At 40.3% G+C, this 288,358-nt stretch overlaps 2 protein-coding genes across 6 annotated transcripts; both read left to right on the forward strand.

Annotated features, from left to right (window-relative positions):
• The first annotated feature begins 8,906 nt into the window (after positions 1 to 8,906).
• On the forward strand, positions 8,907 to 156,036 carry itga3b (integrin, alpha 3b). Of its 3 annotated transcripts, none has more exons than XM_072248827.1 (26): positions 8,907 to 9,270; positions 74,952 to 75,079; positions 75,658 to 75,737; positions 76,698 to 76,956; positions 79,600 to 79,704; positions 80,092 to 80,299; positions 87,467 to 87,660; positions 96,402 to 96,490; positions 101,740 to 101,879; positions 102,433 to 102,516; positions 111,165 to 111,232; positions 112,283 to 112,422; positions 114,440 to 114,583; positions 115,823 to 115,932; positions 116,571 to 116,742; positions 122,849 to 122,926; positions 132,405 to 132,484; positions 133,612 to 133,689; positions 135,399 to 135,501; positions 141,107 to 141,283; positions 146,466 to 146,576; positions 147,769 to 147,885; positions 148,649 to 148,747; positions 150,770 to 150,895; positions 153,513 to 153,654; positions 155,948 to 156,036. In XM_072248827.1, the coding sequence occupies exons 1-25, from the start codon at positions 9,086 to 9,088 to the stop codon at positions 153,621 to 153,623; spliced, it is 3,186 nt and encodes a 1,061-aa protein (XP_072104928.1). In that variant the 5' UTR covers positions 8,907 to 9,085; the 3' UTR covers positions 153,624 to 153,654; positions 155,948 to 156,036. The 3 variants fall into 3 exon arrangements, with proteins under 3 accessions (XP_072104928.1, XP_072104929.1, XP_072104927.1); XM_072248826.1 differs by having other exon boundaries at positions 8,909 to 9,270; positions 146,463 to 146,576; XM_072248828.1 differs by lacking the exon at positions 122,849 to 122,926 and having other exon boundaries at positions 8,908 to 9,270; positions 146,463 to 146,576.
• A 16,397-nt stretch (positions 156,037 to 172,433) lies between these two features.
• Positions 172,434 to 203,878, forward strand: LOC140191933 (pyruvate dehydrogenase (acetyl-transferring) kinase isozyme 2, mitochondrial-like). Of its 3 annotated transcripts, XM_072249820.1 has the most exons (11): positions 172,447 to 172,689; positions 178,198 to 178,339; positions 184,918 to 184,989; positions 185,595 to 185,779; positions 185,961 to 186,050; positions 190,698 to 190,775; positions 191,046 to 191,122; positions 195,308 to 195,406; positions 195,653 to 195,763; positions 195,898 to 196,011; positions 201,932 to 203,878. In XM_072249820.1, exons 1-11 carry the CDS (start codon positions 172,572 to 172,574, stop codon positions 202,073 to 202,075), a joined length of 1,230 nt encoding a protein of 409 aa, XP_072105921.1. In that variant the 5' UTR covers positions 172,447 to 172,571; the 3' UTR covers positions 202,076 to 203,878. The 3 variants fall into 3 exon arrangements, 2 of the variants coding, with proteins under 2 accessions (XP_072105922.1, XP_072105921.1); XM_072249821.1 differs by lacking the exon at positions 201,932 to 203,878 and having other exon boundaries at positions 172,439 to 172,689; positions 195,653 to 195,803; positions 195,898 to 195,987; XR_011883966.1 differs by lacking the exons at positions 191,046 to 191,122; positions 195,898 to 196,011; positions 201,932 to 203,878 and having other exon boundaries at positions 172,434 to 172,689; positions 195,653 to 195,741.
• Positions 203,879 to 288,358: the final 84,480 nt, after the last annotated feature.

Genomic DNA, 288,358 nt, shown 5'->3' on the forward strand with positions numbered 1-288,358 from the left:
TATTAAGCAGTGATGCGTCTGGATAGGATGCATTCTCTGGTGCATTGATAAAAATTGCTGAGGGTCAAAGGAGACATGCCAAATTTCTTTAGCTTCTGAGGATGCAGAGGTGCTGGTGAGCTTTCTTGGTCATGGACCAAGACAGATTATTGTTGATGTTCACTCCATAGAACTTGAAGCTCTCAACCCTCTTGACCTCAGCTCAGTTGATGTAAACAGGAGTATGTGCACAGCCTCCCTCCCTGAAGTCAATGACCATCTGATTAATATAAAAATGGCTCAAAAGCATCAATGAGCAACACATTTTTAAAAACCCACGCCACACAGCTTTTTGTAAGGTCAAAGGAAGATTTTTGATTGGGCAGAATGTATAGCATAGGGTGCAGCTAGTAAACCCTCAGCGCAGTGCTCGGAGTTTAATCCTGAGCTCCAGTGCTGTCTATGTGGCAGTTCACATCCTTCCGGTGGCCATGTGGGCTTTCTTTTTGGTCTTCTGGTTTTCTCTCTTATCTAAAGGACTGGTCACTTTAAATGGCCCCTCATATATAGCTAAACGATGGAATGTTGGGAGAATTGATGGAAATTTAGTGAGACTAGATTACAAAGAAAATTAATGGTGGAACTGGCTTACCTTGTAAACTGGTATAGACTATATGCAAATTAGCCTCTTTCCCTGTCATAAGAAAGTATTGCAACATGAGAATATTAGTGTAAAACATAAGGGTTAGACCTGAATGCGACTGTAAATCAATCTGGGAAATTTTATCATGATGGAACCATGCTATTGGTAAAGATATTGCACAGGAATATTGTATCAACAGAAAAAAGTTATGAGCAATGCATTAGATGTTTCAATAGAACTTACATTATACATGCAATAATAGGAAAGGAAACATAAGAATGTGCAAGCTTCATGAGCTATGTCTCTCTCACAATTGCGCTTGTGTTTAAAGCAAAGTCCTTATAAATTGTCCTGTGATGAAGCTATGGTTAAATCAGCGAGTTGCTGGGCAGCACAGCTCAGTGGGCCGGAAGGGCCTGTTGCACACTGTATCACTAAATAAAATAAAAAATAAATATTCACACTTCCTTGGAGAGGATCACACGGTGGGATTGTAGGTCATAAAGCAGCAACATCCAAGGAGTCTTCTATTTTCAATTTTTCTAGCACAGAAAATTTAGCCCGAAAGCCAATGTGGGGGGGGGGGTGTCAATAACATTCCTCATCAATTTTGCAAAATTATTTTCATATGGTGATTTATAAAACCTGCTTAAAACCCCATTTATTTCCTCATGATGATTGTGTTACGGTAGCACATCAGACTGGTGTCATTTCCAACATTATTAAGCTCTGAGAACAGCACACAATAAAAGAAAAAAACTGCATTTCTGATTGCTTCACAGCATTGCAGAGCTGCAGTAATAACAATTATGGATATTGGATTGGATTGGAGATGTGACCATAACTTTTCTGGTCTCTGTCACATTGAGAAGACAGTGCCATTGGAAGACAGCAGCATTTAAACTCTAGCTTGAAGAGAGAGAAAAAGATTTGCACTCTGATGGCACTTTTCATGACAGGAGTTCCAAATGAAGCCAATTAAATACTTTTGAAGTCTTTAAACTTATTTACATAATTGGCACTGATTTGACCAAAATTTATTTTCTATCAGTAATTGCCCTTAAGAAAATAATGGTGAGCAATCTTCTTGAAGTATTGGAGCAAGTGTAGTTGAGGGCTGTTGGAAGGAAGGACAGGGCTGTATATAAGTCAGAACATGGCCATCTGACCTTAAGAAGCAGAAAAAGTCTATTTTCACACTCCCAATCCCTGTGGCTTTTCACAATAAAAGTTTATTCGATTTTCCCAAATGACAATGTACCTAAAACAAAACTTATGCTGCAAGTTAGCAAGTATGAGTTGTAAAATAAAACCATGTGCCAACAGAGCAATGCTGGGAATGGGGCCAAAGCTACAGACTGAATGAAGATGGGAGCCGGGAGTAGGATCAGGTATACTGAAGCAGCAGGACCAGGAATGGGAGCTGAAGGGTGGAATGTAGCTAGGAGCAGGTGGAGTCAGAACGGAAGCATGGTCATGAATGGTGCTGGGGGCTGCAACATTGTCTTGAACATGGACTGATATGCCTTAAGACAATAAGACCATAAGGCATAGAACCTGAATTAGGCCATTCAGCCAATTGAGTCTGCTCTGCCATTCAATCATGGTCAATTTATTATCCCTCTCAACCCCATTCTCCTGCCCTCTCCCCATGATCTTTGATACCCTGACTAATCAATCTCCATTTTAAATATCCCCAATGACTTGACCTCCACAGCCATCTGTGGCAATGAATTCCACAGATCCACCACACTATGACTTAAGAAATTCCTCCTCATCTCTGCTCGGAAGGACTTCTTTCTATTCTGAGGCTGTGCCCTCTGGTCCTAGACTCTCCCACTATTGAAAGCATTCTCTCCATGTCCATTCTACTTAGGCATTTCAATATATAGTAGTTTCAATGAGATCCCTCTTCATTATTCTAAACTCCAAAGAGAACAGTCCAGGAGCCATCAAGCACTCCTCATATGTTAACTTTTCATTCCTGAGACTATTCTCACAAACTTCCTCTGGATCCTCTCCAATGCCAGCACATCCTTTCTTAGATCAGGGGCCCAAAACCGCTCACAACACAACAAATGTGGTCTGATCAATGCCTTATAAAGCCTCTGCATTACATCCTTGTTTTTTTTTATGTTCCAGTCATCTCAAAATGAACGCTAACATTGAATTTACTCTCCTTCCTACCAACTCAACCTACAAGTTAACATTTAGGGAATTCTGCACTCGGATCCCTATGTCCCTTCACATCTCTGATTTCTGAATTCACTCTCCATTTAGAAAACAGTCGATGCCTTTATTCTTTCTACTAAAGTGCATGACCATACACTTCCCTCCACTGTATTCCATCTGCCACTTTGCCCATTCGCCTAATCTGTCCAAGTCCTTCTGCAGACTCCTTACTTCCTTAGCACTACTTGTCCCTCCACCTATCTTTGTTATAATCCTCGCAGAGAGGGAGGACTGTAACGTTGAAGGAAGTGGTTTGTAGGAATTCTGTTGGGGGGCAATCTCAAAGTAAGGGGATTAAAGGACAGGGAGGCAAGAGGCTGTAAGTCATCAAGGGAAGGGCAAGGGGCATGTGAGGAGGGAGGCAATGGGCAAGGGCACCAGTCCCTGAGTGTTTGCGTGAATGTGTTAATGAAATGATAGAAATAGAGATGCATGAATAGATATACCCATAAAACATAACCTGGTTTCCAATCATTACCACTGATTAGAACCTCGATCTCTCAAGTCCATGTGATGGCCTCTATGCAATGGCTATCCCACCATAACAGAAATCAGACATAGCCTACCTCAGATCCACTTCCTGATTTCTAAACTGATTTTTATTGACTCTTGAGGGACTGAAAACACAGTTTCCAATGCAAGCTCAGAGATGGTTATAGAAGATGATAAAAGATCCTTGCACTAAATTGTAGCTTGATAATGCTGGTAAGCAAAAAAGACTAAAGAAGCAATTACATAAGAACATAAGAAATAGAAACAGGAGTAGGCCATCTGGCCCATCGAGCCTGTTCCGCCATTCAATAAGGTCATGGCTGATCTGGCCATGGACTCATCTCCACTTACCTGCCTTTTCCCCATAATCCTTAATTTCCTCCTCACCTCTGTCCTAAATCTGTTCCTCTGAATCTAGGGGCTACGTCCCTTAGTTCTAGTCTCATCTACCAGTGGAAACAACCTTCCTGCTTCTATCTTATCTATCCCTTTCATAATTTTATATGTTTCTATATCATCTCCTCTTATTCTTCTGAATTCCAGTGAGTACAGTCCCAGGCAACTCAATCTCTCCTCATAGTCTAACCCCCTCATCTCTGGAATCAACCTGGTGAACCTCCTCTGCACCACCTCCAAAGCCAGTATATCACTCCTCAAGTAAAAAGAACAGAACTGCATGCAGTACTCCAGATGTGGCCTCACCAGTACCCTATACAGCTGCAGCATAACCTTCCTGCTCTTAAATTCAATCCCTCTAGCAATGAAGGCCAACCTTCTATTTCCCTTCTTGATAGCCTGCTGCAACTACAAATCAACCTTTTGTGTTTCATGCACAAGCACTCCCAAGTTCTTCCGCACAGCAGCATGCTGCATTTTTTACCATTTAAACAATAATCTGCTCTTCTATTTTTCCTTCCAAAGTGGGTGACCTCGCATTTACCAACATATATTCCATCTGCCAGTTCCTTGCCCACTCACTTAACCTATCTATATCTCTCTGCAGACTCTCCGTATCTTCTGCACAAATTGCTTTTCCACTCAATTTAGTATCATCAGCAAACTTAGATACACTACACTCATTCCCCTCTTCCAGATCATTTATTTTCATAATCGGTCTTCCCTTTCTTTATTGCTCGCTTAGTGGTTCTTTGTTGCTTTTTAAAGTTTTCCCATTCGTCCAGTTTCCCACTACTCTTGGTGACTTTGAAAGCATGAGCTTTTAGTTTGATGCCTTCTTTTATTTCCTTAGTTATCCAAGATTGGCTCTCCCCACCCCCACTGTCCTTGTTTTTAACTGGAATATGCTTTTGTTGAGCAATGTGAAAAATCTCTTTGAAAGTCTTCCACTGTTCCTCAACCATCCCACCATTTAGCCTGTGTTCCCATTCTACACTGGCCAAATCCTCCCTCATCCCATTGTAGTCTCCATTGTTTAGGCATAATACAATGGTTTGCACCCTCCATTTTTATGAGAAACTCAATCATACTGTGATCACTCTTTCCAAGTGAATCCCTAACTACACAATCAACAATTTTACCTTTCTCATTGTACAGAACCAGATCTAAGATAACATGTTCCCTTGTAAGTTCAGTAACGTGCTATTCCAGAAAGCCTTCATGAATGCATTCTATGAAGTCCTCCTCAAGACTGCCTCAACCAACTTGATTCACCCATTCTATGTGCAAGTCAAAGTTCCCCATGATAATTGCTGTTCCATTCTTACATGCCTCAGATATTTCTCGCTTATTGCCTGTGCCACTGTAATATTATTATTCGGTGGCCGATAGACAACTCCCACCAGTGTTTTTTTTCCCCCTTTACTATTCCTAATCTCTACGCAGATGCATTCAACATTCTGCTCCTTAGATCTTATATCGTCTCTCACTATCTCCCTGATCTCATCTTTAATTAAGAGCACCACCCCACTTCCCTTACCTTCCTGCCCATCATTCTGTATTACCTGATATCCTTGGATATTTAATTCCCAATCCTCTCCACCCTGCAACCACATCTCTGTAATAGCCACTAAATCATACCCCTTTGCCTATTCAAAAGAGTGTCACAACTGAGATCTGGCAAGGACAATTGAGTGAGATGAGTCATTATTTGGTGAAGTTGCAATGCAAGTCTATTGCTATTAAGGAAACTTAAAATGACTTATCATGCCAGACATTGATCTATAGTATACCATCAGGTAGTCTTCCATTCACAAACAAGAGAAAATCTGCAGATGCTGGAAATCCAAGCAACACACACAACGTGCTGTTGCTCCAGCATTTTGTATGTGCTGGTCAGATAGTCTTGCAGTGTTATACTGAGAATGGAGAAATTAGTGAAAGGAAATTGTATAAGGAGATTTCAGATATTTTTTCTCAACAGGCGAATTACCTGGATCACCTGGATCAACAGGTGAATTACCAGCTTGAATGGGTCTTTTTGAGGAAGATGATCATGTGGAAAAATATATAAAGTAGCCTTATCACTTGCCAACAAGAAATGAAAATGAATGACTTAAGGATGAAATTTTCTTTTTGAAGAATGAACAGATGGAAAAGCAATGACTGATGTCTGATTGGGTCATACCGAAAATGCTGTTTTTGAAAGAGTGGCACAATATTTTTAGAGATGAACAGAGACACAATGGAATACTCAGATCTGGCAAGGACAGGGGAGTGTATATTGTATTCAGCTGGCAACTCAGTCCCTGTTGAACAAGTCCTTAAATACACAACTCAGTGTTTTGATAGTGAAGACTATCTTGTTTGTACAGGTAAATTTTGACCTTGACTGTGCAACCTTCCATGATAAACTGTTAAAAGACAGGAGGGCCTTACAGGTTTGTTTCTAAAGGAAAACACAATCCACTGGAGCAGGAGGGCAGTCTATTCGAAAGTGCTATAGATACTTCATTGCAAATATTTCTTTGTTTTGTTTTTCTTATTATTAATATCATTATGATTAGTTGAATATTTTAATGTTTTGATAACAACTGAGATGTTTCAACTTTATTTCTGTTTTCCTTCATACACAGAGCATAGAGCAGTACAGAACAGTCCAGGCCCTTTGCTGACCCTTTAACCTTCTCCAACATCTATCTAATCCTTCACTCCCACATGGATCTTCATTTTTCTTTCATGCATGTGCCTATCTAAGAGTTTCTTAAATATCTCTAATGTATCTACCTCTACCACCATCCTTAGCAGTGCATTCTACATGCCTATCACTCTCTGCACGTAAAAAAAAGGTCTGACTTTCCTCCAAACACCTTAGATTTATGACCCCTTGTATTAGCTATTTTTCTCCTGGGAAAAGTCTCTAGCTGTCCATTCGATTTATGCCTCTTATCGTCTTGCACACCTCTATCAAGTCACCTCTCAACTTCCTTCACTTCAAAGAGAAAAGCGCTAGCTCCCTCAACCTTTCCTCATAAATTTTATTTTCAACAATTTCATTTAATGAAGATGTGAAGATCAGCTGGAGGTGGGAGTTGAGTTGAGGTGCGACTTCCCAGTTTTCAAAAGTCTGCACCTGGGGTGGGGGTGCCATGTATGACTTCCATACAGTCAGCTCCGGAGGTCAGTTTTGAGCCTGGATTGTTGTACTGTGGGGAAGAGAAGTCATCGTTGGTGAGTATTTGACCAAGGCCATCAATCTGAGTGAAGATGGAGAAATGGAGGAGATGGATGGCAAGGTTAATGAGAGAAAGATTACAGAGAGTCCAGAAACAACAGGAGTAGTAGGTCATCTTTGTCACATTCTCATTGACTGTCATTAGTGATTTTAATTAACAACATTTCTAAATGACATGCTTAAGATATGAGCTGGCCTTCATCAGTCAGGACACTGAGTATATAAGTTGGGATGTAATATTGACAAGACGTTCATATGGCCACAACTGGAATATCAGTTTTGATTACCCCCCCCCCCATTATAGGAATGATGCCATTAATATAGAAAGAGTGCAGAAAACTTTTATGAGGATATTGCCAAGACTCAAGTGATAGAGTTACTGAGAGAGGTTGAGCAGCTAGTACTTTATTCTTGGAGCATAGGAGAATGAGGGGTGATCTTACAGGGGTGTATAAAAAGCATGAGGGGACCTACGAGGGGTAATTGATAAGTTTGTGGCCTAATGTAGAAGGAGTCAATTTTAGAAAACCTAGCACATTTATTTTTCCTACACTTAGTCCAGCGGTTGTGGAGTATACAGATCCTTTCTTTGTCTTGGACCTCCAGAAGTGGTCCACACACGGGGTGATTGATAAGTTCATGGCCTAAGGTAGAAGGAGATGAGTTATTAACTTCAAACTTTCTGCATAATCACTCAAAGAGTTGAACTGCACGTGCATGTAACGAGAGCTGTATAACACATCTCCTTCTACCTTAGGCCACGAACGTATCAATCACCCCTGCTGTGGACCCCCTAGAGGTCCAAGACGCACGTGCAGTACAACTCTTTGAGTGAGTATGCAGAAAGTTTGAAGTTAATAACTCATCTCCTTCTACCTTGGGCCACGAACATATTAATTACCCCTGCTGTGGCCCACTTCTACAAAGAAGGGATCCGTATGCTCCACGACCACTGGACTAAGTGTGTACATGTAGGAGGGGCCTATGTTGAAAAATAAATGCGCTAGGTTTTCTAAAATTGACACCATCTACCTTAGGCCACGAACTTATCAATCACCCCTCGTAGATAGGGGTGATGCAGAAGCATTTTCCCCTCAGAATACAGGAATCAGAATTAGAGGACATAAGTCAGGTTACAGTGGAGGTATTTAATACGAACTTGAAGAGTACCATTTTTACATAGAAGATAGTCTATATATGGAATGAGTTGCCAATGGTTGAGGCAGACACCTTAACGACATTTAAAAGAACTATGGACAGGTAAATAGATAGGAAAAGTTTAGAGGGATGTGGGTTAAACGCAGGCGAATGACACTAGATTAAACAGGCATCTTGGCTGGCATGGATTGGTTGAGTCGAAGGGCCCGTTTTCGTGCTGTGTGACTCTATGACTCATTGAGTTTATTGGTAACAGGGGAGAATCAGATCCTGTTCACCACCACCTCACCCTCCCCTTTCACTGTTGCCTTGCTCTGCTATTATCTTTACTAATGCCTCGAAGAAGCTGAAAAACATTGTTCGCTCATCTTCTGCAATACATCGTGAAAACATTGCATCTGCCTTTTACTCAGCTGTGTTATAATTAAATAGCCAAAAAAAACATTTTTTAAAAAAATTGTTGATTTTGTACGTTATGTTCACTTCTACATTTAACTGTATTCTTCAGTTTCTATAGTTCCAGTTTACAGATATCAATGGGTCCATAATCATGTCATTGAAACCATTTTTGTAGAAGACCAATTTTTAACTGAGGTTAGATTTTCAGACGTTTTAACTATCGCATCAAATTATCGTTCAGTCCACGATCGGATAGGCTGCACAAGTACAAACATTTACTGTAAATCATGGCTTCCCGAGCACCCTGACAGCCGGCGCGATCTTTGACAATTTTCTTGATTTCGTGAGGTAATGAGTTAAATGTGAACAGCGGTGATCCGTCTGGGCGGCTTGAGACCTGCGAAGTGCGGAGAGTATGTAATTGTGTCCGGAAGAGCAGTGTGCTCCGTGCGCAGGTTTGAAGGACAGGCGTGTACTGGGTGTGGAGGAGCTGGAGGGAGAGACGGCGAACTCAGAATCACTGAGCAACTAACACTACCTTTGAAATAGACATGGCGCCTTGTGCTCCCCGTCCGTTTCAGCCTGGCGTTTACTTTCTCTTGTCAGCTGCCGTGTCGATCTCCTCTGCTTTTAACATCGATGTGACGAACCCGATCATTAAGAAGGGTCCAGCCGACAGCTACTTCGGATATTCGGTTGCTTTGCATCGACAGCTGAAAAATCAGGATCGCTACCTGTAAGTGCATTGTGGAGATCATAAGTGAGAGTGGAGCTAAGGTTTGCTCGTGTCTTTTACGGGACAGGGTAGTTTTGTTTTAATACAACAGGTGAAATGTGAAAACGAGAACGACCGGCGTAACTAGTCATCTGGTCGTTCAGCTTTAAAAGAAGAATTTTATTGCCTGCGGGCCGAATCACCTCGGCTTTTATTAACTTTCATTATAACATAAAGGCGAGTAACATGTCCAAATCCGCTGGAGCAGAGCAGTCCTGGCTCGCGTTATAAATGAGTGGGGATGAGTTTTATGCAATGAAATGTGCATGCATTGTTTTACTCAAATAAACCATTTGTTGCTCGTGATCGGAGCTGGAGACGTAAACTTGATTCAGCGGCAGCAGCAGATGGGTGGTGGGTCTGTTGCGAATTCCTTCAAGGTTGCTTCTACGTGTTTAAAACAAAACCCTTCAGCCCCACACAGGCGCCGCCAGTTTTAGTTTTAGTTTTGACAGAATGGTTAGATCTGAATTATACATCGACAGTTCTTTGTAAAACTTTTATTTATCCTCCCCCCCCCCACCCCCGGAGTTCCTTTCAATTGTTACACATCGTACGGAGTCCTCTCGGGACGACCCGGATCACGCAGAAACATTTCAGGGCAGTTGGTGTTTCGTGGGAAAACACATCTTATGAATGTTGCTTTCACTTGAATAGCAGTTTACAGAGACGTAATAGGAACGAAAGAACATTTAAGACATGGGATTTCCCAATCAGAATTTGGAAAAACATGGGATTGCTTCTGTTAGTATTGAGGTTTCTGAACAATGTACATCATTTTACCGCAGAGCTCACAACCACTCTGCGGCTGATTCCAGTTTCTTTTGTAAGAGGGTGAAATGTGTTGCATGCTGGTGCAGCCCCGAAACGGTTAACGAGACTGCGCCAACTCTCAGAGAAAGTAGAAGGAATTTTGTCTACCGCCCTGAGGAGCTCAATTTAACGTTCGCCCGGAGTACTTGGGGGGGGGGGGGGTTGCAGGTGAGCGCTGGTCACGGAGATCCATTGGACACCTGTAACTCAAGGTCAAATTTCCTCCGTGGTTGTGCGCACTCGAGCGCCGAACCCATTGTGATTGAACTTCACGCAACAGCTCCATTTTGCTTAAGCTGCGTCCTGCCATAATAAGATAAAGACCTTATCAGCAAGGAATTCCTTTGTAGAATTTTTTTTTGCTGAGGGGGATGGGTGATGTTGCATATTTGACTTAGGCGCTACATGTCATACTCTGGATTGGCCGTGTTTAACTCGAGTTGCGCAGATTTACTTAATATTCAGATGGGGAGACTTGGAGGGGTAGTTCCCATTATTTCTGAATTTTATTAATCTGAATCTGCATTGTCAGATGCGATTAGCGTTGAAACAGACAACGATTTCTTCTGCATTGCAAGTGGCACATCAGAATATTACCCCATGCTTCTTTTCCTGGCATCAATTTAAAGATCTGAAGAAATATAAGATCTAATTTGCTCGATGAACTATTCACTCAACTCACGCCAGATAACAAATTTCATTCTTAACGTGCCACTAATGTATCAAGGCGAAAAGGTTGCATCCTTCTTTGTTGGGACACACTTCCTTTCTTATTCCTTCTCCTTCCCTTTGTGGAGTAGTTCGCTGAGCAGCTGCTGATGGAGGGTAACCGGTAGCTCCACCTTAGAGGCTGTAGTAGATTATTGAATTTGGACAAAAAAGTTAATGGTGGGCTATTTGAACACAGGAGTACTACCAGTGTCAGGGAACATTGGGATCCTGTGGTAGTTGAGGTATTCAACCTTGTGATCATCAAAGCAATCCTGATCCTCCTCTCAGCCAATCTTCACAAATGGACATCAGTGCCTAAAAGATGAAGGACCTCAAGGATGTGAACACCTCTGGGTGTATGTTGGAAATCCCCTGTGTAGTTGGTTTACATACATTACCTCTGTTGTGTTTAGGACCAGTTAATCCATTCTTCCAAAAGCAGTCTAACTCTAGCCCACATGTATACCCCAGTGCTTAAGGTGTTGATAGAAAGTGCCCACACAACCGAGTTTCTACACTCTTCCCATACCTCTTTGAATTACACACCAGAAATTCACCCCTGATCTTGCCTGCCCAGCTCAGATAAGATTTTGCTGAGCAAAAGAGAAAGCTAAAATAAATTTATTTTTGTTTTGGAAACTCCACAACATGCAAAGTGAAAATGTACCACAGAAAATAATTTAGTTGATCTGTGGCTTTTCACACTGCTATGATTTCACCATATTACTTGATTATTTCTGCTGCAACCACCTGTCTTACGTCAGCTATTTAGTTATGTATTCATCATCGACCTGAGTTGTGGAGAAATATTATGTGATAAATGAAAGTAATGTCCAACCCTTATTTGCTTCTCTGCTACAGGTAGTGATTCGTTATTCATTGCTGGCAACCTGCCACTTCAAGGAACTGACCATTCTTTCTGAGTGAATTGAAAAATAGAATAGCAGCAAATCATTTGAATGTCAAAGGCATCATGATCTGATATATTTGTATGCATTCTTATCAATAATAGGATCTGAATAGTGTTTTAAATAACTTACAGCCTTTTCAACATCATTTATATTTAATTTCTTAGGAGATATAGTATGTGTGGACATTCTTTTGCATAGATTTCAGAATAGCTGAAGCCCAAGCACCAATTCTGTGGTAACCCACTAGTCACAACTTGCCAACCTGAAGACCCATTAACTCTCATTCTTTGCTTTCTGTCCAATAATCCATGTTAGTATTTTTGCCTCCCAATACTGTGTGTACTGGTTGACCAATCTTTTTTTGGCCCCTTATCAAAAGTCTTTGAAGATCCAAATGTACCACATCCACTGGTTCCAATTATCTATTCTACCAGTCGCATCCTTAAGGAACTGCAGATGTTTAGTTAAACATGATTTTTCTTTCACAATTGCACGTTGACTCTGTTACTTACTCTTTTCTAGGTTTTTGGCTATTACCTCCTTCTTTAGGATTCCACTATTTTCCCTGATAAAGTCAGTCATCCCTGTTTTCTTTCTCCCTCTCAGATTGTGTGGTCACATTTGTTGTCCTCTAATCTATAGTATTTTGGAAGATAATAACCAAAACATTCACTTCCTTTATGACCACCTTTTTCAGAATGTTAGGATGTAGAACATCAGATCCTTGGGATTATTCATCTTTCAAGCTCACAAAACTATTTTTGACAAAGACTATTTCCTTCAGTTTCTCATCCTTACTAGGTCTATGGTTCCCTAATATCTCTGGCATGTTACCTGTGTCCTCAGTTAAGACAGACACAAAGTAGTCAAATTCTTCCACGATTTCTTTGTTCCCTATTATAAATTCCCTCACTGTAAATGACTCATTTGCACGTAATAGTCTTTTTTTCTTGGATACTTGGAGAGCTTTATTAGTCCATTTTTATGTTTCTCTCCAGTCCACTCTTGTATTTTTTTTATCTTGGCTCTTTTTTGATCAGCTTCCTAGTCCTCCTTAACTGAGTTCTAAAATGTTCCCATTCTCTGGCTTTTTGTTACTTCTGGCAATTTTATAGGCCTTCTCCTTTGATTTACTGCTATCTTTATTTTTTCCTTGTCAGCCACAGATGAATCACTTTTCTTTTTTTTTTGCCTTAAAGAAACCTATGCATTTTTAAGTGCTCATTATTGCCTGCCCACAGCAAAACCTTTCAGTATAGTATCGCAATCAACTTTTCCCTCATATCTTCATTTTTTTTGTTAAGATTTAAGATTCTAGTTTCACGTTGAACTGTTTCAGTTTCAAACGCAATGCAAGATTTTATCCTATTGTGGTCATTATTCCCTCACCCTCTCATTGCACCATATGAGATTGAAAATAGTCTTCACTCTAGTTGGTTCTCCAGCCTCTAGAAAACCATATCATACACCTTCTATGATCCATACACTTTTTCAGTGGTCATTTGTTTTATCCATGTTAAAGTCATCTATGACTATTACTTCTGTTACATGCACATTTAATATCCTGGTTTATGCTTTGCTCAGTATTATAAACTACTATTTGGTGGCTGATAAATAATAACCACCAATGTCTTTTGCCATTTGCTCTTTCTTAAAGCTGTGTGTTGCCATCACTGCCTAAGCTGAGCTATTGCTGAAACGTTCATCCATGCCTCTGTTGCCTTCAAACTTGACTACTGATTTCCTAGCTAGCCCTTCTACCTTGTACCCTCAGCTTTCACAAACTGGTTTGTACCACATCCTAGTCTGCCATCATTTCTACACAATGATGGTAAATAGAATGTGGCTCCCAGTTTTACAATTCCTCAGCTTTAGCACTTCACTTTATTTGCAAATCCTTCCAAGGCCTTGTCCTTACCATATGCTGTCTCTTGACTCTTTCCTTCACTGACAGCCTCTTAGAACTCTATACATTTTATGGTACAGAAGGAGGTCATTCAGCCCATCTTGGCAGTAGTGGCTGAGGAAGTGCTATTTATTCTTATTTAAAAACCAGTCCTTCGTACATAGCATTTGAGAATGCAGTTTATCAAGAACATACATGACTACATAATAAAAGTGAAGGTTTCTCCCTCCACCATGTCTTTGGGATTTCTCCCAACACATCTTCATCCCTCTGTTTCTCCTCTTCCTACAAATCTACATTGTAGTCGAATTCTTAGATCAATCTGAATTCATTTTTATGCAACTTTGTGTTACGTTTTGTCTGGTAATGTGGTATGCATTCCTATCACCTACCATTTTGATGTACGCTAACCTTTTTAAAGGTGACAAACCATCTATAAGGTTAACATCACTTATCATCTTGAATTTCGGGTCATTTCCAAAGTCACAAACATTCATTTATAAAAATAGAGCAAGTCGCAGAATACAGGTTGGGAGGATGTACTGCATTAAAGGTGCTCAATAAAATGAAATAAATACATGTTCAAACCATTAATTCACAACCCAGCAGTTTGAGGATTAATCTTAGCTGCTGCTGAATTTTAAAAATCTGCACTTTTTTTTCATTGGGATTTGAAGCTGACAATTCTGAGCCAGTCACTGCACAAGCTGACCCATAATCCTTCAGTTTTCATGCAGGTCAGTGAACAGCCTCTAGTAACTAGCTAGCTTAAGGCAGAGTTAGCTCTTTATCAATCCGAAAGTGGGGAGAGTCTGTCATATTTCCTTTTGGTCACCTTATGTTGGATTGAATCTAATGATTTCTAATAATTGAAATAATAAGTGGACTGTTACTTTTGTACTGTCAAAAATGACTACTTAGAGTGTCTTGAACAATTGTTAAGGAAATCAGTTAGCTTGAAGAAAGTGTGGAAGCAGCCTTCATGGTCAGTGGAAAGCTGAACACTGTAGGATTTTAAGAAATGTAAACTAAATCAGGCCAACTTGTAGATGTTTCTTCCATTAGCTATACGGGTCACTTTTAGGTTGCCCAAGATCATGGAAGATGCTATATTACTGCAAAACTGTCTTTTATGGAGTATAAAGTCAGAACAACACAGCATAGAAACAGGTCTTTTAGCCCAGCTGGCTTATGCCAATCACAGCACCTTCCCTGCCAGTCCCACTTACCTGCATTTGGCCCATAACCCTCCAAGCTCCTCCACTCCAGGTATCTGTCCATATGCCTTTTAAATGTTGCAATTGTTCCCGTCTTCACTACTTCCTCCGGCAGCTCATGCTGGGTACTCACTACACTCAGTGTAAGGAAGTTACTTCTCAGGTTTATTTTAAATCTTCCTTTTTATCTTGTATCTCTGTCTTCTAGTTTTGGTCTTCCCATGAGTTTATAAACTTCTGTGAGGCCACCCTTCATTCTCCTGTGCTCTTGGGAATAAAGATCCAACATGGCCAAACTTCCCCTATAATTTGGGCACTCTAGTCCAGATCTCTTCTGCATCCTCTCTAGCTTGAGTCTTTCCTATAAAAGTGTGACCAAAACTATACATAATTCTCCAACAGTGGTTTCACTGATGGCTTGTATAATTACAACATAATATCACTACCCCTAAACCCAGTCCTCCGATTGATGACAGCCAACACGCTAAATGCCTTCTTCACTACCCTGTCTACTTGTGTGACTACTTTCAACAAACTGTGCACTTGTACTCACAGGTCCCCTGTTTCAAAACCAGTCCTGCCATTCACTCTATAAGTCCTACTCTGATCTGAATGTCCAAAATGTCTCATCTCACACTTATCTAATTTGAAAACTATTTACCATTCCTCAGCTCATCTCTCTAACTGAGCAGGATCTCTTAGTAATTCATTGTAACCTGCTTCACCCCCTAATTGTGTATCGTCAGCAAATTTGCTAATCATGCCATGTACATTCATATCCAAATTAGGTGCATAAATGATAAATGACAGAGGTCCTAACACTGACCCCCGGGCACCTATTTAATCACAGGCCTCCAATCACAGAAACCAACCTTCAACCATCACTCTCTGTTTCCTATCATCAGGTCAATTCTGATTCTGCCTTGCTAGTACTAAATTGTGGATGTTGATGTTGTTTCAGAAAAATAAACCCTCTGAACACCTAGGCAAATAAACAGTTCATATAATGTAACACGTATTGTCTTTTTTCATTAAGGAGATTGCAATGTGGTGATTTGCAACACAATGTCAAATTCTACTTAAAGCATGGAATTGCTCAATTAGTGTTAGAAGCTTGAACTTGCATGTTACAGGTCCAACCATTTATAAACCTGCATATAGTTTTATCATTATATTACTAACTTTTCTGAACCGGATTGTGCAATCTGTTCTACTTTTATAAATCAACGTTTGTGACATTGGAAAAGATAGATAGATATACTTTATTGATCCCGAGGGAAATTGGGTTTCGTTACAGCCGCACCAACCGAGAATAGGGCATAAATATAGCAATACAAAAACCACAAACAATCAAACAACAAAATGCAAACTATGCCAGATGGAAAATAAGTCCAGGACCAGCCTATTGGAGCTAGAGAGGATGCAGAAGAGATCTGGACTAGAGTGCCCAAGTTATAGGGAAAGTTTGGCCATGTTGGATCTTTATTCCCAAGAGCACAGGAGAATGAAGGGTGGCCTCACAGAAGTTTATAAACTCATGGGAAATCCAAAACTAGAAGACAGAGATACAAGATAAAGAGGAAGATTTAAAATTCCTTACACTGAGTGTAATGAGTACCCAGAATGAGCTGCCAGAGGAAGTAGTGAAGACGGGAACAATTGCAACATTTAAAAGGAACTCAAATTCAAGATGTTAATTGATGTTAATCTTATAGAAGATGGTGCCACCTTGAAAAAATTAGCTTATGTCAAAATGACAGAGTTGTCATATGAAGGTTCCAAAATAGTGTTGGGATAACTTTTGAATGCCCTGTTTTTGTTTTAAGATTTGTTCTCAATGGCTCTGAATGTTCTTTCAGTGATCATGTGGTCACGTAATATTGCTCGCCATTGAACTTGGGAGGGTGTGTTGTGGGGGAGGGGGGGAGCTTTCCACAAATATCTAGTGATACCTGTGGGAGAACTTCCCATTTCTTAATGCCTGTTGAGTGAAGTACCAGTTGGAGGCATTTATGATTATATATTTTCAAGCATATTAAAGCATAATCAAGGACACGACCCAGCCAGCCAACACATTTTCGTCCATCTTCCCTCCGGGAGAAGGCTCAGGAGCTTGAAGACTCGTACGGCCAGATTTGGGAACAGCTTCTTTCCAACTGTGATAGACTGCTGAACGGATCCTGACCTGGATCTGGGCCGTACTCTCCAAATATCCGGACCTGCCTCTCGGTTTTTTTGCACTACCTTACTTTCCATTTTTCTATTTTCTATTTATGATTTATAATTTAAATTTTTAATATTTACTATCGATTTGTAATCCAGGGAGCGGGAAGCGCAGAATCAAATATCGCTATGATGATTGTACATTCTAGTATCAATTGTTTGGGGACAATAAATTATAAAGTATAAAGCACTCTCAGTGGCAGTAGACCAAGAAGCAATTTGTATTTAATTTATTATGTTGAATCCTTAACAAAGATAAGTATTAAAATATCATAAACTTCTGAACATACTATAATGCTCTTTTTAACTTTCATGTGAGGATATTGTCATGCACTCATCATTTTAAGGTCAAATAGTTTGCTAAGTAGTTTTTTTTTACATTATTCGAAGCTATCTTAGAGCTCGTGTGAGAACTGCAGGTGAGTGGGGTGGCACGATAGTGCAGATATTGCCTCACAGCACCAGAAACCCTGATGCAACCTTGTTGCTATCTGTGTGGAGCGTGTACGCTCTCCCTGTAGTTGCATGGATTTCATTTGTGTACTCTGGTTTCCTCCCGCATTCCAAAGGTATGCCAGTTGGAAAGTTAATTGGATGCTATAAACTGCTGTAAGTGAGAAATAAAATCTGAGGGACTTAATAGAAATGTGGGGAGAATTTAAAAAAAAGTGGGATTAAGCTGAATGAAAATGGGTTGTTAATGCTTGGTGCAGACTTGGTAGCTAAATAGTCTGTTTTCATACTGTAGTTCTCTACGTCTCTGATCTCAAGGTAATCACTGAGGCCAAGTTTATACAGTAGATACCTTAAGTATCCAACTCAGTGACGTTAATAGCAGTGCAGAACATTTTAAACGCTACAGGCACTGAATTATCAATGGCAACTTTTATGAATTAAACTGTGCATATGCAAAAATATCAAAGATGGTGTTGGTTCTATGGGCAAATGGGTGAGTACTAATGGTAACTCCATTATTATCACCACGAAGTCCATGCCAATACAACCAAAACTTGCAGCAAGCTCTTGCCTTCTTCCATATTGAGATCTTGAAGTAATCTTCTGCCTTTTCAAACTGCAGGGATTTTCCATCAATATATATATTTCTTCAACATTAAACTAATTGCATATTACAATATAAATAATACTTCCAGCAGCATGTGTATAATAGTATTCGCATCCTATTTCAGGCTTTAGGATCTTTTGTCGTGAAACTATTTGAGGTATTTCTGCCCTTAGGGCAATTTCAAGTTAAATGCAACCCCTCCCATTATATAGCTGAGATGTATGAGGATGCATACACATGGAATGAATTGATAATTATAATTGTCCTTTGTCGAGTCATCTTGGATCCCCTTAACACCAACAAATCACAAATAGTTCAGAAAAGTTATTGCTACATGTTTCATTCCTACTCCTCCTTTACTTAGATGGTAACCAACAGCAGTTAAAATTGATCAGATCTGACTAGCCAATGCATATTTAGCAACTTTGCAACCTTTTAAAGGCAGCAAAGTCAAACAGAAACAGAGTAAATCCAAGAGGAACTTCTTTAACCAGAAGTTAACGTCTATTTGAGGCAAATAGACTTCAGGCAGGGTGATATCAATGTGTTGGTTAAATGGCTGAAAATGACAAATGGAGTTTAATCCTGATAAATCTGAACATAGAACATTGAACAGTGCAGCACAATACAGACCCTTTGGCCTATGATGAGCAGCTGGAGTATACTGGCCGAAGTTGAGGTGGAAGCAGGTCACTGACAGCATTTAAGGGCCCAGATGAGCACTTGATTCACCTGGACACAGAAGACAATGGACCAAGTGCAGGAGAATACGATTAGTACAGATGGAGACCCACTTATCAATGGTGCACCAAATGGCCCATTTCCCATGCAGCATGACTCCATACAAAAGAAAACAGGAAGAGAAAAGGTAAATAGATGAGAGACAAAGTGGAAGAAAGTGTTTCATTAAACTTCATTAAACCTCAGTCAAAACTTACTTTACATTTTCCAGTTTTAAGAATTCTATCAGATACAATCCTTTTGCCTTTTAAATCTATTTGCCTTTTCCTTGAAAGTAGGAGCTGCTTCCATCTCAAGGCACCTTGAAAGTAATAACTGGAATCTTAAAGGGGTTAGTTAAATTCAGTTTAATCAAGTTGTAGGCCTTATTTAGGCTGAGTTGGTTAATTTCCAACAATGGAATAATGGCAGTCCCAACAATCTAATCGTCTCACTTATGTGAAAGGCAAAAACAAATCTAAGGCTTCCAGTCCTGCTTACTGGTATTACTGCTATGGAGGCAAACTCCAGTGTTATTCTTGCCATGAATAACATCATTCACTGAACTCATCCACAAAGAATAGACATCCCAGTACACAGCAGAATCAAAGGAGCTACACTCAGGGACAAAGGAAGAAAATTATAAAGAAAATAAACCTTTCAGCAATTTGGAATTGACTACTTATGGTCAGCGACCACATGTTAAAAGAAGCAAAGTAACACTTCTATATCCTCCCCTAAAACAAAGCCTTAAAACAGATACACATTTCAAGGATCCAGATGAACTAAATTAGCTGCGTGAAATTTACATCATAATCTGATTGCTCCATGTTGTGCTGATATTTTTAACTTGCAATTTGTGTAATTGCATTGTATAGTTAAACAGGAAAAGGTTTGGCAAAGGTTTGTTTTAGGGTCTGTTAGCTGGGGCTAGCTGTTTGTGGTGTGTATTTAGCTTTATAATTATATCATGTGCCTCTTGACATCACAATATATTTATTGTGGCATTAAGTTGTTTTCATGGTAAGTTAAGAAACAGTATTTGGAAGGAGAGACAGTAAAAAGAATGAAATGACATATTTTTCAACACACAGGTGAATGTTTAGTCTGATGGAGGCTTACTGTGAGCAACAAATCGAAGACTCTATTGAAAATAACAATTTTATTCCTATTACATTACAAAAGGAATTGCAGTTCAAAATTATTTTATTGGCTGTTCAAGATTTTACATCATTCTGAAAGGATGTAAAATGTGTTACGTAAATACATGTCTTGCTTTTGACCTTTGCATGTTTCAATTGCTGTGCTCTGGCTACATTAAAAGTTTGTTGTTTCAAAAAGATGATAAATTCAAGGCCATAAAAACAGTGATAGACCTCCCTAAAGGGGGGTGAAATAAAGAGAAAATATGATGTTTGTATTGCAAACAAGGCTATAAACTTGCAAAGTAGCAGCTGTGTTCCAATAAGTATCTTCCATTTTTTTGATGAAACCATAAATCATGTTTGTATTTTATTACATTACCTGTTGATTTTTTTTCAAGTGATATAATCCTCTCAGACCACAGTTATTACAGATTTTGCACCTTTTGGAAAAATTAGTTTGCATGAAAAATCATACTTCAGAATTATTTTGTTTGTCGATCATTTGCATAATGGTTCAGTAACTATTTTCCAACATAATTATCCATTATGTTTCTTTTCCATTTTGTTTCATCGTTTGTATACTTTACTCAAGCCCATTTTGTTTCTGTCATTGTTGTCTTGGACAAAACACACCTAGATGTGATTACTTCAGCTTTGCAGAGTTAAAAATCTCCTGTATCTGCAGCTAGACTTTTAAGGTGTATGTTTCTAGTGTAAGCTGTCTGATTCCATTCCCCACTTGACTCCTGTCTCACTGTACTTGTCAGCACATGTGTCAAGATGCCATTTGATATTCTGCATTGTAGCTAAGGTGTAGTTTAAACAGTAGGTAGGAGGCAGCATTCAGATCAATGGTTTTCATGTAAAACTTGATCCCTGGCTTCTGTTCCCTTGCTTTGGAACTTAAAAATTATCCTGATCTCAGCTGGAGATTGGAAAAGAATGCATGTTAAGAACAAGTTCTTCGTGCCTTGGAGAGGTAATTTTTTTCTGCACTTCTATTTTCATATCCCAACAAAGATTTTTTTGTGGCCAAGAACAAACTACTGAAATTCTTAAGGGTGTAGGATTAAAACGTAAGAAGTGGAATGAATAAACTGATCTGACCTTGGAATTAATTCCACTTTCTTGCCAGATTCCCATTAGGCTTGACTTTGCTCAAGTTCAAAGATCTTTCTCAATGATTCAGTTGAGGAAGAGAGCTCCAATAAAAAACATCATGATCCTGTGAGAACAAATTCCTCCTCATCTTTGTTTTGAATTGAATACCCGTTATTCTGAAACTGTGCCCAAAGCTTTGGGACCCCCACAAGGATAAATATTCTCTCAACAAATACCATCAAAACTGATAGCACACATGTACAGCAAAAAAATTTTGGAAAAATGTTGTGTTCTTAAAAAAGGAAAACGAGCTCCTTTATACTTCAGTCATACATTATAATCAAACACAATGACTTTTGAACCAGATAAGTGGCTATAAGCAGAGAGTGACCAGATATTGGCTTAAATATTTCAAGGAAAGGCAAAGAAGAGAGGTGGAGAAGCAAAAAGATGAGGGGAAGAATTCCGATCTGTGGTGAAGTGAAGGCATGTCCACCAGTGAGAGGCTGGATATTCCAAGGATGGTATCGAGGAAATTTAAGTATTCTGGAGGGATATTCTTGATAAATTTTGAGAATAAGATATTAATTATTTGCTAGAAAGCAGATGCTGGTTCCAGACCTCTTAACCATTTTTTGTTCTAACACTGCAACTGTCCTTAATAACTGTGAAGATCTTTCAAAAAATATGAGGGAAGTGAAATAATGGTTTGTCTTCAAACTGATCGACTAATGGCTAAAAATAATAGTTGATATTATTTTTGTATTTCTCAAATATACTGTTGTGACATTTTATTATATTTTGTATATCCCTAAGATTATTTATTGCCTTTTTCCTGATAGTGCAAATATTAAAAATATTTAAGTGGAACATATAAGTTAAAAAGGTGCAAACACAGGTTTAGATGCTGACATCAGGAGTGACTCCATAGGTATGCTCTGGTTACTACTGTGTGGCATTTACATTTCTGAAAGCCTCAAACGTTTTGAAGACTTTAGAGCAGGCAGTGAGCCAATGTGGCAGTGTTTGTGGCTTTGAATCCCACATGAACTTTCTTTATTGCACGTATATACCTGCACACAGATAAAAATGTGTTTGATAGTTACTGCCAGAAGACAGATAGAGAGGCATGGGTATGAATGATTTGACTCCAGGGTGGATTTTTGTTGTCCATACCAAAAGTTTATCTTGGGGCGCAACACTTTTTCAATACCTCAATGCAGTCCTGACCAAAGTTCTTGTTGGAATGAAGCTAATTTCACATAACTGTTTAACCAATGTTTTCTCCATTCTAGAACTAAGATCATTCCTTCTCAGAGCCTTATCCAACTGAATCTTGTGTGTGTGCATATATTTTGAGGCTGAACCTTCAATGAAGAATATGAGAAAATGCAGTTGATACCTAACATCAGAAGAACAAAGGATATATTGGGAGTCACCCTTCAGCAAAGGCAGACATTAGCAATTGAATTCACTATTGATTTTCTTTTACCAGCACAGCCCAAGGCCCTATAAGAAAAAGAATGTTTGAAGATTGAGAGTTCAAACCCAGAACAATACTCATGGTCTAACATGGTGAACCCAGCCCTCCTATATGTTTTTGAGAAATGGCTTGCACCTGAAAGGAGGCACCAACAATGTGGTCTATAAAATCCTTCAAATTCCACTGGCAGAAGAAGGGAACCCTAGATAAGCATTCACTCCCAGGTCAATATCCCAGCATTTCGGAACAAGAAGTACTTATTTGGCCTTTCAAGCCCAGCTTGCTCTTTTGATCATGCTCTTTTGATTGTAAACTCTTACTTCCTCAGTCCTGTTACCTGTAGTAACATTTTATTCCTTTTAAAATCAAGAGTCTATCTCCCTCTGCCTTTAAAACATTTAAAGAATTGTCTACTTTAAGGAAGAGAGTTTAAAAAACCCATAATCAGCTGAAAGAAGATTTTTTTTTCTAAATCTTGTCCAAATGGGTGACCTCTAGTTTTTAAACAGAGATCCTAATTCTAGATTCTCTCATGAAAGGAAACATTAGGAACTTGTATGCTCCTATAAAATCCCTTCCTAATCATACAATCGATCCTTCCCTCAAAAGATGATTAGTCATTCCCATGACTAATCTTGTAAATTCTAAAACGTGGCACTTGCTAAGATGATAGAAGTTTTTATAATTTAAAAAAAAAATTACTTTAAGGTCAATTAATATCTGAGATGCTGTGGGAGAATGACAATGAAAAGCCAAGTAAATACAATACTTACAGGGGACCTTGTGATAAACACAAAGGATCCTGCAGATGCTGGAAATCCAGAGCAACACACACAAAATGCTGTCGGATCTCAGTAGATCAGGCAGATTCTATGGAACTGAATAAACAGTCAATATCTTGGGCTGAGACCCTTCATTAGGACTGGAAAGGAAGGAAGAGGAAGCCAGGGTAAGAAGGTGAGCAGGAGGGGAGGAGAACAAGCTAAAAAGTGATAGATAAAGCCAAGTGGATGGGAGAGGGTGCTCTTGATCTCCTCGACAACTTTCAATTCCCTGGCCCTCGTCCCCTCATTTTCACCATCGATGATCAGTCCCTATACATTTCTATTTCCCATCAACTTCGCTTCCAACTTCCACCCTGTCCATAGATTCACTTGGTCCATTTCTTACACTTCACCCCTTTCCTCAATAATTCTGTCTCCATCACTGGAGACAAACTGTCTGCCAATATCTTTTATAAACCCACTGGTTCCTATGGCCGATATTCCCTCTGATTTGTAATGACCAGTGTGCGCAAAAATCTTGCACTATGCAATGTTTTGCCCAGTGACAACAACACGTGCGCCTGAATTTTTAGGTGGAAGTAAACCATAGAAACCATAGAAACTACAGCACAGAAACAGGCCTTTTGGCCCTTCTTGGCTGTGCCGAACCATTTTCTGCCTAGTCCCACTGACCTGCACACGGACCATATCCCTCCATACACCTCCCATCCATGTATCTGTCCAATTTAATCTTAAATGTTAAAAAAGAACCCGCATTTACCACCTCGTCTGGCAGCTCATTCCATACTCCCACCACTCGCTGTGTGAAGAAGCCCCTCCTAATGTTCCCTTTAAACTTTTCCCCCCTCACCCTTAACCCATGTCCTCTGGTTTTTTTCTCCCCTTGCCTCAGTGGAAAAAGCCTGCTTGCATTCACTCTATCTATACCCATCATAATTTTATATACCTCTATCAAATCTCCCCTCATTCTTCTACGCTCCAGGGAATAAAGTCCTAACCTATTCAACCTTTCTCTGTAACTGAGTTTCTCAAGTCCCGGCAACATCCCTTGTAAACCTTCTCTGCACTCTTTCAACCTTATTTATATCCTTCCTGTAACTTGGTGACCAAAACTGAACACAATACTCCAGATTGGGCCTCACCAATGCCTTATACAACCTCATCATAACATTCCAGCTCTTATACTCAATACTTCGATTAATAAAGGCCAATGTACCAAAAGCTGAAGCTATTCTAAGAATAATAAACTCCCAAGTCCAGTTTGTTGTTTATTGTTTAAAAGAAATAAAATAACTGTCAATAAGAACTTTGATGTCCTCTGGGTTTAATCATTTTTGCTCTCGTTCATCTGCACTCTCACAAAACATACCAAGCAGGATTGTAGCAGGTAGTGAAGGATTTTCTCGCCAGAGCTTTTACACACTGTCCATATGTGATTTGCTTGCTAAATGATGCTTTAAGAAGTCAAGTTTCTACTATTCATTAAGCCATTCCACTTTAAATGAACTAGCAGTTCTTTTGCACTTCACAGCCTTTCCTTCTTTGGAATTCGAAATAGCGAAACAATAATTTCTTCAATAAAAACAGTATAAATAAGCCAATTCTAAAATGTGCAGACAAATCATCGCGAACTCCATGTTGTCAACACCGTCCGCATCAGAAACTGGAAAAGGAAATGTGATTGTGTATGATTGTGAAATATACTTAACATGCCAACAAGGTAGAGGGTGGCAACCTTTTGTACGCAGTTTAAATTTCTTTGTGTGCTAGTAGCAAAAGATGTGTGTGCACACACACACACACACACACACACACACACACACACACACACACACACACACACACACTCACACTCCTTAGATAGAACATTGCCCATGGCTAACTGGATTATAACTCTTCCCACCCTGTCTCCTATAAAAATGTTATTCCCTTTTCTCATTTCCTTCCTCCACCATTGATGTTGCCCTCACCCACATCTCCGTTTCTCTACCATCCGCGTTCACCCAATCTTCTCACCGCCATAACAGGGATAGAGTTCCTCTTGTCCTCACATACCACTCTATGAGGCTCCACATCCAACACATCATTCCGCCATCTTTAATAGAATCCTACCACTAAGCACATCTTTACCTCCCTCCCGACCCCACTCTCTGCCTTCTGCAGGGATCGCTCCCTCTATGATTCCCTGGCCCCTTCGTTTCCCACCCCCTCTATTAATCTTCCTCTTGGTACTGATCTCCGCAAGGGACAGAAGTGCTGCACCTGCCCATTCACCACCTCCTTCTCCTCCATTGAGGGTCCCAAACAGTCCTTCCAGGTGAGGCAACACTTCACATATGAATCCGTTGGGGTCACCTACTGTATCCGGTGCTCCTGGTGTGGCCTTCTCTACATTGGACCTGCAGATTTGCCAGCTTTTCTCTTTCAATATTTAAAACCTACAATTGACCCTAATCCTCCAGTCTGTGATATTACCAACTGACTTCAGACAACACGATTCTCTTGATTTGTCAAACAGCTGTGTTGTCTGCATCTTCAAGGCAATGACTCTTTTAAAGTCATGTTTTCATGTCATCAGATACTACTTCTTTATATAATAATTTGTTTTGGTGCTAACCCTGGCTGTTTTTACAAGGACTTCATACCACTTTTGCACTATGTACTGTTTGAGAAGCAGGACCTGCAGATTTGCCAGCTTTCCTCTTTCAGTATTTAAAACCTACTGGGATTCATTAGGATTTCCATCTGTAATTAACTGCCTATACCATATTTAGCATTATCATTCCAATATAACAAACCAAATATTTGATTTAATCCTGCATCTCAATGAGTTATAGCAAATTTTAGGTATAATGAACAAATCAATCACATTGAAATTAGAACATATTGGTGCAATTATAAAGAAGGCACAACAGCGGCTATATTTCATTAGGTGTTTGAGGAGATTTGGTATGTCACTAAAGACAAATTTCCACAGATCTACTGTGGAGAGTATTCTAACTGGTTGCATCACAGTCTCGTATGGGGGTGAGGGGTGGGAGGTGGTGCACTGCACAAGATCAGACAAAGCTTCAGTAATTTGCAAACTGAGCTAGCTCCATCAAGTACAATCGCCTCCCCAGCATCAAGGACACCTTCAAAAGGCAATGCCTCAAAATGGCGGCATCCATCTTTAAGGATTCCATCACCCAGGACATGCCCTCTTCACAATGCTACCATTAAGGAGGAGTTACAGAAGTTTGAAGACACACACTCAGTATTTTAGGAACAGTTTCTTCTCCTCCACCATTGACTTTCTGAATGGACACTAAACCCATATATAATACACTACCTCACGGTTTCTTTTTGGTTTCTTTTGGCACTACTTATTTAACTCAATTTTTATACATATATTTCGTATTGTAATTTATTGCTTTTTATGATGTACTGCACTGTACTGCTGTCATAAAACAACGAATTTTACAATATTTGCTGGTGATATTAAAGCCTGATCATTAATTTGTAAACACCACTAACTTGAATGTGGACAGAAAGTGTTGCACTATTTGCCACATTCTTGTGCCATGTGCAAAAAATAAATTCTCACTGTTCTTTATTTTTGGTTGGGAGCTCAACCGGAAAAGACTGAGAGGAATAACACATAAAAGCAAAAAATCGGACAATATTTGGAGTAATTTTGACCCCATATATAAGAAAGGATGTGCTAGCATTGGAGAGAGCCCAGAGAATATTTACCAGAAAATCCCAGGGATGAAATGGTTTAACACATTGGGAGTGTTTGATAGCACTGGACTTCAACTCGCTGCAGTTTAGAAAGGTGATGGGGATCTCACTGAAACCTACTTAATATTGAAAGGCCTGGATAGCGTGGACATGGAGAGGATGTTTCCAGTAGTGGGAGTGTCTTGGACCAGAAGGCACAGCCTCAGAATAAAAGGATGTCTCTTCTTAACAGACGTGAAGTGGAAATTCTTTAGCCAGAGTGCAGTGAATCTGTGGAATTCATTGCCACAGACAGCTATGGAGGCTAGGTTATTAGGTATATTTAAAGTGAAGGTTAAATGGTTCTTGATTAATAAGGACATTAAACGTCATGGGAAGAAGTCAGGAGAAAAAGTTGAGAGGGAAAAATAAATCAGTATGGCCATCTGAAATGTATTCATTTATAAAGTTAAAATTCTTCTACTTGGTTGCAAGTAAGAACTCCACAGGCAGCATGCGTGTGATAACTGTAGTGGCTGGAGCCAAGTATTTTTAGTACTTGCAGCTCAATGATAATCAAGTCTGGTTAGTTGTTCAGATGGACAGTGAACTGTCTGTCTGAACAAGTATGACATTAAAATCAACCACAGCTTCAGGCTGCTGTATCAGTTGTTTCACCACATGTCCGCTGTTTGTGTTGCCACATTCTTTCCTCAGAAGGTCTCTTACTTTGTGAAAGAAAGTTGTAGCAAGAAAGTGCTCTTGTTTATTTTATTTCATTCAGTTTGAATTATTGATAACTCTTTCAATACCATAGACATAGATACTTAAGCGGTTAGCATTTTAAGGGTATTATTTATAACTACGTCTGCTATACTGAGCAATCCAGTACTTGACCACTAATTAGCTTATTAACTAGAGTAATGTCCTGGGCACTGCAAGATGAATCTGCTCTGCAGTTGTGAGAGTGATGCACACATTGCAAGGGCACAAACTGCTGCTTCATGGCTTAAGCAACACATGCAAAATGCTGGAGCAATACAACAGATCAGGCAGCATTTATGGAGGAGAATAGACAATTGACATTTCAGGCCAAGGCTCTTCATCTCGGCTTGAAATGTCAACTGTTTATCTCTCTCCATAGATGCTGGATGACCTGCTGAGTTTCGCCAGTATTTTGTATGTGTTGCTCAAGGTTTTCAAAGCTGCAGAATCTCTTGTGTTCCTCATGGTTTAACTTAATTTTGAGATTAAAAGCAAATCACTACAGGTGCTGACAATCTGAAATTAAGAGGGAAAAAAATCTGGTAATGCACAGTTAGACAACATCCATAAAAGAAAATAAGTGATTTACATTTACATAGTGTTTTTCATGCCCTTGGGACATTGCACACTGCTTTACACCAAAGAAACATTTTTGAAGCTCAGTTGATTATTAGAGGGCCACTGTATCCGGAACAGATCTTTGGAACACTGACAGGACTGAAAAATCCTATTAGCCAGATCAAAGTGACTTTTTCAAATTAAATGAGTTAATAATGAAACCAGCCCTGTATGTATCTTGTTTCTCCTGCTCTAATAGTGTATCCTAATGATATATAGACGGTGGCAACCCATCTCTCCTGACCGACTCATCTAAAATAAAAACATGCAAATAATAGACGGCGCCAGCAAAAAACGATTTTTTGGGCAACATCTTTCAGATAGTCAATTGTTTCAGTTTGTCTACATGTTCTACTTATTCTTTTTATCTTAATTTTGTTTTTGAAACTGTTGGAGCCTGTAACTTACAGTCTGTAGTTCGATCGAGTGGGCTGGCACTTTGCTGTTCCTGAGAAAACTCCAGGAGGGAAATATGAGCACAGGCTACCACAAGGAGAACCTCAGAGACAAGATGAGGAGCCATGATCGACTGCATTTCTCGCTGATTAAAGTGTCGAGGACAATTGAAACATCGAGGCAAATTTGAAGGAGAGCAAGTGTTTCTCAGAGAAGCTGCTTGTTCGAGTCACTGCCCTCGGAGGGTCTGATGAGTCCAGATGCTCTCGAATATGTTGTCAAAATTCTTGAGATTTCTGGATTGGACTGTAGTTGACACTAACTGTAGTTCATATTGGCCTCTATCAGTTCTATTTTTTTGGGTTCTTGCTCATTCTTTCTTGTTGCCAATCGGCGGGCTGGGTTTGTGGATTGATGTTCTTGCTGTTGTTTTTTCATGTGGGTGATCTGTTAGTTTTTGTGTGAGGGAGAGGTTGCGGGGAGGATTTGGGGTTTGCAAGTTTTTGTTTATTTTTCTTTTCGTGTGGGGGGAGGATTGATGACTTTCTTTCAACTACTCCTATGGTTTTCTGTATTTTATGGCTATCTGGAGAAAACAGATCTCAGAGTTGTATTCTGCATACATACTTTGATAATAAAATGAACCTTTGATCCTTTGAAATTAATCTTTCTGATTCATTTCCTGTGACTAAGGTACCAGTAACTGGCACTAATAGATTAACAGAGGTGAGAACAGTTTACTTTGAAAGGCTTGCACAATTAATGGTGAGTCATTTAAGAGTTAGCACTAAGGAGACAACTCAGCTGACCTTCTGCTGCTTCAGAAATGCTTTTGATGAATCATTGAGCAAGGTTATATGTGCAGTTTATACATTCATGGACCCTAAATGATTTAATGTTTGCAAGTTTAAAGTTAGTGTACATGATCCGATTGTTTTACACTGTGGAAGGGTAAGTGTCAAATTTTGTTGTTTAAACCAGAGAAGGTGGTTTGAAAAGTGTTTCCTGCCAAACATTAACCCAACTGCTGATAAATGGAGCTTCTTCTCCATTGCCCAGATATAGAACATCAAACATAGAGCATTACAACACAGTACCGGCCCATCAACACATAATGTTGTGCCAACATTTTAACCTTCTCCAAGATCAATCTAATATTTCCCTCCCAAATAAGCTTCCATTTTACTTTCATCCACGTGCTTACCTAAGAGTCTTTTAAATGTACCTGATGTATCTGCCTCTACCAACGACCCCGGCAACACATTGCACGTGCTTACCACCCTGTGTAAACAAAAACCTACCTCTGACATCCCAGGCCCTCTATTTCCCTACAATCGCCGTAAAATTATGCCCCCTCATATTCCCCATTTCTGTCTTGGGGAAAAAAGTCTCTGGCTGTCCACTCTATCTGTGTCTTTTATCATCTTATACACCTCTGTCAAGTCACCTCTCATCCTCTTTCACTCCAAAGAGAAAAGCCCTAACTCGCTCAATCTATCCTCATAAAACATGCTCTCTAATCCAAGCAGCATCCCGGGAAATCTCCTCTGCACCTTCTGTAAAGTTTCCACATCCTTCCTATATTGAGGTGAATCAGAATGCAAGAATCCAACTGTGGTCTAATGACTAGCCATAAAAAGCAGCCCACTCGATTTAAGCAATACATTCAGTATTAAGTGTGGTGTTCACTACAATGCAAAAAAAACTAACATGCAGAGCACTTGCATTCAGAGTGGTCCTTTTACCCACCACTTTAATTCTCCATCCCACTTCTACTCTGACCCATCTGCTTGTGGCCTCCAGCACTGTTACAATGCACAGTATAAACTTGATGGTTTTGATGGTCCTTCCAGGTGAGGCGACACTTCACCTGTGAGTCGGCTGGGGTGATATATTGCGTCCGGTGCTCCCGATGTGGCCTTCTATATATTGGCGAGACCCGACGCAGACTGGGAGATCGTTTCGCTGAACACCTACGCTCTGTCCGCCAGAGAAAGCAGGATCTCCCAGTGGCCACACATTTTAATTCCACATTCCATTCCCATTCTGATATGTCTATCCACGGCCTCCTCTACTGTAAAGATGAAGCCACACTCAGGATGGAGGAACAACACCTTATATTCCGTCTGGGTAGCCTCCAACCTGATGGCATGAACATTGACTTCTGTAACTTCCGCTAATGTCCCACCTCCCCCTCGTACCCCATCCGTTATTTATTTATATACACAGATTCTTTCTCTCTCTCTCCTTTTTCTCCCTCTGTCCCTTTGACTATACCCCTTGCCCATCCTCTGGGTTTTTCCCCCCTCCCCCTTTTCTTTCTCCCTGGGCCTCCTGTCTCATGATCCTCTCATATCCCCTTTGCCAATCACCTGTCCAGCTCTTAGCTCCATCCCTCCCCCTCCTGTCTTCTCCTATCATTTTGGATCTCCCCCCTCCCCCTCCCACTTTCAAATCTCTTACTAGCTCTTCCTTCAGTTAGTCCTGATGAAGGGTCTCGGCCCAAAACGTCGACTGTACCTCTTCCTAGAGATGCTGCCTGGCCTGCTGCGTTCTCCAGCAACTTTGATGTGTGTTGCTTGATGGTTTTGACCTGTTTTTCTTTCTATAGTTGCTGTCTAACCTGAGTATCTCCAGTATTTCCTGTTTATATTTCAAATATCCAGCCAGTGAAGTTATAAAATTCTGATTTCCAGTTGATTAGCACCCCAACCATTGCCCTCAACATTTATTTCCTTTATCATGGCTGCAGTTGATGCAGTGTATATGATTTACAAAATACACTGCAGTTACTGGTGCAGACTGCTCTGACAGCAAACTCTGAATCTGCAACTTCAACCATCCAGAAGGACAAGGGCATCAGGTACATAGAAACACCATCACCTGCAGGTTTCTCTCCAGGCTGTGCACCACCCTGCCTTGGAAATGTATCACTGGTCTTTCATTGTTGCTAGGTCTAATACTGGAGCTGCCTGCTAACAGCATCACAACAGTACTTTCACCAGAATCCCTCCAACGTAGAATGTGTCTCACTGCCAGTTGTCGTTGTTGTTATTTCAGTTTCAGTTGTTATTTGCAATATTTTTTTCTACCTCCAGAAGACCATTGCTCTTTAAAACACACAGGCCTGAGTAGGACCTGTGTGGGAAAGATGTGGTAGCCATGGTGATATCGATAGATTAAGGAGGCAATCATTTAGAGTTTGCAGTTTGGAAAGTTTTAATTCATTCACTTCTCTGAAATGATAAAACATAGCTGTAGGCTATACATCTGTGCATATCTGCTGGAAATATAACTTGGGGGTTGCATCGGAAGTGAGGTCTGTTGATTACTGTTTATCATGAAAAGAACATATACTGACCTGAAACAAGACCACTACAAATTGGTAAATTGCTTTATTATTACATTTACTGTACCTCGGTACAGTAAATGGCATTCATTTAGATCACTTCAATACAGCAGTGTTTTGAGGTAACACACAGAACTCAATAACAGAGTGCAGAATTGTGTTACAGTTACAGAGGAAGAGCAGTTCAGACAGACAATAAGATACAAGGCCCTGACAAAGTTGATCGTGAGGTCAAGTGTCCATCTTAAGTAGCACTGGCTCTGCTGAAAATGGTATAGGATAATTTCAGCAGATTCTAGATTTATTCTGGCCTGATAGGAAGAGGATTCAATGTACTTCTTTGGGTTTATCAGTGACTTCTAAAAGGTACTGGTCGGAATATTTACAAAAGGTTACCAGTACTTAAAATGCCTAGAAAATAACAGTTGCACCACTACTGAATTAGACTGTCAGGCTTAGATATTCTATTGACATTTCATATGTATTCAAATACCTTTCTCTCCTGATTAATACGTTCTTTGCAACTTTAGTTTATAATGTTATTTTATTATTTATCTGCTAATCATCTATCAAAACGGCTTTGCCAATAGTCCTGTTGCAGAAGGATTTTTTCATTTATAATTAAGATGATGGCATCGACTTTCATAAAACGTCATTGAATGTGGTTCTGTCATTTATCAAATGACCAATATAGGTTCGAATAAATGGGAAGAATTTCATTGAGTAAATGGCACCAGAAATCTATCAGTGCACCAGATCCCTTGAGCTTCGTATTGAGTGAATTTTAAATAAAGGTCATTTTCTGTATTTTTATGTTATGCATGCCTGACCCATACAATTATAGGGTGAAATATTTACATTTTTCAGTTTCATCACATTTTAAGCATTACTTCAGGCACAGTTTTGTCTTACTTATAACCTAACTTCTTGATATCGTAATTGCAATAACTGACGCAGCTGGCCTACAACTCTCAAACTATTAATGGAAACCATGTGGATCACAACTGATTGAAAACCTGGATTGTGCACATCACTGCAGGTTTTAATAGAAATTCTCTATTATCTTCATCTCTATCTCCTCAGCATTTAGTTCTGTGTGCTGTGCAGCAGTAAGCTCTAGACAATATGTACCTTTCACAGTGTTCCAATACAATTTACAGCTTACACAATTAATATCTTATGATATCCTTAATGCTGTAAATAAATAATAACTAATCAGTATAGAGTACAATTAGACCCTATTTATTAAAACTATTCTTCACTTTCCTTATGGACATGACCTTTTAATAAATACTAATTTATCCAACAATATGGAAGGTTCAATGGGTCTGTATTGAGTACAATTGAAGACATATCACCAGATCAATTATTAATTTACAAGTCTTTTTCAATCAATAAAATGATAGAGGAAGGCATCAATAGTGGCCTCAACAGCACCTACCATCTGTTGTACCTTTGGCAATCAATTTCCTTCCAAAATCAAAATATTATTAATGGCTCCATTGAATTCCATTCCATTTACTTTTTAATCATAATTACATGGGTAAACACAAGGCAATAGCAGATTTTTTTTAAATTGTGAAACTTAAACTTATTAAAACCAGGTAAGAATTGCATAGGCAAAGCAAAATACAGCCATCAGTCTCTGAATTTTAATGAAATCAGTTCTGTCAGGGGCACCACTATCAATATATTGAAAGTTAGTGCCGACAAAATGCTTTGAAAATTATTCCAACCAGAATCTAAACTACAAACGTTTGTAGATAAACTACATCAAAGTCAGTAAAGGCAGATACTACATGTTGAGTTGTCATTTTACTTTTCCATATATCTGTGTCATTTATAAAATTCAGGTCAGAAGTATAAGGGGAATTCTGAGCAATCTTTTAATCTTAAACGGTCCCTCAGAATTGAAAATGACTTGCTTCCACTCCATTTCTGTGGATTCTGGGGTGGTTGATGAGGTCATTGTGGAACCCATTGACTCTGACACAGTTGGGGCAGAAAATGCCCAATGGGACAGGCAAATAGGTTGTTTGGAGCTGCTGCTCTCCTTCAGCCTTTATATTGAATTTTTGTGTGATCCGGACAAATGATCTTGAGGTTCTCAATGCCATCTTGAACAATTCTTTGTTCTGAGTGGTCAAGGGTAAGAGTAGATGGATAAACTTTGAGAACATTCTTGAAACAATTCCTCTTGTTAATCCCTTGCTGTGATGAAGTTCTGAGTGGAATATCTGTCTTGTGTGCCTGATATCCGATATGCAAAAGATGTGGCCCACCCATCAGACCTAGCTGATCATAATTAAGGTCTTGGTGCTGGAAGTAGACAATGATATTGGCTTGCTTACTCCACCAGTGGATTCGGAGGGTTTTGCTGAGGCATCTTGGAGTAATACTTCTCCTGTGTTTGAGGTTTCTGTTGTAATCTACATCTGTAAAGTCAGTGGGAGGCCAGAGAGAACTACTTTGTGCCATGTTTGAGATATGGATCTCTGCACTATTCCCCCACTCCTGTCATTAACCTCCCTTTGCTGCCTATTCCTTTATCAGACTGCAAACTCCCACTTTTCTAGATTGAATTTGTTGTTTGTGACCAACTGACTAGACCAATTAAGGTTCGTGCAGTCTGAAGCTTTTGTCCTCACTGTCAGCCACACAACATTTTTTGCATGATCTGCAAAGAACTGTAGTGGAGGTTGGTTGTAGGGGATTCGTAGCCTGTTCCTTAGTTAGAGCCTTCAGTATTTTGGGCATCGAGGGAGAGAGGAAGAGGAGAGCCATCCGCAGTACCACCGATGCGGCAGAGAGGGCCTCAAGATGGCTGTGGCTCAAAAGAGGGGAGCCATGGAGTCATAAGTAGCTAGCCATCTGGACACAAGCTGGGGTCTGATCAGCCCCGGCTGGGTCACCTGGAGGAGGTTGTATGATGTTGAAAGACCCAAAACACCCGATGATTCCAGGAACATCACTGAAGATGTGTCCAGAAGCATCAGTAGATGTATGTACACAGCCTACCCTGTATCTCCTGCTCAGTAATGGCTTCCTAATCACAAAGCCGTCCATTAACCATTCCCGTTTGTTATCCCCCACTGAGCTAATTTTGTATCCAACTATCACTCTCCCTTGTGTCCCACTGAGCAGCCTGTATGTTGTAGCAGCAATTGGAGCTGTAATTGGCTTAATATCTAGCATTAATGTTGCATTTCCTCTGCAATATTTGTGAGGTACTGTACATGGCAAAAATTTATCACACTTACCTCTTGGATCTTGAACAATGCAAAAGCAGAATGGAATTGTACCACTACATCAACGTGGAAATCTATTGCCTTTCTCTTGTGATTGAGTTGACTCACCAAAATATTGTAAGTGGCATCAGTTCTGGAATTTCAGGTATTATCTTGGGCCAAACAGTGACGACAATAAATGCAGTCATCATTGATGGCTTGAAGACAAATAGAAGCACGAACTAATTAAGAGCTACAAATCCCAACAACCATAAACTCTTCTCAGGCTTCCAGCTGGGTCCAGGTGTCAATTTTAACCTATGCTGTGATTCAAAGTAACGAATATAGCGAGGAACTTCCTCCTCATAGAGGTAAGTGAAAAAGGGTCTTATCTCTATGGGAAGGAAGTCCACTGCAATATTCCTTTCTTCGAATCATTATGTAGGTTAAAATTGACACCTGGACCCGACTGGAAGCCCAAAAAGTGTTTATGCATCTTATACACCGGGAAAGCACTAGAACCTTTTTCTCAACAACCATGTTTTTAGAACCCAACCTGTCTGTGGATTTTGTTTGTTGTCAAGCTCCTTTGCTCTGTGTGATGAAGATTCCCCTCATGTTCCCCTGAAGAGATGACCTCTGGTTATACTCCCAACCAACCTCAGTGGAAGAAACACATACAAAATGCTGGTGGAACACAGCAGGCCAGACAGCATCCATAGGAAGAAGCACAGTCGATGTTTCAGGCCGAGACCTTCATCAGGACTAATGAAGGGTCTCAGCCTAAAACGTCGACTGTGCTTCTTCCTATGGATGCTGTCTGGCCTGCTGCATTCCACCAGCATTTTGTGTGCGTTGCTTGAATTTCCAGCATCTGCAGATTTCCTCGTGTCTCAGTGGAAGAAGCCTGCTTGCATTTACCCTATCTATACCCCTCATAATTTTGTATATTTCCATCAAAGCTTCTCTCAATCATCTACATTCTAAAGAATGCAGTCCTAACCCATTCAATCTTTCCTTCTAGCTCAGGTCCTCCAGATCCAGCAACTCTTTCAAACTTATTTACATCTTTTCTGTAGGTAGGTGACCAAAACTGCACATAATACTCCAATTTAGGCCTCACCATCAACTTATACAACTTCAATGTATCATCCCATCTTCTGTACTCAATATTTGATTTATGAAGGCTAATGTGCCAAAAGCTTTCTTTATGACTCTATCTACCTATGATGCGACTTTCAATGAATTATGGATCTGTATTCCCAGATCCTTTTGTTCTACCGCTCTCCTCAGTGCCCTACCACTCACTGTGTTAGATCTATCCTGGTTGGTCCGACCGAAGCGCAACACCTTGCACTTGTCGGCATTAAATTTCATTTTTCATTTTTCAGCCCATTTTCCAGCTGATGCAGATCCCTCTGCAAGCCATGATAGACTTCCTCACTCTCCACTACACTCCCAGTGTTGGTGTCATCCGCAAATTTGCTGATCCAGTTAACCACATTATCATCCAGATCATTGATATAGATGATAAACAACAAAGAACCCAGCACCTGGAGGCAAGGGATTATTTTTTGCTTCCAGAACCTTCTTTACCCTTTCTAATGGTAAGTATTGAATAATAAAAAACGTTCTTTTTATCTTAACCATTTCATCCCGACATGTAAATTTCCCACTACTCTATTTCCCCATGCTCCACTTAAAAATGTTAACTCCACTACAATGCAATGAAACACCATTCTAAGTTCCTGCCTGAGACTGTTATTAACTGTCCCAAGGTTAGGTACCTCTGTAGTGCATTTATTGCCTTATAACATTTGTAGACATAGAACAGCACAGAAATAAGCCCTTTGGCACGTCTAGTCTGTGCTGAACTATTATTTTGCCTAGTCCCATCAACCTGTACCTGGAAGATAACCCTTCATACACTTCCCATGCCCATTCTTATCCAAACTTCGCTTTAATGTTGAAATCAAACCTGCAGCCACCATATCTGCTGGCAGCTCATTTCATACTTTCATCATCATCTGAGTAGAAATTCACTCAGAGTGTGGTAAGTGTTCTTACTTAAAAGTTGTTGCTTAATATTACCTTAAGTTTGTTGCTGTTCCAGATGTGTTTAGTTCCTATTAAACTTCAGTTGTACTAAGCACTAATGTGCCACAGATTCAATTTTGGCCATTAATTTTTCTACATCAGTGAAGTGGCCAGAATGTCTTTCCAGCCATATACAGGAATCCTGATTTATTTCTTCTCAGGGTATATACAGACATTGTATTTGAGCTTTGAAGTGTTCCCTGCAATTAAGGAGTGCTGATCTTTTTGGAATTCCTGAGCGAATTACTCTTTTAATGTCTTTGTGGCAGCTATAAAGTGAAGAATCCACAATCATAAATAGGTCTGTTCAAATATCTTCTTCCTGTTTTTTTTGAAAACCCAGCAAACTTCGGACCAGTTGTGTGTTATGGGATACTCCTGGTCAGAAAGTAGAATTACAAAATTATTGATAATGTTTGGTTTAAAATTTTAAGCCAAGTGCAAAGCTTGATATTTTTCTTTGTTAATTACCAATTTAAAATCAGAGGTAAATCTTAGCAGAACGTTGTTATTTGCTGTTGCCTTGCTTTATGTACAACCAACATGGATGAGCCAGATCCCACCCTCGCCTTTAATAATATCTATGGAAACAAGTAAAGAACACAGTCTTCATCCTCTCAGCACCCAATAATTTCCCACTGCCTGTCTTATGTTCCAAAGGCATTCTTATGAGGGACTAAAATTAAGAGTGGAGGTCCAGGGAGGGACAGCAAGTTCATCATTTGTACATATAAGAGGCTTAACACCTGTTTAGGCAGCTGTCTGGATCTCTTGGGGCAACTTGTTGATCATAAACCTATACTTTAAAAACAACTAATCTTTATTTTCAGTTCTCCCTATAGTGAATTGGCATAGGTTAAAGAATATTGTCAATTCAAGGAGTTGAGTATGGGTTTAGACTGTTCTCCTCAGCCATTTTAAACAAAGTATTGAGTGAGCAACTATATTATGGCAATGCATAACAAGCGAATATAGCTCTACTAATGCTGAACCATGACCTGTTGGGACAAGGCACATGCTCAACATAATCAATTCAGTCTGCATCAGCCCATAGCTGCTGATTAACATGGCCATTAATAAACATTTCCTTTGTCTCATCACCATCAAGCTATGTAGCAACAGTTGTCAGTGAAAATCCCTCAATCCCTCATTTATATTCACCAGCAGAAAAAGTGAATTCTGAGGAATTTGCAGTGGCAAGTTTATTTAACACCATTTGAGACTTCGATTAAGAATTAAATGGTCTCATTTTCAAAAATAATTCTGAGCCTGCTCGGAAAATGTATATTGACCTAAAAAGGCAAATGAACCTTATATATACGGTGCATCCAAGTTTATTTCTTCTGTGGAGATCAGAGATGGTGACTGGATAAACTGGTATTCTCCTTTAGGCCAAACATGGCACCATGATCAGCTAATAAGGCATTAAACAAGGGTGTGAATTTGAGATTGACATTGTTTAGATAATGGAGTAGAAGATTATGCAGTCCATTTCTCAAGAGGCAGATTGATGGAGTACATATCATCAACTATGGCTGCATTATCCTTTCTCTGCACAATGAACTGACATGGAACACAAATTTTATTGGATTAATTTTTGGTCATGTAAGCTAATGCTGAACTAAAATATTTCCACCAAGTATTCTGCAGTGGTTTGAAATAGATTTTACCTTTTCTCCAAACTGTGCTGTGCCTGATGGTTCCTAGAAAGATGATTTTCAGACATGAGGCTTATCCCTGCAGCCTTTGGTAGAGTAGTGGCAACTTCAGAGCAAAAGTTGACAATATTTACATTTCCTCAGTGGTGTGAAGCTAAATATATAGCAGTGTGTTTCTCTAGAGCTGTACGTGGAGTTCTTACTATAATTAGCTCCAAATTTAGGGATTGGAAGCACTGGATTAAGTGGAAGCATTCCTTTCCACTGGAGTTTCTCTGGAAGTTTCCTCATTATCCTTTGGTGGATTCCCATTTTACACAGGAGTCCTGAAGAGATTCTCTGTATATTCATGCAATGACTTCTGACTTAGGGCAATGTATAGAAATTACACATGAATTTCATTAATCAAAGCCAAGTATACTGGTATTATGTTATTTTGTTATAGTTTTTAGTGTTCATGATCATCTTTCATTGTTACTTCCAGCCAGAGCATAGCTTTCTCCCTGCATGCTCCTAGACAACCCTATCCTGCAGCAACAATAAAGTCAGTGCAGGCCCAAGACTGTGATGGTTGAGGCTAGCCTCAAGTGTGTTTGAAAGATGCAATGTTCAGAAATATATCATGTGCTTTTTTACATTTAGTAGACTATTTTGTCTCAAGAGTTCAAGTTTTTTTGCTTGACTTGTTAAAGCAAGAAATGAATCAGCATAAATCCAATTTCCTGTGTCAATTGAATGAATAATAGATGTCCAATACCACAATTTGACTCAAGTGATAACAGAAATCACAAGCCAAGGATCAGCAATTATCAAACCTAGATGAGATCACCACAAAACCGATTTATAAAGCCAGTTTGTTTCCTCCTTTCATTGCTTATCTTGGTTAATGTTTATCATTCTTCCTTTGATTTTTTTTTAAAGTTTGAATGTGCATCTATGTGACTTATAAGTTATCAGTATGAACTTTAGACATGAAACGCACAGAAAGTGGGTAGTCCTGGAACGAATTCCCTGTCAATGATTGGGTCAAATGAATCCAATTCCTAAAATAAGCTCAATATTACCATTTGTAATGGTGTACTGTAGAATAAACTGTCAGCTTAAGCATCAACTGTTTAAAATAAACTTGCTTGGGTAATGCCGCACATTCTATGTACTTGATCTTACACATTAAGTCAAACAAGATGAAATTACATTGTGAATGGAAACTTCTTTCTTGAAACCCTGTACTGCTTTTTGCTTAACCAGATTCAAAATGCTGGAACTGATTTCCCTGGAGCCCAGGAGGCTGAAGGGGTAATCTTATTAAGGTTTATAAAATTATAAGGGGCAGAAATAGGGTAGATAGTCACAGACATTTTCCCAGGATAAGGGACTCTCAAACTAACAGGCATGCACAATTTCTTGGCAAGTGACTTTTAAAAGTTACTTTTGGATTCAAAGGAAACAAACATTTTGGCATTGGTACAATGCTGGGCAACATCTGTAACCAAGGGTGACAATAGGTTTTGTTTATATGTCTTTTAAAATTATGCAACATATGTCGGAAGCACCTCTCCGTGGTTCAGCTACCTTGAATATTTGTAAGGCTTAATTGTTAACAAAATGTTATAGTAATTTGTATTCCTCGAGGAAGAAGAAGATGAATGACCACTTTAATTCATTTTTGATTTACAGGAAAGATATTGGTCAGGGCCCAAAGTAAATTGACTTTATTGTGTTAGGAATTTCTAACTTACATTCAAATGAGAAAGCCAGATGGGCCTTAATATACAGTAACATAATCCAAAAGAGAGACATTTTTTGGGAAGGCAACTTTCACTATTGCATTGGAGGAGTTTGTATTTCTAATATTGTTAGCCTCAAGTTAACTAGCACTAAGTGATAGTTTTAGAGCTAAATGCACTGATAAGTTGTAGCCATTATGCTTTTCATTTGCTTAAGGAAATCCTAAACAATTTCTTATTTAGTTTGCTGGATATCTGAGCATTTTAAGTCAAAACTTCTCTGCAAGATTCACTTCTGCCATTTCTGTTTGTGATCCTAAAATAAGAACTGGCTTTGGACAGTAAAGTACTATGTCAGAGGTCAGTAAATATCCTTTAGCTTTATACCTTGTGTCCTAATATGCCATCAGATTATGTGGATATGCTAAAAACAATCACTAACTATGTGATGCATGTTTATTTTTTGCTCTTGCTTCCTTGTTAGTGCATTTTGATAAGTATAACCTTTATGTTCCCTTGAACAAGGGTAGAGGGGTTGCTTATTAGCAACCTGTCAGGGAAGTACACTTAAGACAACACCAGCACAATCTCAAGTATTTTCACTATTTCCTCTATCCTACCATTGACTGAAGTTTGGGAAAATTTTTTTTCATCTGGATCTCAACTTCAGAATTTTTGATGAAAATAAAACTCTGGCCTCACGGGGACAAGAGTAGACAACTCATGTTCATTAACTCAGTTGCAGTGCTTTTCTTGGAAAGGAGTTTATCTAAGGTCCACTTTGCATTGACTATTACAAACTGATTTTGGCATCAATGTTACTCCAAGGAGGAACTTATGATTGCACATTCTTGCTGCTTTTTCCAATGAGAGAACACTTCCAGCACAAGATATGTGGAGAAGTCAACAGTTTAAATTCTTCATTCTGTTGTTGATTAGTGATTAGCTAAAAGTAATGAAGGAAATGCTTTGGTTGTTTGCAGCCACCCTAGACTTGAAATAATCTAGCTGCAATTTGTAATCATATAATTGCTAAGAAGAAGGCCTTGCACTCATTGAGTCCTTATCAGCTCTTTGAAGGGCCATCCATTTAGTTCTATTTCCATGCACTTTTCTATGACTAAATTACTTTCCATCAAGTGTCTATCTAATTCCCTTTCAAAAGGTCCTCCACCATCCCAACAGACAGTGAGTTCCAGATCAAATGGTTTCAAATAGTTCTGATTATTATCAGAGAATGTATACAATATACAACCTGAAATACTTGTCTCACAGACATCCAGGAAAAACAGAAGAACCCCAAAAGAATGAATGACAGAAAAACGGTAGAACCCCAAACCCCCCCCCCCGCCTCCTGTGCAAGCAGCAGCAAAGCATCGACCCCAGGCCCATTTCAGCAAAAAGCGTCAGTGCCCACCACCCACCAAGCAACAGGACAGCACCCAAAGAGAGACCATGAACTGCAGTTCACTAATGAGACAGAGAGATGCCAGCCATTTCACCATGAAAAGTGAGACTGACAGTCACCATTACACTGTTATAGTCTGCCATGTTGCTTTTTATTCCAAGATCCTTTGACTTGAGAATTGGCAGCAAACTCTCCCACCATCGAGAGAAAGAGAGACAGAGTGCAATCACTCGACTATAGAGACCTCTGTTCAGACATCATAAGCACTCACTGCATTCAAAAAAAATCTTTCTTCAGATTCCTCCCTATATACTAATTTATTTTTGTTTACAACTCAGTGCTTTAATAATGGAAACGTTAAGCTTTGAGTACCTGTAAAGCTTTTCTAAAATCTTTTCGGACATTCACACACACACATATATAGCACATCTGCAGCCCACACATCATCATTGTACTCTGTAACTACAACTTCTCTTTAAACCACAACGCCACAGTAGCCTGCTGCTTCTGTTAACAATGTCCTTATAGCAGTGGAAACAAGGGAAATATCAACATTGAGAAGGTTCTTTCTTCAATTAAACAAATGGCTCCAAGATTTCAGAGGTGATTTATTGTATATTGAGGGCATTTCCATAAAGAAGCACTTTCTGGTAAAATAATACTCTTCACACAAATGCTGGAGGAACTCAGCGGGTCAAGCAACATCTATGGACCCTTCATCAGGTCTCGGCCTGAAACATCAAACATGTACAGTATAGTATTCCTCGCCCCAGATACTATCTGACCTGCTGAGTTCTTCCAACATTTTGTGTGTGTTATTCTGGATTGTCATCATTGCAGAATCTCTTGTGTTTAAACGATTCCCTTCACCATTTTATGTGTGGGGTGCCGCATTAGAAGGGTACTGTCCTTTGTTCTGGAGGTGGGAACTGTTAGCCAAAGCTGCAGTCATCTTGCTTGACTAGGTTCAGGGGATTTGTTAAAACTTTTTCACTGTGTCTCCTGAAGAAAACTGTCTGTTTGATGAGAAACAGGGCTTGTAGATTGCAGAGTAAAAGAGGGTGCAGACAATAGTGTTGATCTGTGTTTCTACATTGACACAGTCGAACAGGGTGTGTGATTTGACATCTGTTGTTTGCGCCAGCTACTGTTATGTCTGACTGAGCAGGAACAATGCTGAGATTTATAAACGGTAGGCTTCAAACTGATTACTGTGCTATATCCTGGGCCTTCCAGCTCCATTTGGCTTTCCTCCCAGGAAAAGTGCCATTCAAAGTAATAACTTTAATGAAGTCACAATAGCTGGATCCAAAGGAGATTCACCAGGCCAATTTTTGGGATGCGAGGGCTGTCCTATCAAGAAAGGCTGGGTGTGTATTCCTTGGACCTAAGAATAATTAGGGGTAATCTTACTCCAGCATTATAAGATCCTAAGGGGGCTTCACAGGACAGATGCTGAGATATTTTCACAAACAAGGACTGGGACAGATGAGGAGTTGAGGCCAGAGTAGATCAGTCATTATCATATTGAGTGGAAAGGCAGGTTTGAAGGGCCTGGCGGCCTATTCCTGTTCCTATTTATTCATGTTTTGATGTTTCACGACATTGACTGTGAGTAGATGCAAAGGATTGTGGGAAATTTACATCATGCTACTGAAATGAGCTTCTCCCATAATTAGATGTCTATATTCTAATCTTTAACTAGAACTCTGTTCAATTATTAATTAGTAATTTAACCATGGTGTTCGTTCCTTCCTGTTATAAAATCTGTGAGAAATCTTGAAGGTGATTGGATATTTAGTCAGCATAATGATATCACAAATATTGGATGCTAGAGATCTTGCAGGAAAAGAGGAAGTTCCCACCTTTGAAACAGCAGATTCATTGTGTTAAACTTTCTTTGATATTAGAGATGAGTTTCTTTGTGAACTGTAAAATCTTAGTTCCTGTTAGTCAAACTTACGAGCTGCCAAGAAAATTTGGAAAAATTAGCTACCATACAACGGATTTAAAACTTTCTTCGGTTAACTACTTTTAGATTTGATTCTGTTGTCTTTTAACAGAAAAAAAAATGTGCAGCCCTGCCCTTTCAGGGTTAGGACTGATACTTTGTGTTAAATGCAAAATATGAACACTTATTGACTGAATATGACAGTTGAGATTTACTGACTTTTGTGAAAGGGAACATCAACAATCCGTCATTCACATCTGGAAAGCCTCAAACTTCCGATGTGCACAGGCAAACATGGAAATCCGTGACGCGCTGAATGTCAAATACTGGCATGTCTGGTTGTCCATTCTTCCACTGAACCCTGCAGTGTAGCCGTGACTTTCTGAAAAGACAGTCCAGATGCACTTTGCACCTGGCCCTTGACATTTTATCAGGGAATACCATTGAACAGGTGGTCACTCCATTTACGTGTATTTACTCATCTACCCTGCGGACACAGATAAATGCTAAAATTATTTCATTTTGATATTTCAATTATTTATTGGCATTTTCATGAGTTTTTAAATGAAGTTATTGTTCCTGTGATTTAAAATTATTTAAATCTGTCTTAAATGTCTGACTGTTGGGTACATTTAAAAGCTGTTAAGAAGCAAGTTATAGCCATTGACCATCAATGAGTCACCAATGGCTGTCAGGGGCAGGCCCTCTCACTACATTACCTGGTGCTATTTCCTAACCAAAGCCTACTCTACTTCCCTGGGTGCCTATTTGCCCCTGTGTGGTTGGAGGAAGTAGGTTGGGCAGGTAAGGACTGCAACTGGTGAGTTTGTGAAGTAGGCCAGGCCCAGGACAATCCAGCCTGATCCTGGTTTTGTTTTACTTTTGTTCTCTGACTCTATCTATTTCTTCATCCCTTCTTCACTCTACTGCGTCAATTATGGTTTTGGGGTTAGGGAATGAAGAGATAATAAACTGCTTTCAATTCTCTTAAGCTTGTGGCTGCAAAATTCTAAAAGAAAAGTCAAAGAGTAAGATCCTAATAGTGTGGCTCTATTGAAACAAAATTATGTTTCACAACCAAAGGCATTGAGTCATGTTCCAGAACATTGTATTCAGCACATGAATGCTAAGGCATCGTAGCAAATGATTTTCTTTGAAGGATGTATTAAAGTTAGAAAGGCAACTTGGGCGCAAAAGTCTTCTTGCTCCAAGGGATCAGAACTTCCTTGTAGAAGGAGTGGAAACCCATTTTTCTAGCACAATCCATTCTTACTCACATAAAACTTGCAGTATGTGATGATAAATACAGCAATGAGAGCAAAAACAATGGGATATTGCAAAGTATGGTGGCGCAAAATGAAATGCTAAATGTTAAATAACAGAAGAGGTAGAATTAGGGTTCCAGATTTTCGATTGTTTAATGTCACTTCCTGTACACAAGTGTAAGAACAAAATAATTGTTACTCCAGACCTGATGATCACAAAAGATGAAGAACAAATAATAATAAAAATAAAGCACACTAAATATAAATACATAAGTTAGTTTATAAACATACTGTAGATTGATTGTATGCCCATAGTGACACTAGGCTGCGCATAACGTGACTGATGGGAAATATAAAGTAGTGGTGGAGTTAGTGGGTGGGGAGGTTGATCAGTCTTACTGCCTGGGGAAAATAACTGCTTTTGAGTCTGGTGGTTCTGGCATGGATGCTAAGTAGCCTCCTCCCTGATGGAGGTGGGGCAAATAGTCCATGAACAGGGTGTGTGGAATTCTTCATGGTATTACTGGCCCTTTTCCAGAAACTTTCTGTATATATGTCCTTGATGGCAGGTAGGCTGATGCCAGTGATGCGTTGAGCATTTCTGACGACCCGTTTATTGTCGAGCCTTTCTGTCCGCTGTAGTGCAGTTTCCATATGAAGCAGTGAAGCAGGTTGTTAGGATGCTCTTTACTGTGCATCTGTAGAATGACATGTGTGTATGGATGTGCCAAGATGCAAGAACGTGGCAGCAAGGGGATGGGAGAGGTTCAGAAGTCTGACAGCAGTGGAGAAGAAGCTGTTCTTCGGTCTGGTCATCTGGGCTTTCAAGCTCCTGTGCCATCTTCTAGAAGGTGGAAGTGAGAAAAGGGAATGGCCAGGGAGGCAGGCATTCTTGATTTATACATTTATTGACATGAGCTGTGTTCTGAGTCCTCCAGCTTAATCACTGAATGGTTAACCTTTAGCACAATAAGGTCAGAATTTAAGACAGTTATCAATCGTGGCTTCTCATTTCAGGCAGTTTTGTTATTTTAACAAGCTATCTCTTCTGCACAGCTGAAGTTTAGGAATGCTAGACCTGGAAAGAATTTGTGATAGATGCAATCTTGATCTGATAAGGTCAGTGAAATAATTAAAGTGACATCCCTCACCTAAAGCAATCTGCATTAATACAATTGTAATTACTTGAATTGTAATTACATCGAAGAATAGATGTGGGCCTAACGCTCAAAAATGGATTGCTAACAAATGAGCTGCGAAATGAATGTTTTATCTTCTATTAAAGAACCAATAGAAAATAGTGAAGAATATGATTGTTTTCTCAAGAGATAGGGCTGTGAAATCTCTCTCTTTCATGTGTAACTGCAAAAGCAAATCTCTGCCTTTACCTTGCATTAAATATTGCAGGCTACTTTCAAAAGGTGATGTTAATGAGAAGAGATCCAGTTGCCTCCCACTGAAACAATCATCATTCCCGTGTTAATGGTGGAGTTCTCTCTGTTGATTTACATGAATTATCAGAAAGGTTTAAAGAGGAAAAGCTAAGTGGATTAACGATCTTTCAGTTTTATTGACATTTTTTATTTCCCACTTCCTCTTTCCCATGGACAGCAGTGACTATACAAATAAATGAGCTGCAGCACAATATCTCTGTTGGTTCAGTGTTGCCCTGTTCATTTGAAGATTGTATTATAATACATGGGAAAAATCTTTAGATTTCTCTTCTATTTGTAGTACTTCAGCAATACAAGCTTAACTGAAAGGTTAATCCATGCATCAATCTTGTTCTTCACCATTAACTTGCTTCAATCTTTACAAGTTAGTATAATTTCTGATGTCTGGAGAAGCTAATTTAAACCAAGTTGGGTTTGCATACTACATGGCTCATCATGTTTGTATGTGATTTCTACCATATGTGTGGGAAATTGAATTGGCAGGGTAACAAATTGCTGGTTCCCTGCCACAGTGGAATCCTGCTACTGAGATAACATACAAACTGGATCAAAAAACAATACAAGGAGAGCTGCCCAAATTCCAGAAAATGTACAGGAATAAAGATTCCCATGTGAAAATATAATTTCTATGGGACATATAATGAAAGGCTTATGACAGAGATAAAGTTTGAAACTTGCAGTGGTGAGTGATTCTTTTAGTTTCTAAGCTAGTGATTCCTTCTCCCTCACCCACCAGTGTATAATTTCTTTGTAGATCCCAACAAAAGGAAGTTTAAACTTTGCCGAAACTCTGCAACGTTGGATACTTTGAGTCTTGCATATCACCAAGGATAGTTCTTACTCCTCGCTGCTGTCGTCAGGGCTACCTGTGAAAAACCTTCAAGGGGCTAATTCCAGATGTTCCTGGTGGAGCTTCACTGAAATATAAATTTGCTTGTGATGACCTTGGTAATGCAATCTTTGAATATGCATTGGATGTCTGTTCCTGTCCAGCCGTTGTAGAAATCAACAACAGTAAATGTACAGCCATACGTACTGGAAATTTTCAGCAGTGACTTGATGGCTTTGCAAACATTGACTGGCAGATCTTCAAACCTAAGAATTTTCTCTGAGTGGATTTCCTCTTGCCTTCTGAGATATCATAACTACATACTGTCATCACACCACCACAGGCCATAAATTCTGCATTTTATTTTTGGAATTCTCTTCACCTTTTTACCTCAGACTTAGACCTTTCAGTCTTTAGTAACCACTTCTCTAACCAAGGTCATAAGTTGTCTCTTCGTGGTGGGGCTAAAACTTTGTTTCTTAACTCCAATCAAAATTTTGCTATGCTAAAGATGGAAGATTGTCAGTAGTTGCCACTGGTATCTGGATTGTGGAGTTTGCTGATTTCCACTCTTTTAAATGTTGGTGAAGATCAGGTTCCGTCTGAGTGTAGTCTGTGTACAATTTATACTTTATACTTCATTGTTGCCAAACAGTTGATACTAGAACGTACAATCATCATAGCGACATTTGATTCTGCGCTTCCTGCTCCCTGGATTACAAATCGATAGTAAATATAAAAAGTTTAAATTATAAATCATAAATAGAAAAATTAGAAAAATGGAAAGTAAGGTAGTACAAAAGAACCAAGATGCAGGTCCGGATATTTGGAGGGTACGGCCCAGATCTGGGTCAGGATCCGTTCAGCAGTCTTATCACAGTTGGAAAGAAGCTGTTCCCAAATCTGGCCGTACGAGTCTTCAAGATCCTGAGCCTTCTCCCGGAGGGAAGAGGGACGAAAAGTGTGTTGGCTGGGTGGGTCGTGTCCTTAATTATCCTGGCAGCACTGCTCCAACAGCGTGCGGTGTAAAGTGAGTCCAAGGATGGAAGATTGGTTTGTGTGATGTGCTGCGCTGTGTTCACGATCTTCTGCAGCTTCTTCTGGTCTTGGACAGGACAACTTCCATACCAGGTTGTGATGCACCCTAGAAGAATGCTTTCTACGGTGCATCCATAAAAATTAGTGAGGGTTTTAGGGGACAGGCCAAATTTCTTTAGTTTTCTCAGGAAGTAAAGGTGCTGCTGGGCCTTCTTGGCAGTGAACTCTGCTTGGCTGGACCAAGTCAGGTCATTTGTGATATTGACCCTGAGGAACTTAAAGCTTTTGACCTGTTCCACTTGCGCACCACCGACGTAAATTGGGTTGTGCGGTCCGCTACTCCTTCTGAAGTCAACAACCAATTCCTTCGTCTTGCTGACGTTGAGGGATAGGTTATTGTCTTCGCACCATGCCACCAGGTTCTTAATTTCCTCTCTGTACTCAAACTCATCATTACCCGAGATACGGCCTACAATTGTTGTGTCATCAGCAAACTTATAATTGAGATAATGGGCTTATTGTATTAATGCATTGAAAAGAAAGGGGGTGAGTACAGGAGTGAAGGTGCTATTTTTGAATACACGCAGTATACAAAGTAAGTCGAACGATCTTGTAACGCAGTTAGAAATTTGCAGGTTTGACCAGGTAATTCTGTAATGGTATGGAAATTGCATTGTCATTACAAGTACGAATCAAAATCAGAAATGCTACTCTAAATCCAGACTCTGTGATTTGACCTGGGAATTATACATCAGAATAACAGAGTAAACCTATCTCTTCTTGGTATATGAATCTCTAGCCCAAGGTGTTTAAAACCATGTTTGTTTTCTATTGAGTAGGAATCTTCACGTTGGTAGAAGGGTTAATGATCAGTGGATACAGATTTAATTATTAGCCATAGCACAAATATAATACGTTTTTTTCCTATGCCTGAATACACCTCCTGACACAGCAAATAGCTAATTTCAGAAATGTCATGGATGTGCATTTGAAAGACAAAAGAAAAAGGAAGTGACAAATGAGAAGAGAGTTATACCCAATAAATGATTCATTCAAAGGACCACCAGGGCCCTGATTGGCCGATGATCTTCTAGTGGTTGTCACATTAAGACCAAGAAATTCTACCAAATGGCACAATGTTAGTGAGCTCTATAAAGAACAAAAACAAAAGATTGTGTCTGAAATGTGAATCATAGCTTATCATTTGCTCCACAAAGGATTCAATGTTCTTTTAAGGTTCTTTATGTATCTGATAAATTAATGGACAGAGACACTCATGCATGTACAGTGGCTTCCAATGCACAAAGAGTCTGGTGCAGAGCATCAGTTTCAAGTAGGCCCACATTAAGATAAGAAATGTAGGCCTGTTTCTATTGTGCACAATATCTTGAGCTTTGCATTCAATTGAATTTTATGCTGCAAATCCATAGGTGGACTAAGCACTTCCTGTTTCAAATACCTTTCTGTGTACAAAAGATAATTTAGCCCCATAAGGCTCAATTATCAGTGTGGTTGCCTTGTAGCTCCAGGGTCTGGAATTGACCCTGACATCCAGTGCTGTATGTGTGGAGTTTTCACATTCCCCTTGTGAAAGCTGAGCTTCTGCTGAGCTACTTCTGTTTCCTTGACCTCCAAAAACTTATGCTGGTTGGTTAACTAGCGACTGTGAACTACCCTTAGTGTAAATAAGTAGCAAGGGAATTAAAGAGGAATTGGTGAGCAAGTGAGAAAGTAAGTTACAGGCTACAGAGAAATAAGGAGAAGTATAATGGGACCTTATATTCCATCTGGGTAGCCTCCAACCTGATGGCATGAACATTGATATCTCTAACTTCCATTAATGCCCCTCCTCCCCTTCTTACCCCATCCGTTATTTATTTATTTATTTATTTATTTATTTATTTATTTTCTCTCTCACAATAACTCCTTGTCTGTTCTCCATCTTCCTCTGGTGCTCCCCTCCCCCTTTCTTTCTTCCAAGGCCTTCCATCCCATGATATTCCACCTTCTCCAGCCTTGTATCCCTTTTGCCAATCAACTTCCCAGCTCTTGGCTTCAATCCTCCCCCTCCTGTCTTCTCCTATCATTTCGGGTCTCCCCCTCCTCCTCCCACTTTCAAATCTCTTACTATCTCCTTTTTCCGTTAGTCCTGATGAAGGGTCTCGACCTGAAATGTTGACTGTACTTCTTCCTATAGATGCTGCCTGGCCTGCTGCGTTCCACCAACATTTTGTGTGTGTTAGTTGTATAATGGAACTGACGGGTTTATTCTGTTAAGAGCCAGCATGGACTTGATGGGCTGTATCGCCTCCTTCATAGTAAATGAGTGACTCCTCTTCCCATTGGTGCAGTCATTGAAGGTTCCTGAGTCCTTTACTAAATGCTACACAAGTTGAACATATCCATAAATATGCAACTGTATTCATCTTTAATTCACCTCCACTGTCAACTGTTGAGTTATTAGTAGCACAATAAGGAGCATTAAAAATGCTACAGGAGTATTTTGATTCTATTTTACCGAGACTTCTACAAATTTGTGGCAATAAATCTGTATTAGAATGAAGGAAGTGTCCTCTCGTCTCCTGAATTACTTATAATTGGATGTTATTCATGAATAACCTTGGGTGTAAATAACACAAGCTGGAAAATGAAACTCTTAACAAAATTAAATTGGATATGCTCATTCCAGAAAAAGAAGATAGTGTATCTTAAGTATTGAAAATAAGCACAGACACAATGAATTGTCCAGCCTATAGGTTTGCCATCTGCAAGATGTTCAGAGGCCAGAGCAATTTCTTGTGCGTACATCTCCAAGTCATCATTTTTAATGACTTATCGATATATCACCTGGTAACTGGATCTCCAGCACATCTCTGCAGTTAGTAATCTTTATAATATAGCCTTGTCTTTAAACAGCGTCACTGTTTCACTGCAAGAAGTCGTTTAGTGTTTTCTTGACCAGCAGGAAGATTTATGCTTCATTTATCTTGCCAAATCATTTTCCAAAGCAGACCTGCAATCTGTAGCAGCTGTTGCTGTAGAAACTGGTTCATGCATTATGAGGTCTGCTTTCCAGAGCAGCTAGAATGGAGTTCAAACATCTGCAGAACTATATCACAGTAACAATGACCTCCCATGGGCCAGATCACAGCCAGTGAGAGCAGTAGGTTGGTGTAGGCACATAGAACTGGATGTGTTGATCTACTCTACAGTAGACAACCCTGAGCAGTTCAGTTGCTTAATCCACATCTACTATCCATTGATAACTAATTCTGAATTGTGTCTCCATCAGTAAGTCAGATTTAGCATTGGTGATCATGGAATCAACTACTTGATTAGATACAAACCATCTAATTGATTTCTAAGCTTTAAGTACATGCTACCTCTATGCTACCCATATCGCCTGCATGTCGTAGTATTATCTTGACAATACCTCTTCTCTCACAATGGGATGCGTCACTTTTCTCTCTCTCTGGGATATTCCCCACTAGTATGACTATATGACAGTATACATTGCTAGGATGTCAGCAACTAGAGATGTTCTTAGCTGCAGCTTCTAACTTCCAAAACAAAATTAGGTATTACATAGTATTGAATGATACTTGAACTATTTTCTCTTCCAAGGGTAGGGCAAATCTGTGGTCCAATAGCCTGGTGATTACATTACTGGGTTCAGGCTGGAGCTCTGATCTGCTGACAGAGAAATAGGATTTTGAGTCCAATATGGTGGCTATGAAATCTAAGTGCAAGAAATTAATTAACCTTGAAAATACTGACAATTAAAAATCTGAAGATGTGAGAAGTCTGAAACAGGAACAGAAAGTCCTGGAAGCATTCTGCAGAACAAGAATTTGCGAAACAAGAAACAAAATTAATTTGGATCGAAAACCTTAATCAGAAATGGGAAAGATAGAAAATATTGAAAATATTGGATTGCTATGAAAATGGACGTGATTCACTGAAATGCTTCAGGGGGGAAAAATTATCTTTCTTAAATAGTTTGGCCTATGTGTGGCCCAGTTTTCTCAGTTCTGGGACAGGCAGGGGTAGGTGATAAATGTCAGTGATATCCAAATCCTGTGAATAAAAACCAGAAATTCAACAATCTTCTTCCAACACTGATTTTCATTATAGAAATGTATGCAGATCATTTGGTACTTTTGCAATGTGGACTAGATAGTAAAGTACAGAAAAATATTATAGTATGTGGTGGGCAGATGAGTAATTTGTAAGACGGTGTATTTCATTCTCAATAATATGAATATTGCTTCTCTACTCTGAGCAGCCATGGGCCGGAGATTGCCAGAGTTGCGGGGTGTGGCAATTCTTTAAGAAGACTTTGACAACATTTTTGAGTCCTTTCCTGTATCCAATTTGTTAATCTGTTCCCAAGATAGGACTTGGAATAGAGTGTTTTGGAGTGTCATACATGCAGATGATGTGGGATTCTCCTGACATAGCCAACTGGGAGTGATTAGAAACATGACAAAGTCTGCAGATGCTGGAAATCCAGAGCAACGCACACAAAACAGTGGAAGAACTCAGCAGGTCAGGCAGCATCTATGGAAAAGAATAAACAGCCAATGTTTTGGGCCAAGACCCTTTATCAGGACTGGAAAGGAAGGGGGAAGATGACAGAATAAGAATATGGGTGGAGTGGAAAGAGGCTACCTGGTATCTTCCCCCTTCCTTCACAGTCCTGAAGAAGGGTCTCAGCCTGAAATGTTGACTGTTTATTCTTTTCTATAGATGCTGCTTGACCTGCTGAGTTCCTCCAACATTTTGTTTGGGTTGGTTGAGAGTGATTAGAGTTGCCAGAGACACAGGTCTGGGAAAGGAGGCTGATGTTAGTTCACTCATCCTTTCAAGAAATCTAGGGAGATTTTGCAGAGGCAGCATTGGTAATATTTTAAAGTCGCTACTGGTCAAGTAACCGAGGCGCCGCACAGTCTTTGATTCACGGTGAAGAATATCGTTAATTTGCACTTCGCGGATTATTTACTTGCAAGATTCCTGATGCACAAAGCAAGGAAGATTTGCATTTTATGTGATGTCTTTCACATTATCAAATTATCCTGAACTCTTTGAAGTCAGTGAGGTACTTTTCACTGTTGTAATCAGGGAAGTATGCTGTCACTCATTTCTGCACAACATCCAATAAATACAAACAACAGGAATTCTGCAGATGCTGGAAATTCAAGCAACACACATCAAAGTTGCTGGTGAACGCAGCAGGCCAGGCAGCATCTATAGGAAGAGGTGCAGTCGACATTTCAGGCCAAGACCCTTCGTCAGGACTAACTGAAGGAAGAGCTAGTAAGGGATTTGAAAGTTGGAGGGGGAGGGGGAGATCCAAAATGATAGGAGAAGACAGGAGGGGGAGGGATGGAGCCAAGAGCTGGACAGGTGATTGGCAAAGGGGATATGAGAGGATCATGGGACAGGAGGTCCGGGAAGAAAGACAAGGAGGAGGGGGGAACCAGAGGATGGGCAAGAGGTATATTCAGAGGGACAGAGGGAGAAAAAGGAGAGTGAGAGAAAGAATGTGTGTATAAAAATAAGTAACAGATGGGGTACGAGGGGGAGGTGGGGCCTTAGCGGAAGTTAGAGAAGTCGATGTTCATGCCATCAGGTTGGAGGCTACCCAGACGGAATATAAGGTGTTGTTCCTCCAACCTGAGTGTGGCTTCATCTTTACAGTAGAGGAGGCCATGGATAGACATGTCAGAATGGGAATGGGATGTGGAATTAAAATGTGTGGCCACTGGGAGATCCTGCTTTCTCTGGTGGACAGAGCGTATATGTTCAGCAAAGCGGTCTCCCAGTCTGCGTCGGGTCTCGCCAATATATAAAAGGCCACATCGGGAGCACCGGACGCAGTATATCACCCCAGTCGACTCACAGGTGAAGTGTTGCCTCACGTGGAAGGACTGTTTGGGGCCCTGAATGGTGGTAAGGGAGGAAGTGTAAGGGCATGTGTAGCACTTGTTCCGCTTACACGGGTAAGTGCCAGGAGGGAGATCAGTGGGGAGGGATGAGGGGGACGAATGGACAAGGGAGTTGTGTAGGGAGCAATCCCTGCAGAATGCAGGGGGGGGGGGAGGGAAAGATGTGCTTAGTGGTGGGATCCCGTTGGAGGTGGCGGAAGTTACGGAGAATAATATGTTGGACCCGGAGGCTGGTGGGGTGGTAGGTGAGGACCAGGGGAACCCTATTCCTAGTGGGGTGGCGGGAGGATGGAGTGAGAGCAGATGTACGTGAAATGGGGGACTGGGAGACCGCTTTGCTGAACATCTACGCTCTGTCCGCCAGAGAAAGCAGGATCTCCCAGTGGCCACACATTTTAATTCCACATCCCGTTCCCATTCTGACATGTCTATCCACGGCCTCCTCTACTGTAAAGATGAAGCCACACTCAGGTTGGAGGAACAACGCCTTATATTCCGTCTGGGTAGCCTCCAACCTGATGGCATGAACATGGACTTCTCTAACTTCTGCTAATGCCCCACCTCCCCCTCGTACCCCATCTGTTACTTATTTTTATACACACATTCTTTCTCTCACTCTCCTATTTCTCCCTCTGTCCCTCTGAATATACCCCTTGCCCATCCTCTGGGTCTCACCCCCCCCCGCTTGTCTTTCTTCCCGGACCTCCTGTCCCATGATCCTCTCGTATCCCTTTTGCCTATCACCTGTCCAGCTCCTGGCTCCATCCCTCCCCCTCCTGTCTTCTCCTATCATTTTGGATCTCCCCCTCCCCCTCCAACTTTCAAATCCCTTACTCACTCTTCCTTCAGTTAGTCTTGACGAAGGGTCTCGGCCTGAAACGTCAACTGCACCTCTTCTTAGGGATGCTGCCTGGCCTGCTGCGTTCACCAGCAACTTTGATGTGTGTTGATCCAATAAATACCATTGAGTTAAATGGCAAAATAATGTATTTTTAGTGAGCTAGCTGAGAGATAAATAATGACTGAATATACCTTGGGACTCGCAATGTCCCTCTGTGGAGACAAACTGGACCTCAGTCTCATCAGACAACACTGACTGCTTAGATCTTGTAGTGTGTCTAGAAACTAAAATTGTAACCTTGTGAGTGAATGTGCTATCGCTGAGACATAGCTGATATGCTTACGGAATTTAAAACAATTTTGTAGTTAGATTTCTGGAAGTGCAGCTAACAGTTGAAGAATACACCTAGACAAAACTATTTTAGTTTTTTATAAAAAGTAAGCCAACATATGACTGGGAATACTCAGCATGTGATACTGCATCTGTGGCGAATAAAGCAGAGGTAATGGTTCAAGTCAAAGACCTTGATGCATCTGTAAATTAGGAAAATTAACTTCAGGGCTCGGGCAATTATGTTATGAAATAGGAAATTATACTGTGTTTTGGAGTATTTAGTATATGAAGCATAGCACTGCTAATGTTTAAATAGAGGAAGGTTCTGGAATCCGTTATGTAATTTCTTCTCCAGAAATTAAAGGAAGTGCTAAGCATATTTGGAGACCAGCTTCCTCCCCACCCACCCTTATCACACCCCATTCTTGATAAAACTGCCTTTAACTATCCACTGTTATAATATAACTTCTTCAGCTGCAGTACATTTCAATATTCAGCCTGTATTATATTCATAATCACATTATAGTTTATCTCTGATCTTGGACAAACTACTAACAGAATATCTGTTTGGGATAAGGCACATTGTTCCCACAGCTCTCTCCCAGTGAACCTGGTGAATCCCTCACTGGATGAAAATGGAAAAAAATAAATTAATCCTTCTTGAAAAACACCAGGTATATCCTAGGTCTGTGTGGAGTCTTAAAATCTGAGAATCCATGATCACATTAATGTATCATCTATCAGTTGGTTCCTGCAACATAGGTTTCAGATTATAGGAAGAGTGAGTCTTGAATAAATCTTTTCCCTCTTAAATGCTTTAACCTTCCACGTTTCCAGCCAATTTTTGAATTTTTAAATTACTTTATATGAATACTCAGGCTTTTGCCCGAATTTAACTCTAGTTAATTCCACTATTGAATCCAATGCAAGAGATAGAAGATCCTTCATAAATCTGAATTTTGCGGAAAAGGTCAGTTCTGCTCTGTTTTACAAATGCTTTATAAAGGAAATCTCCAGCATCCTGTTTTTATTACTTCAAGCATATATCGGTGAACAAATTAAAGTTTGGCGGAGAGCACTGTTGCAGCCGCAATTCATTATGCTCGCAGATAGAAGAGCAGGCATGATCCATTTGTATGGATTAAATCTGTGACTGATGGATTACCTCATGCATTGGTGAATTCCATTCGGAAAATGATAGAAGTACACTTTGATCATTTAAGGCAGTCTCAAATTGAGTGCACTGTCTGCTATAATCTCGTGGTGCAGTACCTGCAGTGCCAATGACCTTGGCCAGTGTTTGAAAATGTAAATCCACATCTTAATCACACTTTTTCTGTGGGAATTGTGATTTCTGTGTGAAAGAGGGATAAAAGACCTTGTTTTCACACCGTTACGTTTATAACTCCCCAGTGTCCCAAAGAAAAAGATGTACTTTGAAATGTAATCACTGTGGTAATGCAGGAAAATGGGTAGCCAATGAACTCCAGTATAGACAATTATAATATTTCAGCAATCCTTTGTGTTGCTTATTAAGGAAATATTAAATGAATCAGGATAACTCAGATTACTTCAGAAAAGTGGAGCTGAGGTAAAATGTCAGCCATAATCTTACTGAATGGTGGAGCCAGGCACGAGAGCCGGAATGGTGCACTCTTGCTCCCACTTACGTTACTATGCATGTTCTGATTTGGACAGCACAGCGGCACAACTAATAGTGCTGCTGCTTCACATGTTCAATACCAACCGTGGTGCTGTGTGGAGTTTGCACATTTTCTCTGATTAAATGGGTTTCCCTGCACTCTCAAGTTTCCACACAGCCTCCAGAGATGTGTGATTTAGCAGGTTGGCCCTAATATTTATGTAAATGGTAGAATCTGGTGGGGGTAATTGATGAAACCATGAGGAATGTAAGTTGTAGGGAAAATCCATGGGGAGTGGGATTGTTCACTGAACTAGCACTGAATTGATGGGCTAAAATATCCTCCTTCTGTGAACATATGAAGATATTGGAGATTGACATAATGTTTATGACATATAATATGTGAAATGAATAAGGCAGGCTTAAAATCCATGAATGAGTCAGTTAAAGGGTCGGGGGGTGGGGGGTAGCTACTGTAAGCTTAAGAACCCTTTACATTATCTTGAAGGCCAGTTGAACTGTCCAGTAATTTTGCTCCTTTTATCATTCATATCAGGGGTCAGTACTGCATTGTCTGCTTTATTGTCGGTGTTTAGGATACTCAATATTGTATCAGGCCCAGAGTCAATAACATGCAGCAAATCATCCATTTGGCAGCAAGAGGAGCCTGGCAACACAGCCAGATTGTCACCTGAGGGTAAAATTTACCCTTTGTGTATTTTGATGTTCCCAGGATTTGTAGTTCGGTGAGGATGACAGAAAGAGAGCCATGTTGTTCCTTTTAGTTTCTCTGACCTTGGGAGAAATCTGGGATTTACAACAAGCAGCCCATCTTCTGAAACGCAATTACCCTCTAAGTGACCTCAGGATGTGCCGAGCTTGTAAATGAGCTTAGTATGTGCCTTTTCACAGCTATTGCATTTTTATGATCTTAAAGGAACAGGTTGTATTACAGTCACATCAAAATAATGCTTTCTTGTAATGATAATGTTCCTTTTCCAATAAAGCAATGTGTCTTCTGACCTATACTAAATACACATTTTTGAGCATCTTTTCTTCTCGCCATCTCTGCCTTATTGTTTTTTACTCTCCCTTTCCTTTCTTTATCTTGTTCTTTGGCATTTTGTTAGACACCATCGGGGTGCAGCTTTTCCTTTTTATCTGAGGACATTTGTGGCCATGCTGACCAATAGCCAATACTCCCACAACCAACTTTGATTGTTGAGTGCTTTCTCCAGTTAACCCCCTTCATCTTACCCTGGAGCAAAGAACAAACTGCTGAAGGAACTCAAAAGGTCAGGCAGGAAATGGGAAATGGACAGCCAATGAAGACATCTGCTCTCAGGATGAGGCTTTTCATTCCAGGACGAAGGAGATGTCCTTTTTTAAAGAAAGGGGCTTCCCTTCCTCCACCATCAACTCTGCTCTCAAACACATCTCCCCCATTTCACACACATCTGCTCTCTCTCCATCCTCCTGCCACCACACGAGGAATAGGGTTCCCCTTGCCCTCACCTACCACCCCACCGGCCTCCGGGTCCAACATATAATTCTCCATAACATCCACCACCTCTAACGGGATCCCACCACCAAGCACATCTTTCCCACACCCCCCCTTCTGCTTTCCACAGGGATCGCTCCCTACGTGACTCCCTTGTCCATTCGTCCATCCCATCCCACCAATCTTCCTCCCAGCACTTATCCTTGTAAGCAGAACAAGTGCTACACATGCCCTTACACTTCCTCCCTCACCACCATTCAGGGCCCCAGACAGTCCTTCCAGGTGAGGTGACACTTCACCTGTGAGTCGGCTGGGGTGATATACTGCATCCAGTGCTCCCGATGTGGCCTTCTATATATTGGCAAGACCCGACGTAGACTGGGAGACCGTTTTGCTGAACACCTATGCTCTGTCTGCCGGCGAAAGCAGGATCTCCCAGTGGCCACACATTTTAATTCCACGTCCCATTCCCATTCTGATATGTCTATCCACAGCCTCCTCTACTGTAAAGATGAAGCCACACTCAGGTTGGAGGAACAGCACCTTATATTACGTCTGGGTAGCCTCCAACCTGATGGCATGAACATTGACTTCTCTGACTTCCGTTAATGATACTCCACCTCCCCTTCCTACCCCATCCCTTATTTATTTATATACACACATTCTTTTTCTCTCTCTCCTTTTTCTCCCTCTGTCCCTCTGACTATACTCCTTGCCCATCCTCTGGGCTTTCCCCCCTCCCCCTTTTCTTTCTCCCTGGGCCTCCTGTCCCATGATCCTCTCATATCCCTTTTGCCAATCACCTGTCCAGCTCTTGGCTCCATCCCTCCCCCTCCTGTCTTCTCCTATCATTTTGGATCTCCCCCCTCCCCCTCCCACTTTCAAATCTCTTACTAGCTCTTCTTTCAGTTAGTCCTGAGGAAGGGTCTCGGCCTGAAACGTCGACTGTACCTCTTCCTAGAGATGCTGCCTGGCCTGCTGCGTTCACCAGCAACTTTGATGTGTGTTGCTTGAATTTTCAGCATCTGCAGAATTCCTCATGTTTGCGTCAATGAAGACCCCTCATCTGGACTGAAAGTTAAGAGGGGAGGTAACCAGTATAAAGAGGCGAAGGAAAGAGCTGGCAAGTGATAGGTGGATCCAAGTTAGGAGGGGTGATAGGCAGATAGGGAGGAAGAGTGGAAATATTGACAGAGACTGGGAGGTATCAAACGTCTGCAGATGATAGAATCAGATAGGAAAGGAAGATGAAGCATGGATCCAAATAAGAGAGGTGGAGAGGGCAGATGGGAACTGTAGGGGAGCAAACTCATTAGGAGAAGTGTATGGGTGATGGTAAAGTGGAGAGGGGTAAAGAAACTGGGTGGGGTGGATTGAGGAATTGGGTAGATCAGGGAGAGAGAGAAAAGCAACAGAGGAGGAGCAAGTTACCATAGAACCATAGAAACTACAGCACAGAAACAGGCCTTTTGGCCCTTCTTGGCTGTGCCAAACCATTTTCTGCCTAGTCCCACTGACCTGCGCACGGACCATATCCCTCCATACACCTCCCATCCATGTATCTGTCCAATTTATTTTTAAATGTTAAAAAAGAACCCGCATTTACCACCTCGCCTGGCAGGTCATTCCATACTCTCACCACTCTCTGTGTGAAGAAGCCCCCGCTAATGTTCCCTTTAAACTTTTCCCCCCTCACCCTTAACCCATGTCCTCTGGTTTTTTTCTCCCCTTGCCTCAGTGGAAAAAGCCTGCTTGCATTCACTCTATCTATACCCATCATAATTTTATATACCTCTATCAAATCTCCCCTCATTCTTCTACGCTCCAGGGAATAAAGTCCTAACCTATTCAACCTTTCTCTGTAACTGAGTTTCTCAAGTCCCGGCAACATCCTTGTAAACCTTCTCTGCACTCTTTCAACCTTATTTATATCCTTCCTGTAATTTGGTGACCAAAACTGAACACAATACTCCAGATTCGGCCTCACCAATGCCTTATACAACCTCATCATAACATTCCAGCTCTTATACTCAATACTTTGATTAATAAAGGCCAATGTACCAAAAGCTCTCTTTACAACCCTATCTACCTGTGACACCATTCTTAGGGAATTTTGTATCTGTATTCCCAGATCCCTCTGTTCCACTGCACTCCTCAGTGCCTTACCATTAACCCTGTATGTTCTACCTTGGTTTGTCCTTCCAACGTGCAATACCTCACACTTGTCAGTATTAAACTCCATCTGCCATTTTTCAGTCCTTTTTTTTAGTTACCTGAAATTGGAAAATTCAGTGTTCATGCTGTTGGGTTGTGAACTAGCTTGGTGAAATATGAGAAGTTGTCCCTTTTTAATTTTCATTTAACCCCTCTCTGGCAGTGCAGGTGGTTGAGGACACACAAGTCAATGTTGGATTGCAGAGGGTAATTAAAATGGCTGGCAACCAGGATCTCCAAATGGTGACTGGCAGACAGAGTGCAGGTGCTCGGCAAAGTGGGAGCCTACTCTGCACTTGGTCTCTGGGTGAAGCAAAAATTCTCCTCAAATAATTGTACTGTGGCTGAGACATGTCCTGGAAATTTAGTCCCAATGGATCTCAATTTTGAAAGCAGAGTTAGGTATCAAACCTCTACTACATTGCAAACACAAGGAAATCTGCAGATGCTGGAATTTCAAGCAACACACGCAAAAAATGCTGGTGAACGCAGCAGGCCAAGCAGCATCTATAGGAAGAGGTACAGTCGATGGTTCGGGCTGAGACCCTTCGTCAAGACTAACTAAAAGAAGAGCTAGTAGGAGATTTGAAAGTGGGAGGGGCAGGGGGAGGGGGAGATCCGAAATGATAAGAGAAGACAGGAGGGGGAGGGATGGAGCTAAGAGCTGGACAGTTGATTGGCAAAACGGATACGAGGCTGGAGAAGGGAGAGGATCATGGGATGGGAGGCCGAGGGAGAAAGAAAGGGGGAGGGGCGAAACCCAGAGGATGGGCAAGGGGTATAGTGAGAGGGACAGAGGGAGAAAAAGGAAAGTGAGAGAAAGAATGTGTGTATATAAATAAATAACGGATGGGGTACGAGGGGGAGGTGGGGCATTAGTGGAAGTTTGAGAAGTCAGTGTTCATGCCATCAGGTTGGAGGCTGTCCAGACGGAATATAAGGTGTTGTTCCTCCAACCTGAGTGTGGCTTCATCTTTACAGTAGAGGAGGCTGCGGATAGACATATCAGAATGGGAATGGGACGTGGAATTAAAATGTGTGGCCACTGGGAGATCCTGCTTTTGCTGGTGGACAGAGCGTAGGTGTTCAGCGAAATGGTCTCCCAGTCTGCGTCGGGTCTTGCCAATATATAGAAGGCCACATCGGGAGCACCGGACGCAGTATATCACCCCAGCCGACTCACAGGTGAAGTGTCACCTCACGTGGAAGGACTGTCTGGGGCCCTGAATGGTAGTGAGGGAGGAAATGTAAGGGCATGTGTAGCACTTGTTCCGCTTACAAGGATAAGTGCCGGGAGGGGGATCAGTGGGGAGGGATGTGGGGGACGAATGGACAAGGGAGTTGCGTAGGGAGCGATCCCTGCGGAAAGCAGAGGGGGGGAGGGAAAGATGTGCTTAGTGGTGGGATCCCGTTGGAGGTGGCGGAAGTTACAGAGAATTATACGTTGGACCCGGAGGCTGGTGGGGTGGTAGGTGAGGACAACAGGAACCCTATTCCTAGTGGGGTGGTGGGAACATGGCGTGAGAGCAGATGTGCGTGAAATGGGGGAGATGCATTTGAGAGCAGAGTTGATGGTGTAGGAAGGGAAACACCTTTCTTTAAAAAAGGAGGACACCTCCTTCGTCCCTCCCCCTCCCCCTCCCACTTCCCACTTTCAAAGCTCTTACTAGCTCTTCTTTCACTTAGTCCTGACGAAGAGTCTCGGCCTGAAATGTCAACTGTACCTCTTCCTAGAGATGCTGCCTGGCCTGCTGTGTTCACTAGCTTTTTTTGTGTGTGTTGCTCTACTACATTGTATGTTTAGCACAAGGACCTAAGGTAAAGTTCTCTCTCTAAATTGTATTTACATAGCAGAGTAGAATGCAGGCCAAAGGAAAGAATCCAACACGTGGTTTTAGTGTGAATATGTTAACAGTCTCTCAGAATGAATTTTATTTAATTTGTGGGAAAAACTAATTGTGTTGGATGAATTCCAGCATAATTTCCTTTAGAGTTGCCACTAACTTATCGCAATTCTGGGGATTGTGCACATGTGTCTGTTGGGATATATCCAAAAAAAGATTTAGAATGTATATTAATTTGACACTAGTCAACAAGAACCACTTTTAATTTGTTTACATGTAGAGGAGACAGTATAATTAATTGACGTCTCTCTGAAGTACTGAAACATCAACATCCTTCAGTTTTTAACCATAACCATTTGTATCATTGGCCCGAAAGTTAATTGGAGTATCTTGGAGTGCACTCTGTTTTGAATTGTGACAACTTTCACATTATTTTTGAACCATGGATTTTACTCACTTCTGGCTTTTCAAAACTCACTGCAATTTTTGAAATTTGTTCCATGAAATATTTTGAGATTAAGTACACTTCCCTTAATTAAATTTCACCCCTTTGTTCCTTGTATAAGCAAATGGTAGGAAATGATCATGTTGAACATAATGTTAAAATTTAAATGTTTAATATCAAAATGTAAATATTTCATTTCATTTAGACATTATTATGTGATCAACACTGAAATAAACAGTATTGCTTATCACTATATACTGCACTCAAATGATTTGGAGACTAACACATCAATATAAATTGAGTAATTGAGGTTTTATGCCCATCCTGCAACTCTCATTGCCCACTTTTAGTCTGCAGGTTACCACTGGAGGCAGATGCTCATACAGCATGTCACATTTACATTTTATGTCAAAATCTTGGAAATATACAGCATTGTTAAGGGGTCTTTAACTTTCACTGCAGATGCATGAAGGGAAACGGGTTGCCGTACATAGGAGTGGAGGTAGTTGAGGAGGGGGGACTGTAAGAATGTCTGTTTGAGTTGGGAAAGTTGCCGGGGGAACAAATTAAATCAGGATTTAGAAGGGCAGGTTAGGTATCGGGCTGGGTTGGGCACTGGAGTCATGAATGGATTTTGGGGTAGTCTCAGGTCATGGGTGAATGAGCATTGAGCTAGGGGTGTGGTGTTGCAACCAATGGGAGAATGGAGGGAAGTGAGCTTGGTGGTCTTTTTGAGGGTACGTTGTCAACAAGGGAGAGAAATTCCCAGTGGAGGACTTGATGGACTGAAACAGTATGAAAGAAACCTGCCATACGGGAGATTGAAGAGACAATTGGGAAGCAGCTTTGGATGTCGTTGAAATGTGTAACCGATTGCAAAGTTACCTGAAAATATAATTTAGTTTTTGGCTGCTGAGAGGAAAGTCTGGTCCCATAATTTGGTGCTAAATTATATTTTAAGTAACTTTATAACTGGTTACACATTTCAACACATTCAGAGCTGTCTCCTAATTGTCTCTTCAATCCTCCCATGCAGCAGATTTTTCCCCTGGTTTCTTTCATACTGTTGGTTTTCAATCACTTCATTGAAGCAGAAAATATTTAACGGAGTTCCTTGTGAACAATTACATTATTGAAACAGGTCATTCAGCTGTTTAGATTTGTGCAGGGCCTCTTAACTTCATTACATCTCAGACTATCACCATCTCCTTCAATTCCTTTCATACCCTAATCCTCACCAGGAATCAGAAACAGATTTATTAGTGGCCATTTTTCAATAATAACTGATAACTTTGATGGCAAACGAACTTACATTGAAACATCCAAGCCTGACATTTAGACAGTTTATCTTGTATAACAAGCTGAAGTTCCTGCTTTAACGAAAAATCAATTGTTTTTGTAATTACTCTGTTTAAGTTGACCATATTCTTATCTAGCCTTGAGAAGAGGTAATGAAGTGCTTGGTCATCCCTGTAAATGAAAGCTGGGGATCATGCATTACTTTAATTATGATAGAGAGAGCTTTCACAGCCGATCTTGCAGGGAGAGCAGAGACAACAGATGTAATTCATGGTTATATTAAACATTGGGTTAAAGAGGAAATGTCCATGGCACCAACAATGCTCAAGAATTAATTGAATTTTCTTTAAAGTGCCTTATCTGATTCTAAAATGTAAAGTGCTATAATCCGTGCCAGTTCATCTAATAACTTTTCCAATCCTAGCATGGTTACTTGCCATAACACAGGACACAGTGCAGCCCTTCAGATCCACATCTGCTCCTGGCAGAGCAATCCTGCCTACCTCTCCTCTATTTTCTACAATGTATTCTCTCTCTGTAGGCCAACCTGATAGATGTATATAAATTTATGAGAGGCATAAAAAGGGTAGACAGAGTTATTTCCTGAGGTGGAAATGTCAAATTCTCGAGGTTATAGATGTAAGGTAAGGGGGATAAAGTCTAAAAGGGATGTGCAAGGCAAGAATTTTGCTTGAATACTGCTAAGGGAGGTAGCAGAAGCAGATATGATAGCAACATTCAAGAGGCGTTTGGAAAGACACATGAACAGGCAGCAAATAGAGATAGGTATCAAATATAGAAAAGGCAAATAGGATTAATTCAATTGGTATCATGATCAGTGCAGACATGATGGGTCAAAGGGCTTGTCCTTGTGCTGCATGGTTCTGAGTTCTGTTTTAATTGAATTCCTTGCCCAAGCCATCTGCTTCCTGCATCCCAGGGCTAGAAAACCTCAAAGGGCCTCTTTCACTCCAACCTTCTTTGTCAAGAGGGTGGAACATCAGAGGAATGGAATTTGATTAATGCATTTCTGTTCTATCTTTACTTATACTTTTCCATGATATGTGGTTCTATAAATAGACTGAAACTAAATAAAAATAATAGGATGGCCGAACAGCATAAAAACTGGAATGGCTGGTTCCCTGTACTATATAGAATTATGGTGTACTTCAAAGATGCTGTGGACAGGAAAGGAATGGAGGGTTATGGGCTGAGGGCAGGTCAGTAGGACTAGGTGAGAGTAAGAGTTGGGCACGGACTAGAAGGGCTGAGATGGCCTGTTTCCGTGCTGTAATTGTTATATGGTTATATAAAATTGGAAGATTTTGGAATAGACACATTAACAGCATTTTGAGCACAGCCTCAGTGAGTACTGGCTGAATATTTATCAGCCGGCAATGTGTCCCCAATGATGCAGACACGAGGAAATCTGCAGATGCTGGAATTTCAAGCAACACACACAAAAAATGCTGGTGAACGCAGCAGGCCAGGTAGCATCTATAGGAAGAGGTCTCGGCCCAAAACGTCAACTGTACCTCTTCCTATAGATGTGCCTGGTCTGCTGCATTCACCAGCATTTTTTGTGTCTGTTGCCTGTCCCCAGTGATGTTGGTTTTATTCAGCAGTCATGAAGTGAATCAATCTAAGTCCATGCATACCAGTTTGGCAATATAAATTTTGTACTCTGGACAAATTAAATTGAATAGGATGCCTGAATTTGAAGGATTATTTTGAATGGAGAACCTAAATCCATCTTGTGTCATGCATCGCAAATAGGTCAGTGATAGATCATTAGTCAATAGTGAGAGCATTGTATCTGCCTCCTCCACCACAGTGGCTTTAAAAATAGTTCTAGATTTGAATGTTCTTTATTCATATATTTTATCGCCCAAGATTTCTCACTGAGTCATATTTGTCCATTAAGATACAGTGGCCTAGAAATTGAATCATATTGCTCTGTTATATTTTATTATTAGGCAATTGTAGGTTAACTTTACCCAGATGGAAATGTGACAACTACTGTTTCGAGTTGTTTCACATTACTCCAGATGCTTGGCTGGCAACTTCCCACATGGAAATTAGTGGGTAATGCACTTGGATCCCACCAAGATAAGTCCTCTTATTGATTATTTGATGCCCCACAGAGCATTTGCCCTAAACCCAACTCCCAGCCTTTCCCACCCTACCCAAAGGCCCATGTCCTAAACTTCCAGTCTGCCGACGCTCTGATATACCAGTGCGAGATACTTACTGGTTACTCTTCCTGGACTCGGTCTACTTCAGTTGTCCCTTCTGACCGCTATCTTTCAACTATGCCTGCCCCCATACCACCACCACCCCCAAAACTCATCTCCCCCGAGTTAGATATCATCAATTACGGCCACCTCCCTGCGGAGGAACTTCCCATATCTGCTGACCTAGTTCAATTTCACTCTTGTTGACTTCAATCCTGTGTTTCGCATTTTTTGAAAATTAACATGTGCAACATTTTGCAATAGCTCCCAAACCTTGAGTGCCTCTGAAATGTGCAGAGGGAAGCCCACGATTAACCTTCACTGAAGATGTGCTTTCTAAGCTATAGTAGTGGTGATTCCTGCAGTTTCTGATTTCTGATTAATATGTCTTATTGGAGGGTATTGCTTGCAATCTATTAGAGTTTATCATTAAAACACACATAGGTATTAAAACATTGAAGTCATCTAGGTGCTTCTGGCTGATGCCCAGCTAATTTGGAAAGTGACTCTGACACATACACTTATTGGCTAAAATGACTACGTTATAGCCTTGTAACTAAAAAGTTTTGCATCCTTGACCAGAATTTAGGCATCAATTATCTTTGTTAGAACACTCGTGATCTAGATATATGTTTATTACTGTTCCACCGAACAGTCGATGTATTATGCATGAAGTATGAATGTTAAACTTGCAGCAATGATTTCATAAATCATGTTTTTTGAGAGCCTTGCAAGTATTGAATTAAGATTTATTGTGGGCATCCCTTGCGTGTGGCTTCAGAAAATGAAATGTCTGTACTCCAGAACTTAATATTTAATAAGGTTGTGATGGTTTTACGTCAATTTCTAATACATTTTAGTACTTTACAGGGAAGCTTTGGAAAGATGGACATTTTAGTTCTGACCATAGTGCTAGCAGAAATTCTCTGCCTCTTAATCTTTCAATGTTGTATGCTGGATGTGAATAAAAGGGTTTCCAAAAGCCTGCTCCATAGACAAAATTACCGTCCTGAGCTTTAACTAATTTTGATGCTTTGGCTATTTCAGCAGAGGTGTCTTCAGTTTTCTACCGGGCTATCCAATGTATTTTTCATATGGAACAGATGTTATGCATTGGTCATGTGGTCACAAATTAAGAGGGCAATTTTAACACTTCCTGGCTGAAATCTAGTTGGTGTGTGAGAGCTTAATCACTCCTTACCTGCCTTTTGATTTTCTAGAAAGTAAATTTTAATTTTTTTCCATGTATTGAATAATGTTCTATCCTTTTGGAAGTCAGGGCTTCCATTTGGGAGAGACACGTCATGTGCCTTTGAAATGATATCAGTTTTTTTATTATAAAAATAGATGCTGAAAAAACTAAACATTTTGATTGTTGCATAAGCCCTTCAGTAGGTTTCCAGTGAGGATCTGGGCTCTTCAACTCATCGGTTAAGTATCAGTCGTTCATGCAATCACTGTTGGAAAAGATAAAGGCTTAGATCTTTACGTCTAGGCATTAGTGTTAAGTGAGCCTCATCATAGTAACAACGCTTTGTACTCTGCTCTGGAGTTCAATCTATTAACTTCATATGCATGCATTTCAGAGATAGAACACAACAGACTCATGCTACCATATAACATATTTAGCACTACATCTGAGTTTTAGGCAAAAAGTTGTGATTTATGGTCCTGTGCTTAATATGCTTAAAACACTATGATTGGGTCATGCCTTCCCATTTTAGTTGTGTTACACAATCAATGCAGTATCGTTCACCAGCATCCCAGAACACTATTGAACAGTTCTATGAGCAGCAAAAGAAAGTATAGTTTTGTTTTGGCTGGGAATTAACATCTACAGTCATGTCTATGGAAAGGAATCCAATGTGGAAAATGCTCAACACAGTAAAACGCTGATCCCAGTGACACCCAAGGTCCTGCCTTCCTTATCATCCATGATGACCATGGTTTTGTACTTGCTTTTCATCCACTGGGGTCTAGATCCCATGCCACCTTTCAGCTCAGCAGGACCCCAGTTCCCATGCTCTCTTTGAACTGACCAGCTCTCAATTTCCTGTGCTCCATTTAAATTTAGTAGGTTCACTGGAAAATTTCTGACACCCTGTAACATCTTATCAAAGGAAATTTAAAGTATTGGGTATTAATCTATAATAGCACCCAAGAAAGGTGAAAGGGTGAAATGTCTAAGGGGAATTTCTTCACTTAGAGAGTGCAGAGAGTGTGGAATGTGTTGCCAGTGGCAGTGGTGGATGCAGCTTCGATTTCAATATTTAAGAGAAATTTGGATGTATGGGTGCAGATTAATGGGATTAGGCAGAATAATAATTCATCACAGACTAGATGGGCCGAAGGGCCTGTTTCTGTGATGTGGTGTTCTCTGACGCTACAACTAATTGTCCAAAAAGCCTACCAAGTTGGCACGACTAAAACCCTAAGTGTGCCAGATTGTTGGCACTTTATTATATATTTGATCACCAGCTTAAATTCACCCTACAAAAATCTGTTAATGTGTATTTTTAGCCGTCTACTTTTGATAAAAGATAACAGATCAGAATAATAGTGTTTAAGTATTACTAGCAACATTTAATAACTACAGTACTGTATATCCTGCCTGCACTACTCCCTTTTGTTGGTTTCTCATCAAGAAACGAGCTTTTTGATTAATTGTATTAAAAGCAAACTACTTTAGGGATGCTGCAAATTTAATCTTACTCCCAGCTCTGACCTCTGAACCTAATTGCAATATCTTAGCAAGCTATGTTACTGACAGAGAATCAATTGGATGCTTTAGGGGCATTATTTTAAATTGAAGCTGAGGTTGTTTAAAAGAGAAAGTGTGTGGAAGCTTTCCCTCTATTCTAGTGGCATTGTTCCCTGGAATGAAGCAGGTCTGGCAAGGTTGAATTAGAAATTACAAATATACTGTATATATCTCAAACCATTAATTCTAATGACAGGAAGTATTTTGAAATGAATTGATGCAAAGAATAAAAATAATTTTCTTCTAAGAAACGACTGTGGATCAGCCAGGATGGGATGGAGCCAAACATATCGGGAAGGTATAGTATAAGGGTTAGTCACTCTTCGGCCAACACCGAATTGGCCAACCTCAACAGCAGTGGCAATGAAGGACCTGTAGTTGCCATAACTGTGCCAGAAGCTTGAGTGTTGGGAATCAGCTACTCATTGAAATATTTCAAGTAGTTCAGCTTAGTGGAAATAAGCCAGATCTTGCTATGCTACCTTCTATGACTGAATTGCCTGTTAAAGGTTCCATCTAACACAGCAATTATTCCTATGGAACTACACCCTAGCAAGATTCAGCTCAATGCTGGATAGGTTACACATAATATTCCATGCTCCTATCGTGATGATACCAGCTGTTGTGCAGCTGAGACCGGTTTGATTAACTGGAGGAAGTCACTTATTCCATTCTTTATCTGCACTCTTATAAATATAAAAGGGTTATAAAACTTGCCCTGGCATATCAATTAAACAATGAAAAATAAATGCTGAAATACAACCCTTGTCTCTACGTTTATGGCTGCAAAAGTAATCTTCAATTCAAAACCCAGTCATGATTGTAAAGGGAATATGCTTGTATTTAGGCATAATGAATATTTTATGGTCTGTGTTTAATAAAGGGTAAATTAAAGGGTAAACCAGCTGTTAATTTCCCCTATGTATTAATGTAACATCAGACCACGGTTCAGAGACCATTCAGGTATCATAAACCTACAACTACTCTGTAGTTTAAGACTCTTGTAAATTGTGATGTATACAAAGTGAGTTAATAAGTGCTGCACTGGTTACAAAATCACTTGCATGTGTGTGAGTATTTATCTTAAATGATACAGATAGAGGCCTTCAGGTGAATGCTGACTCCCAAGAGAGCAATCCTATCAGTTCCATTGCCTCCTGGTTATTGTCATGCAACACTGCTACATACTCTCTCCCACATGCCCATCAAGTCCCCTTGGACTCTTTTGCCACTTACCCTCATCAAGCAGTAATTCATAGTAACCAGGTAACCCACCAGCACTTCTAATGGGTATAGGAAGAAACCAGAGCACCCATCAAAAGCTTGTGTGACCACAGGGAGAACCTGTAAACACACACAGGCAGCACCCAAGATCCAGTTTACTCTTGGATCCCTGCAACTGTGAGGCAGTTACACCATCTGAGTGTGTCACTGCTCCACCCGTGATTTCAACTAAATTTAATTTAAAACACTAGTGAAGAGTTTCATACTGTAAGATTTAAAAAAAAATTTCTGGAATGCTCTATATGTTCTAAAATAGTGCAGTGCTTAAAGAACATCTTACAGATTCAAGAGCAAGTATTGTAGGGACCTGACAAAGCCACTTAATGGGAATATTTGTATACAAGTGCACGATTCTGAACACATTGACATGAAGTGCAGTCATGGTACATGGCAGGTCCTTCTTTAATATTCTTTAGTCTGGCCTCTTCCAGTCTTACCTAGGATTTATATTTGTGTAATAGCTTAAGAAATTCACTGAGGAGCATCCCAACATGTTTCAAAATCAGTGCATGACTTTGGAATAAATGAGTTTAAAGTAAGAAATTAATCAAAAATGTCAGGGAGAAAGGAAAAGCACAGGAGTAGTTTCTGCACTAGTGAGAAAGCAATAATAAAACAAATAATAAGGATACTGTTGGAAAATTGTATATTTTAAAACAATTATTTTAATACAGATGTTGAGAAAGAGTTGGGGATGTCTGAAGTGTTTAAAAACCATCCACAAGTTTGGTGAAAATGTTAAGACTGAATCCTTGTGTCTATTGTTGGGACTTTGAGGTTGTTCAGCTGTTCTCTTCACAACACGCTCATTATTTTTGAAATGTTGTTTTCTCTTTAAGAATCTAATATACTGATTGGTAATTGGAATGAGTAAATCTAATTGCAATTTTCAACCTAAAGATCAAATGTAAAAAATTGCTCTTTTATTTCTTGCTTCGAAAATATGCTACAGATGTAAAACCAATGATCCTTTTTAGCTAAGGTGATAGCTCCATTGTAATAAAAAAATCAACATTTTAATGTTTTGGTAGTTATCACAATGGTGTCAATGGTGAATTGGATAGGGTCGTTGTTCTTGTTCTTTGGAGCTTATTTGTTAAATCACTCAATGCAAATTTCCAAAATTACTTTTATTTTAAAAATCCCTTTAAAGACAATGTACAGAAAAATAGAATGTATAATGCAACAACAATCTAATTTAGATTTGTCTGCATTATAAGTAATAAAAAAAAGAGGCAAAAGTGAATGCAGGGAAATGTCTGCATGTCAGTTTTGTACCTTACTTCCATTTTTAACCTGAAGAAATACCTTAATGTCTTGTTTATTGTATTGTACACACTGTTTCTCTCAACTGCTCGAAGCAGTTGCTAAGACATCCTTGGTGCAATTCACAATCTTTGAGAGACACACATTTTCCATCCCATGTCCATTTTCCTCTACCAGCCCACCTATCCCCGCTCCATTGCACTGTCCTGTCATCAAACCCCAGGTGTGTACACAAGTTAAATGGAGCCATAAAATTTACAGCACAGAATAAAATGGTTCAAACCATCAGGCTAAAGGAATTTGAAGTTTTTTCTTTGGAAAATCACTGATGCATTTATAAATATGATCACCATTTTTTTTCGTTTTATATTTTATCTTCAAATGGATAGATATGGTATTGTAATTGATCCATGCAACTTTATAAGAGGTCATTTCCACTGGTGTATTCTAAGTTGCCTCCCTCACCAATGCTGCCCATATTCATAAAGTTCAAAGTTAAATTTATTAACATAGGACATACATGTCACCACATACAACCTTGAGATTCTTTTTCTGCAGGCATACTTAGCAAATCTAGAGAACAGTAACTGTAAACAGGACCAATGGACAACAAACTGCAAATGGAGATTTAAATTAATAGTAATAAATAACAAGAGCATGAAATAACAAGATAAAGAGTCCTTAAGGTGAGACATTGGCTGTGCGAACACCAGAAGTAGAATGAGTGTTGTTATCCTCTTTTGTTCAAGAGCCTGATGACTGAGGGGTAGTAACTGTTCTTGAAACTGGTGGTGTGAGTCCCGAGGCACTTGTACCCACCTCCTAAATGCCTTTGGCGTAAATCAATACTCCAAGATTTGTACCTCAGCAAACTGTCCGCACTGTACTTTCTGTTAATGGTTAACTGTGACAGTTCCTCATAATTTCCAGTGTTAATGTTAACCAAATATAGTTATAGTGTGATTACATTCATTCAAAGTCAGATGTCAGAATGTGTGTTTATACTGAATTGGTATTTGTTGGGCACGGCTTCCCAAACATGTCTGTGAAAAGAAACACATTATGTTTTAATTAATTTAAGGGGTATTATTATTGGAACTTCTGGGTAATAAATTCCAACCAATGACCTAGAAACCTCAAAATTGTAATAACATCTCAGAGTTAATTAGTGTAGCTTTTGGAATCCATGCATCATTTTTGCAGTATGGAATAGACTCATTAAAAGGCTAGGTAAAATCTGACCAAGCAGTCTTAAATATTACAGAGGTATTTACTGTCAGGTCAAACATTGTTCTGTAGTTCATATTCTTAAGTTTTGTTTGAAATCTGATTACAAAGGTTGGTATCTTGACATATACAGTTAAATGCAATTAGCAATTGTGGGCAATTGGTACTCCTGTGCCATTGCTGAATGAGGATTTAATCACATAGGGAATTGTGCACAATATTTGGTTCCCAACTGCCTTTGACCACTCATTTCTTTTGAAGCAAGTTAATATTGCCAGGGCTACCTGGTAAGTCTGACTCTTTTAGCAAGACGTGGTGTCCCTTGGAGTACTGGACAGGAATTAATAGCATAGTAATTCCATTCATAACTGATCTTACGCTACAGGTTGAGGACTCGAATCATGGCTGAATTTGGAGATTGTGCATCCACTTAACCCAACTGCTAAAATGTTATATGTTTCAATCTGTGTAGGAAAGTACTTTTTGCTGAAGAGAAATTATTAGCCTTGGCTTCCGTATAGCACTCACTGAATTTTGAATCTGAGGAAAATGTGAGAGAAAATTGCACTCCAAAACCATGTCTCGCACTAACAACTTCAAATAACAGTGACATTGGTGTTTGTAAAAATAGAACATTTGTCAGAATTGAGTTTTACTTACTAGGACCAGAACTATCAGTATGGAGGGGGTTTGATCCTTCGTAACAAGGACTTGTGTCTTGCTGGGTCTCTTTCTTTTAAGTTGAATATGCCTGGTTTTATCATTTCAGAAGAGTGGCCTATCTGTCTCCCTCTCTCTTTTGCACTTATCTCTTTCTTTCTCTTTCCTCTTTTTCTCCCTCTCCCTCTTGCCTCTCTCTCTCTCTCTCTCTGTTTCTCTCTCTGCCTCTCTCTCTCGCTCACTCTATTTCTCTGTCGCTCTGTCTTTCTGTCTATCTGTTTCTCACTCTGTCTCTTATTCTCACTGCCTGTCCCTCTCTCAGTCTCTCTCTTGCTTTTCTCTCCCTCTTGCCTCTCTCTCTCTCTTTCACTCACTGTCTTTCTCTTGCCATCACCTTTCCTTCTCACTATCCTCTCTTCCCCACATCTGTGATCCAGCTGCAGTTACAAGAACATTACTGACAAATAGCTTTGAATGTCTCTTGCCTCCCTAAAATTGCACAAGTAGCAATAACTTTTTGTGCCACCCTCTCGGTCCCATGCTCACCTTGGTCTGTTTTTGTGACCTTTTCCTTTGGTCAGGTTGCTGGTTGGTGCACCCCGGGCAGAAGGTCTCCCTGATCAATTGGCAAACCGCACAGGAGCTTTATTCTACTGCCCAGTTACGCCATCGCAGAATGACTGTGAACGAGCTGAGTTTGAAAAACCAAGTAAGACTCCATGCATGTTAAGGTTGTCGTATGTCTGTAAGGAAATCAAGGCAATTAAAGTTATTAACCATTTTTGGGGAACGATGCGGCCACAGAGATGAATTCACAGATTTCTGTGGGAGAGCATAAGCCAAATACAAAGGGATATAAGCATTGGCCAGTTCTTTGTTTGTCATGCTTCACTACAAAGAAAGCAGAAGAAAATTGTTTAACAGGAGTAATGGAGCAACGATCAAGAATAAAAGTAGTGTTGGAGCAAAGGCTATTTTCAATGTAAAGAATGGCGAAAATAGGTGGAGGGGCTGATCTGATAGGATCATCTGTGCGACATGATTTCCAATTTTGGATTGAGTTTTTGATTCTGACCCTCAATTTTGTCTCAATAAAATAAGATTTACACGAGTCTATTTGAAATTCAACATATTGTCACTAAGCAGAATATTTGGGTGCTAAGGTTGATTATTTGAAGATGCTTGTAACTGGGCCTCAGAGGATACCTTGCTGTGGTATCTTTTTTTTCTCTCTGTTTGATCAGATGAACTAATGCTACATTTCCAACGTGTTATTTCTTTTCACAGCCATTCCAGAAACAGAAAGTAAGGAGGACCAATGGCTTGGGGTCACAGTGGAAAGTCAAGGACCTGGTGGGAAAGTGTTGGTAAGGCTAGTCTGAACATTGTACAGATGAGTCTGAGGAGAAGACTAGTGCACTTCCTCCTGAGTGAAGAGCTGCCTGTGACTCTGATTTAAATCCAGGTTCTATATGCTGAGAGACAGAAGCATTTGCGGCATTGCAAAAATTCTTAAGACAATTCTGTGATGTAGCCTTAGAGAACAGAAGTAGGCCCTTTGGCCCACCATATCCATGCTGTCCATTGTAACTTGTCTAGACCAATTCTATTTTCCCACATTAGCTCCTTAGCCTATTATGCCTTGCCTGTCTAAATGCAAAATGTCCTGAATGTATCTTCCACCATCTTCCTTAGTATCAAATTCCAGATATCAACCATACATAAAGTACTGGAAGAATTTGGTGGGTAGGCAGCATCTATGGAGGGAAACAATCAGTCAACATTTCAGGCTGAGACTCTTCATCAGGATTGGAATGGAAAGTGTTAGAAGCCACATATCAACCATTCTCTGAAAGTCTTTCCCTTTGATCCCTCAGTTTCCTCCATCTCACCTTAAAACCATGCCCTCTTGTTTTAGACACCACACCATGGCAAAAAGTTTTAACTACTCACTGTATCTATTCCCCTCATAACTTTATATAGTTCTATCAGATTACACCCCCCTCCCAATCCTCCTTTCATCCAGGACAAACAAGCCTTTCCTATTCAATCTTTCCTTATAACTAAGGCTCTCCATTCCAGGCAATACCCTAGTGAATATCCTCTGCATGAACAATAAGGAAAGTATACTTGCATAAGTTAGGAGCATTAGAAGGATGGACTAGGATGGTCAGAGAGTTGTACATCATGGAAATAGGCATTCAGGCCGACTCATACCGACTAAGGTGGTTTCCTAAGACCTCCACCTTATTCAGAGCTGGTTTTAAACTCATTCAAGCACATTGAAATGTTTGCTTAAATCTGGACTACCATTTAATTCCTGACAGGTATGCGCACACCGGTATGAGAAGAGACAACTGAGCTCACAAGATGAGAAGAGAATTTTGGTGGGTCGCTGCTTTGTCATCAGCGACGACATTGCCATCAATCCAGATGATGACTGGGATACATCACCAGTGCAGTTCTGTGAAAATGTAGGGAGTGACCACCATCAACTGCTAATGTGTCAGCAGGGCATGTCGGCAGGATTTACACGGCCCAATCACTATGCATTTTATGGGGCACCAGGCGGCTGGAACTGGCAAGGTGTGTCTTAGCAAACTTTATTTTTTTACTCCACAATTTTCATTCATGTTGTACTAGAGCAGCTGTGTTCTCACATTATCTTCAGAGCTTGTTCCATTTCATGTAGTGAGGTGGACAACGAGCCATTTCAAACTAAGCAGCAGGAAGCCCAGAAAGGATTCAATCCTAGATGATGGGATGCTGTTGTAGAGGAGGCAAAGGGAACAGCTTAACATCAAGCAGTTTAGAGGGTATGCAGCTGAGGGAAAGGAAGAGCAAGGAGAGAGAACACTTAAAGATTTTTGAGGGCTTTCTGGAGCACAGCTGCTCAATCCTGAAAGAGAAGTTTCCTATCCAGTAAAAGAATATTGGAAAGTTCCTTTTTTCCTCTTGGTCTGGGTGTCTCTCCCAACTCTGCAGGTTTGGGGGGATTTACATTGGCATTCTTGTGCAGCCATTCAGTTAGAATTGAAATGTGGTTTCAATATGTAAAAGACACCACAGATTATGAAACTTGCATATGTCTCCTACACAGAAAAAGACAACAAAAGCAGAAAGATAGTGAGTTTTTGGTAAGTGGGTGGTCTGAGCAATTCCTTGTGGTGACTGCTCTGATTTCTGCACAGGAGGTTAGGAGAAAGATTGTCCCTTTTGTCATGGTCTTCAAACTAGATAATGGAAAGACAAGTATATTCTTACCATCTATTTTAAAAGAGGAATGTAATGGAGTTACTTTAACTCTCCCTTTCACTTACTGTTCCAGCCTTGTTAATAGCTACTTCACTCTTGAGTAACTCGGTCTCTACCAGTATACAGCCCAGTGGATGAAATCTAAAATCAGTGCCATTTGAAAGCTGTGACATAATTTGAGTTCCTCTAGCATTCTGTGTGTGTTGCACTTGACAGCTGTGTGGGGTTTGCAGAGTTTTAAGTAACATGATGGATTTATTATCTTTAACTGGATGTTTGTATCTATTTATTTTGCACCTTTATTACAGTAATTTACCCCACAGCACTTCAGGGAAGCAGTGTCAGGCAAAATTTGTCACCAAAGCACAAGGGCGGCACGGTAGTGTAGCGGTTAGTGTAACACTATTACAGTCCCAGCGATCACGATTAGGGATGAATTCCTGCTTTTGTCTATAAGGAGTTTGAACTTTCTCTCCGTGGCCACGTGGGTTCTCTTTGGGTGCTCTGGTTTCCTTCCACATTCCAAAAACATGCAGGTTAAGGTTGGTAAGCTGTGGGAATGCTATGTTGGCACCAGAAGCGTGGCAGCTCTTACAGACTACAGGGATGTCAGGGGTAAGTTTTTCACACAGAGAGTGGTGAGTGCGTGGAATGGGCTGCCAGTGACGGTGGTGGAGGCAGATGTGGAGGCAGATATGATAGGGTCTTTTAAGAGACCCCTGGATAGGTACACGGAGCTTAGAAAAATAGAGGCCATGCAGTAGGGAAATTCTAGGCAGTTTCTAGGGTAGGTTACATGGTTGGCACAACATTGTGGGCCGAAGGGCCTGTAATGTGCTGTAGATTTCTATGTTCTAACCCATAAAGCTCTGAATGGATGGGATGGACTACAGGGGTATAAACACCACCAGACTAGACATGCCCAGGCATCATCCTTGATGAAGGTGGCAGAGTTTGTCATCAAAACGTCAGTTAAAATCAATACCTGTACCTGGCTGGAATCCCGAGAAGAGATTATTAAGCATATATGCCAGGAAAGCACTAGATCATTTTTAAACCATTTTATGCTCAGCCAGACTGATTTAAGATTTACCAGTTTAAGTTTGAAAGCATTCAGTTGTACCCTTTTCGATGTACAGGTGTGAAATTGGTTTCACTGTTATTCAAACCGGAAACAATTCAAGGCAATTACAGTCCTGAGCTACTATATTTGAGATCAAAGCATGTTACCTCACAGAGGTTGTGTACAAGAAGGGCCAGGGTCGCCTCTACCTCCTGAGGAGACTGAGGTCCTTTGGAGTACGCAGGCCACTCCTTCACATGTTTTACCAGTCTGTTGTCGCCAGGGCAACCTTCTATGTGGTGGTGTGCTGGGGCAATGGCATCAACACGGGTGATGCTAACAGGCTCAATAAACTGATTAGAAAGACTGGCTCCATTATAGGAGTCAAACTGGACACACTGGAAACTGTGGCAGAACAAAGGACCCGACAGAAAATCCTGGCAATTCTGGACAATGTTTCTCACCCTCTGCATGCCACCTTAGCTGAACAGAGGAACACTTTCAGTAGTAGACTAAGACAACTGTGCTGCTCCAAAGAGCGCTATTTGAGTCATCCTTACCCTCGGCCATTAGGCTCTATAATGAGTCAACCTATAGCCAGGGAAAGTGATGTCCCCCCTCCTGTTAGACTGTTTGAGGTAACTTATTTTTTATTCTTTCTCACTCTCTTCTAATATTTGTATATTTGTATATCTGTGCACCTCTAATGCTACTGCGACACTGTAATTTCCTTTGGGATCAATAAAGTATCTGTCTTTCTAAATGTACAATGTTACTCATATCTAAAGTGATATAGTCATGATGATGAGTTTACATTGATTTTTTTCTTTGTATTGTCTTGTCATGATAAAATGTTATATGAATGAGGCATTACATGTAGATTAATGTTTAATTTGTTTTTTTTTAAATAGGAACCGTCCAAGTTTCACAAAAGAACATCACATTTTTAGAGCTGAATATACTGGAAGATGGCCCTTACCTGCTGCAGGATGAATCACTGAGTCACAGCTACATTGGTATTGTATACTTCCCACAATATTTTCTCCATGTTGTCCCTCCGCTGGGGGCACTGTCTTAATGTGGGTGCCACGCATTAGGCAGCAGAAGCTCTCTCCATCAAATATACTAGCCAACCCTTTTGTTTTGGGGTATGCAGCATTCACATTCAAGTTGAGGCAAAGTGAACAAGTCAATCTTGTCATCATCTAGCAATCACTAACATGTTCCTACCAGCAAGATCCAATGGAGATAGTGCCATTGATTACAGTGTCTAACCAGTCAGCTGAGATCAGTTTCTGCAGCTTGGTCCTTGAAGTTGCAGTCTTTTGGTCTTGAAGCATTTAAAGAGGTGAATGTATTCAATGCCCTCAAGATTAAGCTTGCACTTGTTCTTTCTTGCACAGGCTACTCTGTCACCTCTGGAAAGCAGATCACACATACAGATAACTTCAGCTATGTTGCAGGAGGCCCCCGTTATAATCACACAGGGGCGGTATTTGTGCTGGAGCAAGGGAAGACAGATAATCTGTACATAAAACACACTATAACAGGACATCAAACAGGGTCATACTTTGGGAGTTCTGTAGCTGTTGCTGATCTTGACAATAACAGGTATGTAATCTGGATCATTCAAAGCACTGTCACAATGAAAGATTTTTACCATTCAGTTTTTAAAGCAAAAATGTTTTTCTTTGTTGAAGGACTCAGCAAGAATTTCTATGTTTGTGAGGTGGACAAAACAAAGCCCAGACCAGATAGTCAATATCAGCTAAAACAGATGTTATAACTAAATATAAGCTTTTACTGAACTGTTTCCTCAAAGGTCCTCTAATTTTTTTATGGGTGAGTTTGATTTTTATGAGTCAATGAGATTGAGGATACAGTGTTGACTCATCGTACTCTGCCATAGTCCCTCATTTTCTTTTTACTTCCCCTCTGTGCTCCCTGAGCAGCCTCATTCTCACTTGTGTTGAGAACTTGCTATTTGTCATCTGCTCTTCTTTTCTGTTCTGTTTTACTTTATTTGTGGCCATTCAGTGAGCTCTCACTTTCCCCTACTTCCTCCCTCAAAGGATTGTACCTGTACTGTGGTTGAAACAATTTTACTTTAAAGACCTCTGATTGTTCAATTACATGAGTAGGGAAGGTTTAGAGAGACATGGGCCAAACACAGGCAAATGGGACTTGCTTGGTTGGGCACTTTGGTCAGCATGGATGAGTTGGGCTGAAGGACAATTTCCAATGGTGTATTACTCTATGACTCTAAATGCCTCTTCTTCCTGTCCCTTAATTCTATTGCTATCCCAATCTAAGATTAGATAGTTGATGTTCCTCAATAACACTGCTCTGTCTTTTACACAATTCTGCAATTTCCCTGCAAATGAGTTCCACAATACTCTTCTCTATGACATCCAGATTCTCCTAACAATTCCTCCATAATATATTGTCACAACCAGATTTAAAAAAAAAAATTGTTTGAATTGTGTAGAAATCCAACAGTACAGTTACTGAATAGGAGAAGCTTATATTTAGTGAGACTATAATGCAATGTCGTTGCATTACACTAGAATCTTTCCTCACCCAGTAACAGATGGTACAGGACATCTTATGGTTCTATCAGTCAGAGAAATATGTCAGTCATGTGACTTAAACATATAATAATAGTTGTACATTGTACACTGTATCTGAAATTCAGTTTCATTTCTTTAACTGAACTGAATTTCGGAAGCAGAGAGTAACCAAAATGTATAACTCTTTTTGCTGGATTAATAGAAGATGATGTTCTACCCCTTCACGATCCTTTAGTGGACTCTAGTATTTTTCCCTTTCCAGTTCTCTCCTTTCCCTTTTTCAAGAGGTGACACTTCAAAGAGGCGGTATCCATTATTAAGGACTTCCATCATCCAGCACATTCTCTCGTTCTCCCTTCCTACTACTACTCTCAGGGTGGGGGGGGGGGAGGTACAGAAGACTGAAGGCACACATTCAATATTTTAGGAACAGCTTCTACCCCTCCACTTTAGATTTCTGGACGAAAAATGAACTAACCCAAAAGAGAGCAAAGAGTGCTCTTTTCTTGCACTGCATATATATACATATGTGTGTGTATCTATCTGTAGATATATATACTGTATATATGTAAATGTGGTGACACATGGAAACTGAACTACAGAGGATGGGGAGGAGGTCTGGCCACGTAGCATGCAGGTCCACCGGAGTGTGGACACGCGCTGGTGCTCGTGAACCAGATCCCCAGCTATGGGTAAATAACCCCACTACCTTGTGGGCAGCCTTGGGAGAGATGAAGGCTATGGGAGTAAACCCAGACAGCAAATCCGGACTGGAACCCCTAGGGCGATTGGACACCATTGAACATCCTTCCAGCAGCTCCTGCAGCCAAGCTAGTGCCAAACGTATTGCTACATAAGCTCTCCTTTGGACTACTCTGGTGAGGCCAAGAGGGGGATCTTGACAACTGGGCATCTCGGATCTCCATACCTTTTGCCCGTTGTCCTTCGAGACAGATGGATGCCAACCACCACCACCATATGTATATATGTGTGTGTGTATGTACAGTGTGTGTGTCGCTTATAATTCATAGTATTTTTATGTATTGCACTAATACTGCTGCAAAAGAACAAATTTCATGACATATGTAAGTGATAATAAACCTGATTGTAATTCTGAGGAGCCTGACTTCAGAATCAGAATCAGAATCAGGTTTAATATCACCGGCATATATCGTGAAATTTGTTAACTTTGCGGCAGCAGTTCAATGCAACACATGGTAATATAGAAAGAAAAAAATTATATAAGTAAATCAATTACAGTAAGCATATATATGTATATCAAATAGTTAAATTAAAAATAGTGCAAAAACAAATAATAAAAGTGAGGTAGTGTTCATGGGTTCAATGTTCATTTAGAAATCAGATGGCAGAGGGGAAAAAGGTGTCCCTGAATCATTGAGTGTGTGTCTTCAGGATTCTGTACCTCTTTCCTGATGGTAACAATGAGGAGAGGACACGTCCTAGGTGATGGGGGTCCTTAATAATGGATGTCACCTTTGTGAGGCACCACTCCTTGAAGAAGTCTAGGATACTAAAGAACCTAGTATGCAAGATGGAGCTGACTAATTTTACAACTTTCTGCAGCTTCTTTCAATCCTGTGTAGTAGCCCCTCCCTCCCCAAACCAGACGGCCATGCAGCCTGTTAGGATGCGCTCTACGATACATTTGTAGAAGTTTTCGAGTGTCTTAGGTGACAAACCAAATCTCCTCGAACTCCGAATGAAATGTAGCTGCTGTCTTGCCTTCTTTATAGCTGTATGGATATGTTGGGACCCGGTTAGATCCTCAGAGATCTTCTTCTTCTTCTTCTATTTCCGGCTGTTTAGACGCATCTAGGCGTATTACAGCCCTCTGCAGGATGTATAATTAATTATAGAACTTCAAGGGACTCAAATTCTCGAATACAACCTAGTCTCTTGTATAAACTGAATAATAGACTCTTCAATCAGATGTTGATTCTCTTGATGGTCAAACAAAGATTGAATAGAAAACCAAAATAAATTTGAGCCAGACAGCGTCTTGAACAACATGCTTCTTTCAATTTTGTATCGATTACAGCTCAGCAAAACATGCTGGACTGTCTCTGGACTACCACAGTCACATAATCCAGTAGGATGTTTTCCTATTCTCCTTAAATAATAATTTAACCCACAATGCTCCAACCTAAGTCTTGTAAATTTCACTGTATCTCTACGACTTAAACGGTAACAGTCTGAGACTTTTTTAACTAGTGGGTGACTAGAAAAATAATGCCTGCCCCTTAATTCATTTTTCCAATCCTCCTGCCACTTCTTGACAGATCTTGACACCCAGGAACTTGAAATTGCTCACTCTCTCCACTTCTGATCCCTCTATGAGGATTGGTTCATGTTCCCTCATCCCACCATTTCTGAAATCCACAATCAGTTCTTTGGTCTTACTGACATTGAGTGCAAGGTTGTTTGCTGTGACACCACTCCACTAGTTGGCATATCTTGCTCCTGTACGCCCTCTCGTCTCCATCTGAGATTCTACCAACAATGGTTGTATCATCGGCAAATTGATAGATGGTATTTGAGCTATGCCTAGCCACACAGTCATGGGTATAGAGGGAATAGAGCAGCAGGCTAAGCACACACCCGTGAGGTGTGTCAGTGTTGATCAACATTGAGAAGGAGATATTATTACCAATCCGCACCAGTTGTGGTCTTCCGGTTAGGAAGTTGAGGATCCAATTGCAGAGGAAAATACAGAGGCCCAGGTTTTGTAGCTTATCAATCAGGAATGATCATGTTAAACACTGAGCTATATTCAATAAACAGCATCTTGACTTAGGTGTTTCTATTGTCCTGGTGATCTAAGATCATGTGAAGAGCCATTGAGATTGCGTCTGCCATAGACCTAATTTGGCGATAGGCAAATTGCAATGGGTCCAGGTCCTTGCTGACCCATTGATGCAGGAGTTGATTCTAGCCAGGACCAACCTCTCAAAGCATTTCATCGCCATGGATGTGAGTGCCAAATAGTCGACAGTCGTTAAGGCAGCTCACCCTATTCTTCTTGGACACTGTTATAACTGTTGCCCTTTTGAAGTAGGTGGGGACTACCAACTGTTGTAATGTGAGGTTAAAAATGTCCTTGAATACTCCTGCCAGTTGGTTGGCATAAGTTTTCAGAGCCTTACAAGGTAATCCATCAGTATCTGCTGCCTTGCAAAGGTTTACCCTCCTGAAAGACAGCCTGACATCAGCGTCTGAGGCAGAGATCACAGGGTCACTGGGTGCTGCAGGGATCTTCACAGCTGTAGTTATATTCTCCCTTACAAAGCAACTATAAAAGGGGTTGAACTGACTTCACTCAGTGCCAGTCCTTTGTCAAACAGTTTAGGACTCCAGTAGTGATCCAGGTGGCTCTTTGGTGTAGTTGCAAGAGCTCAACATTTTTCAGACTGAGAGAATAAATTGAGTCTGATTGTTTGCCTTCAAGTGGATCTAAAGACGCTATTGCATTTGTTGAGGAGCCCAAGTGTTCTTTCAGTGTCCTTGCTGACATTCATTTACAAGGTTAGATTGTACAGTTATTTATCTCTTTGCCAGATGTTTGGTCTCTCTGTTGATGCTTGGCTGCTCTGTTTCCCTGTATTACAACAATAGCTATCCTTCAGGAATGATGAACTAACCATTAAACTCTGATTTATTCTGAGGCCACAAAAGATATTGTTTTAATCCAAACTTTTCTTCTTTCCAAAGGCTGATGATGCTCGCTTATTGTCGGTTGTTTTCTAATGCTTTACTATTTGGCCATGTTTTATATTTAACATAAGAACAGAAGAAACAGGAGCAGGAGTCGGTCATCTGGCCTGTCATTCACCAAGATTATGGCTGATTTGGCCATGGACTCAGCTCCATCTACCTGCTGTTTTAACATAGCTCTTAATTCAATAAGTTTCAATAGGTATATTTAATGTCAGAGAAATGTATGCAATATACCTCCTGAAATTCTTTTTCTTCACAAACATCCACAAAAACAGAGGAGTGCCCCAAAGAATGAATGACAGTTAAACATTAGAACCCTAAAGCTCCTCCCAGCTCCCCCTCCCACACATAAGCAGAACAAGGCAACGACCACCCCCCACCCCCACCAGCAAAAAGGCATCGACACCCCCCAACAAGCACTCAAATGTGCAGCAAAGCTTCAGTTAAGACACAGACGCAGTACCCCAAAGACTACTCATTCATCCTGTAATTTACATACCACGGCTCTCTCTGTCTCTGTCTCTCTCTCTCTCCCCCTAATAAGGGAAAAAGAGATGTCCCTGTTTCACAGCGAGAGAGGAGACATAACAACTCGCTGATTTACGGTGTTAAAAGTCTGTTGCGTAGCTTTTTCCGAGCTCTGTGCCCAGAGAGTCGGCACCAGAAGGGCGCAGCTCTTCAGCCACATATCAGGCAGCTAACTCACTGCTCCCGTTGTTCCATGTTTTCCCGTGACGCTTCAGTCAGGGGCATTGGCCTAGAATCAGCATGTTGCCAAAGCCACGAAAATTCGCCACTCTGAAGACACACTTGCCTTCCAGGCAGCATCCTTGGCATATCGAAAAGCGGCTGGTCGCGAGGCCCTGAGAGCGGATCCCATTCCCGCAAAGAACCGAAGTCAGAGTGTAACTCCAGGTCAGGGTCTTCAAAAGAAGCTTGAAAGGGGAAAAAGAGATATCAGAGATAGCAATAGAGCTGTTTCTGAAGATGCAAGCAGAGGAGTCACTGTTTAACATCATCTTGACTTTGCTGCACCTCCAAGTCCCTGCTATCCAAAATATGTATTTAATTGTTGCCTTAAATATATTTAATGAGGTAGCTTCTGCTGCTTCCTGGGGCAGAGAATTCCACAGATTCACTACTCATTGGGAAAAGCAGTTTCTCCTCATTTCCATCCTAAGTCTATTTTCCCCAAATCTTGAGGCTACGTCCCTAGTTTTAGTCTCACTTTAACAGTGGAAACAACCTTCCTGTCCCTGTTTTATCTATCTGTTCTATAATTTTATATGTGTTCATAAGATTCCCTTTCGTCCTTCTGAATTCCAGCGAGTACTGTCCAAGGCAACTCAATCTCTCCTCATAGGCTAACCCCCTCATCTCCAGAATCAACCTTGTAAACCTCCTCTGCACGACCTCCAAAACCAGTATATCTTTCCTCAAGTAAGGAGACCAGAACTATGACCTCACCAGTACCCTGTATAGCGGCAACATAACCTTCCTGGTCTTAAAATCAATCCCTCCAGCAATGAAAGCCAACATTTGAACCTAATGATTTGTTCTTCAGCTACTCTACAGTGGCAGTCGCCTACATCTAACCACTACACTATTCTCATCTGATGTCCATGCACAAATAAACACAAATAGAGGCTGCAACATAGTGATTAGCAATGAGAACTCTAGTTAATTAATATTTCTTCCTTAGCCTGCAGATTTGAGATTAACCACTAAAGATAAATATTAGCCTTATTTGTCACGTGTACATCAAAATGTCAATACAGTGAAATACATCATTTGCATCAATGGCCAGCAGAGTCTGAGGATGTGCTAGGGGCAGCCCACAAGGGTTACTGTACTTCCAGCACCAACATACCATGTCCACAACATACTTACCTCAACCTGTATGTGGAATGTGGGAGGAAATCGGAGCACCCAGTGGAAACGCACACGGGCATGGGGAGAGCATGCAGACTCCTCACAGACAGTGACAGGAGTTGAACCCCGATCGATTTTACAGCTGACGCTGTAAAGATTTGCACTAACCACTACGCACATTCATCCTTTATTAGAAAATAACTGGAAATACTCAGCAAGATAGGTTGCTTTCTTTAAAAAAAGGCAGAACAAAGAACATTATTCTGAAATAGGAAAAAGGGAAAGAGATTTAGACAATGTCAATAGGCTAAGGGCAGAGAGAAGGCCATTTCTGATTAGTGTAGTCCACAACAGATATTGAACTATCAATTATGATGTTGCTTGCATCGTGAAAATAAACATTTAACATTCCCTTTTAATGAAATCTAGTGGATTCTAATGCCAGAGTACTTCATTTATTGCTCATTTCAGAGCAGATAAACAGCATGCTACATACACTCTGTTCATACTGGGCTAGACAATAAGTAAATTATGTCAGTGATGATCTCAAATCCTGTTACTTTGTAGAAATTAAAGTGAATTATTTTACTTTTCAATACAGTTGGCAGGACATTATTATTGGAGCTCCACACTACTTTGACCACAGAAAGGAGATCAGTGGTGCTGTGTATATTTATATGAATCAGGCGGGGAATTTCTCTGATAAACCAACTCTGGTGTTGAATGGTTCATTGGGCTCCATGTTTGGTCACACAGTCAGCAGCATTGGAGACATTAATCAAGATGGATTTCAAGGTTAGTTTTTTTTCATTATTTTAAGAATGAAATTCTTTGGATTGCAATCTATATTCCTTATTTGTGTTATCAATGTAATTACTGTCCTTTGAACTCCACTGAAGGTCAATCAGAAATTTACAGCAACCAAAACTGTATATGGTAGGTGAGTGTGTGTGTAGCCCCCCGCCCCCAAGCCAAAATTCTCCGAATTCAAGTGGCCAGGAAAGCCCCACTTTTATTTTCTGTAGGGGTGATGCTTGTGTGAGCTGAACTAATTAAATCAAAATGTCATTTCATTGTGACACTTTGCAATCAGTGGAGGAGGGTGAATAGGTATATCATCCATCTACCCCTATATCACTCCATCTGTCTGATCTTCCTTCCCTCATGGGACAACAACCCCTTCATATCTTGGTTGTGAACTTTCTCTGAACTTGCTGCAATTGAAGAGGAAGTTCTTATTGAGAACTGTATTGTAGTCACAATAGCCCTATATAACCTGGGGCCTTTGAACTGTTTCCTTGTCATTGATTTTTTTAAAAGTTAGTTTGGGAGGGAATTGTCTACTTGTAAATTTGACCATTGATCCCCAGATTTTATTTCTGCAGCAGAGCCTAATGTACCAACTCCTAAAACGTAATTATTTTTAGTCATTCATTTGTTCAGTGTAGGCTTGGTACACAAAGCCAACATTTGTTGCCGTTGGTGGTAATGACTTCACAGAGGCAGTCTGTGTGGTGAGGGCTGTCAAGTTGATTGGAGCAGAACTCTGCCTTTCTGTCCTGGCTGTGTAGTTGCCTGGCAAAGTGGGTTTGTTGCCATCTACTGGTCAGTTGATGCTATTTCAGTAAAGCAAGTTAAAGTACATTCAGTACCAAAATTAGGCCAGCAAACATTAACCTAAAAAGTGTTTCAAGAAAATGTTGCAATCTCTAATCTCTTTTGCAACAGTTACCCATTGAAACTGGAAAGCTATTTATAAATGCTTGCAATTGTCCTTTAGCTTTCATTCTGCTCTTTGTCATGAGAAGACTACTCTCTTAATTTTGCAATGCAGTTGACTGCTGTGTTAATGCCTTGCAGGTAAGAGAAATTTGCCCTTATAGAGTTGACAATTCACTGCACAAAGATTTAGGATACAGAATAGATTTCGCTCTCATAGAATTTATGTGGGAAAAGAGTAATAAACACAAAATTTATGTTTCTTGATGCACGCACTGATAATGCAACTTTGCATTATGGAAAATCATGATAACCACTACTCTGTCAGAACTCAAGCCTCCATTACATGCCGTTCAACTGTGTTGATACAATCTTTTCAGAGAATTTGTCCTGGAATGGATTTAATTTACAGGGATGAGTTCTGACTGTAATTTCCCATCCTAATCAAAGTGGATAATGCACTAAACACACCTGTTTTCAATTTTATCTGTCAGAACCTTTGACACATTTCATTCAGACATTTCACACTTAGACAACAATGAATGAATACTTGTTTCTTTTGGATAAGTAAAAGGAGCATGAGAACTTCTGCCCATTGCCCATCCGGCAGGTACTTTTCAAAATTATGAACACTCTAAAGACAACCATTGTGAATAGAAAAAAGTCTGAATTAATATCACTGTTCGTCTGTAGACCCTTAACATGGAAGTTTTCCCATTCGTTATTGTTGGCAGGATTTTGTGTGTTTACCTACACTCAAGGCCCGGCTTTAAACTGGGACCCACTCACCCACTTAATTACAGCTCAGACTGAGACAGCACACAAATAAATTTGTGTAGCTGTAGTGAGGTTCTCAGACAAGTCAGTTTAGTCTACTCTAATTTCCATCATACACCAGGAAACACTTCAAACAAGAGTTCAAATGTTTCACTCAATCAAAACTTCCAGTATTTTATAATACTTGCGTCACAATAGTTGCAGATTTTACAGTTTCACAATAATTCATCTAAACCTATTTTTTCTGTGGATTGTGATCATGATTACAGATTTCTATTGGCCTTGCCTGACAGCTGTTTCCCAATCCTCATTCTGGATACCCAGAGCATCTGTATGTAAAGAAGGACCAGTTTTTCTGGTCTCCACTTATCCAGTTACATTCTAACTCCACTGCATGACTATCTTTTTTCTAATTATCAATGCCTTGTAGTTTGTTTCTCCACTATATTGCAATTGGCTCTTCTAACATGGCCTTCAACCTACGCACACTAGACTGGCTTAATTTTCCATAATCCTCTTGCAGTACATACGGCACTTAATTTGACAATATTACAAACTTTACCTATTTTCTTATGATTCCTTATTGTATCGATTATTGTATGTTGGTATGCTCAGAGATTTCTGTGATGGCGTCAAAGCCCCTTTCCTGAGGCACCATCCTCCAACCTTGCCCTGTTCCTACCTCAAACACTGCTGTATTAAGAAACAGTGAAAAGGCCCCTGACAGCGTGCACTTCAGGAAGCCATGGGAAGTCTGTGGATGGGGCTTTAGCTCCTGCGACCTGTGACTGATTTGTCCACCTTGGGGAATGACCGGGAGTGCAACAACACAAGACACTGGGGTTGCAGAGGGTTAGTGGGCTGAAGAACCAACGTGACAATAGAGAATAATCTACCATGTGTCATACATATAATTCATCATGACTTTTTCCAGCAAAACATCACTCTACGTTATTTTTAAAAGACTCCCATATTTGTATATCATTAGGAGTGATGTACTGCTGAGTAACTTCATGTTTCAGGTGGATACAATACAAAACATTACAGATCTTTGGAGCACTTTGTAGGGTTGCTAATGACAACAATGTCATTATTAAGTGATTAAGCCTCTTGCCATGAAGCAACAAAAGTACTTTGTACTTAGGTAGGATCACTTGTATCCAATAATAATGGCTGCAGACATTCTCTATTCATAAGATACTTCTAAATGTAAGGTCCATTATCTTGGATTGAATCCATTCCTCTTAGATTGACCTGGAGTTCCTTAGAAATGAGGCACACTCCCATAACGTTTCTTCGAGCAAAATGGCAATCAAGAAACTCCCCTTTCAACTTCTAATGATGTGGAGTTTTCTCTCAGTTCAACAGAGTTGCCTTGCCCATTCCTGGACTGCCTCTGTATTGTTTCATGACATTCACTTTCAAAATCTTACTTGAGTGCATGTGGGTGTGCTCTTCAGCCCTGGCTAAAGAGGGGCCTCTTTGTTATTTTCCTATCTGCATTCACTAATGCCTTACTGAACAAAAAGACAGCAAGGGAAGTCATCCTTTGCTTCCCCAACATCAGGTATTGCACATGGGCCTTGAAAGCAATAAGATGTGGAGGCGCTGGGAAAATGTGTGGAAATGTGCTGCTCCTGAGGAGTTTAATTAACTTTTTATGGTTGGTTTAATTTCTATTGAATTAATTTCTCCAAATGCTGGAGTTTGAGCCAAACATACATAAACAAGCTAGTACCAGGAATGCAGAGCTTCATATGTGTGGCTTGAACCCATGCACTTTCCCAGCCTCTCCATGGCTGACCTTGCTGTTCTCAGAACTTTTCCTCCCACAAATAATGTCCCAAGATCACAAGTAACTTGAAGTGAATAAACTATTCAGTGCAACCACATCTGTAAACTGTAGGTGCCATTTGTTAGGAATTCTTGCAAGTAGATATCACATCATCAGCCTTTGCAGAGTATATCCAATGCCAGCATCATTGGATCATTGAAGAGCGAGCATTAAGCTTGGCTTCCATGAAACTGCCATGTTGTCATCGAATCCCATTTGGTTTATGATTGTCCATCATGAAAGGCAATCTGCCAAACTTATTCAGTGTGGGCTATATGTGGCTTCAGTCCAACAGCAATGGGTTGAGTTTAACTGCTTTCTGAAATGGCTTAGCGTGCACGCCACTTATCGCCAAGTGCCAAGGCTCATCCCAATCATCTCCATAGCGCAGAACTCTCTGCTCCCTGTGCTGTTTCAAAGGACGTATACTGAGACAAACATCAACTGTTGCTGGGTGCTCATCCAGCTGGTGAAAGGCTTGCTGTTCTCTGCTTGAAACATTGCTCTTTCAGCATAAGGAGGTGCCCGCAAATGAATGCTGCCAACTGGCACATTCCAAGATACAGGAGTATGGGGTAAAGGGTGCATTGAAGCTTAGTTTACCCACTGGCAAGGTTCTGTGGGGAAAGATCAGAACCCATGAACCCAGTTAAATTGATTTTTTTAGAGATACATTGCGGAACAGGCTCTTCGAAACCAATGAGCCGCACTGCCCACCTATTTAACCCTAACCTAATCACAGGACACTTTACAATGACCAATTAACCTTCTAACTGATACGTCTTTGGGAGGAAATCAGAACACGTGGAGGAAACCCATGTGTTCACAGGGAGGATGTACAAGCTGCTTACAGATGGCATTGGAATTGAACTCTGAACTCCGATGTCCCAAGCTGTAATAGTGCTAACCACTACGGTACCATAACATCCTAATGTTAATGTTTGGTAATGATCAAAAAAAGACAGTGCATTCAGAGCCTTCTCTTGTGTGCTCTATACACAGACTCTGTTACTGCAGCTGAAAAGCCTGACAGCCACAGCTATAATCTCACACTCTGTTACAACAATTTCGATGTCTGAATTTTCCTTTGAATGTTGATCGCAGTGCTGTAGGAACTGCTGATCTTTCAACTAGAGAACACACAGCTGAATGCACCCATTGTCCTTTGAAGGATTAAAGGGGCTGTTCAAAACGTTGCAACTTTAAGCGTTCCAAGGTGCCAACATGCATTTAATTTTTCAACCAGTTTTGAAGCATTCAGGCGCTATATTGTTTGCTGTGGTTTCTCCTGCAGCTTCTCTGAAGTGACACGTTCTCAAATGATGCCTTTCAGTACCTTGCAGGGTTTCTGTTTGTCTTCACATCCCGTGAAATGACCTTCCTCTTTTACTGTATTAAACAGCAAGAAGAAATTTGAGTTTTTCCACAATTAACAATCCAACTTTCAGAACCAGGTATTCCAGCATCTTTGGGATCAAATTGACATGCAAACCCAGTCTTTTTGGAAAGAGGTCTCTATAATATCAAGCTGGTGAGATAGTGTAAATTTCTCCTGTGATTGGTTGAATCACCAGAGATACACATCCCACTCCCCTACTCCAGAAGCACTTGTAACCAACTATTCTCAAAATGGACACTGCTCAGTTTAGGAGCTCAGCTCAAACCATTCTTTCACAGGTCCTCACATCACTGCTTCCTGCAGTGATGCAATATTCCTCCTGGCTGCCCTCATGATAGTGGTGCGCTCATGAATCCTGTTCTCAGGCCAGAATCTGCATCATTTACCCACCCTCTGTTGCATTTGGTAGATATCTGCAGGTAGCCTGAATATGTGTTTTCCCTTCAGCTATGTTCAGCTCACATTACGTGTCAAATTTCCATGGAACAGCAGTAGGAAGGAAGTCTTTGACTGGAATGCTGGAGGTCAAAGCAATTCCTCTCTGGGAGAGTTTTGCTGCAGCAAAGCATTGGTGAACTTGGGATTTGTTTCAAAGCCAAAAATAGCACATTTCATTGTCTGCTAACATGTACATATGATAAATAAATCGGAATCTGATAAATTAGTTCTCACAGCAATTGAAATATGCCAGAGATTTCCATCAGGCTCACTTGGCTTCTCTGCGATACTCATTTTGAAACCTGGAAGATCTTTCTCGAGATTGTTGGCATGTATTATCATTGTATTTCACAATCATATTTTAATTCCTGTTTGCTTCAAATCATGTTCTGAATCAAGATTAGATTCACTTTATTTGTCACATGTACTTCAAAATGTCAAAACATACAGCAAATTACATCATTTGAATCAACGGCCAATACAGTCCAAGGATTGTGCTGGGGGCAGACCGCAAATGTCACCGCACTTCTAGCACCAATATAGTATGCCCAAAATTTACTAACTCTAACCTATATGTCTTTGGAATGTGGGTGGAAACTGGGGCACCTGGAGGAAACCTACGTGGTCATGGGGAGAATGTACAAATTTCTTGCAGGCAGCACAGGAATTGAACCCCAATTGCTGAATCGCTGGGGCTGTAAAACAATATACCAACTGCAACACCGTGATGCTGACCTCTACGTAAATTAATTATGCTAATTGTAGTTTACATTAGTTTTAATTCCTGATTACTTCCAATCATGTTCTGAATCATTAAGAAATGTTTTAAATTAATGAGTCACTCCTCATAAGGCAAAGGCTCTGAAGACCAGCTAGGACCAGTTAGGTGGGTCTGCCATTGTTGGCAGAATCTCAGATGGTGACGGGAGGGCATACAGGAGCGAGATGTACCAGCTAGGTGAGTGGTGTCACAAAGCCAACCTTGCACTCAACATCAGTAAGACCAAAGAACTGATTGTGAACTTCAGAAAAAGTAAAATGAGGGAACATGAACCAGTCCTCAGAGAGGGATCAGAAGTGGAAAGAGTGAGCAATTTCAAATTTCTGGGTGTCAACATCTCTGATGACCTTACCTGGACCCAACATATTGATGAGGTATAAAGGAGGTAAGACAGCAGCTGTATTTCATTACGAGTTTGAGGAGATTTGGTATATCACCAAAAACACTTGCAAATTTGTATAGATGTACCGTGGAGAGCATTCTAACTGGCTGCATCATCGTCTGCTATAGGGGTGGGTGGGAGGGGCTACTGCACATAATTGAAATAAGCTGCAGAGGGTTGTAAAATAGTTAGCTCCATCATGGGCACTAGCCTCCATAGTATCCAGGACATCTTCAAAAAGCTGGCATCCATCATTAAGGACCCCTATCATCCAGGACATGCCCTCTTCTCATTGCTTCCATCAGGAAGGAAGTACAGAAGCATGAAGGCACACCTCAATGATTCAGGAACAGCTTCTTCCCCCCTGCCATCCAACTTATGAATTAACATTGAACCCATGAACACTACCTCACTACTCTTTTATTTCTATATTTTGCATTACAACTATTTAATATATATATTCATACTGTAATTCCATTTTTTCTCTATTATTATGTATTGCATTGTACTGCTGCCACAAAGTTAACAAATTTCATGATATATGCCAGTGATATTAAACATGATTCTGATTCTGAATAACTATCTTCTACAATGTTTTAAAAATTATGGCTTGGGTCTAATCAACAGAACAGTCCAATGGAATAATACAACAATTTATATCTATTTTTAGTAGCCTGGTGGCCTAGAACCTGCCAGATTACTGTCAATCAATTACCAGGTCTGTGCAATGGATCATTAAATTCCAGTTGCTGGTCTACTGTGGTTTTAACTCCAATCTAAAGGACGTGACTTGAGAATGTGTTATATTAACTCTAAATGATAATGGTAGATGTACGTAGCTCCTGAAAGATGAGTTGGCTTGATAGGGACATTGTACTATTTCACACGAATTTCTAATTCAAAAATTAATTTTAAACACACCCTTCACCAACTGAAAATCTTAATAAATTAGTTGATTTTAAAAGTATTTTGTAGAGATTTTCCCTGCATGAAAAGATGAGGGAATCAGGCAGCAAGATGTATAAGACTCTGGTCTGCTTGACCTTATTGAATAGCCAAGCTAAGTCTATGTGGCCATTTAACAAACTTCTATTTATTGAGTGTCCACTGTACCATCTTTCCCCTTCCCTTCTGAATGAAAACAGTGACTCATTTTTTGATGGCTGTCTATAGAACTATATTCTGTCTTCTGCATGGTCATTCTCAATATATAAACCTTAATTATGAGTATTATATCAGTATTCATCTATTGGGAACTGACAGTATCACAGTGAAGCCCAATTCTGTTCTCATCCTTCACTGAATTTCTATACATTTTCAGTTTTATTATATCAATTCACTCAATACAGGACAGGGACTCAACTCAAAACATATGGTTTATGTGTTCTGTCATCATTTACAACAAAGCACTTCACACTGCTGTCTGTCAGGAATTTGTACGTTCTCTCCGTGAACCGCGTCTGTTCCTCCGGGTGCTCCGGTTTCCTCCCATAGCCCAAAGACGCACTGGTTGGTAGGTTAATTGGTCATTGTAAAATGTCTCATAGTTAGGCTAGGGTTAAATCGGTGTATTGCTGGGTAGCAGGGCTGGAAGGGCCTACTCTGTGCTGTACCTCAATAAATAAATAAATTATTTACCTCTCAAACACGAGAAAATCTGCAGATGCTGGAAATCCAAAGCAACACACCCAAAATGCTGGAGGAATCCGGCAGGCCAAGCAGCATCTCTGGGAAAAGTGCAGTTGACGTTTTGGGCCGAGACCCTTCAGGGTCATTTATTTTAGAGCTGCACCATTGTCTGTTTATATCATCAGGAAATAATTCACATTGAGAACTCTCATTCTCTTTTCAAAATATTTTAATCACCATCTGAAAATGTGTGATAATCTAACAAAGATCATGGAAGTATTGAATATAATCCCCAATATAATGATAAAAATGTTGCAATCCAATGTAATAAAAATTTAATTTGACTTGATCAGTCACTGTTAAATATTTGATCTGATCCGTCCTTCTAGGAGAGATGTTTGAAAAATGTAATTGCCTGATAATATCTAGGCTAATGGCAGAGAAGGAACATCTGCAAGTTCCTGCAGTCTTTAATGCATTGGTCACACATTTGTATGGATTTTTCCACTTCACAGCATGATTCTCTGCATATATCCTGGTAAAAGATTAATCAAACATGCTTGTTTGCTTTCCACAGATATTGGTATTGGAGCTCCTTATGATGATTATGGTAAACTTTTTATCTACAATGGCGGAAAAAATGGACTGGCTCCTAAACCTAGTCAGGTATGCTCTGAAGTGTACTGCACACAGCAATGAGGAGAGCTATTTGTCAAACTAGCCTTTTGCTAATGTTTATGCTCCATTTGAAACTCCTCCATTTTTGCTCATCTATTTCTCTCTACAGTTTATCTATGCCCTTCTGCCTCATGGATATCCAGCTTTCCCTTAAATAGATCTGAGCTATTCATCTCTATGGTGGTAAATTCCACAATCTTTGAGTGGAGAATTTCCTTTTGATAATGCAACTATATTTAAGCTTGGAATATCTGAATTGCAATAAAGTGGGGCAGATAGCTGAAAGTTGCAAAAACAGCAAAATAAAATTTCTTTATTTCTTAGTGAGAAATTCCATGTGGTTTAGCTTTCAGATGTTTTTCAGGTTTAATCCTAAATCAGTAATGTAGCTAAGTCAGCTGGAGCAGTGTCTATCCTGGGCAGAGAGAGTGGGGATTGACTGGGATTCTGCCCTTGATTTCTGTGTCCTTCTAGTGAGTGCAACTGTCATATGTAAATAACCTAAAATTTAGCTATTGTTTGTGAAGTACTGAGGTACTGTTTGAAATGCTGCAAAGAATTTTATGATTTCCGAACTCCAGTTCTTTTTTTGATTGACTTGTTAGAACAACTTACCTGATAAATGAATACCTTCGGTGTCAGACTTTGGGTTCAAGCTGTCTATGATGGCTTCAGAGCATGATCTAGGCTGGCATTTACAAGACATACAGCATTCTCCAAGTTTTCTTTGCGACGTTACATCAGAACCTTGGTGACCTGATCTGACTTTTCTGATGAGCGTTAAAGACCTCAGGAAGTTTCCTAAGAAGAATAGGAAGATTCCAGTAAGATGGCGATGTGCTTGGATGCAGTGGCTTCTACGGGGTCAGCCAAATGTGTTATTGTCTTATTTTAAACTTTTGTTTTAATTGCAAGACCCTGCTGGACATTAAGAACTTAAAGTACTGCAGGTCTACACCATCAGCAGTAGAGAAACTGAAGGAGTTGGACTTGGTGTGGATCATGATGTGGCCTACATCAGAGATGTATTGGTGCGTGAAGGAAGTATGCAGTCGAACAGCAAGCGATTGCCTTAGTCGCTTTTTTGTGATCACAAGACCCTGTTGGACATTGGCGGTGTGGAATGCTGCAAGTCCGATTCATTGGTTTATTGGCGAATGGGGGAGGTGGACAACGGGGGAGCTGTGTGACCTCAGTCATAGTGAGGACAAGGCTTCAAGCTGAGGTGTCACCTGTCTGCCTCATCCAGGGGGAGGCGTTGGAGATGGGTGTTCCACCGGAGTGCTGGAGGTGGTGTGGCGAGGTGTCCAAGCTGAAGCAAGTGCTGTTCCTCAGTGTTCACTCGGCAGAAGCCAAACTATATTGAATTCAACTGCAGACTGCTGCAACATTCATGGAGTTAGGGACCTGGACTATATATTTTTTGTGTGACTGTATTTTATTGCTATCATATTTACTTGCTAGATAATACTGTATGTGCTATATGTGCTTTGTGCTGTTGGTACCGTGTTTTGCATCTTGGCTGCTGCTTTGATTGGCTGTATTCATGGATGGTTGGATGATAAATAAACTTGAACTTAGAACTTGAATAGAATCTTGGTGTCTTAAGTAATATTTTTCCATGTGAATAGATAACCTAATTCGTTGATTACCTGGTTAATAACTTTCATCATTGCTTGTCAAATGTTACTGCTTATAAAATAGTTTCTGCCCAGAATTATTACATTGACAGTGGTGTCCTCAACAGAAGCAAAACACTGTAATTGAAACACTTCAGGATGTTTGAAATGTAGGAAAATAGAATATAAATGCGAATCATTCTTCTCACAGTGAGCAAATTTTTAAAGGCTAAAAATTGAAAGCAAGACGAGGTAATCCAGAAAGTGTGACAGTCAATTTCCGTACAGGTACAGAAATGATATCAACTCTCTCCTTAACTTGTTCCTGGGCATATAAACAACTCATGGTGATATTAACCACTTTCACTATTTCTGCGGCTCATTAATTGATGAGTAGGCTATTGTTGTTGCCCTAACTTCAGGAGTTCACAACAAATTGTTTTGGAAGGGTGGGAGATTGGAAAAGAAGGTTTAAATTGTTGTGAATGCTCAAGAAACTGGTATTGTCTGTTTTCAGTATCTTTCTGATTTGTTTGGAGTGCAGTGTAATTTAAGGAGTGCATAATATTTGAGATGCCTACTAGCTGCTCTAATCCATTCAGTCAGCTGTACCCCCTGTCCTGCATTAACCCACCCCACAACCACCACATCGACATCAGCCACTCCTCTCCACAGCTCGCAGCACACTTCATTCCCCCATTCACTTACACTCTACACCTCGTAGCTACATTGTCACTGTCTTACTGGATTTTCATATGCCCTCCTACCACCTAGAAGAGTTCTGCTTGCCAAGAGTCACTTTGTCACATTATAAGTTCCTGTCAGAGTCACCTATGTACAAATTCTCCTGCAGCTAACATCAAATTATGTACCCTATTACTAAACCTATATTTACCTCCAACCCTCCCCGCTTTCTGCTGGGATTGCTCCCTCCACAATTCCCTGATCCATTAGTCTCTCCCTACTAATCTCCGTCCTGGTACTTATCCCTGCAAGTGACTGAAGTGCTGTACCTGCCCATTCCCCTGCATTCAGGGCCCCAAACAGTCCTTCCGGGTGAGGCAACACTTCACCTGTGAATCTGCTGGGGCCATCTATTGTGTCCGGTGCTCCTGATGCAACCTCCTCTATATTGGTGAGACCAGCTGTAAGTTGGCAGACTGCTTCGTTGAGTACCTCTACTCCATCTGCCACAAGTGAGACTTCCCGGTGGCCAAACATTTTAATTCTGATTTGACTTCCATTCCCGTTCCGACATGTCGGTACATGGCCTCCTCTTGTACCAAGATGAGGTGGTTTTCAGGCTGGAGGAGCTACACTTTATATTCCATCCAGGTAGCTTCGAACCTGATGGCATGAATATTGAGTTCTCCTTCCTGTAAAAAAAACTCTCCCCCTCCTCTATTCCCCACTCTGACCTTCTACCTCTTCTCACCTGCCTATTACTTTCCCCCTGGGTCCCCTCCTCCTTCTCTTTCTCCTATGGGCCACTCTCCTCTCCGATCAGATTCCTTCTTCTCCACTCCTTGACCTTTGCCACCCACCTGCCCTGATTAATCGAGGACCGAATTAACCAGAATCCACTGTAATTAAATTGTAACTCCTCAGGAATTTGAACAGGACAATACCACCATCTACTGGCTGCAGGAAAAAAATCCAAAGTGTAGATGGTTGCATCTGGGAAAGCCATACCTTATGATAATATATTTTGAAGTGTTGGCTAAATCAACAGGCAGGGAATTATCTACAGATGTTATTTATATAGACTTTGAGATAAAATTCCTGCTGCAGTCGGTGAGTTAAAGCAAATGCTAAAACCCAAGGATTTGAGAAATCTGAAATAAGAACAGAAAATGCTGGTAATGCGAAACAAGACAGGCAGTATCATTAAATTACACAGTCATATTAATAGATTAAGCCAATGTTTCAGGTTCAACCCCCTTCATTCGACAGGTATTTCACCTGAAACATTTACTCTGCATTTCTTTCCATATATCACCTCTGGCCTCCTGAAACTGAATAAAAAATAATGCCTTGGTCAGGAAATTGGCTAAGTGGCAAAGGGACAGAGATTGAAGATAATGGACTGGTTCTGAAAGAAGCCACATATAAGAATTGTTAGCTTGGAAGGAAGCAGCATAGATGATGCAATGCGATACCATAAGTTTTGACAATATCACAAAGACATATAGTGTCGTGAGCTGTGCAGAAAGAGACACTAAATTTCTAAGACATATTAGCAGAGTAAGCCAACAGGCAAAACTGCTAAATACATTCCAATATAAACAAATGTGAGGTAAAATAGGCAACAGTACAGTGGATGCCCAAAGAGACTCAGAACCATGTTAATGTCACTTAAATGTCATGGATGGGTTCAGAAAATAAGCAGGAAGGCCAATGGAACATTAGTTTTTTTATCTAAAATACTTGAATGCAGGAGGATAGAACAACAGTAAAGCCCTAATTACATCTCAGTTGGAGTGCCGTGAGTACTTCTTGGCATCATACCTTAGGATATTGCCTGGATTGGGGAGCATGCCTTATGAGAATAGGTTAAGTGAACTTGGCCTTTTCTCCTTGGAGCGACGGAGGACGAGAGGTGACCTGATAGAGGTGTATAAGATGATGAGGGGCATTGATCGTGTGGATAGTCAGAGGCTTTTTCTCAGGGCTGAAATGGGTAGCATGAGAGGGCATAGTTTTAAGGTGCTTGGAAGCAGGTACAGAGGAGATGTCAGGGGTAAGTTTTTTTAGGCAGAGAGTGGTGAGCGTGTAGAATGGGCTGCCAGCAACGGTGGTGGAAGCGGATACGATAGGGTCTTTTAAGAGACTGCTGGACAGGTAAATGGAGTTTAGAAAAATAGAGGGCTATGGGTAACCCTAGGTAATTTCTAAGGTAAGGACATGTTCGGCACAGCTTTGTGGGCCGAAGGGCCTGTATTGTGCTGTCAGTTTTCTATGTTTCTATATTTCCAAGACTCACTGGTTATAGAAAATGTAGCATAAATTTACTCGAGTGATGACCTGGCCCCTAAAGCTAAATTAAGAAGAACAATTTTACAAGAAAAAACTTAGAAAATGGGTAATTTTGCCAGAAATCTGTCCAGATTCTGCTATTCATCTACACATGCAGGGCAATTTAAATTTGCATCTCTGCCTGTTCTTTTATCCTATTGATTGTTGAAGTCCATTGCAAACACTAAGATGGATGGGTGGCACAGGAGTGGAGCTGCTACCTCAGAGTGCCTGTCCTCTACTCATTCTCCCTATGACTGAGTGGGTTCCCCTTTACTTCCCACTTTTCCTCCCATTTTCGAATTATTCCTGTTTGGTAGCTTACTTGGCTCCTGTAAATGATTACTACCAATTAAGTGAGTGGGAGAATTCTGGGAAACAGTGTTAATGTAGGTTTAGTGTAAAAGAATGATTGGTGCTTTGCACAGACTCAATGGGACAAAGGACTTGTTTGTGTGCTATGTCTCCCAATGTGCCATGACTTTCTATTTGATTTGCCAAAGCAGTTTTTGATTGTGAGATAGATCTGTAACATAACCAATCCTTAAAATAAACACTGATGCATTGTAACGGTAAATTCTGTGTTTATGTTTAATTTTCCAGATCATTAGTGGAGAAAACCTGAGTGGAACTAAGAGCATCAGGACATTTGGATACTCAATCAGTGGAGGGCTTGATGTCGATAGGAATGGATATCCTGACCTTCTAATTGGAACGTTATCTGACAGGGCTGTTTTACTGAGGTACATCTTCAAGAAGTGACAATGAAAATGGTGCTTCAAATAAATAAGTGAGGGAAAATTGGACCAGCACGTTGCTGAGTTCCTATTTTAACTCGTGCAAGTTATTTTACAAAGTACTTTGACTTTGAGTAGTTTTACTCATGATCAGGCTGCAAAACTTGGAGATGTTTGAGCAGAATCAAAAGATTTGATCAAAACATAAAAGATCAATGGTACAAAGAGTTGTGGCTCTAAAGTGGTGCTGACAGCTAAACCCTGTTGTTACAATGCGCCAGTTTACATAGGCAATTTCCATTCTATATGGGGAGAGGAGAAAAACACTATCAAGTATGATAAAGAACAAAGCAATTTTTGAAAGAAATCCTGATGGATGTAAGACATTTGCAACACAATTAAGCCTGTTCCTTTTTGATGTTACATTTTTATCGTGGCTTCAAAATATTGGAAATTAGCCAACATCTCACAAATCATCAGTCCTCAAAAAGAAGATAAAATAGTATTTGAGCGACAGTGGTGTAATTGCTGAAGTTAATAACATACATCTTATTTTCAGATCTCGGCCAGTTATTAATATAAGTGAAACTTTCATCGTGCGGCCAAAAATCATTGATCCTAACAATTGTAAAAACGATGCCTGGTAAGTATTTAACTTTTTTGATTCTTTTTTGTAAGATTCTTAGCAATTTCCAACACATGATAAAGCATCATGCTAGAGCAACAATGTAGCTCCAGAGGAAGGATTGCTGATTTTTTGTTTCAGAATAAAATCTATTCAATGTTGTGGGAGGAGCAGAAGAGAAGCTGGACAATATTGTTAAACCAAGGCCTTAAGATTTATGTAATGCAAAGAATGCAAAGAGTCTGCTGTTGTAGTAACCTGCAGCAATGAAGTGTGTGCATTCTGAGTAGTGCATCATTAAATGCCTCACAGTGAAACAGCTTGGTTTTGATTCTGTCTTCTGGTGTCGCTATGTGGAGTTTACTCATTCTCCCTGTGACCAATGAGTTTCTGCAAGCACTCCAGTTTCATTCCACATCCCAAAAACTTGCTGGAGAAGTTTTCCATTGAACAACAGGCATCAACAGTCATGAAACAGCACATCCTTATGCCTTCCCCATCACCTTGGGGAATTTTAACCAGGTCCGCTTGAAAAATCTTTAAATAACTATTACCGACAAGTCACTTGTAGTACCACAGGAAACAGCACACTGTAACACTACCATCAAGAGTGCTTCCCATGCTATTCCATGCCCACACTTCAGGAAGTCTGATCACCTGGCTGTACTTCTACACCCTGAGTATAGGCAGAGACTGAAGACTGCAGCACCAGTAGTGAGGACCAAGAAGGTATGGACAAGGGAGGTGCAGCAGTGCTTAGAGGACTGGACTGTATTCAGGGATTCATCTTTGAGTCTGAATGAATATGCCACAGTAGTCGCTGACTTCATTAAAACCTGTATGAACGAGTGCGTGCCTACAAGAACTTGCTGTACATGCCCAAATCAAAAAGTTCATAGTCTGATGAGGGCTAGAGCTATGGCATTCAAGTCTGGTGACCCAGGTCTGTACAAGAAAACCTGGTATGACTTGCGGAGGGCTAATTCAAGAGCTAGGGAACAATTCCAAGCAAGATTAGAGGCAACATCAGATGCAAGTCAACTCTGGCAGGGTTTACAGGCCATTACTTCCTACAGAGCAAAACCCAACATCATGAATGGCAGTGATGCTTCACTCCCAGACAAGCTCAGTGCCTTGTATGCTCACTTTGAAAGGGAGAATAAAACTACTGGAGGACCTGGTGACCTGTTATCTCTGTCACGAAGGCCAATGTCAGGCTGTCTTTCAAGAGAGTTAACCCTTGCAAGGCAACAGGCTTCGATGGAGTACCTGGTAAGGCTCTGAAAACCTGTGCCAACCAACTGGTGTGGGTGTCAGAGGCTTTTTCAATCCCTCATTGCTACACTCAGAAGTTCCCACCTGCTGCAAAAGGACAACAATTATACCAGTGTCCAAGAAGAGCAGCATGATCTGCCTTATGACTATCGTCCAGTAGCACTCACATCTACGGTGATGAAATGCTTTGAGCGGTTGGTTATGGCTAGAATCAAATCCTGCCTCAGCAAGGACCTGGACCCACTCCAATTTGCCTATCGCCACAATAGATCTACGGCAGATGCAATCTCACTGGCTCTCCACATGGCTTTGGATAACCTGGACAATACCTATGTCAGCATGCTATTTACTGACTACAGCTCAGCATTTAACACAATCATTCCTACAGATCTGATTGAAAAACTCCAGAACCTGGGCCTTGGTACCTCTCTCTGTGACTGGATCCTCGACATCCTGACTGGAAGACCACAATCTATGCGGATTGGGGATGACATCTCCACCTCCCTGACAATCAACATTGGTGCACTTCAGGGATATGTGCTTAGCCCACTGTTCTGCTCTCTCTACATCCATGACATTGTGGCTAAGTATAGCTCAAATGTCATCTATAAATTTGCTGATGATACAACCAAAGTTGGTAGATGGTGATGAGAGGGCGTACAGGAAGGAGATGTATCAGCTAGTTGAGTGGTGTTGCAGCAACAACCTGGCACTCAACATCAGTAAAACCAAAGAGCTGACTGTGGACTTCAGAAAGGGTAAGATGAGGGAACACACACCAGTCCTGAGAAGGGGATCAGAAGTAGAAAGAGTATTTCTAAGGACCTAACCTGGACCCAATGTATCGATGCAGTTATAAAGAAGGGAAGAAAACAGTTATATTTCATAAGGAGGTTGAGGAGATATGGTTTGTCAGCAAAAACACTTGCAAATTTGTACAGATGTACTGTGGAGAGTATTCTAACTGGCTGCATCAATGTCTGGTATGGGGGAGGGGGCTACTGCACAGGATCAAAATAACCTACAGAGAGTTGCAGAATTAGTCAGCCCAATCATGGACATACGCCAGTAAGGTAAAGGAAACAAGAAGGGTAGTTATGGAAAGTATGATGATTAAAGAAGAGTAAGTACTGGTGCTTTTAAAGAATATAAAAGTGGATAAGTCTCTGGGTCCGGACAGGATATTCCCTAGGACCCTGAGGGAAGTTAGTGTGGAAATAGCAGGGGCTCTGACATAAATATTTCAAATGTCATTAGAAACGGGGATGGTGCCGGAGGATTGGCGTATTGCTCATGTTGTTCCATTGTTTAAAAAGGGTTCTAAGAGTAAACCTAGCAATTATCGGCCTGTGAGTTTGACATCAGTGGTGGGTAAATTGATGGAAAGTATTCTTAGTGATGGTATATATAATTACCTGGATAGACAGGGTTTGATTAAGAACAGTCAACATGGATTTGTGCGTGGAAGGTCATGTTTGACAAAACTTATTGAATTTTTTGATGAGGTTACCAGGAAAGTTGATGAGGGTAAAGCAGTGGATGTTGCCTATATGGACTTCAGTAAGGCCTTTGACAAGGTTCCACACGGAAGGTTCAATTGTTAGGCATTAGTATCGAAGTAGTAAAATGGATTCAGCAGTGACTGGATGGGAGACGCCAGAGAGTAGTGGTGGATAACTGTGTGTCAGATTGGAGGACGGTGTCTAGTGGTGTGTCTCAGGGATCTGTACTGGGTCCAGTGTTGTTTGTCATATATGTTAATGATCTGGATGATGGGGTGGTAAATTGGATTAGTAAGTATGCAGATGATACTAAGATAGGTGGAGTTGTGGATAATGAAGTAGGTTTTCAAAGCTTACAGGGAGATTTAGACCACTTAGAAGAGTGGGCTGAAAGATGGCAGATGGAGTTTAATGCTGATAAATGTGAGGTGCTACATTTTGGTAGGACTAATCAAAATAGGCCATACATGGTAAATGGTAGGGCATTGAAGAGTGCAGTAGAACAGAGAGATCTAGGAATAATGGTGCATAGTTTCCTGAAGGTGGAATCTCACGTGGATAGGGTGGTGAAGAAAGCTTTTGGTATGCTGGCCTTTATAAATCAGAGCATTGAGTATATGAGTTGGGATGTAATGTTGAAATTGTATAAGGCATTGGTAAGGCCAAATTTGGAGTACTGTGTACTGTTCTGGTCACCGAATTATAGGAAAGATGTCAATAAATTGAGAGAGTACAGAGGAGATTTACTAAAATGTTGCCTGGGTTTCATCTCCTAAGTTACAGAGAAAGGTTGAACAAGTTAGGTCTTTATTCTTTGGAGCGTAGAAGGTTGAGAGGGGACTTGATAGAGGTATTTAAAATTATGGGGGGGGGGATAGATAGAGTTGACATGGGTAGGCTTTTTCCATTGAGAATGGGGGAGATTCAAACAAGAGGACATGAGTTGAGAGTTAAAGGGCAAAAGTTTAGGGGTAACATGAGGGGGAACGTCTTTACTCAGAGAGTGGTAGCTGTGTGGAACGAGCTTCCAGCAGAAGTAGTTGAGGCAGATTCGATGTTGTCATTTAAAGTTAAATTGGAAAGATATATGGACAGATAAGGATTGGAGGGTTATGGGCTGAGTGCAGGTCAGTGGGACTAGGTGAGAGTAAGAGTTCGGCATGGACTAGAAGGGCCGAGATGGCCTGTTTCCATGCTGTAATTGTTATATGGTTATATGATATTAAAGCTGATTCTGATTCTGATGTAATTGGGTGGTAGGCAAATCAAGCTGGTGTTAAAGGGGATGTGGGTGAGACTAGGTTGCAAGGAATGGGATTTGTGGGAGAGCTGGCAAAGACTGGCATCTTCAAAAAGGCGACATCTCCCCAAGGAACTATGAGAGTTGAGAAGATAAGTAATGTTTTAGATTGGAGTAACTTTGTTAAGAATAATGGCTAATTTATTGAATTTTTTGAGTTTTAATGTTAATGGGCTTAATGGACCAGTGAAAAGAAAAAGAATCTTAACACATATTAAGAAAATGAAGATAGATTTAGCCTTTTTACAGGAAACGCATTTAACAGAAACAGAACATCAGAAACTAAAGAGAGATTGGGTGGGTAGTGTTGTTGCGGCTTCATTTAATTCAAAAGCGAGGGAGTAGCAATTTTGATTAATAAAATGTTACCAATTAGAATACAAAATGTAATAACCGATTCTGCGGGGAGATATGTGATTATACATTGTCAACTTTTCTCTGAATTATGGACATTTATGAATATTTATGCACCAAATGAAAATGATGCAAAATTCATGCAAGAAGCTTTTTTGAATTTGGCGGATGCACATGAAAAAATATTAATTGGAGGAGACTTTAATTTTTGCTTAGACCCAATCTTAGATAGATCAACTAAGACTGTTCTAAAATCGAAGGTAGTAAATCTAACTTTATCATTGATGAAAGATTTAAATTTGATTGATATATGGAGAAGAATCAATCCTAAAGAAAGAGACTATTCGTTCTATTCTCATAGACATAAAACTTACTCAAGGATAGATTTTTTCCTATTATCAATGCATATTCAACACAGAGTGAAAAATATGGAATATAAAGCAAGAATATTGTCAGATCATTCTCCTTTATTAATGACAATAATAATGACTGATAAGGAAGAAGTGGCTTATAGATGGAGATTTAATTCAACATTATTAAAACGTCAAGATTTTTGTGATTTTGTGAAAAAGCAGATCCAATTTTTTTTGGATACAAATTTTCATTCAGTGGATGATAAATTTATATTATGGGATGCGATGAAAGCATATTTGAGGGGCCAGATAATAAGTTATACGTCTAAAATTAAGAAAGAATATATGGCAGAATTAGATCAATTGGAAAAAGAGATTACAAAATTAAAAAAAGAATCTCAAAGATATATGTCAGAAGAAAAACGAAGACAACTTGTTAATAAGAAGTTACAATATAATACGCTTCAGACATATAGAATGGAAAAAGCAATTATAAGAACTAAACAAAGGTATTATGAGTTAGGTGAGAGAGCACATAAAATTCTTGCCTGGCAGTTGAAAACAGAACAAGCTTCCAAAACAATAAATGCAATTAGAACAAGCGCAGATAAAATATCTTATAAACCTCTTGAAATAAATGAAACCTTCAAAAGATTTTATTCTGAATTATATCAATCAGAATCACAAAATGATGTTAATGAGATAGAAAGGTTTTTATCACAAGTACCTCTTCCAAAATTGAATTCGGAAGAACAGAAGGGATTAGATATGCCTTTTACATTTAAAGAAGTTGAAGAAGCTTTAGGATCACTTCAAAGTAATAAATCTCCAGGAGAAGATGGTTTTCCACCTGAATTTTATAAAAAGTTTAAAGATTTATTATTTCCTCTCTTTATAGAGTTAATACGTCAAGCAGAAAAAACACATAAGCTCCCAGAATCTTTTTCAACAGCGATTGTAATAGTATTGCCAAAAAAAGACAAAGACAGAAACCAACATCATACAGGCCTATTTCTTTATTGAATACGGATTATAAAATAATAGCAAAAATTTTATTGAATAAATTATCTAAATACTTACCAAAATTATCACATATGGAACAAACTGGATTTATTAAAAATAGACAATTGGCAGATAATGTAACTCGGCTACTCGGTATAATTCATTTGGCACAAAAAAGGGACGAGAAGAATATAGTAGTAGCCTTGGATGCAGAAAAAGCATTTGATAGATTAGAATGGGAATTTTTATCTAAGGTATTAGAAAAATATGGGTTAGGAACATCTTTTATAAATTGGATTAAAATTTTAAATTCTAACCCTAAGGCTAAAGTAGTGACAAACTCTCAAATTTCATCAGCATTCCAGTTAAAAAGGTCAACTAGACAAGGTTGCCCATTATCACCTGCTTTATTTGTACTGGCGATAGAGCCATTAGCAGAATTAATCAGAATTGATCCAGATATTACGGGTTTTAGAGTCAATCAGGAGGAATATAAAATTAATCTTTTTGCCGATGATGTTTTGATTTATTTAACAAACCCACAACATTCGTTACATAAATTATCTTCTAGATTGGATGAATATGGGAAGGTATCAGGTTATAAAGTAAATTGGGATAAAAGTGGAATTTTACCTCTTACTAAAGGAGACTGTAGTCAATGTCGGTTAGCAACCCAATTTAGATGGCCGGTAAATGGTATAAAGTATTTAGGTATAAGACTTGATAATGATGTAAAGAATTCATATAAATTTAATTATTTACCACTATTGAAAAAAATTCAAGAAGTTCTTGACAAATGGATGATACTACCAATAACATTAGTAGGTAGAGTCAATGTTGTAAAAATGAACGTATTTCCTAGATTACAGTATTTGTTTCAAACATTACCAATACAATTGCCACAGAAATTTTTTCAAGAGTTAAATAAATGTGTGAGAAAATTTCTTTGGAAAGGTAAAATGTCAAGAATATCATTGGAAAAATTGACATGTAAATTTGAGTTAGGAGGGTTACAACTTCCAAACTTTAAGAATTATTATAAAGCAAATCAACTTAGATTTATTGCATCTTTTTTCAATGATCGAAAACCAGCATGGATTAAAATAGAATTAGACAAGGTAGGAGAAAATAGACCTGAAGATTTTATATATAAATGGGAATCTAAATGGATACGTGAAAAGAAAGAATCTCCTATATTAATACATTTGATTGATCTATGGAATAAGATAAATGTTGATAATGAAATACAAAAATCTTTATTAGCAAGGAGACCTTTGTTCCAAAACAGACTTATTCCTTTTACAATGGACAATCAACTTTTATATAATTGGTACCAAAAAGGGATTAAATTTATAGGAGTTTGTTATGAACGAGGTATATTGATGTCATTTGAACAATTAAAGGATAAATATAAAATATCAAATAATACTTTCTTTTGTTACCTTCAATTAAGGGCTTACTTGAAAGGTAAGCTGGGTCAAACAATGTTTTTGCCAAAACCTAATGAAATTGAAACTTTAATTCAAAAAGGGAAAATTAAAAAATTTATTTCTTGTATGTATAATTTGATTCAAGAACAGACAATTAAACAAGGAGCCCATAAGTCAAAACAAAAATGGGAAACAGATCTGAATATTAATATTGATGAAACAAATTGGTCAAGACTGTCTTGACAGTATGACAAATACAATAAATGTTCAACTTAGATTAGTACAATATAATTTTTTACACCAATTATATATTACACCACAAAAAAATAAATAGATTAAATTCAAATCTATCCGATAAATGCTTTCGGTGTAATCAAGAAATTGGTACTTTTTTACATTCTACTTGGTCTTGTTTTAAAATTCAACCCTTTTGGATAAATTTAAGAGTTTTATTGGAACAAATTACTGGAACTCAACTTCCACATAACCCTGTATTATTTCTATTAGGTGATATTGAAGGGATAAAGCCAAGACTTAAATTGAATAAATATCAGAAAGAATTTATAAAAATTGCATTAGCAGTAGCTAAGAAGACTATAGCAGTTACTTGGAAATCTGATTCGCTTTTAAGTATGAATCGTTGGAACAATGAAATGGCTAGTTCTGTTCCACTCGAAAAAATTACTTATAATTTAAGAGATAAATATGTAACATTTCTGAATATTTGGCGCCCTTATTTACAAAAGATAGGATGGCATATTTAAGTGCTCCGATAAAGATCTTGGTCCCTTGGGGAAAGTAACGAATAAGTATACCAAATTTATTTTGAACTCCATGGAGCATGTGGAAACCTTCCAATACCCAGGCGGTTCTTCTTTTTTAGGTAGGACTATATATGGGGGGGGGGGGGGGGGAGGGTAGACACTATCTTTTCATGTATTCATTTTGAAAATTCAATAAAAATTATATTAAAAAAAAGGCGACATCCATCATTAAGGACCCCCATCATCTAGAACATGCTCTCTTCTTAATACTACCATCAGGGAGGAGATACAAGAGCCTGAAGACACACACTAAATATTTTAGGAACAACTTCTATCCCTCCACCATCAGATCTCTGAAAGGACAATGAACTAAGCCATGAACACTACCTCACTATTTTTACTCTCTTTTGCACTACTTATTTAATTTATTTTTTTTCTTTATATTCAAGTATATTTCTTAGGGTAATTTAAAGTATTTTTATGTATGGCACTGTAATGCTGCTGCAAAACAACTTTCACTAAATATGTCAGTGATGTTAAACCTGATTCTGATTTCTGACTTAGATTGATTGGTACCCTTCTATAATATAAGGAACATGAAAAAATGAGAAATTAGAATATCAGAAAAGTCTGTTTTCTATTACATAGTGTGAGTGAAATATTTTGTTTTTCTCTTTTTCATTTAGCATCACAGTGGAAGTTTGTTTCTCGTACACTGTGAGTACCGGAGATAAAAACTACAATCATAAGATTAGTAAGTATCTCCTGCTTCCTTTTCATAATGAAGTTAATATAAGCTTGTAAGATGATGGGTTCCCTTGCAGAATTGGGTTAACCTGAAATGATCAATTAATAAATTTCCAGTTTTGGAAGGTCAATGTAGATCCCAATAACAATTTTTTTAAAGAATAAATAAAAATCTTTGTAGGAAGAATTCTTGGCTGTTTAGACATTGTACGTATATAATATGCATACAATTTGTTTATCCACCAAGTTATACAGTCTAATATGAAGAATATGAGCAAGCAGTCATCTGCTTTGAGTAGCAATCTTCACAAGAGACTGCGTGATATTTTCCAAGATTTTCATTCATTATCTTTGTGAGTATCCTGATTAGCCCTAGATATGAAGATAGTGTTTCTTACTGTTAGATAATCTAGAACTAGGAATTTCTGCTTAAAAATGAGAGGTCATTCATTTAAGAAGAGATGAGATAACTTATTTTCTCTTCAGGTGGTCTTTGAAACTCTATTATTCAAAGTGTGGTGAAACCAGGATATTTGAATATATTTAATGAGAGGTAGATAAATTCCTGATGAGCAAATGAGCAAAATATAACTGGACACGATTTCCTCTCACATCCCGAAAATGTGCAGGTTGCTTGGTTAATTGGTAACTATAAATTGCTCCTAGCGTGTAGATGAGTACATACAGTCAGGATAGAGGAAGATGATGGGAATGTGGGGAGAATAAAATATGTCAAAGTGGTTGTTTGATGATCATTGTGATCTCGGTCGACCTGCTTCCATGACATGAATGTCGGCATGAATACATCCATTGTCAAGATAACTGTTTACTGTAAACATACAGACAGGTTGGGCTTTTAGTGCTTTGCTAAGGTGCTTATTCCCTGCTTTTCTGTTGGCTCTTGTCCTTGCCTAATTGTTCTCCTCTCTTGTCTTTTCCATTGTTTTCAGCTGATTTTGTTTTGCTGCAAGATTAAATTCTTTAAGATGCATTCCTGCATTTGAACAGCTCAGAATAGTTGCTGCAAGTCATTGTCTGATGTTTCCTTTATACACAGATCTTGCGTACAGACTGGAGGTTGAAAAAGAAAGACGCTCTCATCCACGGGTTACCTTTGTGGAGACAAACGGTATCATTCATGAAAATACTTTCTCAATGCCAGAACGAAAGTGCCATTCTATCAAGCTGCGATTAATGGTAAAGTAAATCTGCCTTGAAGATATTTTCTGCTCAATGATCTCTGAGTTGTCTTTTATGTCTCGATCTGAAATCCTCAAGAGTGACATTTGTTATGGTGCAGACTACAAATGATCAAAGAAAGAAAACTAGACCCTCATGCAAGTTCATATCAAATGAATTGCAGGGAGGGATATTGATTTGCTTCTAATTTGTATTTCTCTATTAAGATAACGTTTGAATTCCAGCTCTAGTCCTTAAATACTACTCTCCCCTTTCTCTAATACTAATGCCTTGTCAATAAAATATGCATCATGGCAGACACCACATAAATGTGTTAACTATATAAGCATAATTGCAGGTTCTGTGCTCAGTATTGGAATTTTCAGTAAATCTATGCTAAATGATCAGGTTTAATTATCCTCCATTTCTTGCACTCCTTCTGTAATAACTCAGAATCTATCAAAGGACTTCACAGCCAATTGAATTTTTTGAAATGTGATCATGGTAGTAATGTAGAGAAGTTAATATAGTGAAAATTTATAAGTAATTTGCCCAAAGGAGTTGGTTAGAGATTGGCACTGAGTCAAGGAAGGAGACATACATAAAATATTAAGGATGAGTTTTAAGTAGGGGTCTTTGGAGAAGAAGAAAAGGGTGTAGAGAGAGAGAGAGAGAGAGAGAGAGAGAGGCACACACACACTACATATTAGTGGCCGCTCAACTCTGTGATCAGCATGTGGAATAATGGAAGGTAAAGCTATTTTTTAAATGCTGCCAAGTGCAGTATGTTACAAGCACACGGTCATTCACTTACTCATTCACTCACTTCCAGGACCCTGTGTTCTGTCAATTATCCCATATCCTTTCCAGGTCAAGTTTATTGTTGTCATAGGCATGCATACACATGGTATAAATGCCATGAAAGTTAACTTTTAGCAGCAGTAGCACCACAGTACATCACGAGACACGGAAAAAAATGGTTAATATAAGCTTAAATTAGCGTAAATAGTACATAACTCACACATGTACAAAGTAAGCAAGTTTGAGAGAGAGAACTAAAAAAGTATAATCCAAGGTAGTATTAAGGTTTACTAGGTCAGTTCATGATGGAAAAAGCTGTTGTTGAACCTTAAGTTGTGTGTCTTCAGTGTCCTGTACTTCTTGCCTAATGGCAGCAATGAGAAGAGAGCATGGCCCAGATGTTGGAGTCCCTGGTAATGGGATCATCCTTCCTGAGATATCACCTCTTATAGAGGTCTTAGATGGTGGGGAGTGCTGTAACACTGATGGAATTGGCTGAGTCCACCACTTTCTGTTGCATTTTGCATTCCTGTGCACTGGAATTTGCAACTCATTCATCCATCCCTCATTGCCCTGAAAGCTCAAGATTGCCCTAAAATCCTGCTTTCTTTTAATGACTCTCCATGCCATTGCTTCCCCTTCTCCCTGATCCTTGATGAGTTAACAATAGAAAGAAATCATTGTTAATTATAAGCTGGAGCATCAAGCAATCATTTACATTGCTTGTCTTCTATAGTTCACTGTATTTAATTGTTCTACATCTACAGCATATTTCTTAATATTTCCCTTTTCCTCCAGACTATACCAAAATCTCATTGTTAGTATTTTTTATTCCTGTTGCTGTGCACTTGTCTTCAGGTTCTTTTTACTACCACTGCCTTGTGTCATTCTATAGTGTTTTGCTTTTAATCAGCATAGACATTTTGATCATTAATGCTTTTTATCTTGCAGTCATTCCTACATTTTAGACATTATTTATTTTCAAAAGTAATATTAATTATTTTTAAATTGTAACACATTTTGGGTCAACAAAATGCAAGCTGTTTTTTTCCATTCTCTAGTAAGGTCAGTTCTGTTGGTATTAGATTCAGCTCATCTGAGCTTAGATACCAGTGCAGTTTGAATTCTTAGCATCAGTAGTTTAACAGTATCTGTGTCTGTGTGTGGCAGTTATAAGTTTCTGATATGCTGTACAGTGTATATTTATACTAAAATGATAATTTCTGTTTTCCAGGACAATGTCCAGGATAAACTTCAACCCATCTCTATCACTTTGAGTTACAACATTGCCAAAAAAAACAAACGAATCAAAGGAATGGTCGATATGAATGATTATCCCATTTTGAACATACTGCGTAACTACAGTCGCACAGAAGAGGTAATTTGGACAGTTATTCCACCTAATCATTTTAAAAGAGTTGTAAGCAGAAAGCAAAAAAGTCATACAGGAGAGCGTGCTGGGGATTAAGAGAATCTGGAAATGAGACAAGAGCCAGTTAACAAATGCAAACACGAGGAAATCTGCAGATGCTGGAATTTCAAGCAACACACATAAAAGTTGCTGGTGAACGCAGCAGGCCTGGCAGCATCTCTAGGAAGAGGTACGGTCGACGTTTCGGGCCGAGACCCTTTGTCAGGACTAACTGAAGGAAGAGTTAGTAAGAGATTTGAAAGTGGGAGGGGGAGGGGGAGATCCAAAATGATAGGGGAAGACAGGAGGGGGAGGGATGGAGCCAAGAGCTGGACAGGTGATTGGCAAAAGGGATATGAGAGGATCATGGGACAGGAGGCCCAGGGAGAAGGAACAGGGGGAGCGGGGGGGAAACCCAGAGGATGGGCAAGGGGTATAGTGAGGGGGACAGAGGGAGAAAAAGGAGAGAGAGAAAAAGAATGTGTGTATATATAACTAAATAACGGATGGGGTACGAGGGGTACAAATAATCTGGATTAGGTTTTGTGTGTTGCTCCAGATTCTAGCATTGCAGTCTTGTGCTTACATTCTGTAACTGACTGTGTTCAGGGCCCAATTTGCTTCACCAAGCATCTAGTGAACGGGTTGCCTACTTTGCTTAGCTATGTTTATGGGGTTATTTTTCTTGCTCTGTATTTTCTTAGTTAATCATCAGTATTTTAATTTGTTTCCAAATGCCTTTCTGGTTAATGATATTAATTTGTTACAGTAATTAAATACATTTCAAAATCTTCCTGAGTATCAGGTTCAAGAACAAAAAAATCAATTATTTGATAGCTCAAACTGTCAAAAGCAATACCATGGTGCTCTATTGTGTAAGGGGGTTGGGGTATGGGGGCTTTAAGATTTGACATCCACAGGTCCGATATGGTTTGCAGGAAAACTGCAGAGCAGAGGCCTTAAGGATATTGGCAGCTTTGTAGCCAAAGGAGCTTTGTGCAGCTGCAGGATTATTTTGAGGGGAGAAAAACAGGGTCCAGGTTGGATTGAGTGTGATCAGGCCCAATGGGAAAATCCATAATTCCCTACCTCTACATTGGATGAAATACCTATAAAATGATTTTTGTTGAAAAGTTTTTGAATTTTTAGTGCTCTATTTTTTGGCTTTATATTCATTTTTGTATAAACAAAATTATTGTTCTACAGATACATATTCAGAAAGAATGTGGGGATGATCGAATCTGCAAAAGCAATCTGCAAATGAAATACCAGTACGGCACTCAAATGAGCGACAAAAGTTTTTCTCCTATCAAAAGGTAGTGGGAAAAATCTCTTTATTCATGAATTCTAAACGGGGCATTGCCAAGACTCTGCTCTGATGATAAAGTCTTACTCTTATAACTCTGACAGTTAGGAGAACAATCCTTAATGCAAGTGAGATGATGGAAGAGACTATCAAACACAACTCCTTGTTTTATATGGAAAGGGTAAAACAGCATTTGCAGCTTAGAGTAAGTTACTGCAAATTCTGAAAATCTGATGAGAAAAAGTTAAACTAAACAAAGCTACAGTGGAAAAACTGAAGCTCTTTTCTTGTCATTGTATTCAAATGTTATTTTTCTCCCAATAAATTGTTTTTCCCAGGTTTGAAATTATCATTCCTTGGGATGAAGAGCAGTGTTGCCAAGGTGACAAGTGCCATCTTGGTACAAGGCCATAATACTGTTTGGTAATACCTTCAAATCAATCTTCTTCACAATTTCACATGAATGATGTACACTTCAAAATGAGATAAGAAAGATTATAATAATAAATAAAATGTTGATGCTGTAGGGAGAATGAGAATTATCCAATTTCCACCACATCTTAGTTATGTAATACTAATACCTGTATATTCAAACTTTATTGCAGTCAAAGTTGGAAATGATTCTTTCTGTTGATGTTTCAATACCAGAGTGAATGGCAAGCAAATCTTGAAGTACAATCCACAAAGCAACCTACGAGTTAAGCTTGTGTTGCAAGTAAATGTAACAAATGAATCAACAGATCTCATTGGTGAGGACGCACATCAGGCCAGGCTGAATGTTACACTGCCAGACACATTGTCATTCGCTGGTTTTCGCATGGTAAGGAGGCTACTGTAAATTGCACTGCTATAGGTAGGTGAGCAGGAGGAGAATTGGGGTGGAGTTGCTGGGCATGTGAGAGAGAACAGGTTAAGTGGAAGAATGGGCATGCTCTGAGAGCCAGCATAGAGTTGATAGGCCAAATGGCCTCCTTCTATGTTATCAGAAATATGCAAAGCTTAATGTTAATGATATAGGCTGTAGTACATTATTATCTGTTCCAAAGCTACACTTCCTCAGAAGTACAGTATGAGTGGTTTATGCTTAAAGGATAAAATATAAAAGTGTATGATGAAAAATATATGCACTCGAAAATCTGTGCAAAAAGAGAGGGTCTTTTAATCGGCTGCACGCGCACTTGCCACATGCTCGCAATGAATCCAACACGGTTCATTTCCCCCCCCACCCCCTTTGTAGATGGGAACCATGGAGGAAAGGAATAAGTGAGGTAAACTGAGAAAAGTGATGAAATATCTATTCTGCTTGGTAACGGTCAACTGACCAGCACATCCCCATGGACTGCCGCAGGAGAGCAGCTTCTCTCTCTGTGCCTTCTTGATTAGCTAATGTCGGAGGCAGTGGACTGTGAATCTCCTCTTTTGATGAAAGGACCGTTGGTTCACCTGCTCAAATGCTGGCTTCTGTGGCAAGATATGCTTTTGCAGCTTCTCTGGGTGCCTCATCGGTTCGCTGGCATACATGATCCAAATGTTTTCTCTCAAGTTCTACTATTTGGCCATGACAATGCCAGATGAGAGCTGGTGGTCAGCTTTCTTGCAAGATGCGTGTGTAGACTATGTCTTGGGCACCAAACATTCATGGCCTGGTTTGCTATCGTATTCTTATTTCATGGCCTCTTGCAAATTTGCTACTGTACAGCTGGCAGTGGGGGATCTAATCTGGTGTGTAAAGTGTGCTTAAACAGTAATTTGGCGGGCGATGAGCCTGTAAATTCATTTGGGGGTAACATGGTAATGAAAGGGAAACAGCTTAATTTCATCATAAAGTCACCCTGTACTTGTTTGGAAAGGCCTTGTTTCACAGTTTGCGCTGCTCACTCCACCAAGCCATTTGATGCTGTGTGATATGGAGCTGTTGTCAAGTGCCAAATGTCACTATTCTCAACAAACTCTTTAAATTCTGCACTTGAGAAGATCACAAGGCCATTGTTGGATCATTTCCAAAATACTAAAATTGGTGAAGACCGACAATGGCTTAATAATAGTAGTTCTGGAGGAACACGACGAATTAGTGGGTAGTACCTCTATCCACATCGAATGGGCATCCACGATAACCAGGAACATGTGTCCCCAGCAAGGTCCAAACTAATCGATGTGGATCCATTTCCACAGGAATTAGGCCAGGCCCATTGTTTAAGGGGAGGCCTTTGGCAAACTTTTTTGCACCTGCTGATAAATATTGCAGATGCACACCATGTTTTCAATATTGGTGTCCATTTTAGGCCACCACACATAGCTTCTTGGTGGTAACTTCCTTCTCTCCACTCTTGGCTGGGCATCATGTAGATCACTGAGTACACGCTTGTGGCCTTGGGTGGGGGGAGGTGGATGGGAGCCACTATGTGATCGCCGCATGATATGTAGCCATCCTGTAAGGCTCAGTTCATGTTGGCAATTTGTGTGGAGGGCTGGTGGGCCAGCAGACCTGTAGTGCTCTTTTCACTGCCTAATGAGGTAACTTTTGATGGATGCTTTCTCTACATTTTGTAACAAGTAACCAACTCCAAATGGTGCTGTGTCGAATGTGATGTCCTCGACTATTGGTAATCTACTTAAGGTGTCTGCTACCACATTTTCTTTCCCGGGGCTATATGACATTGTATAAGACAAGGCGGATAAGGTCAATATCTATTGTTGCATTTTGGGTGATGGTATCAGTTGGATAACTTGTGTCTTCACCCATTCAGCCTAGCAGAGACTGATGATCAAAGAAACGCCCATATAGTAACTAATGGAAGTTCTTGATGCCAAACAGATTCATCTCAGCCTGAGACATTGTCCATGAAGCAAAAGTAATAGGCATTTCTGTTCCACAAGGCATTCAGTGAATAGTATAGCCTCGACTCCATAGGGTGAGGCATCATCATAGGTTTTCCCGAACCATAATGCATGAATATAGATGAAGAACTGAGGTCAGTTTTTACCAGTTCAAATGCGATGGGCTTCTGATGTCCCACTTACTAAACATAGAACATAGAATAGTACAGCTCAGGAACAGACCCTTCAGCCAAAAACGTTGTGCCAAACCAGATAAAAAGTAAATCAAAAAGCACCCAAATCCCTCCTACCTACACAATGTCCATATCCCTCCACCTTCCTCATATTCAAGTGCCTATCTAAATGTCTCTTTAAAAGCCTCTAATATATTTACCTCTACCACCACACCAGACAGCGTATTCCATGCATCCGCAACTCTGAGTAAAAAACTCACCCCTTATGTCCCCTTTGAACCTACCCCCTCTCACCTTCACCTGCATGCCGTCTGGTATTAGATATTCCAGAATAAGGATCAGATTTAATATCACCGGCATATGTCATGAAATTTGTTAACTTGGCAACAGCAGTACAATGCAATACATGAAAATATAGAGAAAAAATAAGTAAATCAATTACAGTAAATATATATATAATAGTTAAATTAAAAGTAGTGCAAATACAGAAATAATAAAAGTGAGGTAATGTTCATGGGTTCAATGTCCATTTAGGAATTAGAAAGCAGAGGCATTTCAACCCTGGGAAACAGATATTCTGTCCACTCTATCTATGCCCCTCAATCTTATAAACCTCTATCAGATCTCCCCTCAGATTCTGCTGCTCCGGAAAAAACAACCCAAGTGTGTCCAGCCTCTCATGATAGCACATGCCCTGTAAACCAGGCAGCATTCTGGTGAACCTCTTCTGCACCCTCTCCAAAGCTTCAATATCCTTCCTATAATGGGGTGACCAGAACTGTATGCAATACTCCAGATGTGGCCTCACCGGAGTTCTATAAAGTTGCAACATAACCCCTTGACTTTCAAACTCAGCGTCTCGACTAATAAAAGCAAGCATTCTATAAGCCTTCTTAACCATCTTATCGACTTGTGTAGCCACTTTCAATGAACTTGGACCCCGAGATCTCTCTGCTCAGCGACACTGTTAATGGTCTTGCCCTTAATAGTGTACTGTTTCCTTACATTTGCCTTACCAAGTTGGAACACCTCACATTTATCTGTGTATCTGGGTTAAACTCCATCTGCCATTTCTCTGCCCATATCTACAACTGATCTATATCGTGCTGTATTCTTTGCCAGTCTGCTACACTTTCCACAACTTTGCCAACCTTGGTATTATCCGGGAACTTACTAACTCGCCCATCTACATTTTCATCCAAGTCACAAAAAGCAGAGGCCTCAGCACAGATCCCTGCGGAACACCACTAATTACAGACCTCCTGCCCGAATAAATTCCTTTTGACGACTACCCTCTGTTTTCCATGTGCAAGCCAGTTCTGAATCCAAACAGCCAATTTGCTGCAGATCCCATGCATCCTAATCCTCTTGATTAGCCTCCAAGAGGGGCTTTGTTAAACACCTTACTAAAATCCATATAGACATTGACTGTGCTACCTTCATCAATTTCTTCCATCATCTTTTCAAAAATCTCAATCAAGTTGGTATATCCTACCCTGAAGGATTTTCTCCAGCAATTTACCTACAACTGACAAGAAACTCACTGATCTATACTATAGTTTCCAGGAGTTTTCCTTGTTCCCTTCTTAAGTAGATTTACATTAGCCACTCGCCTGTCCTCCATGACCATGCCTACACCTGGAGAAGTCCCAGCAATCTCATCTCTTACCTCTCTCAATAATCTGGCGTAAATCTCATCAGGCCCTGGGGACTTGTCCACCTTAAGCTCATCAGGAGACCCAACACTTCTCCTCCTTGACCTCTAAAGGCCCTAACATATTTATACACTCAGCACTGTTCTCCTGGTCTTTCATATCCTTTTTCTTAGTAATTACTGAAGGACCTCACTCATCAAGGTAGACACAGACATGAGGATATCTTTAACCAAGTTATCAATAAGGTATTGGAATGTACCTGGGGCCGAACTCACCCTGAATGATAGCCATGTATATCAAAACAGGCCTCTGTGCATGTTGATTATGAAGGGAGTCTTCATCCAAGGTGACCTGATTGTACGCATACTTCAGGTCTAGCGTTAAGAACTGTTGTATTCCTGCCAGAGTTGCATACAGGTGGTATGACCTGTGGTATTGGATATACGATCCATGGCATTAGATACTTATTCAGTTTTGTCACGAGGTTTGCAGTCAATTTGCAGTCAGCACAGATGCAAACTGACCTATCAGACTTGAGGGTGGGTATGATTGGAGCTGTCCACTGAGAACTGTGCTGGCTCCATCCCATCCGCCATCTGTCGTCAGTCAAGTTCTTCTTCTATCTTTGGGCCCACCACAAATAGCACTGAGCGGGCGTCCTAACACTTTGGCTGGCAGTTCTCCTTAAATTTGAACATAGCTGCCAGACCAAAGTATTCGGCTCGGAAGACCCGCCTGATGCTTTTGTAATACAAAACTCAGTACAGGGCTCCCCCCAGTATGGTTGTTGAAGGACACTGCTGATGGTATCTTTCTAATCCAATTTCTGCCCAGAAAATTAGGCTGTTGGCCTGTCTGACCATATGCACCAGCATGTAAAGCATGTCTCCTGATGAGCCACTTCCACAGTAAAAACACCACGCACGCCCATTTGTTCTCCAGTGTAGCTGTGGAACACCAAGTTCAGCAGTTGTAATTTTGGAATCTCTTGTAAGGATAATTCACTTACCAAGATGATGACTGACCCGATATCCAGCTCAAATCCACTTCTTCCCTCCAGCCGTCTCCTGGCGTGGAGTTGTTGGTCAAGTTGTTCCATTTTCCCATGGCATCCTCTCGAGTTACCCTACCTTCTGACAGAACCAGCAGACTATTTTTTGATGCTTGGAATGAGACCATTAGGCATGACTTTCCCCACAGTGATGGTATCTCTGTGGAGGCTTACATGATATTGACTGTGGGCTGCTGATTGGCATCTGCTGACAAACATTGATGTTTTCAGGAGGGGGCTCTTGCTCCGGTACTGCCTGAATCTGTGGTGATGGGGTGGATGAAAATGTGTAAGGCCTCTCTTGACTGCCTGCCAGTGACGAGCTGTGGAACATGCTTTGTCCCAGGACAAATTGCGCTCTTTGGACAGGAGGCTCTCCTGTGTCCTCCCGTCATGGACTTCACCAATCAAATCTTGGATAGCATTGCTTCTTCGAACTTGCTCTTTGTACTAGTTGGATTCCTGTGCCTCCAGGATCAGTCTTATGATGAAATCATCTACATTCTTGTCCAGGGCCTGCCGTAGCTGTAAGAACCTGAAGTGTGCCATGAAGACATTGTCCTGCTTTCTCCAAATGTTGTCCAAATCCTCAAGGTTGTCTGTTAATTCAGATTTGTTCTGTAGGTATAGAGCATTGAAGGTTTTCTGCCCAAGTTCTCCCAAGTGCATGCAGAACAGCTTGAGTTTCATTGCTTCCTCCAGCTTTGTTGCTGGTGTTAAAATTGGTAGGGGTTTGTAGTAGTCCAGGAAGGTTTTTTTTCCCATTGCAACCAGCTTTCAGGGCTCGGTTTTGCCTTAGCTGCGGCCCAAAATGGATTGAGTGGATGGAATAGAGAAGCCATTCTTGTTTTGATCCAAGTCACCAACGGTCATGTATGCACAGAACAGGAATGAAAGCAGAGTAATAGGATTAAATGTTTTTACTGAGTCACGTTAGCCACACTACATGCTGCGAAACTTACAGTGATGGCGCTGCAAACCGGGCCTGCCGAGGCGAAAACCATGCGCACTCCCAAACCCACGCAGAAAAAGAGGGCCTTCCACACACAGGAGGCCCGATCATTTCACCGCGCAACCAACCAGCCGCATGTGCATTTGGCGCATTCTCGCAATTGAATCAATACAGTTCAATGTATACTCCAGGATTAGCTGGATTTGTTTTGAAGAGCTGCATGAAAGTATAACTTTTCTGTTGTGTCTTTCTTTTAGGATAAAATGACCTGTGAACAAAAGGAGAGTTACACTTTGATCTGTGATCTTGGAAACCCTTTCAAAAAAGATCAGCGTGTATGTTCTTCATCTTTATGCCTCCAGTCCTGCACCTTTATAGGGTTTGCTCCTGGTATTCTGCAAAGGCTATTGCTTTTTTGTGCTAGAGTCATACAGCACAGAAACTAGACTGTTGCCCTACTGTGTTCACATTGACCATCAAGCACCCAACTGTATTAATTCCATTCTTCTTCTTTTATTCCTATCAACAATCCCCAATATTCTGGCTACCCACCTACACCAGGGATAACATACAGTCACCAATTAACCTACCAACTAGCATGTCTTTGGTGTGAAATCATATAAATCACGTGGAGTATGTCCAACCTGACAACATCCAAAATCAGGAATGACCTGGTCACTCAAACCAGGTCTAACAGAGCTAACCGTTGTGCCACCATGCTCCCCCTTTAGTAATGATAAATTTTATGGAGTCCGCTGTGGTGCTGTTAGGCATCTTCATGTAAATAATAGATGGTTGTCATTTAATGAGTGAGACATATGGTTCATAAATATGCATAATGTTCTGGCTGTTCCAAAAGAATAAACAAAAAGAGGAACAAAAACAAAAAGTGTTCCCAGGGTGAGGAATAAAGAGCTAGAGGAAAGAACCTGAGGGGCAACTTTTTCACCTGGAGGATGGTCCCTATAAGTCACCAAAGGAAGTGGCTGAGGCAAAAATTTAAAAGATCTTTGGACAGTTACATGGATAGGAAAGGTTTAGAGGGATGTGGGGCAAATGTAGGCAAATGGGACTAGCTCGGATGGGCATCTTGGTAATCATGGAGCAATTGGGCTGAAGGACCCGTTTCCATGCTGTATGACTCTGTAAATGCTGAAAGAACTCAGCTGGTCGTGAAACGTCTGAGGAAAGAGAACCCAGTCAATATTTTGGGTCAGTGATCCTTCCTTAGAAGGTTCTGAGGGACAGTTACTGACCCATAACATTGACTGGTATCTCAGTCCACAGGTGTTGCCTGACTGACTGAGTTCTTGCAGCATTTTTGTTTTTGTTTCTGTTTCGGCTTCCAACATCGACATTCATTTTCAAAAGTGCAAATTTGTGTTCAATGACTGAATACCTACCATATGTAAATTGACAAACAAATCAAGAGGAGGACACAAGAACACTGCAAAGGGATGTGGATAGGATAAATAAGCGAGGAGAAATATGACAGATGAAGTATAGTGTGTAGAAATCTAAAGTAATCATTTTGATAGGAAAAATATAATGGATAGAAAATAAAGTGCAGGAAATACTCAGCAGATCAGATATCATCAATGGTGATCGACATGGAACTAACATTTCAAGTTGAGAGAAACTACAGGAATCTACAGTAGGGAGAGGTCTGGTTGTCTACGTACCTGAAACACAAGAAAATGACATGCAGATTAATGAATTATGATGGCCTACAGTATATTGCAACAATTAGTGCAAATTGGGGATGTCTTCCTACAGCTATACAGTACTTTGATAAAAGCACATTGGAATACTTTGTAAATCTTAGTCTGTAGATCGAAGGATGGTTTGACCCAGTTGATTCATGGAATAAAGGATTTGCCTTTTGAGGAACCAAAGAATAGGTTGAACCTAATAGTCAACAGAATTAAAAACATGAGAGGTGATCTTATTGAAACATAGGCTTGACAGTGGAGATTTTGCAGAGAGTGTGGGTCTATGGAACTTACTCAGGAAAAAGGGAGGGCCCATTTAAAACTGAAATGAGAAGGAAGTTCTCCTTCAGAGATTCAGATTCAAATTAGTTCATTATTATATGCACCAAGGAGCAATGAAATTCCTTATTTGCATGAGCTCACAGGGAATGTGTATCAGAATCAAGACCAGATTTATTATCACCGACATATAATATGGAATTTGTTGTTTTGTGGCAGCAGTACAGTGCAAAGCATAAAATCTATAAATTATAATAAATAAACAATGCAAAAAAAATAGAATAATGAGGTTCATGGACCATTCAGAAATCTGATCGTGGAGGGAAAGAAACTGTTCCTTAATCATTGAGTGTGGGACTTCTTGCTCCTGTACCTCTTTGCAGATGGTAATAATGAGAAGAGGGAATATATCAGATGGCCCTTAGTTATGGATGCTGCTGCCTTCCTGAGGCACTATATATTGAATATGTCCTCGAATATGGGAGGTATACCCATGATGGAGCTAGCTGAGTCTAGACCCTCATTTTAAACAAAGATTTGTGAACCTTTGGATTGCTGAACCCCAAAGAACAATGAAGGTAGAGTTATTGGACACATTCAAGGCTGAGTTTTTTTTTCATGTCAGCAGGAAACCAAAGGTTGTAAAAATCAGCCACAATCTTACTGAATAGAAAATTAGGCTCCAGGGACCAGTTGATCCATCCAGCTCTATAAAACTCTGGAATATTCTGTTCAGTTCTGGTCGTCTCATTATAGGAAGGATGCAGAAGCTTTTGAGAGGGTGAATCAGAATCAAAATCAAGTTTATTATCACTGACATGTCGTGAAATTTGTTGTTTTGCAGCAGCACTACAGTTCAATATATTTAAAAAAACTAAATTACAATAAGTAGATACGTATTTTTTAAAATTAAATTAAATAAGTCAAATAGAAAGAAAGCACAAATAGTGAGGTAGTGTTCATGGGTTCATTGTCTGTTCAGAAATCTGATGGTGGAGGGGAAGAAGTGTTGAGTGTGTGTCTTCAGGGTCCTGTACCTTCTCTCTGATGGTAGCAATGAGAAGAGGGCATGTCTTGGGTGGTAGACTTTAATGATGGATGGCGCTTTTTTGAGGCATCAAATTTTTTAAGATGTCCTCGATGATGGGGAAGCTAGTGCCCATGACAAAGCTGGCTGAGTTTACAACTCTATGCAGCATTTTCCAATCATGTGCATAGACAGCTCCATACCAGATGGTGATGCAAACAGAATGCTTTCCACGATATATCTATAAATTTAAAAGTCTTCGGTGACATACAACATCTCCTCAATCTCCTAATTAAATAAAGCTGCTGGAATTCCTTCTTTGTAATTGCATCAATATGTTGGGTCCTGGATAGAGCTTCAGAGATGGTGACACCCAGGAACTTGAAACTGCTCACTCTTTCCAGTGCTGATCCCTCGATGAGGACTGGTGTGTGTTCCCTCGACGTCCCCTTCCTGAAGTCCACAATCAATTCCTCGGTCTTGCTGAAGTTGAGTGCAAGGTTATTGTTGCGACAACATTCAACCCGCCAATCTATCACACTCCTGTATTCCTCCTTGTCACATCTGAGATTCTTCTGACAACAGTTGTGTTATCGGTGAGACACAACTGCAGAGGAAATTTACCAAGATACTGCCTGCAATGGAGAGCATGTCTTATGAGGACAGGTTAAGCAAGCTATTGCTTTTCTCTTTGGAGTGAAGGAGGATGAGAGGTAACTCGATAGAAGTGTACAAGATGATAATATCTTCTGCACTCTATGGACTAACCTGTAGCTCAGTTGGTTACATTGTCATCTCTAAATCAGGAAGATACAGACTATAAGAAAGGGACTAACCAGTGTGTAAACATACACACACACATGTATACACACACACACACACAATATAGGAGCAGAATTAGGCCATTCAGCTCAAGGAGATTCAAGCTGTGGCAAGAAGATGCAGATGAATCAGGGGAAAAAATAGAGCAACATTAAGGATTCAGGCCATCTCCCCAGCCTAGAGCTCTAATAGTATAATTTGGATATTTTGTTTCACTTTAGCAAGCATTAACCACTCTTAACCACTAGATGGTGAAGATACAGTACACTTCTATCATAACAGCTGGTAAACAAGTTACCCTAGCATATTTAGCAGCATGATTTGCAATGCTGTGGTGGTATTGGGTTTGCTGACCGCAAAGTTCTAAACTCAAACAAAGACCTTAAACTCTATCAGATGTGTATAGCCATGAGTATTCTCACTGAAGGGAGATTGTACTGTAACTACTCAAATTTGAAAACTATTCAAAGACTAGTTTTTTTTTTCATTTGTTCTCTATGATGAGTTTAGCTGCCAATACCCACTATTCGAGTACCCCTACAGAGGAGAAGGTACTTCCAGGTATCAAAGCTAACATCTCATTTATTTTCATTGATATACATTCAGATCCAAATAACAGTTTTAAAACACATTTAAAACTCAGAAGATTTCTATCTTAAGCATTTTCAGATTGTCAGAGATTTCCAAAATACAGAGACAATTCCTATAAACTAAAAAGACATACCCACAGTTTGCAGAGAGATAAATAATTAGTTGCAGAAACCAAAACGGGAGGAATGATTCTAGTGCACCCCTTGTTTCTTCAATGGCATCTTGATGTTTGTTACCCCATTTCTAATCAACCTGAACTGCTCTCTACATTTATCCCCTTTTTCTCACACTTAGGTGACTTCACAAGCATGTGATATTTCCTCAGAGATCCTTTTAACACAAACGGTCTAATAGTATTTTTTGGAAACACAGATTTCAGCTTAATGTTCACAGTTCACCATTAATGCTATAAAGCTCACGTAAACTCCCAACTACAAACACATTTGTTATTGATATGTTAAATATCAATAACTCTAAATGGAGAGAAAATACAAAAAAAAACTGAGGTGCAAAGGGACTTGATAGTCCTTGTGCAGGATTCCCTAAAGGTTAATTTGGAGGTTGAGTCTGTCGTAAGGAAGGCAAATGTGATGTTAGCATTCATTTCTAGAGACTAGAATATAAAAGCAAGGATACAATGTTGAGACTTTATAAAGCATCGGTGAGGCCACATTTGGGGTATTGTGCATACTTTTGGGCCCTTTATCTTAGAAAGGTTGTGCTGAAACTGGAGAGGGTTCAAGGGATGTCCAAGAAAATGATTCCAGGATTGAAAGGCTTGCCATATGAAGAGTGTTTTATGGCTCTGGGCCTGTATTCATTGGAATTCAGAAAAGTGAGGGGTGATCTAATTGAAATCTATTGAATGGTAAAATGCCTTGATAGAGTGGATGTGGAGAGGATGTTTCCTATGGTGGGAGAATCTAAGACCAGAGGACACAGCCTCAGAATAGAGAGGCGGTCCTTTTAGAACTGCAATGAGGAGAAATTACTTTAGCCAGTGAGTGGTGAATCTGTGGAATTCGTTGCCACAGGCAGCTGTGGAATCCAATTCTTTATGTATATTTAAAGCCGAGTTTAATCAATTCTTGATTGGTCAGGGCAAGAAGGGATATGGGGAAAGGGCAGGAGTTTGGGCTGAGGGGACAAAGGGATTCAGCCATGATGAAATGGCGGAGCAGGCTCAATGGGCCAAATACCCTAATTCTGCTCCTATATCTTATGGTCTTATGGACTTAAATGATATTATCCATCTGTTCTGCAAGCTTCCTTCAACTAAGCAACTGAAGAGTCAGCTTGTCTGCTTGAAACAACAGAAATTAAACAACCCATTCTACTTTACCTTGAGCAATAATAAAGCAAGTGCAGTGACTAGCATCTGCTTCTACACAGTCAGAGCATCTTCTATCTACAGAGCTTGTTTGCAAAAACAGTGCTTTTTAACTTCAAGCTGATGATTGCTTTCCATTTACATTTAACAACTGAAGACTGACTTCCTTTTAGAACCAGAAACTAAACAAACTGTTAGTTGGATGCTTACTTACATCTGTTTTTGGGCTCACACGTGGCAGCTGTGTTTAGAAAGCGAAGTTAGCAAAGACAGGAGGTTTGAATATCTATTATAATACCAATGGATTATATAATAAATTTTTTTGAGAATCAAAAGAGTTATAAGAACCATAAGTCGCCTGTGCCAAATGGACTATACCCCTGGGTTTTGAAAAAGATAGCTGAAGAGATTGTGGAGGCATTAGTAATCATCTTTCAAGAATCACTAGATTCTGGAATGATTTTGAAGAACTAGAACATTGCAAATGTCACTCCACTATTTAAGAAGGGAGGAATGCAAAGATAGGAAACTATAGGCCAGTTAGCCTGACATCAGTATTTGACACGATGTTAGAATCCATTATTGATGAGGTTCCAGGCCATTTGGAGGCACATGATAAAATAGGCCAACATCAGCAAGGTTCCTTAAGGGAAAATCTTGTCTGACAAATCTGTTGGAATTCTTTGGGGAAATATCCAGCAGGATAGACAAAGGAGAGTCAGAGGATGTTGATTGCTTGGATATTCAGGAAACCTTTGACAAGGTTCTGCTTAACAAGATAAGAGCTCATGATATTATAGGAAATATACTAGCTTAGATAGAAAATTGGCTGACTGGCAGGAGGCCGAGAGTGGGAATAAAAGAGGCCTTTTCTGGTTGGTTGCCTGTAACTAGTGGTGTTCCGCATGATCGGTGTTGGGACCACTTCTTTTCAACATTATAATGTCAGTGATTTGGATGACAGGATTGATGGATTTGTGGCCAGGTTTGTGGATGATACAAAGACTGATGGAAGGACAGGTGGTGCTGAGTAAGAAGGGAGTCTGCAGAAGGACTTAAGACAGATTGGGAGATGGGACAAAGATGTCACAGATGTAATACAGTGTAGGGAAGTGCATGGTCATGCACTTTGGTAGAAGGAATAAAGGTGTAGACTATGGCTTATGATCTTATAGTTACTGCTTTGGACCATAAGACATAGGAGAAAAACTAGGCCACTTGGCCCCTTCGAGTCTGCACCGCCATTCCATCATGGTTGATTTATTATCCCTCTCAACCCCATTCTCCTACCTTCTCCCTGTAACCTTTCATGCTCTGACTAACCAAGAACCTATCAACCTCCACTTTAAATATTCCCAATGACTTGTGTTATATTTTGTAATTCCAAAACATAAAACTAATTGAAAGGAAAACATGGAGCTAGGAAATGCATGTCTTAGTTTTGTTTTACTTTAAGCTGAGTGCACACATGACATGATGGTGTGCTGATGTATGCCACTCATATACTTTTACATATAACCGATAATGAATTATATAAACGACAAAGAATGCTTAATCAAGCAATACGTTTACAATATTACTAACATATTAAGAACACAACAACCTGGCCTTTACAACCATCTGTGGCAATGAGTTCCACAGATTCACTACCCTCTGGCTAAAGAAACTCCTCATCTCTGTTCTAAATGGACATCCCTCAATTTTGAAGCTATGCCCTCTGGTCCTAGACTCACCCACTATAGGAAACATCCTCTCCACATTCACTGCCTAGCCTTTCAATATACAATAGGTTTCAATGAGATCTAACTCGCCTATAATTTGCTGGCTTCTGCTTTCCTCCCTTCTTGACGAATGGAGTGACATTTGCTATTTCCAGTCCTTTGAAACCATTCCAGAATCTAGTGATTCTTGATAGCTCATTATTAATGCCTCCACAATCTCTTCAGGTACCTCTTTCAGAACCCTAGGGTGTTGTCCATCTGTTCCAGGTGACTTAGCTACCTTCAGACTTTTCAGCTTCCCAGTTTTTCAGTAGTAATAGCGACTACACTCACTTCTGACTCCTGACATTTCTCAAATTTTTGGCATACTGTTTGTGTCTTCCACAGTGAAGACTGGCACAAAATACTTATTCAGTTCGTCCGCCATTTCTTTGTCCCCCATTACTACCTCTCCAGCGTCATTTTCCAGTGGTCTGATATCCACTCTGCTCTGTTATGCTTTATATATCTGAAAAAAACTTTGGTATCCTCATTGATATTATTGACTTGCTTACCTTCATATTTCATCTTTTCTCTCTTTATGTTTTCTTCAGCTCCCTTCTGTTGGTTTTTGCGGTGGTTAACCAGATGTTTTAATCTCTGATGCTCCACTATCAATCTAACTGTTGGCATTTATGCTAAACTCATTAAGACATTAATTCATGCCTATATTACAGATATTCTAAATATAGGGCTAGGTACTGCAAACCCAGGTCTGCAACCTAGAATTTCATCCCATGAGTCTACTTGCCTATTAGATGTGCAGGATTCTTCTTCCTGAAGGAGCAAACTGTTGCCAAATTTTTATCTCTAAAAATCGAAGACAGATGCAGGTGAGGCTTGTTTTGGATGGGGCCACACCAAGCCCTTTATATAATAGAAGATCCCTGGATGAGTATAGGCTCACTCGGTCAAATTGCCTCTGATAACTTGGTATGAAATGATATTTGATAAGTGAAAAAGAAAATATGGTACAGAACCTGCCATTAATTTCAAAAAAAGAACCACTCCTTTCCAATCAGCAAGAATGCATAAGAGCTGACTGTTTAGTTCTAGCTGTAATCTCTAAGGGAAGTATATCCCACTCCTTTTGTTGTGAAACTGGTCACATTTCCTAAACTACTGTCCTTCAAAACATTATCTTTATCTGGGAATCCCTTAAGTTCCATTCATGTGCCTGTATCTTAACAACAGTAAATTATGAGAAGGAAGCTATTTCAGGGATGGTAGTTTGAATATTATTACAATATATTGTGCTTGCAACAGCTCTTCAAAAGAATGCTTTAAAATTACATTTGCTGCTAATGAAAGATATAGCCAATCTTAGGCTGGTCACTGGTGACCACGTTCAGGTTAGCCCTTTGTGGCAAGGCAGATCTCTGCTGTCCCTCCTACTGAGACCCAAGTTGGTCTCTGTTCCCTACTCCTGGCTGGACACTGCTACCTAGGTTGGTCTATTGTGCCCAGGCCTATTCGATACGTAATGTAGAACCCACAAACACAAGCCTGAATCAGTTGGGCCTCAAAGACCGAGAATTGTCATGGATGATCTCAAGCAGACAATTGGTGAGGTGGTGGAGGCTGATGTCTTGAGTTTTCAGTGGCAGGATCCTCAATATTTTTCCAAAGTAAATGTGGGTGACAATGTCACCATTAGCACTTTGTAAGATGTGCTCATCAAGAAGGAATCCTGACCCAATCCCCACTGATTTAATGGAAAAATTGGAGTGTCATATTAATGTCATATGGGAGAGACAAGTTTTCTTTGAGATATAGAAAATGCTGTGGAAAACAGAAACATTGGCAACCAATCATCTGGTACCGCAGTTCCAAGCTCCACTCCCAAAACTGCCATGAATAGATGTAGGGTTGAAAAGGCCTCACAGCCTAGTCAGCTGTAAAACCTGTCAATGATACTTAAATGTCTCTGATATTCAGAAATTAAGAAAAGTAATTGAAGTAAATAATTAAATCATTATGTCACAAATCTAAAACATTTTTAAAATGACCCTGTTTTTCAATCCACAAGTCTATAATCCCTTTAATGGAACCTCAGTATCCTAAGCCTATTTTTAAATGTAGGGTTTCAATGTGGAAATTCCAGGCTTACTTCTGTTCCTTATATGAACATTTGCTGTTGATTGCTAAATCAGGAATGGAGAGTTACATTGGAAATTTAAATCAAATTTAAACTTTATTTATCTTAGAATTGCGTAAGGGGCAGTAAGGTAAGAAATATTCTAAAGGTAACAAAATGAGATATATCAGGAATGTGACATTTTTCTTTTGTAGGCTGAAATCCTTTTAATCTTCGAAACAACGGGAATAACTCTTCATATGAGTGAAATCACTGTGGGACTCAAACTTGCAACGTAAGCATAAGTTTTGTTTATTTGCAGTTTCATTTAAACCAAACCAAAACATATTTCTTCATCATTGTTACTTTTGTTTTATAACCTAATTTCTTTAGTAAAGTTAAAATAACCTTATGGAAACCTGTGGCACTAACACTAGAGGGTTCTTCCAATGTTGCAGTTTTAAAATGACACTGGAGCTCAGTGTCAGCTTTCATGTTACCTGTCTGCATATCTTTCATCAACTATAAAGCACATCAAATCACTGATGAGGAGAAATATGATAGGGGTATCTCTTTCCTTGAATGAAGAGGATGGTTTTTGAGGGAACTGTTTACAAGTACTTGTTTGAATAGGTTTGATTAGATTGATAGATACTTTATTGATTCCAAAGGAAATTACAGTGTCACAGTAGCATTACAAGTGTACTGATGTACAACTATTAGAAGAGAAGTAAGAAAGAATAAAAAATAAGTTACCTCAAACAGTCTAACAGGAGGGAGTCATCACTTCCCTGGGTATAGGTTGACTCATTATAGAGCCTAATGGCCAAGGGTAAGAATGCCTTCTTATAGTGCTCCTTGGAGCAACGGTGTTGTTTTAGTCTTATGTAAAAAGGGAAGAATAAATCTGTTAAATAAGAGATGAGGGGCACCAAAACAGTAAAGGAAGAAATTAGGAAATCTTATACAAGAATATTTTTTATTCTCATGGGATGTAGGCATTATTAGCAAGGCATGCACTTAATGCCCATTTGCAATGCCCTTGAAAAAGTAATGATCAGTGTATTTTTTGAATTTCCCAATGGTCTGTAAGGAGCCAGTATGTTGACTGACATGTTGGGTGCAAAACTGCCACCTTCAATATTTCTGCCACAGCTTTGGTCATCTTAATAACTGATTATCTTGAAAGTCAAAAGACACTGCAGATGTTGGAAATCTAAAATAAAAACTTAAAATGATGGGAGTGCCCATCAGGTCACACCACATCTCTTAGGAAGGAGATAAGAAGGAAAATCACCAGCATAAAGTTTATGTCCCAAGCAAGATGTTTGTACATCACTGTTACTTATGTGACCATCAAATCAAGAATGTAACTTTTATGTGGAATATTATAAAAACATTAATTTATTATTTTACCAACAGGGAAAGTGTGCAGAATGATTTACATTTAGTTGAGGCATCGATACCCATAGAAATTCAACTACCAGTTAACCTAGTTCGGTAAGAAACTAATCAATCTGTTAAATGTACTTTTTCGCTGGTAGATGCTACAGATCTGATGAGATACTATACGGATTTTTGAGTGAAGTATCATTTGTATCACTCCCTGAAAGTTTTTTTATATTATTCAACAAACTAATTGATGTTCTGCTAGACTGTAGGTGCACGAGATAGATTAACTGTTCTATTTCTAAACTTTTGATTTTACATATAAAAGCAGAGGTAAATCTCATTTTATTATGATGAATTTAGCATCGACTGACTGAAATTGTAATGATAATGTTTGTTATATAGCTGAGCCACTCTAAGCAGAATTATATCCATTCTTCGTTATTTCTATTCCCGTCACGGTTCTTTATACTTTATTGTCGCCAAACAATTCTGATAATTACAGCTAAAATTTGTATATTTTACACCTACTTTCTAAGTTCTTATAAAGAAATGATCGTGAAGCAGAACAAGCTCTGACTGCTCATTTTGTACATTTCAACGAATCCTGACATTAAAGCCCCACATAAGGTGTGAATTGTGTCACGTAGTGGGAGAACATTTACTGCTGTATTCCAGGTACATGCTCCTTTGCCACCATTTTAACCAGGTGGCAGAGATGCCCTCTTCTGGCAGGCAGAACATTATTTAATATATTAAAGTGAGGGTGCAGTTGCCCAATGGCACAATTCCAGGATTAAATTGCAAGATTATGAATTGTTTGCAGCTTGTTCAGCTGCATATTGCAAAACAACCTTCTGAACTAGGTTTTAGATTTTAAAGCTAGTATATTTTGTTCATGTAAATTATATATTTATGCTTGGGTTATATACACATCAAAAAGGAAGTAGTCTACATGTAAATCCACAGTATCAAATAATGCTATTGCTGTTTATGGTAAGTCTTCATAGAGAGATAGAGTGCAGGCACAGGCCCTTCAGCTCACCAGGTCAGTCGCAACCATCAAACACCATTTTCACACAAATCCTACCCCTTTTTATTTTCGCCACATTACCACCAGCTCAGCCCTGGATTCTACCATACATCTACACACTTGTAAAAACTTTCAATAACTAATTTACCCACCAATCCACATATTTTGGATGTGGGAGGAAACTGGAGCATCCAGCGGAAAACCGCATGGTCACAAACACAGCACTGGAGATCAGGATTGAACCCAGGTTGCTGGAGCTGAGATGCATGGGGTACTTCTGTAACTGCTAGAGTTCCCAACCTGAGGTCCAAGGACCCCTTGATTAATGATATTGGTCCATGGCATAAAAAAAGCTGGGGAACCCCTGCTTTAAACCCACACAAAGCTTGAACACAGAAAAGTATCTTGTTAGTCAGGAAGGTGCTTCCAAGTTTGCATTTCTGCATTTCAACGCCTTCCATCAGCCACTTAATAAAGGAATGCAGCAATTTCTGCAACTCTTGGCGTGTTTGTAATCCTTCCTATTTGGGGGCAAAATTAAATGTAGAGTTCGGTTTGTTGGATGAGGAGCAGATTTCCATACAATTCTGATTTCATATTTTAACTATCATAATAACCCCTTCATGGTTGGCTACCTTATATTTCCTGTATTATCCAAGACAGTTTGTTGCTAGTTATCATTAATTATTTGTCCTTCCGTTGACAAATCATTCTCACTGGATGAACCAAAGCAGTCATTTGAATTCCAGTGCAATAACAGTCTTTTTTTTTTCTGTTCTTTCATCAGGTCAAGTGACAACCTGAAGACATATTTCAGTGGCACAGTGATGGGTGAGAGTGGAATGAAAACATTTGATGATGTGGGAAGTCCTGTGGACTTCACTTTTCTGGTAAGAGCAGAGTTCATATTGTGACATTATTCTGTATTCTGTTTATAAATTAGTGCAAAACTGAAATATCAACCACCTTCTAAGGCACCTGTGGGGAAGATCATACTCCTTCCTGTTCATAGTAAAATCATTGAAATATGGTAATACTATGAACATTGCTATTATTTATAGGTAACAAATATCTCACCATGTTGGTGAGTTTTAGAATCTGGAAATTACTTATCCACTGATTCAATCCTTTAGAAAATATCACCTTTGTTGGAAAGTGTTTTCATAAACATGCATTATTATAAAGACGCGAACACGAGAAAATCTGCAGATGCTGGAAATTCAAGCAACACACATAAAAGTTGCTGGTGAACGCAGCAGCCCAGGCAGCATCTATATGAAGAAGTACAGTCGACATTTTAGGCCGAGACCCTTCATCAGGACTAATGGAAAGAAGAGATAGTAAGAGATTGAAAGTGGGGGGGGGGTGGAGGGGGAGAGATCCGAAATGATAGGAGAAGACAGGAGGGGGAGGGAAGAAGCTAAGAGCTGGAAAGTTGATTGGCAAAAGGGATACAGAGCTGGAGAAGGGAGAGGATCATGGGACAGGAGGCCATGGGAGAAAGAAAGGGGGAGGGGAGCCCAGAGGAAGATACAGGGCAGGCAAGGAGTGATTATGAGGGACAGAGAGGGGGATGTGGAATTAAAATGTGTGGCCACTGGGAGATCCTGCTTTCTCTGGTGGACAGAGCGTAGATGTTCAGCAAAGCGGTCTCCCAGTCTGCATCGGGTCTCGCCAATATATAAAAGGCCACATCAGGAGCACCGGACGCAGTATATCACCCCAGTCGACTCACAGGTGAAGTGTTGCTTCACCTGGAAGGACTGTTTGGGGCCCTGAATGGTGGTAAGGGAGGAAGTGTAAGGGCATGTGTAGCACTTGTTCCGCTTACACGGATAAGTGCCAGGAGGGAGATCAGTGGGGAGGGATGGGGGGGACGAATGGACAAGGGAGTTGTGTAAGGAGCGATCCCTGCGGAATGCAGAGAGAGGGAGGGAGGGAAAGATGTGCTTAGTGGTGGGATCCCGTTGGAGGTGGCGGAAGTTACGGAGAATAATATGTTGGACCCGGAGGCTGGTGGGGTGGTAGGTGAGGACCAGGGGGGAACCCTATTCCTAGTGGGGTGGCGGGAGGATGGAGTGAGAGCAGATGTACGTGAAATGGGAGAGATGCGTTTGAGAGCAGAGTTGATGGTGGAGGAAGGGAAGCCCCTTTAGAAAATTAAGACATCTCCTTCGTCCTGGAATGAAAAGCCTCATCCTGAGAGCAGGTGCAGTGGAGACGCAGGAATTGCGAGAAGGCAGGGTGGGAAGAGACGGTGGGAAGAGGGATACTCCAGGTAGCTATGAGAATCCGTAGGTTTATAGTCTCTCTCTCTCTCTCTGGCTATCCATTCAATAGGATGTTGATGGCTCCCTTCAGTCAGTTAGTGGGGTTGACCCCACTCCTCAGAAAGGAACAGCGTGTGCGTGAGTGGATTTTAGGTGAGTAGAGGGTTGCACAGGTCCAGACCCATCCTCTCGACATCCCCTCCCGGATCCAGTGGCATGGTGGGGTCCAAGACGGCTGGGGGAAGTTCTGTTGCAGTGAATGGCCAGACCAAGCTTCGATGCAAGGGATACCCTTTCCGCGCTTCACGGCACATGTTTGCTAGATGGCCATTGACCCAACGAGATGGTTCATCGGAGAGGTTTATAGTAGACATCAGTAGGTAAGCTGTCTCCAGAGATAGAGACAGAAAGATAAAGAAAGGGGAGGGAGGTGTCGGAAATGGACTAGGTAAACTTGAGGGTAGGGTGAAAGTTGGAGGCAAAGTTAAAGAAGTCAACGGGCTCAGCATGCGTGCAGGAATTAGCGCCAATGCAGTTGTCGATATAGCGAAGGAAAAGTGGGGGACAGATACCAGAATAGCTTTGGAACATGGATTGTTCCACAAAGCCAACAAAAAGGCAGGCATAGCTCGGACCCATCCGGGTGCCCATAGCTACACCTTTAGTTTGGAGGAAGTGGGAGGAGCCAAAGGAGAAATTATTAAGAGTAAGGACTAATTCCGCTAGACGGAGCAGAGTGGTGGTAGAGGGGAACTGGTTAGGTCTGGAATCCAAAAAGAAGCAGAGAGCTTTGAGACCTTCCTGGTGGGGGATGGAGGTATATAGGGACTGAACATCCATGGTGATAATAAAGTGGTGGGGGCCAGGGAACTTAAAATCATTGAAAAGATTCAGAGCGTGAGAAGTGTCACGAACATAGGTAGGAAGGGATTGAACAAGGAGGGATAAAACCGTGTGGAGGTATGCAGAAATGAGTTCGGTGAGGCAGGAGCAAGCTGAGACTATGGGTCTATCTGGACAGGCAGGTTTGTGGATCTTGGGTAGGAGGTAGAAACAGGAAGTGCGGGGTGTGGGAACTATAAGGTTGGTAGCAGTGGATGGGAGATCCCCTGAGCTGATAAGGTTCGTGATGGTGTGGGAGACAGTGGCCTGGTAGTCCTTAGTGGGGTTATGTTCGAGGGGTAAATAAGAGGAGGTATCAGCGAGTTGTTGCTGTGCCTCAGCAAGGTAGAGGTCAGTGCGCCAGACTACAACAGCACCCCCCTTATCGGGGGGTTTTATAGTAAGGTTAGGATTGGTGTGGAGGGAGTGGAGAGCAGAGCGTTCGGAAGGAGGGAGGTTGGAATAGGAACAAGGTGCGGTGAAGTCGAGACGGTTGATGTCCTGTCGGCAGTTAGCAATAAAGAGATCCAGAGCAGGCAGAAGACCAGAGCGGGGTGTCCATGAAGAGGAGGAGAGTTGAAGACAGGAGGAGGGGTCATCGGTGGGGGTGGGAGAGTCCTTGTCGAAGAAGTAGGCTCGGAGACGGAGGAAGAAGAGTTCAGCGTCATGGCGAATACGGAACTCGCTGAGGTGTGGGCAAAGGGGTCAAAGGTGAGGCTCTTACTGAGGACAGAGCGCTCTGCCTCAGAGAGTGGAAGATCAGAGGGGATGGTGAAGACCCGGCATGGACGAGAGCTGATATCGGGGGGGTGGAGGGGAGGCTGGGGGTGTCAATGGAGGGGGGAGGGTTGGGGTGAGAGGAAGAGGGAGCCTCTGAGGGCCCAGGAGCTGATGATGGGATCTGAGGGAGACGGGGTTGCAGAGTATTGGTGGGGGAAGGGGAGACGGGAGTCACAATAGCAGCACATAAGGACCCGGCCTGGAGTTCAAGGCTTGAGTCGCAGTTGGAGGCTGCGCAATCGCTTTGAAGGTGTCCATGGTCATTGGAACCCGCATGGATGGTGGTGGAGTCCGGGTTTTGAATTTGCTCTGGGTCGGTAGAGCCGCCGAGATCAACGGTGGGGACCACGGTCCGAAGTTCACGCCTGCTAGCATCGGAGCCAGCAGGCTCTGGGGTCTGCAGATGGAAGATCTTGCGATCCTTGCCTAACATGACAAAGTCAAAGAAACGGTGATTGCACGCATGGATCTGACGGAGGATGAAATAACGGGTAGGTCCATTACAAACGGTGAAGAAAGTGACCCGGAGGTGTGGAAGGGAGTGGGATAGGGACGCCAGGTACCTCCTCATGGCGGAGAGTGTCGCCCTCAGAGCTCGACAGGAGAGACGGGAGATCCCTCCCCACCAATCTCCCTCCCAGCACTTATCCTTGTAAGCAGAACAAGTGCTACACATGCCCTTACACTTCCTCCCTCACCACTATTCAGGGCCCCAAACGGTCCTTCCAGGTGAGGCAACACTTCACCTGTAGTCGACTGGGGTGATATACTGTGTCCGGTGCTCCCGATGTGGCCTTCTATATATTGGCAAGACCCGACGCAGACTGGGAGACCGCTTTGCTGAACATCTACGCTCTGTCCGCCAGAGAAAGCAGGATCTCCCAGTGGCCACACATTTTAATTCCACGTCCCATTCCCATTCTGATATGTCTATCCACGGCCTCCTCTACTGTAAAGATGAAGCCACACTCAGGTTGGAGGAACAACACCTTATATTCCGTCTGGGTAGCCTCCAACCTGATGGCATGAACATTGACTTCTCTAACTTCCGTTAATGCCCCTCCTCCCCTTCTTACCCCATCCCTTATTTATTTATTATTCCCCCCCTTTTTTCCCCTCTCTTTTTACTCTCTCTCTGTCCCTCTCACAATAACTCCTTGCCTGCCCTGTATCTTCCTCTGGGCTCCCCTCCCCCTTTCTTTCTCCCAAGGCCTCCCGTCCCATGATCCTCTCCCTTCTCCAGCCTTGTATCCCTTTTGCCAATCAACTTCCCAGCTCTTGGCTTCATCCCTCCCCGTCCTGTCTTCTCCTATCATTTCGGATCTCCCCCTCCCACTTTCAAATCTCTTACTATCTCTTCTTTCCGTTAGTCCTGATGAAGGGTCTCGGCCTGAAACGTCGACATTATTATAGAGATGAGGTTACTCAGAGCAGTCTCATAGAGTCGTACAACATTGATTTTATACATTTCTACAAGACCACCTCAGTCTCCTAAATTCCATGTGAATAATCTTAACTCCAGGAGTCCTGGCAATAACCATGTAATTTTCTCCCCACTCTCTTTCTAGCTTAATGGTATCCTTCATGTAGCAGAACGACCAAAACTGAAAATAATACTTCAAGTGCAGTTTCACAAGCATCTTGTACAACCGCACCATACTGTCCTGACGTTTATACTCAGTGCACCCTCTTTCACATTACATCATCTTTGTCAAATCACTTGCCTTCTACCCTATCGATTGCTTTATTAGTGTCACATGTACTGAGGCACAGTGAAAAGCTTTTGTTTGAGTGCTGTCGAGATAGAAGTCCATACAGAAGTACATCAAGGTAGTGCAAAAAGTAATGTCCAGATTCAGATGTGTTTATCACAACTACATCATAACATACAGTTAAATGTGTCATTTGTGTTAGCAATCAACACACCCCAAGGATGTACTGGGACACCCCACAAGTGTGACCATGGTTGCCAGTATGCCCACAATGCTCAGCAGAACACAGAACATAAACAACTGTAACAAGAGAGCTATGGATGGTGGTGAACCCAAGTTCAGGCTCAGAATCACAGCAGTACAAGAAATGAAACTCCTACAATTGAACACTGAATGCTCAGCATGAGAGCTTTAAGTACAGACTTTCCATGAAGCAAAGTGGCAGGCAATAATTGGCAGACTGAGTCTTAAAGGGACAGTGGCACATAACCATACTTAAGGAAATTGGAGTGCCAAAACTTGGATACCTGCTACTGTTCAGTTAGGACCATGACAAAAACTGCAAAATAAGCCTCATTCCTCCCTCCCTCCCATCTTCCCACCCACATACATGCACAGTCGTCTAACCTCAGGAGAGGCCGTCTTCAACCTCAAGCCACTTGCACACTCATGGATTTACAGACACTTCCCCAGCAGGCTCACAAAGATTCGTAGATTCGGGCTCCGGCCATTGGGCCTTAACTGAGAAGTAAGAGCCAATATGCTGTTCTAATGGCAATTGCAACCAGTAGGTCACAGCTTGGATGTAGTAAAGTGTGCCATGCTGTTAATCCTGTTCTAAACTCCTACAGGTGGAGAATCACGGCGATCCGTTGGGTGACCTAGGAGTGCTTTACCTCACTATTAATTGGCCATATGAAATCAGTAATGGAAAGTGGTTGCTGTACCTCACTGAAATTGAAATGAATGGAACAGAAGAGCGATACTGTACACCAGATGGGTATACCGTGAATGAACTGAATTTAAAGGTATTTACATATTTTCTCCATATTTATTATTGTAATTATATATCTTACTGGCTCTATTGACATTTCCAGAGCAACCTGGCTATTTGAAACTCCAAACACAGTAGAAACTTGATTTAGGTTCCAGTATAAATATTCAAAGTTGGCAAATAACTACTGTAACTAACTTGCTGAGTGATTAAAGTTGCAAAATGAAGCCCTAGTTTAATCTAGGCAAAGATACAACATGGAAACAGTGAGTCTGTGCCAAACATCAACACCCATTTGCATTAATCCTCCTTCAATTCCTTTTTTTGGTCATTCTCCTTAGCCTCCACCCCCGCCCCCCAGATTGTATCACCCGTTGCCACACTGTGAGCAATTTACAATGACCAGTTCACTTACCAATTTGCATATCTTTGGAATGTGGAAGGAAACCTGAGCACCTGGGAGAAACTCATGTTGTCATGGGGAGAATGTGCAATCTCCACATGGACATCACCCAAGATTACGATCAAACCTAAGTGCCCAGTGTTGAGAGGCAGTTGCTCCACTAGCTTTGCTATTATTTCCATTTTCCTCTAAAAGAGGATTTCTTTATTTAAACCAAGCTTGACTCTTATTAAAAGGTATCTTCATCATTTTCATGCACCATTTAAGTATGGATACTGCAAATTATTTTGCTTGGGATATTCCTGGAAAGTAGGATGTGTGACAAGGACACAGTGATCCAGAGGCAGGATACCATTTATGACAAATCAGAAAAGGTCAAAGGAAGCATTTATGGGTTGATATCCACCACTCAAGACAGATTCGTTCTCAAGCCAGGCTGTAAACTCCACCCTTCTTAATAAATCCCATGTGGGAAAGCTCTGTATAATTTTCTCTAGACTACTGAAAAATGGAATTAAGTAAAGCACTAGCAAATGTGTAATCTAGAGATTAAAACGTGGACAACTACCTTTTCCACAAAAGGTAGTTCTCTCACAACATAGGAACCATTGTGATCCATCTAGGCTCAGCCATCACTGTCAATTCACAACACTACCTTCAACCAAGGTCTTCTATGTATTCGCAAAATTTAGATAACCTCCACTGGAAATTGGCTCCATATATTTGCCACACTAGAAAAATGCAGGATTTCTCTAACACTTCTTGACAAACAAAAATTCCAGTCATCCGCACCTTGAAAAGAAAGCATTAAGTGTTGGGCAGCACAGTGGTACAGCTAGTAGAACTAGCTGTGTCATAAGGTGGGCGCTGGGAGTGGACCCAAATGCAAGACACAGACACTGAAGTACTAGGAACAGGACTAGGTGTGTCAAGAAAACAAGGGAAGTGGGGAAGAAACAACGCTGCACAAGACACAGGCCCTGGACGAGACTAGGATACAGGGCCTGGGCTAGGACTAGACTAGGAAAGTGGGACCTGGACGAGGAACAAGGAACTTGGAACCTGGACAAGGACTCCGAGCCAGAGACTGGACAGGATCCCGGCACCTGGGTCTTGACTCGGGCTCAGACTCCTGATCCAGGCAAGGACAAGACATGGCAAGGCAACAGGACTGGACGTGGCGGCAGGACGCAGGACCAGAACTGGATGAGGACACGAAGCTAAGACTTGGACTTGGGAGACTGGAACGCAGAGCCTTGGTTGAGGAAGAACAGGAACATGGAGCACAGAGCCAGGACCCCTCCTAGGGAGCAGGACATAGGGCCGGGACTCATACACAGAACAGTGAGAGACAGATCTCCAGTCAAGGTAGCGGCAAACGGCCGGACGTACCTAGCAACTGCATGGACACAGAGATGGTTCCGAACTCTAGGTAGCGGCAAACGGCTGGACCTACCTAGCAAATGCATGGACACAGAGATGGTTCCCAACTCTAGGTAGCAGCAAACGGCCGGACCTACTTAGCGAAAGCATGGACACAGAGACAGTTCCCAACTCAAGGTAGCAGAAAACGGCCGGACCTACATAGCGAAGGCACAGACACGGACAGTTCCCAACTCAAGGTAGTGGCAAACAGCCGGACCTACCTTGCGAAGGCAAGGACACAAAGAGAGAGTTCCAGACAACAAAAGACAGTTCCTTATCTAGACACAGCAAGGCCCCGGTCTTGCCCTGGCGGTTGAACCTGACAGCATTACAGGCGAGGACACAGGCGAAGGTAGCAGGCGAGGTTTCAGAAGGAAGGGGAAGGGGAGGGAACGGTCCAGCAACTGAAGCTGAACCCAGGAGCTGTTTATGTAGCCAGCCCAAATGAGAATCATGTGCCTCAATTAAGGCACCAATAGAACAAGGGAAAACCTGAAAACCTGGAATAAGGATCGATGGACCGGTCCGTGAACTGGACTGCGGACTTCACGGACCGGACCATGACAAGTTGCTGCCTAAGTAGAGTTTGCACATTCTTCCTGTGACCGTGGATTTCCAGCAGGTGCCCTGATTTCCTCTCACATCCCAGAGTTGTGGCTTAATAGGTTAACTTGCTACTGTAAATTGCCCCTAGTGTGTGAATAGTAAAATTTTGTGGGATTTGATTGGAATATGCTGTGAATTTAAAAATGGGTTAATACAGGATTCTTGTAAATTAGTACCAACAGACTCAGTAGGCCACAGAGCCTGTTTCAAGTGTTATCACGTAGAGTGTGCTGCATTGGTGAGTCTCAGGTTTGAACAATGTGATTCCAATGTGGAGAGAAGCACTATAATGAAACTCAAAAAAAATGTACGTAGCTGAAATATGAAATATAAACAAAAAAAAGCTGGAAACACTTAGTCAGACAGGAACTGTGAAAAGAGACGCAGTTAACATTTCCAGTCCAGAGCATTCTATCAGAATTAGGAAAGACTAGAAACATTTAGTTCAGTACTAAAAAATAGGAGTTGGATGGTTTGTATGAAAGGACCATCGCTGAAACGATGAGCCCAAATGGGTCATTGTTTCAATAGAAGTCTTTTTCTGTCTGCATAGTCAGGCTTGCTGGGCACGTTCAAAATGATGACACACAGGTATGGCCAGTTTCTGATATAACATATAACCATATAACAATTACAGCACGGAAAGTAAACTGATACAGACAGAAAGAAAGTGAGTTACCTTCAACTGGAGAATTTGGTACTGAGACTGAAAGTTGCAACATGTCCATAAAAATTTAAGTTGTTCTTCAAGCTTGTTTTGGGCTTCACAACAAATCTAGAAGCTACAGACAATAAGGTCAGAGCAGGATGGTGAATTAAAGTGCAGGTGACTGCAAACTCAGAGTTAGTCCTGCAGATTGAACAAGGTTTTCCATAAAACAATCACTCAATATGCATTTAGATTTTCCAGTGCAGAGGAAAGCACATGAATACAATATTCTAGATGGGAAGATTTGCACGTGAATCATTACTTCACCTGGAAAGATGTTTGGTGTCTGGTTGGTGGGAAATGAAGAGATGAAGTGGAAAGTATTTCATCTCCTGTGCCTGCATGCAGAAGTGCAATAAGTTGGGATGTAGTACTGGGGATGAAAAATCAAACCAGGAAGTCGTAAAGAGAGTGATCTCTTTGAAATACTGAGGGGGAGGGAGTGAAAATTGCAAAAGATGATTGGTTGAATGTGGAGGCTTCTGGGGTGAGAGGGTAACACTAGCATAAGAGGACATGTGGTCACGAAAACTGTGGGAATCAGTCTATTCCCTCAAATAAAGATGGGAAGATCCAGGGAGGAAAGGGAAAAGTCAGAGGTGTGCCACGTGAAGATGGAAACAGAGGGAAATTGGCAGCAGCAGTGATGATATTTTCATGTTCTGTATGAGAGCAGAAAGTAGCTTCAATGCAGTTGTTGATATGCTCTCGAAAAAGTTGAGTGAGTGGGCCTGAGCAGGCCTAAAATAAAGTTCTATTTCACATATTCCACAAAATGGCAAAGGTGCCTTGAGCACAAGCAAATGCACACCTTTGATATGGACAATAACTATAAAGAGCTACAGCTGTCTGTTGGGTCAGTTGGAGGAAATTCATTTACAACCATAATCTTCGTAAGTTGTCAGAGTGAACAGTGCCTAGAAAATGGACTTCGGGCATTTTTGGTACTCTGTTTACTAAGATAGTGTTAGTAGCAAATCAGAAGTCATAAACAAATTCTTGAGGTTATGGTGATAAGAAATCATATCACCATTTATTTCTTTAAGGGGTTGTAAAACACAACTTAAGGTTTTCACAGCTGCTTGCTAAGCTAATAGCAGCAATGATGTTCATATAATTGCTCATTGGAAATATCTCAGTACTTTTAAAGGGGTCTCTCCATAGTAGCCTCAAACTGCCTTGGAGACGAGGGCAGGTGATGTTGTAGATTTGGGAAGTGGAATGATAGGATGCAAAATTAGATGTTGAAAGGGGAATCAAGGAGGAGAGGAACAGAGGAGAAGAATAGAAACAGCAAATTCAACAGTGGTGGTCAGTCTATCATACTACATGAAAGAGAAAAGAAGAAAAGTACTGTTCAGATTGTGCTACATTTATAGATCCATTTATTGTCATTTTCCAATGATTTAGCAGTAATGATTATCATTGAGAAGCTTAAAATTGTAAATCATTAATGTGCATTGTTACAAAGGAAGTAATGTTTGTCAACAACTTGCCAAACTTTTTCACTATTAAAATTCCATAAACATTGCATGCAGAAAATGGCAAGTTGAGTCAGCAAGAGGCCTGCTAAACAAAAGATGAGATAACAGCTGGGAGGAACGAAAGATGAGATAACAGCTGGGAGGGGATAGATGAGATTGGTCGACCAATAATAAATCTGACAGATACACTAGATGCTGGACAGCAAGATATGCATGCACAAAATGACTTTTTAATAGGCATCCATTAGTCTCATGAGACCATGGATTTGCGCCTTGGAAAGTTTCCAGGGCGCAGGCCTTGGCAAGGTTGTATGGAAGACCAGCAGTTGCCCATGCTGCAAGTCTCCCCTCTCCACGCCACCAATGTTGTCCAAGGGAAGGGCATTAGGACCCATACAGCTTGGCACCAGTGTCGTCGCAGAGCAATGTGTGGTTAAGTGCCTTGCTCAAGGACATACATGCTGCCTCAGCCAAGGCTGGAACAAGTGACCTTCAAATCACTAGACGGACGTCTTATCCACTTGGCCACGCGGCAACACTTTTATGCTGTTAGATTTGTATTAACTTCGATTTTTTTTTTCTTCAGAAGAATAATCAAACTACACAGCCAGTAAGAACAAAACGAGATGTAGCACTTCCAGCTGCCAATGAGCTCAGAAAACTGACCATAATGAATAAAGGAAAAGGCGAATTACAGCTAGTAAGTATGTAACGAAGAAAATGAAGGAATCATCCAGACTATGAATGTGAAAGCAATGTATTTGCATTTTCTTCAGATTTTCTGGAAAAATATATTTGGTTATTCACATAATTATAACATAGTTTCTGGTAATGGAATATGGACATCCACTCAAGCTGACAATGAAAAGCAAAAAAGTTCCTCCCATCCATCTAGTCCATCGTAATAATTATACTCTACACTCCAGTAAAAATTCTGCATACCTGAGAGGAAGTGTAAAATGGATTTCAAATATGAGGACATAATTTTAAGGTGATTGAGGGGAGTAATGGGGGGGGGTGGTTATCAGAGATAGCTCTTTTTTTATATGGAGTGGTAGGCACATGGAACATACTGTCAGGGGTGGTGCTAGAGACAGATACATTAGGAACATTTAAGAGACTCTCAGATAGGCACATGGATGAAGGGAAAATGGAGGGCCATGTGGGAGTGAAGGGTTAGTTTGATCTTAGAGTGGATTAAAAGGTCAGCTCAACATTGTGGACTAAAGGGCCTGTACTTTGCTGTATTGCTCGATGTTTTATTAAAAGTATTTATGTTTGGAATCTGGTCATTTCTGGCAAGGCAGTATTTATTCCCCATTTCTGATTGCCCTTAAGAACTGATGATGCACTGCTACAGTTCCTCTAGTGAAGATAATCCTACAATGCTCTTGGTCAGGGAGCTGCAGGATTTAAAATCAGCATCCATGAAGGGTAAGAGATATATTTCCAAGTTAGAATGTTATGTGACCTGGAGGGGAATTTAAAAGTGGCGGTGTTCCCATGGGATTGCTAACCTTACATTTCTTAGTGGTAGAGATCATAGCTTTGGCAGGTGCTATTTTAGTGTCAAGTGAGTGAGGAACACTGTGCATTTTGTGATTGGTACATATTGCAGCCAGTGTGCTCTGTTGAAGGAGGGAATTAATGTTTACTGTGGTGGTTAGATCAGTAGCAAAGCAGCTAATTATCCACATAGCACCTAGCTTCTTGAGGGTTATTGAGCTGCCCTTATCCAAGCAACAATTAAATCACAAAAAACTATTGTGAGGTATATGAAACAGTATTTATTAAGTGGTTGCATTTTTATGACTGCAGCTCTGCTACAGTTTAAATTCCAAACACAGGTATACATGTCTGTAATATGCTATTTCACATTCTGCTTTTGACAGGAATGCAAAGACAAACGCACAGCCCGATGCAAGCGATTCAATTGTCTGCTACGCAATATGACTAAAAAGGCTACAGTTACGCTCCGAGCACGACTATGGAATAGCACGTTTCTTGAGGTACAGATTGAATCCTGCAAAATGAATGGGGATTCCTTCTGAATTCCAATTCAGAGCTGTGTCTAACGTTGATCTATAATCATACAACGCGTACAAACTTTGACTGAATATTTCAGTAATCCCACAATTTGTCCTCTGACAGCAAACCATCTATTTGTTTTGTATCCTGCCACACCCAGTGGCCAAGCTTGCTTGTTTGCCTCAATACTTAAATAACCTTTAAATACTTACTTACTCACATACTTAAATAAAACTTGCTATGTGGGTTACAAAGTTTTGTTCCAGGGTTCTCTGGCATCTGATATATGATGAACTCTAGATACAAGTATATAAGTTTAATGGCTGCAGGAAACATACAGAATTTTAAATTTTTTCGTGATTTAAACGGGTCTTTCCTGAGCAGCTCCTAAGTAGGAACTGACCTGAGTAAATCCCACTACCCTACTACTGATTGTACTCTTCTGTTCTTCCACACCAATCTTTACACTTGTCTGGATTATATTTCCCTACAAGCCCACCAACAACCCTGCGCTGACCCCAAGCTTATCTGATATCTGACATTCAGATCATATCTTTATGCCATATTAAGGCCTACTAAGTGATGCAAGAAGTATTGACTTCTGGGTGTTACTAAGTTGCCTAGCACTGGCCACTGAAACAAAATATTTTTGAGCCCGATTTTACTGACGTTGTGTATCAGGCTTCTGCAGGTGCTGACAAAATTCGCAGTAGTATTATTTTAAAATGTATTTTCCTATTCTAGGAATTCAGGGACTACAGCCGGATTTCTGTGTACCTGGAGGCTTCCTTGCACCTAAGAACAAATATAACCACAATCAAAATGAGACAATCAAATGCAAAAGTGAGTCCTTTTGGATCTTCCTTCATCAACAAAATTTTAAATGGTTATGAATCACAATCTTTTTTACTGAGCACATTAAACATCAAAGCAACTGATTAATTCTAGCTATCTGACCAAATCAAGTACAACAATTTACTTTTACGTAGCATGTTTCATGGAATAAAATTTCCCACGATGCTTCACAGGAGCAGCATCAAATAACATGAGTCACATAAAGAGCCACGGAGATAAGTGATCGAAAGTTTGGTCACAGAGCAGATTTTAAAGCAGTTATTTTTAAAGGATGGAAATAAGAGACAATCAGGTGGACAATATATTAATTTGAACCCTCAAACCTTTAGTGCATAAAAGAAAATCAGTGACGTGCAAGTGGCCAGAACTGGAAGAATGCCAGAATTTTAGATGGTTATTGGCTGCAGAAAGTTAGCGTTGGAGAGGGCAGGTAATGGGGGGCTTAATAAACAAATCTTAAACATGCCAAGGTAAAAAGTTTACCTCTATCTCTAGCATTGAGTTTTTTTGTAAAAAGTGGTACTCAGCCTCTTGAAATTTGCTTTTTATTTCTTCTTGTGGAATGGATTTTGGGAAAAGGAGTAAAAAAAAAATGAATTTATCTGTGGCCACAGGCATTTAACTACATTGTAAGTTCAATGCACATGGCGACAGATAAATTCTTTCACAAGATATGTATTTTATGCTGGTATCCAATCTACTTCAGTAAGCATAGGTGATGGATGATGAAACTCCTGAATTTTAAATTCATAGAATGTACAAGGTAGAAGACTGGCAGTAAGGTTATTAAAAGGGTCATGATGAGGTAAAAAAGGGCAGATGACCATTTTAGTGTCGGGTGACATGACAATATTCTTCCATGTTAATATTTTGGTAATAGAGATGATAATGAGGTTGAAAGCGAGACTCACTACTGAACAATGCTTTATTTGATTGGACCCTGCTGCCTACCTGTCCTTCATAGAAAAGTTTTTTTTTATGGAGAAGATGTCATTTATCACAAGTCTATTGGGCAGTGCTCAGCATGGAATATCCTGCAGAAGAAGGACATGATAGATTATGTTGGATGGTTTTCCCAGCAGACTGCCAGTAAATTGGGAAAATACCTCATCACCAGAACTCACAAACAAGTACCAAGATTTCATGAGGCTGGCCCTCCCCATCAGATCTGACTGCACAGGTGAAGTTTGCATAGCTGCCATGTGCAGCACTCAAGATAACCGCAGCTTAGATGAGCTGATCATCCACCTCTTTGAGGCTAAAAAGCTCCAGAGGAGTTGTAATAACCTCTTGTTTAAGTTTACATGTAGCAGCTGCGTAACAAGACTCTGTGCTCTACTGAATTCTGGGTTGGTGCAACCTGTCTCCTGATTCTGAAGGAATGACACTTGTTTCCTGGTTACTTGAGCAAGTTCTGGCTGAATGCTGAAATGTCCAAATTGAATGTAATACATTTAAGTTTTGAAAACATCTCACAAAAAAACTTTACATTATAAGCCCCTGCAATCAAAACTTCAAACATTTATTGCTAACGTGTTCATAACATAATCTATGATTGTGTGCACTGTCTATATTTTTAAGCCAGTTCCAAAGTAAGTCCATTCTCACATTGGATTTTAAAATGTCTTTGACAGGATGATATCCAGAAGCATATCAAAGTGGATGCAGAGTAATTGTTACCCACGTTTAGTTATTAAAATACAGTATCTTTAACTCAGAACCAGTACATCCATTAGCAAAAAAAAGCCTGCAAAACAAATCATTTGCAACTAATATTTTTATGCACAATCATGAAGAAATAAATCAGCAGATCTACTGCCCATTTCTGCTGAATGAAGCAGAACTTGTGTTTCATAATATGACCTCTTATAAATGTTGTTAAAATGTGATTTTCCACATCACAAAGGAGAAGACAGAAAATTTCACCATACAAAACTGAAAGGGTGGCTGACACCTCTCTGTTTAAAAGTTCTCATGAATCAATTTTGATTGCTACTTTCTTTAATCCAGGTGATTCTCAATATTGAATCCCAAGTTGATGAAGAACCACCTTACGTGATCTCTGAATGGGTCATTGCAGTGGCTGTGCTGGCAGGAATTGCACTGCTGAGTATCATAATACTCTTACTATGGAAGGTATGTCATACTTTATTTCCATGAGCCTGTAGTTATTCTGTAAATGTGGAGTTTAAATTAGCTTGAAGAGCCATGAGTATCAGGAGCTGAAAAAAACTTACCAAATATAGGAAAGATAACTTGACATTGATACGATCTAGATATTTATCAGCTTCCTTTTACAAATAGATAATTCTTGGAAAGAAATACGTACACAATATCAACCTGGTAAACAATTTCTGCAGTTAGCCTATATTAATGTACACTCCCCCATTACTACAGATCTGCATTGCTTCTTTAAACACTGCAAGATATTGATCATCATCATGATGTAATATAAGGAAATTGATGGAAGCTATATCAAGGAAAACCTATTAGAAGAAATGGCTGTGAAATTCACCCTTGCACTATTGCCAAAATTTAAAAAGAAAGAAAGGTTATTTTTGCCTTGTTAATCATCCTCTTGAAGATGTGATCATTTTTAGGATTGAGCTCTGGTAATTATTTCTAATCTCTTCAGCACTAGACTGGAGGAAATAAGTGACAATATCATTATGGTTGTCTTGCAGGCAAAGAGCAAGAACAATATTTTTGTTCATATTACCTCTGTGCATAGAAAATTATGTAGAATATCTGATTGATGAGTCATTTATTATCCTAACTTTGTGATAACTGTGCTACATAAACAATTAAATTAATAATTTAAACTACAAGCACAAGAAATGATGGTATTGATAATGTACTGTATATAATGATATTTGGTCTATTTGGGAAATGTTCCCTCAAGGGTAATATTTAGAAAAAATCTGGAGGGTGAGAAAGAATTAAGTATTTAGACCATGGGCCCATATAAGACAAACAAAGATATTGTTTGAAAAAGTGATCATATCATTGCTTTACAAACCTCACAGCACTTGATTATTTATCGATTAACTATAGAATTTTATCATTCAAATGCAATGCTCACCTGCTCCAAGCTAACCACAGTGCACCTGGACTTGGTGCTCAAGCGAGATGTGTACAGTGAAACATAAATGCAAATTACTGTGTGACTGTATTATTTAGTGTAATGAAATTACTTATAACTAATTAGTGATTGAATTTGAATGTTACATTTTGTTGTGATTGCTATGAGCTGAATTCTGTCTAAAGTTTATAATATGGAAATGAGAGCAAAGTATTGCACAAACAGTGATTATCTTTTCACTGATTTTGCTGTTTGTGTGATAACTCATAAATGCAAGAGGGATTTTATTGACATAATTATATAATAGTATGAACAAGCACAAATATGTACTATATATAGTCTACCATTTATTTCAGCTGGTTTACTTGAAGTGTTGCTATATTGCCTAAGGTAACATGGTGACCAATACTTGTTTATATGTTCTAACATTTCTGGATAAAGAATCTAATGTAGCTCTGCTTTACCTTGTGTTAGTTTCAACCCATACAGTGAAAATGCAAAGTGATGTTTTGATTGATTTTACATTAGAATGTAAAGAATTGAAAACCCATTGCTAAACATTGCCTATGTTTCTATTTGAGTAGATATAACTGTTTCATTAGCTTCATTTTGATAAATAAGGAGGGATTTGGATTTCGATGCCCCCCCCTTGGATTTAGTGATTAACTTTGCAATTAAAGGAATTACTAAAGCTACAGTTTATGTTCATGTAACAAAGAGTAAAATGAGTTTTGAACACTAGTTATCCAGATTTTCCTGTCCATAATTAATATGGTGGTATAGTTCTGCATACAATGGCCAATTATTTATTTTTTACAATTTGATTGTGTGGTTGACAGTGAGGGAGAAACGTTCAGCTGCAGGAAGATAAAATTGGTCTGGTCAGTTGAATAGTAAGGTGGTAAAGGAACCCAGTCTTGTGAAGTATGACACAATGCATTTGGAGAAGTGTAACAAGACCAGCAATACACAATAAGTAGAAGGATAGAAGGCTTTGGAGGAGCAGAATATCCTTGGACTGTAAGTTCATGTATCCTTAAAGGGAATCGACAAGTCAAAAAGATGGTCAAAAAGGCATATGGGATGCTCTATTTTGCCAAGGCATAAAACTTAAGAGTTTTGCTAAAAGACCACAGTTGTTTACAATTTTGGTTCTGGTCACCACATGACACGATAGATGTGAAAGGGTGCAGAGAAGATTTACAAAGATGCTACAAAGGAATGGAAACTTTTAGATACCAATAAATACTGGATAGGCTGGGGTTGTTTCAATTGGAAAAGAGGAATGTGAGGGGAGGTGAGGTGTATAAAAATAGAGTAAATAGAGTACCGTATTTCCTTTAGCAGGATATCAAAATCCAAGAGGCATACATTTAAAATCATTGCTAGAAAGATTAAAGGGGTGAAAAGGAAAAATTTTCACCTGGAAGATTTGGAACTTCTGAATGATTTAATGTTGGAGGCAGAAAGCCTCATCACATTTAAAAAGTAAAAGCTAATTTGACGGCTGATGTCACATGCAGTAACCAGCTTATGGAGCTTACTTCATGATAAATTTGCAGGATATCCTCATCCATAATTAGTTTGAGAACAGAAAGTACTGAGTATGTGTGTTTTTGTAAAATACATGTTTTGTTGATAATTTTAATTGAATAACTTCCTTCTTTATAGTGTGGTTTCTTCAAGAGAGCGAACACACGAGCTATGTATGAAGCCAAAGAGCAAAAGGCTGAAATCAAGACTCAGCCCTCAGAAACTAAGCGTCTTACTGATAATGACTAGTGCTGGTCAACCTCACCTCCTGCTATTTTTGGTAATAGAGCATGCAGTGGCAGAATAAGGTTGGGTAGGGAAGTGTTTGGGATCTATTATATTGTAATCCAATATTGTGTAGCTGCCTGTTATTCTTTATAACAATTTCATTTACTCCAGGAATGACTGTTGCTATGTTTTCTTTCTAAATCTCATTGTTGCAAAAGTAAGGTAATTTTTACTTTCTGTATTTCTTCACATCATTTTTTATTTTGCAAAACAAATCACAGTACAAGTTTTCCTATATTTATTCCTCATCTTCACACTCTGAAAATAACGAAGTGATTTTGAGGAATGAACCATCCTTGCATAATTCCCCAAAGTTCATTTCAGAGGTTAATTGCCACGACCTGCATTCTGAAGTTTCCTTCCTAAGCCTCTGTGCCTCACTCTCCTTTGTTGAAGTAACCTTAAAACCTACCTTACTGGCCATGTATTTGGTCATCTGCTCTAATAATTCCTTGGGAACATAAAAACCTATGGTGCAGAAGAGGCATTCACCCAGCTTGTCCAAACTGGCTAAAGAAGCGTTTGAGGTTCATCCCATTTCTCAGTTTTATGTGGGTCACTGTCAAATTTTGTTTATCTGTGAGGATTCTTTCCAGATAATCAAACATGTTGCCAAATTAAATGTGCTTTATATATTATGATGTCTGGCTGAGTCAAAGCATATGATTCTGGTGGGGAGGAAAACAGCTCGTCATTCAACCCTGCCCTACAGTTATGTCACCAGAACCAAACACATCACAGAAGACAATGCCATCGAATTTTATCCCTTTTCCTGTTGTTTTCCTTCAAAGTTTAGCGTTGATTTTGAAAAAAATCTATGCTAAATATCATGTCTGTTTTGACAGTGAAGGGATTCATTGTGCCCGATCATGACCTTGCCATTATCTATACATTTCCTTATTTATAATATGGTCATTAGTAGCTGAGAGAGAGTCTTCTGGTTAATGTTCTGTCAATTTTGCTGAGTTTGAAATTTTCAGTTTCAGAAATCATTAGGGTGTTTTTTTTAACCTTTTAATGCCTTGGCAGTTTAATGAAGAAAATGTCATTATTGGTCTTGGGAATCCCATAAAATTGACTTAGGAAAAATAAATTGTGATGTTGATGCTCATTTTTAAAACTGGAATTGCTTGGATTACTTCCTTTCTCAGCTATATTTGCATTATTTTTGATAGGTGTCAAAACTCTAACCAATTCTATGTACTGAATTTTTCCTCTGCCCAAAGAAACCGCAGGAAAAAGGATTACTTTACCCTGTTTCATGTCCAGCTCTTGTTCTTCTTGCCATTTCCTCCACATGGAACAGACTAATTCTCTAAGTTCCTTTCTCTAACAGATGCCTGGTTTTTCTGATTTTCTTCCCTATTTTACTAATTGCATTTTTTACTCTTGCTGACAGATAATCTCTTCGTTGTCTACATTTTGCTTAATTTCCTGTTTTGATTACAGAGACCTTCCTTGGAAAGAATTTTTTTATCATTGTACTGTGTGTTAGTTTACTAACCTCTCATTTTCTTTTATACTTTCCCAAATGTTGCTGGATGAAAGAACAACCAGGAATCAACAGTTCTGTTCTATATTATTAAGCCTGGTTACCAATTAAACCAGGATTCACAAATGCTTCTTTGCATCTCTGTTTTTCACCACAATGGTTTTAAAATGATCCTCTTTACTGTATGTGTAACTTTTTTCCATTATTTCTCTGGAATCTTCCCTATCCTTATGTCACAGCTCATTGTCCCATTTTTCTCTGAATCAATATTCAATCTTCATTCAACGCTCCTAACTAAATCTTCAATGATCAGGTCTTTTCACAGTGGAATTCCCTTTCTAATACCTTCAAACTAGCTATAACTATTTCCATCTTTAAAACCCTCCCGAAAGTCTCCCTCTGCAGCCATCCTCCTCTAAACCTTATGTCATATCCATATCATCTACTCTCCTTGGCACCCCACCCACCCTCATCCAGTGACAGGTTGGCGCATCCTACCAAATCAACACTGAAAATAAAAGATAAATTATCCCTGCTGTGCCCCAGTTGAGATCAGCTAAGTCGCCACATAAAGTCTGAGAATCAAATCTGGACTAGATATTTCTGTTACACTGCAGTATTTTTACTGAATGAAGGTCAAGGAGCCTGGGTTCGTTACTTTTTAATCTAAAAATGATGTGGGGAAAACATAACCAAAAATGATGGGAGTATTAGTCAGTACTTCATCAAAAGAAAAATGTACTCTTCAGATGTACATAATAACTTTCTTTTGTAACCTTTCTTTCTTGAGCAGTGTGGCTTCTTCAAGAGAACAAGATACTACAGGAGTATGCCTAAGTATCATGCTGTGAAGATCCGCAAAGAAGAACGTTACTTTATCACAGAAGGCTTTACAAAGAAGACCCAGAAGAAGCAATGGGTAACAAACTGGAAAGAAAAGGACAAGTACTAATGATTGCTTCTTTCTGAGTTTATAAAGGGCCACCTTGCTGTGTCCAAATACTTTCCTAGCAAATATTACAGGAAACTCAACCTGTGTACAAACATTTTAGTTCTATTTATGATAACTTATGTTTCAGCCAAATTCAAGAAAAAATGGGATACAGTTTGTAAAGCACAGTGGGAACAACTTGGAATCCTCAAAGTTTTTCGTAGCTCATAAGCTACTGATAGGTGCAGGAGCATGGTTTCCCTAGTAGATTAGATTAAGACTTCAATGCACTGAAATAGACAGGGAAGGAGCTGATGAGAGGGAGGTGGATTGGAGTAAATGTATTAATTTACACAAGGAAGAGGACAGTTGCTTCCACTTCATGAGAAAATTTCATTGTGCTGAATATGTTGTTCTTTGATAATATCAACTCTAGAACAAATTTGGGTTAATGTTCAATTTTGTTGTGTTAAAAGGGAGAATAGATCCACTTAAAATCTAGTTTATAGTAGGGGTATTTTGATTGAAAACCAGCTGAAGAGTTCTTGGAACGGTCAGACACAATGTACATTCCTCACCCCAATCCCCAAGAGCATGAATTCAGTTTAGGGGCTAATGGGAGCAACACGAATTGCATTCTTGTCAGCCGATGCGTGTGCTATTGGTGTTGCATATTCTTTCCTTTGTCCTATGCTGAACTCTATTATAGAGCTACTTCCAAGATAATGTTATAGATGTTTGGAGTTGATGTGATCTTTCCATTTGTGCAGTGTCTACTGAATAACAATTGCAGAAAGTGTATCATTCTATGACATTGATACACAACTATTAGAAAAAGTGAAAGGTAAAGATTGTTAACCAATATTTTTCTGTACTTGCAATGTTAATCCTTTGATTTTTCTATTATCTTTGAAATATGGTACTTTTTCAAAAGTTCCAATCCATACAGTAGTATTAAGAGTACCTACACCAATGTGTTTTCATGTTGATAGGGTATTGGTGGGAAATGTGATATCTTTTATCACTTCAGATTGAGGTACTAATTGGAACTGTGGATCCATTATTTGCCAATCTGTTTGCTGCTTCGAAATGCAATTTATTGTGAGAAAAGAAAGTTTCAGCCAGGTATTCACTCTTTGCAGTTTACCGTATAAATTTACATATTATTGCTTATAGAAGATCTTTAGTTTTAATGGAAAAGCTATCAGGACAAGATGAAGGTTGATGCACAGGCATCAAACCAAAACCTTTCTTTACTTGCTTACTTAAACAATCAAAATGTGTATATGTATTTACACATCCATAGAACATTGCAAAAATTTGTAAGAAAGTAAGCAGTGATACCATTATTTTTTTAAAATAATATATACCTTGAGAACTTTAGATTTAAATTTAAATGAGAGTTGATATGCCCTGTTCCTGACATTTATGTTAAACATTTAGCTGTTAATGTAAATCCTCCATATCATATTTTAAAATATAAATAGAGGTTAGTATCTCTTTTAAAATACAGGACATACAGTATAGCTACTTCCATTGTAGTAATTATGCTTATGTCTGTGTATTGAAGACAGTTTGTGATTTGGTTCCTGGAGTAGATAAAATCTTCAGTAAATGCAAATAAATTGACTCTAAGACAAAGATTGTTTTTTTTTTCTTTATCTTAGTTTATCCATTTAAATTATAGTGATATTGGACAACTTGCTACCATTCTAAGATCTGGCTTGGTTAATAGGTGCAGCTTGGTTCAATCAGAATAAAGTTATTTAAGATTAAAATATAAATTACTGCTTACTACTGTGTTAAATTCTCGACAGCATACTTAAAAAAGAATGCCAAAACTTTGTCAGGGATGTAAAATAAAGTTTTACCAGAGTGGTACCAAGTCTGAAAAAAAATGTCAGTGGAGGAAGTGGGAGAAATGGTGTTATTCTCCACTAACCAGAGAAGGTTAAAGAGATTTGATAGAGGTGTTCAACACCAAGGAGGAAGATTATAGACTAATAAGAAAAAATACTTCCATTGGCAGGCAAAATCAGGAAACACAGATTTAAGGTAATTAGTGAAAGAACTAGTGGTGAGAACAAGTTTATGCAGCAAGTTGGTGTGATCAAGAATGCATAGTCTGAATTCATTGGGTGGTGGAAGCAGATTTGGTTGGTTACTGCTGTGTTTTATATTCTTAACTGCTGAACATTTAGCAAATATATAAATATATCACAGAACTAAGAAATTCTTGTACTAAGATTTATGGCATTCTATTATGTGGATGTAGGGATTCTGTTTTGCTACTGTAGTCTTTGTTCTGTCAATTGTATTAATACTGTATAAAATAGTAATTACCGTTTCTAAAGTTACTGAAATGGGTAATGTCTTTTTAATAGTTTGTGCTACTGGAATATCTGAATAAAAGTTTTGATAAAAAACTTATGAAAGGCTACCACATTCAATGGATGAACTATCAGGATGAATTAACAATACAGCAAATGTAACAAGTACACAAAGTGACTTGTGAATATATTTTGAACTTGAAGCATCTGCCAGGTTCTCTTCACTGAAAAATGTCATTATTAACTGCTTCTGATACTGACACAAAATTAATATTTACTCTCATGTATGTGATCACACATTGCAGGATACTTATGCCAATTTGCCAATTCATCTTACAGGACATGTAACTTTGAATGTTTCTGACAGTGAAAATGAAAGGATTTATTATCTGTTTGACTCCATCTGTTGGTGGAATTATTCCAGTGGTCTCACAGGTTAGAGCAAAAAAAATCCAATTTGATAGAACACATTAAACTATCCCACTTTATAGAAAAATACATCTACTCAGCACTCTTGTTGATGTGATGATCATTAATTCATTAATCATTTGCAGAAATATGGTCGCAAGCCTAAGCTTTATATTATCTAATGTGCTCTATGGGACACTTGTAAAACTTCATAATAACCTTTGATCACATATCAGCAGCCTAGCATGAATTATTGATACGATGTGGTAATTCGTTGAATAAATACCAAACAAAGCAGGTAAAATATTAAAACAATGTATACTTTGCTCTAATTAGCTTCACCCTATCAATTTTCAGTTTGAATGAAAATAATACGAAGACCATCCGTAATCCTAAAAATAGGTTGTCTACTACAGTCATCAATTAAATAAAATTAGTCTATGAGATACCCTTGACATTAAGCAATGAAGTGCAGATGGTCGTTACTAAATACTTGAAGCATGAAACTGATGCTTTTTTTTTTGAAACTATGAGACTTACTCATAAATAACTCAAGCGTCTGCATTCGGTAAACTGACATAGTGTAAGACTTTAACAATATACTTTCTCAACATGATCCAGTATCAAGGCTCAAGTAGCTTTTTGTTGTTATTATGTCAGAAACCAACTGAGCCTTGGGTCTTTATATTTGTGAGGATCAGTGACAGAGTCTGAGTCTGAGGCCTCCGTCAGTCAGAGATGACCATGGATATTGTGTCCTAGTTGTCTAGATACCCAAGACTGGGCAGTACGATATGGAGAGCAAACTTCCCCTCTCCATGCATCTGCTGAACCCAAAGGAACAGCAGAGACCAATACAATTTGGTACCAGCAGCATCGCAGGAGTTGCCAGCCAGTGTTGAACTCAATGTACGACTGCCTTAGGAACTCCAGCTCCAGATTTTTCCTTTGGGGTTTACCCCCGAAGCCTTCCACATGAGTGTGTATAGCCACAAGGCAGTGGAGGCTTGAGATCTGAGTTTTCCTTCTCCTAGATGAGCTGCCAACCACAGCTCGTAAGCCCCATCTGCCCAGAGTGACTGGTTTTAAGTCACCAGTAATCTGCCTTTGCCTCTTCTCCTGTCAATAGAAATGGTTCCATTGGGCTTAGTAACTAACCCACACTTGAAGGCCAGGAGCTGGACGTGGTTGTCAGAGGCTATCTCAGGTGCACACCATTGGGAGCAGCTAATAGGTAGTGGGAACTTGTCCCCATTACCACCCCTGACTATAACAACCTTAAGGAATGAGAGTAACAGTAGTTAAAACATCTTGAAGCATTGGAAAGAGATCACGGATCAGGATTCTACTGTTAAAGAGTAATTGGAATTTGACTAGTAGAATTGAGAGTTGCAGATTGTGGCCAGCAGAATTGATCCATATAGGATGGGAAATTGATGTTGAAACAACTTGAAAGGTCAATTACCACAATCTGTGACTCCTCAATAGTTCAAAAATATATCTATTCAATTATCTAGCTTTCAAGAATATAGTATTTCAAAGATTCACAGTCCTCATAGAGAAGGAATCCCTTCTCGCCTCCATTCCTTATTCTGAAACTATGCTCCCAGTTTTAGATTCCCCTTGCAAGGGAAGGAAGGCCATCTCCCATTCTCCTGAATTCCAATGAGTTTCATCTTATACCGACAAAAGATTAAACTATATAACTATCTTGTCAAGGAGAGTTTTTAATGTTCAGTCAAAAATGTAAGTTCATTACAGATGGGAACAAGCTAGATCAACAAAATAAAGAAGGACGATTTAAAAATGCAGATACTGGAAATTGGAAACAAAACCAGAAAATGCTAGAAATACTCAGGTCAAGCAGCATTTATGGAAAAAGAAACAGGATTAATAATCCATGCAAAAGTCCATTTTGTCATCTCTCTTTAAGTTAGGTGACCTTTAGTCGTAAATAAAATCATCACTGGTGACTTTGTAACATAAAATTGACTCAACTGAACTTGTGCACAAAACTTGTACTTACCAGATAATCAAAAATTCTGGAGTTCATTAAATGATGATTTTGGAACATCCCCAAAACATTAAAGTTAATGTACAAGAAGTAATTATTTTCTGTGACTACTAATTTGGTGTGATTCTACAGGCTAACAATAACAACTTTTGAAATCATTATGACAGTCTGAAATGGTTATGTCGTACATTTAGTTCTTGTTTGAATTAATGTCTGCTATATTTACACAACTCCATAAATCTTCAGATTCGTATGTTTATCACATGTACATGGAGACATACAGTGAAATGTGTCATTTGTATTAACAACCAAGGATATGGCAGTCTCAAGCACCGGACATGCTGATGATAGAATCCCAGACTCCAGGCTCACCAACAGATAAGCCCTTTTGCCTCCTGCTTGATCAACTATTTTAATTTTTTTTTGTGAATGCTATTTAGGGATACTATGTGCCTGTGATGCTGCTGGAAGTAAGTTTTTAATTGCACCTGTGCATACATATACTTATGCAAATGACAATAAACTTAACTTTGACTTTTGCACCAGCAAAATATATTCTGAATCCAGTGAGATGCTAAATACAAACTTTGCTCTTAAACTCACCATGACCACATTACAATCTTGAACTTTGAATTGTGATGTTTCAGTTCAGTTATTGTTGAATTTGTACTTTAGATTTTATACAAAGTTTTCCAGACTTAATTTACCATTAGTGCAATATTTAATCTTAAGATAATGATAACCATATCACTGCATTTCCTAGTTCCACTTCAGTTATGTTTATTCTTTAAATTTATCTTGTTGACTGTAAGTCTGATCTATCTGCACATAATTTCATTGGGACAATCAAAGCTGCTGACAGAGCATCAGACAGAGCCAGCTGCAGGAAGACATACTTACACATGCAAAAATTTAAGACTTTAGCACGTATGCTAATTGTTATTGTTAGGTCGCACACTTACAATCAGCATGAACTTCCTTCTAGCCACATTACATGGTGAGTGAGGAGGCTACTTAAATTCTGAAAAATTGGTGCTGAACAATCAATTTATTCTACCAACATAGTAGATTCCAGTTTAGGTCCCGGATGTGGCATGTTGTTGCAGATAGAAAGATTTGATCAATGTCCTCCCAAATACAAGCATTGCATTGTAAATTCCTGCATAATCCTTGGAATTAATTCCAGTTGCTACTATGAAAGGAAAATTATGATTGACATATTTTGGAGTTCTTTGAAGATTCAAAGTTCAGAGGAAGTTTATTATCAAAATTACCGTATACTATCTTGAGATTCATTTTCTTGCAAAACAAGAAATAGAAAAGAATTTTACAAAAAACTCCGCATAAGATTCAGGATTGTTTAATGTCATTTCCAGGACGCAAGTATAAATGTGAATGAAATAATTATTACTCCAGATCCAGTGAAACACAAAAAATACTATAAGATAAAGAACACAATAATAATAAACACAATAAATATAAATGCATATGATAGCTTATATATATAGATTGATCATATGTGCATAAAGTGATGCCAGGCACAGAAGTGTCTGTACGAAGGTGATTGACAAGAAATGATAAAGTAGTGGTGGTTGGGTTATTGGGTGGAGGTGGTGATCAGCCTTACTACTTGGAGAAAGTAACTGTTTTTGAGTCTGTGGTCCTGGCGTGTGTTCTTTCAAGAATGAAGTCACTGGAGAAGAGTACTGGTAGACATGAAGCAGCCTCTTTATTCAAAACAAGAAGCAGCTGGCCTCCTTGTGGAGACCTTTTTGAGGTGTGGGGAAAGGTCTGCCTGGCCCAATGCTACCCAAGATTTTATGTGCTAAGGATCAAATAAAATTCAGAACAATTCAAGCAAATCCATATCTACAAGGCATTCTTGAACTACACATGTAAGTTTAAAATGTCTGGATCTTCCCACCTCACACCCAAAATAAGTGTTAATTACTGTTGTGTTCATTCAATAGGATGTTGATTGGATTCATGCATTTGTAAACAATCAGTTACTGTCTTGTGAACAGCTGTCAGTGCATCAGTTTTTATAGGATAATGCTTATGGGGTTTATGCAGGCCCCTCTCTATTGTAACTGGCTTTATCTTTCCTTGACCACAATCTTGCTTGTGTCTAGCCCACACTGCTGGGAACCGCTGACAAAGCAACCCATGGGCACCATCCTGGCTCCAGTCTCTGATTATCGGAGCAGCTGCAGCTACACTGGCTATGTTGTGTACTCTGTTGTATGTGTTCACTGTGTCTGGCTTGTTCATATTATTTCTCCCTTACCTGAATCTATAACGGCCCCTACTTCCCTTAGGAAGTCTAGTCCAAGGATAGTACCCTCATTACTTAGACAGACCCAGGAATACACTGGAAGCTGTACCCCGCCGATTTCGAATATTTGTGACTCGCTTCTTTCTGCTTTCACTGTTTTTGCTCCTACACCTGTAATATAAAGAGCCTGTCTGGTTGTTGGCAAGGATAGGTCAGTTAATCGATACCAATGCCCCTGCGTCCACTAACATATTGCATTGCCTTCCCCCTAACAATGCTGTAATGTACATCCGCGGGCCACCAGCGCTGGCAGTGGGTGTGGTGGGGGCACCGCCACATCTTTTTCTGACCTAGAAGCTGTCTTCACCACCTCTATGATCTAATTGGCGGTCAGTTTGTTCAGACAAGCTAATGGCGTGAGAGATTGCGTGTCTGCCGTGACTTTCACCTATTTTTCTTTCCTCTTTTTTGGACACTGCCTCCAACCATGTCAACGATAGGCCACAGCTGTAGCGTATCAACCCCTTCCTGTTTTATGCCCAGTCCAGCTGTCCTTTGCTCGGTGCCCTGATTGCCGGCACACAAAGCAAACCTTCAGTGCCGTCACAGCAGCTGCATACGCTATAGCCACATTACTATTTCTCTTGCTCTTTCTTTGGTCGATCTCATTGGCCCATGAAATTGTTTCAGTGTAAGTCGACCCCACCACCATTTCTAAATCTAAAACTTCCTGGTGGACTGAGCTCAGGTTATTCTTCATCATTTTCAGGAAGACTGTGTTGTCTCTCCCTGGATTATCCAACCCGGAATACTCCTCATACACTCGATATTTACGTTCAGCATAATCCATTGTTGGCTCATCAGCTCTCTGAACCAATGACATTATTGTTCCCCAGTTACTCTCAACTCTCCCCCCCACCCCAGCCCCTTTCACTGCCTCACTTCCCCTTTGAAAGTGCGATATCTTTCTTCATTGCTGGCGTTCCCGATAGTTGCCCAGGTACCATCCCGCACCCACTGGGCCATACTGTCCCATATTTTCCTCGGGCACTTCGCTTTTACCAACACATGTATATCTTTAGGGTGCATCTGGTGAATTTCAAACATTTCCTTGAGCTTGCGCCAAAATTCCAAATTCCCACATATGTGAGGGCAACTCTGACAAAATGCTCTGTTTCTCCCCAGAGGTGAAGGGCTTATGAATGGTAGTAATTAGGGTCAAGTGCTGACTCTGACATCAGAGTTCTTAACCTGACCTTGCCTGACCACAATAGGTGCTAGCCTGACAGACACATCTGGGTAAAACCTTCCCCTAAAATATCTACACACCAATTCCCACACCAAGCAAAATATAAATGATGGGTACGAGTTAAACAGTATGTACTCTGCAATCTGCCACTTAGGTGTGTCTAAACTAATGATATTACCATGCATCTAACTGTTACACCAAGGCGCACACACACACACACACACACTCGCAAAATATGTTTGCTAAAGTACAGCTCCTGGAACGAGTATACACACCCCCACTGGTGTCCCAAACCTTGAATAACTTCCCTTCACAACTGGTGACTCCATCTCACCAAATTAACACACAAAGTTTTGTCTATTACATAAATACACATACACTACTTTTATATCTACCAGTTCAGCTCTCCATGTTCGTGATTCCTTGCATTCCTGTGTACCACTGACTCAAACAGATCCAAGTGTGAGTGCTAATTTTTAAAATACTCTCCCACTTGGACTGCTGAGATCACTGGCCACAGGATGGGTCACAGGAAGGCATCCCATTTCTGATACTAAATATTGTTGCCTGAGTATTGGTAGAAGTCTTTTTATGAAGCAGCCTCTTTATTCAACAAAACAAGATATAGCAGGCATCATATGGAGACCCTTTCAGAGGGGGAGGTCTGCCTGGCACAATGCTACCCAACATTTTATGTGCTAAAGATCAAAGAAAATTCAAAACAATTCAAACAAATCCATATTTACGATGCCCTCTTGAACTACACATGTAACAGTTTAAATATCTCGATCTTCCCACCATCACTCCCAAAATAAGTGTTAATTACTGTCATATCCATGCAGTGAGATATTGATTTGATTCATGCATTTGTAGACAATCACTTACCTGCCTGTTTCCTGGTCTGTCTGGTCTACATTTTAAATGTAACCTCCAATGCATATTTGAATCTGAAATCTAGTGACCAAAGTCAGTTAATTGCTACATGTGCTAAGCCCAAAAATCACTCTAACGGTATGGATGCTATGTAGCTTCCTCCCTGATGGGAGTGGGCAAACAGTACATGAGCAGGATGGATGGGATCCTACATGGGTTACTGACCTTTTTCTGGGTCCTTTCTGTATATACGTCCTTGCTAGCACATAGGCTGTTTCCAGTAATGTGTTGGGCAGTTTTGACTACCCTTTGTGGAGTCTTCTTGTCTGCCACAGTGTAGCTTCTTTACCATGCAGTGATACAGCTTGTTAGGATGCTCTCTACTGTGCATCTGTAGAATGATGTGAGTATGGATAGAGCTCTCTTCAGCTTCCTCAGAAAGTAGAAATGTTGGTGAGTTTTTCTGATTGTGTAGGATGTGTTCTGGGACCTTGAGAGGTTGTGCAAGATGTGCACTCCCAGGAGTTTGAAACGGCTCCTAGTTTCCACTGCTGTGCTGTCGATGTAAAGGGTAGAGTGAGTGGTATGAGTTCTCCTGAAGTTGATAGCCATCTCCTTTGTCTTGTTGACATTGAGGAAGAGGCTTTTTCCTGGCACCAAGCCTTGAGCTCTTCCACCTCTTCTCTGTAGATCTCATCATTGTTGGTGATGAGTCCCACAACTGTTGTGTCATTGGCGAACTTGAGAATGTGATTACTCAGGGGTAAATAAAGACTGACGAATGACCAATATGAAGACAAACTGTGCAAATAAAAATAAAACTGAGAACATGAGTTATAAAGAGTCCTTTAAAATGTGTCTGTAGGTCGCAGAATCAGTTCAGAGTAGTGGTGATTGATGTTTTCAATGCCGGTTCATGAGCCTGATGGTTGGGATTAGCTCTTCCTGAACCTGGTGGGAACTAAGGTTTCTGTTTCTCCTGCCCAATAGTAGTGGTGAGAAGAGCATACGGCATGGATGGTGGGGGTCTTTGAAGATGGACGCTGCTTTCTTGTGGCAGTGCTCCATATAAATTTACTCAATGGTGGCGAGGCCTTTGCCTGGGATGGACTAGTCTGTATTCACCACTTTCTATAGCCTTTTCCATTCCTGGACATTAGTGTGGGCACATCAGGCTGTGATACAACCAGTTAGGATACTCTCCACTGTGGAGTTTGTCAAGGATTTTGGTGACATGCCTAATCTACACAAACTAAAAAAGGGGAGGCGCTATCATGCCTTCGTTGTGATGACACTTGTTTGCTGGGTCCAGGACAGACCCTCTGATATGCCAACACCAAGGAATTTAAAGTTACTGACCCTCTCCACCTCTAATCTCCTAATGAGGACTGACTCATGGACTTCCGGCTTCTTCTTCCTGTAGTCAATAATTAGCTCTTTAGTTTTGCTGATACTGAGTGACAGGTTGTTACTGTGGCATGACTCAACCAGATTTTCAATCGCCTTCCTATATGCCAAACTATCACCACCTTTAATTCAGTAAACAACAGAGGCGTTGTCAGCAAATTGTGATTAGTCGAATGGAAAGGAGAAGGCCAGTGCAGTGTATTTAGATACTAGAGTCTTTTAATATGATCCAACAAAAGATCAGATGACATAGAATTGTGAACAACATATTACATGAATTAAGAATTGGTTGACAGATAGAAAGCATGGAGTTAGATCTTTCTCCGGCTGACAGACTGTGGTTCTTCTGAGTATAAAAGGGATTGGTACTTAATCTCCAGTCATTCAAATCTCTTGGTGAAGATTACAAAATTTATTGGAATTGAATAGAGAGGTAGATATAGTCTTTGAGGAGAGACAGATGACTTAAATGACTAAGTGAAGAAAACATGGCAGATAGAATTAATGTGGAAAATTTTAAAGTGTATGAAACAGAAGAGTTGTAAAAATTTGAATGGCTGGGAAATGATGTTTGTTCAAAGGGACATGGTACAGCATCATCTCTTGCAGTGATATTAGGCTTGTGGACAGCAAAGTTCTAAACTCAAATGAAGATATATATAGCTATCTGACCTAGATAGCTACAGGTACCCTCACTACAAGGGAGGTTATATTGTAGCTACCTACTCTTCAAAGGTGAGCTCACTTGTCTGTTTATCTTCCACAGAGAGTTTAGCTGCCAATACCCACAATTTGAGCAGTGGGTTCCCCCCTCCCTACCAAGGAGGAGATACTTCCAGCTAATGCAGTAGTTTAAACATAGTTCAGTTATTTTTAGTGATACACATTTAAATTTAGATAATATTTTTAAAACATTTAAAACTAACAGAGGATTTCTATCTTATCATCACACAGAGATGAACTGTTGTATATGCTTATTGCTTATTGCATTTGGTAGGGAAGATTTTCGGTAACAATCCTTATGACAGAGGAGCTGAATGAGTCTGTTTGAAAGGGTGCTCCGCTGTTTCTTCAGTAGGTCATGGAGAGGATGTGCCTGATTGTCCATAATGGATAAAAGTTTGTTTAGTGACCTCCTCTCCACCACTAACTCAAAAGAGTCCGGGTTGCGGCCAAGGATGGATCCAGCCTTTTTGATGAGTTTATTTCGTCTTTTTGCATCAACAGCACTGATGCTGCTCCACCAACATAAAGCAGCAAAGAAGAGTGCACTCACTACATCAGACTGGTAAAAGATCTCTAACATCCTGCTGTATACATTGAAGGATCTCAGAAACACAAAATAATCTGCAGATGCTGTTGCTTTGAAGGATCTTAACTTCCTTAGAAAATAGAGTCTGCTCATCCCCTTCTTGTAAACAGCCTTGGTGTTGTTTTTCCAGTCACGTCTGTTGTCGAGGTGAGCACCCAAGTATCTGAACTCCTCCACCACCACAACTTCTTCTCCAAGAATGTATACAGGACACGTCACAGTCCACTTCATCCTAAAATCAGTCACCACCTCCCTGGTTTTGGGCACTTTCAGGAGCAGCTGTTTCCTCCCGCACCACACCACAAACTTGTCCACCGGTCCTCTGTACTCCAACTCCTGTCCATCTCTGATACACCCAACCACCGCAGAGTCATCAGAGAAGTTCTGCAAGTGACAAGGCCCAGATTTGTACTGAAAGGCTGAGCTGTACAATGTGAATAGAGACGGAGACAGGACAGTCCCTCATGGCACTCTAGTACCACTCATCACCATCTCAGACAGAGATCCAAACTGGGGTCTGTATGTCAGGTAGTCAGTAATCCAGGAGATAGTGGATTTGTTTACACCCATCCTTTGTAGCTTCAGAAGTGGCTGGATTGCACTGAAGGCACTAGAGAAATTTAAAAATGTGATTCTCTCAATGCCACCAGCATCATCCAGGTGGGACTGAGCTCTCTGCTACAGGTAGATGATGGCATCATCCACTCCCACATGAGGTTGATAGGCAAACTGGAGAGGGTCCAATGAAGATTTCATCTGGTCAGGACCAGCCTCTCCCACACCTTCATCACATGAGATGGGAGGGCAATTGGTCTGTAGTCATTAAGTTCAGATGGAGTTGCCTTCTTGGGTACAGGAACCAAGCAGGAAGTCTTCCATTGTACCAGAATCTTTTCCTGACTCAGACTCAGATTGTAAAGGTGCTACAAAATACCAGACAGCTGGTTCGCACAGGCCTTCAGTACCCTGGGAACTGTACTGTACGGTCCAGTATCCTTGCCTTGATGTAGTCTGTCCAGCTGTCTCCTAACCTGACCTGCCGTCACAGTCAGGCGGGGAGATGGTCATCCCCATGGAGGGAGGATACTCCAAAGCTGGGGGGGTGGGGGTTGGAACACAAGCACTCACCACAGAGGAGGGAGGGGTGGAGGGAGGAGGCTTCAGGGAGAGGGAGGATGTGTGGTTTGGGCAAGTGGGGGAGGGGACAGCAGGAAGTTCCATGCTGAACCTGTTGAAAAACAAACAAGAGAAAATCTGCAAATGCTGGAAATCCAAGCAACACACAAATGCTGGAGGCACTCAGCAGGCCAGGCAGCACCTACGGGGAAAAAGTACAGTCAACGTTTTGGGCCGAGAACCTTCAGCAGGACTTGTTCAAAACAAGTTCAATTCATTGGCCCTATCCAGGCAGCCCTTGAACTTCTTTTCCTTAACCTTGAAGCCAGTGATCCGCTTCATGCCTGACCACATGTCCCTTATGCTGTTCTGCTGGATCTTGTACTCCAGCTTCCTCTTGAAGGGTTCTTTGCAGTCTGTCAGCTTTACCCTCAGTTCATTCTGTACACGCCTCAGTACTTGTCTATCTCCAGACCTGAAGGCTTTCTTCTTCATATTCAAAAGTTCTTTCAGGTCACTGGTGATCCCAGGCTTGTTGTTGGGGAAGCAGTGTACAGTCCTGGCTGGCAAGGTGATGTTCTCACAGAATTTGATATAGTTGGTGACACAATCAGTGGGCACGTGGCCAAGTGGTTAAGGCATTGGACTAGCGACCTGAAGGTCATGAGTTCTAGCCCCAGCCGAGGCAACGTGTTGCATCCTTGAGCAAGGCACTTAATCACACATTGGTCTGCGACGACACTGGTGCCAAGCTGTATGGGTCCTAATGCCCTTCCCTTGGACAACATTGGTGTCAAGGAGAGGGGAGACTTGCAGCATGGGCAACTGCTGGTCTTCCATACAACCTTGCCTAGGCCTGCGCCCTGGAGAGTGAAGACTTTCCAGGCACAGATCCATGGTCCCGGAAGACAAACGGATGCCTTTTCACAATCAGTCATTTTGTTAATGTCCTCCCTGTGTTGTTCACATAACACATCCCAGTCCAACCTCTCAAAGCATTCCTGCGGTGCCTCATTAACATCCTGAGTCCACCTCCTTACAATCCATGTTGACATAGGTTGTCGCTGGACAAGAGCCACGTACCTGGGTGTTAGCAGGACCAGATTGTGATCAGATCTGCCAAGTAGGGAAGGGCAGCGGCACGGTTTCCCTCCTTTACATTCGCCTACAGAAGGTCCAGTGTTCTATCCTAGGGCAGCTGACATATTGATAAAAAGTTGATATTGTTGCCTCGAGAGGAACATGATTAAAATCGCCAGTAATAGCCATTGGGATATTGAGTTTGTATTCTAGCGATGGTTGAAAGGATAGGATCGCACACTACATTCACATCAGCCGATGGTTGAATGTAAACAACAATTAAAACAGCAGTTGAGAATTCCCAAGCCAAATAATATGGTTGCATCCCAATGGCTAAGACCTCGATGTCCAGGCTACATAAATATTCCTTTACAGTAACATGTCCACCACCTTTCATTCACAAACACTGCAATCCCTCCTCCCTTTCTGCTCAGGAAGTCTTCAAGCCAGGTATGGAAGCACAATGGTCCAGAAAATGCCCGTGTAGCCAGTTAAACACAGAACACAGCACTCCCAGTATTCCCTCTTAAGGAATGCACCAAGCTCGTCTTAATTCCCAAGGACCTCAGATCTCCCATGATGATCGTGGGGATAAAACATTTATACTCTTTCCTCAAACTTTCCTTTGCTCCGGCCCTGCAGCGTCGGCATCACCTCCTAAGTTCCTGCGGGATCTTGGCCCACACTCCAGGCAGTAGCGTTGGTTTGCATAGCTCAATGAGTTGGTCTCTGGAACAAACACAACTTTCGCTCCAAACACAAGGTCGCCAACACTAATAGTCCAGGCACACAATGATCCAGAATGACACACAAGAAAACATAAAAATAACATAAAATAATATGAAAAATGGTATAAATACAGAAACTACTGCAACCAGCTGCCACTAGCGTGGTGCCATCTTGTACACGAAGCTCACAGAGTAAATACTATAAGGGGTAATAATAAATATAATCTAGCGACAAGCACAGCACAGCAGAATGATGCAAAGTTTGCAGTATAATCTGAAATGCTGAAGTGAAGTAGCAGAGTAATTGAGACAGCTGGAATTAAGAGTACAAAAACAAGGTAGTATGGTGAGCACGTGAAAGAATCTTCTCTTTAGAAACAGAATCAGAATCAGGTTTAATCTCATTGACATATGTTGTGAAAAATTTATTGTTCTAGTCTGGAAGTCTGGGATTTCAAGTTCTTGCATCTTCTCCCAGAAGGTAAAACAGAGAAAAAGGAATGGCTAAGATCATCCTCGTCAATGACGCCTCCAGTCCTTGCCCTAACATCCAACCATGAGCAGACATCCCACCCTGCAAAAACTCATTTCAGGAAGGTAGCACCATCAATTTGCGGGAGACTCCCGGAACTTCCAGGAGAGGTGGGATGTCTGCAATAGAGCAGCTCCTTAGCAGCTAGCCGGCTGATTTAAATTACGTTAGCTATGCTAATGAATGAATGACACCTGTTAAACTCACCTCAACATGTCTTTTACATTTTAACCCACCATGGGCAATAGAAAAGTCACTGTTGCAAGCGGTCCAGCAAGGGACACTGTCATTATTTTGATCCCTATTAGGCAGGGGTACACTTTAGTGTAGTCTGGGGTGACATACGTTTTATATTTTCTTTTTTTGGAACACTCTGCCATGCTGCGCTCTCTCTCTCTTGCTCGTGTGCCCGCTCTCGCTCTCTCTCTCTCTTGTGGTCGCTCTCGCGCTCTCTCTTGCTTTCTCTTGCTCGCTCGCAAAAAATTGATTTCCGTGATATTGTATATAATTTGCGGGCATCAGGGAGCCACTATTAATATGTGGGAGGTTCCCGGAATTTCCTGGAGAGGTGGGATGTCTGCATGAGGACCCATTTCATCCTAAAAATAGTCCAAATCTAACCAGTAGCCCCATAACTGGCATAAACAGGGAGGGCTCAGGTGTCAATAACCACGGAGAGCTCTGCTGATAATATATTGCCGATAGACAATTCATTTCAATCATTTCAGCTCAGCTTTGTTCTACTATTTACACATGTGAATAATTAATACTAATAATAATATTATCTAAGATGTCGGTTAAATTTGCTGCACCTCTGTTTCAGATTTCCACTTTCCATTAATACAAACTCCCATTTTACAAGGACACCTTAAAAAATAACGAGCTTATGTTCGTGTGCACAAACAGCCTTTGCTGCCAAGTTCTCAGAGTTCAGCTGGTCAGTATTTTTCAATGGCCCATGATGTCAACAAAAGCACCAGAACAATTCCTGAGACGTTGACGGCTTGGCGCCGTGACGCTACAATACCGCGGTGTAGGGAGATTGGTGATTGGCTGAGATGCGGCCAGGTTGCTGTGCAGACTGCGGATTCGGGCAGTAGCGGTTGTACTGTTTTAGTTTCAAATAGGCGGCGTTCGGTTGAGCTGGAATCTCTGTAGCGGGATGAAGTTCGTTCGCTTCCTCATGAAGAACGCGGCCTTGTCAAACGTGCCCAAGCAGATCGACCATTTCTCTAAATTCTCTCCCTCACCGCTGTCCATTAAACAGTTCTTGGATTTCGGTGAGTGAGCGAGCGAGCTAGGTGTTGGTGCTTGCAGTCGGGGCCCCCAGGCGGCTCGGGGGTGACAGCACCCCTTTGCGTTCTTTAGGCGTTGCTAGGGAGGCCCGACTCGGTGGTGAGGGTAAGGGGAATTATGTCCATGTACCACGGTTTGTACCGTCGTATTGAAATGCAGGTAAAATCAACTCGACCTGTGGAGAGGAGTGGGAAGTTTGCAGGAAATGTGACCTTTGTCAGAGCCACAGTGAAGCGATGTCCTTCTCCCTTTATTACAAGCACATCCTGTGTTATCGTTATGAACTTGTTTATTTGATGAAATGCCAGACAGTGCATATTTAAGGAAGTGCGCTTTCTCTCTCTCTCTCTTCCTCGCTCGTGGTACTCAGTTTCTAGTCGAGTTTGTTTTTGCGTCTCCTTCCAAATGTGATCCCAATGATAGAAGCAGAAAATGCTAGAAACGCTCAGTAAGTCAGGTAGTTCAAAATGCTGATGACACTTCGACGTTAGCTTAGTTTCTCTTTTTCACACCAGCTGCCAAATCTGCCGAATATTTCGAGCATTTTGTTTTTATTTCGTATTTCCAAAATCTGTAAATTTTGTATATTCACTTATTGTTCTTTACTTCGGACCGTATCTTTATTTACTTGTCGGTTGATAGCCTGACATGTAAGAATGGTCTTCATTTCGGATGATTTTTGTAGAATTTTAGAAACCTAGTCACTTGCCCTCAAGAAAGGGGAATTTCGGCTCATCGCGCCCGTGCCTACTGAAACAGTGATATTCGTGATCTGAGGCCTTGCAAATTAAGACACTTGGGTGACAGTGAAACAGCATTCGATTCGTTTTGTATCGGTTGTGTGCTAGCAATGCACAGCTGCCAGTTTTTAACAACTGAGGTATCTTGGAAGAAATGCAGTCACTACATTTACTGTAGGAATTGAGCTGCAGTAAGAGTACCTTACAGTCTCGCTTAGCCTGGAATTTGCTGAAAAGTAGTGCACTTTGGCGCAAAAAGCTCACGAATTTGGCTTATTTTATGCTAGTGTTTGTCAATAGGCAATGTATGTAAGTAACATTTTCAGGCTATTTCTCACATTTTATTGCATACAAGGAGAACATTTATTCCATTAAGTCCAGGCTTGCTGTAGGAGCGTATATCAACCCCGATAACCTGTTCTTTCATACAATCGAGGATTCCCCCACTGCTCATTTATTCTAAGGGCAGTTTACAGTAGCCTATTGACGTTTGAGGTGAGGGAGGAATTTTCCCCAGAGTACTTTGGAGAAAGAAATCTTGCACTGTCACAGGGAGAGCATACAAACTTCACCCAATTGATTCAAAGATTAGTATCAAATCTGATTCTCTGGAACTAAGAGACAATACACTAACCTATATTGAGTATTACAGCATAGAAACAGACCCTTTAGCCCATCTAGTCCATGCCGACCTGCCCTTCTGACTAGTCCCATCAACCTGCACCTGGACCACATACCTCCAAACCCATGTACTGTACTTATCCAAACTTAAACAATACAATTGAACCTGCATCTACTAGTAGCTCAATCCAGACTCACACCACCATATGAGTGAGAAAGTTTCCCTTCAGATATTAGATCTTCACCTTTCATCCTAAGCTGATGAGCTCTAGATCTAGTCTCACCAACCTTAGTGGAAAAAGCCTACTTGCATTTACCCTCCCTATACCCCTCATAATTTTGTATACTTCGACAAGATCTCCCCTCATTCTCCTGCACTGTAGGGAATTGAGTCTTGGCCTATTAAACCTTTCCCTATAAACTCAGGTCCTAAAATCCCAGCAATATCCTTGTAAATTTTCTCTGCACTCTTTCAAGCTTATTGATATCTTTCCTGTAGGTAGGTGACCAGAACTGCACGCTATCCTTCAGATTTCTCTTCATCACTGTGTTGTACCACTTCAATGTAACATTCAATGCCCTGATTTTTCATGGCTAATGTGCCAAAAGGTTTCTTTATGACCCTATCTACCTGTGATATCACTTTCAGGGAATTTTGGATCTGTATTCCCAGATCCCTTTGTTCTATCGCACTCCCTTGTGCCCTAACATTCACTATGTAAGTCTTGCCCTGGTTTGTCCTCTTATAGTGCAACACTTCAGACTTGTCTGCTTAAAATCCACCAGATCTTTCATTGCAACAGTTCTAGAACTCATCTCCCCTTCACCGTTAATCATTGTGCCTGCTCATGCCTTCTAGGAATAATCAGTCTGGATGTCTGATCTTGTACTGGATGAGCAAAACTAAAAGTAATGGAAAGCCTTTGTCTTCACCCCTGCCGTAAACTTGATTCCCTCCTCATGGATTCCATTTGCTAACAACTGAGACCAAGTGTCACATAATTCACAATCTTGGTATCATGTACAATACTAAAATAACTTCAGATGACATAGCTATGCCACTGCTAAGGCCATCTATTCAATGTATGTTGCATTGCCTGACTCTGCACTCAACCTCAGCTGATCTATTAAAGTCTTCAACCATGTCTTTGTTATCTTTAATCTTGATCACTGCAACACAGTATTGGTTGAATTCCTTTTCTATATAAACTTGGTTGTTCAAAACTCTGTCTCCTGCCCTAACTTGCAACAAATACTATTCTGCAATCATACTTGTGCTCATTGTCACCTGGTAAAGCCACAGTTTAATTTTAATGTTCACCAGCTTTTATTTTCTAAGTCCTCTGTGGATTTGCTGTCTAGTTTTATAATTTCCTCCAGCACTGGAATTGAGTTTCTCCAGCTATATGAGGAAATTCAAATGTGATTATCTCAGCATTGTCAGTGTAACTTCCAGCTTTCGGGGCCTTGGGTTGTCCCATCTGTCTATTCATCTCTCTGCTGCTGCCCTCCTTTTGCCTTTCTTAAGAAGTTGTTTCCTTTGTGGTTCCACATTAATTTTTGTTTGACCACACTTCTCTCGAATGCTCAAGAAGTTTTACTACTTTAAAGGCGCTATGTATTCTTGTTGGGACAACAATCACACTTAATATGAACAGGGCAAATAGTAATAAAAATATTGGAATCTTTAGGAAACCATTCGATGCAAAATTGCAGAAATTTGATCACATTTCTGAATTGGTGTGGTAAGCTTACAATGAACAATTGAGTTGGGAAAGGAGTCTATTCAGCCTATCGTGCCTGTGTTGGCTCCTTAAATAGGCTATCCAACTCACCCTACCCCATTTCAACATAATCTTTAATGTTTTTCCTCTTTGATCATTTATCCATTTTTCCTTTTGAAATGTTAAATGATTATTTCTCCAGCTTGCAATCTAAACGATCAGTTAGGCTTCATTTTTTACGATGAAAAGATCTGATTGTGTAGATTGTCATGTTACATGTTACATGAGGCAGAAAATGGTTCGGCACAGCCAAGAAGGGCCAAAGGGTCTGTTTCTGTGCTGTAGTTTCTATGGTTCTATGAGGTGTTCTCGATTTTCTGTGCATTGACACCATCTTCATCCTGTAGTATAGTGATGGGAGTAGTTAATTTGACTCAAAGGTCAAAAAAAAATAAATGAGTATATGGACCCTCTTGTCAGGCAAAGTAGAAACTGCAGCTGTGACATTCTATGGTGTAATTCTGGTCCAGCGAGCAAATCACTGGAGCAGTATCTGGAGATTTGCATTTTGATCTAGAGTTACAAATTTGAATCACACTATTGTAATTGAGGAATTTAAATTTGGTTGCTAAATAAATCTAGAAGTGGAAAGCCAGTATTAGTATGATATTTAATAAACCATTGGATTGTTATAAACATACATCTAATTCAATTATGGCCTTTAGGAAAGAAACTCTGCTTACCTTTGCCTGTTTTGACTTGTATGTGACTCCAGGCCATCATTGTGGGTCACCTAATTGCATTTGAAGACATTTTAAGATGGACAATATATGTTCTAGCCATGGAGCTGCAAATAAATCACCTTTTATTTTAAAATTAGTGGTTTCCAAATGATAGGGTGCTCTCTATATATAGCTTGAAATTGAATGCAGCATTTCTCATGAAACTAATGAATGTGGCTGATAGAAAGGGGATTAAGATGTAGACAGAAATGGTTTTGTAGACAAAATTTTAGTAATGAATTAGGTTATGAATATACATCACTTAGTCTGAGTAATCCTGTCTCCAGTGATGAACCTGGATTGTTATTCCCTCAGAATATGACTTAATCAGTAATAACAAGTTACTAAATCTTGACTTGCCTGTAAAATCCTGTTCAAACACTTTTGTGTATCATACATCCATGAAACGAGCATACTTTATCACCAAATTAGATCTAGATTTAATTGGAATTATTTGCCTCAATTTACTTTCCTTTTGCTCTTGTGGATATTATCTTTTTCTAGGGCACTACTAAATATTTATTATAAGTATGATTACTGTTTTTGTGTGTAAAATGTATGTGAACCCACCCCATTGATTGTCATCCAGTAAGTCATTGAAAACAAAGGGCATTTAGTGGGCCTTTTAATATTAATCAATTTACTCTTGTGGTTTGGAGCTTCTGGACTTCCAGTTGGACTTGGAATTGCTCAAGCTATACTTGATTTATCTATCTATGCAAAATGTCTGGAATTAAGCCCAGTGTTACTGGTTCACAGTATTTGTCACTAGCCTGCAGAAACTATTCCATGTGATCGTATTAGTTCAGATTGAAAGTTCAGTTGTTGAGTTAACTGTCCCTTAGGTTATCAGATTAGCCAGGAGTCATGTAACTTTTTCATGTTGTTACAGTAGCCACAGTCACTGAAGACATCATCTAATTTTATCTCAAGGTATATCTTTTGCCAGGAAGCAAAATATAGTTGTATATAGAATGAAGTATGCATGCTTATGCATTTATTAAATTCACTCCAAAGAACCATTCTTAATTGATGATTGTTTCTCCTGTGCATTACTTGAAGTCTTTTTCAGTTCTTTCCACCAGTGACTTTTTCAGATTCCATCCTGGGAATTGAGAAGATCTTGGCAAAATCCCATGTAGTTCTGATTTCCAATACTCTTATGGTGATAGTTTCAACAAGGTAAATTCAGAACAGACTGAATGAAGATAAAGAAATACCCATATGGGGCACATGCCTTACTCTTAGAAATCATGGCTAGAATTTAATGTGCATAATTACAAAATTTAAACCACTTACTGGTATTTCTGCATGTGATGACACGAAATGGGTTCTATTAAGGAACTAATGCTGGAATCAAAATTATCTTCATGAAGTAAAAACAGCAAATGCTATGCACTTCCATAGTACTGTATAACACTGTCTCAAGCCTGTGATTGAACATAATTTGAGGATAGTGGTAATTTTTTGTCCTGCCTAAATTCACATGCCTAAAATGTCACTAAAGGTCTTCCAGCATCATGGAATTATGCAGTTTAATTCTCATACTTTAAGGAGAGAGGCAATTGAGTAGAAGGTATTGATACCTAGCATTTAAGTACAGTGTTGCATTCTTATTTACTTAGGCTCAACAAATGCCTGTGAGAAGACATCCTTTATGTTTCTGAGGCAGGAGCTGCCTGTGAGACTGTCTAATATTATGAAGGAAATCAACCTTCTCCCAGATCGGCTACTTGGCACACCTTCCGTTCAGTTAGTTCAAAGCTGGTGAGTAGCCACACAGGAGTTCATGCACAACAAGGAATGGCCCACTTCTGAACAAGAATGCGTCTCGTGTGTGGCTTCTTAAAAGTAGCACAATTTGAATGGGATATGATAAAATTACTGTATGTTACTGGTGTGTTTGCCATCCAAATTTTTAAAAAATGCTTACTTTCTGTGCACGAGAATATGACTGGTTATACTAGCCTTCTGGTTAAATATATTTGTTGTTAATGCTTAAATTACACAGCTGGAGCTGTGTAAATTCTTCGTGAACTTTATCCTACTTTGGTGCTCCGCCCCCGCCCTCCCCTCCCCCCACGCAAGTCAGTGTGCACGTCTTTCTTGCATAATATCGTGTTCCTTTGATTGTAAAATCCAGTTTAAAACAACTTTTATATGTAATACAGTGCATAAAACAGATATCTTTTATTACCAAATTTCAATAGATTTCCCACCAGTATATATCAGTTTATTTATTTAGTGATGCAGCACGGAGTAGGGCCTCCTGGCCCTTCAGGCTGTGCCGCCCAGCATCCCCTGATTTAACCCTGGCCTAATCATGGGACAATTTTGCAATGAGTAATTAACCTACCAATCGGTACGTCTTTGGACTGTGGGAGGAAACTGGAGCACCCGGGGAAAACCCATGCATTCCACCGGGAGGACGTACAGACTCCTTACGGAACAGCGCCAGGATTGAACTCCGATGCCTCAAGCTGTAATAGCGTCACACTAACTGCTACGTTACCGTGGCGCCCATTGTGAGTTTTGTTTTAGTACTGAAGTACTACTAGGCAGCATTTTAAATAAAGCAAGACCAAGCAGGAAATATATTCATAGGGAACTCACTAAAGCAGTGAAAGTTATTTCCAGTCTCTGATCTCTATTTTCTGAAATTACCTTGTGGTGGTAGTTTGAAAATACTTGTGTAGAACCATGAGAATCTTTAGAATGTTTTTGGCATTTTTTCTTTATAGGACGCTAAGTTATATAGCTTGAAACTACATTAAAGTGCTTGAAATAAATGGAACTGTTCTGTCTGAACATGTATATATTTCTGTTTCTGTGCTTTTTTTTCTCTTGGAGGTTCAATATTTGCATCAAGTATTCTTATGGCATGCACTGCACAAAGAAGAATGTTAAATCCTACTTGGATCATAAAACAATAAGGCATAGGAGCAGAATTGGATCATTCAATCATGGTTGATTTATTTTCCCTGTCAACCCCATTCTCCTGCCTCCTCCCCATTACGTTTGATGCACTGACTAGTCAAGAACCTATCACCCTTCACTTGAAATATGTTCAGTGGTTTGTTCTCCACAGCTGTCTATTGCAATGAATTCCACAGATTCACCACCACCCGGCTAAAGAAATTCTTCCTCATCTCTGTTGTGAAGGAACATCCTTTTATTCTAAGGTTGTGTTCTCTGGTCCTGGACACTTTCACTGCTGGAAATATCCTCTCCACTTCCTCCCTATCCAGGCCTTTCAATATTTGGTAGGTTTCGATGAGATCGCCCCCCCCCCCCCCAATCTTTTGAAACTCCAGTGAGTATAGCTCAGAGACATCAAATGCTGTTCATACGTTAACTCCATTATCTCTGGGATCATTCTCATAAAACACCTCTAGATACTGTTCAATGTCAGCACATCCTTTTGTAGATGAGGGGCTCAAAACCATTCACAATACTGAAAATATGGTCTGACCAATGCTTTACAAAGCCTCACCGTTATAATATACTTTTATATTCTAGTCTTGAAATGAATGCCAACATTGCCTTCCTTACTACTGACTCGACCTGTAAGTTAACCTTTAGAGAATCCTGCAATAGGACTCCCAAGTTCCTGTGCACCTCCAATTTCTGAATTATCTCCCTATTTACAAAACAGTCTATGCCTTTATTTTGTTTACCAAAGTGCATGAGTATACACTCACCTATGCTGTTCTCCATCTGCTGTTTCTTTGTCCATTCTTTCATTCTATTCAAGTCTTTATGCAGACTCCCTGCTTCCTCAGCACTACCTGCCCATCTACTTATTTGTATGATCGGCAAGTTTGGCCACAGTGCTATCAATTCTATCCTCCAGATCATTAATATATAATGCGAAAAGTAGCAGATTTAACAGTGACCCCCTGAGCAACCCCATTAATCACCAGCAGCCAACCAGAAAAAGCCCCCTTTTGTCCTTTCTGTGCCAGAAGACCTTAAGCCATAGGAGTATAATTTGGCCATTTAGCCTATCGAGTCTGTTTCACCATTCCATCATGGCTGATTTATTATCCTGCTGAACTCCATTCTCCTGCCTTCTCCCCATAACCTTTGACACCCTTACTAATCAAGAACTATCAATGTCAGCTTTAAATATACCCAATGACTTGGCCTCACAACCGCCTGGCCATGAATTCCACAGATTTACCACCCTCTGGCTAAAGGAGTTCAATAGATACATTTAATGTCAGAGAAATGTATACAGTATACATCCTGAAATTCTCCTCATCTCTGTTCTAAAGGGACATTATTCTGAGGCTATGCCTTCTGATCCTAAACTCTCCCAGTATTGGAAGTATCCTCTCTTCATCCACCCTATCTAGGCTTTTCAATATAATGTAAACTCTAGCAAGTACAGGTCCAGGACCATCAAATGCTCTTCAAACATTAGCCATTTCAATTGCAGGAACATTCTCATAAATCTCTGGACCCTCTCTAATGGCAGCTCTTTTCTTAGAGTTGGGGCCCAAAACTACTCTCAATACCCCAAATTTGGACTCATTAATGCCATATAAAACCTCACATTTCATCCTTGCTTTTATATTCTAGTCCTCAAAATGAATGCTAATATTGCACTTACCTTCTTTACTACTGACAGCCTGCAAGTTAACCTTCAGGGTATCCTGCACAAGGACTTCCAAGTCAATTTGCACTTCCAGTTTCTGATTTAGCTCCCCATTTAGAAAATAGTCTACACCTTTATTCTTTCTACCAAAGTGCATGGCCATACACTTCATTACGCTATATTCCATCTGCCTTCTTCCAGAGAATTCCAAAAGATTTGTCAGACAAGATCTTTAGGAAATCATGGTGACTTTGGGCTATCTTATCATGTGCTTCCAAGTACCTAAGACCTCATCCTTAATAATGAACTCTTAAAATCTTACCAGCCACTGAAGTCAAGCTAACCAATCTATAATTTTCTAACAGCACACATCAAAGTTGCTGGTGAATGCAGCAGACAAGGCAGCATCTCTAGGAAGAGGTACAGTCGACGTTTCAGGCCGAGACCCTTCGTCAGGCGAAGTCCCATAAATAATAATTGACTGATCTTGCAAATGGCTGCTCACAAGCACGTGTTTAAGCAATGCCGGCGAGAATGCAGTTCCGAATCCGGGGAGAGCGGCTGCTTGGGGCGCGAGGCGTGCTGCCTTTTATCACGTGCTGATTTTTTCCGCGCGTTGATTTTTTTCGTAACAGTGAAAACAGCTTCTGAAAGCGAAAACAAGGTACTAATGTAGAGACGAAGTCCTGACGAAGGGTCTCGGCCTGAAACGTCGACTGTACCTCTTCCTAGAGATGCTGCTGCGTTCAACAGCAACTTTGATGTGTGTTGCTTGAATTTCCAGCATCTGCAGAATTCCTCGTGTTTGCATTTATAATTTTCTAACTTTTGCTTTATTCTTTTTTTAAAAAAGTGACATTTTGCAATTTTTCCAGTTCTCTGGAACTATTCCTGACTTGAGTGGTTCTTGGGTGATCACTACTAACGTTTTGACAATCTCTTCCAGCTATTTCTTCTAGAACCCGAGGTTGTAGTCCATCTGATCAGGTGACTTATCCACCTTCAGACCTTTCAGCTTCTCAAGCACCACCACCTCATTAATAACAACTACACTCATCTTTGCCCCCGACCCTCAAATTTCTGGCATGTTGGTGGTGTTTTCCACAGCGAAGACTGATGCAAAATACTTAATTCAGTTTCTCTGTTGTTTCTTTGTTCCCTATTACTACTTCTCTAGTGTTCTTTTCCAGTGGTTTAATGTCAACCCTTGCCTCTCATTTACTCTATATTTTGGGGAAAAAAATGGTATCCTCTTTTACATTATTGGTTAACTGACCTCCATATTTTATCTTTTTCCCCACAATTGCATTTTTAGTTGCCTTCTCTTGCTTTATAAAAGCTTCCCAATCCTTTAGCTTCATGCTAATTTTTGCAATATTATATGCCCTTTCTTTTGCTTCTATGCTGTTTTTGGCTTCCCTTATCAACCACTGTTGCTTCATCCTCCTTTATGGTAAAATTATCATGCATCTTTTAAATTTTTCCCAGACACTCCTGCCTTTGCTGCTCCCTGCTAGGGTCCCCTTCCATTCAGCTTTGGCCAGCTCTTCTCTCAAGCCTCTATTGTTACCATTACTCAACTGTAAGATCGATGCTTCTAATTTCAGCCTCTCCCTCGCGAACTTCAAGGTGAATTCTGTCATGTTATATTCACTATCTCTTAAGGATTTCTTATCCTTAAGCTCCCTAATCAAATCCAGTTCATTGTGCAACACCAAATCGAAGATCCCTTTTCCCTACTTCTGCAAGCTGCTCTGAAAAGCCTTCTATAAATTCTTTCTTTTGGTATCAAATGCGAACCTGATTTTTCCCAGTCTACCTGCATAATGAAGTCCCCATGATCTCCATTGGATTGCCTTTCTTGCATGCTTTTTCTGTCTCCTGTTGTGATTTGTACCCCACATTTAGAGGTCTGTATATAGCTCCCATCAGAGACATTTTACCTTTGTAGTTTCTTACTCTACCCACAAGGCTGCTATGTCTACTGATCTTATGTCATTTCTTGTTAAGTGTTTGATTTAATTTTTTACTACCTAACACTCTGTCCACCTGCCTGGCTTTCTAATGGGATGTGTATCCTTGAGCATCCATTATTATATCTGTCTTTGTATGTTATATCTGCATGTGTATATTATTTCCATATCTTGGATAGGATGTTGAGTCATTCTAGATCTTGTCAAACATAATATAAAAATTTACTCATTTGCAGTGTTAAAAGGTACCCAAAACTATCATTTGTGATCTTTAAAATTACTGATAAGGATTTCTTTTGGATTGTATTCAGCTACTGTGTTACAGAATTGCTTGCGCAAAAAAGGCACTTTTTGCTAAAGACCAAAAGATCGCAGTCCTTGCATGGAAATATAATCTCAAAAATGTTCTCCATTAAATTTGACATTTTGCCACTTAGGAAATGTGGTACATGGTACTTGCAAAGGCATCGATTAGCACGTCCTTTTACTATGCAATTGTTTCCCATTTCAGTTTCTCATGCATGGTGACCTGGCAGATCATTTGCTGAAAAGTTGTCTTAATTAGGTGAACCAAAAGTGCAGCTCTTTGTACTGTGCATTGTACACTTGTGTAGACATTGATCCTGTTTGGGCTTAGCGTCCAGGCAATCAAGTAATAACACTCTACTCCCTTTATAGCCTAGCAATTAGTCTTAATTTCCAAAGCCAGTCAGTTTCTATATACCTTCAGAAAACACTGAGAATTATTATTTATGGGAGTAACTGGTGGATATTTGTTATGGGTGATTTTAACCATTCAATGAGAGTTGTTTTGGCTCAGGAGCTGAGCATCTTTATTCTGCAAACAGAATCTAATACAACCAAGATTGTGTTTTTTTTCCAAGGTAACTCCATATTCATGTTCCAATAGACAAATGTTGGAATTGGAGATCATTATAGTTATTGCAGAGGTGATTAAATGGGAATTTTATTCACTGAGGTAAAGATAAAATGAAAATAGTATCTTGCCTATTAGTACAGTCTATCCTATTCTTGTGCTCTTGCAGTTACTCCACCTGAATTTTTCAACATTGATTTGTTTGTATTGGAGAAAATGAATTCTGCCAGGCACTGCAAGTTCCCATTTGACATTGAGCCTCTTCATATTGTGCCCTTTTGGCCCTGTGAAGCTGGCAATAATGGTGATTTATTGCCAGGCACCTTAAAAACATTTATTTAAGTATGAATGGTGTGTTATCCTATTTTTTTAAAAATGTGAGGATAAACTTCAGAATTTAGAAGACCTTTGTCTTTTTCTATCAAAGCATATAAGATGAGAGTTTATGAAGCAATTGTCAAATTTGGGAAAAGACTGGATTGAACACATCATCCATTTACAATCTAGCATTATTGCTGAAGTTGCTTCCATTGACATTTAAAGGGTTCGTAATGTTTTCAACAAATTACCTGTGAATGTTTGAAGTAAAAACTTACTGTGGTAGATGCTTGGCCAACCTCCAATAATTTGGAGCTGTTTAATTTTAACATCAACTCTGTATTTGTGCTACAGAAATAGTATAGATAGATTTAATTTTGCTACTCCATTCAACCTCCAGTCATGTGCAATTTCTCCCTTACACCATCACCCCTGAATTTAACAACCAGAAGATCACATATCAGTTTGAACTTTTCTGTATGTATATTCACCTGGTCAATATGTTTTGTGTTGAAATCCAATAGAAAAGTCTATTTTATGTTGCAAATTATTCTAACCATGCCTTTTTTTCATATAGGTATGTCCAAAGCCTCTTGGATATTCTTGAGTTTTATAATCGGAATCCTAATGATCACAGTGTTTTATCAAGGTGGGTTTTTATTTAAATAATACTTTAAGTTGTGTTTATAGTTGTTGCTTATTGTTTTTCATCAAAATATTCAGCTAGTCACCCTTTTCTAGATATGAGGTTTATTGGGGCTTTTTTTTAAAGCTTTTGATGTGTGTGGACTTGGATTGTGAAATTAAAAGCTGTAATTGTTGGCTCTTTGGCTGGAGATAACATTCTTAAATATTGTATGTAAAAAATGTGAATAACAGGTTAAGTTTGTACTAGTTTTATTGCATAGTATTGAAACATAATGTAATAACATTCAAAATTCCCCAACATGGATGTGAGTTGTTAATTGTAGGAATCCAATTTGGACCATTTTCATCACTAGGATAATTTACTGCAGTATATTGCCATGATTCATCCTTTCTGAATTTCAGCGTCAAAATTATTGCATATGTGATTTGGAAATAAAATACTGCCAAAATTTTGGGCAAATATCTAGGTACATCATAGTAACTAGTGTTTTTTTTCTACTAAAGCTGGTTTCCAAAGAATTCCTGCATATACTCTAATAAGGTCTGATTTGATGTAAAAGAACAGTGTTTGAGGGTGTGGTTTTTACATTATATGTATATTCTTAGTTTCACAGGTACATTAATTACAATCAGGAATAGGCACAATGAAGTTGTTCCAACTATGGCCCAAGGTGTGATTGAATACAAAGAATCATTTTATGAAGACAGTGTCACCAGTCAGAATATACAGTACTTTCTAGATCGATTTTACATGAGCCGGATTTCTATTCGAATGCTCATCAATCAACATAGTAAGTGTTATCAATTTCAAGAAGTCCATGCTTTATAGAGCTACTTCATAAAACATTGATTTGTAGTAGTACTAAACAGTGAAATGTGTTGGGCATCTGTAAATGTATCTTGTTTTGACATATTCATGTATTTTAACTGAACCTGTTTGTGTCAGATAAATATGTACTTCCTTTCCTTCAGCATTAATTTTTGGTGGCACAACAAATCCAGCACACCCAAAGCATATAGGCAGTATTGATCCTGACTGTGAAGTTGTTGCTGTTGTTAGGGGTAAGTAATTTTGTTTTTCCTTAATTAGGGAATTTCCTTTAACTTTTTTTTAAAGAGTTATGAGTGTCCATGTTGAATGAAAGTCCACAAATGGAATTCCTATTTTTCTGAGTATTTAAATTTCTGTAGATTTCAATAGATTCTTTTATGTCCCTTTCATAATATTACTAAGCTCTTTCTAGAGTGTAATATGGAAATGTGATAACTTGCTCATGTAAACTTCCGTGGACAGACAGTGACGTTAACTTAGGGATTATCTCATTTTGAAATAGCCAGTGAAGAGAAACATTGCCAAAACATCAGTGATTATTCTCCTAATCAACATCAAAATGGTTTCTTATTGTATGATGATGGTATCAACTAATATCTTGATGACCAGCCTTTGGTGTCAGGTTAAGGCAGCTGATACGATAAAGTGAATGTGGGCCATGTACCTTTCAGTAGGTCAGTGGTTACAATCCTTGATTATGTATCCTATTTATTGAAATTTGTTGCTGTATTTGCATACTAGAATTTGATTTGGGTTTCCATTGGTTAAAGGTGCTAACGCATTTCCTATCTGGTTTGTATCTATTTTAAGGCTAACAGTATTATACAGAAGATCTATCTAGCCCAGATACAGATTCTGTAGTATTGGTGATAAGATTGTTGCTGTGGTGCAACTTTCACTGTACCTCACTTTCAAAGAATATGTTTGTTGGAATCTTGCCCTTGGTAATTTTCTTCCTTTCCAATTGCAGTGGATCAGCTATGATAGTGATTAGTAACATAGTCAATGAAGGCTTCTCTTACACTGATATGTAACTAAATTCATTATTTTGGAATCTGCAACTGTCAGTATTAGTACAGGTTTCCCCCGTCATCCGAAGGTAGAGCGTTCCTATGAAACGGTTCATAAGCCGAAATGTCGTAAAGCGAAGAAGCAATTACCCATTTATTTATATGGGAAAATTTTGTGAGCATTCGCAGACCCAAAAATAACCTACCAAATCATGCCAAATAACACATAAAACCTAAAATAACAGTAACATAGAGTAAAAGCAGGAATGATATGATAAATACACAGCCTATATAAAGTAGAAATACTTCTCCGCAATCATTACTGAACTGTTCTCCGTAGTGAAAATCTCGCGCAAGTGCCGTCGGCAGAAAATCTCACGCAAGCGCTGTTGGCAAAAACACGGCGCAAGCACTCTCCAGTAACCTTTAAGCTATGAAGCTGCCAAATCATACCAAATAACACGTAAAAATACACAGCCTATATAAAGTAGAAATAATGTGTGTACAGTGTAGTATCACTTACCGGAATTGGTTCAGCGCCGAGCACACTGATGATGGTGTGTTAGACTGAGCTGTCACAGGTTGGGTGGTGCAGTGGCCCCACCCTCCAGGCTGCCAACAGATACCGAACCGCGAAGCATGCAGGGGTCCAACGGTAGCCGGTAGGCATCCAGCACATCTTTAAGAAAAAAGCCGAAATAAACATGCTAATTAATTATGTGTCAGGCGGCACCTAATTAATTAGCATGTTTATTTCGGCTTTTGCTTAAAGATGTGCTGTGTGCCTCCTGGCTACCACTGCATTCTCCGTGAATCGCGGGGTGGGGGGACACTGGGGTGTCATCTCATCGTCTGTTTCCATTAGAGCAGGCAGCTCATCTTCTCCGATGACTGCCCGCCTCGATGTCGAAGGTCAAGGTTCGTCATCTGCTGTGGCTGATGTGGAAGGCTTGCTTGACTGCTGAGTCTCGCGCATTTTTCTGTCATACAGTTCTTTATAAGGAAGGACTCAAACCATCCTGCAAATATCCCCTAAACCTACGTACCCTTTCAAAATTAAAGTCGTACTTTATCATTGCAGCGAAAATCTCACGCAGTCACTTTCGGTCTGTTCGCTACTGCATTCGGTTTCGATTGTTATCCTTTCCTCTTCCAATTGCATCAGCTCTTCATCTATCAGTTCTTGGTCATGGGATGCCAAAACCTCTTCAACATTATGTTCGTCAGCTTCCACAAGCCAAACTCATTTAGTCCTTACTTCGTTCACCACAATCAAAACGCTTAATTATGTCTAGTTTTACGCTAAGTGTAACACCCTTACGAGCTCTTTTAGGCTTTTCCAATACCTTAGAACTGATCTTGCAAATGGCTGCTCACAAGCACGTGTTTAAACAATGCCGGCGAGAATGCCGTTCCGAATCCGGGGAGAGTGGCTGCTCGGGGCGCGCGGCGCGCTGCCTTTTATCACACGCTGATTTTTTTCGCGCGTTGATTTTTTTCGTAACAGTGAAAACAGCTTCTGAAAGCGAAAACAAGGTACTAATGTGGGTCTTTCGTAACAGTGAGGTTTCATAAAGCAAACGTTCGAAAAGCGGGGGACACCTGTACTTTTGTTAATATTTGTCCTTCAGCAAGCTAAATCTGTAGGCATTATAATTCAGAAAAATGAAAGATGATCTAATTGAAACAATTCTGAGGGACCTTGACAGACTAAGTGTGAAGAGGATGTTTATAATCATGAAGAAGCTCGATCTTGTAGGCATAGCTTCAGAATAGGAGGTTGCTTATTTAAGTTAAGGAGGAACTTCTCTCCATCTGTTACAAATCCTTGAATTCCTAGAGTCCATGAAGACTAGCTCATTGAATATGTTTATAGCGAGGATAGATCAACTTTGAGTCTGTGGATAAGTTAGGAGTTAGGAGAAACAAGTCGGAAAGTGGACCTGGGGCGAAGATCAGATCTGCCATGATTCTGTGGCTTGTGAAGCCACAGAACTTGCTCTTACAATTTTTATGTTCTTAGCATAAATTTGGCTGCCCATACTAAACTATCCTTTAAAATAACCAAAGTAGGTTTGTAAGTGTCACAGTTAGTCAGATAGCGGGTGCCGTCCCGAATCCGGGGTTGGCGGCTATGCACCTCCATCTTCTTCGATCTTGCGACAGCACCGAGTACAGCCTGTCCTCCAGTTCTCGCTCACCGCCTTGGCACCGCCCGCTGCCGCTTCTTCGAGCTCAGCCCTTCCTTAGGCGGAGGTCTTGGGCAGGTCCAGGCACACGGTGCAGCGCCCAAGTTCATCATGTCTCTTCTAACTATGTGCACAGCATACGATTCGTAGATACGTGGTGAGGCTTTAATCTCTTCCATGGAAGATGGCCGTTGGCTCACAAGGAGCTCATCCGCTTTGTCAGGTCTTGTTTTTTTTTAGTCCTGCTGGGTGTCCTCACACACTCCTCACCAGACTAAGTCCAGTGGGGGAGCCGGCCAAGTCGCTGACCACTGGACCACGGCCCCCGCCAAGTCTCTCCGAGTGCCTGACATTCATGACATGCAAACATTCAAAATACAGTTGTACTGTATTTGGTGTATAAACATTTTTTTATGCTAGCTACATCACCATGTTATGTGTTTAGAGTACAAAACATATAATTTGCAAATAGTTGTTACTGAGTCAGATAATAAATTAGTAATAATAATAACTTAGTTAACATTGAGTTAAATCTCCAATTCCGCCTCCCCCCCCCCCAATTTGACTAACAAATATAATCAAAACAGAAGTGTCTTTTTTTTTTAATTGCCCACTAAATTGGTCAGTGCCTAAAATGGCAATCCTAGTGGAAACTTTTTAAAAACAACTGGAGGAATTCTTTGAGCTGATTCTCTGGACAATGTCAAAGGATTCTACATTATTTTGGCCACTGGCAACCCTTCTCATAAACTGTGAAGAAACTTTGGCAATCAGCTAAGTCATGCTTCTGGACTTGGAATGGTGAAAGTGTTTCATAGTATGAAGCCTTTTGGATGTTTCTGAGGTGTGACTTCTTAAGAATTCAAAATGATTTAATAAACTATAATGATATTTTAGGCTTTTCCTTATTTTTTTCCTGTGAAGCTTTTGTAGATGTTCCTTTATATTTAAATCTAAAGGAGAATATCCTTTGTGTTTCAGATCTGTTATGGTGTTTTCATTCTAGTAATTACCACAAGTTTCTAATTTTAAGCTAAACTATGGCAAGAGACTTTCATTGCACACAGCCTAGTAACAAATCACTAACAACAGCTTTCAGATTTGTGTTTAAACACTGCATGGATGTTGTTATCAATTAAATTAGGTATATAATAGCAACATGTAGATTTATGCAAAAATAATTTTGCAGTTGCCATGCAAAATCCAGGCTAGTTTAATGTTTTTCAGAAATTTGTATTGCAGTTAGTACCAAGTTTTTCTAAAACAAATTCTTCATTTAGTATAACAAAAGTGATCACAGCAATTATTCAAATGTTTAAAAATTATTTTCTTTTCTCTTTCTGTTCCATTGTACATTTATTAATATCTGATCCTTCACCTGTACTAATATTATCAGTTAGTAAAAGCCACATAGATATGGATTTTGTTGATTCAATCGACGTGCTTTCAGCTGGCATGCATTTCTTTTTGATGTTGCTTGTTGTCTTGTCTCTGGGCATGGAGTCAAAAGAGCATTCTAATGTTATTCATCTGTGATGGAGTTCCATTTTGTGATTTGCCACCAAGTATAATCCACGTCCATATAACTGAACTGTAGAAACTCTGCAACCAGTGAATGTTTGTGTAAAATAATTGTCATGACATTAAAGCTGGTTAATGTTGGCTTGTCTATTCATAGATGCCTATGAAACTGCCAAACTGCTTTGTGACCAATATTATATGGACTCCCCAATCCTGGAAGTGGACCAATACAATGGTAAGGCACCTTGAGTTATTTGACATCATTTATTGATGTTGTGGCATGGTTTTTTTTTAACATAACTGTTTGTTTAAAAGAAAATATTTGCTTAAAACTTCGAAATCTGATGCGGTATCTCAACTTTGTATAGGTACAGAGTTATCCAATTTATACTTAACCGTTTTTTGTCATCCCTGTCTGTAGTTGATGCAAAGCAATTGTTTATGTTTGTGATGCATGATTGACTTCCTTAGAAAGAAAATTTATAAATGGTATGCATTATTCCAGCTGTGAGTAGTTCAGGACCAGTCCACATTGTTTATGTGCCATCACATCTCTACCATATGCTGTTTGAACTTTTCAAGGTAAGAAACAAGCTATTGCATGAATAATTGCAGTTATTATTACCAAGATTTTATGTCTGATTATCTTTGTGTAGCTTTAGCTTTTTTATGGAAAAAAGCTGAGCACTAAATTTCGGTGGAAGTAGTGAACAGATGGGGTGCACCTCACATGGCCTCCGACAACCAAGTCCAACTCCCAGCCTTCACTTGTGGCTTAGCTTCTAAGCCCGGCGGAACAGTTTCTACTGACAGGAGAAAAGGCAAAGGCGGGTGACTTAAAACCAATCACTGCGGGCAGATGGAGCTCGTCATCCGTAGTTGGCAACTCATTCGGGGAAAGGAAGACTTTGACCTCAAACCTCCGCTGCCTTGTGGCTACATCCACTCATGGAGAAGGCTTCGGGGGTAAACCCCGAGGGGAAGAATCTGGAGTTGGAGTTCCTAAGGTAGTCCTACAATGAGTTCAATGCTGGCTGGCAACTCCTGCAATGCCGCTGGTGCCAAACTGTTTGGTTTCTGCCATTCCTTTGGGTTCATCAGTTGCGTGGAGAGGGGGAGCTTGCTCTCCATGTCGTACTGCCCAGGCCTGCATATCTAAACAGCTAGGACGCATTATCCGTGGTCATCTCTGACTGTCAGAGGCCTCAGATAGTGAACATTATGCACTGAGTACAAAATATATTTGTTTCCTTTATCAGGTATCTTAAGTTAAGATTGCAACCTTGTTGCCAATTTAATCCAACTTGTTTCATCCACTCTGGTTCAAAGATAAGGAACAATAATAATTTGACATTAAATAACTGAGTAACTTTCATTGCTGAAACTCTGTGATAACACATGGCACCTCGCAAAGTGGTTTGCTTTCCCTAGTCTTCATTCCTATTGCAAAATACTCCATTCTAGAGTGTGCAAAGCAGTTTGTGGTATAATAGCTTGGAAGCTTAGAAACTTAATAAAGTCCCTTTCAGTGAAATTTGAACAGCAATAGGTAAGCAACAGCTAAGTAATGTGAAACTGACTAAGCAGCAGCAGAAGCCAAGTACTGGATCGCGAACAAACTTTCATTGATTTTGAATCTAGTGATTAATAAGTTAAAGATGATAGCAATCATGTAGAAATGAAATTTAACTCTCTAAAGAATGCCTTGGCAGAGTCAGCAAAGTCAGTGATTCCTAAAAGAGAAAAAAGCACAAAGAATAAATGGATGACAGATGAAATCAAAAATCTAATGGAAGAAAGCAAATCCTATAGCATATAAGTCCTTAGATAAAAAAAAGTTAAAAGCTTATGTCAAAAATCCAAAGAAGAATGGTTAAACCAGGAATGTGAGCAAATAGAAAGAATCCCTATTACTAATCCAAAAGGGTTACATCAACAAATCAAGAATATGATTGGTAAAAAGCTCCTCTGTTCTTCAGGTAGATGTTGGAAAGCAAAGGATGGTACCATTATCATGGAAAAAGATGAGATTATGAACAGATGGACTGAGTATATTCAGGAATTGTTTGAAGACGATCGAGGTGCAAAACCAGAAAATAAGAAAAACATTGAAGGTCCAAGTATTTTAAAATCTGAAGTTCGCAATGCAATAAATAAGATAAAGAAAGGAAAGGCAGCAGGTCCTGATGAATTAGTAATAGAACAGATTATCGCCCTTGAAGATTATGGAATTGAAAAACTTACTGATTTAATCAATGACATTTATGAAACTGGAATAATACCAGAAGAGATGAAAAAATCAGTATTTATCACTCATCTAAGAAACCTGCAGCAATAGAATGTGAATTACATGGGACCATAAGTTTAATGAGCCAAGATACTTCTAAGAATTTTGATGACAAGAGCTAAAGGTAAGATACAAGCTGAAATAGGTAAAGAACAATGTGGTTTTGTGAAAGACAAAGGTACAAGAAACGCAATATTGATGTTAAGGATACTATCAGAACGAGCTATTCAAGTGCAAAAAGATTTGTTTGTTTTATCGACTACACAAAAGCATTTGATAAAGTGAAGCACAATAAGTTATTTGAAATATTACAGAAAACTCTAGATCGAGATTCGAAAGACCTCTGCCTAATCAGAAATCTGTACTGGGAACAAACTGCCGCTGTAAGAATAGATGGAGAAGTGAGTCAGTTTACGAAAATCAAGAGAGACGTTAGACGAGGGTATGTTTTCTCCCCTAATTTATTTAACGTGTACAGTGAAACAATATCACAAAAAATAGGAGACATCTTGGGAATCAAAGTTGGTGGTGAAAACATTAATAATTTCAGATATGCAGATGACACTGTGTTAATTGCAAGTACGGAGGAAGAACTACAAAACTTAACTGATATAGTTGTTGAAGAAAGTGCAAAAATGGGTCTATCTATCAATTGCAAAAAGACAGAATGTATGGTGATATCCAAAAAGAAGGAGAATCCTATCTGTAGGCTGAGAATAAATGGGGAAGACTTAAAACAAGTACAGAACTTTTGCTACTTAGGAAGCTGGGTGACATCATTTTCATTTTTAAATCTCTTTTATTATTATTATTGAAGATCAACAAAAAATACATTAAAGTAGTCAAGTCAACATGTCAATATGTACAATGAGGAATTAAATTACCAAATAACTGATTAACAAAACTAAACAATATATCAATAATAAGAAGAAAAAATAAAGTGTTAAAACTATTTTGTTTTGGGGAAAAAAGAACCCCTACTAACTAAAGCAAACAAACAACCCTGCTAACAAAAAAAAAGAAAAAAAAAAATACCCATTGGGAGCACAACCCCGGAGCTATACGCCATGCAAGCTTCCATAAAAGACAAACATCAATCCGCCAACTCAAATCATTTAAACAAGAATCAGAAGGAAAACATCTTAACTCAAATCAGATGATAGTAGCGGGCAAAAGAACCCCACCTTTTCTCAAAGTCAAATCGAGGATCAAAAGTTCGACTTCTGATTTTCTCCAAACTAAGACATAGCATCACCTGAGAGGACCATTGTATCAAAGTGGGAGCAGAGGCATCTTTCCATTTCAATAAAATAACCCTTCTGGCCAATAATGTAACAAATGCAATTACATGTTGGTCTGATATAGAAATACCATGAATATATTGAGGGATTATACTGAACAAAACTCAATTTATTAGGTTGTAAATTAATTTTTAAAGCTTTAGAAATTGTAGAGAAAATAGATTTCCAAAACTGTTTTAATACAGAACACGACCAAAACAAGTACAGAACTTTTGCTACTTAGGAAGCTGGGTGACATCAGATGGCAGGTGTGACATGGACGTCAAAAGAAGAATAGAAGACACCTTTACGAGAATGAAGAGTATACTGACCAATACTAAACTAGGCATGACAACCTGCCTCAGAGTACTGAAATGTGATGTTATTCTAGTTATGTTATATGGCACAGAATGTTGGACAATATCTAGTAACATGAGGAAATGAATTGAAGCAGCAGAGATGTGGTTTTTGAGGAGGATGCAAAGAATATCATGGACGAAACGAATATCTAACGAGGATGTCATAAACAGAGCAAACACAAAAAGAGAAATAATGTATGAGATCATGAAAAGGCAACGTAACTTCATTGGACATGTGATTAGGAAAAAGGAGTTAGGATGCACGGTAATTATGGGAAAGATTGAAAGGAAGAAAGCAAGAGGAAGACAAAGACAAATGATGATGGAGACAGCAGCCAGAGAACTGGAAATGATACCAATGAATTCATCCACTTGACCCAAAACAGGAGTGTGTGGGCCATGGCAGTCAAAGCTCAAACTGGGCATGGCACCTGATGATGATGATTAATAAGTGGCAATTAAATACTGCACTCTATTATGATGCAACTTTCACTTGCAAGTCAACATAACTGGATTTGAGTTACAATTACATTGTTATTACTGCAGTGGTAGTTGAGTTGTTTATCAAATATTTTTTATACGAATATTAATCCTGCATGGACAATAGTGAATAATCCATTAGTTCTCTTAAGAACCAGTCTTTCTACCTGTGTAATATTGTTAATATGTATTTTACATTTAGTAAATTTATGAAATGGATTTAAAAAGATATTCTTAGTTCACCTGTGGTTCATTTTGTATTGGTCAATACGTTTTTAATATTAATTGATTGGCATTGCCTTGGTGACTGCTACACCTATTTAGCAAATAAATTCAGTAAATGTTTTTGTTTCTATTCAAGAATGCCATGAGAGCTACTGTGGAAAATTATGAATCCAGTCCTCATCTTCCACCTATTAAAGTAAGAGTTGCACTGGGTGGAGAAGATGTTACAATTAAGGTAAAAGTATTTAGTGTTTTTTTTAAACTTGATTTGTTTTATATGAGACGAAGTATTCAAATGTGTTATTTAACCTTCTACTTCTAAACCACATGCTAAGTGTTTCTTTTAAGAAAACAAAGCTGCACTCTTCCACTTCTGAAACTTTATTGTTTTCATGGATAAGGAATTTTGATCATATATTAGGGTTCTGCAAGATTAAACAGAACACCTAATTTTCTTTTTATCATTTTTTTTGTTATACAGATGAGTGATAAAGGTGGAGGCGTCCCCTTGAGCAAGATAGACCGGTTGTTCAGTTACATGTATAGCACAGCTCCGAAACCACACTTGGGAAGTTCTGGAGGTGCACCACTGGTATGCATCTAATTACACATTGCCTTACTTAGATAAGGAGGTAAACTACTGTACATACAGATTTATTTCACCACTGACTGAATCCTCTCACTTATAAGTATGGTCTCCTTAAGCAATATTTTTTATGTATTTAGGCTGGTTTTGGGTATGGGCTGCCTATTTCAAGACTTTATGCCAAGTACTTTCAAGGGGACCTTCAGCTCTATTCAATGGAGGGTTTTGGGACAGATGCAGTCATTTACCTAAAGGTAAGCATTGCTTTTCATGGAATAATTGAATAATTTCATCCACTACTTCTGAACAAAGTATAGCAAAACATTGTAAAATTGGGGTTGACAGTCAATTATTGTGGTTAAAACCAGATAGGGTCAGAAAATACTTTGATTAATATAACATATTTGTAAGGCTCTGGGTTCTCCAAAGTAATTTATTAGATGTATATCACTATCCCACAAAAAGTAATGGAATGCTCAAATTATCTATCATCTATTTTCATAATGTTGGTAATTACTATCATTGATTACTATCTAGCAATTATCTTTTTTTCCATTACATGTGGTTTTATGGGATGTCTTGCACCTAGGTAAGAGAGTAGTTTAGGTTCTGTAAGATAGAAGTTCCAGCAGTCCAGTAGTTCATAAATATTATACTGAGCTGTTAGTCTGGGTTATGTTTTTTGCCCCTCTGGAGTGGGGTTTCAGACTGCAGCCTCTGGCTTTTAATGCAAGTGCTATATCTAAATCAAAGTGGGACTGAATTGAAGGATGTATAATAAACTGCTATGTATTCAGCATTCAAATACTTCACATAAATACCATATAATTATATCTTAAATATGTAAAACTAAATTTTTTATCAATAGGGCTGTGATCATGATTTGAAACCTGCAAAATACTAATATGTTAATTGCATGTTTTTGACAGGAGGAAAAATAAGATGTATTTTCAGGGGACATGGGTCACTTCCAGAACTGTAGTAACACCTTCTGTAGTGATGAAAGAACAAACCTTTTTTTTGGGGGGGTGGGGAGCAAAACCAGCTTTTTGGAACTAAAAAGGATGGCACAAATATAAAATCAGAAAAATGGAGGCAACTATTTTAAAGTGTTGGAGAGAAGCAGCATGCCAAACAAGAAATTTCAGATGATAACAGCATAAAGAATGTTAAGAAGGTGAAAGGAAGAAGCAATCATCAAATCAAGAGTGAGGGGAGGGTGTGGGAGTGGTCACATGCAAACTGGGACATAATACTGATTCAAGTTGGGTCAAATGAGCATCGCCTAGAGGGCTGCACAGGAAAATGGTATACAAAGACAACCAAGTTAATTACAGAAATTGGGAAATCTTTGTGCAGTAGTTAAGGATGGTATTCAGTTTAAGAATACCATCATGGAAATCAGGATGCGACAGCCCGACGCATGTGCGCGGCCAGCCTCAGCAGAGACACCTACTGGAGCAAAAAGGCAGGGCAGCTCCATTTCGAGGGGTCACATTCTGCTTATCACCATCAGCATGTGCAGGATTGGGACAGATCTAACTGCCACCCATCAATAAGAGGTAATTACATCTTATTGTAATGACATACTTCGAGACACCCATAAAACCCTTTGCTGCAGTCAAAGGACATCGGTGACTATATCACGTCCATTTAGGAGAGTGCCAACCACATCTTCAAGAATAATCAGCGTCCTTTGGTGTTAGTGCTTCGTATCTTCTATCCAGCATTAGGGTAAAAAAAAATGGTCAGCCTAATTATGCCGTGTGGAAAGGGAAGGGGGACATTATGGTCAAGAGATGACGCCAAACGTTGTCGGGAAGTGGCAAGGAGAGGGAGAGAACAAGAATCGGATGAGGCCAGGGCCACACGACTCCAGGATCAAAGAGTCGGGACAAAAAAAGATGAGAGAAGAAGACACAGAGGAGGCGAGGCATGCACGTCTCCAGGATCAGAGACAAACAACAAACAGCAGAAGAGATGAAGGGACGGGGAATGAAAGGGCTGCATGTCTCCAGAATGACAACGAGAGGCACAAGGGTGGCGGAGCAACACTCACAACACACTGGTGGAAATCAGCAGGTCGGGCAGCATCTGTGGAAATGATCAGTCAACGTTTCGGGCTAGAACCCTTCGTCAGGACTGAAGAGGAAGGAGGCAGAGGCCCTATAAAGAAGGTGGGGGGAGGGTGGGAAGGAGAAGGCTGGTAAGTGCCAGGTGAAAAACCAGTAAGGGGAAAGATAAAGGGGTGGGGGAGGGGAAGCAGAGAGGGGATAGGCAGGAAAGATGAAGAAGGAATAGGGGAAAGCACAATGGGTAGTAGAAGGAGGTGGAACCATGAGGGAGGTGATAGGCAGCTGGGGGAGGGGGCAGAGTGAAACAGGGAGGGAGAGGGAATTACCAGAAGTTGGAGAATTCAATGTTCATGCCCAGGGGCTGGAGACTACCCAGACGGTATATGAGGTGTTGCTTCTCCAACCTGAGTTTAGCCTCATCCTGGCAGTAGAGGAGGCCATGTGTGGACATATCTGAATGGGAATGTGAAGCGGAGTTGAAGTGGGTGGCAACCGGGAGATCCTGTCTGTGGCTCGACGAAGCGGTCCCCCAGTCTGCATCAGGTTTCACCGATATAGAGGAGGCCGCACCAGATGCAATAGATGATCCCAACAGACTCACAAGTGAAGTGTTGCCTCACCTGGAAGGACTGTTTGGGGCCCTGAATGGTGGCAAGAGAGGAGGTGTAGGGACAGGTGTAGCACTTGTGCTTACAGGAATAAGTGCCGGGTGGGAGATCCGTGGGGAGGGACGTGTGGACCAGGGAGTTGCGGAGGGAACAAACCCTGCGGAAAGCGGAGAGGGATGGAGAGGGAAAGATGTGTTTAGTGGTGGGGTCCTGTTGAAGGTGGCGGAAGTTGCGGAGGATAATGTGCTGGATCTGGAGGCTAGTGAGGTGGTAGGTGAGGACAAGGGGAACTCTGTCCCTGTTGTGATGACGGGAAGATGGGGTGAGGGCCAAAGTGTGGGAAATGGAGGAGATGCGGGTGAGGGCATCATTGATGACGGCAGAAGGAAAACCATGATCCTTAAAGAAAGAGGACATTTGAGATGTCCTGGATGGCAGATAAGCCAGAAATGATACCATCTAAAGTGTCCTTCGTTAAACGACGAGGAGCTATATTTGCTTTGCTACGCGTCGTTCTTCTTTAATAAACTGAGGTTTACTACTTCAGTTTCCAAAGTAAAGCGATACTAATAGCATTCAGGAAAATTTAATGTTCATTCTGGTCGCATCAGACTGCACTACCCTTCTCTCAAAGGGTGCCCCAACGGGTCACCCCGTTGTCTCGTATCTGATAAATATGTGACACAATATTAAAATTTAAAAGTTAATGGAAACAGGTACACTTAAAATATAATTAAAATCAGATAGTTTTTTTTTACTGTATTTTCCTCCTCACAGTGAATTTTTTCCAATTCATTTGATAATGCCTGCATTTCCTTACCTGAGTTTTATCAATGAAAGTTCATGCTGTCCTGTTGGACTTCATGATCCATCCCGTGGCAGGAAGGATATGCCACTGCTTCTGCTTGGGAATTTCCCAGTGATGGACATGAACGGATCTCCCAGCGGTTAAGGTGTGGGAAACATTTCTCCTAGGTACTTCAATAGCATTTGTGACATCTCAGAGGAGGTTAGTTTGAAAAGTTAAAAAAATGACATTTATGATGTGTCTGGAGTTATCTGTTAACATTTTAGAATTTTGGGGATGAAAAACTGATTTTGGGTTCTGTGCTGTTCTTTTTGAATTACATTAACAATCTTTACACAAGACATTGAACAAACAGAACTTGCTAACAGAAAGAACATAACACACAGCAGAAATAAACCATTTGGCCCCTTCGGTCTGCTCTGCCATTCAATAGGATTAGGGCTCACCTTTTCCTCAGCAGCACCTTCCACACTAAATCTAAATATTGTGAATATCTAAAAATCTGCCCCTCTCTGTCTTGAATATGCTCAGCAACTGAGCTTCCATGGCCTCTTTCATTGTGAATTCCAAAGATTTATAATCCCCTGGGTGTAGAAATTTCAATGTCTTTGAATGTTTGACCACTTAACTAAAGACAATGATCCCTGCTAGTATAGATCACAGTGAAGAAAAACATGAACTCTGTGGATCTGAAATGCCCTGTAAGAATTTGTACTTTTCAATGAGATAATCTCTCATTCTTTTAAATTCAGAATATGAGCCCTGCTTGGTTGGTCTCTCTCCATTCAAAAGAACTACATCCCATGAATCAATTAGGTGAACACTACCTGCACACTTTCAGGAAAACTCTTTGGTAGATGGGCTCCATAAAAGAATAACGCTGTATATGTTGTCTTAACAGGGTACGGTAAAAGATGTTTTAATTATTGTAAAATTTATATGTAATAGTCCAATTTTTGCTGAACCTGTATATTAAAGTTTAGTGATTGTCCAAGGACATCCATGTCCCTCTGCACAGCAATGCCTTTCATTCCCATCACCATTTAAAAATGCTCTGCTTTTCCATTTTCCCAGCAAAGTGGATGACTCGGGTTGGAGGAACAACACCTTATATTCTGTCTGGGTAGCCTCCAACCTGATGGCATGAACATTGATTTCTCAAACTTCCGCTAATGCCCCACCTCCCTCTCGTACCCCATCCATTATTTATTTATATACACACGTTCTTTTTCTCCCTCTGTTCCCCTCACTATACACCTTGCCCATCCTCTGGGTTCACCCCCCCTTTGTCTTTCTCCCCGGACCTCCTGTCCCATGATCCTCTCATATCCCCTTTGCCAATCACCTGCCCAGCTCTTGGCTCCATCCCTCCCCATCCTGTCTTCTCCTATCATTTTGAAAGATGAAGGTTATGGTCACATTCTGTTAGATAAAGATTGTTAGTAATTTGGTGATAGTTTTGCATTGGCACATTTAGGGTCAGTAATGTATTTGCAGAGAAGAGAAATGAAGATCCTTCACACACTTTATAGTCTTTAAACTTCTGCACCAAATTTAGGTCCTTAGGGCTTCAATCTTAAGGTTCATTTTTATGGAAGCCTCCTTTCGTTTGTTCTTGGCCTTGTGTCATGCCATTTCTTGTGCCGGTTCACTTCCCATCCCATCGGGATTATAGTCCCTTGGGCGGAGTATATTTTGCAACCTCCCTCAACTCCATTCAGGGCCCCAAACAGTCCTTCCAGGTGAGGCAACATTTCACCTGCAAACCTGCTGGGTTACCTATTGTATCTGGTGCTCCCGATGTGGCCTCCTACATTGGTGAGACCCATCGTAAATTGAGGGACCACTCATCAAGCACCTCCACTCCATCTGCCAAAAATGGAACTTCCTGGTGGCCAAACAATTTAATTACAATTCTCATTCCCATTCCAAAATGTCAGACCATGGCCTTCTCTTATGCCACAATAAGGCCACCGTCAGGGTGGAGGAGAAACATTTTGTATTCTCCAACCTGATGGCATGAATATAGATTTCTCTTTCCAGTTTTAAAAAAACTTCCTCCCTCTCCCCTTCTTCTATTCCCACACTGGCTTCTTGCTTCTTCTCAGCTGCCTGTCTCCTCCCCTTTCTTCTATGGTCCACTCTCCTTGCTTATCGTATTCCTTCCCCTTCAGCACTTTACCTTTCCCACCAGACTGGCTTCGCCTATCAGCTTGCTAGCCTCCTTCACCACCTTTTTATTCTGGCATCTTCCCCTTCCTTTGTAGTCTTGAAGAAGGGTCCTTGGCCCAAAAGGTTAACTGTTTGTTCATTTCCATGGATGCTGCCTGACCAGCTGAGTTGCTCCAGTATTTGTGTGTTTTGCTTTGGATTTCCAGCATCTGCAGAATTTCTTGTGCTTATGATTAACCACTCCACAGTTTGGCACCCACTTAACTCATCTCATTTATTCTATCATCCAGCATTTACTACTTTAAAGCTCAAGAAAAATAGACAATGCTTATTAAGATCATGATTCTAGCCAAAGGGAAATCACCAAGGCAAGACATTATGATTTCTGTTTTGTTATCAAAATAGGGGTTATTAGACATTTATTAAGAAGGAAAATGCTTAATTTCTTAATTTCTTAATTTCAGACTTGTTTATTATATTTGCATGCCCACTCTCAGTATTTGTTTTTCAGGCTCTAACAAAAGATTCTGTAGAAAGGCTACCAGTTTATAACAAATCTGCCTGGCGTCATTACCAACATAATCACGAGGCTGACGATTGGTGTATACCTAGCAGTGATCCAAAGAACTTGGCTGTAGACAAGATCCACCACTGATGCACAAAGCCGCCACTTCAGTGATATGGAAAAGAATGAATGTAACTCTATAACCATTTGAAATAAAAGGCAGCCACAGAATATGATTCTTAGATGCAGCATGATTCTTTTAGTAGAATAGAGGGGATCATAGAAGTATGCTGTCTCCTAATTATCAACTTTGAGTTGATCCTGTACCTTTTTTGATAAAGTATCACTATCCAGTGTTGAGACACATCACACATGTAGGAAGAAGGGAAAAAGATGGCATTATAAATATAAATGCATTCCAAGATTAACAAGCCCAATTGCAAGCACTTCGGGTGTCATTAAAAGTAGATTGATAAATAAGGAATGTGGCCAGGTTAGCCAGATTGCAGGAGACTGGACTTTTTTCCTACCTATAAATACCACAGATGAATTTCAGATTGTTTTCCTATGAAGAAAGATCATATTTCTCTTGTCATGTTTTATGATACATATTTTCTGTATGCTATTAGTCTAAATGACATTTCACAATCCAGTAAAAATACATTAAAATGTTGAGGTATGTATGATTATATTATTAAAGTCAACATTTTTGTTAGATGTGTTGTACAGATTGATTCTGAAATCATATGATCTTCAAAAGTTCTTGGTTGACATAGGGATGAGTTAGAAATATATTTTGAAGTATAGGAACATGTATATAACATTCAGACCATCATACTATTGTTTCTGTTAACCATACTAATATATTCATTCTAATTTCTTTATTTCATGTCTTTTTTACTCTGCATATACTCATTATGAAGCAATGACACTTTGGCACATTATTTCCTGACTTCCAATTTCATTTGTTTGGTGGAGGGGTGGTGTTGGGGACTGGATCTACTTAGCTTTTCATTACATTTACAATATTGTAGTTCCATGCTGTGTATTCTCTAGCAAGAAAGAACTATCTTCCTTGTCAATTTCCTTTGTAATTTTTAGTGGCAGCAGCCGAATGGTCTTAGCTGCCTTTTCTGGAAGTACTACCCATATTTATTCTGTTTAAGTAACTGCCCCCACTTCTCCCCATCAATATGCTAAATATAACGGTTTTTCCTCAATATCTGTTAACCTTAACATGGGAAGGCCAAAAAGAACATTCAGAGCAATACTATATAATTAGTGACTGTCTGCTTTTATATTCTCAGTCTTTTTATGAAGAAGCTTCCTCTTCCCTACCTCACTTCTATCACTCCCTATTTCCATCTGCTAGGAAGGGATTTATGATTAGGGTTATGCATCTACTACAAAGATCACTTAACACAACTGCATTAAACATGGCAATATTCTATTTGTCTATTTACCTGCTGCCTGGAAATTGCTGTCTTTCTCAACATGGTATATATTCCAAACTTTCCTATTCAATATTCAGATTTATTTTAATATATTAGTAAAATGTTCCATGTTTATTTTTATTTGTGTATTAATTCTGAGTGCATCTGTGCATGTGCTTTACATAGAATGTGCCAAAGATTGCATTGGTGTGAAAAGTAAAATTGGTTTTTCAAATTTTGAAGCATTTATTAATGGGGTTTTGTTAATCTATCTGTTAATTTGGTTTGCTTGTTTCTTTCTTTAATTTTGTAATACATGAACACTAATGTGATTAGTTTTGGTTCTGAATTCACAGTACTTTTGTATGTCTGTGTACATTGACATTGCATATAGACTTGAAAGTAGAATCCTGTTCAACATGACAAAAATGTTTTAACTTTTGTTAAATCTTAAAAGTTGTTCAAATGTGGTTCACAATGCACTATCAAAATCATTTTTAAATAAAATGGATAACTTTAATTGTATTTCAGTTTGTATGTACCCTTTCACGAAGCTGGGTGGCAGTGTTAGCTGTGAGGAGGATGCTAAGAGGTGACTTGGATAGGTTGGGTGAGTGGGCAAATTCATGGCAGATGCAATTTAATGTGGATAAATGTGAAGTTATCCACTTTGGTGGCAAAAATAGGAAAACAGATTATTATCTGAATGGTGGCCGATTAGGAAAAGGGGAGGTGCAACGAGACCTGGGTGTCATTATACACCAGTCATTGAAAGTGGGCATGCAGGTACAGCAGGCGGTGAAAAAGGCGAATGGTATGCTGGCATTCATAGCGAGAGGATTTGAGTACAGGAGCAGGGAGGTACTACTGCAGTTGTACAAGGCCTTGGTGAGACCACACCTGGAGTATTCTGTGCAGTTTTGGTCCCCTAATCTGAGGAAAGACATCCTTGCCATAGAGGGAGTACAGAGAAGGTTCACCAGATTGATTCCTGGGATGGCAGGACTTTCATATGAAGAAAGACTGGATGAACTGGGCTTGTACTCGTTGGAATTTAGAAGATTGAGGGGGGATCTGATTGAAACGTATAAGATCCTAAGGGGATTGGACAGGCTAGATGCAGGAAGATTGTTCCCGATGTTGGGGAAGTCCAGAACGAGGGGTCACAGTTTGAAGATAGAGGGGAAGCCTTTGAGGACCGAGATTAGGAAAAACTTCTTCACACAGAGAGTGGTGAATCTGTGGAATTCTCTGCCACAGGAAACAGTTGAGGCCAGTTCATTGGCTATATTTAAGAGGGAGTTAGATATGGCCCTTGTGGCTACAGGGGTCAGGGGGTATGGAGGGAAGGCTGGGGCGGTGTTCTGAGTTGGATGATCAGCCATGATCATAATAAATGGCAGTGCAGGCTCGAAGGGCCGAATGGCCTACTCCTGCACCTATTTTCTATGTTTCATTCACTCTCGGTTGCATGCAGCAAAATTGTGAAGTTTAAATTTAGTTTGTATATACCTTAGAGTGATTGTGATGGAAATAATTCAAATGTCAAATAATTCAAATTGGATTTTCACTTACTATCTGAATGGGACAAATATTAAATATTCAAGCTACTTAACTTTTCACAAGGTAAATGAGCAGCAGTAGTTCACATAATCCTGAAGTATTCAACAAGAAGACACAGATTTCCAGTTACTATCAAATACTAAATATCTTTTGCTAATGGCACTTCAATTTCATCCCTTCCCATCCTCTTTTCCTGAATCTCCCATCACACCTCTTAGATTAGTTTTTGATCCTTCATGTATTTGATTTATAGCTAAACAAATTGGGAACCAAACAAATTATCAAAAACTGATCCACTGTTGAGAAGCTCTCACCAGAAATTGACAATGCACAGCAAGTGCTGCAGAACACTTCAGCAGATCATGGCCATCACTTGCATGCAGTTACTCTACAAAACAGGCTTGAATTGCAGCAAATCATAAAATGCTAAGTGTATGAAATAGAATCAGGTATTTTGCTCACCAATCCATTCTTTTTATTGTATTATCTATCACAATTGGCAATCCTTACTGCTTAGTGTCGGGTAATAAAAAATGCAATGCAAATTCAAAATAGCAAACAAGCTAACATTGAATCATATTTCCTGTGTGAAATTGTATATGATACCCCACCTGTTATGGCTTTTTTTGGGTAACTGGAACCTGCCCTTACAGAATTCAAAATCACCACCCAAAAATCTGAGAAACAAAATGAAAATTTCCTCTCATGGTAGAGTAGTTGCATTGAGCGTGGTTTTGGTCTAATGTTTTATAATGTTGTTTTCTGCTGTCAGCCTCTGAGACAAGATCTTAAGTTTTTATTTTAGTGTGTAATCCATACCTTGATTTTACAAGGACTAGTAATTTTGCTGATAGTGACATCGAAAACACCAGATTGTCATAAAAAGACATTCAGTTCACCAGTGCCATCAAGGGTGTAAATCTCCATCTGTCCTTGTTCAAATTTGTGCATGACTGAACCTATCCCAATTGCTCAGCACTGTTAAGGCCTAGTAAGCCACTCTAAATGTAGGTGGCTGCCATCTCCTCAAAGGGAAATTTGATACAACCAATAAAATGTAGCCTTGCTCGTGATGCTCATTACTCAAAATGAATACATTAAGACATTCAGATCTAAATTTTTCTTGATGAGCCATTAGATCAAGGTTCCTGCAAGAATTTGACACCATTAGAATTAATGAATGTTTTAGTTGTTTTCTAGCAATTGTCTATCCTTCAACCAGTACTAACAAAACAGGTTATACAGTCATTTATCATACACTACATCTTGCTGTGTTAAATTGGCTGTTGCATTTGCCTTTATTTAAAATAGAAGTTCTGTTTCAGAAGTAATTAATTGTGGAATGATTTCTTGTCTATTTCAACTGCAATCCACATGTGTGACCTCACAAAGTCATAAAATTTGCCATTGATAATAAAATAGGAACTACAATTGGGATGCAATAAGATGAAGACTGTAGTAGGGTTTAATTTGTTAATACATTTATCATGGTTAAAACTTAATTTGTAATTTGAAACAAAGTGCATAATTGTAGAAAGAAATGGGGTGAGTTAGCTGTAACAGATGGGGAATGATGTTAAACTCGTGACTAAGCATCTGCTCAGTAATATAGAAATTAAATTGAAAAACATTGGTAATAGCAATAGAATAAACACTTCTAGTGCTTGTAATGGGCTATTGAAAAATCTTGTTCAGTATGGTTTTGGGTGTACTTTATTCAGTTTTTGAAACTGTACCACAAAATAAATGAGCATGAACGAACAGAACCTGTAGTGCCTGTGACTAACATAAATGCAGGTCCAGAGAAGAGATTGGCTAAAATACTTGCTCTGCCAACTATTGGTTAAAAGGGATCACAAGATAACTTGTTATAAAGGTAAACCCAGAGTTTACCAGGAAGTATGATCAAAGAATATCATCATCATCAGGTGCCATGCCCAGTTTGAGCTTTGACTGCCATGGCCCACACACTCCTGTTTCGGGTCGAGTGGATCAATTCGTTGGTATTCATTTCCAGTTCTCTGGCTGCTGTCTCCATCATCATTTGTCTTTGCCTTTCTCTTGCCTTCTTCCCTTCAATCTTTCCCATAATTACCATGCATTCTAACTCCTCTTTCCTAATCACGTGTCCAATGAAGTTACATTGCCTTTTCATGATCTTGTACATTATTCCTTTTTTTGTGTTTGCTCTGTTCACAACATCCTCGTTAGATATTCGTTTTGTCCATGATATTCTTTGCATCCTCTTCAAAAACCACATCTCTGCTGCTTCAATTCATTTCCTCATGTTACTAAATATTGTCCAACATTCTGAACCAAATAACATAACTGGATAAATGTAACATTTCAGTACACTGGGGCGGGTTGTCATGCCTAGTTTAGTGTATGTCAGTATATTCTTCATTCTCGTAAAGGTGTCTTTTGCCATCCCTATTCTTCTTTTGATGTCCATGTCACACCTGATGTCACCCAGCTTCCTAAGTACAAAAGTTCTGTACTTGTTTTAAGTCTTCCCCGTTTATTTTCAGCCTGCAGATAGGATTCTCCTTTTTTTTTGGATATCACCATACATTCTGTCTTTTTGTAATTGATAGACCCATTTTTGCACTTACTTCAACAACTATATCAATTAAGTTTTGTAGTTCTTCCTCCGTACTTGCAAAGAATATACTGTAAACTTAACAAGGGAAAAGGGTAAAGGTAGCCCTTCAAGCCTTTTTTTTTTACCTATGGCCTATGGATTTTGATCAAATGCTTACTAACCTTACACAATCGTACAAGGAGGTGCAGAAGTTTACTACACATTGGATTTTTTTTTAAAATAGTAATTTAATACTTAGCCTAGAACTAGTTTATAATATATGCTCAAAAATAATTTATCTATCTACCCCAATGAGTTTCCTCATGTTGATCACTGTTTGACAATTCTGAACTCTAGACAATACACCCCAAGTTCATACAAACTTCTCAAATCAACCAATCACACTGGTGTAGCAATGAATGCCAAATGCAAAACATAACAACACTTTCAATCAAATGATCCGATGTTTCAAACAGCCTGAAAGCAAAGAACTCGATGCCAGAATGGAAATACAATTCTGGAAGTATCTGGAAAAGGCAGCATATGGAGAGAGAAACCAAAGTAAGTCTTTCAGGGATGCTTTACCTTGACTTGCAAAAGTAATAGATGCATTGAAAATTCAAGCTAATTTTATTAACTTGTTTAAAAAAATAGATTTTTCTTTCAAAATGTAAAATATGATTGCTGCAGTTGGGTAGCTGAATCTTTCAATGCCACTACAGTGGTAGAATTGCAATGAAATGAAGCCAGTTTTTCTTTTTCATTTTGAGGCTGATGGAGTAAAGGATTGAAAAAAGGACCCAAGGCTAACTAGGAAGACAGAAAAGAAGATCATTCCATGATAAAGCAGAATAGGAGAAGCAAATAATATACCAAAACATATTATTTAATGATTTGAATTTTCTACTTAAAAAAAACAGAGGTAGAAAGAAAGTAGCTATCAGGACTAATGACCAAGCAGTAAAGGAACCAATTTTATACAATTCTGACTCAATGGATTCAGAATTTACTTATTTTTAATCTTATCACTTTTCATTTTCAGGTGTTCTTCCTCTTCAAACAGTTATTTACTTGTACTGGCCAAATTTCTACAGATAAAGCCTCAAGTACCCCGCCCCAATGTTCGATAATGTATTAAGTCTGAATAATGAGCATAGGGGAACAATTACCAATGAAGTACATCATTCTTCCCACTGAAATAATGTTGAAGTAGGTTCTCTTTTATCTGGGCTGTTGGCTCCTTGTACACAGAGAAATCTATGTATTGCTACCAAGTTTGCAAGGTATTAATTCCTTGCACATATCTGTGTGGATTTGAATAGTAAATGAAAACTTAATAGCAATTCAAACAGCAATCTATCTTTGTCCAAGTGTTGCATAGCATACTATGCAGGAAATCTGTCAAGAACAGCAATGTTTGGATAAGAGATTAGTTCACATTATCATTTCCAGTGCAAATGTTAAAAAAAAACTGGCCTAAAAATTGTTCTGCACCATGATAAGAACATTATATGACTTATGTCCAGAAATTGTGGGAACAGTTTAGTGATGGAGTGACTGAAGTTATCTACTCTGGTTCAAGAGCCTGATAGTTGAGGGGTATTAACTATTCCTGAACCTGGTGGTGTGGGCCCTGAGGCTCCTGTGCCTCCTTTCTGATGGTAACAGCGAGAAGAGAGCATGCCTGGTTCATGGGGGTTCTTGATGTTGGATGCAACTTTCCTGCAACAGCACACCCTGTAGACTTGCTCAGTCGTGGGAGTAGATTACCCATGATGATCTAGGCTGTATTCATTACTTTTTCTAGGCTTTTCCATTCATTGATATTGGTGTTTCCATACCAGGCCATGATACAACCAGTCAATATACTCACCACCACATATCGATAGAAGTTTGTCAAAGTTTTAGATGACATGCTAAATCTTCACAAACTCCTAAGAATGTAGAGGCCCTGGTGTGCTTTCTTTGTAATGGCACTTATGTGTAGACCCAGGGCAGATCCTCTGAAATGATAACACTAAGGACTTTAAAGTTGCTGACCCACTCCACCTCTAATTCCCCCAATGAGTACTGGCTCATGGACCTCCAGTTTCCTCCTCCTGTAGTCAATCAGCACCTTGGTCTTGGTGATATTGAGTAAGAGTGTGCAAGGAGAGAGTTACCTCGATTAAACAAAGGTAATTAGAAGCTCAAGAGTTCTGAAGTGTTGGGTACCTTATCTAGCTGTACTGAAAAGGTTCTATACTGGCTGAGTCCATTTTAGAGAAACCACAAACTCCAACTTGCCATTGAAACTAAAATATATGTGATTAGTATATAAGTAAATTACTAAATAGGATGAAATCTCCCATTGAGAAGTTTCAGGTTTTATCTCTTTTCGGCATCATTTTAGCTGACTAAGAATGCAGATCTTAAGGATTCAGTTCATCTGTTCCAGTAAAGATGGTGACACCCAGAGATATATTTAGTGACTTGAATGATGAAATATAGTGTAGGCTGAGTCACAATCTATCTCAGGATAATATAATGGAGTCAGAGAAGAACCTAAGTCACATACGTTATAGTCCAGGCCAAATAAAAACAGCAGTTTTCCCTCTCTAAAAGAAGTTATGGATCAACTATTGTAATTCCCACAATGGCATTATTAACTACCACAAAACCCACAAAACCAAAGTGGAAGCAAGTTCCTTGATATGCTGAAGAAGAGAAGGAGAAATACCATAATCACTATTACCGGTGCTCATACTTTGTTTTCAGATTTACTTAAGTAACTGATTTTAAATTCCCCAAGTATTGCAGAGGGTTTTCAACATGTGTTAGTTGATCGTTATCTACGCCTCTAGTTATCACTACAGGAATGTAGTTACTATGCTAATATACTTGTAATTGTACCACTTTCTTTGCTGTTCCTTTTTTCTCCTGTTAAATAAACTCTCTCTGACTGCAAATTCTCTGTTGATGTAGGAGTGGGTATAGGCAGTGAAATTCAAAATGTGAAGAGTGATGTCCACAGCTCTCATCAGCTGTTTTAAAATGCTGAATGAAAATAATCCATTTGAGTGAAACAGCATGCTGAGAAAATTTTTATCCATAATTATAGCTGTAAGGATGACCCCATTAAAGGTCAGTAGTGAAGTCAATCTCACATAGCTAATATGTAATAAATGGCATGTATCTAAATATTCCAAATCCTTTCTTACACTTGCTGATTAGTATTAACTATTATACAATGGTCTGCTCCAGATACATGTACTAAAAGGGCATTTCATAGCATGCATGAGTAGCTATTTGCCAAGATATAACTGATAAAACAATATGATACAAAAATATATGCATCAGTTTACATTCAATTTTAGTTAAGTGAGGATTAAACAATGTTGCAGAAATTTAAAGCAAAAAATTAAATTGATTAGAAATATCTCAGCATAGCATAAAAATTGCCAGTGAATGGCTATATAACCATATAACAATTACAGCACGGAAACAGGCCATCTCGGCCCTTCTAGTCCGTGCCGAACTCTTACTCTCACCTAGTCCCACTGACCTGCACTCAGCCCATAACCCTCCATTCCTTTCCTGTCCATATAGCTATCCAATTTAACTTTAAATGACAACATCGAACCTGCCTCAACCACTTCTGCTGGAAGCTCGTTCCACACAGCTACCACTCTCTGAGCAAAGAAGTTCCCCCTCATGTTACCCCTAAACTTTTGCCCTTTAACTCTCAATTCATGTCCTCTTGTTTGAATCTCCCCCATTCTCAATGGAAAAAGCCTATCCACGTCAACTCTATCAATCCCCCTCATAATTTTAAACACCTCTATCAAGTCCTCCCTCAACCTTCTACGCTCCAAAGAATAAAGACCTAACTTGTTCAACCTTTCTCTGTAACTCAGGAGATGAAAGCCAAGCAAAATTTTAGTAAACCTCCTCTGTACTGTCTCAATTTTATTGACGTCTTTCCTATAATTCGGTGACCAGAACTGTACACAATACTCCAAATTTGGCCTTACCAATGCCTTATACAATTTCAACATTACATCCCAACTTCTATACTCAATGCTCTGATTTATAAACGCCAGCATACCAAAAGCTTTCTTCACCACCCTATCCACATGAGATTCCATCTTCAGGGAACTATGCACCATTATTCCTAGATCCCTCTGTTCTTTTGCATTCTTCAGTGCCCTACCATTTACCATGTATGTCCTATTTTGATTAGTCCTACCAAAATGTAGCACCTCACATTTTTCAGCATTAAACTCCATCTGCCATCTTTCAGCCCACTCTTCTAACTGGCCTAAATCTCTCTGCAAGCTTTGAAAACCTATGTCATTATCCACAACGCCACCTATCTTAGTATCTTCTGCATACTTACTAATCCAATTTACCACCCCATCATACAGATCATTAATATATATGACAACCAACATTGGACCCAGTACGGATCTCTGAGGCACACCGCTACACACCGTCCTCCAATCTGACACACAGTTATCCACCACTACTCTCTGGCATCTCCCATCTAGCCACTGCTGAATCCATTTTACTACTTCGATACTAATGCCTAACGGTTGAACCTTCCTAACTAACCTTCCGTGTGGAACCTTATTAAAGGCTTTACTGAAGTCCACATAGACAACATCCACCGCACCGCTTTACCCTCGTCAACTTTCTTAGTAACCTCATCAAAAAATTCAATAAGATTTGTCAAACATGACCTTCCATGCACAAATCCATGTTGACTGTTCCTAATCAGACCCTGTCTATCCAGATAATTATATATAAATAATTATCAAATTATGCACCTTAAAATTGATGCCACATTCATGGCTTAGAAGTCACAGTTTGTCACAATTAAACCCACCCCTACAGATTATGTATAGAAGATTATTCAGACTTTAACTCAAGATGTTGTGGGGGGAGGGCGCTACCTGGCACTACTGTGGCAAAACCATCTGTATCACCATCAAGAGATATATAAAACTACCATTCATTTGAGCAAAGCCACATAGGTGTCCCAGCACCAGTTAAAACTGTTTCAGCAAGGAAGTGGATGCAGGGAAAAGCAATGTAAAGGTATCAATAACAATATTATTTGGCACAATTCTTCTCAAAACTAAGGTGTATTGCAGTGGTAAGTTGCATCTAATTAATAACACTGTTACCACAATTATGGTTTTGTGAGACTTTTTAAGATAAATTGGCAAACAAATCAAGATTGATAGAATTAATTCAGGATCCAAAGGATTTGCAAATCCCCCTCTACAATGAGTTTGTTTTTCTTTAGATTTTGATTCGAAACCGAGAGACAAACCCAAGCTGTTTCTAAGAGCAAATACTTTTGTGAAGTTTGGAAGTAGGCCACTGTTGTGTAATATTCATGGCTACAAAATAAAATAGCTGTGAAACCTGTCACACTGAACAAAAAGTTCTCTAATAATTGTGCAATTCATCTCTGTTGAATGGATGCCAAAATATTACAGAATACTTATTAGCCAGATTGCACCAGCTATGCATCCAACTGAAAAACAACATGTAAGTGAAATTATTTGTACTCCTCATATCTGCAATCCGATGTCAACAAGATATCAGATAACCCAATTAAATCATTGTTGCTAAAAGCAACACACAATTAAATCAAAGCAAAAGATCACATCATTAATTTGCTAATCAATGTCAAACAGTGAAGGTGATGCAATTATTTCACACACTTGCAGTTTGGAGGCTTCATCTAGCCTTAATCCCACTCCTGATTTTCACCCATTTGTCATTGTTAGAAAATATGTTGGTGTAAACATTGATGAAAAGTAGAATAAAGCTGGGACAAACTTGGATAAATGTGGGGAGATGTGTGAGGAAAAACAAATCTAGTGACATTGATTTTTTTTTGCTGTGATTATATTCTCTAATAATGGAAATATAAAGTTCAAAGTCAATTTTAATATCAAAGCACATATATGTCACCAAATACAAATTTGTCAGGCAAGATTCTACCTTGAAGAAACCATGCTGACTATGGTCTATTTTATCATGTGCATCCAAGTACAATCCCTAACAATCGACTCCAACACCTTCCCGACCTCTGAGGTCAGACTAACTGGCTTATAATTTCCTTTCTACTGCCTCCTTTCCTTCTTGAAGAGTGGAGTCACATTTACAATTTTCCAGTCCTCCAGAACTGTGCCAGAATATAATGAATCTTGAAAGATCATCACTAATGCCTCTACAACCTCTTCAGCTAACTCTTTCAGAACCCTGGAGTGTAGTCCATCTGGTCCAGATGACTTATTTACCTTCAGACCGTTCAGTTTCCCAAGGACATTCTCCCTATTAATAGCAACTGCACACACTTCTGACCCCTGACACACTCAAGCTTCTAGCATACCACTAATGTCTTCCACAGTGAAAACTGATGCAAAATACTTATTCAGTTCACCTGCCATTTCCTTATCCCTCATTACTACTTCTCCAGTGTCATTTCCCAGCGGTCCAATATCTACTCTCACCTCTCTTTTACTCTATATATCTGAAAAATCTTTTGGCATTCTCTTTGATATTATTGGCTTGCTTACCTTCATATTTCATCTTTCCCCCCTTATGGCTTTTTAGTTGCCTTCTGTTGGTTTTTAAAAGTTTCTCAATCCTCTAACATCCCACTAATTTTTGTTCCATTATATGCTCTCTATTTTGTTTTCATGTTATCTTTGACTTCCCTTGTCAGTCACAGTTATATCAACCTGCCTTTAGAATACTTCATCATCTTTGGGATGTATCTATCCTGCACTTTCCGAATTGCTCCCAGAAACTCAGTCAATGCTGCTCTGCTGTCATCCCAGCTGCCGTCCCCTTCCAACCAACTTTGGCCACCACCTCTCTCTTGCCTCTGTAATTCCCTTTACTTCACTGTAATACTGATACATCTGACTTTATCTTCTCCCTCTCAAATTGCAGGGTGAATTCTATCATATTATGATCACTGGCCTTTACCTTAAGCTCCCTAATCAAATCCGGTCCATACACAACACCCAATCCAGAATAGTTGATCCTCAAGTGTGCTCAACCACAACCTGCTCTAAAAACCCATCTTGTAGGCATTCTACAAATTCTCTCTCTTGGGATCTTGCACCAACCTGATTTTCCCAATTTACTTGCATATTGAAATTCCTCATGACTATTGTAACATTGGGCTTTTGACAAGCCTTTTCCATCTCCCATTGTAATTTGTAGCCCATATCCTGGCAACTGTTTGAAAGCCTGTATATAACTTCCATCTGGGTTTGTTTACACTTGCAGTTTCTTAACTCTACTCACAAGGATTTGTGGAAATATATCTGTAAACTTGAAGTTTTTATGAATTTATAACTTTTGTAAAGTGTAATGTGACACAATAGAACCTGTATGATCCCAGAGTGCTTTGCTGGTTTGTTGAAATGTTTGGATGAGAGGCTTGTGGGGGGGGGGGACATATTTATAGCAGTGTGGGTTTTATGGCATAGAATGTTTTAACAGCAGAGGAAAACGGGACGTACTTTTGGGCGGGGAGAAACCTCAAAGACAAATGCAACTCTTTTAAGGCGGATGCAGATGAGATATGAATGTAATTAAGGATGAATTACTAGACTCTGTAAAAGTATAAAAATAACCTGTTTTCAGCTGTAAGACTGAAGCTACATACCGACAACTTAACATATGGAGATAGATTTCCCCTTCCAAGTAATAAGTGTGCTTAAAATTTGATCCACTGTGAGTTTGTTTTAGTCTGTTACAATATATTAGAAGATATAGCTGAATGGTGCACAACAGAATTTGGAGGTTCCGCCGAGATTCACTTGTCTAAGTGCAACAGTGAAATGGGGAATTCCGAGAGCAGGGCTGCCTAGATGAAACTCCTCGGGAGCAGCGATCACCAAAAAGTACGTTTCTTTTTGCTCCTCTTGGCAGTCAGACTTCGAGTTCTGTCTCGCTTTCATACTCTACACTGTGATTAGTGCTATGGTCTTGAGTGGATCCGTTTCTCTTGTCATGATTCTGATGCATTCAGCATGACAACAGAAACTTTGAGTAATAAAAGAGATGTGTACAAACAAATTGGATGGTTCAGTGAGAGGGACACTTATACAGTTTGACCTAGCATCAGGGACTGAAGGAATATGAGAAAGGAAGTTAGTCAAACATCAAATAACACAAGGGTGTCCAGGACACTGGGCGCCAAAACTAAATACTGAAACATTTATTAAACCCTGCAAGGCTCTTGTGAAAACTGGTAAATTGATAGAATCTAGGTTAACATAAATAGAGATAAAGTAAAAGATGGGGTAGGGTGCATCTTTCACTGATTGAAAAAGAGAAACTTACTGATTTACAGACACAGAGAAGTGTGGATTTGACACGTATTTACCAGTTTCTATTACAATATGAAAATCTGGTTAAAGAGGAGAGTAAACAGGAGGAAGCAGCCCAAGTAACTAAAACCAAGGTGGAGGGATTGAGGAAGCATTGCAGTAATTTAAAGTTGGCTATGAATGTGATACAGAAATTAGTACATGAAAAGAAACTCAACACTGGAGATCATACAAAGTGCTTAGAACAGATAGAAAGGCTGCAGGGCCAACTTGCTGCACAGAGAGGAATAATATGTGTTTTTGGATCTGAAAGAGGGGAGGAGGATGAACATGGAGAAATGGATTTGGATGATTCAGCCAATGAAGCAACCAGATATGGTTATGATGAGGTACTTCCTCCTGAGGATCTCCAACCAACATACAAACAAAAATAGCCTGTGTTACTGTTGGCATGATTCCCCCTCCCCCCCCCAGTTACTATCAGAGAGGGTGGTGCCAGGATAGGAAATCAAATTAAAATATAACACACACTACCCCATTCAGGGTGCAGCAGCTGAGGGATAGTGCACAGAAGCACAGTGACATGCTAGGGGAACAAATGAGGAATTAAAGAATGTAATATTGACTTTTATGGGTTTATGGGAGATTAGTGTGCAAACTTAAAGCACACCGTATTGGGGGTAAGGTATTGATGTGGATAGAGAATTGGTTGGCAGACAGGAAGCAAAGAGTGGGAATAAACGGGACCTTTTCAGAATGGCAGGCAGTGACTAGTGGGGTACCGCAAGGCTCAGTGCTGGGACCCCAGTTGTTTACAATATATATTAATGACTTGGATGAGGGAATTAAATGCAGCATTCCCAAGTTTGCGGATGACACGAAGCTTGGCGGCAGTGTTAGCTGTGAGGAGGGTGCTAAGAGGATGCAGGGTGACTTGGATAGGTTAGGTGAGTGGGCAAATTCATGGCAGATGCAATTTAATGTGGATAAATGTGAGGTTATCCACTTTGGTGGCAAAAACAGGAAAACAGATTATTATCTGAATGGTGGCTGATTAGGAAAAGGGGAGGTGCAACGAGACCTGGGTGTCATTATACACCAGTCATTGAAAGTGGGCATACAGGTAGAGCAGGCTGTGAAAAAGGCGAATGGTATGCTGGCATTCATAGCAAGAGGATTCGAGTACAGGAGCAGGGAGGTACTACTGCAGTTGTACTAGGCCTTGGTGAGACCACACCTGGAGTATTCTGTGCAGTTTTGGTCCCCTAATCTGAGGAAAGACATCTTTGCCATGGAGGGAGTACAAAGAAGGTTCACCAGATTGATTCCTGGGATGGCAGGACTTTCATATGATGAAAGACTGGATCGACTAGGCTTATACTCATTGGAATTTAGAAGATTGAGGGGGGATCTTATTGAAACGTATAAAATCCTAAAGGAATTTGACTGGCTAGATGCAAGAAGATTGTTCCCGATGTTGGGGAAGTCCAGAACGAGGGGTCACAGTTTGAGGATAAAGGGGAAGCCTTTTAGGACCGAGATTAGGAAAAACTTCTTCACACAGAGAGTGGTGAATCTGTGGAATTCTCTGCCACAGGAAACAGTTGAGGCCAGTTCATTGGCTATATTTAAGAGGGAGTTAGATATGGCCCTTGTGGCTACGGGAGTCAGGGGGTATGGAGGGAAGCTGGTACAGGGTTTTGAGTTGGATGATCAGCCATGATCGTATTGAATGGCGGTGCAGGCTCAAAGGGCAGAATGGCCTACTCCTGCACCTATGTTTCTATGTTTCTATGATGAGGGGTACAAGTGGAACCAGGCATCAGGCACATAATGAGGTGTGTGACCAGGCCAGGGATCAGCAAAGCTGACTGGTGTATCAGGGACTGTGAACCTGCTTAGGTGTCAGCACAGAATGTAAGCAGGTACTTAAATCAGCTGTTTTTTTTGGGTGAAGTACATGTGCACGCTTATAACTCACATTAAATGTACCGTTGTAGATCATCCTTGAGGACCCCGATGTCAATACCTGCTCACACTCTGCCCACTGACCATGTGTACACCGCTGGTGAGTGGAATGACTGGGTCAAGTCCTGCAGACTTCCAGCTAACCTTCATCACTGGAGTTTCCCAAGTGTTGCCACCAACTCATTCGTCACCAAAGAAAAGTAATAATTTCTTGGAACAGGCTGTATTTCTCTCCTGATGAAAGAAATTGCACTAACTTAAAATTGTGTAAAAAAATACTTTTCATGGTTGGTTGCAAATAGCTTCTTGTCTAAGATAAAAATAGCTTCTACAGGTCCATTTTTATAGGAAAAGGAAATTTACTCAGCATACTTCTATTTGCAAACACTCAATGCAAGTAATAAAACCCACTGTTTGACTCCAAAGGTCATGCTCCCTATTGAAACAACTGTTCTGTGTTTTGTCATAAAGCCGCCCTCAATTGAATAGCATCTGAGAAAAAAACTCTTCCCTTTGCAAACAACATCACCCTCTCAGTTCTCAGTGACCTTGATATAAGTTGATTATAGTAAAGTAAACAGCTAAATATCAGCTCATTTTTCACAGCATATCAGCCATGCCCACTTCATTCATGACCTTAAATCAGGTGTTAATTTTAGCAATTGTTAAGATCAAATCAATTTTACTACGTTGCACCTTTTTAAAAAAAGAATTAGATCAACATGCAAAAGGAATGGAAAAAATAAGAACATGTAAATCATTGCCAATGCATCGCTGTTTTAAAAACAGAGTATTCTTTACAGATGTTATTTATAGCATGAAAGGCAAGAGACAATTATAATTTATTAACGTATTTTTCCAGTAGTGGCAAGCGACCCAGGGATCAATGTTTAGCAGCTCTTGTTTGTAACTTTTATTAATTGCTTGGGTTCAAACTCCAAGCACAAGTATGAAACAGCAGCCAAAGACCAACAAGAAAAATAAGTTAAAATATGTAAGAGATTAACTTCTAAAATTAAATGAAGGAAAGAAAACATGAAATTTGATATCAAAAGCGGTAAGGAGTGGTAGGTTGGTTGAGATCTAGGACAGCCGTGCCAAGGCTCTCTATCACTTTGAGTGCCTAAATGTTTCTTTGATATTTCAATTACCATTTGTGAGCACCATGCTCAAGCTGTAGTTTGAGTAGAGAATTTAGTTAGCACTTTCCAGTTTATAATCAGTTTGCTTTATCAGTTTTTTCACTGTGATTAGATGAGGCACAATTTCCTCTTCATTTTGTATCAGAGGAAAGCAATTTCCAGAAATAAGAAACACGGGATTGGAGCTCTCTGCCCCAGGATTTCTAACAGATAAAAAATACCAGTCAGACCTGATGCCCATGGATGGCAGAATGGTGCCATGTTGCCTTTAGGATAACCCCACATATGCACTATTGCCTTTGTTTTTAAGGCATCATGTTTTTGACATGCCTGTGCTTACTGCAGCCATAGGCTTGCTCCTATTTATTTAGAGAACGTCCAGAAATCCTGGGCATCATTGTTTGGACAGAGACCTCTAATCCCAGGTACAGTAAAATGTATCTTGTTCAATTTCTGTGAAGCAATCAACAAATTTCATTGAATTACTGTATATACCATGGTGAAAGATTAAATGTTGGAGAGCTCTGGAAAAAATTCTCCACTCAGGCTACATCTTGAGTATTGTATCCATATATGGTCATTTAGATATCAAAGAAACAGTTCAGTCATTCAAAGCGATGTAGAGAGCCTTGACAATTATTTCATTATGAGGTATGGTTTAAATAGCTTAAGCCATTCGAATCTTAAAAGATGCCTCAAAGTTAATAAACAATCAGCTGTATATAGAAGTTAATTCTGATAGAATATTTGGAACAGAATAAGGACAATCTCTCTTTGCATCTGGGAATACATGAGCTGGAAATGTTTCATACTAATCATAATTCCTAAAAGGTTATTGCATCTTCCATTGGCTTCTGCTGCGAAAACACTAAATGTTAGAAGCTCTCAGCAGTTCTGGCAGCAACCACCGAGAGAGAAGCAAGAGACAACCTTTCAAGTTGAAGACCTTGTTTAGAACTGGCAACTGCTAATTGGATTGGAATATTTAATGGCTAATTCTTATCGCCATTCTCCCAAGGCCACATTGCCCATTGGTCAAAATTACTTCTGCCTACCATCCTTGAAGAAACATATGTTCTACTGGGACACCGATTGCAGCTGCAAGAAGTTTATGAATAAATCAAATGTTGAAAGGGTTGGACAGAGTAGATGTGGTAAGGTTGTTTCCCTTGGTGGGTGAGTCCAGGACAAGAGGCCATAGTCTCAGAATTAGAGGGTACCCAGTTAAAACAGAGATGAGGAGAATTTTTTTTAGCCAGAGGGTCGTGGATTTGTGGAATTTGTTGCCACATACAGCTGTGGAGGCCCGATCATTGAGGGTGTTAAAGGAGGAGATTGATAGGTATCTAATTAGTCAGGGTATCAAGGGATATGGGGAAAAAGCTAGAAATTGGAAATAGATGGGTGAATAGTTTAGCTCATGGGGGAGCTGCAGAGCAGACTCGATGGGCCGAATGGCCTACTTCTGCTCCTTTGTTTTGTGAAATCCCCTGGGTCTGACATGATATTTCCTCGGACATTGAAAGAGACTAGTGTAGAAATTGCAGGGGCCCTGGCAGAAATATTTAAAATGACCTTAGCCACCGGTGCAGTGCCGGCGGACTGGAGAGTGGCTCATGTTGTTCTGTTGTTTAAAAAAGGCTCTAAGAGTAAACCAGGCAATTACAGACCAGTGAGCCTGACATCAGTAGTAGGTAAATTATTGGAATGTGTTCTGAGAGATCGGATATACAAGTATTTGGACAGCCAGGGGCTGATTAAGGATAGTCAGCATGGATTTGTGCGTGGTAGATCGTGTTTAGTCATAGTCATAGTCATACTTTATTGATCCCGGGGGAAATTGGCTTTCGTTACAGTTGCGCCATAAATAATAAATAGTAATAGAAATAGTAATAGTCATAGAAATAATAAATAGTAATAGAATAGTAATAGAAAACAGTAATAAATAGTTAAATAGTAATATGTAAATTATGCCAGTAAATTATGAAATAAGTCCAGGACGAGCCTATCGGCTCAGGGTGTCTGACCCTCCAAGGGAGGAGTTGTAAAGTTTGATGGCCACAGGCAGGAATGACTTCCTATGACGCTCTGTGTTGCATCTCGGTGGAATGAGTCTCTGGCTGAATGTACTCCTGTACCCAACATTATGTAGTGGATGGGAGACATTGACCAAGATGGCATGCAACTTGGACAGCATCCTCTTTTCAGACGCCACCGCCAGACAGTCCAGTTCCATCCCCACAACATCACTGGCCTTACAAATGAGTTTGTTGATTCTGTTGGTGTCTGCTACCCTCAGCCTGCTGCCCCAGCACACAACAGCAAACATGACAGCACTGGCCACCACAGACTCGTAGAACATCCTCAGCATCGTCCGGCAGATGTTAAAGGACCTCAGTCTCCTCAGGAAATAGAGACGGCTCTGACCCTTCTTGTAGACGGCCTCAGTGTTATTTGACCAGTCCAGTTTATTGTCAATTCATATCCCCAGGTATTTGTAATCCTCCACCATGTCCACCCTGACTCCCTGGATGGAAACAGGGGTCACCGGTACCTTAGCTCTCCTCAGGTCTACCACCAGCTCCTTAGTCTTTTTCACATTAAGCTGCAGATAATTCTGCTCACACCATGTGACAAAGTTTCCAACCGTAGCCCTGTACTCAACCTCATCTCCCTTGCTGATGCATCCAACTATGGCAGAGTCATCCGAAAACTTCTGAAGATGACAAGACTCTGTGCAGTAGTTGAAGTCTGAGGTGTAAATGGTGAAGAGAAAGGGAGACAAGACAGTCCCCTGTGGAGCCCCAGTGCTGCTGATCACTCTGTCGGACACACAGTGTTGCAAGCACACGTACTGTGGTCTGCCAGTCAGGTTATCAAGAATCCATGACACCAGGAAAGCATCCACCTGCATCGCTGTCAGCTTCTCCTCCAGCAGAGCAGGGCAGATGGTGTTGAATGCACTGGAGAAGTCAAAAAACATGACCCTCACAGTGCTCGCTGGCTTGTCCGGGTGGGCGTAGACACAGTTCAGCAGGTAGAGGATGGCATCCTCAACTCCTAGTCGGGGCTGGTAGGCGAACTGGAGGGGATCTAAGTGTGGCCTGACCATAGGCCGGAGCAGCTCCAGAACAAGTCTCTCCAGGGTCTTCATGATGTGGGAGGTCAATGCCACCGGTCTGTAGTCATTGAGGCCGCTGGGGCGCGGCGTCTTCGGCACAGGGACGAGGCAGGACGTCTTCCACAGTACAGGAACCCTCTGGAGCCTCAGGCTCATGTTGAATACATGGCGAAGTACTCCACATAGCTGAGGGGCACAGGCTTTGAGCACCCTGGTACTGACACCATCCGGTCCTGCAGCCTTGCTTGGGTTGAGACGGTTCAGCTGTCTTCTCACCTGTTCAGCCGTGAAGCCCATCATTGTGGTTTTGTGTGGGGGAGGGGTATAGTCATGAGAGCAGGGTGGGGGACTGTGAGGAGGGGTAGGAGGGGAGAGTGGAATATGTGTTGGTTGGGGGCCGACAACAGATGGCTCAAGTGGGGGATGGGCAGGGGTCACAATGTCAAATCTGTTAAGGAACAGGTTAAGTTCGTTGGCCCTGTCCACACTGCCTTCAGCTCCTCTGTTGCTAGTTTGCCGAAACCCAGTGAGGGTCCTCATTCCCCTCCAGACAAATCTTGTAGAGTTTTTTGAGGAGGTTACAAAGAAAGTAGATGAGAGAAAGGCTTGGATGTTATCTACATGGACTTTAGTAGGGCCTTTGACAAGGTCCCACATGGGAGCTTAGTTCAGAAGGTTCAGCCACTTGGTATCCATGGAGAGGTTGTAAACTCGATTCGAAATTGGCTGTGTGGGAAAAGACAGAGAGTGGTAGTGGATAATTGCTTCTCAGACTGGAGGCCTGTGATTAGTGGTGTGCCTCAGGGATCTGTGCTGGGACCATTATTGTTTGTTGTCTATATCAATGATCTAGATGAAAATGTGGAATATTGGATCAGCAAGTTTGCTGATGACACTAAGATTGGAGGCGTTGTGGATGGTGAGGGAGGCTTTCAAAGCTTGCAGAGGGATCTGGAAAAATGGTCTAGAAAATGGCAGATGGAATTTAATGCAGACAAGTGTAAGGTGTTGCATTTTGGAAGGACAAATCAAGGTAGGACATACACAGTATATGGTAGGGCACTGAGGAGTGCGGAGGAACAAGGAGATCTGGGAATTCAGATACATAATTCCCTGAAAGTGGCGTCACAGGCGGACAGGGTGGTAAAGAAGTCTTTTGGGATTCTGGCATTCATAAATCAAAGTATTGAGTATAGGAGTTGGGATGTTATGGCAAGGTTGTATAAGACATTGGTAAGGCCAAATTTGGAATATTGTGTGCAGTTCTGGTCACCTAGCTATAGGAAGGATATCAGTAAGATTGAGAGTGTGCAGAGAAGATTTACTAGGATGTTGCCAGGTCTTCAGGAGTTGAGTTACAGGGAAAGACTGAACAGGTTAGGACTTTATTCCTTGGACCGTAGAAGAATGAGGGGAGATTTGATAGAGGTTTACAAAATAATGAGGGGTATAGACAGAGTAAATGCAAGTAGGCTCTTTCCACTTAGATTAGGAGAGATAAATATGAGAGGACATGGCTTTAGGGTGAAAGGGGAAAGGTTTAGGGGGAACTTCTTCACTCAGAGAGTGGAGGAAGTGTGGAACAAGCAGCCATCTGCTGTGGTAAATGTGGGCTCACTCTTAAGTTTTAAGAGCAAATTGGATAGATACATGGATGGGAAAAGTCTGGAGGGTTATGGACTGGGTGTGGGTCAGACTAGAAGGCGCAGACTAGAAGGACCGAATGGCCTGTTTTCTGTGCTGTAGTGTTCTATGGTTCTATGGTTCTATTCTTGGTGGTTGTCTTTTTTCTTCTAAATGGTTAACTGGAATATTCAGGCAATGAAATGAGCCCAAAGTGTTCTTCAATTGACATTGTTGTCACTGAATTATATCAAATCAATTTTTTTGTACTCAAAAATGTTAATACTAAGTCTGATGTGATTGGAATTATAGATTATTTAGACAGAATTCTCTTGTAGAGCAGCCAATACCATTATTTTGACTTCGTTAGCTTATGAAACTTCTTTGCTTTTCAGACTGGGAAGTCACATATAATCTTTTTGATGACATTAATATACACAAGGAGATCAATGTGACACATCACAATTGTAATGCCCTGGTTCATTTTTTTTACTGTTATGTTGTTCTGTGCAGGCGACTTGTTTGGGTCACTGTTGAAGATAAGAGATAGGAGAATTGTGTGTCATCCAATTAGGATGGCTGGATTAAGGGGAGGTTTCTCTGGTGAGGGACACTAAGGTTGGGTTTAGGGTTTTGGCTAAGGGGAAGGAGAGAGAAGACGCCAGAGAGAAGAGGTGGTAGGATCTGACCTGCAGTGGGGCCATAATTCGACAAAGCCCGGGGGAGGTCGAAGGAGGATTGGCATAGGGGAAACCGTGATCTCCAACTTGTGCACGTTAGACTATTTCATTAAAATAGGCCCCTTTCTTTTTTGTGTTTTCTTTACTAACTATTTAGTCAAATTAAGAATGATAAAGCTAAATCTTTTAATTGCATGCAGTGTACTGTCTGTTATTCCATGGCACTTATTTGTAACGGGGTAACGCATCTCTGAAGGCCACTGATAAGATAGGAGGGGCAGTCGTTTGAGTGCGAGGCTTGTCATGTCATAGTGCAGAAGAAACAGCTTGATTAAATACATTGGTCCAAATGCTGGTGTGATTTTTCACAAAATCTCCACACATTTTAATAAAGTCTCAAAGGTCTACCTGTTTAAAGTAATTTTTATTCATTGCCTAGGTGTATAAAAACTAATTCTGATACAGTATAAGGGTAGCCTTTCTCTACCTATCTGGGTCTTGCCACTCTGGTGCATGCTAATGGAGGTGTGAGATGGTCATTGTATAGGCAGGCTGATGACCTTTTCATTCATGGGCCCATTGCTACAAATGTCAGTCAAGCACGAGATCTAACAGTTAGAGTGTTACTTTATCCTAGTTGAAGATCTCCCAACTGAGACAGATGTTGGTGTGAAATGATAAGACAACAAGAGAGCTGTGGGTATAAGGTAAGGGTCTGGAGTCAAGACAGTAAATAACACAAGTGCAACATACACAAGATGCTGAGGAAACTCAACAGGTCAGGCAGTATCTAAAGAGGGAAATAAATACTCGATGTTTCAGGCTGCAACCCTTCATCAGGTCTCACCATACAGCAAGTGACCTGAATGGAGGGATTCTGAAAAAATGATTGAGTAGGAAAAGGTCTGACAGCAAGGTGGTTGGCAAGAAATGGGAAGTTGGTATCAGAGTGGACCTGAAAGAAAAATGGACAAGGAAGGAGGGACTGACAAAAATATTCATTTTGGGAGGGGATTAAGTCACCTAAGTAACAAAAGGTCTAGGCTTGGGCCAATAGTAGTTGGGTTATGGCTGTGTAAGGAAGGGGAGATGAGGATGAGATGGGTTCCACATTGGAGAGGTTTGGGTTGGACCTATACTATCAAGTTTATCAGAGAAGCAGTATCCAAGTTTTGTATGTTTAAATGCCTTAGGAACATAGTGGAAGTTCACAATTTTTCAAAAATACTTGGTGAAAATGAGCACTCTGAAACAAAGGAACACAGCTGGGGTAAAACTCCTTCAACAATAACTATGCTGCAGTTGAAGCTTTTGAAAATTCTGTGATAACTCATTTCAATTAATAATTTTGTCTAGAAAGCAATTCAAATGGTTACATTGAACCATACATTCAACTTTCTCATTTATAAACTGACATGACATTTGATTAATTATAAAATTTGTAATACAGTTGATTCGCCATCATTGTAGCAGAATTATGAATAAAAATATCTGGCATGAGAAAAACACCTTTAGTTGTTCCACTGCACCACCTGCTGGTTATCCTGATACTTACTCCTGAATACTTTCCCCTTTGCCTTATTTTCAGGAAGTATTGAAATATCATGATGTCTTTCCCAAATGTTGTGAGTGTCTTTGGGGAAACAAAAGAAAGTGTTTCTTTATTCCACATTTACAGTTGGAGATGTATATATTACTTCCTTTTTATGTGATAGATTTAGAATGCATGGACGATAATTCAGGGAATGATATAGGTGTAATGGGGATGCAAGAACCTACCTGTAAGTTACATTTGTTTAATCTGGAAACCTAAACATCCTGTCCAAATTACTCACCAGAACCCAAAGCCTGGCACCTATTTAAGAAGTATTAACAAGAGGTTGATTTTTTTTGGACAGTCATGGGCAGAGAAACAGGAAGTTGAATCATTAAGTGCCTATTTACACTAGTCCTACACCACTCCCTTTACCAACCCCACCCTCCTAATCCCCAACTTCCAGATTCCATCATTCACAGGGACAATTAAAGTGGTCAATTTACCTAACAGCCTGCACATATTTGGGATGTGGGAGGAAACACAAGCCCCCAGTGGAAACCCGTTCACTCACAGGCAGAACACGCATACTCCACACAGACAGAGGTCAGGGTTGAAGAAGGGTCACTGGAGCTGTGAAGAAGTGGCTCTAGTGGCTATGCTACCATGCAGCCCTGGTCAGTGTAGTAAGGACATACATTAAAATGTGATGAGGATGTCTTGTGACGTACTATGGAGAGCACTCTGACTGGTTGCATCGCTGCTTGGTATGGAGGCGCCAATGTACAGGATCATAAGAGGCTGTGGAGGGTTAAAGACTCAGTCAGCTCCATCATAGGCAAGACCCTCTCCTCCATTATGGACATCTGTAAGAGGTGGTGCCTCAAGAAGGTAGAATCCATCTTAAGGATCTTCACCATCTGGAACATGCCTTCATTTCCCTAATACCATCAGGGAAGAGGTACAGTAGCCAGAAGACTCACACTCAACAGCTTCTTCCTCTATGCTCTCATGACCAATGAACATTATCTTGTTATTCCTTATGTTTTGCACTAGAGAATATATTTATTTTTTCTAATTTATAGATTTCTAATGTCTGCACTATACTGCTGCTGCAACACATCAAATTTCATGTCAGTGATAGGAAATCTGACACTGATTCTGTAAGAAGTTTAAATTTATAAACAGAAGAGTGTGATGATTGTCAATCTTTTTTAGCTGTGCCAGTATCATTCCTCCAAAATAGTTTTCATCATGCACCGTGCTTAGGACTGAAGGAGGCTTTGAGGGGCTTACAAACTAACCTTTTAGGAGAGGAACTCCTCAGAGAGTTCAGCTTGCACTGTCTGAGTTCAACATTTCATGCTATACTGTATATCTTAACCACAAAATCAGACCCAGACTAAGAAAGTAGATGGTTGTAGTGAGTTGCATGAGTAGCTTAGAAATGCATCCCAAGTTGATTGGTGGTAGAAGCCCATTGTAACAGTCCTGTCAAACTGCTTCATTATTATAGAACAGGAAGGCAGATTACTATCTGAATGGTGTCAAGTTAGGAAAAGGGGAAGTACAACGAGATCCAGGTCTCCTTGTTCATCAGTCACTGAAAGTAATCATGCAGGTACAGCAGGCAGTGAAGAAAACTAATGGCATGTTGGCCTTCATAACAAGGGGAATTGAGTATAGGAGCAAAGAGGTCCTTCTGCAGTTGTACAGGGCCCTGGTGAGACCACACCTGGAGTACTGTGTACAATTTTGGTCTCCAAATTTGAGGAAGGACATTCTAGCTATTGAGGGAGTGCAGCGTAGGTTCACAGGGTTAATTCCTGGGATGGCGGGACTGTCATATGTTGAAAGATTGGAAGGACTGGGCTTGTATACACTGGAATTTGAGAAGGATGAGAGGGGATCTGATTGAAACATATAAGATTATTCAGGGATTGGACATGCTAGAGGCAGGAAACATGTTCCCGATGTTGGGGGAGTCCAGAATCAGAGGCCACAGCTTAAGAATAAGGGGTAGGCCATTTAGAACGGAGTTGAGGAAAAACTTTTTCACACAGAGGGTTGTGGTTCTGTGGAATGTTCTGCCTCAGAAGGCAGTGGAGGCCAATTCTCTGGATGCTTTCAAGAAAGAGTTAGATAGAGCTCTTAAAGATAGCGGAGTGAAGGGATATGGGGAGAAGGCCAGAAAAGGGTACTGATTGTGGATGATCAGCCATGATCACAGTGAATGGTGGTGCTAGCTTGAAGGGCTGAATGGCCTACTCCTGCACCTATTGTCTACTGTCTATTGTCTATTATTAAAGGAAAAAAAAATTACAGATGCTGGAAATCCAAACCAAAAACAGAAAATGCTGGAAACGCTCTGCTGGCCAGTCAACATCAATGAGTTGAAAATCAGAATCAACACTTCATGTCAAGGAATGTTAACATGAAATGTTGATGCTATTTCTCACCACATTGATGTTTAAACAGCAGCGTGTTTTAAGCATTCTCTGTCCCATTATCAGAGATGGAGAGGTGAGAAGACAAACATGTTTAAGCTGTAAAGCAGAGGATAGGTTGAGGGAGCAGAGGAGATGTCTGTGATAGGTGCAGACCAAAGTTGTCAAAGATGCAATTAACTTTAAAAACCTGCAGTTGGAGATGAAAATTAAAAGATAAAACATTTGAAACAGGGAGTTTCAGGCACATTTGTGGAGGGGGAAATTTTAATTTTTAAATTTTCATCTACCAGTTGGAAGATAAGGTACAGTTCCTTGAGCTTACATTTCCTAATGACAGATAGGTGAGAGAGGGAATGGGGAGGAGAATCAAAGTGATAGGGAACTAGAAGCTCTTGGTTGCTTCAGTGGTCTAAACAGTTTCTTTTCTGCAAAGCTATCACCCAATCTGTATTCCAATCTAAATTGAAAGTGCAAATGAATTGTTGCATCACTTGAAAGGACTTGGACAGCATCACTTGTTGCATCACTTGGGCAGCACTGTAGAGACACAGCCTTTCAGCTCCAGCAACCAATCTTCCATCCTAACCTCTGGTGCTGTCTGAATGGAGTTTGCTTGTTCTGCTTTGACCATATGGATTTCTTCTGAGTGTTCCAGTTTCCTCCCACAATTTAAAAATGCGTGGGTTGCTGGGTTACTTAGTCACTGTAAAATGTCCCTACTTACTGAGCCCTCTGGGCCTATGTAGGGAGCTGGAGAGTGTTGAGGGTCATGGTTTCTAGAGCACCGGAATTGTTAACTGTTGCTTTAACAAGAGTCATTAATTCCTGGTGCTTTCTGTTTTATCTTGTTAAGTTTATTTTGATTGGCATGGGTTTTCCGTGGTCTGCAATTATTTTAAGTGGATGCCCGATTCACACCCATCGGGGTTTACTTGATTTGAGAATGTTATGTCTCGCAGTGTCGCTCTCCCGAGCCAATAAATGTTTTGTTAGAACTCTTATGAATAATCTCTGGTCACCATCTCCACATGGGAGTCTGTCTTTCTTCCGCATATAGGTTCAGTCTTTGCCACCGTGATGTAATGGACCCAGCGAAGGTTGTACAGTGATGTCTTGACATCAGTTGGCTTCCGAGTGTCTCTAATCTACGTTCTGAGTTTCTCTAGTCCACATTCCGAGTCTACATTCTGAGCTTCTCTAGTCTACATTCAAGGCTTTTTCCAAGGTTTTCAAGGTTGTCAAGGTTTTCTTTGTCTCCTATGGCCCTGTAGGTTTCTAAGATTTGTTCAATGTTCCCCAGATTTCCTTGGACAGTCATGTGCCAGACATAGGGAGGGGTTACCATAATGAGTCCTCTGGGCCTGTGCAAGAAGCCAGAGAGCATTGGGCTCTGAAGTTTCTTGAGCATCTGAATTTATTAATTGTTGTTAATCCCTGATACTTCCTGTTTTATCTTAATAAATTTCTTTTGACTGGAACAGGTTTTCCACATTCTGTGATTATTCTCAGTGGACGCTCGATTAGCATTCATCGCAGGGTCCTTGCTTTGAGAATGTTACATCTCATGGTGTCATTCTCACAAGGCACCAATGTTTTGTTGGAACTTTTATGAATAAACCCTGGTTGCCGTCTCCACATAGGAGTCTGTCTTTCCTCCGTACTTAGGTTCAGCCTTTGTCAGCACATACCATGACACTAGTGTGTAGGTAACTGGTAGAATTTAGGGAGAGGGAGAATTGATTGGTGTATGGAAAGAATAAGTGGGTTTGGATAAGATTTGTGTAAAACAGAGTGCTTGATAGTCAGCATAGACTTGGTGATCTGCCTCTTTCCATGTTTTATCTCTCAATGACTGCGTGGATCCCTGGGTGGTCAGAAGAGAAGACACATGAGGAGGGGCCTTAACTGGTAAGGAAGTAAAGTGAGAAGCTCTGCACATCTGCTTACGCAAAGATTCCTCCAGGACAATCAAGTTCTGTGGAGTCCAATCATTATAAACCTGATGCATACTACAAGTTCAAAATTTACGCAATGCCCATATCCACAATGTTAAAAAGTAGAATATTTGGAGTTAACATTTGCCTTAAAATATGTTTGTTATTCAAAATTGTGGTAAATTTATAAATGCCTGGATCAAATAAAAGTATGAGTAAGGATAATGACTTTTTTATTGACCTGGAAAACAAATGTTCAATACAGAGACAATGAAGGATGTTCACAATGACAAAAGGCACTAATGACCCCAGCTATAAATTTAAACTGGCCATGAGCTTGTGCATTTCAAACTCATCTCATTAATCTCTGGTTTTCACCTTCAAACCTATGGTTATGTTGCAACTTTCTAATTGTAAATGATTAATCTAATAAGATTTCAGAGAAATGTTCGAAAAAATAAGACCAGAATAAACTTACCGCATTACTGTTTGTGAAGAGACCATAAGCAGCAAAGAGTCCCTACTTGTGAAAACACATTCTTATAGAATCATAGCACAACACAGAAGCATCCCTTCAGCCTATCTAAACTATGCTGAAACTATTTAAATGGCCATCAACCTGCTCCGGGACCATAGCCCTCCATATCCCTACTATCCATTTACCTATCCAAACTTCTCTTAAATGTTGAAATCGAGCTCGCATGCACCACTTGGCTAGCAGCTCATTCCACACTTTCACAACCCTCATGTTCCCCTTAAAATTCACCTTTCACTCTCAACCCATGACCTCTGGTTGTAGTGCTACCCAACCTTCGTGGAAAAAGCTTGCTGCATTTAACCCATCTATACCCCTCATAATTTTGTATACCTCTATCAAAGCTCCTTTTGATCTTCTACATGCTAAAGAATACAGTCCTAACCTATACAATCTTTCCTTATAACTCAGGTCTTCCAGACCTAGCAACATTCTTGTAAATTTTCTCTGCACTCTTTCAACCGTGTTTACATCTTTACTGTAGTTAGGTGACGAAAACTGCACACAATACTCCAAATTAGGCCTCAACATATCTTATACAACTTCAACATCCCATCTCCTTTACTTAATACATTGATTATATTTCCTCCTTGCTGACAATCAACACTGGCACACCTGGGGGGGCGGGGGGGTGATGTGCTTAGCCCAGTGCTCTCCTCTCTCTATACCCATGACTGTGTGGCTAGGTATAGTTCAAATACCATCTATAAATTTGCTGACGATACAACCATTGTTGGTAGAATCTCAGATGGAGACAAGAGGGCGTACAGGAGTGAGATATGCCAACTAGTGGAGTGATGTCGTAGCAACAACCTGGCACTCAACATCAGTAAGATGAAAGAGCTGATTGTGGGTTTCAGGAAGGGTAAGAAGAAGGAGCACATAGCAATCCTCATAGAGGGATCAGAAGTGGAGAGAGTGAGCAGTTTCAAGTTCCTGGGTGTCAAGATCTCTGAGGATCTAACCTGGTCCCAACATATCGATGCAGTTATAAAGAAGGCAAGGCAGAGACTATACCTTATTAGGAGTTTGAAGAGATTTGGCATGTCAACAAATACACTCAAAAACTTCTATAGATGTACTGTGGAGCGCATTCTGACAGGCTGCATCACTGTCTGGTATGGGGGGGCTACTGCACAGGATCGAAAGAAGCTGCAAGGGGTTGTAAATCTAGTCAGATCCATCTTGGGTACTAGCCTACAAATTACCAAGGACATCTTTAGGGAACGGTATCTCAGAAAAGCAGCGTCCATCATTAAGGACCTCCAGCACCCAGGACATGCCCTTTTCTCACTGTTACCATCAGGTAGGAGGTACAGAAGCCTGAAGACACACACTCAGTGATTCAGGAAGAGCTTCTTCCCCTCTGCCATCCGATTCCCAAATGGACATTGAACCTGTGAACACTGCCTCACTTTTTAATATATATTATTTCTGCTTTTGCCTGATTTTTAATCTATTCAATACACATACTGTAGTTGATTTATGTATTTATTTTTCTTCTATATTATGTATTGCATCAAACTGCTGCTGCTAAGTTAACAAATTTCACGTCACACGCCGATGATAATAAACCTGATTCTGATGAAGGCCAGTGTGCCAGAAGCTTTCTTTATGACCCCATCTACCTGTGATGCCACTTTCAATGAATTATGGCCCTGTATTCCCAGATCCCTCTGTTCTACCACACTCCTCAGTGCCCTACCGTTCACTATGTAAGACCTACCCTGGTTGGTCCTACCGAAGTGCAAAATCTTGCAATTGCCTGCATTAAATTCCATCTGCCATTCTCAGCCGATTTTTCCAGCTGATGCAGATCCCACTGCAAGCCATGATAGCCTTCCTCACTGTCCACTACACCCCCGATTTTGGTGTCATCTGCACATTTGCTGATCCATTTAACCACATTATCACCCAGATTGTTGATATAGATGAAAAACAACAAAGGACCCAGCACCGAACCCTGTGGCACTTCACTAGTCGCAGGCCTCCAGTCAGAGAGGCAACCATCTACTACCACTCCTTGGCTTCCCTTGAATGCCAAACGACTGAACCTTCTTGGACAGCCTCCTATGCAAGATCTCGTCAAAAACTTTACTAAAGTTCATGTAGACAACCTCCACTGCCTTGCCTTCATCCACTTTCCTGGCAACTTCCTCATAAAACTCTATAAGACTGGTTAGACATGACCTACCATGCACAAAGCTATGCTGACTATCTTTAATCAATCTGTGTCTATCCAAATATTTACATATCCTGTCCCTTAGAATACCTTCCAATAACTTACCCCCTTCTGATGCCAGGTTCACCAGCCTATAATTTCCTGGTTTCTGTTTCATGCCTTTTTTAAATAGTAGGACAACATTGGCTACCCTCCAATCCTCTGGCAGCTCTCCTGACACTAAGGATGCTTTAAATATCTCTGCTAGAGCCCCAGCAATTTCTGATCTTGCCTCCTATGGGGACCACTTTGTTGGGCCCTGGGGGTTTATCCAACCTGATTTGCCCCAGGGTAGTAAACACCTCCCTTCACTTTCAAAACACAATTCTCCAAAACTTCCACCACCTCCAACGGAATCCCACCAAGCTCATCTTTCCCTCCCCCCTTTCTGCTTTCCGCAGGGATCGCTTCCTACACGACTCCCTTGTCCATTTGTTCCCCCTCCATCCCCTCCCACCGATCTCCCTCCCGGCACTTATCCTTGCAAGCAGAACAAGTGCTTCACCTGTCCCTACACCTCCTCCCTCACTACCATTCAGTGCCCTAAGCTGTCCTTCCAGATGAGGCGACACTTCTCCTGTGAGTCTGTTGGGATCATTTATTGTGTTTGGTGCTCCTGGTGTGGCCTCCTATATATTAGTGAGACTAGATGAAAATTGGGAGACCATTTCACCAAGGATCTACGCTCCGTCCGCCTGAAAAAGCAGGATCTCCCAGTCGCCACCCATTTTAATTCCACTTCCCATTCTCATTCCGATATGTTCATCCATGGCCTCCTCCATCATCGTGATGAAGCCACACGTAGGGATGGCACATACCTTATATTCATTTTGGGTAGCCTCCAACCTGATGGCATTAACATCGATTTCTCAAGCTTCCAGTAATGCCCTCCCCCACCGTCACAATTTCCCATCCCCTTTTCCCTCTCTCACCTTATCTCCTTGCCTACCCACCACCTCCCTCTGGTTCTCCTCCTCCTTTTTTCCATGGCCTTCTGTCTCTTTTATGAATCAACTTCCCAGCTCTTTACTTTATCCCACCCCCACCAAGTTTCACCTATCGCCTGGCATTTCTCTCCCTCCTCCCCTCACCTTTTAAGTCTACACCTCAGCTTTTTTTCCCCCTCCAGTCCTGCCGAAGGGCTTTGGCCCAAAACCTCAGCTGTACTTTTCTCCCCCCATAGATGCTTCCTGGCCTATTGAGTTCCTCCAGCATTTTTGTGTGTGGTGTTCTAATATCTAACTTGAGTCTAATTTTACATAACACAATAATACACAATTCTGTATCATGGGTGTTTTCAGTAATGTTTAATCATTAATCCAGATTAATCAATTTTTTTTAGGATTGAATTGGAAAATATGTATCCCACTTGTAAGAAAGAATTGTTAGCTGGGCAAAGGTTGAGAGATATTAGAAAATGGCAGAACTCATGGGATAGTGAGGTAATATTACAACTTGGTTTCATCAGGTCACGGTGGGAGCTTTTGGGAAGAAATAGGAGGGAAGATGTGTGGTTGTAGAGACTGAGGTTTGGACATATTGGCTTGCACTCCATTTTGGCACCTGTTGATAAGCATAAGAATGGGTAGTGTGACTTTTGTATCATACTAGGGACAGTGGGACATATGATTATGGTGTGCCACAGGTATTTGTTAGAGTGTAGAAAGCTGTTTTGGTAATTATTGGGTAGATCTGGAGTGACTGGGTTGCAGGATAGTCTGGCACCTGAAGCAGGGATGGTCAAGTCATGTAGGGCCCTAGTGAACATTTTAATAAAACAAGTTTGGGAGGCAGGATCTGATACCTGTCACGGATCCTGTCAAACTCCATGACAATAGGTGGCAGTAATACACCTTCCTGATAGGTGCGAGCTGCTATTAGCACAAAAGAAGAATCTGATTGAGAGGTGCTTGCCTGTGTGGACCTGACAGTAAACAGTGTAAAAGAGGAAAAGTGAAGTAGCTCTGTTGCCATAGTCAGAATTTTCCAGGGAAAGTCAGGATGTCTGCACCGTGTGGAAGCACTCACTTCTAAAGAATGTTCAAGGATTTACATGGTTAGGCTATAGTCTTAAAGGTAAAGAGAAAATAAGAACTTACAGTGCAGCTCATAACATCAAAGTTGCTATTGATCCTTATGAAATATGGACTGTTGCAATATTGCAATGTTTTATCACTTTTACAAGACAGTGTCAATACACTGGAGCAGGGATCTAATCGCAGACCCAGTACTGTACATACAGTATTAATTGAGTAACAAATCCCAAGGTGCAAATAAAGTTAGTATCAAAGTTCAGGCAGAGATCAAAACATCCAGAGAAATCCAAAAACCAGAATAGGGAAACAGGCAGAGTCAATATTCAAACAGCCAGAGTACAGATACAAATACTAGAAAGGCTCAGGAAAATTCACTGGCATAATCTGGCAACAAACAGGTGAAAACACAGGACTGAAATACACTGAGCTTTAACCAGAGAGGCAGGTGATAGGTGGAGCACAATGAGACACAGGTGGCAGCAATAAAGGTAATAACGAGAGACAGGTGAGAGACGGAGTACTCAGTAATACAGGGGCCAGAGTGGAAAAGGGACAGGGGCTCATGACAATACAAAACCACAGACTGACAGCAAGGGGGATAAAACACACAAAAAGACAGTTCAACTGGGAGGTACTGACAGTAACCCACCCCCCACTACCACGAACACCTCCTGGCATCATGGCAGGTAGAGCTGGGTGCTGGCAATGAAAGTCCCTGATGAGAGACGGGTCCAGGATGTTACAGGTGGGGACCCAGCACCTCTCCTCAGGACCGCAGCCCTCCCAGTCCACAAGGTACTGGAGGCCACGGCCAGCAGTCAACGCACCGTGAAGGCCCCTGACCCATTGATGAGCCGTGGAGGAAGGTTTTGGGGACAGGACACAGGGGGTGGCTCATGAAAGACTTGATGCAGGACACATGGAAGGTGGGATGAATGCGGCAGAGTGGAGGAGAGCTTGAGACAGACGGCAGCAGGGCTGATGATTTTAACAATGGGAAAGGGGCCGATGAAGCAAGGGGTGAGCTTGCAGGAATCCACCTTGAGGGGCAGGTCTTGGGTTGAAAGCCACACACGCTGTCCCTGGCGGTAACGTGGGGCCTTAGAGCAATGGCAGTCAGCTTGACGCTTGATCCTAGCAGAGGCACGGAGAAGGGCAGAGCGAGTGTTCCTCCACGTCCGCTGACAACGGCGGTTAAATGCCTCGGCAGATGGAACGCCAACCTCCTCCTCCTGGGCAGGAAACAGTGGAGGTTGGTAGCCAAGGCAGCATTCAAAGGGGGACAGACCAGTGGATGAGGATGGATGAGAGCTTATGGTGTATTCGGCCCAGGGTAGCTGCTGACTCCCCACAGGGTTCTGGGAGACCAGACACTGTAATACCGTCTCTAGCTGTTGGTTGGTCGCTCGGTCTGGCCATTGGTCTGTGGGTGGAATCCTGAAGACAGACTCAGAGGCACCCAGAAGATTACAGAATGCTCTCCAGAAGTTGGATGTGAATTGAGAGCCCCTGTCTGACACAACATCTACAGGTAAACCATGTAATTTAAAAACATGCAGTACTAGTAATTTGGCTGTTTCTTTGGTAGAGGGGAGGTTAGGTAAAGGAATGAAGTGTACAGACTTGGAGAAATGATCAACTACTGTGAGAATTGTGTTGTTACCATCTGATGGGGGAAGACCGGTGACAAAATCTAGGACAATGTGGGACCAGGGTCTCTTGGTGATAGACAGGGGTTGTAACAGACCAGCAGGTGACCAGTTAGAGTTCTTGCCCTGAGCACAGACCGAGCAGGCCGAGACAAAGTTGCGGATGTCATCTCCCATGGAGGGTCACCAGAGCCGCCGACTGATGAAGACCTGAGTAGGCATGGTTTCAGGGTGACAGGATAACCGGGAAGAATGACCCCACTGCAATACCTGTGAGCGGACAGAGCTGGGAACATAAACACGGTTAGTGGGGCAGTGACTAGGGGCTGCCTCGCTCTGTTGAGCAGCTTGCACAATGGATTCAATGTCCCATTGCACTGCACCCACGAGGCAGTGAGCAGGGAGGATGACCCCAGGTACCTCAGGGGTCTCAGAGGAAGGAAATCTTCAGGAGAGGGCATCAGGTTTTCCATCCTTGGAACCGGGGTGGAAGAACAGAGTAAAATTGAATCTTGAGAAAAACAGGGCGTAACGAGCTTGACAGGATTTGAGACACTTGGCCGTACGGATATATTCCAGAATCTTCTGATCAGTTCAGACTAAGAATGGCACCTTGGCTCCCTCCAGCCAATGCCTCCACTCCTCCAGAGCTAGCTTCACAGCCAGCAGCTCCCGGTTTCTGACATCGTGGGAGTGAGGCAGTGAGAGAAGGCGGTGCGGGGATGTACCTTCTCATCGTCTCTCAGCGCTCAGCCAAGAACAGCTCCTACACCAATGTCAGATGCATCCACCTCCACAATGAACTGCCGGTCGGTGTCATGTTGAATCAGGGTGGGGGCAGAGGTGAAATGTTCCTTCAGGTCAGAGAACGCTTTTTCAGCAGCAGAGGACCAGTAGAATCTGACAGCAGATGAGGTAAGAGTAGTGAGTGGTGTAGCCAGTGTACTGTAATTTCTGATAAAGCAGCGAAAGAAGTTAACTAAGTCCAAGAAGCATTGCAACTCCCAAAGAGTCGAAGGTTGGGGCCATTCAACCACCGCCTTGACCTTCTGTTGGTCCATCTGAATGGAACCGCCTGAAATTACATACCCCAGGAAGGAGATGGTATTGTGATGAAACTCACATTTCTCAGCCTTCACAAAGAGTTAGTTCTCCAGAAGGCACTAGAGAACTCTGCAGACGTGACTTGTCTGTTCAAGCAAGGGACTTAGAGAAAATCAAAATGTTGTTGAGGTACACCAAAAAAAAAAATTGGTTCAGCATGTCCCCGAGAATATCATTTACCAGGGATTGGAAGACAGCGGGGGCATTGGTGAGACCAAATGGCATGAGGAGATACTCGTAATGGCCTGAGGTGGTGTTGAAGACCGTCTTCCATTCGTTCTCTTCGCAGATGCGGACAAGATGGTAGGCATTACGGAGATCAAGCTTGGTGAAAACTGAGGCTCCTTGCAGTAGTTCAAATGCCAAGGCCATGAGCGGAAGAGGTCTTAAGAGTGACTTCATTCAGTCCCCAGTAATCAATGCATGGACGCAAGGAGCTGTCCTTTTCAAAGAAAAGGAAAAAGCACCAGCAGGGGAGGAAGACAGCCAGATGATGCTGACAGCCAGAGAATCTTGAATGTAGTTATTCATGGCTTCTGTTTCAGGTATGGACAGGGAATACAGGCAGCCCCTTGGGGGAGATGTGCCAGGCAAGAGGTCAGTGGCACAATCATATGGACAACGAGGTGGCAGGAAAGTGGCCCGGGACTTGCTGAACACAGCCTTGAGGTCCATGTATTCAGGAGGAATGGCACTAATGTCCAGAAATTCCTCGGGGGATCTGGGCTTGGAGGCAAGGGGATCTAAGCATGGCAGAGGTAGTGGGAGTGACAGAATGAGCTACTGAGCCAGTCGATGTGGGGGTTGTGTCTGAATAACCAAGGATGACCCAGGAAAATGGGAGCAAAGGGTGAACTGTTCATGATGGTTGCCCGATAAATGAGACTCACTGGGGCTGTAACATGGGTGATGTTAGCCAGTCTCTGACTGCTCAAGGCATTGGCCATTAATGGTGACTGGAGAGCAGATGTAAGTAATCCCCACTGGGCAGCCAAGCCTGAATCAATAAAATACTCCTTCGCACCAGAATCGGCCAAGACGGCGACTGCTCGCCGTTGGACACCTGACTCCAGAGAAGCAGGTATGAGTGAGTGGCGTTGAGGAGGGCCAGACAGGGGTCACATTCACTAGTGCTCCTCGTCCTACTAGTGAGCGCTTGGCTTTTACTGGGCAGGTGGAGATGAAGTGGTCTGGTTGGCCATAGTATAGCCAGGAGCAGGTGCTGATCCTCCTTTGACTTTCGTCAGCATCAGGCAGGTACAGTCAACATGCATAGCCTCAGGCTCTGGAACAGGAATTGTAGAAGGAGGCTAATGGCAGGGCAATGTAGACCGACGAGGAGCTTGGAACTCTCTTAGTGCACCCCAAGAACTCACTGGAACTCCTCCCTCTGCAGCACTGCTGAAGGCAAACATCAATATGGATGGCCAAATCCACCAGGGCTTCAAAGGTGGCAGGAAGGACTTAGGTGACCAGCTTATCTTTGATGTCTGAGAGGCCATCCGGGAAGGTCTTATACTATGCCCCCAAGTTCCAGCCACTGGAGGTGGCTAGGGTCCAGAACTCTATGGTGTAATCTGACACAGATCTGCACCCCTGGTGCATGTGCAGAATTTCACAAGCAGTCTCTCTCCCATGTTAGGACACTGGAGCAGGGATCCAGTTGCAGACCCAGTACTGTGCACACAGTGATATTCATTGAGTAACAAATCCCAAGGTGCAAATAAAGTTAGCATCAAAGTTCAGGCAGAGATCAAAACATCCAGAGAAATCCAAAAACCAGAATAGGGAAACAGGCAGAGGACAGATACACATACCAAACAGACTCAGGAAAATTCACTGGCACAATCTTGCTAAACATACATAAAAACACAGGACTAAAATACACTGAACAATAAACAGAGAGGCAGATGATAGGTGGAGCACAATGAGACCCAGGTGGCAGCAATACAGGTAATAATGAGAAACAGGTGAGGGTGGAGTACTCAGTAATACAGGGGCCGGAGTAGAGCAGGAGTGGGGACAGGTGCACATGGCAGTACAAAACCACAGACTGACAGCTAGGGGGAAACACACAAAAAGACAGGGTTCAACTGGAGGTACTGACACATGACTCTGTTGTAACTGCCTTGATGACCATGTTGAAATCACATTTGTAGATTGCACATTAGTCATGTTATCCACTGTGCATGGATTAATCTTAAAATTTTAGATAATTCAAATTTTAAATGTTTTGAACACACACTACTTTGATGATCATTTGATAGTATCACTCTTATATTTCAAATTCTTCAGATACATTTAGTTATGTACAGCTTAATTTAACAGAATGATTGATAGGTGCTAATTGCAGTGTATTTTCTGGCTAGTTCATGTTCACGTTGCTTTGGATTGCAGGCATGATATATCAGTGACATATTTGAGGGCTTGTTTAAAGGTCCTTCAGTATCTGAATGTTGATTTTAATGGTGCTTTGATGTTCTAATTCCAATGTGATATTGGAATATCTGCTTTACTTCTGGTTCATTAGAGCCTTTATCACTCGTGTGTTATATACTGTGCAACTTCAGGACAGAAGCTGTTGTGGCTTATGACCAAACTGCATTATTTGAGTCCTGTTGAATCCCCTGCTGGTTCTAGGAGATGGTAACTTTGGTGCCTCTCTCGAAGGATCAAGCCTTCTACTCCAGGGATTCAGTGCACGAGCATGAATAAAATTTTGGTTTGGTCTGATCTATTATTTTATGACTTGCTGAATATAATTAAAAATCACAAAATTTTACAGTAATGTACTGGCAAGATACCACTACTTATGATGTACAATAGTTGGTACTTATTTAGTTTTTTGTTGCCCTTGATACTACTCAAAGATCACAAGCACTTCTTGTTTAAACAGTACTGATTATAAAATATTTTCACTTACTGTTTTTTTAAATATATTAAGTCATCTCACGATAAAACCTATTAGTCTATCATGATTCTAAAGTTGTGGGATACCCAAAAGTATTTTCAAAAAGAAGTGAAAAACCATTGGTCAAACTTTTCTTTTTTTCTTCTTTAATTTACAGAACACAGATATTGACCATTCTTAATTGACTTTGAAGTAAAGATGCATTTAGGAGTCAATCACATGGTGTGTCTGGAGTTACAGCTAGCATAGACCAGGTAAAGATGGTAGATTTCCGACCCTAAAGGAGAACAAAGAGTTTTTACAGCAATCCATTTATTCAATGGTTAGTGATACTAAATTCAATTTTATTAAAATTTATGTTGTAGATCTGCTTATTTACTTAAATTAAACTTCTCACCTGCTGTTGGTTCAGACTCTTATCCCTGGTCTGGGACTTCGGCTGCCGTCGGTTCAGGCTCTTATCCCTGGTCTAGTACTTTGGCTGCATGTCCATGAAGTTAACCAGAAGCTGCTGTACCTATAGTGTCATTTGGTTAAATGTTCTGAGATTAAATAAGATACAGGCAAAAATCTAGAAACAAGTCAAGCAAGTATTAGCTCCATCGCAGTTCACCAGGGGAGATCATTGACAAACTATCTAATCCTTCTTCAACTACTGTTGCATTTTAAGTTTGGCCCTATCATTATCTGGAGCTGAGTATGAGGAGTTCCAGCTCAGTAGTAGCAAATCTAAGCCTTCCAGCGTGATTAATGATAGAGACTGGTCCATCAACTGTTATATCCTAGCCAACACTTGTTCAGAAAAGGTGACTATGCTTGTTATGTTACTTCTGTTTAAACGTACCGTGGGTTAACAGTAAAGAATCATATTCTGGAAGAATTAGAGAACTTTTATTTATAGTAATAAACAAACACGTCTTAACCCAGCCACGTGCTGGAACACTCTGGCAATCCCATGCATTCTCCAATCATATACTGGCACATTATTGCACGTGATATCACCACATCTTTCTTTCCTTAAAAAGAAAAACAATTAACAACGTTAATCAAAGCAAATACATAATTCAACAAGTCTCTATCAGTCTCTCTGGGGTTTTTCGAACACGAGTAGACTCCTAAGTGGTACACATAGATCTTGTGTTTCCTTGTTTTTATTTACATGTTTTGCCCCATCTGCATCCGTTAACTGAATCTCTGAAGTTGGCTCTTTCTTGAGGTCTTTGCGATTTCTTCTCACCACTGCTCCCTCCTCTGTTTGGACCATGTATGATCTGGGTTGTACTTCTTCAAGTACTGTAGCTTTCTGTGTCCATGTGTTCATTTTGTCTTGTATCCTCACTTCATCTCCTTGGTGCAGTTCAGGTAATGGACGAGAACATCTGTCAAAGTATATTTTCTGCTTTGCTTGGTGTTCATCTTTCCATCTTTTCACTTGTTCACCTTCCTCTGTTCTCAGAAGGCTCTCATCCATTGGCAGATTAGATCTCAAACATTGTCCCATCAAGAGGTGAGCAGGCGAAAATCCACATTCAAGTGGAGTACTTCGGCAGGCTAACAAGGCTTTATAAAAATCACTTCCTTTGTGAATCTCTTGCTTTGTGCATCAGTTTCTTGACAATTCCTACCGATTTCTCAACTAGTCCATTAGACCGAGGGAAAAATGGACTAGATGTTGTACGAACAAAGCCCCATTCACAAGCAAAATGTTTCATGCATTCGCTACTGAATTGTGGACCATTGTCTGTGAAAACTTCATCAGGTACACCAGGTCTTGAAAAAACCGATTTCATGCATGTAATTACATTTTCTGCAGTCATTCTGCCCAGACAACACACTTCAGGATACAATGAGTAGTAATCTGTTAGTAATAGATAGTCTTCGTTGTTGTTAATAAAAAGATCAATGTCTACCTTCTGATAAGGTCTCTGAGGATTCAGCTGTGGATGCAATGGCTCGTTAGGATTGCTGGGTTGGTATTCAAGGCATATTTGACAAGAAGATACCAATCCTGCAATCTCTTGAATCATCCTGGGCCAAAACATCACTCCCTGTGTGCTTCTCTTACATTTTTCAATGCCTAGGTGGGCCTCATGAATTTTGTCGAGCATTTCTTTACGGAGACTTTTAGGTATAACAATTCTACTATCTTTGTACAATATCCCATCCACAACAGACAGTTCTGATCTGTGGTTCCAATAATCTTGTACTACTGAGGTACAGTCATGCCTATTATCTGGCCATCCATCCAACACTACTTGTATTATCTGATTGAGGACTTTGTCCTTCTCCAGACGCAGCAGTTCCAACTTTTTGGGAGCAACAGGTACAGTTTCTATGACCATATCAAGGAATACATGAACATCAATAACGTTCCTGTGACGGTCTTTTGTTATTGGATCCACAGCTCTGGAAAGTGTGTCAGCCACGTACATGAATTTTCCATGTGTGTATGGCACATTCAATGCATATCTTTGCAATTTGATCATCATTCGCTGAATTCACAAAGGACAGTTGCTTAAAGGTTTGTGAAACAATGCAATCAATGGCTTATGATCTGTTTCAACATCAATAGATTGCCCTGACACAAACTGATGAAATCTCCCACAAGCAAGCATAATGCTGAGCAATTCTTTTTCAACTTGGGCATACCTTGTTTCTGGATCAGATAATGAATGAGATGCCTATGCCACTGGTAGCCATTCCTGATCATGTTTTTGGAGCAATACTGCCCCTAATCATGCTTCAGATGCATCACATGAGACTTTGATGGGTCTCTCAGCATCATAAAATTTCAACATGTCTTCTCCTGTTCATTGTTCCAGGTCCATTCATTTCTCTTTTCTGTTAGCTGCCTCAATGGAGCAAACTGTTCCGAGAGATTGGATATAAATTTTCCCATATAGTTAACCATTTCCATAAACCTCTGAACATGCTTTTTACATTGCGGTCTTGGTATGTTCTCAATAGCAGAAACCTTCAATGGATCAGGACACACACCCTCTTTGCTGATGATATCACCCACAAATGTAAGTTCAGTCACTCCTAGCTGACATTTGTCTTTATTCGGTTTCAGGTTAGCCTTGTGTGTTGCCTCAAAGACTTGTCTGAGCCTGGCGTCATGCTTTTGTTTAGCCGATCCCCAAATAATAATATCATCCACGCCCTCAATGTGCTCATATAACATGTGAATGGTTTTATGGTACACTTCACGAGCTGATGCAATTCCAAACGGAAGCCTAAGAAAACAGTATCTGGCAAAACGAGTGTCAAAGGTACACAATTTTGAACTTGGTTCATCTAATTTGAGTTGCCAGAATCCAGAGGATGCATCGAATTTACTAAAATACTTTGCATTAGCAAACTGTGACATAATTTCTTCATGAGTAGACAATTTGAAATGCTCTCTTTTAATGGCCCAATTCAAGTCTCTTGGGTCTAAACAAATCCTCAGTTTTCTATTTTTCTTATCAACAATGACAAGCGAATTGACCCATTCAGTTGGTTCATCAATTTTTTTCCATTCTGTCTAGCTCTGTTTTCAGTTGATGGCGTAATGCAAAAGGTACTTTTCTGCATGGATGTATTACAGGTTGCACTGTATTGTCAATTTTAATCAAGTGCTCTCCTGGAAGACAACCAAGCCCTTTAAACAAGTCTTCATACTCTTTCATCAAGTCACTGTATTCTGACTTTGTGTCGCTATCCAGGCCTAAAATTTTTTTCACCAAATTAAATCTTTCACAGGCAGATAAACCCAGAATTGACTCTACATTTTTTGGCACAACCACAAATGAAAGCATGTGCACAATATTTTTGTGTGATACCTTTGCTATGCATGTTCCTTTAACTGGAATGTCTGCACCTGAATACCCAATCACTTTTATATTTGTCTGATGTAACTTCGGTCTTGGCTTTAAAGCATTAAACTGGGATTCTGCAAGAACATTTACTTGCGCCCCAGTATGAAGTTTAAACAGAATATTGTTTTGATTCACTTGCAACAGAATAGTCCAGTCGTTCCTACTTTGTTTATTTTCACAAAGCACATCTATATAAAAACCCTCACATTCATCTTCAAGCGCAACATTTACTTGTTTCATTTTATTTTCCTTCTTTGTACTTTTACAACAGCGTGAAAAATGATTAATCTTACAGCAGCCGTTGCAAATTTTGCCATATGCAGGACACTGATTTGGACGATGTTCCCGTGCACAGCGATCACATGACTTCTTTCTTTCCAATGCCGTCTTGCTCTCTGTCGGTTTTGTCGACGTATTATTATATTCCTTGATATATTTGCGCTTTTTTACAGCATTTACATTGCAGTTTTCGACAAAAAGCTCTTCAGCCTGCAACGTCACGGTCTCAGAAGCTTTGCAAAGTGCCAAAGCTTTTTCAAAATTTAAATCTTGCTCTCTCAACAGCCTTTCTCTCAGAACATTATCTCGAATGCCACAAACAAGTCTATCTTTAATGAGAGAGTCCGTGAGCAATCCAAACTCGCATGTACTACTACGCTTTCTTAACTCAGTAACATACTGATCAATTGTTTCAGAAGCTCTCTGCGCACATGTGAAAAATTTATATCGCTCATAAGTTAAATTATGCATAGGTATACAAAATACTTCAAATCTGTCCGTTATCGACTTTAAATTGAAATTATCTCCAAATCCAAATTATTATATACCTCTGCTGCGTCATTCCCGATTACAAGGAGCAAAAGCACAGCTTTGTTTTTTTCCGATCTTTCTTCATAATCGATCGCTGATTAGTATAGTTCAAACTGTTGCTTGAATATCCTTCAATTCTCAGCTACATTGCCAGTCAGCTGAAGTTTTGGTGGAGGTTGTAAGCCTTCCATCTTACCGTTTACAGTTCGAACTTTTTTCTTCTTTTTTCTCGATTATCTTCGATTCTCGATTCTCCCATGTTATTCTTCCAGAACCACTTCTGACACCACATTATGTTACTTCTGTTTAAATATACCGTGAGTTAACAGTAAAGAATCATATTCTGGAAGAATTAGCGAACTTTTATTTACAGTAATAAACAAACACATCTTAACCCAGCCAAGTGCTGGAACATTCTGGCAATCCCGCGCATGCTCAGTGCTCTGTCCAATCATGTACTGGCACAATGTTTTTAATACTTTTCCTAAAACTCCAAAGAATTTTATTTGCTGATTCTGACATTTCCCAATAATTAACCAAGCACTTTTAAAACTTAGCACTTGTATAATAATTGTCCAATTTGTGCAACGGTTTCTGTGCAGTCATGATAATGAACCAAGTGCACTTCATCTTTGATAGCATTACACAAAAGCTGATCCATTCAGGAGAAAATTTCATTCTCTAAACCCTTCTCTATCAATTGTCCAACTTACACAGGTAGATTGAAGCTCTGCAGGACACCAGACAGCTGCCAAGCTATTTTAATACAGCAAGCACAAGCAATTCTGAAGGGGAAGCAAGAAAGCTGGCAAAACAAATGGGATGTAGAAATTACAATAAATCTAAAAATTAGCTATTCCTTCATGATACTGCATGCCTTACTGCTCCCTTTAAGGTGAATAATAATGTATAATATTTCAGGTCTCTGACTTTGGTTCACCCAAATATAATTCTTTGGATTTGAAATAATGCAATAAAGCCCTCTAGAACCATTCTTTTTATTCAGACTATTGGATTATTGCCAGATTTTTGTTTATAATGTGGCAGATATAGATGTCCAGGCAGCTCAATGCCCACAGAGTCACTGGTAAAAATTGTAATCTACAGTCATCTAAGAGTCAAATATGATTTAGATTGGGCATTTAGGACAAGTGATATGTCTCCGTCACAGAAAATGCTAGTATATTTAGCGAAAGGAAAAAAATATTTCAGGTAATGCCCAAGTCACAGATGGACTGGAATTGATCCAGAATTTTCTTTAGTCCTATCTGATCCAGAACTTTTAATATATACAGTGGATTCTGATTAACAGGATCCCATCAGGACCAGGACATTTTAGTCCAGTTCAGTGGCTGTCACATTTAGCTGAAGTTTCATGGAAATAGTTAAAAAGATATAAAACAGACAAACTAATTTTAACTGAGCATTAAATTATGTATCGAAATGAAATACAGACATACAAGAACACTGCCAATACTACAACAGTACTATAAAACTATGTATCATTTCATAATAGTTATCGAGTGGAGAAATTCATACAGTGTGTGCTGCCGTGTTCTTTTGATTGATTGTAAATGAACAAAATCAGCACAGACGTCTAGTGCAGATAATGGACTGACTTCTTACAGTGCTATCGAATGCATCCTCCATATCTTCATTTTCCTTATAACATTTAAGATGATTGTGAATACCTTCAAATTCTTCATAGTTACTAACTTGCTGAAGTGGTGAAATCATTTCATTTTCATTCCTAGCTATTTCTCACATCTCCAAGCCTGAATGCTTGAAACTGCAGTGAGCAAAATGGTTGAGAATTGTCTTACTGCTTAATTCTCGCCATCTATTAGTAACAAAATCATGGTTTATTTGAACACAAACACACACAGCTGATGCTATTTAAAAACTCAAACACAAAAAAATATGCAGATGCTGGAAATCCAAAGCAAACAAGGAACACAAAATGCTGGAGGAACTCAGTAGGCCAGGCAGCATCTATGGAACAGAATACACAATCGATGTTTCGGGCCGAGACACTTCATCAGCCCTAACCTTTAAGTTCCTAGGCATCCACGTCACCGAGGACCTCACGTGGTCTGTACACATTAGCTGTGTGGTGGTAAAGGCACGACAGCGCCTCTTTCACCTCAGACAGTTGAGGAAGTTTGGTATGGGCACCCAAATCCTAAGAACTTTCTACAGGGGCACAATTGAGAGCATCCTGACTGGCTGCATCACTGCCTGGTATGGGAACTGTACCTCCCTTAATCGCAGGACTCTGCAGAGAGTGATGAGGACAGCCCAGCGCATCTGTAAATGTGAATTTCCCATGATTCAGGACATTTATAAAGACAGGTGTGTAAAAAGGGCCAAAAGGATCATTGGGGCCCAAGTCACCCCAACCACAATCTATTCTAGCTGCTACCATCCGGAAAACGGTACCGCAGCATAAAAGCCAGGACCAACAGGCTCAGGGAAGGCTTCTTCCACCAGGCCATCAGACTGATTAACTCACACTGATTTGAATGTATTTTTATGTTACATTGACTGTTCTATTTATTATAAGTTACTATGATTGCACATTGCACATTTAGATGGCGACATAACGTAAAGATTTTTAATCCTCATGTATGTGAAGGATGTAAGAAATGAAGTCAGTTCAATTCAGTTCACTATTCAATAAGGCATAAGGTAGGCAACTTGGCCATTTGCTCCACCATTCCATCATGGCTGATTTATTATCCCTTTCATCCCCATTCTCCTGCCTTCTCCCCATAACCTTTAACACACTGATTAATCAAGAACCTATCAATACCTGCTCTAAATATACTCAATGACTTGGCCTCCACAGTTACCTGTGGTAATGAATTCCACAGTTCAAACATCCTCTGGTTAAAACAAATTCCTCCTCATCTCTATTCTAAAAATAATAGGGTTGTTGTCATGGGGGATTTCAGCTTCCCTAATATAAGCTGGGGCATTTTTAGTGTAAGGGATTTAGATGGGGCAGGATTTGTTAAGTGCATCCAGGAAGATTTCTTAAATCAATATGTGGATGGTGCAACGAGAGGAGGGCCTGTACTGGACCTGGTGTTCGGTAATGAGCCTGGCCAGGTGACTGACCTTTCAGTGGGTAAACAGTTAGGGAACAGTGACCACAATTCCTTATCTTTCAGGATAGCTATAGGTAAGGATAGGAATGGTCCTTGTGGGAGAGTTTTAAATTGGAATAGGGCAAATTATGAGGGCATTAGGCAGGAACTACATAAGGAGAGTTAACTTGGAACACCTTTTTTTCTGGCAAGTCCACATCAGACATGCGGAGGGGATTTAAAAATCAATTGCTCGGAATACAGGAAAGGTATGTCCCTCTTAGAAGGAAGGACGGGGATGGAAAGGTAAGAGAACCTTGGCTATCCTGAGAGATAATGAAATTAGTCAAGAAGGAAAAGGCAAATTATGTAAAGCTTCAGAAGTCAGGATCGAATGAAGCACATGAGGAGTATAAAGAAGCCAGAAAAGAAGTAAAGAAGGGAGTTTGTAAAGCCAGGAGGGGACATGCAAAGTCTTTGGCAAGTAGGATTAAGCTGAATCCCAAGGCTTTCTACACGTACATCAAGAGCAAGAGGATAACTAGGGAGAGGGTAGGACCACTCAAGGATAAAGAAGAGAACAGTTGCTTGGATGTGGAGAATAGAAGTGAGCTCTTAATGAGCATTTTACTTCAGTATTTACTAAGGAAAAGGATATGAAGGACCAAGAGAACAGTGCTGAGTGTATAAATATGTTAGGGCGTTTAGAGTTCAAGGAAGAGGAAGTGTTCGGTCTTCTAATGAGTATTAAGGTAGATAAGTACCCAAGGCCTGATGGGATTTACCCCATGTTATTGAAGGAGGCAAGAGACAAGATTGCTGGGGCATTGACCATGTCCTCTCTAGGCGCAGGTGAGGTCTCAGAGGACTGATACGTGATTAGTGTTTTACCTCTATTTAAGGAAGGAGCAAGGGAAAATCTTGGGAACGTTGGTCTCACGTCAGTTGCTAGGGGTTAGGTTCAAAGGGGATGTGAGGGGTGAGTTTTTTACTCAGAGTCGAGGATGCCTGGAATACGCTGTCTGGCGTGGTGGAAGAAGCGAATATATTAGAGGCTTTTAAGAGACATTTAGATAGGCACATGAATATGAGGAGGATGGAGGGATGTGGACATTGTGCAGGTAAGAGGAATTAGCTTTTGTTTTCTTTTAATTTACATTTTAGCTGGTTTGGCACAACATTGTGGGCTGAAGGGCTTGTTTCTGTGATTTACTGTTCTATGTTCTCTGTTGTGTGTTCTAAATGGACGTCTTTCTATTCTGAGGCTGTGCCCTCTGGTCCTAGACTCACCCACTATAGGAAATACCCTATCCATATCCACTCTCTCTAAGCCTTCAAATATTTGATTGGTTTCAATGACATCCACCCTTATTCCTTTAAACTCCAGCAAATATAGGCCCAGAACCATCAAATGCTCCTTATACATTAATGTTTCATTCCCAAATTATGCTTGTAAACCTCCTCTGGACCCTCTCCAATTCCAGTACATCTTTTTTTTAGATAAGGGCCCCAAAACTGTTCACAATACTCCAAGTGTGGTTTGACCATTGCCTTATAAAGCCTCACGATTACATTCTTGCTTTTATACTTTAGCCCTCTCAAAATAAATGCTAACATTGCATTTGCCTTCCTTAGAACTGACTCAACCCACAAGTTAACCTTTAGGGAATCCTACACAAGGACCTCCAAGTCCCTTTGCTTCTCTGATTTTTGAATTTTCTCCCCATTTAGAAAATAGTCTACACCTTTATTCCTTCTACCAAAGTGCATGACCATACACTTCACTACACTATATTCCATCTGCCACTCCTTTGCCCATTCTCCTAATCTGTATAAATCCTTCTGCAGACTCCCTGCTTTGTCAATGCTATCTTCCCCTCCACCTATCTTCGTATTGTCCACAAACTTGGCCACAATGCCATCAATTCCATCATCCAAATCATTAACATATGACATGAAAAGAAGCAGTCCCAACACCACTAGTCACTATCAGCCAACCAGAAAAGGCCCTGCTTATTCCCACTCTTTGTCTCCTGCCAGTCAGTCAATCTAGCCATGCTAGTATCTTTCCTGTAATACCATGTGCGGCATCTTGTCAAAACCATTCTGAAAAGCTAAGTATATGACATCCATTGACTCTCCTTTGTCCACCCTGCCTGTTATTTCCTCAAAGAATTACAATGAATATGTCAGGCAAGATTTCCCCTTAAGGAAACCATGCTGACTTTGTCTTACTTTATCATGTGCCTTCAAGTATCCCGAAATCTCATCCATAATAATGGACTCGAACATTTTCCCAACCACTAAGGTCAGGCTAACTGACCTGTAATTTCCTTTCTTCTTTAAGGGTGGAGTGACATTTGCAATTTCCAGTCCTCCAGAGCCATTCCAGAATCCAGTGAAATCAATGAAAACAAGCTGTCAGAGGAATCTGTAGAGGCAGGTACAATTACAATGTTAGAAAGACATTTGGACAGATAAATGGAATGAAAATGCCTAGAGGGATATGGGCCAAACACAGGCAAATGGATTTAGTTATGTTTATATCTTTCTTGCCGGATGAGTTGGGCCACAGGACCTGTTTCTGTGGTGTATACCTCTATGACTCTAGGAGCAGAGCTGATCTCCTATCTAATTAAATTATCAAATAGAAATCACTATCATCTATGACGCAAAAGATGTTGGGTTCAAATCCAGTCCAGAACTGACTTCCAAAAGGTGACTTTTAAGAATTAGGCTGACACACCAGCACACTATTAAAGGAGTGCTACAATTTTGGAGGTGTTAGCTTTTGAATGTGATTTAATCTGAGGTACTGTCACAAGATGTAAAAACTACAAAGCTAATATTTTAAAGAAATGCAAGGGTGATATCCACAGAAATACTTATCTTCATTCAGAATAGAGTGGTTTGAAAATTTGGCACCTTGATATTTGCCAGCCATACCTCAAATGGGCTCTCAGTATCTAGCTACCACTCTTCATCACATCCACAGAATGTAATTCACTGAAATTTGCTATGGTAAACCTATAAAAGAAACAGTTGTTGACACACAGTGCTACATCCAGTGCAGGGCTTTTAGGTTGCATTTCAGTTTCTATGCCTTTGCCTGCCTGTTATCTGGCCATTTGTGGAAAGTTGTTCCCATCTGAGAAGACTGCACTTCACAAGATTTTCACTCACATTAATCCATACTCAATATTTTAGGAACATCTTCTTCCCTTGTGCCAAGTGATTTCTGAAAGGTCCATGAACTTATGAACACTATCTTGTATTCTATTCCTCTTTTGCACTAGTTAGTTATTTTTTATTGTAATTTATAGTAATTGGTTTAATGTCATGCACTGTACTGCTACCACAAAACAACAAATTTCACAACGTATGTCAGTGATAAAAACCTGACTCTGATTGTGTCTCATTCTAATTCACCTGCAGTATATTTCCATAGTGCTCTATGACATACACAGAAGTCATTTTGGCTATCAAGTCTATGCTTCCTCTAATTTTCCCTGTACTCTCCCCACATTCCCATCACATCATCCCAAGTTCTACCACTCACCTACATTAAAGGGAAAACTTATAGTAGCCAATTAACTTTCCAACCTACATGTATTTGGGATCTGGGAGGAGACCAGAGCATCCTGGGAAATCCATGCTGTCACAGGGAAAATATGCAAACTCCACCTGAACATCACTGGTCTTTGGAACTGAACCCAAGCTGCTGGAACTGTGAAGCAGTAGCTCTACTTGTTGCATCACTGTGCAGGTGGATATTGTGTAATACACAATAGGGATCTGCCTTCTATCCTGGTTTATGGATTTGGCTGAGCTGTTGTTGAGAAGAAAATCTCTGCCTTCAGTATCAGTTAGTTGCTTGTTCATTTCTTGTAAGAAAATGTTAAATTTAATGAAAAACTAACGATGGGCAAATTTATAGCTATTTTAGAAATACAGTTTACAGGCAAAGGAGTAGTTGATTCATAGCAATCATTGGCATTTAACACAGGAATCTTAAACCAGGTTCTATTAACTGCTTAAACACAATGACATCTAGAAATCTTCTTGTTATCGTCCATGGTATCTGCCTCATCCAGAGACTTCAGCATTATGGCCTCGTATTGTTCAAGTACATTAAACAGTGTGTTGTTGCTCTGCCTACCCAAGCGACAGGAAAGCCCACCATGACCCATTTCAGGATCAAATCATTTTCTTGTGTGGTAACTCTTAACTACTGTGAAATAATCCTCTGATCCTGAATATTAACTTTTGGCACCAACTAAGCTTAGTCCATTGGATTTGAGTTATTTTTGGTGAAAAATTTTCTTTCTTTTCTTTTCCAATATTTTTATTGATTTCTATATAGAAGAATACAGAGTCCAAGAGAATACATAATATAAAACAAAAGAAAAAATACAATAATACCAGATACAGTATATTGAATCTCATTAACAAACTCTTTACTCTATATTCATATCGATTAGATTAATTTGTATATTAGAATATAAACGATTTTATTAAAAACAAGATGTACACCCACCACCAAAGTCGAAGCTGTTTGGGAAAAAAAAAGAAAAAAAACTTATCAGATACTAAAATATGCTATTAACCAACTACTGTACTTTAATGAGAAGTCAAAGATTATGAAAATAATTTAAAAACAGCCGCCACAAATTCTGAAAATCTTGGTTAGATTCAGAAATTGAACAACGAATCTTTTCTAAATTTAAGCATGCCATAACATCCCATAACCACTGAGCATGATTAGGCGGAACAGCATCCTTCCACTTAAACAAAAGTGCCCTTCTAGCCATAGAGAGATAAAAGCCAGACTGTGCAAATCAGATGTCTTCAAAACTATATCTTTCCTTCCAACAATACCAAATAGGCCAGTCAAAGGATTAGGCTTAAAATTTACTTTTAAGAGTACAGAAAAAGTTTGGAATACTTCCTTCCAATATTTTCCAAGACTTGGGCACGTCCAAAACATATGAATAAATGAAGCTTCTCCATTGTTACACCTATCACAGTAGAGAGATATATCCATATAAAAACGAGGTAACTTATCCTTGGTTATCTAAGCCCTATGAACCACTTTAAATTGTAAGAGGGAATGACGAGCACATAACGGTGAAGTATTAACCAATTTAAAAATCTCATTCCAAGTTTCTTCAGAAATTGAAGTCTGTAAATCTTTTTCCCAGAGATTTTTGATTTTGTTTAAAGAATCATTTCTCATTCCCAACAACATATCATAAATATTGGATATTGAACCATTATAAAATGATTTCATATTAAGAATTTCATCTAATACGTTCTTATCAGGACTATTAGGAAATGCATATAATTGAGATTGCAGAAAATCTCTAATTTGTAAGTACCGAAAAAAATGGGTTTTTGGTAAACTATATTTAGTTGACAATTGTTCGAACAAAGAAAGACTTCCTCCAACAAACAGATCCCGGAAACATGTAATTCTCAATCCTTCCCATTGTTTAAAAAGTACATGAGTCATAGAAGGCTTAAAAAAAAATTAAAAATGAGACTAGAAAGGGAGAATCTCAACAAATCAAAGTGTTTTCTAAATTGTATCCAAATCCTCAAAGTCTGTTTAACTACCACATTTTCAGTTATCTTACTTAAGGATAAAGGAAGTGAAGATCCCAAAAGAGAGATAATAGAAAATTTATTAACCGACCTGACTTCTAAAGAAACCCACCCGGGACAGTCCTCATGATATATCCAAAACGTGAGATTCTGTATATTAGCTGCCCAGTAATAAAACCTAAAATTTGGTAAAGCTAAACCTCCATTCTTTTTAACTTTCTGGAGATGGACTTTATTCAATCAAAGATGTTTATTTTTCCATATGTAGGAGGATAAAATAGAGTCCAGAGAGTCAAAAAAGGATTTAGGAGTAAAACGGGTAAAGCCTGAAAGAGGTATATAAATTTAGGTAAAACATTAATTTTAATAGAATTAATTCAACCAATTGATGATAACGAAAGGGGTGACCAATTTGATAACATTCTTTTTATATAATTTAATAAAGTCAGAAAATTTTCTTTAAATAGGTATTTATAATTCTTAGTAATTGCTACACCCAAATAGATGAATTGGTTTCTTACAATTTTAAATTTTATCAGATAATAGCAAATTATTCAAAGGAAAAAGTTCACTCTTCTGTAGGTTCAGTTTATGTCCAGAAAACTGACTAAAACAAGAGAGTAAAGAAAGCACAGAAGGTAATGAAGTTTCAACATTAGAAATGTAAAGCAATAAGTCAGCCGCATAAAGTGAAACTCTGTGGATAGTACCCTTCTGTAAAATACCAGTTATATCATTAGATTCTTGAAAAGCAATAGCTAAAGGTTCTAAAGACAGGTCAAAAAGCAAAGGGCTCAAAGGGCAGCCATGTCTGGTTCCATGTTGAAGTTTAAATAGTTTAGAATTCTGAGAATTAGTAAAAACCTGAGCAAAAGGGGATAAATATAGTAACTTAATCCATTGAATAAAGTTGGACCCAAAATTAAATTTTTCTAAGATTTTAAATAAATAATGCCATTCAACCCAATCAAAAGCCTTCTCAGTGTCTAAGGATATCACACACTCCGATATCTCCTTAGAAGGAGAATAGATAACATTTAATAACCGACGAATATTAAAATGAGAATATCAATTTTTAATAAAACCAGTCTGATCGTCAGAAATGATAGATGATAAGATATTTTCCATCCTATGGGCCAGAACTTTAGATAGAATTTTAGCATCAACATTAAGTAAGGAAATTGGTCTATATGAAGAACATTCAGTTGGGTTCTTATTTTTTTTAAGGATAAGCAAAATAGAAGCTTCGTAAAAAGATTGTGGCAACCTACCTAACTTAAAAGAATCTGAAAAAACTGAACATAAATGAGGTATAAGCAAAGAAGAAAAAGCCTTATAAAATTCTCCAGAAAATCTATCAGGACCTGGAGCTTTCCCTGAATGCAGTGAACGTACAGCCTCGGCTATTTCTTCGTGAGAAATACATTGATCCAACTGTTTTCGATTATCAACAGAAAGCGTAGGGATATTTATTTGGTCTAAAAAATTATCCATTACAGTATTATCTTTAAGAAGATCAGAACTATAAAGTTTAGAATAATATTCTTTAAAAGTATCATTTATTTCTAAATGATCTGTTGTCCTAATACCGTTAGCTTTATAAATTTCTTTAATCTGTCGTTTAGCACTAGAAGTTTTAATTTGGTTAGCCAATAATTTATCTGTTTTATCTCCATGAATGTAAAATTGACTTATATCCTTTGGGAGTTGAGTTTCAATAGGGTATGTTAATAAAAAATCATATTTAGTTTTAATTTCAACCTGTCTTTTATATAAAACATGATCTGAAGTCAAAGCATATTCTTCATCTAATTGTTTCAGCTGATTGGCTAAATTAATTCTCTCTTTATTAGCTTTTTTCTTAACACTTGCAGTGTAAGAAATGATTTGTCCTCTAATATATGCTTTAAAGGCATCCCATATGACAAGGCTAGAAGTCTCCTCCACCGTATTCTCTTCAAAAAAGAGAGTAACTTGCCTCTCCAAGAACTTTAAGAAATCCTTGTCAGATAACAAATTTAAATTAAAACGCCAGAATCTGTTTGTCTGAGGAAAACCAGGAAGATTTATGGATAAAAACACAGGAGCATGGTCAGAAATAGCAATCTCTTTATATTCACAAGATTGAACTAATGGAATCATTTGGTTATCAATAAAAAAATAGTCAATTCTAGAATACGTATGATGAACATGAGAGAAAAATGAGTATTCACTATCTGCTGGATATAAGAAACAAAAATTTTCTGTTTCTTTTTCTTTTTCTTTCTTCTTAATCCAAAGGATATTTCTTCTTCATTTTGCTTTTTATATCTGGAGAGACATTGAATTAAACTTATAATTTGCAATTCCTGTTTCATTCAATGAATCTCATTAACACTTCCTAAATGTGATTGTTCATGCACTGCAAAGTTACTTACCCTTTTCATTCCGGATATACTGTGGGGGCCACCATACATTTTATCTCCCTGTTTTATTCCAGGTAACTCCAGGGATTACCATGGTTTCAGGTTGAAGGTGCTCTATTTAGCTATTTCCTGAATTGACAACCTATAGCTTAACCAAGTTGTGCTGATGGAAGCTCCAATCTCCCACTGCACACATCAGCAAATGACTTCTGCCTCTCAAGTGGACCAGATTTATCAAGAATTTCCAGTACAAATGAAAACAGGAGGCTTCTGGGTGATGGAGATGCTAATGGGCATTTGGATACAATAGGGACTTTTAAGAGGCACTTGGATAGGTACACGGAACTTAGAAAAATAGAGGGCTATGGATAACCCCAGGTAATTTCTAAAGTAAGTACATGTTCGGCACAGCATTGTGGGCCAAAGGGCCTGTATTGTGCTGTAGGTTTTCTACGTTCTATGTTCTATGTTCTAACTCCAGATTAGTGGGTGGATGGCATGTGAACAAAATTTACCTGTATCATTATTTTCCCAAAATATCAGCAACAAGCAGTGGAATTCTTGACAAGTAGCTGAAAGAAGCCAGAAGCTAAAAAAAATCCACATCCTCCCCAGAAAAACCAATGCCATTTCTCAGCTTTGTCCTTTATTGGGAGGGGGCGAGAGGAGTAGGTAACCAACATCAGCATAAACATCTAAGTGACATTCTGTGGAATGAGAAAAGTTATGTTTTTGATGTGCACCAGGGCTGGCCATATGGCCTTTCCCCACTCTCTGACAGTTGCCCAGTGCATTGGAATCTGCCAGGGATCATCTTGTGACCCGACTCAGGAGCTTGGTGGGCCTACAGTGATCACTAAGCAGTATATATTGCAGCTTCCTCTTCATTTTCCTTCTTTTTTTTGTTTTAGCCTTTAACCCCAGGCATCCTCTTACGCATTTTAATTTTAATAGAAAACCTTATTAAACCATTACCTACAATAGTCCTTAAACAAAAATGCTGTAGTGTTGCCCTCTGTGTCCTGGATGCTCTCCAACTCCTGTGGTGCCCACCAAGCCTGGAAGGCCTCAGTGAGAGTCTTGTGCTCGCTTCAAAGAGGTCACTGGCTACCAGATGCACTAGGGGATTCCAGCTACTGTCAGTACAGCTAGGTGAGTGGATGGATTGTAGGTGGCCAGTTCATGAGCTGGAAAACCAATCAGCAAATTCCAAACTGAAACCACGGTAATCACCAGGAGTTATCTGGAGTAAATCAGGGTGATAAAATGTCTGGTAGCCTCCATGGTATATCAGGAGTGAAAAGGACAAGCAAATTTGCAATGAAACCTCAAAATATGGTATAAGCAGTTGACACAGGTGGACCTTCTCAACAGCCCCTATCTGTACCTGTGATTGGCTACCTTAGCCAAGTCCAGGTTTAGATTGAAAAGGTCCCTTGGTAGATCTGTTTCCTCTACACTTTATGCCCAGAGATCAGGAGCATGAGGCTAGAGTGCAGCCAGAACTTGAGAAGCCGCCCTTTCAAATACTCAAAGAGGGGCTGCAGAAACACACATTCCATGTAAGTATGGAGCATGGACACCTCACGGCTGCAGAAATGATAGCCAAGAAGTCTGAAAGCTAGCTTAGAAATCACTTGCAGGGGGACAGCACTGTGCACAGCTTTCAATCCCATGTAAGTAGGTGGATTCTGCTTAAAGCGATTTCCATTGAGAGATCCCTTCACTGCTGGTAAGCAGAATGAACCACCATGCCATGTCCCTACGCAGATGCAAGTAAAAAAGTTTTTTCAGGAGCTGCCTCTACAAGTAACTTTACTGTTCATGGCAGAACGGTAGGTGGGGCCTTTCTGAAAGATGACTCAAGTTGTGAGGAGCCAACTCCTCAGCAGGGATCTGTGCCTGGCACCAGTGAGCACCATGGCAAGGCAGGGTTCAGCTTGGTTGGGATTGCTTCACACTTGTAAGCCTGTTTGACACTCAGAGTGGCAGAACTGCTGGAGGTTCTGCCATGAGCACTGGTGTTGTGCAGCTGTCTACATCATCCTGTCCAAGCCCAGGCCCACCTACGTTGATAGCCAGAGACATGATCCAGTGACTGCACTCCGGCCAAGGTGACAATGTCCACAAACTTAGAAAATGTCCCAGTAAAAGACAAGCAATCCCTTCAAAGAAATGTAGCTAACAGTTGCTGAAGGGTGATACCTCCTGGCAGAAAATATATGCTGCTGGTACACGCCATGCTCGACTTACTGGTATCTCTGTAATGTCGAAAGATAGAGAGTCAGAACCTGGGTACACACATACACAGACATCCCACCTCTCCCGGGAGTTCTGGGAGTCTCCCGCATATCGACAGTGGCTCCCTGATGCCCGCAAGTTATATACAATATCCCGGAAATCGATTTTTTAGAGAGGGAGAGGGAAAAAAAGAAAGAAAGAAAATGAATGGATCCTGCTTGATCTTTCTTTGTGCTAAGTAGACCTATCAGTTTTCTCTGTGGGTGGGTTTTACAGTTGACCTCCCTCTCTCTTCCATATTCCATTAGTTCAGTTACTGCCGACTGTGATGACACTGAAATCATCCGGACAACTGTCGGTGATGAAGTACAAAAGCCTGGCAAAGAAATTCCCAAGGCTGGCGGTGACAACCTGACTACGCGAGGCTGTCCTATACGCACGGGGTGCATTGGCGTCTTAAAGGGGATTAGAGCGGGGTTTCAATTGGAGCGAAATTCCAAAATCGTCCACCAAGACATCTTTAAAAACACGCTCGCAGCAAGCAAATTCTTCGTTTTTTTTTTCCTGAAACACTTCCACTTACAGGTACATCGAAGCCCGCGATGGGCTGGGTTTAAGCGCAGCCATTTTCTAAAGAAAAAACAATTTTTAATAAGTACCCGGCCCCCACCGAGATCTCGTCATTAGGACAGCGAACTCTTTACCTGTGCTGCGCACTTTACATGCATTTTGAATTACACTTTAGTAAATAATATGGCAATATATTGTTTTGTGTGGTGTGCGTGATATATGGATTGTGGCTACACCGTGGTCCGGACAGAGGTTGTTTCGTTTGTGGACAATCAGCCAGATGACAATAAACTTGAACTTGAAGATACAGAACTTCCAAATCACTCATTTAAAATCCCCCATTTCAATGTAAGAAAGTAAGTTCTGATCCCGACTATTCGTCGTCGTCGTGGCTATCCCTCGAGGTCGAGGATGATGGTCTTCATTCTGAAGAACTGGCCCACATAGTGAAGACACCTGTGTGTGTATTTGTTTAACGTGTACTTGATGTTGCACTCCAAGATGCACACGATACTTCACAAGTCAACCAACTGATTCCAATGGCATGGAAACCACGATGATTGGAGCTGATGGATTTGTTGCAGCCTTCATCTGCCTTCACAGCCGTTAAGTTCGAAGTAACTTCATCCGCCTGTTCCACTGTTGAGGTTTTGGTTGGATTGTTCTTTGTCAGGGACCTCACCCTCGACCTTACCGCCATGGGTGACCCTACCAGGAACATAGCTCCAGATGGCATTGCTCTCGGGATCACAGGACCACACAAGCTTCTCCACCACGACAAGGTGACAATCCACGAAGAAGTCCCGACTCTGTGTGTGTGTGTGTGTGTATGAGATTACGGATGTATATGTGATCGGACGTTGTCCGAATGGACGTTAGGCGGCGCACACCAGTAATAATGATACACCTTATGCTTTTATTTCTTTAAGGGACCACAACGTACTAGGGAGGCTAATCGCAGGGAAGGCTGCTCAAGTATTTTACAGTTCTTTTCAGCAGAAAGCCAAAGTCTGACAGAGAAGGACACTAGAGCTGAGGTGTACTTTACATCTTTCATCGTTGAGCATAACCTGCCATTCCAGGTGTGTAAGCACACAGGCAAGCTATTCAGGAAAATGTTTCCTGATTCAGAAATAACAAAAAACTCTGCCTGCTCATCAACCAAGACAGCAGCTATTGTGAACATGCACATTAAGACAGAATTCAGAAGTCAGCTGTCTCACAAAACACTTGTGCATCTGATGTCTTGGAAAATTAACAAATTCATTGACACAGACTGCTATGAGGTTGACACTTCCAGTTGAGACTTCCCTGAAATGAGGTTGAGACCTCCCTGAAATGAGTTTTTGCAGGATGGGATGTCTGCATACACCAACAGCTAAGCAACTTCCTTAATTAGAAGACTCAGAACTGCAGCAAAGGCTCTGTATTTCTTCCTGTTGGAGAAGAAATCAATGAGCTTGGTGGCAAGAGCAGTGGATGAAATGAAAGTCACCAACTGGTACCACATCATGGAGGCCACTTCTGTTCAGTGTCTATAGGAAATATTGCGGGTTACTTTAAATTCCACTCTTGCACTTTTCTTGCCAGTCTTCCTTGACAGGACACAGGTAGATTCCAAAATAGAGGGGTGTGTGTTTCCCTCACAAATTATCTCAACTCCTTTTGTAGGATGTCTACTCACTGTTGACCTTCCAGCATTTTAGAAGATTCTGCACCATTGATTCATAAGGAAACAGCAGAAGAATCCTCCCATCAATTGTGGCATGCCTCAGCAAAAGTGGTGACCTCCAATCACAGCTCACACAGGTCCGAAGCCATACAATGGCTCCATAGATAGAATACAGTTGGGCAGATGTTGGACATCCTTGACATATCCTACTGCCAAAGCGAAAGAGTGACATCAAAGATCAGTCTAGATGAAGGGACTCAATCCAAAACATTGGCTGTCCAATAAGTCAACCTTTATTCTCCCCTCGGATGCTGCCCGATCCATTGAGTTCATTCAGCATTTTTTGTGATGCTTCAGCTTCCAGAAACTGCAGTCTCTTGTGTCTCTGTTAAGTTTCGATACTCTGTAGCAACAGACAGAAGTTGGACATGGGCCACAAGATGTGGCTGGAAATGCACAGAGATCCAAAATGAGCCAAGTGATAGGCACACATTGGGTTGGATTGATTTAGGGCACAACCTTGTTCACTACATTTTCACAACGCTATGACCACTCTGTACTAAAAATGGACTTATTTTTTTTTCTAATTGTGTTCTTTCTTGTCAAAATTGTGTATAACTATGTTCAATTTATGGTTTTCTTGTGATGCTGCTTATCTGATGCTGCTGCAAGTAAGTTTTTCATTGCACCTGTGCATACATATACTTGTGCAAATGATAACAAAATGGACTATGACTTATTTGATTCAATCCATTGGGTTTGTTGTAATTCTAGTTGTTAACACTTGGAGTCACTGTAACAGTTTACTGAGGCTATCAGCTGCAAGGCATTTGCACTTCTGCATTATCTTCAGAGCACCATCTGTTGTATGTGTTGAAGTGAGAAAGATCACTGTACAGAACAGGTACTGACTGAAACTGAAAAACACATGTCGAGTAAAGTTCCCCAGGGAAGTTAGCAGCAGATTTTTGACAGCTTTAGCATGGATTATACTTGAGATTATACATAATGGTTGCCAAGGGAATGCTAACAGTATCGTTGGGATAATTTATTGACTTTGTACAGTGATGGAGCTGGAATATGAGATGGATGAACATGGTAGAAGGAGTTGAATGAAGTCAGCTAGAGGAGGATCACAATAGTACTGAAGTGGAAAATTTATTTGACGTGGGAAGATGGTGGCACTGTTAAGGGAAATAGAAGAGGTCTCCGTATGTGGTTATGATTGCCTCTGGCATGAATGCAATGTGTGACAGGGTCTAGAGGAAGCTTACAAGTCTGTCACATAATTATCTTTAGTCACGGAGAAACGCAGTTCTGGAGCTTGTGGACGAAAGTCAATGTCAAACATCCCGAGGAGCTGAATGAAAAATATGGAGCTCCTTAGTATCCCAGCCAACTCTGCTCCCTTGAGCAACATCACCCAAGGGGTTTAGTCAATTTTTATTGTTTATTTTCATTGGAAGTAAAGCTTTCAAAGCACCACTGCATACAAAATTGTGCATAACCTCGATTTTGACTTTGATCTGAATTTCCCAGAGTAATGCAGGCAATATCCAGCCAGAGTTGACCTTGCTTATTGGGATCTGTGTGAGGTCCAGTGCCAAGTGAACAACCAGATTCAGCCCTCAGGATCGATCAGAATTTGAAGTCCAGGATTCATTTCACTTTCAATAGATGAATCCCAGCAGTTCAGAACCACCAGCCAAAGGAAGCGCAATCCAGACCAGTGATAGTTAAGGTGCAGCGATATTTGCCAACAGATAGGCGGAGTAGCACGACATGCAAATTAATCTAAAAACCTCAAAAGGCGTTACAAGGAATCTTAATAACATGAGCAGCTTGCCACGTCATTTTATTCATTTAGATCAGAAATGTTAGTTCAGGTAATAATTAAATATTAATACATGTTCTGTTTTCAATCCTTTGGAACTGTATGCTTTAAATTATACACGGATATATAAATGAAAAACAGGTCTACTGTGAAGGGAATAATGCTAGAACAGATTACATATTGAACAGCATGAATTTCCAGTGAAAAGCATTACAAGCAACAAAGTGGAAACAACATGTGGAGTGGTTCTGAACTGTTTCATTAGTAGTCATTAGAGATCACTTGGATTGATTTATTGGCTAGTTTAATCATAATAAGCAAAACTTAATTAAAAAGGTACAACTTCTGTTGAAAGATTATAGTAATTAGAATTCCAGTAGTCTTGACCCCTGATTTCTGTCAACCCAATGGTAGTTAGACAATGCGCATACGTTTACAATTCCAGCTTCCAATTATTGCCTCTGAGTCATTATTGTTAAGGATTCTCATAGCTGTAGAGTCATCTTTGTTTTTAGAAAATATGCTATGGAGTGAATATAGCATGAATACAGACCCTTTGACCCACTGAGCCCACACAAATCATCAAGCATCCCTTGCTCTGAATCTACCCTAATCTCACATTCCTACATTCCCATTAACCAGCCACCCACACTAGAGGCAACAAGCCAACAAGCCTATAAGCCAACATAACTTCGGGATGTGGGAGGAAACTAGAGCACTCAGAAGAAACCCATAGTCACAAGGAGAATGTGCAAACTCTGCACAGTTTGTATCAGGGATCAGGATTGAACCTGCGTCACTGGAGCTATGAGGCAGCAGCTTCATGTGCTATGCAACAACCAAAATATATGGTAACCCTCTTAATCAACTGGATCAAAATATACCTGCATAAGTGAAAACTGTATGTCCTCTTAGGTTCACAAACATGAGGAATTCTGCAGATGCTGGAAATTCAGGCAACACACATCAAAGTTGCTGGTGAACGCAGCAGGCCAGGCAGCATCTCTAGGAAGAGGTACAGTCGACGTTTCAGGCCGAGACCCGACTGCGTTCACCAGCAACTTTGATGTGTGTTGCTGTCCTCTTAGGTTGTTGTGTAATCAAAACCAACACTGTGTTCATGAGTCAGGGAACAATTGAATTAAATATAAAAGTGGGAAAAAGGATGAAGTTGGTTACAGAAAAATACACCGAGGGAAACATTGGTACAGTCTAGTCAACATATAGCAATGGAATGCTAGGAGGGTAAACAACTATGCATGGGGAAAGCAAATGCTGGAAATTTCCAGCAGGACAGTCAGCATCTGTGAAGAGACAAAAAAATCTGAGTTAACATTATAGCAGAGGTGGTGGAAACAGATATACCAATGTTTAAGAGATATTTAAACAGGCACGTGAACATGCGAGAGATAGAGGAACATAGAACATATGCAGGTAGATGGGATTAATTTAATTTGACTACTAACTTCTTTATTCATCATCCTTTTTTCTTTGAAAAATGTTCGCAGCATTCAATAGCCTGTAACTTCATTTTCGGAGTTAAGCCTTTTTGCAGTGTGAACTGGAGTCTTGAAGGTGCAGACCAGTTGCGTTGTGGTGTGAATGGGCCAGATCAAGCCTGCCGGGCCCAGGCCTGAGAACGAGGAATGAGCCAATGTATGACCATTGCTGGAGTGGACTTGGAGCCAATTCAAAACAGAGGATCCACGTTGAAGTGGCAGGGTCCGTGCCTGAGAACAAGGAACCAGCCAATGTTTGACCAATTTAAGTTCTGGGCCAGATTGGAAAGGTCAGGTACAGACTGAATTGAAGCGGCAGGGCTCAGGTCCAAGAGTGAGGAATGAGCTGAGGTTTGGCTGATTTAAACACCAGGCCAGATTGAAAAGGTCAGGATGTCAAAACCAGATTCGAGAGATGGTCCAGTGTTCAGCTCACAGCTCGGCAGGGTTTACTCATCTGTGTGCTGAACTGAGACCGTGGCCTGCAACTAATGGACTCCTGGATCAGCTATATCTAGTTTCGTGGCTGTGAACTCGCTTTGTGAACTTTAGTTCTGAATGTTATTTGCTTACTTTTTATGGTTTGGATGATTCGTTCTTTTTTTTGCACATTAGATGTTTGATGGTTTCTTTTTTAATGGATTCTATTGGGTTTCTCTGTTTTGTGGCTGCCTGTAAGGAGATGAATCTCAAGGTTGTATATAGTATACATTCTTTGATAATAAATGTTCTTTGAACTTTGAACATTGGCATTGTGGCTGACACAGACATTACGGGTTGAAGACCTTATTCCTGCACTGTACTGTACTATGTTCTACAGGTCATTGATCTTTCGACAGAAATGGCAAAGTGGAAAGTTAGTGACCTAAAATTGATGAATTCAATGTTGAGGCCAGAGAATTGCAGCCTGGATTGTTGGTTTAGAGTGGCTATTCCTCAAACTTAAACTGGGCTTTCACTGGAATGGTGTAAAAACCCCAAGAGGTCAGGTGGAACAGGATGGAGAATAAAAGTGTCAGGCAATTGACAGCTGTGTGTTTCCTTTGCAGACTGAGCACGGGAGCTTGCCAATCAGCCATTCTGCATTTGGTTTCACCATTATAGAGGAGACCACATTGTGACCTCCAAATGAGTTACACTAGACCTCCAGCATTCTCTTTTATCTCAGGCTTCCAACGACTGCAATGATTGGCCTTCAGCACTTTCTCTGAGCCAGACCCATCTTTCTTTTGTGTCATCCAGACTGTTGGCCTTCACTCTATCACAGACATTCATTTTGTTCCCTTCCTCTGTGCAACTTGAAGCAGATTTGGTTTCTAAATCTTCCTAGTTTTGACAAAAGATGTTTGATGTATGTTTCTCTCTCCACACACTAGCTCTTCTCAATCTACTTTCTCTGGTAAGAAATGGATCCATCAGGCAGACGCAGCAAGGATTCAGCGAAGCAGGTCCTGTTTGACAAACTCACTGGAATTCTTTGAGGATATAACAAGCGCAATGGTACAGATGGACGTTATTTATTTGGATTTCCAAAAGGTGTTTGATAAGGTGCCACATAAAAGACTTATCCATAAGATAAGGATGCATAGAGTTGGAGGTGATGTATTAGCTTGGACAGAGGATCGGTTAGCAAAGAGTGTTACTCTGGTTGGCAATCAATGGTGAGTGGTGTGCCACAGGGGTCAATGCTGAGCCTGCAACTGTTCACGATATACATTAATGATCTGGAAGAGGGAACTGAGTGTAGTGTATCTAAGTTTGCTGATGACACTAAATTGAGTGGAAAAGCAAATTGTGCAGAAGATACGGAGAGTCTGCAGTGAGATATAGATAGGTAAAGTGCGTGGGCAAGGGTCTGGCAGATGGAGTACTGTCTGTCTAGGTACCATATCCGATGTGGACTTTGGTGACCATGGTTTTCCATATAGATCTATCCTTTGTTTTTTGGATGACTTCCATTTCCTTGATGTGCAGCCACCTGGCTATGCTTTTGATGTACATAAGCCGAGGTCTTCCTCTAGGTTTGCTCCCCTCAATCTTTCCAGAGAGTATGGAGTGCAATGTTGGTAAATGCAAGGTCATCCACTTTGGAAGGAAAAATGAAAGAGCAGATTATCATTTAAATGGTAAAAAATGCAGCATGCTGCTGTGCAGAAGAATTTGGGAGTGCTTGTGCATGAATCACAAAAGGTTAGTTTGCAGGTGTAGCAGGCTGTCAAGAAGGCAAATGGAATTTTGGCCTTCATTGCTAGAGGGATTGTATTTAAGAGCAGGGAGGTTATGCTGCAACTGTACAGGTTACTGGTGAGGCCGCATCTGGAGTACTAAGTGCAGTTCTGGTCTCCTTACTTGAGGAAGGATGTACTGGCTTGGAGGCAATGCAGAGAAGGTTCACCAGGTTGATTCCAGAGATGAGGGGATTAGACTATGAGGAGAGGTTGAATCACCTGGGACTGTACTCACTGGAATTCAGAAGAATGTGAGGTGGTTTTATAGAAACATATAAACTTATGAAAGGGATAGATAAGATAGAGCCAGGAAAGTTGTTTCCACTGGTAGGTGAGACTAGAACTAGGGGACATAGCCTCAAGATTCGGGGGAGTAGATTTAGGACGGAGATGAGGAGGAAATGCTATTCCCAGGGAGTGGTGAATCTGTGGAGTTCTCTGCCCAATGAAGCAATGGAGGCTACCTCAGTAAATATACTTAAGACAAGGTTGGATAGATTTTTTTCATAGTAGGGGAATTAAGGGTTATGGAGAAAAGGCAAGTAGGTGGAGATGAGTCCATGTTCAGATCAGCCATGATCTTATTAAATGGTGGAGCAGGTTTGACAGGCCAAATGGCCGACTCCTGCTCCTATTTCTTGTGTTCTTAAACCACCATTGGTACTTTGAATGTGCGATCAGTGCATTAGTGATGAAAAAATGGTAGTTTAATTTTCATATATTTGAGCAGCAGAGTTCACAATATATCTAGATATAGATAGATGAAGTTATCAATACGATCTATTTTCTTTGAGATTGGGATGTTTAATAACTATCAGCTCTCGCCTTATAAACCCAATTGATTTGTTTATAGTCTAGGCTGTGGGTTGCATGGACATACCAGTCTTTTGCTCTATGATTTATTTTGTTCCTAATAGCTAATGGTTTCCATACCTACCACGGCTACTCAAATCACAGGCTATCATCTATCACAGCAAAAGAGAATCATTATCTTTCCTGCAAGATGCTATTGTGCCTTTTCAAACCATTAAGCCTTCTACCTGCTGTGAAATGGTGCAGTTAACATAAAGCTTGCCAAACGCATGAGCTACATTCTCCAGTTACCACACGTTGTTAAGGTAAACCAATGCTGTAGAAAAGGAGATATGATTAGTGGTTTGCAAGTGATAGTGGAGAATGATTGATGGAGTGACAGGTGAGCAGAATAATGAGTCTTCCACCGAACAATAGGTGAAGAACCTGCAAAACTTTTCAAAACAATATTTGTTTTGTTTAAGCAGAGCCTGTTGTTCCTGTTTGAGGGATAGGAAATTGATAACTCATTAATGAATAATGCATTACAGAGCCTCAGCATGAGAACACAATTTTACCCAACTTACTGCAGTGAATAAAAATAACAAGCATCAAAAATAATTGATAAATACCAGTGGTATTGAACTAATTTCAGGATTTGTAATAACCTGAGTAGAAGCTATTAGATTATGAGAACACTCAGTCCTCTTTTATTGTCATTTAGAAATGCATACATGCATTAAGAAATGATACAATGTTTCTCCGGAGTGATATCACAGAAAACAAGACAGACCAAAGACTAACACTGACAGAACCACATAATTATAACATATAGTTACAGCAGTGCAAAGCAATACCATAATTTGATGAAGAACAGTCCATGGGCACAGTAAAAAAAATAGTCTGAAAGTCCCAAGTCGATCGAATCCCGAGTCCCCAATAGCAGCGGCAGAAGGGAGAAGCTCCCTGCCATAAACCTCCAGGCACCGTCAACTTGCCGATACCTTGGAAACAACCGACCACAGCCGACCCTGAGTCCATCCGTCCGAAAACTCTGAGCTTCCGAGCAGCCTTTCCGATACAGCCTCCCGAGCGCCATCCTCTGCCGAGCGCCTTCGACCTCTCCCCGGCCGCTGAAACACACAAAGCCGAGGATTTCGAGGCCTTCAGCTCCAGAGATTCTGGTTACCACACAGTAGCAGCGGTAGCAAAGCAGACATTTCAGAAGTTTTCCAGAAGTTCCGCTGTGCTCTCACGTCTGTCTCCATCAAATCAGGATTGTGCACGGTCCCCTACTTGACAGATAACAGATATTCATCACCGGAGAGGCCGCGCGCGCTGTCGCCATCTTCTCCCCTGCATCTTCCTAAAATTACTTAAAAATTATACCTTCAAAAAACTTGCCCATCTGGCTATTATTATAGAAACAGGTCCTTTGGTCCTCCAAATCCACTCCAATTATCAAGCGCCTATTTACACCATGACACCAATTCCATTTTATCACCACTGCATTCCTATCAACTATTCTTGGATTCTGCCAATCACCTACACTCTGGGAACAACTTACAATGGCAAAATAACCTACCTACATGCACAGAAACTCAAGTGGTGACAGGGAGAGCATGCAAACTCCACACAAACAGAACTGGAGTTCAGGATTGAACCCAGGTCACTGGACAATTGGACAGCAGCTCAACCAGCTGCACCACTGTGCTTGCTGGATGCAGCTGTAAATCATATCCACTGATAGAGCTAAACGCATTTTGTTTCTTAGTAGCTGTGGGAGCTAAACTATTTATGTTGAAGGAAAAATCAATGATATCTTTAACTGTGTGTTGATTTAATACAGGATTGCATTTGTAATAAAACAATATTGAATAGGATCGTTTAAAGGAGTGAAGAATGTTTGGGCCATACTGAAAGTTATGGGTTTAACCAACAATCTACACCAAGCTATTTTGTCTCTGATAGGGTTACTGTATATACTCAACACCAAATCATAGAGCAATTTTAAGAGGGGAAAGACAATTTGAATTAAGTCTCCTAATTGCAATTCTAAAGGAGAGACTATCAGTTGAGAGCTGGGTTAGAGTAAATTGTGATGGGGTCCACTTTGAGGATCACTCTACATTGATTAGGAATAGGATTTAATGATTCCAGGAAAGGGGACTTTTTCTTTTATTCTGGGCTCTGACACCGATTGCCATAACCCATTTACCACTTTATCCAATAACAGTAACGTTAGAAATGAACAATTAAACCTGGAACTGTCTGGTCTACAGAGAAATGATGGTTTAAGAAGATTTATTGAATGTGGTTTTGCAAGTAGGAATTTTTAAATCTATCCCTGTTTTTCAGGGAAAGCCATAGATTTAAACAAAAGCTGTTAATTTGACAAAGGATATTTCATTTAAAGGAAAATTTTTAAAAATCAATACCAGAAATCTGAAATAAAACCAAAAATTCTAAAAACACTCAGGTAATTCTCTAGAAATAGAAACAGAATTATTTTTCAAGTTAACAATCCTTTGTCAGAACTATGAAGAGCAGAAACAAGTTAATTTTAAGTTGCAGAGACGTTGGGAGAGGATGGATTGAAGAAAGAAAATATCTGGAAGAGCTAGCCCAGGGATGCCATAGAGGTAAGCTGTAAATATTAACAGAAAATATCCACTGACACAAGCTGCTGGAGAGCATGCAGTGGAGAATTAAAAGCATTTTGCTATCATAATGGGAATGGCTTCTCCAAACATATGGCATAAGTTATGTTGGTGCTTTAGTGAGGCAGTGAGATGTATGGCAGAGACCATTCACACCTGGGGACGAGTGAATGCATTTGGCCGTTCACAGCTGGGAACTTGAGGCTCTCAACCCTTTCAACCTTAACACTGTTGGTGTTGACAGGAGCATGTCCACCACTCTCCTTTCTGAAGTCAATGACTAATTCTTTTGTTTTGTTGACATTGACAGAAATGTTGTCATGACACCGAATTCTCTATCTCCTTCCTGTACTCTGAATCATCGTCATTTGGCATGCGATCCACTACAGTGGTATCATCTGCAAACTTGTAGATGGAGGTATAGCAGAATTTGGCTACACAGTCATGAGTGCCAAGGGAGTAGAGGAGGGAGCTGAAGATGGAACTTTGAGGAACACCAGAGTTTAGAATAACTATGGTGGAGGTGGCACTGCCTATCCTTAATGATTGTGGTCTATTGATCAGAAAGTCAAGTGTTGGTCCAGTTGCTTGGAATAATAGTATTGAAGGCAGAATGTAAGCCAAGGAGCAACAGTTTGACATTAATAACCTTCATATATGGATTATAGCAAAGTCTTACAGATATTACTTCTATAAGGCCTTGCTACTAAATAGACAAAAAAATTAAAGACAGTTAAAAATGATGCCTTATATTGAGCTAAGCAACTAACACACTGCATCAGCCTTACTATTTAGGTTCATAAATATAAAACAAATGTGAATTAAAATATAAAATATAAAGTTTGAAGGTTCAGATATTACAAAGACAAATACCATACTTCAGCCTAGAAATTGGATTACTTGATGCCCCTAATGCTAATATTCAATTGTTTTCTCTGCAAAGGTCCAGAGGGGAACAGCCGAGATCCATTAATATTGTTATATATTTGCTTAAGAAGACATAATGTGTGGGGCCAACCCCAATGTGATCCACTGCCCTGACATATGTGACCCAGACCTTCAAAGGCTGCAAGATGGAGGGTGACATAGTGAACACAATTGTGAGAGGCTACTGTCAATGAAACAAAAGAGCTTGGAAATAATGATGAAGGGGAGAAAATGTTGGGGAAGACAGTCTGACTGATAGAATATGAATTAGTCAGTTATTTCGATCAATACATCGACAATGGAGTGACAACTCATTGGGGATTTCATTTCGATGAGCTCCTTGTTTCTTTTTATGGCTGCTAAACAAAAGTTATAGTTACACCTTGGAGTTAAAATTTATATTGGTAACTGTGGAAGTGAGTGTTGTATAATAATCATGTCACGAGGTGTGTAATTATATGGGGTAAAAGCTAGGTCTACTCATGTTAATAATGCTTGGGTTAATAAGCTGTGGGCATGCTACTGTACGTTGGCACCAGAAGCTTAGCAACATTTACAGGCTACCCCAGCAAATCCTGTGCCTGTGCAAAATGATGCATTTCACTGTATGTGTTGCTGTTTTGATGTACACGTGACAAATAAAGCTAATCTTTAATGCACAAAACACCTGGTCCAGTTTCATGATGGGCATAATTTAATCCACTTCTCTTTCCCAATTCTGATGAAGGATCCCAGATTTGAAAAGTTAACTGTTTCTTTTTCCACAGATGTTGCCCAACCTGTTGAGCTTTTCCAACGTTTTCTAATTGTGTTACCTTTTGAATTGATTCAGAGTATGACTTAATTCAGATTCATTTGCTTTTATTTGGCACATAGAAAATGGGTGCCAATTTTTAGGACATTAAGTTTCCCATAGTGCAAAGGATAAAAATTTTGGTTGTGTATCGATTGAACTCAAAAATACAGAAACATTAAGAAGGGTTACAGGCATCCAGTCCAAATTCTTATTGTTTTGGAAGACAAACAAATGCGAAATAGTGAAAAAAAGACAGATATGCTAATGCAAAGAAGTGTGAATAATTCAATAATAAATACATTCTAATCTTACCAAGTCAAAATTAAGATAGAACTAAGATATTTTGGCTAGGATTTATATAACCAATGTCATATAGACTTGGATACATGTCCGTCCATGCCAAGGTGTGAGTTGTTCATGAAGTAATGGCAATTGTACAATGGTGTCTGTTTCCTGATATGGGATCTGAGACCCCTTTGTACATTAAATGATGTTTTAATATTTTAGCATTCATTTAATTGTGCTAGAACATAGAACATTAGGGACATTTAAAAGAGACTCTTAGATGAGTACATAGATGAAAAAAGATATAAGACATTCTGCAAATGCTGAAAATCCAGAACAACACATATAAAATGCCGGAGGAAATCAGTGGCTCAGGCAACATTTATGAAGAGGAATAAACAGTCAACATTTCGGGGTGAGACCCTTCATCAGGTCTGGAAAGGAAAGGGGAAAATGCCAGAATAGGGTGGTGAGGGGAGGGGAAAGAGTATAAGCTGGCAGGTGATAGGTGAAACCAGGTGAGAGAGGACGGTGGGTGGGTGGTTGAGGGTGGATGAAATAAGAAGCTGGGAGGTGATAGGTGGAAGAGGTAAAGGGCTGAAGAGGAAGGTACAATCTGATAGGATAGGACAGTGGATCATGGGAGAAAGGGAAGGGGGAAGGGCACCAAAGGGGGGTGATGGGCAGGTGAGGAGTGGTGAAGGGTAAGAGGAATTTGGATGAAAGGAAAATGGAAGGTTATGGGCCACATAGGAGGGAAGGGTTAGATTTATCATGGAAAAAGTTATAAGGTTGGCACAACATCCTGGACTAAAGAACCAATACTATGCTGTACTGTTCTATGTTTTAATTGTGTTTAAATAAATAAAAACAAGCCGATGTAACACCAGAAGAACCTTTGTCACTTTAAGAGATTTTATTTGATTTCTGACTGTTCCCTCTGTAAGGAAGGGGCCTTTGAACTTTCTGTTTTTCATTGAAGGTCCTGTATGACCTTTACAAATTCATCTTGGTCACTATGTATTAACTCAGTGATCATTCTGTAAAAATAAAACCAAGATGAAACATAAAGTTGATAGATAAGTGAAACACTATATCCTAGGTTTATATAACACTGAAACTTCAAAAAATAAAATGTCATCAATAAAATAATTCAATTTAACAAAAACACACCCGTACATTAAATTCTCTTGCAAATAAACTCATTGTTTTACAAAATCATCCACCATTATGTCAATTTCTTTTAATCTTGGACATGTAAGTAACTCAAAATACTTCTGAGTTTGAGCTATGGAATAAGTAATACATTTCAAATTAGATCCTTTGCTTTGATCATTAACATTTAGTGGTCAAATCCATCAGTGGCTGAAACAACATTAACATCAATATAACATTTACTGACATAAGGTCAACCTATACACGTATATTTTTCATTTTGACAAAGAATCAAGTACATTTCTACACTCAAAACTTCAGCAAGGAGTTGAAATGGATTATGGTTTCTGTATACATATAGCCAGGGTGCAAAATTGCTAACTGCTTTAAGACAGTAAGATTGAAAGGATATCAAAGTCCATGCAGTCAATAGGCTCTAATTTTTGTACAGGATGTTTAATCTGAGTGAACAATTCGCTGTCAGTTGAAATCTATCTCTTTCACAATTTAAGCATTCAAACTTAAGCATCCAACATGTCAGAGTGAATCCCACTTGGCCGATCTGATAATTTGCAATTGCTTTGCTGCTTGTTTCCTTACCAAAAATTCCTAAATCCCGTTCATCTTAATCACTATATTGCACCTTCTGTTTAAATGTTAAAGTTGCATCAAAACTTGCTTATCACTCCAGTTAGATATCACAATTTCTTTGAGCCAACACTCAATTTACACAGCTTTCTTTGGATCTTAGAAACAATTCATTTTGTTCAGGTGAAGACTTGTTGCATAAGGGATTTTCTCTAAGTACAAGAATTATTCAATGCATAAGACCACGTGCAAGTCTTTGGAAAGTTTGTGGTGATGGAATCAGTTGGAGTTAGGGAATGAATGAAAATACAAGGATGGATGTTACCCAGAGGAGCACATGTCAGGAATAAAAGGAGCATAAGAACACAATACAAGCAGGAGTAACCCACATAAAAAATGCTGGTGAACGCAGCAGGTTAGGCAGCATCTATAGGAAGAGGTACAGTCGACGTTTCGGGCCGAGACCCTTCGTCAGGAGTAAGCCGCCAGGCCTGTCAATCCTGCTCCGTCATTTAACAAGGTTAGATTTAAGGATTACCTTTGTCACATATACGTCGAAACATGGAGACATACAGTGAAATGAGTCAATGACCAACACAGTCCGAGGATGTGCTGGGGGCAGTCTACTAGTGTTACCATGCTTCCAGCATCAATATAGCGCACCCATAACTTACTAACCCGCACATCTTTGGATTGTTTGGTGGAAATTGGAGCACCTGGAGGAAACCTATGTGAACATGGGGAGAATGTACCAGACCCCTACAGACAGCAGAGGGAATTGTACCCTGATTGCTGGTGCTGTAAAGCGTTACACTACCATGCTACCCATAATATGATCACATTCGATCTGTGCTGGCCACAACTTCTTTTCCGTAGCAAATTTCCATAGCCCTCAATTTCCTATTCTTGCAAATATTTATCTATGTCCACCTTAAATATATTTAATGATCTGGCCTCCACCACCCAGAGGAGCAGAGAATTCCAGAGATTCATTTGCACTCTATCCCCTTGTTCAGACAGTCCCATTAACAAAAACAGTTCATCATTTAGCCTACTTAGGATCTTACAAGTTTGCATGAAATTCATCCCATATTTTCCAAGACTCCAAGGAATACAAACCCAAACTCTCTCTTCATAAAATAGCTCTCCTATTCAGGAATTAATCTACTGAATTCCTTTTGAACTGTCTCATTGCTACTATATCTTTTTTAGAGATACAGCACGGTAACAGGCCCTTCTGGTCAACAAGTCTATGCCGCCCAATTACACCAATGCAATAAATTAACCTACTAATGCATACATCTTTGGAATTTTGGAGGAAACCAGAGCACCTAGAAGAAACCCACGCAGTCATGAGGAGAAAGTACAGACAGCAGCAAGAATTGAACCCTGATCTGTGATCGCTGGTGCTGTAATAGCGTTACACCAATCGCTACTACCATGCCATCCCCGGTCATTAATGTATTTAGTAAGAAATTGTAGGCCAAGAACCAATTCCTGGAGTACTGCACTACTTAAATCCCTCCAATTTGAAAGAACCCATTTATTAAACAAGAAAGAGTTTTGAACTGGGAAAATGAGTGATAATTGGCTTTAATTTTCCTTTTCTTTGCTTCTTCTTGGAGGAGGAGAGTTTGGTCAATGGGGAAACCACAACTCTGAACTGATTCTGCATCCCACAGGCTCATTTTGAAAGACTATTTAGAACATAGAACATAGAATAGTACAGCACAGTACAGGCCCTTCAGCCCACAATGTTGTGCCAACCCTTAAACTCTGCCTCCCATATAAACCCCCCCACCTTAAATTCCTCCATATACCTGTCTAGTAGTCTCTTAAACTTCACTAGTGTATCTGCCTCCACCACTGACTCAGGCAGTGCATTCCACGCACCAATCACTCTCTGAGTAAAAAACCTTCCTCTAATATCCCCCTTGAACTTCCCACCCCTTACCTTAAATCCATGTCCTCTTGTATTGAGCAGTGGTGCCCTGGGAAAGAGGCGCTGGCTGTCCACTCTATCTATTCCTCTTATTATCTTGTACACCTTTATCATGTGCCCTCTCATCCTCCTTCTCTCCAAAGAGTAAAGCCCTAGCTCCCTTAATCTCTGATCATAATGCATACTCTCTAAACCAGGCAGCATCCTGGTGAATCTCCTCTGTACCCTTTCCAATGCCTCCACATCCTTCCTATAGTGAGGCGACCAGAACTGGACACAGTACTCCAAGTGTGGCCTAACCAGAGTTTTATAGAGCTGCATCATTACATCGCAACTCTTAAACTCTATCCCTCGACTTATGAAAGCTAACACCCCATAAGCTTTCTTAACTACCCTAGCCACCTGTGAGGCAACTTTCAGGGATCTGTGGACATGTACCCCCAGATCCCTTTGCTCCTCCACACTACCAAGTATCCTGCCATTTACTTTGTACTCTGCTTTGGAGTTTGTCCTTCCAAAGTGTACCACCTCACGCTTCTCCGGGTTGAACTCCATCTGCCACTTCTCAGCCCACTTCTGCATCCTATCAATGTCTCTCTGCAATCTTCAATAATCCTCTACACTATCTACAATACCACCAACCTTTGTGTCATCTGCAAATTTGCCAACCCAGCCTTCTACCCCCACATCCAGGTCATTAATAAAAATCACGAAAAGTAGAGGTCCCGGAACAGATCCTTGTGGGACACCACTAGTCATAATCCTCCAATCTGAATGTACTCCCTCCACCACCACCCTCTGCCTTCTGCAGGCAAGCCAATTCTGAATCCACCTGGCCAAACTTCCCTGATCCCATGCCTTCTGACTTTCTGAATAAGCCTACCATGTGGAACCTTGTCAAATGCCTTACTAAAATCCATATAGATCACATCCACTGCTCTACCCTCATCTATATGCCTGGCCACCTCCTCAAAGAAATCTATCAGGCTTGTTAGACACGATCTGCCCTTCACAAAGCCATGCTGACTGTCCCTGATCAGACCATGATTCTCTAAATGCCCAGAGATCCTATCTCTAAGAATCTTTTCCGACAGCTTTCCCACCACAGACGTAAGGCTGACTGGTCTATAATTACCCGGACTATCCCTACTACCTTTTTTGAACAAGGGGACAACATTCGCCTCCCTCCAATCCTCCGGTACCATTCCCGTGGACAACGAGGACATAAAGATCCTAGCCAGAGGGTCAGCAATCTCTTCCCTCGCCTCATGGAGCAGCCTGGGGAATATTCCGTCAGGCCCAGAGACTTATCCGTCCTAATGTATTTTAACAACTCCAACACCTCCTCTCCCTTAATATCAACATGCTCCAGAACATCAACCTCACTCATATTGTCCTCACCATCATCAAGTTCCCTCTCATTGGTGAATACCGAAGAGAAGTATTCATTGAGGACCTCACTCACTTCCACAACCTCCAGGCACATCTTCCCACCTTTATCTCTAATCGGTCCTACCTTCACTCCTGTCATCCTTTTTTTCTTCACATAATTGAAGAATGCCTTGGGGTTTTCCTTTACCCTACTCGCCAAGGCCTTCTCATGCCCCCTTCTTGCTCTTCTCAGCCCCTTCTTAAGCTCCTTTCTTGCTTCCCTATATTCCTCAATAGACCCATCTGATCCTTGCTTCCTAAACCACATGTATGCTGCCTTCTTCCACCTGACTAGATTTTCCACCTCACTTGTCACCCATGGTTCCTTCACTCTACCATTCTTTATCTTCCTCACCGGGACAATTTTATCCCTAACCTCCTGCAAGAGATCTCTAAACATCGACCACATGTCCATAGTACATTTCCCTGCAAAAACATCATCCCAATTCACACCCGCAAGTTCTAGCCTTATGGCCTCATAATTTGCCCTTCCCCAATTAAAAATTTTCCTGTCCTCTCTGATTCTATCCTTTTCCATTTACTACTCATGATCTCAGTTTTATTTTTGTATTTGCACAATTTGTCTTCTTTTGCACATTGGTTGTTCGTTAGTCTTTGTTTAAGTATGTTTTTTTATAAATTCAGTTGTATTCCTTTCTTTTATATGCCAGCAAGAAAATTAATCTAAAGGTAATATATGGTAATATATGTGTGCCTTGATAATAAATTTGACTTTATCAGCTAAAAATCAGGGTGCTGGGCTAAGCATCCCTTTTGTCCTGAGCATAGGGATAGTGAAGCCTACCCTTTAAGAAAATGTCTGACAGCCTACAGGACTCAAAGAGGCCATTTTTTCCCCAGGTCAATAATCCTGAGCTTTTCTGGTTAATGCTTTCACTGGCACAAAGTGGCAATCAGTTTTCAATAATGTGTTCCAGTCACTGCGTCAGTTTGCAGTAATCGATCGGCTCCGTCTGTTCTGTGGAAGCATGCAGTAGTAAACAAAGCAGTGATGCAGGGTTCCACTGAAAAGATTTAATCAAAAGTAATCTTTTTACTTCTGAAATAAACAGCAGATGGGGCTTGGCGGCTGTGGTCGGCAGCACATGTAGGAGAAAGAAAACTGATTTCAAATCTTTGCTGCCTTGCGGCTACACCCACTTATGGGGAAGGCTTCGGGAGTAAACCCTGAGGAAAATGTGGAGCTGGAGTCTCTAAGGCAATCCTACATTAAAGTTCAATGCTCGCTAGAAACTTCTGTGATGCCACTGGTACCAAACTCTGTCAGTTTCTGCAGTTCCTTTGGATTCATCAGCTGTGTGGAGAGGGGGAGCCTGCTGCTCTCCATATTGTACTGACCTGGCTTGCATGCACAGCTAGAATGCAATGTCCATGGTCGACCTTGATCAATGGAGGGCCTGCTAAACAGCACTGATTTCAAACTCAATGTGCATAACCACAATTAACTGTGTAAGACTTAAGACAATACTACTGTTTAAAAGAGTAAAAGGAAGAACAAATGGCAAACCCCAGTTAATGCCCCACCACCCCTTCGTACCCCATCCCTTATTTATTTATTTATTTATTCTCTTTTTTTTCTCTCCCTCTGTCCCTCTCACTATAACTCCTTGCCCGTCCTCTGGGCTCCCCTCCCCCTTTCTTTCTCTCTAGGCCTCCCGTTCCATGATCCTCTCCCTTCTCCAGCCTCATATCCCTTTTGCCAAACAACTTTCCATCCCTTGGCTCCATCCCTCCCCCTCCTGTCTTCTCCTATCATTTCAGATCTCCCCCTCCCCCTCTCAAATCTCTTACTATCTCTTCTTTCAGTTAGTCCTGATAAAGGGTCTCGGCCCGAAACGTCGACTGTACCTCTTCCAATAGATGCTGCCTGGCCTGCTGCGTTCACCAGCATCTTTTATGTGTGTTGCAAGAACAAATGGCACTTTGTTTTGTTGCTTCTTCACTAAAGAGTAGTTAATTGAAAAACAAATTGATTTCCAGGCTTCTTAGTTTGGCCATTAAACAATTCAATTACAGAGGCTAAGGTCAACAAGTTAAAAATAAATATCAGGCAAAGGTCTGTATTTTGCAAAATGTGGCATACAATAACAGTCAAGGGTGCAACTGAAGCTCCAAGGCTACTTTGTTAGGTACCTTGCAAAAGTGTCATGGTCCGATCCATGAAGTCCACATTCTGGTTCACGGTCCGGTCCATTATTCTTTATTCCAGGTTTTCTAGTTTTCCCTTGTCCTGTTATGTGCCTTAATTGAGGCACATGATTCCCATTTTGGGCTGGCTACATAAACAGCTCCTGGGTTCAGCTTCAGTTGCTATTGAGATTCTCTTGGTGTTGTTTAGAGTAGGGAAGATGGGTTGTGCAGTTAGATTTTCATAGATACCTGGGCATGCTGGGGTGGAGGGAAATAAAATTGTGGATGGCATTGCAAAGTCTTCCTTACCGAGCAGGCAAGTAGAGATTAAAGTTCCCCTAGGCAGAGCAAAATTGAAAAGTAGGATTAAAAAAGGTATAGAGAAGAAGTGGCAGGAGGATTGGAAAAATGAATTAAGGGGCAGGCATTATTTTTCTAGTCACCCACTAGTTAAAAAGGTCTCAGACTGTTACCTTTTAAGTTGTAGAGATATGGTGAAATTTACAAGACTTGGGTTGGGGCATTGTGGGCTAAACTATTATTTAAAGATAATAGGAAAACATCCTACTGGATTATGTGACTGGTAGTCCAGAGACAGTCCAGCATGTTTTGCTGAGCTGTAATCAACACAAATTGAAAGAAGCATGTTGTTCAAGAGGCTGTCTGGCTCAAATTTATTTTGGTTTTCTATTCAATCTTTATTTGGTCATTAAGAGAACCAACATCTGATTGAAGAGTTTATTATTCAGTTTAAACAAGAGACTAGGTTGTATTCGAGAATTTGAGTTCCTTGAAGTTCTATAATTAATTAATTGTACATCCTGCGGAGGGCTGTAATACGCCTAGATGCGTCTAAACAGAAGAAGAAGAAGTAGAAGCTTCAGTTGCTGGCTGGTCAGAGTGGGAGCTGTTGTTCAGACCTAACATCAGGGGAAGATGGCGTTGAGAGAGGACCAGTGGAGTGAGTTAGAGATGGAGGATAGCGGGAAAGAGGAATGGAGTGGTAAGAATAAGAAAAGAAAACAAAGATATGAGATATTGAACTCTGAGGAGTTGGGGATGATCAAAATAGGATGGCAAAACAATGGAAAGATGATGAGACTAAAGCAATTATAAAACTGAGCGAAGACGGGGCGTCTTTCAGTGACTGGAACCCGATTCATTTGATGAAGACAATCAACAAACTTATAGGCGAGATCAAAAGAGCAAAAATTTTATGAAATGGATTGCTATTAGTGGTTTGCCGGGATAGTGCTCAGCAAGGCAAAGTGATAAGATTAAATACAATAGACGGCAAGAAAGTATAATGCTCTATCCCCAACAACAGAAAGTGGACGAGAGGAGTTATTTTGGGAATATCAACAGAAGTTACTATGGACGAGATTAAACAGAACATAAAAGGAGCAAAAATTATTGAGGCCAAACGCTTGAAAGCTACAAGAAACGGAAAAAAGTGTGATAGTTTATCTGTTATGATTAACTTTGATGAAGAGAGTTTGCCTACTAAAGTTTATTTAGGATATAGAAACCATAGAAAAACTACTGCACAGAAACAGGCCTTTTGGCCCTTCTTGGCTGTGCCGAACCATTTTCTGCCTAGTCCCACTGACCTGCACAAGGACCATATCCCTCCATACACCTCTCATCCATGTATCTGTCCAATTTATTCTTAAATGTTAAAAAAGAACCCGCATTTACCACCTCGTCTAGCAGCTCATTCCACACTCACACCACTCTCTGTGTGAAGAAGCCCCCCCCCTAATGTTCCCTTTAAACTTTCCCCCCCTCACCCTTAACCCATGTCCTCTGGTTTTGTTCTCCCCTTGCCTCAGTGGAAAAAGCCTGCTTGCATTCACTCTACCCATCATAATTTTATGTACCTCTATCAAATCTCCCCTCATTCTTCTACGCTCCAGGGAATAAAGTCCTAACCTATTCAACCTTTCTCTGTAACTGAGTTTCTCAAGTCCCGGCAACATCCTTGTAAACCTTCTCTGCACTCTTTCAACCTTATTTATATCCTTCCTGTAATTTGGTGACCAAAACTGAACACAATACTCCAGATTCGGCCTCACCAATGCCTTATACAACCTCATCATAACATTCCAGCTCTTATACTCAATACTTTGATTAATAAAGGCCAATGTACCAAAAGCTCTCTTTACGACCCTATCTACCTGTGACACCACTTTTAGGGAATTTTGTATCTGTATTCCCAGATCCCTCTGTTCCACTGCACTCCTCAGTGCCTTACCATTAACCCTGTATGTTCTACCTTGGTTTGTCCTTCCAACGTGCAATACCTCACACTTGTCTGTATTAAACTCCATCTGCCATTTTTCAGCCCTTTTTTTTAGTTACCTGAAATTGGAAAATTCAGTGTTCACGCTGTTGGGTTGTGAACTAGCTTGGTGAAATATGAGAAGTTGTCCCTTTTTAATTTTCATTTAACCCCTCTCTGGCAGTGCAGGTGATTGAGGACACACAAGTCAATGTTGGATTGCAGAGGGTAATTAAAATGGCTGGCAACCAGGATCTCCAAATGGTGACTGGCAGACAGAGTGCAGGTGCTCGGCAAAGTGGGAGCCGACTCTGCACTTGGTCTCTGGGTGAAGCAAAAATTCTCCTCAAATAATTGTACTGTGGCTGAGACATGTCCTGGAAATTTAGTCCCAATGGATCTCAATTTTGAAAGCAGAGTTAGGTATCAAACCTCTACTACATTGCAAACACAAGGAAATCTGCAGATACTGGAATTTCAAGCAACACACGCAAAAAATGCTGGTGAACGCAGCAGGCCAAGCAGCATCTATAGGAAGAGGTACAGTCGATGGTTCGGGCTGAGACCCTTCGTCAAGACTAACTAAAAGAAGAGCTAGTACAACCTCATCATAACATTCCAGCTCTTATACTCAATACTACGATTAATAAAGGCCAATGTGCCAAAAGCTCTCTTTACAACCCTATCTACCTGTGATGACACTTTTAGGGAATTTTGTATCTGTAGTCCCAGATCCCTCTGTTCTACTGTACTCCTCAGTGCCCTACCATTTACCTTGTATGTTCTACGTTGGTTTGTCCTTCCAAAGTGCAATACCTCACACTTGTCTATATTAAACTCCATCTGCCATTTTTCAGCCCATTTTTCCAGCTGGTCCAGGTCCCTGTGCAAGCTCTGAAAACCTTCCTCACTGTCCACTACACCTCCAATCTTTGTATCATCTGCAAATTTGCTGATCCAATTCACCACATTATCATCCAGATCACTGATATAGATGACAAGTAACAATGGACCCAGCTCTGCTCCCTGTGGCACACCACTAGTCACAGGCCTCCACTCAGAGAAGCAATTCTCTACTACCACTCCTTGGCTTCTTCCATTGAGCCAATGTCTAATCCAATTTACCACCTCTCCATGTATACCTAGCGACTGAATTTTCCTAACTAACCTCCCATGCGGGACCTTGTCAAAGGCCTTACTGAAGTCCATGTAGACATCCACTGCCTTCCTTTCATCCACTTTCCTGGAAACCTCCTCGAAAAACTCCAATAGATTGGTCAAACATGACCTACCAGGCACAAAGCCATGTTGACTCTCCCTAATAAGTCCCTGTCTATCCAAATGCTTGTAGATTCTGTCTCTTAGTACTCCCTCCAATAACTCACCCACTACCAACGTCAAACTTACCGGCCTATAATTTCCCGGATTACTTTTCGATCCTTTTTTAAACAACGGAACAACATGAGCCATTCTCCAATCCTCCGGCAACTCACCCGTAGACACTGACATTTTAAATATATCTGCCAGGGCCCCTGCAATTTCAACACTAGTCTCCTTCAAGGTCCGAGGGAATACCCTGTCAGGTCCTGGGGATTTATCCACTTTAATTTGCCTCAAGATAGCAAGCACCTCCTCCTTTTCAATCTGTACAGTTTCCATGATCTCACTACTTGTTTCCCTTAATTCCATAGACTTCATGCCAATTTCCTTCGTAAATACAGACGTAAAAAATCCATTTAAGATCTCCCCCATTTCTTTTGGTTCCGCACATAGCCGACCACTCTGATCTTCAAGAGGACCAATTTTATCCCTTACAACCCTTTTACTCTTAATATACCTGGAAAAGCTCTTTGGATTATCCTTCACTTTGACTGCCAAGGCAACTTCAGGTCTTCTTTTAGCCCTCCTGATTTCCTTCTTAAGTATTTTCCTGCACTTTTTATACTCATCAAGCACCTTATTTACTCCCTGTTTCCTATACATGTCATACAACTCTCTCTTCTTTTTTATCAGAGTTGCAATATCCCTTGAGAACTAAGGCTCCTTATTCCTATTCACTTTGCCTTTAATTCTGACAGGAACATACAAGCTCCGCACTCTCAAAATTTCTCCTTTGAAGGCTTCCCACTTACCGATCACATCCTTGCCAGAGAACAACCTGTCCCAATCCACGCTTTTTAGATCCTTTCTCATCTCTTCAAATTTGGCCTTCTTCCAGTTAAGAACCTCAACCCTAGGACCAGATCTATCCTTATCCATGATCAAGTTGAAAGTAATGGTGTTATGATCACTGGAACCCAAAGTGCTCCCCTACACACACGTCCGTCACTTGTCCTAACTCGTTTCCTAATAGGAGATCCAATATTGCATCCCCTCTAGTTGGTACCTCTATATATTGATTTAAAAAACTTTCCTGAACTCATTTTACAAACCCTAACCCATCTAGACCCCTAACGGTATGGGAGTCCCAATCAATATGTGGAAAATTAAAATCCCCTACCACCACAACTTTATGTTTCCTGCAGTTGCCTGCTATCTCTCTGCAGATTTGCTCCTCCAATTCTCGCTGACTATTGGGTGGTCTATAATACAACCCCACTAATGTGGCCATACCTTTCCTGTTTCTCAGCTCCACCCATAAGGACTCAGTAGACAAGCCCTCTAATCTGTCCTGCCTGAGCACTGCCATAATATTTTCCCTGACAAGCAATGCTACCCCGCCAGTTTTCATTCCTCTGCCTCGCTCACATCTGAAATATCGGAACCCTGGAATACTAAGCTGCCAGTCCTGCCCCTCCTGTAGCCAAGTTTCACTAATTGCTATAACATCATAATTCTACGTGTCAATCCACACCCTCAACTCATCCGCCTTCCCCGCAATACTCCTAGCATTGAAATATATACACCTCAGAAAATTTTTACCACCACTCACAACCTTTCTATTTGCGGCTTTGCTTGAACTTTTAACATCATTTATTTTCACCCTAGCCACACTGTCAACTCTGGCACTCTGGTTCCCATCCCCTTGCAAATCTAGTTTAAAGCCTCCCCAATAGCACTAACAAACCTCCCTGAGAGGATATTGGTCCCCTTGTAGTTCAAGTGTAACCCATCTCTCTTGTACAAGTCCCACCTACCCCAGAAGTGGTCCCAATGATCCTGAAATCTGAAACCCTGCCCCCTACACCAGTTCCTCAGCCACTTGTTTATCCTCCAGAGCATCCTATTCTTACCCTCACTGGCACGTAGCACAGGTACCAATCCTGAGATTACCACCCTCGAGGTCCTGCTTTTCAACTTCCTACCAAGCTCTCTATACTCACCCTCCAGGACCTCCTCACTCTTCCTTGCTATGTCATTGGTACCGATGTGCACCACGACATCTGGCTGATCACCCTCCCACTTCAGAATGTCATGCAAGCGATCAGAGACATCCTTGACCCTGACACCCGGAAGGCAACAAACCATCCTGGATTCTTTGTCATGACCACAGAACCTCCTACTGCACCTCTAACTATCGAGGCCCCTATCTCTACCGCTCTCCTCTTTTTCCACCCTCCCTTCTACACTGCAGAGCCAGACTCAGTGCCAGAGATCCGGCTACTGCAGCTTGTCCCAGGTAAGTCATCCCCTCCAACAGTATCCAATGTGGTATACTTGTTGTTGAGGGGAATGGCCACAGGGGAACCCTGCTCTGCCTGCCCTTTCCTCTTCCCTTGCCTGACAGTGACCCAATTTCCCGTGCTCTGCTCCTTTGGCGTAACTACCTCCCTGTAGCTACTATCTATAATCTCCTCATTCTCCTGAATGATCCGCAGGTCATCCAGCTCCTGCTCCAGTTCCCCAACGCGGTTTGTCAGGAGCTGCAGCTGGGTGCACTTCTTGCAGGTGTCGTTGTCAGGGACACCGGAGGGCTCCCTGACTTCCCACATCCTACAAGAGGAGCATTCCAACATCCTGCCTGGCATTCTGTCTACTCTAAACTATCTAAACAAAAAACTTACCAGAACCTACCCTGGTCTCTGCCTGCTCTTGCCGAAGCCTGTTGTGCTTCGTGTTATGAGGTCAGAATATATATACCACCGCCTTTAAGATGCTTTCAATGGCAGAAATTCGGGCATATTGTGGTGGTCTGCAGAGGGAAACAAAGATGTGGGAGATGTGCTGGAGAACATGAATATGGGAAATGTGAAGCGGGAGCAAGGCTGAAATGCTGTAATTGTGGCGAGGAACGCATTGCAGCTTACCGAGGGTGCGTTAATAGTAAGAAAGAAGCTAAGATACAATATCTGAAAGTAACTCAAGGAATCAGTTACGCCGAGGCAGTGAAAGCATTTACTGGAAACGAGAAGGCTATCAGGCAAACAAATACAGGGAATAATAAACTGGTGAACCGTGAGGGCTGTAGTGTGATAAATAAGAATACGCTAATAACGAGTAGAAAGGATTTTGTACTGTTTATGGTAGATGCAATTAACTGTTCAGCGCAAACAGACAAAAGAACTGAAAAAAATTATAGTCAAGTCTGCAGAAAAATATCTTGGTATTACAGGGCTTAGGTGGGAAGCAGTCAAAGAAACACCGAATGGAGGATCAAACAGTTTATAGGCAGGAGAGGTGGGATACTAATGGCAGTATATATATATATATATATATATATATATATATATATATATATATTACAATGGAATGCAAGGAGTCTTATTGCAAATGGTCAAGAATCTATGAAATATGTATCAGAAATTAAGGAAAAACTTCAGATTTTATGTATACAAGAAATATGGTTGAAACCCAGGGTAAATGTGCAGAACTCCAACAACAAATAGAAGTACTCAAAAAGAACAACTGAGAGTTAGAAAAGAGATTGGATGAAACAGTACTGCATTTAAAGGAGACGATTTCTGAAAAGGGTGCTTGCTGTCAAAAATTCAGTGACTTGGAAAACAGATTTAAAAATGGAGGAAATTATTCCAAAGTTATAAAAGGAAAAAAAGAATTGTTGCAAAGTGAATTGTTTGCATTCGGATTATTAAAAGAAAACATGGAAACAAATTTAAAAGTTAAGCATGTGATAATTAATATTATTAAATAAGAAGATTTTAGTCTTACAAATGATACAGATTATATCAATGTAATTGAGGTGATGCAATTACTTGAAAACCATGTGACAAAAATTAGGGAGAACAGCAGTTTGCGGCACTGCTATCTAATGAGCGCAAACAGCATTTGCAAGAGGAATTGCAATTACAGAGTGAAGCAAATAGAAATGTGCAGGTTGAACTAGGTTGTCCAAAGTAGGTTGGAAAGAGATTGAAAATGGAGGAACTTATTTCAAAATTGCAAAAGGAAAAGGTATTGTGGTAAAGTGAATTATCTACATTCAGGTTACAAAATGAAAACATGGAAGCAAATGAAGAAGAACTTCAAGATCTCAGTAAACAACGGGAGACTATGATTCAAGAAAAGGAAAACTTGGAAATAGCAGATAGACTTGCAAACCAGTAATTTTAAATATTAAGGATGCGAAAATTAATATTCTTAAACAAGAAGCTTTTAGTATAACAAATAGTGCAGATGAAGACAATAATGCAATTACTTGAAAACCATGTGACAAAAATTAGGGAAGAAAAGCAGTCTGTAGCACTGCTATCTAATGAACTTATACAGCACTCGCAAAAGGAATTGCAATTACAGAGTGATGTCAATAGAGATCTGCAGGCTGAACTAGATTGGTTAAAGCAGAGTACCCTAGGTCATATTCGGTTGAAGACGGAAGCCTAGCAGGTGGCGGTAATGCACTTTAAAGCTAGTTTGCCAACCGCCATTAAACAAGAAGAAGAAAAGCTTCAGTTGCTGGAACAAGATGGAACTTGGGCTGCAAGGGAGTTGGAAATATCTTACCCAGATTCAGCCTACTAGTTTGGAAAGGGTTAGTTTGTAGCCTATGGCTGCAAAAGGGAGAGGGGGTTGAGATTGAAGGAGGAGGGCGGGAGACTGTGGAATACTCCAGAAGCAAGGGTAGGCAAAAAAGGGGTGCATCAAGTGAAAGACCCGAAGTAATGGGGGACAACAAATTGAGGAAAATGGGTGAATTTATAGTTCTGTATAAAATTAAAGGTCAGAAGGAAAGGGAAGGAGGACTTAGAGCCCTTAATCCTTTGAAAGTGGCAGCAGCATTAGAGAACCAAATAAGTAAAGGATTCCAGGCCAAGATTTTGTCTAATAGATTGCTGAAAATTTGTTGCAAAGATATTGACCAATATAATAGTGCTAAAATGGTGAGAAAATTGGTTGTGAAAGTGGAGAGTATTACTCGGAAAGAAAGGAAGGGAGTTAGGAGGGTAGTGTTTGACTGAAAAGGAAATTTTGGACAATATTAAAGATGGTCGAGTGATTGAAGCCAAACGAATAAAATCGAGAGAAGGTAGTAATTGGGATTCTCCTGTTCTACTGGTTTTTGCAGGTGACGTTCTTCCAACTAGAGTCTATCTTGGGTGCATGTCTTATCAAGTTAGAGGATATATTAGACCTCCCTTGCGCTGTTATAATTGCCAGAGATTTAGACACATTGCCGGTTCATGTTGAGGTAAAAGAAGATGTATGAAATGTGGAGAGGATCATGATATTAAAGTATGTAAGGTAGCGGTGCCTAAATGCAGTAACTGTGGAGGGGACCATATAGCGGCGTTCAGAGGATGTGAGTATTTTAGTAAAGCAAAGCAGATTCAAGATATTAGTATCCAACAAAAAATATCATATGCTGAAGCAGTAAAGAAAGTTGAT

Source organism: Mobula birostris, chromosome X, assembly GCF_030028105.1.
Source record: "Mobula birostris isolate sMobBir1 chromosome X, sMobBir1.hap1, whole genome shotgun sequence".
Classification (NCBI taxonomy): Eukaryota; Metazoa; Chordata; class Chondrichthyes; order Myliobatiformes; family Myliobatidae; genus Mobula; species Mobula birostris.

What these genes read in the sequence shown, in the direction of transcription:
- itga3b (XM_072248826.1), top strand. Translation starts at nt 9,086, where the DNA reads ATGGCGCCTTGTGCTCCCCGTCCGTTTCAGCCTGGCGTTTACTTTCTC. An exon ending in AGCTGAGTTTGAAAAACCAA is followed by an intron (nt 75,080 to 75,657) that starts GTAAGACTCCAT and finishes TTCTTTTCACAG; the next exon opens with CCATTCCAGAAACAGAAAGT. An exon ending in GACAGGGCTGTTTTACTGAG is followed by an intron (nt 101,880 to 102,432) that starts GTACATCTTCAA and finishes TCTTATTTTCAG; the next exon opens with ATCTCGGCCAGTTATTAATA.
- LOC140191933 (XM_072249820.1), top strand. Translation starts at nt 172,572, where the DNA reads ATGAAGTTCGTTCGCTTCCTCATGAAGAACGCGGCCTTGTCAAACGTG. An exon ending in TAAACAGTTCTTGGATTTCG is followed by an intron (nt 172,690 to 178,197) that starts GTGAGTGAGCGA and finishes TTATTTACTTAG; the next exon opens with GCTCAACAAATGCCTGTGAG. An exon ending in TGCTGTTTGAACTTTTCAAG is followed by an intron (nt 191,123 to 195,307) that starts GTAAGAAACAAG and finishes TTTCTATTCAAG; the next exon opens with AATGCCATGAGAGCTACTGT.